This window comes from Schistocerca serialis, chromosome 4, assembly GCF_023864345.2.
Source record: "Schistocerca serialis cubense isolate TAMUIC-IGC-003099 chromosome 4, iqSchSeri2.2, whole genome shotgun sequence".
NCBI lineage: Eukaryota > Metazoa > Arthropoda > Insecta > Orthoptera > Acrididae > Schistocerca > Schistocerca serialis.
This window is the reverse complement of record NC_064641.1, coordinates 701531035-701764586: the sequence shown is the minus strand read 5'-3', so window position 1 is coordinate 701764586 and position 233552 is coordinate 701531035. Positions and strand designations below refer to the sequence as shown.

The following is a 233552-nucleotide window of genomic DNA, read 5'->3' as shown; positions in this document are numbered from 1 at the left end:
AGCGCTAATGTAAAGAGCCAAATGTTACAAATTGTTTCCAGCACTGATTTGGAAAAAGCTGTGTAATGTCAACGTAAGTAGTATTGGCCTATATGTTAAATTGAAACACTGGCTCCTCTGACTGGACTGACAATATTTTCTCCAAGAAATGAGCTACCACGAACCTAGCAGTAAATAACTATCAAACTTTCATTCTGAGACCATTCTCATCCGTCATAGTATAATTCAGCGTAATACCGTTGCAACGTTTAAGAGCTCCGGTAATCGTTTTTAGTTCCTTAAATATACTATAATTCAATGTTATGCCGTTGCAACGTTTAAGAACTGTGATAATCATTCTTAGTTCCCTACCTTGATGAGAAAATCAATTAAATTTATATATCTAAAGTAAATTCTTTTTTCAGGTTAAATTATTATAAATCTTGCAATAACCCATGTTAATTTTTAGTATAATTATTAAACATCAGAATATGGTTACTGATAAACGGTTTGAATTCATACTGTGATAGACGCCACAGGAACATCTTAGCTGTCCCATTATCATTGCTGGCATCATATTTTGAGCCTTAAACCTGCACAACTTATTGATCCGTCCATCTTTTCCACGAGCGTTCTTATCTTCGGCAGTCTACTGGTTCATTCGGATACGCCGCTTTGGCCAACCCAGATTTCGGCGTATTTTACAAATGCTGACGCCAGTTACTACGTTATCGCATCTTTGATGCTCTCAATGAATAGAGATCCTCGCGATTTCTGAATTGCTTTCACGGTCACACAATGAGTAACAAGCTATATATTGTAAGAACTACATTTAAAATCTTTCCACGTTTCCTTCTTGAGTTAATGCAAGGGTACAATTTTCCCTTCCATACACCAGTGATGATTTGTAATTACTTTGCGTACAGCAAAAAATGCGTCTCTTGCTAATTTGTACTCCATAAAGCACCTACAATTGTTAAATTCGGTATAGGGCTCAAGTGGTTTTGCTGTCCGATACGCAAAAGTCTAAATATATAACTATGAAATTAGGTCACTGATTTTATGTACACTATGTGATCAAAACTATCCGGACACCCCCAAAAACATACGTTTTCCATATTAGGTGCATTGTGCTGCCTCCATATCAGCAACCTCAGTAGTCATTAGACATCGTGATAGAGCAGAATGGGGCGTTCCGCGGAACTCACGGATTCGAACGTGGTCAGGCGATTGGGTGACACTTGTGTCATACGTCTGTTTGCGAGATTTCCACACTCTTAAACACCCCTGGATCCACTGTTTCCGATATGATAGAGGAGTGGAAACGTGAAAGGACACGTACACACAAAAGCATACAGGCCGACCTTGTCTGTTGACTGACAGAGAGCGCCAACAGTGGAAGAGGATCGTAATGTGTAATAGGCAGACATCTATCCAGATCATCACATAGTAATTCTAAACTGCATCAGGATCCACGGCAAGTACTATGAAAGTTAGGCGGGAGGTGAGAAAACTTGGATTTCATGGTCGAGCGGCTTCTCATAAGCCACACATCACGCCGTTAAATGCCAAACGTCAGTAGGGGGACTAAGTATGTGCCAGGCCACGCTGCATTGTTGCCAAATTAATTCAAGATGGCGGCGATGACGTCATCCACGATGGCGGCATGTAGACTTGGCAACATCGCATGACGTCATCGAAGATGGCGGATTTTGGCAGGAAAATAGGCCAATTGTGCTTCATCCACTAACCTAACCTCAAGAAAAAAAGGCGAGAATTTTGAATTTTGGCGCGAAAATAACCGAACTGTGCGACGTCCACTAACCTAAGCCTCCAGAAGGAAAAATGGCGGGAAATTTTAATTCCAACAGGGTAATACATGCCCAGACCGTCCTTGTCTTATTATTATTATTAATTATCATTTATTAACATTCATTATCATTCATTGTAATTTATTATCATTCATTATCATTTATCATCATTTATTATTATTTATTATCATTTATTATTATTGACCTGCCTCCACTAGAAAATTCCCTCCAAATTCATATTCCAACAAACCTTACTTTTGTTTATTATTATTCATTATTATTTATTAACATTCATTATCATTCATTTTCATTTACTATCATTCATTATCATTTACTATCATTCATTATCATTTATTATTATAGGCCTACCTCCACTAGAAAATTGCGCCAAATTCAAATTCTAACCCGATATTCTCTCGAAAACTGTACTTCTATTTATTATCATCATTTATTATTTATTCAAGATGTCTGATTTTCTCGGTGAGAAAGCCATTTTCCTTGCATCCATGACAAAAATCTATCACAAGTTCAAATTCCAACACCATAATTGATCACATGTACGAGCTTTCTCCATCACTTATCTTTTTTCACTGGTAGCCTATCATAGTCGTGTCAAATAATAAACTGCACTTATAGTAACATAATTCACATCCATTGATTTTGCAGGGGGGAAGGGACTGAAGACTTTATTTCAAGCAGTACGGTCATCACTTGTTCTCCAACACAGTCAGCACACACATCTTTGATATCGCAGTGCAGTCACCATGACATCCTCACTTCAACTGAATTAGTTCAAATCCTCGCCACCCCCCGGCCAGCGCGAGGAGACACTGCCTACACCTGTCACGTGAGGCGGCCAGCCACTAGTGCGAGGGGCGAGCCCAGCGATCACTCCCACGTCGTAAACATGTTTTCGCTGGACACACTGGAACTTGCCGAGTTTGACGTCACAGCGGCCCCTTGTCCCCTCACCACGTGTATTCATCGCCTCCGCACGTTTCCCGCCAAAATTGTCTGCCTCGGAACTGAATCACACAACAGTCGACTGTTCACTGCCAAAGTTGTTTTCCTCGGCACGTTCAAACCTCTCGATGCCAACCGCTCACCGTCCACCACGTGTCCCTGTGCGAGCGAGAACGCAGTGCTACACTTTTGGCGGCAAAAGTTTGCTCAACAGTGTAATCTGCTATGATTATATAACAGCATGTTTGGACCGCACTAGAACGCCCGCTAATTGACTCACTATCGCGCGCACATATTAACTGTTCAATCACTGCTCCGCCGCCTGCTTACATCACACACCCTCCATACACGCGACGGACATAGCCTTCTGTAAATAATCACACACCCTCCATACACGCGACGGACATAGCCTTCTGTAAATACCTGGAAAATGACTCATTATTTCAGACATTACGGTCATGCGGGTGTGTCCCAACTGACTTCTCCATGCTCACACAGCGAAACTCCAGAGCACAGCTGACGTACACGCGGCCGGCTGAGCCCGCTCCATTGGCAGCTCCCTGGCCGGCTGACGTCAAACGACCAGCGGTCCCCGTACACTCCCACAGCCAGCGCGCCAGGTAGGCGGCGAGTGGTGCCAGCGCCAAGTTTGAAATCTGCCAGTAAACAAAGCTCACTTGCACTTCTGCCACCAACCTAAGGAAAATTGTTTCAAACTAAGCCACCGACACTCAATCTCTTCCTACACGTTTCTGGTAAACGGACTGACCCTGCACTAGGTCCATTATTTAGGAATGCAGTATATGTATCACGCCAACATGTCCCACATCATACAGACCTGCAAAACACTCCTACATAACTCATTTATAATGCTGTAGACACACGGTTTGCTAATTGTAAACAGTTAAAAATAACTCATAGCACAGCCTACAGACATGCGAACGCTCGTAAATAATGCAAAACATTTACCTCCAAATAGCCAAACAACTACTAATTTTCGGAAAGAATTTCAGTGCATAGGCTGATGGAAGGAAGAACGAGTGTACTTTATTTATTTGCGACATGTCTTTTTGAAACTTTTACTTCTCATAGGTTTCGATATGTAAGGCTGACATAAGGCAGTTTCTGAACTACAGTAGTGCACTACACTTGGCAACACAACCTCACCCATCAAGATATTCATTCCAATCCAGACCTGTAACTCCTCTACAGATAAATTTGTCCAGTTATTTGTCTGCTCACTCACATTCTGACCAGATTGCCGTTATTGCGCAATAACAGTGCAGACTGCGCTGTTCTGCTCGGGGAAGTAAGGAAGGGCTGAACTCTATTTATTTGGAGCCCTTTTATTTAGCCGTGGAGTATATTTGTCACAAAACACCCGCACTGATTCGACTGTGGTCATCTGACACAGGCCAAAAACACGTAAACAACTCCTAATTTTACCACACAATAGCAAACAGCTCTTAAATAATGCAGTACACAATATCAGCACACGAGCTCGTACTCTTAAACTCTCCAAATAAAGCACCGCACAGTGCACAGACATGCTCGCAAAATAGTGCAACAGACGCGCCCAAACACCGCCAGCTCCCAAACCGACCAAAAGTCTCTGCTCGGCCTCCCCCAGACATGACCCCAACACAGTCGCATTCGCACCTATCACCGGAGAAATTGATATCGCCTATGCGCCTTAGATTACGCTCCAAGGCAGGCCGCGCACGCGTGCTGTCGGCGGGGAAGGGGATTCCAGAGTCTCCGGCCAAGTTCAGCTTCCGAGCGCTCGTGACAGCCGACACATTTCAAAGCTTCATTGTTCTTCTCATGTATACCGCAGGCGTCTCAGGTCTGGACCTGCCTTCACGTCTATTGGCAGAATAGCTTATAGCTCGTTGACACACTCGATTAACGCGGCCGGGAAAACATTTACTACTCGCATGCAACCGAGATGGTGACGGAAAACCAATCACTCTGATCTGCGCTGCAGGTGCGTGTAATCATTGAGAACACTCTATTTATTTTTTTCGAACAACTTATTTAACCATACAGCATATATATCTCACTATCACTAAACACCAATCCCAAATACAGAAAACAGAGTAAGCGCTCTCCGAATGTGGAGGTGACTGGATACGCCTTGGTTACATTTAGAGACAATTTTAGGACACAGAACAATAACTTATTTCGCGGTCGCATGAATGGATCTGACATAAAATAGAAAGAAATGCGAAAACTGATTAGCGCATAGATATAAACTAACCTAATATACACTGAAATGCGGTGAAAATGAGAATATACTTGCTTATCTTCTGGTTCGCAGGGGAGAATTTGTACATGGAGTCAAGTATGCGGCAACAAGAGGAATGCAGGGAAACAATGACTTCGATGCGAAAAGAATAAGGAAGGCAGTCAATTTTTTATCATTGAGTTCGTATTATAGTGTATGTCTACTGAGGTAGCAGTGATACACGCGAGTTGAATACTGTATTTGATGCTTTTCAGGAGGACAGAGAATCATTCACGTCTAAACTTACTCACATCTGTGTTTAATCATAACAGAACGTGTACGGGATGATCGATTGAGACAGAGCTGCAACTAGATACGATTCAAACGTTGACTCATTTATTCTAGAGAAGGACAAGTTGCTGAAGGTAGATTTTTTTTCCAGTATTCTATTTGGATGTTTTAGTCACGTGATATAGCCAGCGTTCTAGTTGTATGCGGCTACGTGTTTGGTATGTGGTTTAAAGCGCTGTCTATTTGTGATCGTTAACGGTGAACCCGTCGGTCATCAGAGGACTTCCATCTCATGTGTGATGAAGGTTGACACATTCCTCTAAATGCACTTTGATTTACGCGTTCCCCACCCTGTCGCATGCTTGGTGTAAAATCGAGACTTCAGCGTCATAACTAAGTTAGCTGTGGGTATTTGTGATGGGCTGTAATCATTGTGTACACACTTACCCGACAGACGGGTGTTTACAGAGTCGGTGACGGGATGACTTTTAATTTTCACATGTTGGACGCTGCTGTTATACGTATCTGTTTGCTTGTAGGATGTACCGGCTGCAAATAACTATCATTTTTTATATAGACCTTATGGAGTAATAGTATTATTTCTGACTTGTGATCTGGTGTGATCATTGGGCACTAGACGTGTCTGCAGCGCTATATTGGGCTCGTATCATAGAAAGGAAAAGTTTTACGATTGGGGTAGAGACAGCTCAGCGTAAGGTGACCGGGGAGAAGGATGTATGTCTGACAGGACGGAAAAGTAAGCGATCTAAGTTTATTGGCCGTTTTTAAGTGCTGAACGTTCTAGTCTTTGGAGTGTGTGTGTGTGTTTATGTTCTCTCTCTCTCTCTCTCTCCCCTTCCTACCGGAACCTTCAATGCACCGATCATGGACTCTAGAACAATACTTTACACATGAAAGATTGGATGATTTGCTTACAAATCTATCGAACTATGTGTATAAATATTGCTCCGTTCTTGTTCTTCTTAACTGTATGCTACTAAATTAAGACATTTTGAGATCTGTTACTATAGATCGATATGGTGTGCTAAGCTCCAAGACTTGGTTACATTTCGAGAAATGTGGTGCACTTGGATGGATTAGGACAAGGAAAGCTCTATTCAGTCAAGAGAGGTGGAGTGTAGCTGTATTCGTCTGCTCGGTTGAGGAATAATTGGGTAGCGATGTTGCGGGGTAGGTAGGTCAATGCCGAGGTGAGGATGGTCTTTTAATGTAAGAGGTCTAGATAGCTCTGTGACCGCCATACACAGAGAGATTGATCGAGTACTATGCGCGAAGTTTTAGAAATACGTATAGCATTGTCTGGTATAATTTGATCGTCTTTATGTGTTCGAGAATTAAGTGTGAATGGACGTGCTGAGCAGTCATCTATGAATGGTCGCAATGATACTTGCAAAGTAGAGGACGTATGGTTTAGCTATGATACTGAAATTAAGAAAACAAGCTGTCAAATGATTGGCCAGTGTTGGACTTACTGTAAAATTTTTCGCGATAACAGCTGTGATGGATAATATTACAGTAGATCAGTGGTGTCTTATCCATCGCATCTGTGCACTGGGTGCGACATAATGATTGACTGACAATGCTTGCTTGAGTTGGGGGAGAAATTTTGGTTGATGGACTGCAACTTTCAGGGTTGCTAGCACCGAAAATGGTGATCCTGTACTTGTGTGCAAAAATGACCAATCACTAGAAATTGAATGCAGAGTTATAAACTATTCAGTCACTGCAACATATGAGTTTAAATGTAGAAGTGGTCAATCACTTTCGAGGGAAGTGGCTACAACGCCAGCAGGCTCTTCTATTTTCCTTGTGTTGTGGGTATCCTTTATTTAAAATCATTCAATGTTATGCTATCGACTGTAAGAATATGATTTATAAGGTGCATAGTATAGTTTCCTGTGAGAGACCGTGCATCAGTCCGTGTTAATGTCTGTTTAGAATCAGACAATGTCTTCGAAGTCGCGGCAGAAAGACGAAATGCTCAGCAGTGTGCAAAAGCGTGTTAGAAAACACTGTCTGAACAAGGGCCAGAGGCAGCTTCTCATTCGCTTAGAGTATGGGTGATCAAACTTTAAAGGGGTCTCTGCAGCGTGTGTGTGTATATTTAGTATGATCTTGTTCATATAGGCATTTGTAGTTTGATGTGTTGGATTTGGTGAGTTGTTAGGAATTCTTGGATGGTCACACTCTGAGTTATTCAGGGGGAGTATTGTGAATTCCGTTTGTCTGCAATGGAGGTGGATTGCATTGGTGCCTTCGTGACTTTTTCACTGTTTGATGGTAGAGGATAAAGATGATAGGGTGTTGAGGATCTGTTGTACTTGTACCTAGTTTGAGGTGTACAACATTGCTCGCATTTCTGGCGAATGGTCAAAACAAGGTCCTGTTGTAGTAACTGAGATCGTTCTGTTTGTAGACAGGTTGCAGAAGGTAATAGATATGTCTTTCTCCGACTTAAATTGCAGAGATCAGATGGGTGAAGATAAATGCATACTCATCTATGCTTAGAAAGGGAGAATGCTTTTTTATTATTAAGGGAGTTTTGGCAGGAGTGAATACGGCTTTATATATGCGAGTGGAAATTATCAGCGAAGGGTGAATGATGTCGGGTTCGCTGGCTGGGGGAGACACTGTTTACATGTCCTGTTGGAGATGCAAGGTGGAAATAAGAGATCTGCGATATTCAGGAATCCATTTGTGCACTGTATGTCGTTAGACAATAGCTGGAGAGCAGGTATAGGGAGAGCCCACTTCAGCATTCTGGTCCTGGGGCTGAGTGGACGGCTGTTTAGATGGACAGCTATGTGGCTTTCACATGCCGCCGCCGGCGCTCGGACACTCGCTTTGTAAGGCGCTATGGGATTAGTTTGAGCATTTAGTACTTGTTTCGGTGGTTATTGGATTAAGAACTGTAATATTGAAGGTCATGTTCTCAGCGAGACCGCTGTGTAATTGAGTGAGTGTGTTTACGTATTTGAAGATATGTTTCACGAATGGTGATGCTAAGTTGATGGTGCAGTTTAGCTACCACTGTAAAAACAATAGCTGTCTGCTGCTGAAAGAAGGAAAGAAAGAAAGAAAGGGATGACCTTGCGCCCAGACCTGATGGATGAGTTATTAGATAAGAGCAAGTGATAGTTGAATGATGCTATGTGTTTGGATATAGGAGTCTCTAAACGGCGGGGCGAGATTTTTTTTTATGTGGAAATTTATGCAATCTATAGGCAGTGATATTCGACCACTAGTGACAACAGTTAAGAGCGGAAAAATAGGTACAAATCCAGCGCTGGTAGAATGTTGCGGAAATGGTAATAATACTTAATTGAAGGTGGAGGTGGTAAATATGGACCAGGCTTTGAATATTGGTGTGAGTGTCGTATGTGCTTGATGCTCTGTATAAAAGTTTGAGTCTTTAATTGCGTTTGGTATTTCTGGGTGTGTGTAAAATTAATTTTACTGTTGAAAGTGCAAGAAAGATGAGTTGATTGGTGTTTAGATAGAGGCTATGTTTGTAATTCGAAAAGAGGGGATGAGAATGGTAAATTGATTGATGGGCATGGTTTGTGGGGTGATATATGAGTGTCAAGATAGGGTTGAGGACATTTGCGTATGTTGATGGTGGGACGGGTGTCAGGTTAGGTGTGGTGGGAGGTGTAAATTATATCTTATTTTTTAAAAAAAATGTTGTAAAGTAAGTATAATATTGAGAAGGTTTTTAGATGGCTGGTACGTGACGAGGCGTGAGCAGGGATGTGTAGTTATGCTTAGTTAAAGGGCCATGTAATGTCGTGTGAGGAGCAATTGGCAGTGTGCTACAGTGTCATAGGAGGTAAAGACATGTGCTGCTATGATGTGTCTAGCGTATGGAGGCTGCGCTTTGGAATTATGCTATGTTGATATAAAGTTGACTTTCACCCGCGTTCAGTGGGCGCGGCTCGGGAGTAGCAGTTTGCTATAGTGTGTACTGAAATTATAATTGGGTGCGTGTCTGTGGGCTATGCAACATGGCCCAGGGCTCATCTGGGATTGGTGTTTTGTGATAGCACGATAGATATACTCTATGGTTAAATAAGTTGTTCGAAAAAAATAAATAGAGTGTTCTCAAAGATTACACGCACCTGCAGTGCAGATCAGAGTGATTGGTTGTCCATCACCATCTCTGTTGCATGTGAGTAGTAAATGTTTTCCCAGCTGCGTTAATCGAGTGTGTCAACGAGCTATGAGCTATTCTGCCAATAGACGTGAAAGCAGGTCCAGACCTGAGACGCCGGCGATATACATGAGAAGAACAATGAAGCTTTGAAATGTGTCGGCTGTCACGAGCGCTCGCAAGATGAACTTGGCCGGAGACTCTGGAATCCCTTTCCCCGCCGACTGCACGCGTGCGCGGCCTGCCTTGGAGTGTAATTTAAGGTGCATAGGCGATATGAATTTCTCCGGTGATAAGTGCGAATACGACTGTGTTGAGGTCATGTTTGGGGGAGGCCGAGCAGAGACTTTTGGTCGGTTTGGGAGCTGGTGGTGTTTGGACGTATCTGTTGCACTATTTTGCGAGCATGTCTGTGCACTGTGCGGTGCTTTATTTGGAGAGTTTAAGAGTACGAGCTCGTCTGCTGATATTGTGTACTGCATTATTTAAGAGCTGTTTGCTATTGTGTGGTAAAATAAAAGGGTTCCAAATAAATAGAGTTCAGCCCTTCCTTACTTCCCCGAGCAGAACAGCGTAGTCTGCGCTATTATTGCGCAATAACGGCAATCTGGTCAGAATGTGAGTGAGCAGGCAAATAACGGGACAAATTTATCTGTAGAGGAGTTACAGGTCTGGATTGGAATGAATATCTTGATGGGTGTGGTTTGTTGCCAAGTGTAGTGCACTACTGTAGTTCAGAAACTGCCTTATGTCAGCCTTACATATCGAAACCTATGAGAAGTAAAAGTTTCAAAAAGACATGTCGCAAATAAATAAAGTACACTCGTTCTTCCTTCCATCAGCCTATGCACTGAAATTCTTTCCGAAAATTAGTAGTTGTTTGGCTATTTGGAGGTAAATGTTTTGCATTATTTACAAGCGTTCGCATGTCTGTAGGCTGTGCTATGAGTTATTTTTAACTGTTTACAATTAGCAAACCGTGTGTCTACAGCATTATAAATGAGTTATGTAGGAGTGTTTTGCAGGTCTGTATGATGTGGGACATGTTGGCGTGATACATATACTGCATTCCTAAATAATGGACCTAGTTCAGGGTCAGTCCGTTTACCTGAAACGTGTAGGAAGAGGTTGAGTGTCGGTGGCTTAGTTTGAAACAATTTCCTTAGGTTGGTGGCAGAAGTGCAAGTGAGCTTTGTTTACTGGCAGATTTCAAACTTGGCGCTGGTTCCTAGGAGGAGGAGGTGGCGGTCTGATCCTCGAAAAGTAGTTGAAATTAGGGAGTTGAACACGTTTGCATACGTATATGAAATTGTAAAATGAATTATTTAATATAGCTGGGTGGTGAGAGTGAATTAGCGAGCGTTCTCGCGATGAGCAAACGCGCTGTTTTACAGTCATGGTGGATTCCACTATCAGTCAAACCCTGGCACCAACATATCCTTTGTCCGGCACGCGGTCGACAGGTTCCATCCTGTGCAGTGTTAAGTGCTCATGGCCGTGGAAAGATGTTTACGTAGTCGGACTCTGAGGCTAGCGCGGGTGACCGTTTGTGGTGGGACCCTTAGGCGCCGCTAATCGCCTACCTGGCGCACTGGCCGTGGGGGTGTGCAGGCACCGCTGGTCGCTTGACATCAGCCGGCCAGGGAGCTGCCAATGGAGCGGGCTCAGCCGGCCACGTGTACATCAGCTGTGCTCTGGAGTTTCGCTGTGTGAGCATGGAGAAGTCAGTTGGGACACACCTGCATGACCGTAATGTCTGAAATAAAGAGTCATTTTCCAGGTATTTACAGAAGGCTATGTCCGTCGTGTGTATGGAGGGTGTGTGATGTAAGTGGGAGGCGACGCAGTGATTGAACAGTTATTACGCGCGCGCGAGAGTGAGTCAATTAGCAGGCGTTCTAGTGCGGTCCAAACGTGCTGTTATATAGTCATGGCAGATTACACTGTCGAGCAAACTTTTGCTACCAAAAGTGTAGCACTGCGTTCTCGCTCGCACAGGGACACGTGGTGGACGGTGAGCGGTTGGCATCGACAGGTTTGAACGTGCCGAGGAAAACAACTTTGGCAGTGAACAGTCGACTGTTGTGTGATTCAGTTCCGAGGCAGACAATTTTGGCGGGAAACGTGCGGAGGCGATGAATACACGTGGTGAGGGGACAAGGGGCCGCTGTGACGTCAAACTCGGCAAGTTCCAGTGTGTCCAGCGAAAACATGTTTACGACGTGGGAGTGATCGCTGGGCTCGCCCCTCGCACTAGTGGCTGGCCGCCTCACGTGACAGGTGTAGGCAGTGTCTCCTCGCGCTGGCCGGGGGGTGGCGAGGATTTGAACTAATTCAGTTGAAGTGAGGATGTCATGGTGACTGCACTGCGATATCAAAGATGTGTGTGCTGACTGTGTTGGAGAACAAGTGATGACCGTACTGCTTGAAATAAAGTCTTCAGTCCCTTCCCCCCTGCAAAATCAATGGATGTGAATTATGTTACTATAAGTGCAGTTTATTATTTGACACGACTATGATAGGCTACCAGTGAAAAAAGATAAGTGATGGAGAAAGCTCGTACATGTGATCAATTATGGTGTTGGAATTTGAACTTGTGATAGATTTTTGTCATGGATGCAAGGAAAATGGCTTTCTCACCGAGAAAATCAGACATCTTGAATAAATAATAAATGATGATAATAAATAGAAGTACAGTTTTCGAGAGAATATCGGGTTAGAATTTGAATTTGGCGCAATTTTCTAGTGGAGGTAGGCCTATAATAATAAATGATAATGAATGATAGTAAATGAAAATGAATGATAATGAATGTTAATAAATAATAATGAATAATAATAAACAAAAGTAAGGTTTGTTGGAATTTGAATTTGGAGGGAATTTTCTAGTGGAGGCAGGTCAATAATAATAAATAACAATAAATTATAATAAATAATAATAAATGATAATGAATGATAATAAATGACAATGAATGATAATGAATGTTAATAAATTATAATCGATAGTAATAATAAATCAAGGACGGTCTGGGCATGTATTATCCTGTTGGAATTCAAACTTCCCGGCATTTTTCCTTCTGGAGGCTTAGGTTAGTGGACGTAGCGCAATTGGGCTATTTTCCCTTCAAAATCCGCCATCTTGGATGACATCATGAGATGTTGTTAAGTCTACATGCCGCCATCGTGGATGACGTCATCGCCGCCATCTTGAATAAATTTGGCAACAATGCAGCATGGCCTGGCACATACTTAGTCCCCCTACTAAAGTCGCCTCTCTTGGTGTAAGGGGCGTAAATATTGGACGATGGAACAATTGAAAAACGTTGTGTGGAGTGGCGAATCACAGTACACGATGTGGCGATCCTATGGCAGGGTGTGGGTATGGCGAATGCCTGGTGAATGTCGTCTGCCAGCGTGGGTAGCGCCAATAGTAAAATTTGAAGGCGGTGGTGTTTTTCATCGAGGGGGCTTGCAACCCTTGTTGTTTTGCGTGCACTATCACCGCACAGGTCTACACTGATGTTTTAAGAACCTTCTTGCTTCCCTCAGTCGAAGAGCAATTCGTGGATGGCGATTGCATTTTTCAACACTATCGAGCACCTGTTCGTAATGCACGGCCTGTGGCAGAGTGGTTACATGACAATAACATCCCTGTAATGGACTGGCCTGCACAGAGTCCTGACCTGACTCCTATAGAACACCTTTGGGATGTTTTGGAACGCCACCTTCTGCCAGGCCGCCTCAGTGCAGTACTCCATGAAGAATAAGCTGCCATTCCCCAAGAAACCTTCCAGCACTTGACTGAACGTATGCCTTCGAGAGTGGAAGCTGCATCAAGGCTAAGGGCGGGTCAACACCATAATGAACTGCAGCATTACCGATGGAGGGCGCCGCAAACTTGTAAGTCATAGTGTAACTATGTAGAGAAATCCAAAGATACCAACTAAGAGAAATAAAAGTAGGCTGAGCGAATCCGCTCCACCTTACACATACAAATAACATAAAACCAAACCTCGTCGACGAGGCTAACACCTACAAAATCATAACACTAAAGGCAGGACTGCAAATTAGACGGACAATGGAAAGACTCACCTACACACATCAAAAAAAAGTTTTGGATCACATTGGTTCCGACAGTTCTGGAACCTGTACAGTGAATTGGAATAGAGATCAACATCAACATCATTTCCGCCCTTTTTATTGCTCATGAAAACCACACATTGCAAGTTGTACCACCATACAGCGAGACCTTCAGAGGTGGTGGTCCAGATTGCTGTACACACCCGTACCTCTAATACCCAATAGCTCGTCCTTTTGCATTCATGCATGCCTGTATTCGTCGTGGCATACTATCCACAAGTTCATCAAGGCACTGTTGGTCCAGATTGTCCCACTCCTCAACGGCGATTCGGCGTAGATCCCTCAGAGTAGTTGGTGGGTGATGTGGTCCATAAACAGCCCATTTCAGTCTATCCCAGGCATGTTCGATAGGCTTCATGTCTGAAGAACATTCTGGCCACTCTAGTCGAGCGATTTCGTTATCCTGATGGAAATCATTCACAAGATGTGCACGATGGGGGTGTGAATTGTCGTCCGTGAAGACGAATGCCTCGCCAATATGCTGCCGTTTCACGTATTGTGCAGCCGTTACGGTGCCTTCCATAACCACCAGCGGCGTACATCGGCCCCGCATAACGCCACCACAAAACAGCAGGGAACTTCCATCTTGCTGCACTCGCTGGACAGTGTGTCTAAGGCGTTTAGCCTGACTGGGTTGCCTCCAAACACGTCTCCGACGATTGTCTGGTTGAAGGCATATGCGACACTCATCCGTGAAGAGAATGTGATGCCAATCCTGAGCGGTCCATTCGGCATGTTGTTGGACCCATCTGTACCGCGCTGCATGGTGTTGTGGTTGCAAAGATGGCTTGGACGACGGGAATAAAGTTGCACATCATGCAGCCTATTGTGCACAGTTTGAGTCGTAACACGACGTGCTGTGACTGCACGAAAAGCATTATTCAACATGGTGGCGTTGCTGTCAGGGTTCCTCCGAGCCGTGATCCGTAGGTAGCGGTCACCCACTGCAGTAGTAGAACTTGGGTGGCCTGAGCGAGGCATGTCATCGACTGTTCGTGTCTCTCTGTATCTCCTCCATGTCCGAAGAACATCGCTTTGGTTCATTCCGAGACGCCTGGACACTTCCCTCCGCCACACACCGTCAGGTGGCTTGCGGAGTATGAATGTAGATGTAGATGTAGATGTAGAGAGCCCTTCCTGGTACAAAGTAGCAATGCGGACGTGATCGAACCCCGGTATTGACCGTCTAGACGTGGTTGAACTACCTACATGGTTGAGCCATGTGCCTCCTTCCTGGAGGAATGACTGGAACTGATCGGCTGTTGGACTCCTCCGTCTAATAGACGCTGCTCATGCATGGTTGTTTACATCTTTGGGCGGGTTTAGAGACATCTCTGAACAGTCAGAGTGACTGTGTCTGTGATACAATAGCCACAGTCTACGTCTATCACCAGAAGTTCTGGAAACTGGGGTGATGCAAAACTTTTCTTGATGTGCGTAGTAGAGAATGATTTGATCTTCCAGTTTTCTTTTGTTTGCGATAATTTTCTCTTGTCGGGATTTATAACAGACATTGTTTATAAAGACGTTCCGACTACACCTGAAGATATGCGAGAGAGAATTGTCAGAGCATGTGCTTCGATAAGTGCCAATGTTGTATGGAATACCACTCAGTCCATGATAAGATTGCAGCACTGCATTGATACCAATAGTCATCACTTCGAACACCTTCTGTAAATGGGCGTTCATGCCACCTTTTAGACCTTCGTTGATCTTCAAAGACCTTGCTGTTACATATCATTGGATTCTCTCGATAACCGCTATTAGAAAATAAGTACCCAACTATAGCATCCCATCTAAAAAAAAAACAAAGTTGATCTTCATATCTCTGACGCGACCTCACCTAGCAACAAGAAACCAACGTTATATTATGGCCCCCGTTGCCCCATGCAACATTTGTCCCACGAACTTTTCAGCTACTATCATACTTTCGGATTTATTGTAGGTGGCAATAGCTAGCGACTCACCCTGTATATGCAGGCTCAGCCACGTAGGCACATGCCGACGTTATGGGAATGAAGCACATCGGTGCACAGAGGCTCAATGGGCTACGGTCCGTCGTAGAAATTAGTCACTTTTCTAGTTCCTCTGTCCTTGTGTTTGTGATAAATGTCCTTGCTTTTTGGCGTACTGCGAGTATATTGCATGTATTGATAGATACAGGTTGCACAAATTCCAGAAAGACGAGTAATGACGATGCAGGAATTGGTCAAAGCTTTGACGAAGCATATGATCAAAATGACGGAGAAAATTGAATGCCGCATCAGAAAGGCGGGTAAACTGCTGTTCAGAAAGATTTAATTGTCTCTCTAGCTTCCTCGTTTAGTTACATCACTTCTTCCAGTATCTAATTATGTCGACGGTCACCTTTACCATATTCCATGTAGCATCAGTGGCTGCCACTCACGTATTAAATCTCAGTCCTTCTTAATACTTATGACTTTCGATGCTTCGGTCAAAAATTCACAAACCTTCACCCGCGTGTGCGTAAACACATCCTCGATTCATAATACTTCCCATAATTTCAAACGAACCAATATTTCCTCAGCGATGTTAAGTTTTTCCGCCTATGGGCCGCACCCTGAGCTTCAGCTTCGGCTAGTCGTAAGCTACAGACCTGCCTCTGTATCATCTCCCAAGCACGCAGTCTAATACTAGACTCCTCGATCAGTGGTGTGGAAATGGCCCCTTCTGCAGCCTTCTAGAAAGCCAACGATACAGTACTGACCAGAAACACATGGGTTGTTATCTATTATTAGGAAGGGTACTGGTAATTATGCAAAGCAACCTCAATGTTAGACACGTGGCGTAACGTTAGACAGCATTAAATCATATAAGATAACCATTTTAAGTATGTCGTTCATGATTCTGAATGTGCTTGTGAACAGGTACACCTTAATAGCGAGATTTCCAAATTCATTCTGTAATTTTTAACTTAAGAAAAGCGTAATTTGTAATTCATTTCGATTTCATGTGTGGGCTAAATACAGACCGGTCAAACACTACAACACATTACACCTAGATAACTTAAAGCCCAGTACCTGCCTAAGAGGGTCTTGAGGACTTCACACAACATTCAGTGTGGATAGCGTGTTCCTCTGTATCACCTGTTTCCGCTACAGGGCTTTTCTTGGCCGCAGGCGAGCACCTTTGCCAGGTGTCCGGTTATGCGAAATCGTACGTGAAACCAAAGTGTTCCAGTTTTGCACCTGATCAGATCTAATGCTCTTTCTTTAGTTTACGTTAATAATTCACGCAGAAGCTTGCCTACATTAATGAAAACCGGGTGCTCCTTTAGGTGTGGGGCCCTTTCAGTCAGTGACGTCAAAATTGCGTTGATCGCTGAAGGAGATTTTCCGGTCTCGAGGTTTCAAAAAAACCTATTTTTTGCATATTTTGACCCCTTATAGTCTTAAGAATATGTGATCACAAGGATTTTGTCGACAAATTATTCTTTATACCTGAAAAATCAAGTTTCAATGGAAGCGCAAAAATGCTCACTCTAGACGATCTCGGCACTTGGGCCATTTGCGACTCCAGTCGGTTTCTCTTTCTCTATAAATCTACTTTAACATTCTGAATTGAGATGGTTCTGAACACTATGGGACTTAACATCTAAGGTCATCAGTCCCCTAGAACTTAGAACTACTTAAACCTAACTAACCTAAGGACATCACACACATCCATACCCGAGGCAGGATTCGAAACTGCGACCGTAGCGGTTTAACATTCTAGGTCGAAGAAAATATCGATGTAGCTGTTGTACCTTTCCTACCAGATGTCTCAAGAGTATATATACACTGAAAAGCCAAAGAAACTGGCACACCTGCCTAATATCGTGTAGGGCTCCCGCGAGCACGCAGAAGTGCAGCAAACACGACGTGGTATGGACTCGATTAATGTCTGATGTAGTTCTGGAGGGAACTGCCACCGTGAATCCTAAAGGGATGTCCACAAATCCGTAAGAGGCCGAGAGGGTGGAGATCTCTTCTGAACAGCACGTTGCTACGCTTCCCAGATATGCTGATTATTTTAATGTCTGGTGGGTTTGGCGGCCAGCGGAAGTATGTAAACTCATAAGAGTGTTCCTGGAGTCACTCTGTAGCAGTTTTGGACGTGTAGGGTGTCGCATCGTCCTTCTGGAATTGCCCAGGTCCGTCGGAATGCACAGTGGACATGAATGGATGCAGGTGATCAGACAGAATATTTACATATGTGTCACTTGTCAGAGTCGTATCTAGACGTATCAAGGGTCGCATATCACTCAAACTGCGCATATCCCACAACATTATAGGCCCTCCACCAGCTTGAATAGCGCCCCGGCTGAGATGCAGGGTGCATGGATTCTTGAGGTTGTCTCCGTACCCATATATGTCCATCCGCTCGATACAATTTGAAACGAGACTCGTCCAACCAGGCAACATGTTTCCAGTCATCAACAATCCAGTGTCGGTGTTAACGGGCTCAGGCGAGGCGTAAAGCTTTGTGTCGTGCAGTCATCAAGGGCACACAAGTGAGCCTTCGGCTCCGAAAGCCCATATCAATGACGTTTCGTTGAATGGTTTGCACGCTGACACTTGTTGATGACCCAGCACTGGAATCTGCAGGAATTTGCGTAAGGGATGCACTTCTGTCACGCTGAATGATTCTCTTCAGTCGTCGTTGGTCCCGTTCTTGCAGGATCTTTTTCCGGCCGCAGCGATGTCGGAGATTTGATGCTTTACCGGATCCCTGATATTCGTGGTACACTCGTGAAATGGTCGAATGGGAAAATGACCAGATCTTCGCTACCTCGGAGATGTGCCCATCACTCGTGCGCCGACTATAACACCACGTTCAAACTCACTTAAATCTTGATAACCTGCCATTGTAACAAATGCGGCAGACACTTATATATATAAGTGTGTATGCGTGTTCGACAAAAGTGACTTGAAGAAAGTGGTAACGGCGACAATCTGTCACAGGAGCTCAATGAATGACAATTCCCAGCACGATTATTGCTCTAAAAGTTGACGTAAATGGAAGCAAGCTGAGATGAACAGCACACTGTATGCATTTGATTAAAAGCAACCACTAGGACGGACTTCACTGAAGCTATTGCTGACGTTTACAATCATATGACTGACGAGGTACTTTGAAGCCTATATGCAGAACCCCAATGAAGCACTGGATGCATTAATTTTAACTTACACTCCAAAATGCATGTTTCTGTTGGTAAAAATCGTCGAAACTGCCAACAGTCGGACCGTTCGCCACGAAAAGGTGCGAGAAACGCCTCAAGCGTTCGGACCGGCACTCGTTCCAGAGCAGCGTCGAGGCTAGAATTGCGGCTACAGAGTCTCGCGCTTAATAAGAGATCTTCGAAGAAGAGAAAAGTTTACTGTGTGATCCAGGAATAGCAGATTAATGGTAATCTGAAACATTTTAATGTTATATGCACAAGATTTTAAATTTATATGCACAAAAATCCAACTCAAAGCTTTAAATGTGTATTTCTCGAGACAACAGTTTTCGCATGATTAAAAAAAAACTACTCCGTGAACTTGGATGCCGTTTTGGATTTAATACAATAGACGCATGTAATTCTGGCGTGAACCTCAAAAACAATACATTTTTCACAATGTTTGTTATTTATCTACATTTAAAGGCAACAAAATATATCGATTTCCAGTACCTACGTTTTCAGGTGGCCGCCATTTTGAAATGAACTTCAGGAAATTTGATTTTCGAGGTTCACGTTATAGAGAATTTAATTCTGATGACTCAAACACGTCTAATTTTGACTGTTGATCGATACTTCGCCCTCAGTAGTGCGAATCGCTTAGTTGCGCAATCCGCGCATAAAATGAGGTTCCGAGACTGCGAACCCCCCACCCCCCAAAAAAAAGTCTGTATTATAAGCACACACTGTCTAATGCATTATTGACAATGGAGGAATTCTCAGGGTACAAGTACTACAACTTAAAGTTGCTAGAATCAGTCTGTTACCTAAGTATCCTTGTATTGCCATTAAACAATAACCTCATAGTTATAGGTGCTCTGGTGGATTGTTTAACACATTTAGCATTCTATTTGCACCTGAACTATACTTTCCCAAAATCGTGCAAAATCTCCAAGAGATTGTTAGTAAAAGGAGAGATGCTGCAGAGGACTTCTGTAGCATGACGTAACAGGAAAATAGGAATTAGGATCCAGTAAAAGAGATCGAATGAAGAAGAAACGTCAGGCAGTGAAAGTGAAATGCGCAGTGACATACTGATGGAGCTCAAACGTGTATCATTATGTCCTCACATCCTAGTCAACGCTTGCACCTTCCATGCTACCTTATGAAGAAAAAAGGAGCAAAAGGAGAATTGTTGCTCCCGCATCTAGTGCAGTTTAAACGCGCAGACCTCCACAACCACTAGGTTAGTGTTATAGTTATAACACTAGTAACTGTAGGATATCTGCAATCAAAAATACAATTGCAACCTTATCGTGTTGCATAATTTCCTTAGTCATTTTACAAGAAGTCATTTCCAGTAGCTGCAATATAATATTTATTTGCTTGTATCTAGATATTTCTGCACAACAAGATTGCCTGTTTCGGCTTACAATGCCATTTTCAAGTGCACGTCTAGGGGAGTTGACGTTCATATGGCATCCAGGGACCAACTGTGAGCTCCCTGTTGTGAAATATTGTTATTATAATCACTTAGCTGCAATAATACGAAATTTTTCGTGATAATGATTGTTTGACAGCTATTTGTCAGTTGGGATCCTTAGAAAAAACGTACAGCATCTAAGAGTCCCAACTGTCAAATAGCTGTCAAACAATTATTGTCACAAAAAATTTCCTGTTGTTACAGTTATATGATTGTAATATTACATATTATTATTATTTAGTTTTTATTTTATGACCTTCATTGGACCACTCTATTCAGTCATACAAAGATTTATACAGGTTGTTGTTATTCAGTAACAGAACACAGTTCAATAATAATTCAATAAGACATTTCAAATAGTGCAATGGTTACTCGAGGATTGTTATAATTAATTATTATATGCTCTTTTGTCTGCCCTATACGTCTTCATTCTTTCAGATATTTTTTGTCTTTCTTCGTCTGAGATCACTGTTCCTGTAACCGTTTTGTTGATCTTCGTTCGTAGCCTGGTTTGTGTGTCTTGCGTATTTGATTTTCTTCGTTTTGTTTTTTAAGTCGTCTACTGTAATTTGGAGTTCTCTTATATCTTCCTTAATTTCTGTGATCCATTTAATGTTGCTGTTACTATTCCAAAATTTATCTATTATTTCTGTTGTGGACTGGCAAGACAGCCAATCCACAGTGACGGGTAGCCGAAAGGCACGCGTTTAAGCTCACGAAGGCTGGCGTGAGGTCTGGAACAGGTAAGGGATATGAGACTAGCAAAAATAGTACGTATCTGTTGGAATACTTAACTTTAATCCATAATAGGTTAACATCGGTCTGACGGTACATGCATCACAAGATAAACAGCAATTGATAATGGCACCTTGCTAGGTCGTAGCAAATGACGTAGCTGAAGGCTATGCTAACTATCGTCTCGGCAAATGAGAGCGTAATTTGTCAGTGAACCATCGCTAGCAAAGTCGGCTGTACAACTGGGACGAGTGCTAGGAAGTCTCTCTAGACCTGCCGTGTGGCGGCGCTCGGTCTGCAATTACTGACAGTGGCGACACGCGGGTCCGACGTATACTAACGGACCGCGGCCGATTTAAAGGCTACCACCTAGCAAGTGTGGTGTCTGGCGGTGACACCACAATTTCCTTACTAATTCTGTTTTCTGGTACTCTCAAACATCAGTTGACCAAAGAATGAGATATGCTTCTTCCTGATCGTGCTCATTACTGGTTCTATTTTATTGTGCACTGTTTCATTTGAAGCTATTCTCCGATGTCCATTTCCTTGACTCCAATGCCCATTTACTTGATATGGTTTATTTAGCCATGTCCTGATTATTCTTCTTTCTATCTTCAGTATTTTGTCAATTCCTGCTGTATTAATTGTTTTGAAGATGGTTTGAGCTCTGTAAGTTATATCTGGTTGTGTAACTGTCGTACAATGTTTTAATTTCGTATCTATGGATAGGCGTTTTTCTTTGTATGTGCTTTTGGTAATGTAATTTCCTTCATTCACTTTTTAATTCTAGTAAGTTACGATTTCACCTAAATATTTAAATTTATCAACAATTTCTATTTCTTGTTCTCCTACTGTAATTTTGCTTGCAAGTGGTGGGTCAGTTAGCATAATCTCTGTTTTTTTTTCTTTCAAATGATATTCTGAGGCCAATTTTCTGTGCTATTTCTTGTAGTGATCTAACTTGTTGCCTGGTTTCTTGAACATTGTTGGCTAGGAGAGCAAGATCATCAGCAAATCACAAGCAGTTCAAATATATATTTTTTCAGCACTTTCAATTCTTATGTTCTTTGGGTTATCCTTGTACCACTCCCTCATTATGTATTCCAGGGCATAGTTGGACAGTAATGGTCATAAACAGTCACCTTGACTTAAGCCTGTTTTTATAAGCAATAGTTCAGAAACTTCTCCTCTAAACTTAACCTTCCAATTTGTGTCGTTTAGAGTAAGTTCTATTATTTAATTAGTTTTGGATGGAGTCGCAGATTTCTTAAAATTTTTAGTACTGAAGGTCTATGGAAGCAGTCATAGGCCTTCTTACAATCTACAAACGTTATTGTAAGGGGTTTGTTCCGTTTGATGCAGTATGCCATAATCAGTTTTAAACTAATGATCTGCTCTGCACAGCTTCTCCACCGTCTGAAACCTCTCTGGTATTCCCCTAACCCCTTTTCTAGTTGTTCCTTGATTCTTCCATATAGGATCTTGGATAAAATCGTGTATGTGCAGTCGAGGAGAGAGATTGGTCTCTAGTAGTCTGGACTGCTCTTGTCCCTCTTCTTGTGAAGTGGGTGTGTGATCGCCATCGTCCAATGCTCAGGGAATTGTGGTGTTATCCAAATTTTTGTTAGAGCCGTGTGTAAGGAGCTCTTGACTGTCTATTTGAATGTTCACACATTTCAACATCTTCTACACATGCCTTACAATTTTTTTTGTTCTTTGAGGACTCTTTATGCTTCTTCGACTGTTTGGGGGTCTAATTTGTTAGTTTCGCTTTTAATTGGGGTATTTACGTAGATCTGTAAGAGTTCTTTGGGATCTTCACAATTCAAAAGTTTATCAAAAACTTTTGTTATCATTTCAGCATTTATTTGTTACTGTGTGCTATTCCTCTATCTTCATCTTTCAGTATCAGTGTCGGGGGCTCATACGGTTGTGATTAATAATATTTCACAAAAGAAAGCTCACAGCTGGGTCTTGGATGCCATATGAACGTCTGCTCCACCTAGACGTGCACTTGAAAATGGGATTGTAAGACAAAATAGGCAAAATTGTTGTGCAGAAATATCTAGATATAATCAGATAAATATTGCATTGCAGCTACTGGAAATGATTTCTTGTAAAATGTCGAATCTCGACGTAATTCGTGTTGCAGGCCCGACGGCGCATTTTACCCGTAGGTGGTGTTGCGCCGCGATATCGATGTTGACTTTGAACCAGCGGGTCGACGGGGGGACAGGAATGGCATCAGATAGTGTTTTCGGACGAATCCAGCTTCTGTTTGTTTGAAAATGATGGCCGCATTTTGGTTCGCCGCCGACAGGAGGAGCGGCATCACAGTGATTGCATTCGCATAAGACATACAGAACCTTCTTATGGCCTAACGGTATGTGGTTTTATTGCGTACAACCAGAGATCGCAGTTGGTGCATGTCCAGGATACTGCGACCACTGTGACCCAGGTGAATGACGTCCAGCCACCCATAGCCATACCCTTCCTGCTTAAGGATACAGGGTACTTTTCCAGCTCAATATTATGCAAAAATCAACACCTATTTCTTTCAGGCGCAGTTTATAATGTATATGTCTTACAGATTTTTGTTGATATAAGGTAATTCAGCACACGTTCTCAGCAAATTAGAAGTATTTTGAATGTTTTTGAACGTGCTTAGGGTTATTAAAAAATTACAAAGTAATTGATGCAATTTTTTTTCCAAAATGCTTCCTCAAATTCAGGTACCATTTAATCCAATGTTATACATTTGAAGGAGAGGAACTTTTTACCAGATATGCCTGATATGATGGCTGAGGTACTAGACCTATTTAACTCCACCTATTATGTATATTACGAGGATAAAAAAATATCATATCTTACATTTTAATTTTTATAACTTTTTCCTAATAAAAATTTTATATTTTCTATAATTTTGTTGATTCTGCAACAATGCTTAAGTCTACTACATAAGTATGGTCTATTGCAAGTTACAGAAAAAATTAAAGCAATGCTCTATAAACTTTAGGAAATATTTGTACCTGCATTCTGAAAAATACAACTTGCAGAAATTTGTGAATGAAGATATGCGTCCAATTAAACTGTGTCTCAGAATATTCCTGATCTTCAAGCTTCCTCTTGGCACTCCTTTTAGCACCTCTTGCTTCTTTGGTAACTTGAAGAGCATATCTTTCAGCTTCATGCACCCGTTGTCTGTCACATGCAACCAATTCATCTTCCATATTAGAGCCACATTTTATGCCTAAATATCTCAGGACCTACAACCTTCCAGTCACTCCATCATTGAAACGTATCACTGCATCTGGTACACTAACTTTTATTGTATTTATCCCCACAAAAACATTCTTGGGTAATCTTTCCCACACGCAATGTTTGAAGCTTTCATTTGTATTCTGAGTGCCCCTGTGAAGACATTTACTAAGCAAATCAGGGTCACTCAGGTCTCTAAATATTGGTTTTATTTCGTTCATAACAGGCTCAGGAAGAGAATGCTTATGATGGTATATTTGAACACTTCCTTTTGCTTTTTGGTAACCACACCAAGAATCTGCTCCTTTAGGGCAAGTTCCATGAACAGGGTGGTTATCTGTGGACTTCATTGCTTTAACATTATTCAGACGTGAATTTCGTCTAATGGCCAAACTCGGAAGAAGGTTTATTTCAGTTTCTGTCAATATGCCTCGGCCAGACACAGATTTTCCATCAGATAGCAACATTCCTTTCGTTTACCTCCTTAGCTTTCTCAATCCATCACGCATCCTCTTTTGCACATGTCCACAACACCCCAGTTTTGTTGCCAAGGTATCACCATAAACATTGAACTCATTAATTTTATTGAAAGCTTTAGAGTCCCCATCGCCTAGGTATATCTAACGTTAAAAACGGGCACCGACCTCTGAAATATTTTTAGAGATCCATCACACTCCATACCTCCACCGTAACCATCATACTTCTTAGAACACTGATGTTTCAATATGTCCTTCAGTGTTACCATGGCAGATGTGGCAGTACTTAGATAAGCACTCAACATCAACAACTTTTCCATTCTCCAGAGAAGTAGCACTTACAACACCATTCAAGGAACAATGTCCTCAATGTTGCCATGTTCCATCACATGCAACAGCAATGTCCCCAGTTCCACTAATATTTACAGTTTCTTCTACTGCACGTTTCATAGATGCTTTAGACACAACCGTCAAGGCACCTAAAAGCATTTTTATGTACTTGCTGAACCTACTAGGAGGAGGAGGAGCAGAAAGGTCCATCAAACCACAAAACCTTTGAGCAGCCCTTCTTCTTTTTCCTATTGCACCCATTGCATTCGCTAACTTAAAATTCACATTGTATTAATTATGCACAATGTTCGAAGTCATTTTCGAGGTAGATTTATTGGAGGTTCTAAACAGAACAACTAATTTCGACGCTAAACCCTTCCTGCTACTTTGTTGTTCAGTTATTTCCAGACAGCCTACACCATCACATTGTTTACATTACGCCACTTCCTTTGTCAAAGAAGATAATATGCTCACGTCAACAACAACAAATCCACTACAAACAGCGTCATTGTTAACACAAAAATTTGAATCACCAGGAGGCGTACCATGTGGGAGTTTCTTCCCTGAAGAACTGATACATGGGTTACTTTCAACAGTGTGGGTTGCTTTGTTTGTGAACTGGTTACCACGTAATTTCCTTTTACTGAATTTCTTGAAGTGTGGTATAGTTCGTATGTATTGCACACAAATATATGCAGCACTAAGGCAACAAACATTCAGTAACACGTGAACAAACTGCTTCAGCTAAACAAAAGTAAATACTAGCAAAGATAATCATTTACAGACACTAGAAACCTGCGCTGTTACCAACATATACAATTTATCATACGTATAATCGCTGGAAACAAAAACTTCATAGTTCTTTTCGAAATAATACTGGTTTCTGTAACAGAAATAAAGGGGGCTGGCAGAACACATGACCATAACTTTAAAATTTGACATGTATAGGTCATTTTTCGTTTGAAATCCTATAATGCATATATCAATGTAATCAGGAAAAACTATTTTCCACCATTTATAAGTACCCTGTATCCTTAACACCCCAGAAGTCATTTTTGAGCAAGACAATGCACGACCACATGTTGTTGTATGAACATGTGCCTTCTTGGTGTCACATGGTGTCAGCCTCTTGCCCTGGCCTGCCACATCACCAACCTTGTCGCCAATCAAAAATGTGTGGGATATTGTGAAACAATGGGAGCAGTGCTGTGACTCAACGCCAACCACTATAGATGAACTTTGGTTCCAGGTGAAAGCAGCGTGGATGGCTGTACCACAGGACGCCGTGCACGCCTTATAAGAGTCGATGCCATCATGCATGAAACAAGTTATCAAGGCTCATGATGAACCCTGTGCCTACTAGGCAATGAGACACGTGGAGAAACAAGGTGACTGAAATGCTAATCATTCTGCAGAACATACTAATGTATATCTCCCGTGAATATGAAAGTGCTATTTCTAGGCATTCAAGGTTTTCTGTTTTTTCTGAACAATGTATACTCTTAGGACACAACTCCCACTGGCTACAATGTGGACCGAGCAAATATCCCCCACTACTTTCTATTTTTCCTTTTCTCTTAGTATATTTTAGTTGAATTTCCTCAGTTCTCCATACAGCTTATACTATTTGGATTAAGCAGTAACAGGCTGTATAAGCCACTAGAAGATCTCTTACTATTCAAACTATAATTTATTTTCTAAATATATATTGTTTGCACAAATTGTGTGATTGTGTGTCATCACTCATCATTCAATTTGATGTTATTACTGAAATTAAGATTGTTCATTTTGTTTTAGTAATGTACTGTCCATCATAGAACTGAGATGATGTACCATAAAGTTTTACTTCAGATAAAACGAACAAAACGCCCAAGTGATGCATTACGCATCAAATACAAATCCTGAAGTAAATAAATCAATAGAGATCAGCAACATACTCTCTACTTATTGGTCTAGAGACATAAAATCATATTGTCCTCTCCCACCGCCCCAGTGTCAAATCTCATATTAGATCACACTGGTGGTGATCCAACAGACAGGTTGTATCTACCATTTGGTATCGAATGTGTGGTGCAATTATTATTAGTGTCCTTTTAAAAATAAATATTTTATTTTTAAAGAAATCTAGAAAAAATTGCACAACATTTTGTATAAACAAAAGACTTCTTGTAATGTCTGATATTCATTGTCCTTTCACAGTATCGGAATGATGTCTTCAAAAGTGTGAAAGTAAGTTCACTCTGTTTGTACTCGAGATCCAGCAGGCAGTGGAGCTTGCTAATTCCCTGTTTACTGATTCCCAAAAAGCGTTCATTACAGTTCCACTCTGTCGCCTAATAAATAAAATACTTGTCCATATCAGAAGAGGTAAGCGATCGATTGTATTATGGACTCTCTATCATACAAAACGCAGTACGTCTTTCTCAAAGGGGAGACGTCTTATGAAAGACGTGGTAGGTAACTTCAGACAATACATTTGTATACACTCATGAGTAAACTGTAAGAAGACATCGTGATAACTACACCTGGTATATAAAATGGTAGCTATCCTCAAAATAAATAAATGTCATGAACGCTTAATGCAAGTAAATTTGCGAAAAGATTCCATGTTCTTAAACTACCCCATCAGCGAAATCAGTCTACACAGGAGAATACTCCTCCAGTACGATTTAAGTGAAAAATTAATGGCACATAGCTAATAACTAGAATAATCCTAAGCGTGAGTCAAGCACAAAGGAAGTCACCTACAAAATTTTTGTCTAACAGATTCTTGAGTGTTTTGAATTAATATACACAATTACAAAGTAGTATTATGAAAAGAAAACTGAAAAGATTCAGAGATGACTTGTGCAAATTGTCATGGACTTGAAAGTGAAACCAAGTGTAAAAAACAAATGCACAAGAATCTGGCCGGCCAGAGTGGCCGTGCGGTTCTAGGCGCTACAGTCTCGAGACGAGCAACCGCTACGGTCGCAGGTTCGAATCCTCGGGCGTGGATGTGTGTGATGTCCTTAGGTTAGTTAGGTTTAACTAGTTCTAAGTTCTAGGCGACTGATGACCTCAGAAGTTAAGTCGCATAGTGCTCTGAGCCTTTTGAACCATTTTGAACAAGAATCTGCTGTGGGAAATATTACAAAAAAACGCGTCATGCATCACAGTCTCTTTTAATATTAAAGTTATCAAAATGAAGGCTCCAAAACGAATATGGATTCACACAACGACCAGGAAAATAAAATTGCTGAAAATTAGGCTTATATGGAGGAATAATGTCACCTACGAATAGAATAAGAGAAGGTGGGAGGGCACTTGATTATAGTGGCACCCCACACACACACCGCCACACGCTGAACGATTGCTTGTGGGATACAGATGTAAATGTAGCATAATTTCTGTCCCAGTCAGTCTTAATAGTTGATAATAATATGGTTGATGGTTAATGGTCCACAGTTATTCTTCGTTCCCTGAGAACGTCCCGAAGTCCACGGTATCCTTGCATGCCGACCTTGGCACCAGCAACCTCGCAGGCGTATCGCAGGCTGTGTTGCAGCGGGCGGCCGCCAGATAGCGCTGACAGCAGCGCGGCGCAGAAGGTGTCTCCAGCGCCCAGCGTGTCCAACACGCGCTCTGGAGGGCAGGCGGGAACCAAGAAGAAGCCCTCAGGACCTTTTGCAGCCGCGCCATCTTCTCCCCAAGGCACCACCAGGGTCGCCCTGTAAAACAGCAGCGTACAGTCTTAACGTGGTAACGCCTCCAATGTACTGGCGTTATTGACTTACTATTTGCACACTCCTTTGATACACTGGGTGCAGTCATTGATGCGGGCTTGCTGAAATGATACAAATCATAGGTTGTCAACTCGGACTGACGGCTTCCCCATCCTGCCAATTTAACCACGCTATGTTGGCAATACTAGGTTTTGTAAGTCATCTACTTTTGCATACAAAAGCAGAAGTGATACGTGGAGTTAAAACACAGCTCACCACCATGAAGACAACACTGAACGATGAAAACAATGCCTGTGTACACTGCACTGTATGCTGCACAAAGGTTGGTAGTGACCCAAAATAAATAAATATCACTCTAGTCATACGCGATTTTCTTACATTTTCTGATTCGGCTACTCCCATCAGTCACCACCCTGAGTGTCTTCTTTCAGTGCATGCACATAACCTGTAGTACACAACAGCTGAATCCATTTCTCCTTATATCTTTCCATGACCAAACATTAGGGCATGAATAACGTCACAGGCAGTCTAAACGACATCATAACTCAAACACCATACACGTGAACAAAAACTAACAATTTATTTGTTAGAGGAGTACTGTTTTAGTAAAGCCACCTCAGCCACAACATATATTTCTTCTTATCTTTACAACCAGTGTTGGTGTCACATATCATCTCGCAGGTGTATCTGCCATGAACACAGCCACATCCCAGAATCATAAGTAGGAAGTAGCCACCATCAGCAGTCGTGGACATCGCCCTGCCTGCTCAGCAGCAAGTCAGTGGCCAAGGACAATGACCAACCTTCAGGAGGATTCTGCAGCTTGACCCACTACTGTATGGCAACAGGTAGACATTGGTCACTGGCTCCCATCACTGTCCCCTGTTCGGGACATTTCCACGTGACACTGAAACACATAACACACCTGCCACTGCCCTCTCTGGAACGTGAACCATGGACCACTGACTTACAGCCTGGGCTTCTGGCAGGAAGACCTCTATCGATGCCACATAGCTCGAGACATGCAGTGAGAGCCACTCAGCTTATCTCCTGGCACTCTTCAGCCTGTGGGGTCATGTCAAATGCCTAGAATACTCCCACTGGGTGAGCCTGCCTATCCCTGGCTAATGGCCAATGTGCCACTGCACCGTCATCCTCACATAGCAGCATCCTTCCATCGCAATGCAGAGGTTACAAGTTGTACACTACTGTCCATGAGGAATGGCTGCATTGGTGTGTCGATGCCAGCACCCTTCGATTCGAGAGTCATCGCCTACCACCTACCGTCTGCCTGCTGCAGATGAGCTGCTCTACACTTTTCTAGCATTGTTAATAAAGGGTTTTAGCAACAAGTTGGCTGCTTACATCGTCTGTACCTCTACCCACCTCCAGCAGCGAGCCACTCGCCCAACCCACCCATTGATCCAGTTACATATTGGTGTCAAAATAACTGTTGGTGGTTGAAATGGTTGACCACTGCAGGGCAGAAATGAAAAGGATGCAGCAGCAGTAGCAGTCAGCGCAAAAATACAAATAACTCCAACTTTAAGGTTTTGGGCCTGACTGGTTGTTTTTTCCTTTCCTTTCTTTGCCATTTGGGTATGTTGTGTGCTTTTGGTGGTAGCAGTAAACAAAAATGTCTGTCAGTATAAAAGCAACAACTCAAGATGCGATTCAATATTTGCTGTATTTTACAACTAAGGTTCAAGCTGGTAATGTGGCTTTCCATAGGTTTAAATGATGAAAGAAGGGAGCAATTAATTCCTAGTGTGTCTCCACCCATCCTTGATGTTAATGCTGCCTCACTGGTAGCTCCATTCTCGGGAAAATATGGGGAAGATTTTTTTATATACTTTGAATATGGCCATGAAGGTAGGAAAAGGAACAGCAAGCAGTTGTTAAGTGTTGTTCCATTAATATTAGTAGAGCATGCTATCACATATGTGTTGTGCAACGAGAAATTGTGGGATGCTCAGTCCTTTGTGAACGTATAGGAAGGGTTACTGGATTGTTACAAGAGAAAGAACACATTTTGGTATTATGGAGACCAATTCAATGGTGTAGTTAACAAACAAGAAGTAGTGGTAGAAGGTTCTGTGACCGTATCAAGAAAATCAATATTCATATGTATGAACTGATGGATGATGTGCCAATTAGGCCAGTTTGCAGGAAGCAGAATAACTGACACTTGATGCGTTTTTGTTGTGTCTACAAGCTGAAATGTCGCGAAAGGTGTGGATGAAATTCCTGAAAACTTTGGACGAGGCAGTAGCAACTGTGGTGGCTTTGGTTGACATTGAGTTAGTGACTAGGGCGGGAGAGAAGCGAGTAGTTTTTAATGCAGAGATAATAATGCTATAGATGTAGATCTCTGTGCCACATTCAGTAGTTCTGTAGGAACCCACAGTGTGAAAGATCCAAGCAGGTGGGACACTCCAATTGAAAGTATTCATCAGCACTTGCAAGGTGGACTCTGCGTGACACTCGCATCGCTACATTAAACAGGACTGGGGGCGGTGTGACCACTGAACAACGCTACCAGTAACTATGGCCACAGTACACCCTTCGCGAAACCAGTGGTATAAATTTGCCTAAACTGCTATGTAAAACAATGTTCACTTGCTGAGTTCAGCATTGTTCGATTTCTAAGTGGGAAGGAGCGACGTTAGAGTTTGTGTGAAAGTTATCTCTAGCATGGGCATAAGCTACAACTTAATTCGAAGGCTAGAATTCCTGATTAAACATCACAGAAAAATCGATCTTTAACAGCACATAGCAAATCTGTATGGGATATTATTCCATCTTGGTTTTACTACAGAAAGAATCAAACTGTCGCAGGGAATACCCATAAGCCGTCTAAGCTGTGTACATAGTGTCTTACAGATGGGATATGATACAGGAAACAGGAAAACTACCCAGGATGAATGTATGAGTTGATTTGCAAATTAATACTTCATGTGTGGTAGAGCCCTTGCCAGGGAATGAGGAAATGGAAAAAGTGCATTGTTTCATATGATGTAGTTTATCTCTTGTGAAGAAAATTTATCGAAGCCACATGTTGATCGTCAGTGTAGACAATTTTGGTTCAGAAGAGCTGAGACATCACGAAATGCTATCTTAGAAGTGTTAGAGTAAGATATGTTGAATAGGGATTTCAGACTGGAATACTCGAAAGCAGGAGAGTCTGTCAGTTTAATCATATTAATGGGAAAAGTATTGTATCTGAAAGGACATGATACAGTAGACATTGAGAGATTACTAGAGGAATATGTGGAATTGTTTAACCTGCCTGGAGCATTGCCAGCTAAGAAAATAGCGCAGTACAGAATTCCAACTGGTAATGAACTACCTGTACACAAAAATCCATATCAAATCCCAACTATCTAAAACAAGTGATGGTGGAGTTTTTTTTATCGACAGCTCCTGGACACAGGAAAGCACCAGACCTTGAACTGCACCTGTAGTCATTATTCTAAAAGCATCCTCCGATGGTAAGAAAGCTTATGGATTCTGTTGAACCTTTAGATTTTTACACAGACAGACGGTTACAGATGTGTACCCAGTGCTCAACATTATAGGGTTCTAGAACAATCTGGGGGAATGCCGTTGTTTTGCCAGCATGGAATTATGAAGTGGGGATCACCAATTAGAGGTAGCATAACAGGATCGATCTGAAACAGCGGTTTCGATTCTATTTGATAACTACCAGTATCGTCAGATGCCATTTGGTTTGAAAAACGCACTGGCAACTTTCTAATGGTTATTAGTCAGGGTGCTACAGGGTCTAAAACCAAAATGATATATGGTCTACTTATAAAATATCATTTTATTCTCCAAGGACATCTTGAAGCAAGTGGTGCATCTATGAGAGATCTTCGATTGGTCACCTGCACCATGACTGACCCTTAATTAGAAAAGCTGTTGTATGGTATTACAGAAGGCCTACTATTTAGGCGACATTATCAGCTAGAATGGCGTGTGATCTGACCTATGACTTATATAATCTGTGAAGGATTTCCCACCACATATACACAAAGAAACTACAGTAATTTCAGAGGATTGTTAATTTTTATAGAAAATTTATTCCAACATTTGTAGAGATTGCAAGATCCATACACATTTATTGAGGAAGGGAGTAAAATTTCACTGCACTCTGGACTGTGAAGAGAATCTGAATGATTAAAAGATTTATTGACCACTGGTTCCCTCCTCACTTTCATGAGTACCAAAAACGGTTTATATTATCATATGATTCGAGCAAACATGCTCTAGGCTGTGTTTTGAATCAAGAAGGAGATGGAAAAGATCACACAATAGCTTATGCTTCTAGACAGCTCAGAAAGATGGAGAAGAACTATTCGAGTACCAAAAAGGAAATGCTTTTACTAATTTTTGGCATCACCTATTTTCGTTGTTATCTATATGGCTGACATTTTATAGTCATAAATGGCTTCTGGGACAAAAAGATCCAACTAGTCATTTGACCCACTGGGCTTTATGGCTAAGCGAATTTGATTTCAAGGTTGTACATCATGCAGTGAAATTTCATGGTAACGCTGATGGACCTAGTCATAGGGTATGTGTTGTTGAATGTATTGGGATAAACACAGAAGTATCGTGCATAGCCCAGTTTGCTGGCCCAGATTGTGACAGTTCATGAGGTGAGCGCAATTCAGCTCTGAGTGGCAGAGTGCTCTACAATCAAAGCAGATGTCGCTGCTGCATGTTTGGGACAGGAAGTTCACAGAATGAAGTATTGAGGCAGGCTGACGATTCCATTTTGGCAGGATATATAGTGTACAATGGGCCACTCAGTGGTGTGCTGCAGACAGTTATTGCTGGCAGAAGAGAAAGCAAGATGTAGACTACTACATAATGAACTGCATTCCTTGCACTCAAAAAGCCGAGCTGGGTCTTCAGTGAATCCCATGACAGAGTTGCCTGAAGCAGGTAGACCATTCCAAATAATCGGTATGGACATTCTTAATCCCTTTGCGCAAACACCAACAACGAATCGATATTTGTTAATAATAATTGATCATTTCTCACTTTTGTGGTCATGATAGCCATACCAAATCAACTTACAGAAACACACTCGACGGTTAACCAATGGATATTTAAACCCAGGACGCCAGAGACAGTACCAACTGACCAAGGCACTAACTTTAGGTCCAACTTACTGAAGCAATTGTGTTGATTAATCAATTTAAACATATTAAAATTAGTCCACTACACCTGCAAACAAATGGCAGGACTAAAAGGGTACACAGAATGATAGGGAAAATGCCAAGTTATTATGTAAATAGTAATCATAATGACTGGGACATTCAGCTACTAAATGTAGTAGTAGCGTATAACATGAAATCCATGAAAATCAGGACTTATCACCATATGAATTTATTTTTGGCCAAAAAATGACCTCCCCTTTCGAATTATGGAAATCTACCCAAGGAGTTTTACTACAAGGTTAAAAAGTATCTGGTACCAGGTTAAAAGGATGAATGCAAAGGCTCTGTAACGACTGGAAGGCACCCACAATAGACAGACAAAATTGTCTAAGTATCATGTCGGATAGTGGGTTATGTTATCTCACACTTACATGCCGAAAAGAAAAACTAAGGAGTTCTTGTGTGTTAACAAGGATTTTATCAAGTGGTCGACACATCACCTTTGTTTAATGTCAAACAACTTACTACCCAAAGAACAGTGGTGCATGCAGGAATAATTCGTCCACTTCAGGGTGAACTGGAACCATTGCTTCATTTGCTTTAAGCTCTTTATGAAGTGGGAAGGGAAGTGGTTGGAGAAAACATTAAGGAGAAAAGTAAAAATTACGCAAGTGAAACAGGATGTATTTACAGTTATTCCACAGCATCAAATGTGTGAAATCTTATCGAACTTAACTGCTAAGGTCATCAGTCCCTAAACTTACACACTACTTAACCTAAATTATCCTAAGGACAAACACACACACACCCATGCCCGAGGGAGGACTCGAACCTCCACCGGGACCAGCCACACAGTCCATGACTGCAGCGCCTTAGCCCGCTCGGCTAATCCTGCGTGGCTCCACAGCATCCATTTGCCTTGAGGTCAAGAGGTGGCCTTGCAAGCTAATTTTTTATGTTTTCTTATTAGTTATATTAGTTATGTTTGTAAGTATATATTATGGTTAGGCCTGTGTTTGTCATGTTTTTATGAAAGAAGCTGGCGAGGGAATGTAAAGGAATAATTTTGTTTAGGTAGTACATTATAGGACTGCTTGATGAAATTTTTATTTGCAGTGTTAATGGATCCTTAGCATGTCTACTTTAGCTTATAAGGAAAACATCGACGTTACATGGTGCAGTACTTTTATTGTTTTGTCAAGTATGTGTGTGTGTGTGTGTGTGTGTGTGTGTGTGTGTGTGTGTGCGTAAATATGATAGTTTTGGGATTTGATTTTAAGGTTGAAGGTTCCCTATAACGGACGTTTGCTAGGTCAGTTTCGTCATTTAAGATGATGGGTGATTTGAGGAAGTTACTGCACTGCCAAACTGGGCAAGTCACCATCTCCCTCCTGAGTCATGTGTGTATCCTTTGTTTTGCTACGAGAATCCCATGACCAAATGCGTCCGAGAAGTCATTACTTGTGGTACTGGAAATGGAAATGAGCGTTTGGCGTCATTGGCCGGGAGGCCCCCCACAGGGCAGATCCGGCCGCCTCGGTGCAGGTCTTACTACATTCGACGCCACATTGGGTGACCTGTGCACCGGATGGGGATGAAATGATGATGAAGACAACACAACACCCAGTCCCTGAGTGGGGAGAATCCCCAACCCAGCTGGGAATCGAACCCGGGCCCGTAGGACGGCAATCCGTCACGCTGACCACTCAGGTATCGGCGCGGACACTTGTGGTACTGAATTCCTCCGAATGATAGGCTCACACTGGCTATTGTTAGCACCAAAACCGATAGTTGTCATTGCACCTGCTATGAACATGGTTATTTCGATGGCACACGGTGAAGAGAATTGAAGGGGCAAGGGTTGTTGATAAACAGTACACAATGCTACATCTCTGGACTTATTTTCCAGTTACCCGCAATCATCACTGGAATCAGTGGGCCAGACTAATCTAAGGAGGGAGGAAGTGTAATGACCTAGAACACAGCCAGAATCCAGAGTCGTAACAAGCACGCAACCACCGCCACTAACTTCTGATATCAATCTGCCTGTTCAGCAGCTCTTCAGAGAGAGACGTTTCCTCACTGAACTTTTGCAATTTCATAGCCTGGGATACTGACCAACCTTCAGGAAGCTTCTGTGACATGACCCACTTCCGTATGGCAAGAGACAGACATTGGTCACTGGCTCTTGTCACTGGTCCCCGTTTGAAACATTTCCACAATACACAGAAACACATCTTCTGCACATTCAGCTAGAGACAGTGGTATTAAAATCTCCAACTGATCATCATTGATACAGCTTGGCCATATTACGACGCTCCAACTGTGCCAGTCAGTGCCATACATCCAATGTAGCCACCCTCGCAATTTTCAGGACGCGAACCAAGGGCTCCTGGCAACTTTCCCCCCCACCGCTGTCCCATGGTCCAAGACACACAGTAAGAACTAGCGAACTCAGCACTGTCGCTCTCCAATTTGTGAGTCCATGTTTCATGCCGCCCGCGGTGGCCGAGCGGTTCTAGGCGCTTCAGTCCGGAACCGCGCGACTGCTACGGTCGCAGGTTCGAATCCTGCCTCGGGCATGGATGTGTGTGATGTCCTTAGATTAGTTAGGTTTAAGTAGTTCTAAGTTCTAGAGGACTGATGACCACAGATGTAAAGTCCCCTAGTGCTCTGAACCATTTGAACCATTTGTTTCATGCTCAGGGGAGTCCCACTGGGCGATCTTGCCTATCCCTTGTGTGACTGCCCTGCCGTTATCACTTAGCAGTAGCCATCCATCACAATGCAGAGTTAGCAAGCCGTTTGCTGCTTTCCCCGAGCAATGCGTATTTCGGGGAGTCTATGCCAGCATGCTGTGAACTGAGGGTCACTGTCAGCTACCTGCTGTCTGCTTCCTGCAAACACAGTGCTCCACGTTTATTTACGAGTGTTAATAAAGGGTTTTAGCAACAAGTTGACTACCTACATCGTCTACACCTCCATCCACCTCCAGCAGGAAGTCACTCGCCAACACTTTCCTATAGACCCAATTACACAGGGCTCAGGTATCATACACCAATTAAATAAATGGAAGTCGTCATCGACATTGAAACGGATGTGCTGCCCAAATATAATATAATACCATCTTGCAGCAAATAGTGTGGTGTACCGACATTTATTCATTCACTGGTTTAGCGCCCCACTGCTTCGGCCGTGCAGATTATATGGTCTGCACAGATTCTATTATTTTCCTCTAACCGAATTTTTATGTTGTTCACAAATTGTATCATCTCCTAAAATTTGGACGCTAATTAAAGCCATACAACCATTTTCACAAAAATTTTCATCCCGTATTTCACCCCTTTAGGAGCTGAATTTCGAAAATCAATGAAATACGTATTCTTTTCCTAACCAAGAAGTCAAATACAAACTTTCTTAGATCTGGCTTAAAAAATTCTTTCATGATGAAATATCTTCATAAAAATTTGCGTCCCTTATATCACCCACTTGCGGGTTAAATTTCTAAAACCACTAAAGCAAGTTTTCTTTATAGTAACTGAATCTTCCGTTGGTTGTTGGTAGAACAACATTACAATAAGTGAAAAGCGCTTTTCATTTATTATAAGTATTTTTTATTTCTAACCGAAAAGCCACGTTTTTATTTTCCTAGGTGTATTTTCAAAAATGCTGTAGTAGCTCTTTAATAATGATTTGCTTTTTTTAAAAAAATCACGTACTATTTCACCTCCATAGGGACCAAATTTCCAAAAATGCTGAAACACGTATTTCTTTATTTCTGATCGAGTAACCAAATGCCAATTTCCGTAGCTCTAGCTTGAATACTGCATTAATAGCGTCATATTCTCAAAAAAACCTTCTATGCCTTATTTCATCTCTTAGGGGTAGAAATGGAAAAATCCCTTCTTAAACGACTCCTACAGTATAAGATCACCATCCTCTGCAAATTTGAAGTTTCTGTCCTTAGTGAGTCAGTCATTCGGGACATTGCCTTTTATGTATAGAGAAGTTCAAGGTCCAACAGTCACACAGTTGACTGGTGCACCAACTGAGAAGATGTAAAATTCGTTCACAGCGTGTAAAATATTTCGTCGCGAAAACTGACACTAATGAAAATATATTAAAATATTCAAAAATTTTCCAGTACACATGGGGCAGCAAACGAGCCATTTGGGAATGATTGCAAAAGTATGGTCATAAGCCACCACTGATTTCAGCATGAAATATTGTCCTAATTAGTAGAAACACATTTGAAATGTAAACTTTTCTGTTAAGTCCCCATCCGCTTTGGCTCAGATTTCACCTAAGGCCTACCTTTACAAGAAAAACAATTACTTTCCCACATTACATACTACAAATTGCAGTACACTTGTTGTTGCTAAGGAGGTATTCCACCCATCGTCGTCACATTTTCAGCCAGTTCTGCACTCTGTCTGCAGTGAGCTACGAATTCTCTCAAACACCCCTGGAGCATCTCGTAAATCTTGACAAGACTATACAATTTGCTGCCCCAGTTCTTCAACCATATCAATGGGAATGCTCTGCGCTTCACTTTTGAGATGATTCCAAGCAGGAAAATCCAACGGATTGAAGTCAGGTATCTTGGGGGCCAAGGTACAAGTTGTTTGTGCTATCCATCTTGGACTAAATTGGCGCATTATATGTCGTTCCCCAGCGTTGTGCATCGGTGAAATTAGAACCTATTTAGATGGTGACTTAATTGAAAAATTTTACATTTCCACTGAGTAGGACAATATATCATACTGAATCAGTGGTGGTTCGTAACTACATATTCGGAATTATCTCGGAAACTGAATATTTCTGGGTCCATGATTAGTGGAATTCTGTTATTCTATACTTCCACATATGTCTGTTGTCCCTATTAATTATGGTACACCCAGTAATCACAATAACAAAAAAATTTCAATAAAAGCTTTTAAGATATCAAGAATTACCTTAAATGAAAATGACTTTTTTTCCTCTCTCAATATTTAGCACTCGTATAATAAGGTTTAGAAATTTATTTATGTTGCAAAGAAATGACTGTGTAGTTCGTATTTTAAAAGAAAAAAAGAGCTACTTCCATGATCACTAGATTATGATTTATTTTTCACGGTCTTATCATGAGCCAAAGGAAAGAAAACTGATGTCAGGGTGGGGGCCAAGAAGGGGGCCGGTAGCGACAAATTAAGTAGGGGCCAGGCAGATGCAAACAGGACGGACGGAAAAGAGTATATAAACTGTTTATTATCTCAAAAGTAATCGTCATAACGCTTAATACATTTATCTCGCTGTAAGACAAGACGGTCAGTGCCTTTATGGAAAAATGTTCGCGGTTGCCTAGGACACCATGGTTGTAACCAGGTCTCCACCTCTCCGTACAAAACAAATCCATGGCCACAAATGCCTTTCTTCGAGGCTCCTGAAATATGGAAAACGTATGGGCAGGGCTTGGTACTGTATGGAGGATGTGCAGGTTCTTCCCAGAGAAACTTCTGCAATGTAGTCGGAACAGCCTTGGTGAGATGTAGGTCCACCCACGCTGCGGAAGTTTCGCTGGGAAGCCCTTAGGCTAAATTTACACTGCCCGCGATGCGATGCGATGCGATGCGATGCGATGCCGAGCCGAGCGGAGCGATGACGCGCTGAAATCACGTGACAATGGGCAGGCTTGGTTTAACAGTGGCAACAGAGCGGCGCCCGTTTAGACTGCTGGCTGGGCCGAGCGATGTGATGCGGTGCGATGCGATGACTCCGCTGTAGTCGCAACCGAGTTTGCGTTTCGCGCGAGTGTTTGGAGCGGTTGCTTGTTTGTGCTTGCGTCTGGAGTAATTGCTTGCTTGCGATGGACGTCGAAAGACTAATTAACAATGTACGTGAACGCCCCGTGTTGTGGGACCAGAAAAATAAATATTACCACAGTAGTGATTTTCTTCGTCAAGCATGGAATGAAATAGCTGAAGATTGTGGAACAGAGAGTAAGTACAAAAAAGTAAAATAAATAGCTACAAGATTCCAAGAAACACGTAACACAAACAACTTCGTTTATTTTCTAATTTTAATTGTGTATAGATACTATTACAGTATTTTGATAATGAAATGACGTTCACAATAGTTACAGTATTTGATAATTTCGACATGAAATATATTTGCATTAATGACTGTTGACACAGTTTTTGAAGGCCTCTCTGACACTCCTCGCTCTTCTTCAAATGGTTCAAATGGCTCTGAGCACTATGGGACTTTACTGCTGTGGTCATCAGTCCCCTAGAACTTAGAACTACTTAAACCTAACTAACCTAAGGACATCACCCACATCCATGCCCGAGGCAGGATTCGAACCTGCGACCGTAGCGGTCGCGCGGTTCCAGACTGCAGCGCCTAGAACCGTTCGGCCACCAAGGCCGGCTCCTCGCTCTTCTTGAAGCACTACTGTTTGCTCTGTCATTTTGGAAGCATGCTGCTAAAACACTGTGTTCTGTTATGTCCTGGTCAATAGACAATTGAAGGGAAATGTCAGGCTCATCTTTATCGATTATTATATTGTGCAAGACGTAGATGCACTGAATAATAATGTCTGCATGTTCTACAGAAGTTTCAGTTTCCTTTCGGAGAAGACGCCATTTGCTGGCCATAATTCCGAAAGTGCGTTCCACCACCGTTCTAGCCCTCGATTGCCTCCTGTTAAATAACCTCTCTTCCTCAATCAGTGACAGTCCAGGGAAAGGGCGCATTAAGTTTTCCAGTAGTGGAAAGGCTTCATCTCCAACCAACACTAATGAGGCTTTTACTGAAGTACCTGGTAGTTCTTTCGGTGGAGGCCAGTTTTCAGTTTCGTTCAAAATATTATTGTACGAGTTACTTGCTCTAAATGTGCCACCATCTGATTGCTTGCCATAGCCTCCAATGTCAACTGCTATTAATCTGCAGTTAGCATCGGCTACAGCTAGTAAAGCAAGCGAAAAATATTTTTTTTGTAATTGTAATACATTGTCCCAGAATGAGGGGGACATTTAACCCGAACATGCTTACCGTCAATGGCCCCCACACAATTCGGAAAATTCCAGTTGGCATACATGTGTTTTGCAGCGGTTTGAAGCAGTGGTATAGTAGGAGAAGGCAGGTGTACAGGGCTCAGAATTTCACATACTGCGGCGCACGTTTCATGCACACATTGTGCGACTGTAGTTAGACCCATCCGAAACGACTGTGACAGTGCATGGAAAGACATCCCAACCGACAAATATATGAAAAAGAATGAAATTAGCGTAATTGAAGGATGTGTAGGATCTCCGTAGGATTTGCAGTTAATGTGCTAAGGACAAATAATGTATTAAGTATACAGTGTACTTAATTATTTACGCATATTTTCACGTCTATATTTTCAGGCGAGGTACTGAAGAATAAATGGAAGAACCTACGTGACGCTTTCCGCTCTGAACTCAAAAAAACTCGTGCTGAACGTTCAGGAGAGGAAGGTGGCATGCCGCCTTTCCAATCCAATTGGCCGTGGTCCGAGCTAATGACCTTCCTGACTGGCATAATGACGCCACGGAAGACGAAGACTAATGTTCATCACAGTAAAAGAACAGCATCGCAACACGACGACGCACACGACGACGTACCATTTTCACCAGCTCTTACAGAGAGAGAGAGAGAGAGTGTGTGTTTCACCTGATGAAACCAACCAAGCCAGCTCTTCAAGACTGTAAGTTCAGAGGGTAGCGTTTCGATGGCTCCTCCCTCACCCACCCTACACACAAACCAAAATAAGAGATCCAAGAAATCGACAAACTCTGAGTTGCTAAATATAGAGAAGCAAAAGTTGAGGCTAACTGAGCAACAAATGTCGAAATCAGAAACGCAAGATGACAACTATCATTTTGTAGTGAGTTTGCTGCCAGCAATGCGAGAACTATCACCAACAGCTCAGTTGAGAGCCAGGATAAAAATTCAGCAGGTTCTTTTGGAAGAATTGGAACAATCAACCACTTCCACTGCACATTCGTTGATGTCACCCTATGCACTTGGAAATCCAGTTGAAATCGTAATTGCTGAATATCCGCAAAATGAAATAGTCGTTTCTGAAATTCAACCTGATGACACTGTTATTTCAAGCCACCAAGATTCTGAAAACTTTGATACTTAAGTGAGTGAACTGTGATGTATTTTACTTCTCATTGTCAAATACGTTCAAAATTTATTAAAAGAAAGTTTGAATCCATCACAATTCGTAAATTTTTCATAATAAAATGATTGCTGTAAACTTAATATTGTTTACTTACTTGATGGTGATCATAACTTTCATTTCAGGGGTAATAGCCATTCTGAAATTTGTGTTTTGCTTCTGTAATCTATTTGAAACAGACGACACTATGTAATCAAATGTCTCTGTACTCATTCCGAAATAATTCCAAAATTTATCCTCATCTTTTCTCAAGTCACTGTACAAATGATGAAATTCTCCTAAAGCCCTCCTCTCCTTGTTGATTTCATGCACCCATTCACGACTGCGTTGAATTCTCAGAGCACTGTTTTCTAATAAAAAAGAATTAACTGGGTCGAGGAAAAACGACATCGTGCCGAGACTGCTCAATTGCTGGCCAGATCGCGTGCGCACGCGCGCGCTGTATCGTGTGCAATGTGAACGCTCCATCGCATTGCATCGCTTTGGCCATTATGCCTCGCATCGCGTCGCGTCGCGTCGCATCACAGGCAGTGTAAACGTACACTTACACATCCTCCATACAGTACCAAGCCCTGCCCATACGTTTTCCATATCTCAGGAGCCTTGAAGGAAGGCATTTGTGGCCATCGATTTGTTTTGGACGAAGAGGTGGACACCTGGATACAATCATGCTGCCATAGGCAACCGCAAACATTTTTCCATAAAGGCACTGACTGTCTTGCCTCATAGTGGGATAAATGTGTTATGGCGATTACTTTCGAAATAATAAATAGTTTTCTTATTTTTTCCCATCTGTTTCGTTTTCATTTGACTGCACTTCTTATATTGCTTGTGAGGAAAAATGTTATCAAATCGGCTTCGATAAAGAGGCAACATTGATCACCATGTATATGCTGTGTGGAAAGATATTCCAAGAATTGTGTTCCTATGCAATGTGTGTGTTGCTTGGTGTGTCACAGTGCAAGAGTGTATGGAATAGCTAAACCATACTCGAACCAGTCAATTTAATTTTCTACCTCTTTCAGTACACTGATTGCCATACAACTTTATGCAATACTTTCAAATAGTAATAGTAGTTTACATTTCAAGACTCAAGCTGATAACTTTGAAAGTTACTAAAATATATAAATTTACTTGAAATTCGAAATCGTCAATCTTATGTAAAAGATCTCTACCTGATGACACTATTGTGACACAGTACACATGTCGTAGTTAAAAAATCTAGCTGAACTGCATTTCAAATAGTCATAACACGGCTTTTAGCAACAAAAGGGACACTTTTGCTAGGGCAAATACTTCGGATTATTTTTCATTTCGAGTTATTGACGATTAACAGACACTAAAATACAATTATTTTTTCAGAACATGTAGAGGAGTAAAAAGAGTGTACATAAAGAATAAATTTTAAAATTGTAGGTATTTAAGTATGTATAGCATTGTACATAATGTTGTGCAATGGTACAATGGATTATAACCACTGTATGAAAGTCATTTCGTGGAGCAACCAACGAAGTAATACCTTTATTTCAGTCCTTCAGACATGTAAAGATATTGTTATTTGAAATTTTTCTGGGTTTCTGTGATCATATAATTTGGAAAAATTCGAAAAAGGTTCATGGTTTGCCATGCAGGATGAGTACCTGTTGATAGGAGCGCTGCGACAATGCTCACTGGCCATAGTTGGACAGTCAGGAAAGAACACTGTCCCATATTCTGAATGCGGGATATTGACAACAAGACCAGTTACCGAGGAGTCGGCATCCATTTTCTTTAAGGAAAGATGTGTCTCCTTGCTGCTCTAAAACTGTTTTAACGTTGGTGTTCAATAATGTATTTTGGTGACGACCAATGTGACAGACGAAATCATAAAGTGAATGTGATCATTACCAGCCGATTTAGATGATAGGTTCTGTGTAGAGACATTAGGTCATGGAGAAGTAAAGAACTGTCTAATATTTTGGTGATCAACTCTGATAATTGGATACGGTGTGAACATTTGTGAACGGACTGCATTTTGTAGAGGTAATCGGAAGGTCAATGGCTCGTCCGAATGCCGACTGATAGTGAGAGAAAGTAGTTTGAATGTACCGAATAGTTATAAAAAAATAAATAAAATAGAAGAGTAACGTCTGTACCAAGAACTACACATTCTAAATAAATACGTGTTGTTTGGTATAGAGTTGGCGGCAGTTTTTCGTGACTTTTTCGCACGAAAATATTATAGTTATTTGTCAGAGAGCTTACCTAAGTTAGATAGTGAACTTGGGACTCATGTGTAGGAAAATCATACAGCAGATTAACAGGTAATAGAGAGCTCTTTAAGAAGACGTCCATTACATTCAGTTTTATAATGCTGTGCTTGAATGCATTAAACTGTTCATCGATGTAGACTGGGCGACGGATTTGTGGAACTTAACTCAAGTGAGTGTGCAATAAGTAAATAGGAAACTGTGCCACTGTATTAGGTACGCCAATCCATTCAGACAGAAACAGTTGCCTATTAATGTGTGTTCGTTTGTGCCTGAAACATCCCGTATAATAGCGACCAAGCACGGCAGCAGTGTTTTTTTTTTTTTTTTTTTACTAAGACTGGTCACAATGCATGCCTGTCCTAGTGTTGGTCCCACGTCAGTAGCTGAGGAAAAAGAATACCACCCCAATTTTAATATCAAATTATAATAAAATATATTAATTGATAAATTAATTACCCCCTTCCTAGCAGACCAGATGACGTCGTAGGTTGTCCCCAGCTGGCACGTGGGTCCCCACTCCGTCCTCCACATTCTTTATTGGCGGTAATTTTGAATTTTGGGGCGTATTTCGAATTTTGGCGGGAAATTTAACAAATAGTGGCAATTTCAAAATGGCGCGAATTTATTTGTTCTAAGGCTTTGCTGACGTCCGATCCCATCCCCAGCTCAGAAATTGTCAGGAAATACAAACTGGCGGTGCCCTTTCTGGGCGTCAGACCCCAGTCCTGGGTGGAAAGCCCAAGTGTACCCCTCTACACAGGGTAATTAATGGTCAGTCACTGTCCAGACGAGGAAAGGAAGTTTAGGATAGTGTACTTTGTTTACTTTGACTGGAAAACTGAAGTAATTATCAGTCCTAATTACGTAATTAATCATAAATATCGATTTTAATTACACAGCTATATGCATATGCCCACAAGGAACACCTAAAATCGCAATGCACCTCAACAATTGACGATGTCTTATAATTGGTGCTAGTCTGCTAGGAAAAAAATTCGCGATACCATTCGAAACTAGTAGCAGACATACTCAAAATAACCTCTACATAGATGATTCCTTTACCTAGAAGTAGAAATAAATCTCTTTGCCCCACTTGTGGAGTGGAGGGATAAAAGCTGTAGTGGCCGGGAAGTGTGATCAAATGGTTCAAATGGCTCTGAGCACTATGGGACTCAACTGCTGAGGTCATTAGTCCCCTAGAACTTAGAACTAGTTAAACCTAACTAACCTAAGGACATCACAAACATCCATGCCCGAGGCAGGATTCGAACCTGCGACCGTAGCGGTCTTGCGGTTCCAGACTGCAGCGCCTTTAACCGCACGGCCACTTCGGCCGGCAAGTGTGATCAATTGACACGATGTTGGTGCTGAAGTGAGAGGAGTTTAATAAGAGTATTACCTGTAAGCATACAGCTGAGGACTGTGTCTATAGCCTCCTTTATGAGGAATAAAAGGATGTGATAATGGAGAAGCATAGGGGATTACTTTTCAGTAAATAATGGTGATGCAGCGGGATGGGCTGACGATGAATTTCACAACTCACAGAGACAATTTCCAGTGCTGGAGCTGTTTGTGTTTCTGAAATGGCTGGTCAATTCACAGTGCAGGAGACAACTTCGCACCCCAACCACCACCCCTTTTCTCTAACCGTGTGTGTGTCTCACTGTTTGACATCGGAGTTCGCTACAGACGCCTGCTGCTGCGTTGCTCGACAATCGTCCTGCAGCCCTGGTGCTCAAAATTCAAATAAACAGTGCCTCTTTATTTCTCGACAACTTCGCGCCATTCCACTGCCTCTGAGAGATCACCCTTGTATAGCTGCTGTGTAACTTTTACACTGATACATAGAAAGAAGGGATAGGGCAGCAAACCATCACTAAAGTGTTAGGAGGGCCAATACATGCTACGACAACTGATGAAAAATACTTCAGTATTCTAATTACACATCGAAATTGTCGTGTAAAATCCAGCACTCATAAATAACAGATCATAATGCAATACATGTATTGGGAATTGAGAAACATCATTGTAATAACACGACTTCCACAAAACCGACTACAAAAGATCAGACCAGGAGAAAGGGGTGGCAGTTGCAAGCGTGTTCTCCTCGATGTGCGGTCACGAACTAACCATCTTAGACCCAATCTTACTTCCCATCCTACCACCCCTCATCCCTCCATCTCCTCATCCTGTCGCTGATGGTCGAAAAAGAGATCCATCTGGTGGCAGCGATATACTGTCTCCCGTGTGCGGAAATCAGTCACAGATACACAAAAGACTCAAGAACAGGACGCTTCCTGCAAGCTGTTAAACTTACTTCTCTGAAAGACTGGACCTCCTGGAACAACAACGAAAGGCCGGAGAACTCTCCAGAATGCTTCTTCCAACATCCACTGCCACCCGCCTCCACCATCCACCACCTACCACCGACTGCCATAGCTGAGACCACAGTCTCATCTGTCTACATCCGTAGCCAGAGGGATCGTGTCTGGTGGAGCAATGGCTGATGGCAGTCAGCAGGCCACAGAAAAAAGCGAGATAAATGACAGCTCCCTGAACAATGATGCACGTGTGTTGGTTGTCTGAAAGTACAGCCGCAGCAACACTTCCACTGCCACGACTGATTGCTTCCGCAGGCGAGAAACATTTCAGTATAACAATTGTATTTAAAATCAATAAGGAAGCATCTATTAAAAAAACGCATATATGATGACAATAAAAAACAGTCTTGTTTTCACGAAAATAAAAACTGTCAAATATGTGTGAAATCTTATGGGACTTAACTGCTAAGGTCATCAGTCCCTAAGCTTACACACTACTTAACCTAAATTATCCTAAGGACAAATACACACATCCATGCCCGAGGGAGGACTCGAACCTCCGCCGGGACCAGCCGCACAGTCCATGACTGCAGCGCCCTAGACCGCTCGGCTAATCCCGCGCGGCTCACGAAAAAGGCACAGTTCACTTTCTATTAGTTTTATGAGCAGAAGCGGTATAGTTTGAGAGCATTCCTCATACTAAAATTATAAATTGTCAAGCACAAGGGCGTTACATTCTTTTCAGATGACTGAATTATCAACACAGAATGACATCTCTGCAGTCTTCTTTTACGTTAGACTGCAGGATACAATTCATAACGTTCTCTCTCTCTCTCTCTGTCTCTCTCTCCCGCCTCCTGTTATTCTGTGACATTCGATGACACACAAAAAATCTACAGCTCTGCCGCTGATACAGATGACCCAACTGTAGATATCGGAGCTCTATAGCAATACATCTGACAGATGTATTAACTTGGCTCACTTCTCCTATACATTTTCACCCTGTGTAAAATGGAAAAAACTTCCGCTATTCTGCTGCGAAAACTACCGATCACCGCAGAATGTTCTCGTTATTTCGAAACTTTCATTGGAGTAAAGAAACAGTGAGAATTTAAACTGCAAAGAAAAAAAAGCACACAGTCGAACGAAACATCTATGGTAACTGATTTCTTTAAGGTTGATGGACAAAATTACATGGCTTGAGAGCATCCCTGGCGTTCATATCGGTGTCTCTAAATAACTGTCGTGCACATGGGTATTACAAACATTTGTCAGGCCCCATTTTACCATTGCACAAATCGTGAAAGCGTGCCTTATAATAGAAGCTCCCAATGTCACCTAACGAAGAAGAAAACCACACCCAACAGACCATCATTCGCAATAGCAGCATATTCTTCTGTTGTAGTTTCCTAAGCAATTTGGCCGTCACAGAACAGCCTGTTTCACGCAATCTACTCACACGTCGGGAAAAACACTATCATTTGCAGGTTCCACAACGAACTATAATTAAAGTGGTTGGTACTTTATAATTAGAGGTTATGGAGTAAACATGTGGTAAACATGTTTTTAAACACACAATCGTTACGATAAATAATAAAAACAATCATGATTCCACGAGAATAGACACGGCCGATTTGTATTAGTATTAAGAGCAAAATCGGTGTAGTTTGAGAGAATTCTGCGTTTTCAGATTATAGATTGTCATGCTCGATGGCATTACATTCATTTCAGACGCATGAAATACCAATACAGATCAGTATCTATACAGCCATTTATTACGTTCAGGAGCACTCCTCTTCGTCATTTTGTAACATCCAGAATAGGTGAAAAAAACTGTGAACTATCTGCATTCAAACTTTAACCTGCCATACCTCTCCTAGTAATAAAATCTCCTAACGTCACCGTGTAACGTTTTACCACGTCTCTGTTGCGATATATGGAAAAACAAATATCGTCAGCATGCTGACATCAACTATCATTGCTCCATAACACGCTTTCATGGACCGAAGTTTGTGCGTAAAGCTATATCACGTCTACAGGAAAGAAGAGTATACTCAGCAGGCTATCACTCGCAATATAAGATTCTTGTGTTACAGCAACAGGTAACAGATATCCAAGTGTTCCGTCTCGAAGAGGCCAAGAGCACTACATCCTCATAATAGATATGTGCATGATCACTGTTCCGGTGATGGCGATTCCCACACGGGGCTGTTCACAACATGCATCGGATAGTAGAAATACAAATGGGTACTGTTATCTTATTGCTAAAAATAAAAAAATGTGATGGTCATTACAGCATATGGAAATAGGATGAGCCTGCAGCATTGAGGAACGTCTCCAAACAGCTGCTTGGAGGTGATGACCTCTACATTGAATTCCAAACACCACAGCGACAAGGAGCAGATGCCCAGTGTTCTGCCAAGGCTCTCTCTATCTCAGACACGTGGTGTCAGTCCGTCACTATGTGGTAATCAACAGCATAAAGACACCGCCGATATGGGATGATGTACTGTAATAAGCACAGCAGTTGATAGCACGATCAGTTTTAGCAATTTTACCAGTTTTCCCATAATTTCAACGTCAGCCAATGACACAGCAGAATGATCCCAATTTCTGTATCATCGCTAAACCACCATCCACTACTTTGCGAGTACCATATACTACACTGTCAATGCAGGTAGATGATGCAATTAGGTTATCTACGTAAATCTGGCACATTGATCATAGTGCGGAATTTACGACTACGATTGGCCATTTTTCCCTATGTGGATGGGAGTTACAGAGAATTCTTGCATTTATAGGATAAAGTCTGAGAATGGAAGATCTCGCTGCATTGTCCTTGACCAACCCTCCCTGCAACACTGCCGCCGATTTAATTTTTATCTGACCAGGGTAGGAGGGTACTTCATCCGCTACATTCCATGTCTCATGAAGGGCCGGCCGCTGTGACCGAGCGGTTCTAGGTGCCTCAGTCTGGAACCGCGCTGCTGCTATGGTCGCAGGTTCGAGTCCTGCCTCGAGCATGGATGTGTGTAATGTTCTTAGGTTAGTTAGGTTTAAGTAGTTCTAAGTCTAGGGGACGGATGGCCTCAGATGTTAAGTCTCATAGTGCTTACAGCTATTTGAACCATTTTGTCTCATGAAGGAACAGAGTGAGCTGAGTCTCTAACCGCTGTTCCGCACCAATCTGACTCACGGCATCCATCCAAGTGCACAAGATCTCTCCAGATGCATGTATGGCGAGCAGGTTAGCACACTTTATGGGTGTATATTAGACATGACAGTATTGTGGTGATATAACAGATGATTAAGAAGAAACATGTAGTTTATGCATAATGGAGCTCCAGATGGATGGAGTTTGAAACATTGTACGTGAATCAACTGTGCGAACAGTTCTGGAGTATTATTACAGTCTCTGGAGTCAGTACCAAGATGGTACTGGCAAGAGAGAAATGATTGTAGATACATACAAATGATCGTAGATACATACACCCCTAAAGCTACATGGTTCTGCACCTAAAAATGCTACATTGTTAAAGCCATATGGTTTCCAAAGTATTAGTCGTGCGAAATGCAATGCTCTTAATACTCTAATGTAGGACGTATAAGTCCAACGTCTGACATACAACCACCCTGCGAGTTTTCTACCTTAATTACTAGGGCGACAAACTTTAAGATGTTAAATCTACTTCCTTCTATTCTATTCTAATGTCTTAGGAAGTGCCCGAGCTGTTCCTCACTATGAAGGCATCGTCGATGTATATCCGCCGCGTGACCTGCTTATAAACCAACTCAAAGGAGTCAGGAGACTACATATCTATCTCTTAGGAAATTTACGGATTTTATACGTCGTTTTAAGTCGGAAACTTACATACTCTCAATCACATTTCCCGTGTCAGACGTGCTTATTAGTAGTATTAGCGGTTTTGTCAGATTCGGCCATGCCTCACTAGGAAATAGATCGAGTAAAAACGACATGAATAATTTCATTAGCGGAATGTAGCGTTATCATCCACGCCTTGCTACATGAAAATGCACACGAAAAAACAGCGACTTCTTACAAGGGAGTAAACACCATGATCAGTAGCCTAAGGAGATGTAACAGTTTTATTGATGTTTACAGTATCATCACCACGGACCTGGCAGCTTCCCTCTTGCACACAGAAGTCATGGTCTGATGTTCAGGAGTTTTGCTCATGTGGGACAATATAGCAACTTCGTTCTGACGCCTTGTCGCTAGAGCACACTCTCCTCACATTATTAAGGCAGATATATGTGGTATCAGTCCACTCTCCTACAGAACACGCAAGGAAATGACTTAAGCCTGTTAAACGCATTCATTCTTCTCCTTAAAGCTTGTGGAATAACATTGCCAGTGAGACCCAAACGTAATAAGGCAATATCTATATTGGCCTGCATGTGTGAGAATACTGTCCTGGATTGGGATACATATATTTCGCCTGCTTTAATACAGAGCTTCTGGGTAATACTTATATCCCCTTTGTTGAAGTATGTGTTACGAAAACCCACTTAGTATACAGGGGAGGGGGATGACAAACTGAATGCAGACAGAGCATAATTTTTAAGCTTTTCTCGATCTTAAGTATCCAGGTCCCCCAACCCACCTCAGTTTCCCGCATTTGACAGTACTTTTTTCTAATTTTATTTATTCTCGGTCAATTTACGTAATTTTTCTAGGTTTTCGCAATTTTACTCATTTCGTCGTATTTACCTTCATTTTACATATTTTCCATCAATCTGTACCAATTATCCCAGTTTTTGCTAGATTTTATGCCACATTTCATATTTTTTGGATAATTTTCCATATGTATATGGTCATATGCTGACATAACTATGCGTCAGGAGTGCTCTCGAATTCAATAAATGACAGAAACTTTACACACAGATCGGTAGAGGCGAGTTATGGAGCAAATATGTCAGATGTCAGCATGCAGGTGATATTTGTTTTCGATGATCCGTGGAATCTTATACGGTCTCTACTAGGTGACATTAGGAGGTTCTATTACGAGGCATGCTCTCACGATTTGTTTTTTATGTTTCGTAAATATACCATTGCTATGGTGAAACGGGACCTGACACAGTATACAAAACACCATCCCCTTGAATCATAGCTTGCTGCTGCCAAACGTAAAATGACTTTGTTTTTTTCTGATATGTGAAGAGATAGCGTGAAAGACTGTATTCTGCAATGTTATTTCACGTGTCTGAAATGTCTGTAATACCCACGTGCATAACAGTTTGTTTACAGACAATGATTTCAACGTCAGGAATACTCTGAAACCATGTAATTTTGTCCAACAACCTGAAATAAATCAGTTAACATAGATGTTCCGTTAGACTGCATGCTTTTTTTCTTCGGAGTTTAAATTCTCACTTTTTCTTTACTCCAATGAAACTTTCGAAAAAACGAGAACATTCGGATCGGCAGTTTTCGCAGCAAAATAGCGGAAATTTTTTCGATTTTACATACGGTGGACATGTATAGGAGAAGTAAGCTAAGTTAATTCATCTGTCAGATGCACTGCTACAGAGCTCCGACCTCTGCGGTTTGGTCATCTGTAATCGACGGTAGAGATGTAGATTTTTTTTCCATGCCGCTGAATGCCACAGAACAACTGGAGGTGGAAGAGAGACTGCAGTTGAACATAAAAGAATGACTATATTGATGATTCAATAGTGTGAAAAGAATGTAACACCCTTATGCATAACAATTTATAATTTTAATATGAGGAATGCTCTAAACTATACCGATTTTGGTCATAAAACTAAAAGAAAATGGACTGCACTTATTTTCGTGGAAACAAGACTGTATTTATTGTCATCACGATTGTGTTTTTTTAATAGACGCTCCCTTATATGAGGTGCGTTGTGTCTAGGAATCCTGCCTACTCGGTTCGCTAGACAAACAATCAAACAACTCGTATCAATGAGTTTCGTTACAATCAATCAAGTACAATACTTGTTGTTGTTGTTGTTGTGGTCTTCAATCCTGAGACTGGTTTGATACAGCTCTCCATGCTACTCTATCCTGTGCAAGCTGCTTCATCTCCCAGTACGTACTGGAGCCTACATCCTTCTGAATCTGCTTAGTGTATTCATCTCTTGGTCTCCCTCTACGATTTTTACCCTCCACTCTGCCCTCCAATACTAAACTGGTGATCCCTTGATGCCTCAGAACATGTCCTACCAACCGATCCCTTCTTCTAGTCAAGTTGTGCCGCAGACTCCTCCCCAATCCTATTCAGTACCTCCTCATTAGTTATGTGATCTACCCATCTAATCTTCAGCATTATTCTGTAGCACCACATTTCGAAAGCTTCTATTCTCTTCATGTCCAGACTATTTATCGTCCATGTTTCACTTCCATACATGGCTACACTCCTTACAAATACTTCCAGAAACGACTTCCTAACACTTAAATCTATACTCGATGTTAACAAATTTCTCTTCTTCAGAAACGCTTTCCTTGCCATTGCCAGTCTGCATTTCATATCCTGTCTACTTCGACCATCATCAGTTATTTTGCTCCCCAAATAGCAAAACTCCTTTACTACTTTAAGTGTCTCATTTCCTAATCTAATTCCCTCAGCATCACCCGTCTTAATTTGGCTACATTCCATTATCCTCGTTTTGCTTTTGTTGATGTTCATCTTATATCCTCCTTTCAAGACACTGTCCATTCCGTTCAACTGCTCTTCCAAGTCCTTTGCTGTCTCTGACCTCAAAGTTTTTATTTCTTCTCCATGGATTTTAATACCTACTCCAAATTTTTCTTTTGTTTCCTTTACTGCTTGCTCAATATACAGATTGAATAACATCGGGGAGAGGCTACAACCCTGTCTCACTCCCTTCGCAACCACTGCTTCCCTTTCATGTCCCTCGACTCTTACAACTGCCATCTGGTTTCTGTATAAATTGTAAATAGCCTTTCGCTCCCTGTATTTTACCCCTGCCACCTTCAGAATTTGAAAGAGAGTATTCCAGTCAACATTGTCAAAAGCTTTCTCTAAGTCTACAAATGCTAGAAACTAGGTTTGCCTTTTCTTAATCTAGCTTCTAAAATAAGTAGTAGGGTCAGTATTGCCTCACGTGTTCCCATATTTCTCTGGAATCCAAACTGATCTTCCCCGAAGTCGGCTTCTACCAGTTTTTCCATTCGTCTGTAAAGATTTCGCGTTAGTATTTTGCAGCCGTGACTTATTAAACTGATAGTCCGGTAATTTCCACATCTAACACCGCCTGCTTGCTTTGGGATTGGAATTATTATATTCTTCTTAACTTTGGCAATTACACACATGTGTCGCAAGCACAGGGCGACATACGAAATAATCAGTCTTTGCAGTAACTGCTGATCTCTGACAAAAGTCTGTCCTGAACTGCTGTCGAAGTCGCTATCATTGTTGCTGCTATCGAAGTGGGGCACTACCAATCGGGCGCAGAGTTTATGTCCCCTTCATATAGAAGCCGCAGCTGTCGTGTTGCCGTCTTGGAAAGGAGGTAAGTCAGCGTGCGATTGGCTGACCTCTTCTCACAGCCTTCCCTTCTCTGCTGTTCCCGACTGGCGTGCCGGCGCTTGGCTTTACGCGGCAACAATAAATAGAACTGAATGAGATTTTCACTCTGCAGCGGAGTGTGCGCTGGTATGAAACTTCCTGGCAGATTAAAACTGTGTGCCGGGCCAAGACTCGAACTCGGGACCTTTGCCTATCGCAGGCAAGTGCTCTACCAACTGAGCTACCCAAGCACGACTCACGCCCCGTCCTCACAGCTTTACTTCTGCCAGTACCTCGTCTCCTACCTTCCAAACTTTACAGAAACTCTCCTGCGAACCTTGCAGAACTAGCACTCCTGAAAGAAAGGATATTGCAGAGTCATGGCTTAGCCACAGCCTTGGGGATGTTTCCAGAATGAGATTTTCACTCTGCAACGGAGTGTGCGCTGATATGAAACTTCCTGGCAGATTAAAACTGTGTGCCGGGCCGAGACTCGAACTCGGGACCTTTGCCTTTCGCGGGCAAGTGCTCTACCAACTTCCCCGCGAAAGGCAAAGGTCCCGAGTTCGAGTCTCGGCCCGGCACACAGTTTTAATCTGCCAGGAAGTTTCATAAATACAACTGTTACACTGAAATGTTTCTCGCCTGCAGAAGCAATTAGTCGTGCAGGGAAAGTGCTGCTGCAGCTGCACTTTCAGACAACCAACACACGATGTGGCCTGCTGACCGCCCTCAGCCATTGCTCCACCAGAGACGATCCCTCTGGTTCCCGATGGCCGAAGACTGTGGTCTCAGCTAAAACAGTTGGCGGCAGGTGGTGGATGGTAGGGGTGCAGGGCAGTGGACTTTAGAAAAAGCGCTCTGTAGAGTTCTCCGGAACTTCGTTGTTGTTCCAGGAGGTTCAGTCTTTCCGAGAAATAAGTTCAACAGCTTGCAGGAAGCGCCCTGTTCTTAAGTCTTTTGTCCATCTGTGACCGATTTCCGCACGCAGGAGACAATATACTCTGCCACCAGATGGGTCTCTTTGTGGGCCATCAGCGACATGATAGACCAGGGCTGTATCTATACCTATGGTGAGGAGGTGGAGGGATGTGGGGTGGTAGGATGGGAAGTAAGACTGGCTGTAAGCTGGTTAGTTCGTGACCACACATCGAGGAGAACACGCTTGCAGCTGCCAATCCTCTCTCCTGGAGTGATCTTTTGGAGTCGGGTTTTGTAGAAGTCGTGTTATTGCAATGATTTTTCTCAATTCCCAGTACATGTGTTGCATTATGATCTGTTGCGTATGAGTGCTGGTTTTTACATGACAATTTCGATGTGTGATTAGATCACTGAAGTATTTTTCATCAGTTGTAGTACCACATACTGGCCTTCCAAAAACTTCAGTGATGATTTGCTGCCCTATCTGTTCTTTTATGTATCAGTGTACAAGTTACACAGCAGCTATACCAAGTGATCTCTCAGGGGCAGCGGAATAGGGTGAAGTTGCCGAGAAATAAAGAGGCACTGCAGCACTGGAAATAGTCTCTATGAGTTGTGAAATTCATCATCACCCGCTGCATTACCATTATTTACTGAAAAGTATTCCCCTATGCTTGTACATTATCATATCCTTCCAATCCTCATATAGGAGGCTATAAATACAGTCCTCAGCTGTATGCTTCCAGCTAATACACTTATTAAACTCCTCTCGGTCCAACACCAACATCGTATCAGTTGAGCACATTTCCTGCCAAAAATATAGATAGTACCTTCCACTCCAGCCTTTTTCCTGCCAGTCCACAAGTCGAGCAGAGAGATGTATTTCGACTTGTAAGTAAAGGGATCATCCTATGCATAGTTTATGTTGAGTATGTCTGTTGCTAATTTCGAGTGGTATTGTGAATTGTAAGATATCGTCAATTTTTGAGCTGCATTGCGATTTTAGGCTCTCCATGTGTAGCACTGTGCATATAGTTGTGTAATTAGGACCAATCTTTATGATTATGCAATTAGGACTGATCTTTACTTCTATTTCCCACCCAAAACAAATAAAGTACACTGACTTAACTTTCCTCTCCAGCATCTGGATAGAGACTATTTTCCTGTGTAGGGGGATGCTCTTGGGCTTTCTACAGAGAAGGACTGGTGTTCGAGTCCCGGAAAGGGCACTGCCATTTTGAATTTGCTGCATAACTCAGGTGGGTGGGTGGGGTGGGACGTCAGCAAAGCCTTGGGACAAAGAAATTCGTCTCATTTTGAAATTCCCACCGTTGTTGAATTTCCTACCAAGAATTGAAATTCCCGCCAATAGGACAGGGCAGGGAGGGGTGGCTGCAGGGACCCATATGCCAGCTGGGAAAATCCATGACGTCATCTGGGATGAGGGAGGTGGGTAATTAATTGAAATTGATCTATTAATTAATTTGATTTCATAACTAGGATGGTACTCCCTTTACACCATTACTCGCATCAGCCGATTATTTTAATAACATATATATTATACCAGATATTTCAAATTATTTGAAGTTTTGAGAAGGCTTATGAAGCAGCTTCAAAAGGGGGCATTACCTATTTCATAAATATTCGCAATTGTGTATTTCCCATTTGAAGGACCATTTAGCAAGTGTGATATTTACTACAGAGACATTAGGTGAGGTGGTAGCACAGTGTGTTGCCAGCCGCGAACTATCAACTAATGAAGGTGAGTAACGGCACTTTATGCAGACTAAGTCATTCTTACCATACTTACCTTCACTGTACTTCCAGTTTCCACTAGCCAACTGTGTTTATCCTAGTTGTTTCTAGTGTATTATATCCCTCCATTTCTTGATACTCTGCTATACCTTCAATTAGGCACCAATGGTAGTTATCGATTGTTTCCCTTCTGTCCACACTCTTTTACTGAGTTTCTACTTCTAGACAACTCCCCAGTTATCACTGACTTTTGTGTACTGAATATAATATTCTTGTTCATTCCAAAACTGTAGAGCGCAGTTTCGTGAGGTTGTAACTAACGTACTCGTACCTTTGACGTCACGGTTTTTAAAGTTGGAGAGCTAGCTCTGATGCAGAGGTAGAGGCAGAAGAGGGCTCTTGGTCATGGCCCCGTCACACAATTATCCATACACTCACCCAAGCAATTTAGGGAAACCGCAAGAAATCTAATTAGGCTGCTCGGGTGGAGATTTGAACTTGCTTCTCCTACTGAATACCTCAGTTGATATTTTGTGTTTTTGTGAATTTCAGAACATATTACGCTTTACTTTTATTCAAGAATAATGTTGACGTGTTTCGGAGTCACTGAAAGACGATCATGTGATACAGAAAAAATACCATCAATTCAGATTATGAGGATCGGTGGACAAGGCTTACCCATGTTTCAGGAGTCCAAAGAGACCATCAACCGTTTGAGACATCGTGTTAAATCCCTGTAACCTAGCAAAATCTTTGCTTATGATTACAAGATCTCCAAGTGGAATTAACTCCAGTAAATTGTCTCGTTTCTTCTCCACTTCAATAGATATTGTTATTCCATAGCCTTCGGCATGTTCGTTGTTCCATTCAACAATTCTTTTTATCATTTTCTTTACTTCATCTATATTTCGCCCCTGAAAATAGACAGATTCAGATCAACAGCTGTTCCAGTTGGTAATGAAATCTGTCAAATAACGATCAAAGGGTTTTAAGTATGCATCAACATATGTACAAAGAAATTCGAGGTGTTCGCATGAAGCCTCCCTGATTTCCACTCACAATTTAAAAAAAACTTTGAGGCATAGATACTTGAGGTGTACAGCATTTCCTACTGTAGGATTATGTGAAAGTGACTGTGTATGCCTCGCCTGTTTGTGACCTTGGCGATCTCCGCAGAAGAATTGTGGATGCAAAACCTCCATCACCCCAAACATACTTCTGTGCACATGTGTTCTAGACATTTCACCGGTTAATGTTAATTTACATGATGCTGCAAGTCGCAAGTATCTATATCTCGTAGTTTTTTTTAATTGCACTTGGAAATCAGGAGGGTTTCATGAGGACACTTTGTATAAGGAATCGTACCTCGAAATGAATCCAAGAGTACTGTGAGAGGTCGATTTTCAGGAATGCTTCATAAGATGCCTCTGGCCAGTCCTTGCGGTAGTGTAGGATGGTTCGTGTACCATTTTCTGCATTGATGATACAAGTCGATATTGGTAACTCTTGGCCTTCAATTAATTCACACAGGTCGCAACTGAGGCCATAAGATCCAAGGTCGTCTTTAACAAAACTGCATAAAATTCAGTTAAAAAAAAGGAAAGCTTGTTCTTACTTAAAGTACAGAAATTTTTAACAAAGTGACATGAGAATGCTTAACAAAAATGCATAGTGTACTGATTCAATCAAAAGCAATTTTATAACTAACAAACAAACAGAAATATTTTATCAGCACATTACGTTCCTTTCATAATTAGATGCGTTTTAGGAGTCTCGTCTTCAGCTGTTGCAACCACGATCATGATGTACAGACTCTAGCATGGGTTTGACACTGTCTAATAGAAACGGAATGCAATCAATGTGAGCGACATTGTTTTAAAGACAGCGTAAACAGATGATACAAAAATTTATTAGGAATTAAAATGAAGACGCTTTAGTATCGTGTGGGATCATCTTCCACCTTGACAGCGACGCTTCGTGGTATGAAAGCGGCGAAATGCCGCTACCGACAATGCATGGATATCAGTCGGAGATCGGTCTCACGCGACAACAGCTCGCTAGATTAAACTCTTTTACAAGAGCTACTTTCTTGTCTCGATGAGTTTCTCGTGGTAATGGATTCTGTTACAGAGCACATAGGGCATTATTCCTGTACTGAGACGCACCTGTCACGCGTAATCGTTCTTGTTTACGCGTCAGTGTGAAAACTGCGCGTTCTGTGAATGCTGTCTGCTGTGTAGTTGGGCATTTGACACGAAATATACAACATTAAAAGAGTTAAGGAACTGGCAACTATAATGAAGTTTCTTAATGACCAAGGCAACATTCATAGTTTATGTTCCTGATTACGGTAGGATAGCAAATTTTCTATACTGCTGAGAACTGAAAGAATAGGAAAACAACACCAGTTTACTCAAAAAAATATATACATACAAACTTATCGAACAATAGGCAGTATACAGCGCCTTTTTAGGGTTCCGCATCTCGATCGGTAAAAACGGAATCACCATAGGATCATTCTGATTTCCGTCTGTCTGTCTGTCCGACTGTTAAGAACCGTTTTTCTCAGGAACAGATGGAAGTATCAAGTTAAAATTTATGTCACGTGCTAAGGTCTACGGTCCATTGGCGGTGTATAAAATTGAAGCGTCTAATTCAATGCTATCAAAAAAGTATATATTGTGATACTCGCAAACTCACTCATTAAACAAACTGCTTGTTGGCTTCTGTCTCGGGTTCTTCGACCGACGTTCGTCTGATGGTTTTTCTGACGTTTCGCCTGCACGACTGACCGGCATTGTCAAAGTTTCACCCTCCATTGCTGGTGGTGGACTGGAGCCGAGTTCGCTGGGATTGTATGGCATAAAGCCCGTACCTCACATTTCCTTTCCTGGTTTGTCACTTCGCCAAGTGTTTGGCTCTACTATATTTCTAATATCACTTGTGGCGTACCCATTGCTCCTCAGAAGACTTTCCAAGCGTTGTATTTCGTGTCTGGGGAGCTGCGGCTCACATATTCGTCTTGTCCGCGTAACGGGAGTATTAATCATGCCACTTTTCTGGCTCGGGTGGTAATTTGATATTTTGTGCAGGTATCGACCATGTGTGTTCGTTTTAGATACACGCTGGAAGAAGTAAAGTCTGCTATTGCTGCAATGAAAAATGCAAAGCAGTAGGTACAGATACAATACCGGGAGAAATACTAAAATGCTGAACCACAATGGAATAAGAGAAATATTGAGGTTATGTAATAAAATATATGACAGTGGTGAATGGCCTGAGGACTTTTTGACAACAGTAATGATTCCATTGCCGAAAAAACAAGGAACCAAGAAATGCAGCGAGCACAGGACAATCAGCCTCATTTCACATGCAGCCAAAGTGATGTTAAGAATAATTAATAAAAGACTTGAAAAAGTAATAGAGGAGAATCTCGGCGAGGAGCAGTTTGGCTTTAGAAGGAATACGGGCACCAGAGATGCAATAGGGCTCCTACGAATCTTAGGAGAAAGGTTTATTGAAAAAGGAAGAGACCTATATATGTGCTTCATCGATTTAGAAAAGGCATTTGACAATGTGGTTTGGGACAAGCTGGCGACTATTATGAGGGAAAAGAGAGTGGACTGGAAAACCAGAAGACTTATAAACTCATTGTACCTTAATCAAAAAGTTTCAGTTAAAGTGAGAGGAGAAAGTACAAACTGGATCAGACTACGGAAAGGAGTAAGACAAGGATGCTGTTTATCACCTACTCTTTTCAACCTGTACTTGGAAAATATGATTGACCAATGCTCATTAGATGACAAAGGAGTAGAAATTGGAGGAAGAAGAGTAGGGTGCTTGAGATTTGCTGATGACATGGTCCTTCTAGCCACAGGGGAAAAAGAATTACAGGATTTGGTGGACACCATTGCAACTAACGGAAAAAAATATGGAATGAAAATTAACACAAATAAAACAAAAGTATTGGCAATAGGAGAAAATAAGGAACTAAAAATTGTGCTGAATGGAGAAAAACTAGAACAGGTGCAAAATTTTAAGTATCTTGGAAGCAGGATAGACACCGACTGGAAGTGCACCACAGAAATTAAAACAAGGATAGCAATGGCAAAAGAGACGTTTTATAAGAAAAGGAGAATCTTCTGCAGCGGTATGGACAGAGAACTCAGAAAGAGACTCATAAAATGTCTTGTATGGAGTGTTCTTCTATATGGCGCTGAAACATGGACTATGAGGAAAAAAGACAGAGAAAGGCTGGAGGCTTTTGAGATCTGGACATGGCGGAAGATGGAAGGAATAAGTTGGATGGACAGAGTAAAAAATGAAGAGGTACTGAGAAGAGTGGGAGAGAAAAGGCAGTTACTAGATGTAATAAAGAGAAGAAAAAGAAATTGGATTGGGCATATATTAAGAAAAAATGACGGACTGATAAAAACAGTTTTAGAAGGTTATGTAGAAGGGAAAAGGAAGCGAGGAAGGAAGAGATTCCAGATACTGGATGACATGATGGACGGTACAACATACAGCAGCCTTAAGAAGGAAGCAATGGATCGCAGAAAATGGAGAGGCAAAGGACCTGCTAATATAGCAGATAACTGATGATGATGTGTGCCAGGTTTTCACGATCCCTCGTGATCAGCATACCCGAGCAAATCGACAAAGAAGATCAAAGACTTTCTCAGATTGCCAAAGGAGAAAAGGGACCGACTTGCAATGTCAGGAATATACCGCATACCATGCACATACGGAAAAGTTTATGTTGGAATGACTGGACGCTCGATCAATACCAGGATCACAGAACATAAACGAAATTGCAGATTGGGGCAGGTGGAGAAATGGGCTGTGGCAGAACTGTGTGAGACCGACCACGTAGTGAAATTCGCCGATACGGAAATTCTGGCTGTAGAGAAAAAGTATCACACCCACTTGTTCAGAGAAGCTGTAGAAATACACAAACACGCGAATAGCTTGAAAAAGAAAGAGGAAAGCCTCAGCGTAAACGGATCCTGGCTTCCTGTGCTGCAGTGAATGACCGTCGCAGTTAACAAGAGAAACGCACCGGAAATGACCGCGGAGAAGCCCTCAGACGTTGGTGCGTGAAGTACGTACGATAGTCTGCGGCCGCGAAGTCGGCTCCAGCCCACCACCAGCAATGGAGGGGTGAAACTCTGACAATGCCAGCCACTCGTGCTGGCGAAACGTCAGAAAAATCATCAGACGAACGTCGGCCGAAGAACCCGAGACAGAAGCCAACAGGCAGTTTGTCAACAAGTGGCCACAGAAGTCTTAACAATTAAAACCTATAGGGTACTTCCCCTTGAGCTACGACCACGAAATTTGGAAGAAGCAAGGTTTCACAGTAGAAGCAAAGGGAAAAAAATCAGAAAATGATAATTTGTAATTATATCACACGAAAAAAAATATTTCTTTTGCCATTTGTTATCCGATTTCAAACATAAAATTGGAACATTCTCGGAAGTCTTGGAATTCCTGGGACCAGTATCTTCCCAGCATCAATGTTGGTGAAAGGCAAAAATCGCCGAGATTCTCGTTTTTGGGGATAGGTGACTGCCAATATACCTAATTAAGTTTGTAGGGAGCCCTATACATAACGCCCATTACAAGAACCGATACAGGTCCACTTGAAACACAATTCACAATTCTCATACTTTGAAAGAAAAGTCTCTAAGTCAGTTACGTCATACAATTTCACTCTAATGATTACTTCGTCTAAACATGGAGTTTTCTTACTGCTCTTTCTACAGAATATTGTGCCAGCTGGGGTGACAAGCATAGTGTCACTGTGTTCTGATACTGTGCAAGTGCATTCACTGTAGACTGCAGTTTCAACCATCACAGCGCAGGTATGCTTACAGTGCAAGCCCTTCTCGGGGACTGTTCAGCTGAAGAGCTACTGTGTAATACATTAATGTATGTATACTTCTGTACAGAAGTAAATGTGATCCATAATTTACTTTCCTATTATTTTACTGACTCCTTTTTCTTTATGTTTTAAACAGCTAATTTGATGATGACTTGATAACAAATGGAAACGAATAATAATAATAATACAATTTGCTTGACCTGAAAGTGTAATATATTATTCAAACTTTTCTCGCATTTATCGCTTTCACAGTTCAAATTATCCCTAACTGTTGACATGCATTCACATTGTTTAAGGTTTAACACACTTCTCCTTACATTCTGGGAGAAGTCACATTACTATTTTCTAGTTTACTAACTCATTATTTAGTTTTTAGTCCCGCTCTCGTGACATTAATGGTCTTTAACATTTTACAGTCTGTGCTTAGCAGATACACTTCTTCGACTCACACACGTGTCGTTAGAAATGCATTACATTCTTTAAACTGCAGTTTCTCTACTCACATCTCTGGATCCTTAGGCATTATTCTTCATGTTAATTCATCTCTTTATTCAATAATTCACAAAACTTGCGCCTATCTGCTTGATACATGACCGTTCATGAGAGCCGACCACCCTTTTACTGCCCAAGGACTTTTGCACAATGTCGAATGCGTTCGACAAGCTCTATTTAAAAACAATGCGCCATGCATGTAAGACATTTGCAGCAAACTGTGGAGTGTGAATCTCTACTGAGTGAGCATTCAGATGCACAGTACAGAATTTTTGTTTCCAACATACACTGTCTCCAAGGTCACATAACTTTGGTATAGCATAATGGTTCTCCCTCTGTGCTCTGCAGAGTCTGAATGTCATAACAAAAATACAGATACATCCCGTTTAAAAGTGCTGTGGATGTCATACACGTGTGTCATAGGCATTTTAAAAATTGATATTTTAAATTATGCTGTGGCGGTATAGCCAAATATCTTCCTAATATGCTAAGTTGAAAGTGTTCCAAGAAACACTGATACGCAGCTACAATATACAGGAAATTAGCAGTTTATCATGGACTGAAATATTTTAAAGATGAAATTCTTCAGTTTTTCCTTTCTGCTGCCATTAAACATTATTCAACCTCAGGGGAAGTAATATATTAACCACATATATTCACTTTCAACATCATAAGTACAAGCACTACAGCATCCTGTTGTAACTACTTTAAATAACAACAATGGTTTGGAATCTGTATAAGCCAGAGGTAATGACTTCATAAATGTTTGCTCCAGGTATGAATCATTCGAAATGTGTAGGCCTACACATTGAACAGATTGACTCGTAGTACACTCCTACTCTACCGAATTTATCTAGCAGTCATAAATATATTGCCAAAAAGTCACGTAAATTAACTCTAAACGCTAACTGTTATTACGCTGTGTCTCAGTCTTTTTCAAAGTGTCTTTTAGTAGTATTAAAATTATAATTACACCTTGTGGTACTTAGCTACGAGAAGATTTTTTTTCTTCTTTCATATATTTTGATTAGCATTCGTATCAACAACAACTATTCACCATTGCTGTTAGTAGTAAATAAATACGTAGTAATAGGCCAGGTAAGTGAATATTAAATTTCTGGTGTTAGTGCAAAATGTAAACAAGCAGCACGATACTTCATTCACGTGACAGTTTAGATTTTACGTTGGCAGTATTCTATTTCCACTCCACACGTATCCTGTTTTGCAGTAATCAGTAGACCTAGGCAGTGATAACTGACTAACGATCATGACGTCATAAGAAAGGTAGCTTACTCAGCACCGGCCCACTCCATTGTTTCAGTAACTCCCGTAAATTCATGGGAGGGGGGTGATGAGCTCTGATGCCATGATCAAACATATCTCAGATGTGTTCGAGCGGTTTCACATCTGGATAACTAGCGGGTAATAACATCAATTGGAACTCACCACTGTGTTCCTCGAACCGCTCCCTCATACTATTGACCTTGTGACACAGTGCAATATCTTGTTGAAAAATGCCACTGCCATCGAGAAACATGATCGTCATGAAGAGTTGTGCGTGGTCTGCAACCAGCGTACGATGCTCCTTGGCCATCATGGTGCCTTGCACGAGTTCCACTGGTCTCACAGGTGCCCACGTGAATGTTCCACAGAGCATAGTCGAGCCGCTGCCAGCTTGTCTCCATTCTGCAGTACAGGTGTCAAGCAGCTATTCCCCTGGAAGACTACGGATTCGCGCCCTCCCATCAGCACGATGAAGAAGGTATTGGAATTCATCAGAGCATGCAATGCTCTGCCACTGCGCTAACGTCCAGTGCCGATGGTCACGTGTCCATTTCAGTCGTAGTTGCCGATGTCGCTGTATTAACACGTGCATCGGTCGATTATCATTGACACATGCATCGGTCGTCAGCTGCGAAGGCCCATCGCTAGGAATGTTCAATGCACTGTGTGCTCAGACACACTTGTACTCTGCCCAGCATTGAAGTCTGATGTTAGTTCCGCCACACTTTGCCGCCTATCCTGTTTAACTAGTATGCCCAGCCTATGTCCGAAATCTGTAATAAGGGGTGGTTTCGCCACGTACGGAAGACTCTCACCCAGCACTCCTCTAACACCCGACAAGTTGTGCAGCTTCCGAAGTGCTCGTGCCGAGTCTCCGGACCATCACAATTTGCCCTCTATCAAACACAGAGAGACTCCAGTCCTTCGCCATGCTACAAACGGACAACACGGTTACTGATGCCACAAGCACAGGGGGCGTGTCTGACTAGCAGTCATTCCCCGTCAGGTGATCCTGCTATCGCCTGGACGTGTTTATATCGATAGTAGGTCGGTGGTCATAATTTCTGGCTACATCTACATGATTACTCTGCAATTCACATTCAAGTGCTTGGCAGAGGGTTCATCGAACCACAATCATACTATCTCACTACCATTCCACTCCCGACGGGAGGACGACGGTTCAATCCCGCGTCCGGCCATCCTGATTTAGGTTTTCCGTGATTTCCCTAACTCGCTCCAGGCAAATGCCGGGATGGTTCCTTTCAAAGGGCACGGCCGACTTCCTTCCCCATCCTTCCCTAATCTGATGAGACCGATGACCTCGCTGTCTGGTCTCCTTCCCCCAACAAACCAACCAACCAACCACTCCCGAACAGCGCGCGGGAAAAACGAACACCTAAACCTTTCTGTTCGAGCTCTGATTTCTCTTATTTTATTTTGATGATCATTCCTACCTGTGTAGGTTGGGCTCAACAAAATATTTTCGCATTCGGAAGAGAAAATTGGTGACTGAAATTTCGTAAATAGATCTCGCCGCGACGAAAAACGTTTTTGCTTTAATGACTTCCATCCCAACTCGCGTATCATATCTGCCACACTCTCTCCCCTATTACGTGATAACACAAAACGAGCTGCCATTTTTTGCACCCTTTCGATGTCCTCCGTCAATCCCACCTGGTAAGGATCCCACACCGCGCAGCAATATTCTAACAGAGGACGAACGAGTGTAGTGTAAGCTGTCTCTTTAGTGGACTTGTTGCATCTTCTAAGTGTACTGCCAATGAAACGCAACCTTTGGCTCGCCTTCCCCACAATATTATCTATGTGGTCTTTCCAACTGAAGTTGTTCGTAATTTTAACACCCAGGTACTTAGCTGAATTGACAGCCTTGAGAATTGTACCATTTATCGAGCAGTCGAATTCCAACGGATTTCTTTTGGAACTCATGTGGATCACCTCATACTTTTCGTTATTTAGCGTCAACTGCCACCTGCCACACCATACAGCAATCTTTTCTAAATCGCTTTGCAACTAATACTGGTCTTCGGATGACCTTACTAGACGGTAAATTACAGCATCATCTGCGAACAACCTAAGAGAACTGCTCAGATTGTCACCCAGGTCATTTAAATAGATTAGGAACAGCAGAGGTCCCAGGACGCTTCCCTGGGGAACACCTGATATCACTTCAGTTTTACTCGATGATTTGCCATCTATTACTACGAACTGCGACCTTCCTGACAGGAAATCACGAATCCAGTCGCACAACTGAGACGATACCCAATAGGCCCGCAGCTTGATTAGAAGTCGCTTGTGAGGAACGGTGTCAAAAGGTTTCCGGAAATCTAGAAATACGGAATCAACTTGAGATCCCCTGTCGATAGCGGCCATTACTTCGTGCGAATAAAGAGCTCCCTGCGTTGTAGAAGAACGATGTTTCCGGAAACCATGCTGATTACGTATCAATAGATCGTTCCCTTCGAGGTGATTCATAATGTTTGAATACAGTATATGCTCCAAAACCCTACTGCAAACCGACGTCAATGATATAGGTCTGCAGTTCGATGGATTACTCCTACTACCCTTCTTAAACACTGGTGCGACCTGCGCAATTTTCCAATCTGTAGGTACAGATTGGAAAATGTTGTATATGATTGCTAAGTATGGAGCTATTGTATCAGCGTAATCTGAAAGGAACCTAATCGGTATACAATCTGGACCTGAAGACTTGCCCGTATGAAGCGATTTGAGTTGCTTCGAAACCCCTAAGGTATCTACTTCTAAGAAACTCATGCTAGCACAGCTGTTCGTGTTTCAAATTCTGGAATATTCCATTCGTCTTCCCTGGTGAAGGAATTTCGGAAAACTGCGTTCAATAACTCCGCTTTAGCGGCACAGTCGTCGGTAACAGTACCATCGGCACTGCGCAGCGAAGGTATTGACTGCGTCTTGCCGCTTGTGTACTTTACATACGAGCAGAATTTCTTCGGATTCTCTACCAGATTTCGAGACAATGTTTCGTTGTGGAACCTATTAAAGGCATCTCGCATTGAAGACCATGCCAAATTTCGCGCATCTGTAAATTTTAGCCAGTCTTCGGGATTTCGCGTTCTTCTGAACTTCGCATGCTTTTTCCGTTGCCTCTGCAACAGCGTTCGGACCTGTTTTGTGTACCATGGGGTATCAGTTCCATCTCTTACCAATTTATGAGGTATGAATCTCTCAATTGCTGTTGCTACTATATCTTTGAATTTGAGCCACATCTCGTCTACATTTGCATAGTCAGTTCGGAAGGAATGGAGATTGTCTCTTAGGAAGGCTTCTAGTGACACTTTACCCGCTTTTTTAAACAAAATTATTTTGCGTTTGTTTCTGGTGGATTTGGAAGAAACGGTATTGAGCCTAGCTACAACGACCTTGTGATCACTAATCTCTGTATCAGTCATGATGCTCTCTATTAGATCTGGATTGTTTGTGGCTAAGGGGTCAAGTGTGTTTTCGCAACCATTTACAATTCGCGTGGGTTCGTGGACTAACTGCTCGAAATAATTTTCGGAGAAAGCATTTAGGACAATCTCGGAAGATGTTTTCTGCCTACCACCGGTTTTGAACAAGTATTTTTGCCAACATATCGAGGGAAGGTTGAAGTCCCCACCACCTATAACCGTATGAGTGGGGTATTTATTTGTTACGAGACTCAAATTTTCTCTGAACTGTTCAGCAACTATATCATCGGAGTCTGGGGGTCGGTAGAAAGAGCCAATTATTAACCTGGCTCGGCTGTTAAGTATAACCTCCACCCATACCAATTCGCAAATTGGCTGATCAGTGTATGCGTCGGTGCCTTCCAAAGTCAAGGATCTCAGCTTGTCTCTGGCAAAGAGTTATTAATGAACAGACACCAAACAAACCAATCATCGATCTGAACCCAGGAAATCAACAACATGCCTGATAGCGCCAGATATTGCGCTTTTAAAATGTACAACGTGTATTCTCAAAACACTGAATTAGATTCAGTCTTCTTTAGTCAATACAATGAGTAAAGTGTGCATCTGTGCCATGTGGAATTTGTAAGGAATGCTTGGACTGTGCAGTGCTGTGTTCGTTTTGTTATGAGTGAGTATAGAAATGAACGAACGGTGAGCGTAAAACCCATGTCATAATATTCGCTACTCCTTTCAAATAACTACAAGTTAGCTTTATTACGTATTGCCATTATCTAACAGGTGACAATGGCCTTGCCGCAGTAGCTACACCAGTTCCCGTGATATCACCGAAGTTCAGCGCTGTCGGGCGTGGTCGGCACTTGGATGGGTGACCATCCAGGTCGCCATGCACTGTTGCCATTTTTCGGGGTGCATTCAGCCTCGTGATGCCAATTGAGGAGCTACTCGACCGAACAGTAGCGGCTTCGGTCAAGAATACCATCATAACGACCGGGAGAGTGGTGTGCTGAACACATGCCCCTCCTATCCGCATCCTCCACTGAGGATGACACGGCGGTCGGATGGTACCGCTAGGTCACTCGTGGTCTGAAGACGGAGTGCATTATCTAACAGATGGGTAGCCACCAACAATGCCAAATGCCTTCATTCCATGACACACTGCATACAGACTTGCAAATTACAGAGGACATTAGTGCAAAGTCCATTAAATAGTAACTTTATATCATCACTTGTCTTTCCTTTGCTTAGAAAACAACGACAACGAACAACTCTGCAATTCACTAGGATTAGAACTAGCTACAGTATGTCGAGAGCCAAAGTACTAACATCCATCAACGAAACCGACTGTGCACGCAGGTTTGGTCACAGTTAAATGCTTATAATAAATTTACAAAAGTGTGTAAAAGACGAGTAAGATATCATGTTTGTCATTACCAGCCTACCAATATACTATGAAAAACTAAAGTGAACTGACCTGGTGTACCTCGAATTCCTGCTGAGCGTTCCGAGCAAGTCACATTTCACCTTCAGCTCAGCCAGGACTGCACAGTTATTTGCAGCATTTCCACCAGTCCTCTGTTGTCGATCCAGAATCCTGTTGGCCAAATAACAACAATATGTTTCAGTGAAGAGTGATAATGTATACATTGCTTTCCATGCAACTGCAAGTTTCTTAGTCCTGCGGCGTACCTTTACACAGACACTACACTGATAATTCTGTATACGTGTGATGCTGTCTGGTACCCACAAACTTAGAGCCATATTGTAAGAAAGTAGCGGTCCCGAAAGGCTGCATTGAAAAATACAGTATGTTTCTACACTCCCCTTAAAAACTCTTAGTATGAAGAGGGAATGGTCAGATAGATGACGATGTGAAAAGAAACTCAGACATGGCGATGGCCGGTTTCTCTGTTGAAGGAATAAAAGTGTAAAATACTACGTTCTAAGCTCCTACGCCTATCGTATGAAGAAACTACAAATAATTTCCTGAGCTTAATAACCACTAAACTTTTGTCAATGTCTTATTAACGTCGAATCGCTGTTCAGTCCTAATGTTTAATTGTTATTTTAATCAGGCATTTTGAACAAGTAGAGGCGAATATTAAAATAGTGGTAGCAGTTGGTAGTAGTAGCAGAAATAATCTTCTTCACCTATGGATCACTTCTTCAAGAGTACTGCATACGTCCTTATTACAGTTCGAGAATAAAAGCACAATTCTTGCATACAGGTGTAAGGTGTCAAATAAATAACACACCTTACACTGAATTCCTGAAACAATTCCGGTTAATTCGATATGTCACAGACATAATTAATTAAAAATGTACAGTCAGGGCTGTATAGTGTCAAACATAGCTGGAAGAGCAAGAGCCTTCCAGACCTAAGGAACGATGTTCCACCATTCAAACAAGATGGTATAAACAGAACAAACCAGCACAGAATGAGATAGGTAAAAGTTTAGGACTACAACATGTAAGCCTTATTAAAAGGTATGATGCATAATGACTTATAGGCATCATTAAATAATACCAAAGAAGCCGACAAGTATGTTTCAGACAGGACGTGATCAGGAGTCTGAAGAAAAGAAGAGACAGAGGAGGAAAAAGAAGAAGTACCTTAAATTCTTTTATGTAGCAAATAACACAAGTAGAGTGTGCAAAGCAGATGATCTAATAGCATGACATACTAACATGCCACACCACAACACCATACACAATGAACATAAGGAGTCTCATTAGCTTAAGATGTTAGCAACAAATTGGAACCTGATAGAGAAACTAGAACTGCAACACAGAGAAAGAACGCCGAACCATGTAAGGGATTTCTTAAGAGGCATAAATTAGGCATTAGGCATAATGTAGATTATAAAAAACGATTTTTGTACTCAGAACTCCTGCAAGAAACAACCGTCAACTGCCAACAACGATACAGTGAACAATAACTGAAAATGTACATGGGACATGAATGGACGGGATCAACGATTTTCTACGATGCAAGGGTGTCAGCAAGGGCACAAGAAGGAAGGCGATTTGTAACCAAGGCAACCCTTGTACCTAACTGTGGTAGCAACCTTGCCATGATAAAGAAAGTACAAGGAGGGTGGATGAGCAACAGAAGATTGACGTTGGGTCCAGGCCTTGCGAAAATTCACTATCGATTGATACTCAAGTCAGGACTGCAGGGAACGACAGGCCACGAAACAAACGAAACAGCAACCAGCACATGGAGTAAAATAAAATGCCTCACCAAAACCCCAGCTTGGCTGAGGCACAATTTAGCAGAAAAGTACGTGTAGAATCGCAGTGTCGCCACCAGACTGCGATATTATATGGAACCACAGACCTGAACGAAAATCAGTCTATCGGTGTTGAACTACACATCCATATCAACGATTGTAACACTAACAAATGTAAAACTTCAAAGCAACTAGTAGTCAATAATTTCCCACATCCTGCCCAGAGAAGGGACAAGATTCAAGTTGAAGAAAGGAAGATGCGTGGAAGAACAGAAGATGAAGAGTCCAAAGACTGATGCTGCAGGGAGAAGATGGGTAAAAATATTTCAAGACACACATTTCCAGATACCCATCCTGTTATAAACTAGTTGTCTGCGAAGTGCTACAAAACTATAAGCATCTTCAGCAATGACTTGAGAAGGAAAATACACATTTTTAAAGCCAATACTCCACGAGAGTCTGCACTAAAAGATCCACATTATTATGAGGACCACGGAAAGATACTGTTGCAAAATTCGACAAAGAACGACGCTGCCTACCCAAAGGTTTGCCGACTAACATCTTGCGCAAGTCCTTCGGCTTCATACAAAGACATTTGTCGGCGACCTCACACAAGAACATTTGTAGACATCGTGAGAAAACAGTGGTCGAAATCAGGCAAAGACCAGTGTCAGACAGTGAAAAAGCTGCAAAAAGCATAACAATTAATATAGGACTTCGATGTACTGATGCAATTTACATCTTTCTATACAATATGTGTAAGTTTCTGAATACGAATTGTGTAACAGTCTTTCCATAATCTTTGTTTCATGAGTAATGCAAGAGAGGCCTTTTTGTAATGAAATGTTTTATGTACTTATAATATTCATTAGAATAATATGTTAAAAAGAAAAGCTGTTCATGTATATTGTGTCTTAAAGATAACATTTTTGTAAAGTTAATTTACTGTCTATGAGCGTAATATTTTAAAATTTCACTCATGCATAATTATCAACGCAACATTTCTTGAAAACCACACTGTCTCTTAGAATAATATATTTCTTTAGAATTATATGTATGTATGAACGTTGTTTGCGACTATAATATTTTCGAATTTTGCATAAATCATTAATATAAACTTTTAAGATTTTGAGCTGATTAGGATTTGCTAAGGCATTATGTTGATGTTTACATTAGTTCTTAGAATCATAATTTTTGTACTATGTAGGAAGTCATTTACATTTTTGACGTGATTTAAATAGTAAGTGGTTAAGAAAATAGTATTAAAAGATCGATGTGAGAGGCTCTTCATCTTTGATATAAAATCTAAAATACACACAATACATTTAAATAAATAGAAAAGAAATTCATATCAATATTAATAAAAAAACTTATAGACTTCACTTAAGGCAGAGAATTAAATCATTAACAAAGTTAACCATGTTAAAAATTAAAGTATACAAACCAATAGAATTAAACAGAATAAGAACCAGACCAAGTGGCTGACCAATATTCAATGCTTGAGAAAAAGTATAATTTTTGACCGACTTAGACAACACCTTAACCATTGTCTAACTTCAGTACAAAAATTGTCGTGGGGAGGGGTAGTGATATGTAAAGTGTCAAATAAATAACTCACCTTCATTGAATTACTGAAAAAATTCCGATTAACTCGATATTCCACACGACATAGTTAAATGAAAATGTTCGAATTTTATTGATAGGCAAAAGTGAATAAACAATTCGACATTTCTTGAATATAAACCACTAACACTCACACTAGTAATTACACGCCACGTATGTCTCAGATCTAAGCTGTGAAATTCAGTTCTGAGGGAAGGAGAATTTTTACGACGGAATGCCTGTCCCATGTTCAGCTGAAACTTTCACAGCGGGACACCTAGTGGACACAATGAGGTGCAAGAGCCACTGCGTAGGCTGCCGGCAAAAGCAGCCCTTGTCTCTGCTTTTAACAACGACCCTTCATAAAGTCTTTCTACAGGAACGTGGCGGGAGATGCCAGATAAAACGTCCGGAGAAACCCATCTCAAAACAATGGTGACTCACCTTAGCCACCTGTGTTAAAACTTGCACAAAAGAAAAAGCTCTTTATCTCAGTATTATGTAGCACAAGTTAAACTCTGCCCTACGAAAGAAACGGTGCCTGTGATAGGCTACAAAAACTCTAGTGGGTGGAGTTATAACAAGTACGAACGCTCTGATTGGCCAGAAAGAAAGCGTGTGGCTACCAGCTTTGATATGGGCAAATTGCAGACAGAGTAATTCGCTTCTTCTCTTGCAGAAAATCGTCGAGTGTTTGCGACAAGTCTACTCGCGCCGCACTGAGACGACTGCGAGAGTCATTATGTGAACACTTGTTCACAGGCTCGTCTTAACTCGTAAGGGGTTAAAGTGGAAAGTCTCCTAGTGTGGAGAATCGCACCGAACACTGACACTTAATACTTGCGAGCGATTTGAGGGCAACGACGTACACACTATTCCAGCCAAATAGCATGTACCATGCCAATTAACTTAGCTAGGAAATAACTAGGAGTCTTGGCTTCACCAAAAACGGAGGGAATGTAACCGACTGGCGTTTAACAGTCGAGAGAGACTTAGAATAGATTCTCAGGTTCACAGCTCGCATTGACAGCAGCCACTGCCACCGCTGATGGAAGGTGAGTACGTGCACTTGTGCTACACCAGCAAGTGATATGCAATTGACACTCAGAATTGTGGTCATCCCCGTCGCTCCTATTTTTTCGTACATACCACCATGACCGCTAGTTAAACATACTCACGATTGTCTGGCTTAATTGAAGCAAAAACGCGAGATGTCCGATCTAATGAAAAGGTTTGTTCAGCTACTGTAGAATGTTTTATACCCTTAAGTTTTGGAATTGTTTTAACTGTGTACTTCTTTTTGATTGCTCTTTACCGATCCCCATTCAATTTTGGGTGTTTTCATAGTGCATTTTAGCGTAATTGATATCTCTGGCCCAATTGTATTTAATTTGTTTGTATTTTTATCGACCCCCAGACATGGTCATCAACCATTTTACCATTAAGGAACCTTATAATAGTTAGGAATTTCGCTTCACAGTTGTGAACACCCAATATCAATATTTTACCATCCTGTATGTAATCTTGCTAAAATTGCTTTGTCATGAAGTCATACTTAGAGTAAAAATAAACCTTAATATCGAAAATGTAAGATTTTCATTGTTGTTAATATATAGTTATGCCTGAACCCATACACTAATTTCTGTTAGTGATAACGTTTCCTATGCAGGGAGTGTAGTGGGACCGACATTGAGATCATTGTCTGATTATGTCACTGCCCATACTGCTGCACTATTCTGAACTCTGTATGCGTGAGATGGTATCCTCCTACCTTGCAGGCTGTAGGTTCCTAAAACACTCACAGAGCGTTCTTGTGCAACTGTGGTAGGAAGATATAGCAGGACCAGTCTCACACATGTTAAACAGGCATTTAAATGGTTATAGGCCTAGTTGGACAAGTATTGGAAAGCTGTTAATTAATGAAAAGTTCAAAGCAACGTCCTAGAACTCCATTCACTCAAAAAAAAAAAAAAAAAAGCAAAGACTCTCACACAATATGAGTAACTGAGAGTTGGTTGAAATTCGAACTCGAACGTAAATGACAACACGTGAAACACACATCAGAAAAATAGATCAGACTCCTTTGGGGCTAGAATGTTTATAACAACAAGTAAAAACATTAAATCTAGTTAGGCCCAAAATGACTCCCACTCTGGACTCATGAACAAGAGTAATGATGTTTATATTGACCAATAAATCTAAACATTTTGACCAGAGTCGCTCATGGATAGCCTACATTTGTTATCACAGATATAAGCTGACCACGTGGTGGTAGTGTGGGTTGGTTGGCCCGGTGCTGAATGGGGAAACAGTAGCAGTATGGACAAGTCTTATGAAGCAATTCTGAATGAAAGAGCTACTTGGAACATCAAGTCAGACAACCATCTCACCAAACAACTACTGTAGACTTCCTTGCAACAAACAGAGCCAATCCTTTCGAGTGACTCATCAAACAGACATGGATGCCCATGGAGCTATTACACCAACAATGATCATCAGAGTCAAAAATTTCGTCAAAAAAGATACGAGCATTTGCGATTGGTCAAAGTGATGGAAAGTTAGTAATATCCTACTTACACGAACTAGAGATCGTTTAGTTCAAAAGCAACATCATAAACTTAACAACATATCTTGTCATGGTAATACAATTTGAAGAATGTAGCAAAAATGCAGGCTATTACGTTGTCGCTACGAATTAGAACGTAGGGTAATAGACACTGAAAACTGAATGGTAACTAACGTCTGGAAGGCAGTGAAGGTTGTCTTCATTCCAAAGCCTGGGAGAATTGATCATAACAAGGCCATGGATATGAAACCAATCAGTCTGTCCTCCTGTCTTCTTAAAACATTAGAAAAACTGGTCAATGTTATATTAGGGAAAGGACGTTAACCAGGGCCCCTCTTCACATAAACTAACATGCATACCACCCAGGCAAATCGTGTGAAACTGCACTCCACCAGCTTATTAGGAAGATGGAGAAAGCACTACACTTTCAGGAAATAGCCCTCTGCATCTTCTCGGACATCGAAGGGGCTTTTAGCAACATGACCATCGGATCCATGGTCAGGGCAGTAAAGGTTCTGACACTCCACTCATTTTCACATTCGTCAGACATCAACAAAAACACCCTGTCAGTGCATTAGCATCACTAGAATAAATTACTGGGGTTAGGAGAGGACCCTTATTCTACGACAGAGCATATCAGTGCTTAGCTGCACAAAATTTTTGTTTAATTTGTGTATTGTTGTCAAAGAAGCACATTGGTTTACATAGATGTGACATGACAATTTCAGGACAATTGTCAAGATAACGTATTATGTCCTGATTAGCAGAAATAACACTGAACACAACGATATCAAATTTAAATAGAAGGTTCTCTACAAGATTTTTTCTGCATCTAGACAGTGAAGCACTATCTGAGTTGGACAATATTACATCAAATCATCCGATTCCGGTTCTAAGTTCGGTAGTTTTAGGACGACAATCAAGTCTACGAAGATATACAAAGGATTACTCAGGGCAGCTCATGTTCACAGTGGATGCAAGCTGATGATACAATAATTTTACACTTCTGCCAGCGGCATTTACCTTTAGCTGCAGCGTGTTGTCGGCTGCATGGCTGTACTCGCACTCTGAAAATCCTATAAAAAGCCAATCAAAATCTTTACTGATTTTATCAGCTGAAACTGTCCTATGTTTCTTTTTAGGCGAGAAAATATGCACTCATCCCTAGTCTGGAAAATATGGCGATATACACATGCATAGATGGAGCAGCGTGTATACTTCAACGCCCTCTCGGTTCTCACAAGAACAATTAACTAGGTGCCTGTCTCGTTTCTCTGCCATCAGAGCTCAACGACTCTTCAGCTAATTTCTATCTGAATGTCAGCCAAAATGAACAAAGTGTTTCCACAAAATTTATCTTTTGGCGTCGTACAGAGCATGATGTGCCCTGTTCTACACTTGACGCTGGTTCAGAGGCGAGTCCCTGTAGTTTTCGGTATTCTGCCTTTCGTAGCAAAAACTGTCCCCCCCCCCCCCCCACCTATGTACTGTCGTGCTTCGCATCATGGCCTTTTGAGACCAATGGGAGTGTTCCTTTAATCTCGTGCAAACTATCCCCGCCAATCAGAAAGGGCATAACTTTAAACTGCGCCGCACTCTCGCCACTTCAACTCCTTCTGAGTTTATTTCAATCAATTGGACATTTTGTTCCCGCTCCTGACGTCTAGAAGTTATATGCGTACATCATGAGAGCACCACGGACCTTTCACATGATCAGTAAATGCGAGTCTCTTTTAACTGCATCTCTGGCCTGTTTGTATCCATCTGAAGATTCCCCAGCGCAATTCTCTAAAGAATTTTTCCATGGCAGGCAGCACTCGGGCGTTACCTGCTCCCTTCGATGTGTCACCTGGTGGGTTCGTTGGCTCCGTCGCTGTTGATCACCGACTGCTGTCACAAGCCTTTCGTTGTATGCGGGCTGTGGCTGCGCAACTCTATTCAAGCTGCCACCTTATGAGGTGCATGGCTCAGGGACCACCATTTGCAGATGGATTAGAGGCATGCTTAGTGGTAGAAAGGTAGAAGCCACCATGATGAAAGAAAAAATGGTAATCAGCACCACCACAGACTCTCCACAAGGAGGGATCCTGTTCCCGCTACTGTGGAACCTTATGGCGAATGAACTCGTTGTATGAATTAAACTCTAGACAGTACTTTTGTTAGGGATACACAGACGATCTTGTCATAGTAATACTTGGCAAAATTTTCAAGTACAGTCAGAGCTATGGCACAAGGAGCATTGAACATTGTGTATAATTGGTGCAGGAAACAAGGTCTGCCAGTCCTAAGAAGACTGTTGTAGTACCATTTATGAGGATGCAGACCCAACACACATATTGGAAATTCAAGCTTCTCGATGAAACTCTAACAGTGAAGGGGATAGGGAAATGTCTATGTGTAACCCTGGATGAGAAACTATCGTGGACCCCTCACATAAGGAGCACCTGTTCCAAGACAAAAGACACTCTAATGAGTACTAGGAGAGTTTGTGGTAAAAACTGGGGCTTAAGAGTATGTACAGGATATACATCACAGTAGTACGATCTATGATCACTTATGGGGCTACAGTGTGGTGGGAAAAGGTACAACAGCAGGCAGGTAGCTGCTAAAGAGCTTGCTAAGGTGCAGAGATTGGCCTGCTTAGCCATTACAGGCGGAATTAGCATCACGCCCACTGCTGGGATCGGAACCATGCTGAACATGCCCCTATTACACCTGTGGGTAAAGATGGAGGCAGCAGCTGGAGCACACAGGTTAAAGACTGGGAAAAACTGGTACTCATTGGGGTATCCAGGATTTCACGCTAAAATATTGAGTGAGACAGACATAGGTATGGTTGGTGAAATGCCAGCTGACTATATAATATTTCCCAGCTGCTACAACAAGCCTTTTAATGTAGTAATTGGAAGTAGAGAGCTCAGGGAGAACAAATTTCGAGACCGTACTGGGGACATAATCTGGTTCTCTGACGGTTTGCAAAGAGACCAAGGTGTTGGGGCCAGGGTATATGGAGTGCAGCCAAGGCTGGAGAGTGCAATCTCTCTAGGGAAGATGGCCACTGCGTTTCAAGCAGAAATATCTGCTATCAGGGTGCGCTTGGAGAAGAATTTGCGGAGGTGTTACAGAGGTCATAGCATTTTCATTTATGTAAACAACCAAACAGCCCTGAAAGCACTGGCAGCCTCCGCAACAAGATCAAAGATCGTGGCAGAATGCTACAAAGTCCTTGTGGAGCTAGGGGACAGCAATAAGGTAAGCCTATTGTGGGTCCCTTGTCACTCAGGGATTAGTGATAATGAGCAAACCCATAGGTTGGCCAGATAGGGCGATGACACCATTTATTGGACCGGAACCTGTCCTAACAATCACCAAGGCGATGATCAAAATGAAACTACGAGACTGGACAAGGAGACAGAATGTAAAATATTGTGCTAAGGTCCAAAAGCAAAAACATTGAAAGCTATTGATGCCAAAGCCATGTTCTAAGAGAAGTCTCACAATCCTGGGCTTGAATAGGAGAGAAATGAAACTCATGGTTGAGCTATTGACAGCCCATGGGAATTTCAAAAAACACCTACATGCAATGGGGATAATAGAAGAAGACCTCAAATGTAGGATGTGTGGTGTGGGCGAGGAAACCGCATCACATTTGTCTTCGAATGCGAGGCATTGGAGATTAAAAGACACAGAATATTCGGGTCAACCAGACCTGAAGAAATTGTGTCTACCAAAGGATAAAGGTAAAGGATCTCCTTGCACTGATCAAGGGCATTGGTTGGCTTCACTAAAGACACAGGTAACAATACCTCACAAGTTTCGGTGCGGACAGCAGCGGGCTTGACCAATATTGTTTGTGCTTCCCTGATAAAATCAAATCAAATCACATCAATAATGGTAACGCACTGTTTACATCTGAAGGGCTTGGTGTGAAGTCTACATTCTTTCGAGTATGTGACCGCAGCATGATATAAACGATCTACTGACGTTTGTGTTGCTATTGCAGGCAGCCTTAATGAACGTAGAGGCCTACGCTCAATTCATCGTACAACAGTTTCCTCAGTCAGACCTGACAAAAGATCTGAAAAAATTTCAAAGTTATGATGTTTTGTAGAGCCAGTGACTACATATAAAGCCACCTTCCATTCTCTCATAGGCTAGTTGGTGTTGGAACCGAACCCAACGGACAAAAAGTGAAAATACTGAAACTGATTTGAAACAAGCTGCACCATTGTACAACACGCCTTAGACCAGTATCTGCCGAGCGACGTTGTCAGGAATGGAAAAGACCACCCATGGTACAATGGCCGTGCAAGAAAGTTGCTACGAAAGCAGTTAGTTTTGTAACTGATTTAACTGACATCAAAGTCTGGATCACTAGCAAAAGCTGAACGAGATCAAAATGAGCGTACGAAGAGAATTGCGAACTGCATTCAATTAATTCGAAAGTAAAGTTTAGAAGAGCGATTGCCAAAAAATCATAAGAGGTTTTAGTCTTACATAACGTCCGTAAGTCGACCGAAATCACTTTTTTAGTCACTCAGTGAGCATGCTAGCACCGAAACGGTGATGACACAGAGGAGGCCGAAATACGGAATTCAGTGGCCTGAAATTGTTTCACCAGGGAAAATCGTCATACGGTTATTAATCTGAGACGTCACACGAACGCCGACATGTCAGATATTGAGATAAGTGATCGCTGAATAGAAAATCAACTAAAATCGCCCAATAGTGTAAAGCCATCTGGACTAGACGAAATAACTGTGAGATTCTACAGAGACTATATGAAACAACTTGCATCTCTTCTAACACTCTCTGTTCCAAAGTACCCACACACCTATTACTGGATGTCAATACAGGGCGCATCCACCATTCGCCTTTATGAGGGCTCGAACTTTGCTGGGGACACTTTCAGTGAGATGTCTGAATGTCTGTGGAGGGATGAAAGGCTGCCCATTCCTCCTCAAGACACCAGAAAATGTAGAGATGTTTGACGCTAGTGTCTGGAACGAAGTCGACGGTCTTAACTCGTCACGGAAGTATTCCACTCGTTTTAAGTCGGGACTCTGGACGGGCCAGTCCATTTCAGGAATGTTACTGTCCACAAACCATTGCCTCACAGATGCAGCTTTTGCCGTGCGTTTCCAAGCTGATACAAACAGTCATCTTCTCCGACTGTTCCTCTCCTGCACAAAGTGCACAATGCTGTGTTTTGTTAATCACAATAAGACGACTACGGTCTAAGCACGAAAAACACTCCCATACGCTAACATTACTTCCTCCGTACTTCACTGTTGGCACTACACTTGATGGCAGGTAACGTTCTCCAGAAATTCTCGTAACTCAAACCCTTCCATCGGATTGCTACACAATATAGCGCGATTCATAACTCTAAATAACTCGTTTCGCTCTTTACACAGCCTCAAGCTTCGCTTAGCATTGACTACAGAAATGGGTAGCTCATAAGCAGCTGATCGACGTTGTACCCCATTCTTTTTAACACTCTATGCACGGTCAATGCGCTAGCTGGTGTGCCGGTAGCACTTTGGAACACACGAGTGTTTCCTTCCACTGATTTCACACGATTTTTTACAACCTCCCTCAAAATGCTTGACGGCCTCTGTCCGTCAGTATATGATGTCAGCCTTGTTGTGGTTTAGCTGGTTCACTCTTACGCGTTTCCATTTCAAAACGGCATCGCCAACGTTCGACCTGAGCAGCTTTAGAAGGATCGAAATGTCCCTGATGTACCTGTTTCTCAGGCGACGTCCAGTGACTAGTCCCCGTTCGAAGCCGCTGAGCTCGCCTGATCGATCTATGCTGCTGTTACCGAATCTCTACTAACAACACATTACTCGCCGCCGCCTTTTATACTGGCGGATCAATTCCGCATTACGTAGGGTGTCCGAATTCTTTTGATCAGATAGTGTATATCGTAGGTCGCTGCAACAACAAAGCGTACCAAGCAACCGGAAAACAGCGTATGTCATTCCCATTTCAAAGAAGGGGCGTCGAAATAATGCACATGATTGCAGGCCTATTATCACTGACGTCAGTCCGTTGTAGAACATGTTCTGCGCACACGCATTATGACTTTTTTGGAGATCAAAAATCTTCTCTAAAAAAACCAACATGGATTCCGTAAATAGCGATCTTCCGAAATACAACTCGCTCTGTTTCTCTATGAAACCCAGGGCGCCGTAAACAGATATCCAAGATGATATCGCGTTCCTTGATTTCCGGAAGGCATTTGACACACTTCCGCACTGGCGTTTGGTGGACAGAATACAAACTTCCCGAGTACCGAACCAGACTTGTCACTGGATTAACGCCTTTCTAAGTGATAGAACTCAATATTTTATTTAGTTATTGTTTATTTATGTATTTAACCTGATCTGATTAAGGCCATCGGACCCTCTCTTACATCAGACCAGAGTTTCCTTACGTCGTTATTGCCAAAGAAATAACTATTTTAATAAGAAACAGTAATAACATGATTTGAGTGTCTTCAGTGACAATACGAATAAATAATACTGACAATGAACTAATAAAGTTAATACTAGCAGTACTTGTACTGCTGCTGGAGCTGCTCCTGCTGCCACTAATAGTGATAACAGTAATACTAGTAATAATAAAAAAATGCCAACAATAACGACAGTCACAGATATAAAAAGAATTTATAAACGTAAAAAATAGATGCTTTCTGGTGTAGTGAGGTCTGGGGATAGGAAATTTAAGGAGACTGCACCAGTCAAGAATACTGGAAATTGGGGGAAGATCTCGGTGGAAGGAGGATGCAAAAGGGTAATGAGCGCGTACAGGGACAATAGTAATCATTACTGTTGCTTTTGTAGATATGTCATTAACTGTCTTCTGAAGCTGGAGATGTTATTCGGTTCTCTAATATAGATTGTCGGATTCCTGCTACTGAGAACATCGAGAAAATGGCTGTTCGTTGGGGTTGGACAGAAAGAATTTTGCTCTGTTGGTAACAGGTCTTTCTGTCACGTAGTTCAGACAAGAGCGTTAAGGTCGAGAAGAGATATGGGAGACAGTGTACGCTGATAAGACAGTGGAGAAGACAGAGGGTATGGAAATCTCTGCGCTTGTCTGCATGCAGCCAAGATAACTGTGCATGTGATGGTGAAATATGTTCATAGAGTCGAACATCACAGATATAATGAAGACAGGCTTTAATAACCAATTGCCAGGCGCCATGAGCTGCCTGAGAAAGTCCTTGCAGGATGACATCGCTGTAATCAATAATTAGTGGTATAAGTGTTTATATAAGTTCCCAGGTGAAGCGTGAAGAGCTTTTTTATACTTTTTCAGGGCATGGAGAGATGCTGATACCTTCTTGCACATTGCCGTTACGTTCCCAGTCCAATTTAGATTTTAATATGTTATCACTCCTAGACTCTTTGCTGAAAGAGAGAATTGATATTTGTTCCATTTAGGGGTTCCCGATATATCGGGCTAACAAGCTTAGAATGACCAACCAGAACCACTTGGGTTTTGGATGGGTTGAGCTTCAATCCTATATTCTACGTCCACTTTGATAAAGAATACTGGTCAATACTGAGATTCTCGATAGCTGTCATCGCTTTTATTGGTTTTCCTCTTAGATGCAACTGAAGTCGTCAGCGTACATGTGGTATTTGTAGTAGCACAAAACTAACAACACATTATTTCCATACAATGCAAAGAGTATAGGACCTAATATCGATCTCTGGGTACTTGATATTACCTGCTTCCATTGTAATTTTAAGGTAGCGTACATGAGGCAATCCTGGCGAGATGTGAGATATGAGCGAAATCATTGCACTGCCCTTGGCAAGAAATTTAGGCTGCTAAGTTTGGCAAGTAAAATGTCGAAGACGACAGTATCAAAGACTTTGCTGAAGCCTAAGAAGTACATTATAATCGCTTCTTGCGTATCCATGGCAAGCTTCAGATCACGTGTTACCTTTAAGGCAGAAGTTGTGCTGCGATATTTACGGAAACCTGAAAGGTCTTTGCATAGTAGGTTCTTTGTGATTAGGTAGTTTGTTAGCTGGTCGTGGACTACATATTTTCGGTGATCAGAGGATGCAGTGGCAGGATTCTTTTTGGGTAGTCGCTTAAGTAGTGGCCTGTATCCACGCATCAGGGAAAACATTTGTGGTTTAGAAGTGGTTGAAGATATCTGTTATAATGGGCGGTAATGAATCAATAACACGCTTCATCATTTGGACAGTGATGCCATCTTGTCTAGTAGATGCTGATCTGATACGCGTGACGGCTTTTTTTGGCGGCATTGCAAGTAACATGCTTTAGATAAAAATTTTTCGTGGCTACAGTCGTTTACTCCTATGAAGCAATCAATGAGTCTCGTTTGTGGTTCAGTTGTGATTGTAGGAGATGTGAAGTACCAGTTCGGTTCTTCAGCTGGGACAACTGGATCATTTGTAGCTTTTACTTTGCCTATATCAAGACCACTAATTTTTCCAAAGGACAGCTGGTCTATTTCTATTGTCAGTTAATGTATGAGCTTGCCTGAGTTTTGCATTTCTCACAGCTTGGCTGACACTGTTCGACTTCTGCTAGTAAGCAACTTGATTATCAGGCGTGGGGCGCAGTTTGCATGCCTGATATGCAGCATCTCCGAGATTCATGAGCGTTTTAGATGTCCAGTAGTTAAGGTGCAGGTTACCTTCTTACTTTTCTGGTCTTAAGGGGAGCATATTTGTCATATGATTGAGTCAGTTTGTTGGTGAATCCATAAAATTTTTCGTTACTGTCCGAGAAAGGAACAGAAGACGTCCCCCAAACTATTTCTTGCGCCTCAATTGAACTACTAATAATCATTGCGTTTGACGTCCCTGTATATAGTCACTTGGAGTTTTTTTCTGGGCGTCAGGCTCGGAAAGTTACGCGTTTAGCTTTTTCTTTGTTTTCTTTGTAGCATATTTCTCACATTTCGTGTATGTTTCCCTATTTAAGAGGTTTAATCTCGCATTGTGTGACTGTACGGTAGTTTGTAGGACACTAATTATTCATTTGTTTGTTTTCTAGCGCTAAGGACAATTCGTTTCAGCCTAGTAAATGTCAGTCAGGCTCCAACTGCCGTCTGGTACCACGTGGGGAGCAGCAGGTTAATGATTTGGCTTTTTCTGCGTTTTTTAGTAGCAAATTTCTTAAATTTTGTGGGTGTTTTTTCTATTTAAGACGCGTAATCTCGCGTTTTTGTAACAGAAAAGGGTAGAATCAGGCATTCTGTAGCGCACTTGCCATTTCTTGTGAACAGTAGCTACACAGCTCATTAAGGTGTCAGCTTCCATTACTGACACATCAGGAGTGTAGCAAACTTACAAATCTAGGTTTCTGTCCGTGCTTATATAGTTTACTTCTTCAGTCGCCCCTTCTAGGAGGGGTAGGATGTGTAAGTGCACCCTGTACATGAGGCCAGCAGACTTTAGAACTCCCGCCAACACTATTTTCCTAAGAGGCTCCATAACGCTCCTAGCAAGGGAGCTCCCGATAACTACCAAACCCCTGCCCCCATGTGCCATGTGCCATGTGTGAGCTGGTTGCAGTTCACAAACAACTGAATGTGCTTTTGGCTAATCAGCTGTCTTCAGGCTGCTGCGTCGTCGGGTTGTAGTGGGAGTGAAGAATCTGGCCTGTCGCATGGGACACCACAGGTGCCTCTTGTTTCGCCCACGGGCTCTGCTGCCAAGGCACCTTGCGTGGTTGATCCGCCGTCACTGCAGGATGAATGGCAGGTGGTGACGTTTTCCCACCGCTCAAGCCGGAGGGCCAACGTAGTGGTTGGGTGTCTGGCCTCACCTGTTCGCTCTGTAAGTGAACAGGTGGGTGCTCCTTCGGCAGGGTTCGACAGGCACATGGGGGTACGGATTTGGTAGTTATCGGGAGCTCCAACGTTACGAGCATTATGGAGCCTCTTAGGAATATAGTGTTGGCGGAACCCAGAGTTGATCGGTGTCCTTTGGTTTGGAGCCAAGTGGAGGAACTCAACCAAAGGATTCGTCGACTCTGTGACGGTCTTGACTAGATTTCTGAATCTGGGTTATCAAGTGGGGAATCGTAGTGACGCTCCTTGATAGGTCAAGGGTGCACAACCCAAAGGAAGCAACTCCTTGGGTAGCAGAGTACATGTGGAGGCACATCGGATTTTCTTAGGCCAGGCAGTAGTTTGAGGTACTCTGATGAACACTCGCCAGACAACATGCAGATAGCTAAATCAAACCACATTCAGAGTAAAGACACTTTGACTGTCAAAACTGTATAAGTAAATTGTCGAAGTATTCGTAACAGAGTTCCTGAATTTACTGCCATCCAGGAAACTTCTCGCACTTAAATTATTCTGGGGATGGAGAACTCTTGAAGCGTGAAGTAGAAAGCTCTGAGGTATTTAGCGATTCATGGGACATATATCAAAATGACAGATTAGACGCTGTGACAATGTTAGAGTAATTCAGACAGTCTACGGTCAGCAGTGCGGAAATGCCCAGATCATGCACTACTATTGCTCATATTTTTTGTAAACATTAAGTGGAGCCCCTCCACTCCCACACTTCAATGGTGACCTTTTCAAACAGATCTGCCTATGCTCATATTTTTTGTAAACATTAAGTGGAGCCCCTCCACCCCCACACTTGAATGGTGACCTTTTCAAACAGTGCGAAAATGTCCAGATCATGCAGTACTAGCTGGACACCTCCAACTAGTACAGCATGATCTGGGCATTTCCGCACTGCTGACCATAGACTGTTTTCAAATGTATTTAACCTGCCGAGTATAGACTGGGACATCTCTGGATTCACTGGACGGGGTATAGACAGTCCAGTGAAGTACTTCTGAACACGTTTTCATAAAACTGTATTGAGCAGCTAGTTCGACAGTACACAGGCAACGGGAATATTTTAGAACTTGTAGCTCAAATCTGAGCAGAATGACGTGGCCAGTAGATACGCTATCAACAGGGCATGTGTGGAGAGAGCAGTAATGGTGGGGTTATAGGTGGGCCTTGTAGGGGAAATACCGAGCGCTGGAGGGGAAGTCTGTCCTAAACTGACGCCTATGCTCAATTTTTTGTAAACATTAAGTGGAGCCCCTCCACTACCACACTTGAATGGTGACCTTTTCAAACAGATCTGCCACCTTCGCTTTGTTTAGAATCTAACAAGAATTCCACTGAAAATGCAACACAAGCAGCGATTTATTTTCATCTGGCTTGTTAACTATCTTTAACTTTCAGAGAGACGTCAGGAATGGTGAATTCTGAGTAAAACCAGTATTTCTCTTGTTGACATGTTAAAATTTACTTCTTCTGCCAAAACGTAACAGAGTTTACATAATATCACCTCAGTAACGTGTTGTGCAGATGCAGTTGCCAGAGAATTCTGAAACAACTGCTTATTAAGTTTATTAAGTGAGGAAATGATGACAAGTAAGGTCAGCATCTAATAAAAACGCCCTTCCTCGATATAAAAATAAATGTTTAATGTCTTCACTTACGTTGTTTCAAAACCCATAGTGTTCCTCGTTTCACCAGCTATTGATGGTCATTAAATATTATGTTTTTTCATCAAAAAAGTCTGTTGTTAGTGGATAACAAGGCAGATAATGAAGTTTTGCATAATAACGACACGGCAAAATACCCTCAAAAAGACTGTAGTTAGAAGAATAACACGGCAGATAATGAAGTTTTCCATAACATCCACATAGCAATACACTCTCCTCTTTGTGTTCTATCATTTGCCAAAATCTCATTTCGATATCGCAAATTGTTCATCAAATTTGAGGAATGTTGTGGATATTTATCTCTGGCTTTATCGCTGGCGTGCACGATCCCATATTAGTGTGCTACATCAGATCAATTTTGTTAATATTGGCGAAAAATAGTGACCCTTACCCAATTCTTAAGAAAAATTCAATATGTTAGCTAAATTTCATATGCAACAACATATTAAGTAATATTCACCGAACGCAAAATCATAGCGACTTATATTTTTGGTAGTAAACTCCACGATTTCGCGCAGTGTCTTACTTAGTGCAAATATTACAATAACTATGACCATTACGGAAATGATGGGCACATCACCATGAAGATGACATATAAAGCTATAAGTAAGGCAAAAATGATTTATTTTACCGAATAGTTTCCATAAAATCGTTTGAGAAAGATTACAGGGTGTGCGCCACGATACTGTCATCGCCGGCTGGACGAAAGGGGCAAGCACTGTCGCCCCCCCCCCCCCCCCCTCTTCCGAACAAATGTACGAACTCGCGCAGCGCTTTGGACGAAAACTGGTCAGTGCGCATCGCCCATGGTATCCTGTGCCGACTCTGTAAACAGGCCTGGACGGCGTTACTGAAGTTAATAAATCAATCAAGAAGGGTAGCAGAGTATTTCTGATAGAAAGACAGATGAGCAATTGTCAGCATCCCACTTAGACAACGAATTGACACCATTAGTTCCAGTATGATGGACAAAGAGGAATTTTGGGCAAGATTTAAACGGAGCCGGCCGATGCGGCCGAGCGGTTCTAGGCGCTTCAGTCTGGAACCGCGCGACGCTACGGTCGCAGGTTCGAATCCTGCCTCGGGCATGGATGTGTGTACTGTCCTTAGGTTGAAGTAGTTCTAAGTTCTAGGGGACTGATGACCTCGGATGTTGAGTCCCATAGTGCTCAGAGCCATTTGAACCATTTAAACGGATCGTAAATCATGCTCTAAAGTAAGTGTTGAGAAACTGGCTTAAAGACGGAGTAAACCCATCATGATTTAAGAAGAAAATTCAGAAAATCCTGAGGCAGCAGAGCACTCTCGGTTCAAAAGAGAGCGCGCCTATGACGACAGGCTAAAGTTAATAGACATTGGTGTGTCTGTGTAAAGCTCGATGCGTAAAGCATTCAACTACCGCCGTCATACCGTAGCAAATGATCTTGCCGAGAACCCGAGAAAATTCTGGTCCTACGTAAAATGGCTAAGCGGGTCTAAGGCTTCTATGTAGTCACTCACTGACCAGTCTGATTTGGTAATAGAAGATAGCAAAAGAAAACCCGAAGCTTTAAATTTCGCGTTTAAGAAGTTGTTCACACAGGAGAATCGTACAAACATACTGTTGTTTGACAATCGCACAGTCTCAATGGAGGGCATAGTAATGACCATCCCCGGCGTAGAGAAGCAATTGAAAGGGTTGAAAACAAATAAGTCGCCAGCTCCCCCGAATCCCAGTTCGGTTTTACGAAGAGTAATCTACGACATTGACCGCTTACTCAGTTTGCATATGTAGCGAATCTCACGCCCATTACAAAGTCCCAAGAGACTGGAAAAAACTGCAGATGACTCCTGTATACAAGAAGGGTAAAGAACGGACTCACAAAATTACAGACCAATATTCTTAATACCAATTTGCTGCAGAATCCTTGAACATATTCTCAGTTCGAATATAATAAATTTCCTTGAGACGGAAAAGTTCCTGTCCACGAAGAGCGCAGTTTTAGAAAGCATCGTTCGTCTGAAACTCAGCTTGCCCTATCTCACATGATATCCTGCGAACCATGGATGAGAGGCAACAGACACCTCCATCTACATGAAAGCTCTGCAAATCACACTTAAGTGCCTGTCAGAGGGTTCATCGAACCACCTTCACAATAATTCTCTGTGATTCCACTTTCGAACGCGGAAAAAACGAACACCTACTTCTTTCCATGCGAGCTCTGATTTCCCTTATTTTATTATGATGATCGTTTCTCACTATATATGTCGGCGTCAACAAAATATTTTCGCATTCGGAGGAGAAAGTAGGTGATTGAAATTTCGTGAGAAGATCCCGCTGCAACGAGAAACGCCGTTGTTTTAATGATGTGCACCACAAATCCTGTATCATGTCCATGACACTCTCTCCTCTATTTCTCGATAGTACAAAACGTGCTGCTCTCTTTGAACTTTCTCGGTGTACTCCGTTAATCCTACTGGAAAAGATTCCACACCGCGCAGCAGTACTCCAAAAGAGGATGACAAGCGTAGCTTAGGCAGTCTCTTTAGTACATCTGCTGCATCTTCTAAATGTTCTGCCAATAAAATGCAGTCTCTGGTTCGCCTTCCCCACAACATTTCCAATTTAAGTGGTTCGTAAATGTCATTCCTAGGTGTGTACTTGAATTCACGGTCTTTAAATGTGGTTGATTTATCGTGTAACAGAAATTGAACGGATTGCTTTTAGCACTCATGTAGATGAACCCACACGTCTCATTATTTAGGGCCAATTGCCAATTTTCTCAGCGTAGATATATCTTTTCTAAACAGATTTGCAATTTGTTTTGGTCCTTGATGACTTTACTAGACGATAATCGACATAATCATATGCAAACAACCCAAGATGGCTACTCAGTTTGTCTCCTAAATCGTTCATGTAGATTGGAGCAGCAGAGGGTCTACAAAGCTACCTTGGGGAACGCCATATATCACTTCTGTTTTACTCGTTGACTTTCCGTTAATTTCTAAGAACTGTGATCTCTTTGACAGGAAATCACGGATCAAATCGCATAACTCAGGCGATATTCCATAAGCATGGAATTTGATTATAAGCCGTTTGTGAGGTACAGTGTCGAAAGTCGTCTGGAAATCTAGAAATACGGAATCAATCTGAAATTCCTTGTCGATAGCTCTCAACATTTAATGTGAGTAAAGAGCTAGTTGTTCCAAAATCCGGTTGCATATCGACGTTAATGATATGGTCCTACAATTTAGTGAATTACTCCTGTTGCCTTTCTTGAATATTAGTGTGACCTGTGCAATTATCCTGTCTTTGGGTACGAATCTTTGTCGAGCGAGCGGTGGTATATGATTGTTAAGTACGGAGTTATTGTTAAATATGGCGCTATTGTGAAAGGAACCTAATTGCTATACCGTCTGGACCAGAAGACTTGCTTTTATTACGGGATTTTAGTTGTTTCACTACTCCGAGGGTATTTACTTCTAAGTTTCTCATGTTGGTAGCTGTTCTTCATTCTTGGGTAAAGAAATTTCAGAAAGTTATGTTTAGTAACTAAGCTTCAGCAGCGCTGTCATCGATAGTATTTCCACTGCTGTCACACAGAGAAAGCATTGATTGTGTCTTGCAGCTAGAATACTTTACATACGACCACAATCTCTTTGGATTTTCTGCCAGTTTCCGAGACAAGGCATCTTTTTGGAAACTGTTATAAGAATCTCGCGCTGAATGTCGAGCGCTTTGAAGTCCGCGCTGAATGTCGAGCTTCTGTAAAAAATCGCCAATATTGGTGATTTGGCGTTCATTTAAATTTGGCATGCTTTTTCCGTTCTTTCTGCAACAGTGTTCTGAGCTGTTTTATGTACCAAGGAAGATCAGTTTCGTCGCATGTTAATTTATTTGGTATAAATCTCTCAACTGCTGTCGATACTACATCTTTGAATTCAAGCCACATCTAGTCTACAATTACATGGCCTAAAGGTTTCTGACGACACGAGACAGTGTGGTACTGGGGTGTAAGACTCACACGTCTCTCGCAGTTGACTTACGTATTGTGTGCAGCCGATCTTCTTCCCGGGTCAGAGGGCTGCGTCGATCTTCACAAACTCTTTTTCTCCGAAGAATGTAGCTGGTTAAAGGAATTTCAAAATAGACTTCTTTTCTACTCTTGAAATGATTCTGTACTCTCAGCATACTTTTTGTTCAACTCTGTTATATTCTCATCTCCACAATAAAACAATTTCACAAGTTCCACATAACCGTTCAACTCTAGCAAGTCAACTCCGTCTTGGGGGTCTAGTTTAGCAGGGGATACAACCCGTCGGCTTTGAGCAATGACGTCAGAATTGGCCAGAGAGCATGCATTACAAAGATGAAAGAGTTGAGAAGAATATTCAGAAACAAAGGAATGCGAGAGAGAAAAACTGTACTTCACATATATGAGGTCAGTAGTATTTTCACGTTAACGATATCGGGTGTTTGTATCTTAGTATTTCTCCGAAAAATACAGTGGAAAGAAATGAATGAAATATATTACTAGCAAAGAATACATCACGTTACATGTTTGTCAGTTGTATCTCGAAACTCTTTCGAACTATATTGCTTAAGTGCAGTACGGGATACAAGTTTAGCGTACGTCGATTTCTTTGTTTTAAGTAGCATTGCTGTCCTGTTGTTCACTTGAACTATGTATCGCCTGTTTCACTAAACCGTAAATGAAACACCAGACACAAATTAAAAGCTCATTCGAAGTTTGTTGCCTAAGTGCAGTACGGAATACGAGTGTGTAGTAAGTCGATTTCTTCGTTTTCAGTAGCTGTCGTGTTCTTTATTTGAACGATGTATCCTCCGCTTCCGTAAACCCTAAATGAAACACGGGATACAAATTGTAGATGTGTTTTTTTATTTCCTCTCCGCTATTGCTAACAGTCTTTTCTTACGTACTTATTAGTACTACTGATGACATAAGGACCTACGTCTGTAATATTTGTATACCAGACTTCCGATGACCTCTGTATATGTACACTGGTAACAAAATGATGGAAATAGACGTACGTTACATTTGCAACCTGTACCTCAATTGAATTACACGGAGACAAGAAGACCACAGATATACAATTTGTAGCGCGTACGTCACTATGGGGTACAGTTTTCTTGTTGCCTTGGACGCTAAGTCCGCAGAATGCTTTGTCTCCACGAATACTCATCTAGGTGGCTTTGAAGAGTCGAAATCTGACGTTTCCCTTTCCCTACAAAAGATTTTACGGCTGACCAGTACCCCTCTATACTGTTAGTGCAGGCGCCTGTCGATAGAGATCTAAATTCAATGTTCTGGTTTACTACTAGATGTTGATAACCCCTATCCCCTAAATCCCTATATGAAGAAAACCCGTCTGAAATAACAACAGGACCCCCTGCAACCTGATCTTCAATTAACCTAACCAAAACTTCCTTACTTCTATTTGGTACTACTCTGAACACAACATCCTCACAATGCTGACCTGAAACTACTGCCCCCCACACCCATAATCCCACCGGAGGTTCCCCCTGTTATACTTCCTTTTCCCAAAATGCGATTCGTCAATTTCGACCATAACCCCCCCCACCAACGGCCCCCGACATTTCATACATTCACCACAAACTTCCCTACAAAACGAGTACCTGTCTACTACCGTACGCTTACTCACACGACATTCATGCACACAGAGCCATACAGGATATCTTAAACACCAACAATATGTGATTTTCATTATGTCTCTCAGGGCGAGCTTAGATTTCTCGAACCACGTTCCCCTGCTAATAGATCGCCATAACCGGTCTCTGCTGCACCTCCATACAAATAAGTCGTGAGTACGGCGACTTGATACACTGGTGAGGCGCATATGTTCGCCGCACTCACGACATCGGACGTATTCAGCAATAAGACCACAAATTTGCAAGAAGCAAATTGTGGTCAACATGTCTTCGCCCATGGCTTCTCTTAAATCGTCAAGCCTCATTGCGATAGACAAATCCATTCCTATAAACGAAAATAAGACACTAAAAATTGTTCTATAATAAACAACTAATACTCCAAATTACCTCAATATCATTACGAATAATATTAAATACCGTTTGAATAAGAAACAACCAATTAATTTAATTAATTCAGGCGATGAATAATTTAAGGAATATCAAGCGATCGCTTTTAGATACACATTCAATTATTTTAATGATAGCGCTCATTGGAACACAGGACTGTTTTATTATCTATGCCTCGAAGTGAAGACATTACTCTCTATGACTAAGGCATGACGTCATTGGTCAAAGCCGACGGGTTGTATCCCCTGCTTCACTAGATACCGTCTTAGACCATCGGATACTAAGAGATACAATTACAATATGTTTGGTTTAATAACCATTGTAAAACCAGTTCTTGCTTCTAGCAAGTCCAACACCACAAAACCAAACGAAAGTGTCTTTAGTTTAATACATAATTCATTTGTTCACAACAAATACAGTCGTTACACCATCAAGGAATAAAGCGTGCTTGCTCCCTGTACTGTTTATACAGCTTCTATGGCGCGAGCGGCAAACAATTGTCCGCGCCGATCGACCGCCACTATTGCAGTATTCTCCCGGTGATTCTCCCGATACACGTCCATCCTGCACACACAGAAACCGGCGGCGAGGTAGACACATCTCCACTCTCTCACCCTCGTTCTTAAAATATCGTGTGTTCGAGACGGTGGAAAGCCGAGTGTCTGTAGAACTTACACTGCAATTCCCGAGGCACTACAATTGTTAATTTGGAGGGAGTGGAGACTGTCTCTCAGGAAGGTGTCAAGCGAATTTTTTTACCTGCTTTTTTGGGTAGATATATTTTTGTTTATTTTTGGAGGATTTTGCAGGTCTGGTATTCAGTCTCGTTACGACAACCCTGTGTTCACTAATCCCTGTATCCGTTTCGACGTCCGTTATAAGTTCACGATTATTTGTTGCTAAGACGTCAAGTGTGTTTTCACAAGCATTTACTATTCGAGTGGGCTCATGGACCAATTGTTCGAAATAATTTTCAGAGAATGCGTTAGCACAATTTCGGATGATGTTTTATGGATACCCTCGGATTTAAACATGTATGTTCGCCAAGTTATGGAGGGTAAATTAAAGTCACCATGAACCATAATTGTATGAGTCGCGGACGTATTTTGAAATTAGACTCAAGATTTCTTCGAACCTTTCAGCAACTGTAACATCTGACTTGGGAAATCGGTAAAAAATCCAATTATTATTTTGTTCCGGTTGCCAAGAATGACCTCAACATATACTACCACACAGGAACTATCTACTTCAATTTCGTACAGGATAAATTACTTCCAACAGCAACAAACACGCCACCGCCAACTGTATTTAGCCTATCCTTTCTCAACACCGTTAGGTCCTTCGCAAAAATTTCTGCTGAAATTGTCTTCTCCTTTAGCAAGTTTTCAGTTCCTATAACGATTTGAGCATCAGTGCTTTCAGTTAGCTCTTGGAGCTCTGGTACTTTCCCAACGCAGCTACGAAAATTTACAGCTGTTTTTCCGATGGTTCCTAGATCCAAATTCTTCCTGTGTTCGATCTGCACTCTCTGAGACTGAAGCCCTTTTTGTGTTTCCCCCACACACTCTAACCTAAAATACTGCCCAGCCACGCCACACAGTCCCCACTACCCGTGTAGCCGCCTCCTGAGTGTAATGGACTCCTGACGTATTTAGTGGAACCCGAAACCCCACCACCCCACGGCGCAAGTCGAGGAATCAGCAGCCTACACGGTCGCAGAACCGTCTGAGCCTCTGATTCAGCCCCTCCGCTCGGCTCTGTACCAGAGGTCCGCAATTGGCCTGTCGACTATGCTGCAAGTAGTGAGCTCTGCTTTCATATCGCGAGCAAGACTGGCAGCCTTTACCACAGATTTAATATTCCTGGATTTACAAAATTATTTGACACTGAGCCCCACTGTGGAGTGTTACCGAAGGTACGAAGATACAGTATAGGTTCCCACATATGTGAGTGGCTCGAAAACTTCTTAGGTAACAGTACCCAGCAGGTAGTCCTCGTCATCGACTGTTCATCAAAGGGTACTGTCAGAAGTGCCCCAGTTAAGTGTGAAAGACCGCTGTTATTTACTATATATATAAATGATCAGGTGAGCAGGAATCTGTGGCTGTTTGATGATGATGCCGTGATATACGTGAAGAAGTCGTTGAGTGACTGTAGGAGGATACAAATTACTTACACAAAATTTCTAGTTGGTGTGGTGAATGGCAGCTATCTCTAAATGTACAAAAATACAAGTTAATGCAGATTAGTACGAAAAAGAAACCCGTAATGTTCAAATACAGCATTAGTAGTGCCTTGCTTGACAGTCACGTCTATTAAATATCTAGGTGTAGCTTAAAAAGCGTTTGAAATGGAACGAGCATGTAAGGATCGTGGTAGGGAAGACCAATGGTCGACTTCGGTTTACTGGGAGAATTTTAGGAAGGAGACCACATAGAGGACACTAGTACTCCTTGTGTATTTGCCGGCCGGAGTGGCCGTGCGGTTCTAGGCGCTACAGTCTGGAACCGCGAGACCGTTACGGTCGCAGGTTCGAATCCTGCCTCTGGCATGGATGTGTGTGATGTCTTTAGGTTAGTTAGGTTTAAGTAGTTCTAAGTTCTAGGGGACTGATGACCTTAGAAGTTAAGTCCCATAGTGCTCAGAGCCATTTGAACCATTTGAACCTTGTGTATTTGGGATCCGCAGTATATTGGATTAAAGGCAGACATTGAAGCAAGTCAGAGGTGAGCTGCTAGATTTTTTAGCGGTAGGTTCGCACAATACGCAAGTATTATGGAGATGCTTCAGGACGTCAAATAGCAATCACTGGGGGTAAGGTGACGTTCTTTTCAAGAAACAGTACTGGGAACATTTAGATAGCTGGCATTTGAAGCTGACTGAAGAAGGGTTTTACTACCGCCAAAATATTTCAGAAAAGGACCACGAAGATAAGAGAAATTAGGGCACGTACGGAGGCATACAGTCACAGATTTTGGGACGACGCTGCTTGTAATACAGTAATAACAAAACTTGGAATATTTCACTATCCGCCTTGTTTTATATACGTTTCTGCACGTTTGAATTTTAGTAACAGCTATGGTGCAATATCGTCGGTGCTTTGGATGTAAAGAGAAGTATTTGAATGGAGGACCAGTTACTTTTCACAGATTTGCACAAAAAATTTATAATTGTAAATGTCATATGATTTGAGGCACTTTATATGTTGAAAACTACTGAGACACGTAATTATACAGTCTTGTACTGTAGAGATGATGTCAGCAGTTTTACGGCCATGTGTTTACAAATGTGTTTGAGTAAACTGCCAATCAGTGTATGCATATTGGTGCTATGTTCACAAGCAGATAAAATTTGTACATGACATCCTCCCATTGACGGAGTACTCAATTTATTACATGTATCCAAATATTTCTGCATGTGAGTTTCCTATGTAGTGACAGAGTAACGTAATTAATTAGCACAAATTCGACAATAAGAATCAGTTCAACAGAAAACCTTTTAAAATTTTTTTTGTCTGTCACTTCTTTTATTACTCCAAAATTCGAGCGCTGATCTTGTATTTTTTTTTTTTTTTTTTTTTGTAGTGTATAATTTTACTTTTCTGATGAGATTGCGAAAAAATGTTACAGATATGTTACTTGACTACACAAAACAAAAGGGTAAATCAAGAAAAATTGAAAACAGTAATGGGCAAGCAGCTGGTGCAAATCGCTTACAGCATTTACTGTAACAATTTCATAGTTCCAAATACATCGTTTTTTCGTGACACTTTGGCGCCGTCTACAGTGTCATAGTAACAATTAATTACATCACAGATTCGACATTATGAATAAGTGCAACAGAAACCGTAAAAAAAAAAAAAAAAAAAAATATTGTTGGCTTTCACTTCGTATCCCGTTACCAAAAAAAAAAAACTTAAATACAGTAGAATATGAGCTATGTTACTGCGACGAAAAAACCACAATACTATTGCTCTTCCCATCTTTAAGCCAACTACATTTCCTGATATCAAATTGCTAACATGTCTGTAAAACGCGTATACAAAGTTACCGGTACTTGTGAAGGTGATCCGTCTGTAGCGGCGAAGTAGTAACACTCAAAATACGATAAGTGCTATACGTGCTAAAAAATGCGCCGTCCCAAAATCACGCGACGAGCTGCAGGAGATTTTGCAGACATAATTCTCGTTCTGTACATCCAAATACTTACTCCATAGATATGAACACAGACGAAACATTTTCGCACTGCTAGCGCCGAAGCGGAGAGAGCGTGAACTTCCTTTGATAGTTCGCTGTAATACCGTCAACCAGTGGAACACGATAGTACGTATTGGAAACAGAATGCTGTTCACTTGCGCTCTCCTGCTGTTTACACCAGAGAGTTCTCGTTCGCTTGTGTTCGCTCCGGTGTAAACAAGGGTTAATAGGGACAACAACCGACGCGGCCGACAAGGAAGCAGACTACAATGTGAGTGAAGGATAGTTCTTGTCAACAACCAAGTCACGGATGTGCGCTCCCATGTAGCGAAAGAGACATGCAACATCCTCACATCGATTTGCGCGTAGAATCTTCATCAACTTTAGCTGCAGTTCAGTGTCACGTACTTTTCGAGGTTCGTTCCTTTCTTGACCTGAGTGTTTTTATCTCGACACACGCGCCGTCGTCTGTGGTTGGATTATTGGTTGGTTTATTTGAGGGAGGGACCAAACAGCGAGTCATCGGTCCCTTCGGTTTATGGAAGGATGGGGAAGGAAATCGCCCGTGCTCTTTCAAAGGTACCATCCCGGCATTTGCCTGAAACGATTTAGGAAAGTCACGGAAAACCTGAAATAGGATGGCCGGACGCGTGTTTGAACCGTCGTCCTCCCGAAAGCGAGTCCAGTGTGCCACTGCGCCGCCGCCGCCATCAGTGGTCTAGGCGTTAGGATGTTTGTTTCTACTGTAGAAAACGGAGACACATCAGCACTGTTTGTACCTTTCAAATGTCAAAGACGCCCTGTGACACAGCTAATCTTCACTCAGATAAAACACATAAACTGTTAATTGATCATCAGTAATTTTTCAAGTGGACATGGAAGCTTCAGTCTCCTTTATTAAGTGGAATACCTATGCAGTGCTTGGGTCACCCAGATTACAACTGTTTGCTAAGAAAGTTGCAACATGTAATGGCCACAATTTACAAATCAAAGAAACTTTCCAGGCTGACGATTTTATATGTGTGTTGTCAGAGGTTTTTCTTTCTTGGTTAACAGTTCACTAATGCACCGACAACATCTTTGACATAGAGGCTTGTAACGCATTCGATTTCTCAATTAACAGAAAAGTTCATTTAGTTTCCACTGAAATTCCATTTCAAGATGTCGATGAACTGTGCACAAAGTTTCCCAGTTTTTATTCTCTGGGATGGGTTGTGCAAAGGTCATACTGGCTCGGATCCAAGTCACGGAAACCACTGTTAGCCATTTTTTCTAAGCCCGCCCAGTGCCCCACGTTCTGCGCGACTGAGTCAAGGTGGAACTGGACCTTAACCAAGTCATCCACCAATTTAGTCCAGCTCCTGTGCGTTTCCATTAACAATCATTAGGAAGGCCAATGGCTCGCTTAGACTTTGTGGGGCCTTCAAAACAATGAATGTGCAAGTTACTGTAAATACTTTTCCTGTTCCTCGACCAGAAGATTCATTCTCTAGATCAGTGGTCGTCAAACTGTAGCTCGCGTGCCACTTGCGGCGTGAATCAAGTATTCTGCGGCCCGCGGCTCTCAGACCTATTTTACTATAATATTCATCTAGCAACTAAAAGCCAAATCAAAAAGCGCCAAGTAACGTTAAGAGCTTCTTAAGAATGTAGTTTTCTAACTCAGTAACAAACGAAACTATGGTGTAGTCGGCATGCGTAGTGCTGACGCCTGCTATCGACACCACAAAGATGCTCCTTGCTATCGAAGCATCGCTGGACACACCAGTGAGACGGAAGCAGCAAGACACACTCACAGAAGTTCTCCGCGCAACTGTCGGAGGCCTGTCTTGGAATAGACTGACGCACGGACACAAGGTCAGTTTATGCCAGACTACGTTCCAGTCAACGCTACGTCCACAGCAAGCAACAGAGTTAGGGACAACTGTTTAGACTATTCAAGTTAATCCTCAAGTCCTTGCATATCTTGGTGAGCTTTGTCCTTGAATAGGGCTACGAGAAAGAGTTTCTACTGAACAGTGCTTGCTTCGAGTTGTTATACCAGCAAGTGTATTTCAGCATAAGTGTTACTCTGGTTCTATCAATGTATATAAACGTACCTACGCTCTAAAGCACAGTCACAGCAAAGAAGAAGTTGCATAACAGAAGATAAGTGTTCATTTTGACTGTAAATATATTTCAGTTCTTACATTTTATGTACGCAATAATCGTGTCATTTATCACCTGTTTAGAACCCAGTTCATTTGTGACCATCCCTCATGATGAAAACCACTTACAGAGACAGTAATATTTTAAGATATGCGTAGTTTTAATTGACATTGGTAAATTTGGCCATGAGCTAACTCGTAAGTGAAGTTGGCCGCTTACCTCATGTATTAAAAGATGTGAGAGAGGGGATGTTTTATCGTTTGTCTTCCAGTACTGACAACTCCCAGGCAAGCATGACTCGTACCAGTCAGCTACTACGGTATAAATTTTGATATGAAAAGGAAATAGATTCTAGAATACACATTGCAGAGATGGTCATCTGTAAATGCAGTATATATTTATAACAAGAAATCTGAAATTAAATTAAGGGTTTTGTAATACAACATAATGAGTAGGAGAAAAATAATATTCAGAACGTTTAGTAAACATCTGTGGTCATGTCTCATACTGCATGATGCATTTAAATATAAGTAGAGTCACTGTTATTAATTAATTAATCTTCTGCTCACACAGACAACACAATAACTCGTCTTCAGGCAGTTACAGTATCACAACTACTTAAACCTAATTAACGTAAGGACATTACACACATCCATGCCCGAGGCAGGATCCGAACCTGCGACCGTAGTGGTTGCTCGGTTCCAGACTGTAGAACCTAGAACCGCTCGGCCACTCCGGCCGGCCCCATAGTATTTGACTCAAAGATTATGAATTCAGCTCTTCAAAACTATGCCTAGATAAAATAGGAGGCTCTAGTTATTTTGCAAGTTTTATTATATCTGTAGGGAGTTCAGTTTCATCTGGTGACAAAACACAAACCACTGCTGGCTTTGTTCAGTCCCTGACCATCGCTACCACATACAAAAGTGTATCACTCACAGTGGTATGACCTGTTCCTGTCAGCATGCAATAATATTGTATACAAGCCTACCAGTTATCATGCCAATGGAGAAACATTACCAGGATCCCAGATGATCCAGACATGGAGTTCAATCAATAGGAGGTCGTTTGTTTCAATACAGATGCCGAGGCATACCACATTCTGGAAGATTTTGCAATTATCCCATCAATTATCACAGCAGTTGGAGGAAGACCCTGCCCTTTGGCAGTTCCCAAAATGGGTGAGACTGGGCTGGCCTGATCGCCAACCAGCACAGTCCAGCCCAATACTGAGAACCTTGATGTAAGGTCTAACTGCTCTTGGTGGCATGCCACTTGTTGGTTCATCACATGAGTCTTACCAGGTAGTCAATGCAAATTCAGTATGTGGCAAAGTGCTTTCTTTACTTCATGCAGGACACTGGAACATCACTCACACGGAGATCTTGGTTCACCATCACGTCTATTGGCCAGTTGTGGGCAAAGAAATCGAGGATCTGGCACACACATGCCTGGAATGTGCATCTCAACAGGCTGTTCCTCCTAATGTTTTTCCCTATGGCCTAAACCATTTGATCCTGTGGACTGTGTGCATGTCGACTATGCAGGACGTTTTTGGCTAAATGTGACTCACAGTGATAGTCGCTTTTTCTGAGGCGAAAGTGTACAACAACAGCAGAAACCACAATCAAAGCATTCACACAAGTTTTCACCATTGAAGATTTTCCCAGGGTAGTGGTCACAAGCAATGGACCCTTCCATGGCGACAAGTGCAAGAGGCATCAAAAATAAACCCACACAACAGACATTACAGCAATGATACTTCAGGCCGTGCAAAGCATGAACTCAAACTGACCAGCTTACTGGTAGAGCAACAGAGGACAACACCAGTGGCCACACCTGAAACAGCTCCAAGGCATGTGCACAGGCTGATCAGTGCTTGCGGGCTGAACTATTTCCTACTTCCACAGAAACGAAATTTGAGCCAATCAAACAAAACTGTTACTCCCCTCAAAGATGACTATTTAGACCCATGCTGAGATGGCACCTAGCAGTTCCAGTGCAGCTAGCCGCATCAGGAAGGCCCCACCTGGATGATGCAATACCAAGATCAACTCCTCTGCGCATCACTGTCACCATGAAATGGGACTTTGCCAAATGGGATGTTGCCGAGTGGAGAGGACTTTGGCATTCTATTTTGCTATGTCTCCTGCACTTGGAAAGTGTTGGATTTAATGTCAGTATTACAAAATTCATTCATACAGAATTTTAAAAGATTCTACCTGTGACTTACTTTTTGGAATTCAGTTCATTTGACCAATCAGTCAGTCAAGAAAGTTTTATTTTCTTGTTCTTCAGTAGTTAGTATTTGTTTTTAAATTTCCGAAGTTGTTTCTTGTGTTGCAAATAAATCTGTTCAATTGGAATACTTGGTGAATGTTTTTTGTGATATATGTGAAGGAAGCAACATGTCAGCTCCAAGTTCGCATCATTCACATTTATGAATTTTTTTTTTTACCAGTACAGAATCTGTCATCTCTGTACTGCTCTTTTCCATCTTCAATCCAATGGAGAGGTGGATCAAATGGTTTGCAGCTTCAAAGAAAACCTTAAGGTAGAGGTTCAGTCAATTCACTCACAGAAAATACATTAACTCTTGAATCTTACATGGCTATGCCAGCTGCTGGGAGGACTCCTGCAGAGATCCCACATGGTAGACAATCTCAGACCTCCTTGCACTTCCTCCACCCACAGTAGAACAAGCTAACATCTGCACACTAGCAGTTCAGAACAGACAGTGTGGTGTGGGTGCAAACATTTGTTTGGCAAGCAGACAGGTTGGATACCTGCAAAGACTCTGGCACACGACCTTTGATGTGGAGCACCATCGGAACCAGCTGCAGTCTAGGCTGCCCCAACCAGGGCTTCCACGTCATACCACCTTCAATCCTGGGCTCAGATTTCAACATTGCCTCTTCTTCAGATACAACAGCTGCAGCAACAGCAGCAGCAAGAGGCATATAGGTGCCAGTTTCCTGCAGCTGCCATGAACTGGCTCCTCACACTCTTTCCATGACAAGAAGTAACAGCCTCTGCTGAAGCCACGGACCCAATCCACTCTCATGTTGACAATGGCACTGACACAACAATATGCTCAGCAGCACCACCACCTAGCTAGGTGCCAGGCTTAGCAGCAGTACTGCAGCACCCAGCCTCACTGAGCAGTGATGTTGAAATAAGAAAGTGCATCCCTGGATATCTGAGGTGGCCCCTCTTCTTCCACACAAGAGCTGGCATAAGTTCGACCTATGAATCCTATATGTTGTCTCTTGGAGGGTGGAGGGTGGAGTAGGGATGCTGTATCCAGTGATTCAGAGATCAATATGTGAAATTGCGTTTCATGGTCCCACTACCAGCAGCACACAGATTACTGCATTACACCATGAGCGACACTGCAAGCCAGAAACATACAACTGGGAACCTTGTGGAATCATGTGGTGCCAATCAGCTTCTTTAGGCTTAGAACACAGATGCCAACACACCTAGTGGAGGCCCTCTTATGTTGTCCTGCCTCAGTGATAAGACGCTGTATAGCTGTTACTCCTACAATGACCATAGTGGTGAACGTAAACTTTTGGAGGTTTATTCTGCCAACCGTATTCTCTGCTACAGCTCATAATCGATTCCACCTGCACTTGGGTTCGAGTATTGTATTCTATGTAACCAGTGTATTGTGCTTCATAAACGAGCTGTGTACCACAACTTAACACTGGTCATGTGAAACCCAAATAAAATTCTCCTAACATGACACTATGAAAGCTGTAAATTGAGGCATACTTCTGGATTCAGTTTTTAAAGGACTTCAGAAAAACTTTTAATCAGTATAATATCAATGCTTATTAGTGAAAGTACGAAGTATCAAACGATATTTGTGACTGGATTGAGGATTTATTGATAGAAATGATGAGGCATATTATTTATGATACAGAGTCATTGAGAAATGTAAAAGTAACTTCACACATATCCCTGGGAAGTGTGTTGGGACACTCGCTGTTAATTTTGTATATTAATAACTTTGCAGATAATATTTACAATAACTTGAGATATTTTTGCATATGATACCGTTATCATAATGAAGTACTCTCTCAAAAAAGCTGCACGAATATCAGGCCAGATCATTAGAAAATTTCAAAGTGATCTGCTTTAAATTAAAACATTGCTCACTTTACAAAATGCAAAAACATAGTATTCTGTGACTACAACATAACAATGTCACAAACTGAATAAGTAACTGAAATGCATATCTTGGTGTAGCAATTTATGGGGACATGAAATGGAATAATCACATAAGTTCAATCACAGGTAAAACAACTCATTGACAGGCTAAGGGGAAAATGAAATCAGTTTACAATGCAGACTGCTTACAAATCATTCGAGTGTCCCATCCTAGAATATTGCTCCATGTGTTAGACCTATACCAAATCAGGGTAATAAAGAATATTCAAGATATACAAAGAACAGTAGCACCATTGATCACATGTTTGTTAGCCTCACAGTGTGTCACAGAAACGCTGTATCACCTGAATTGTCAGATAATTGAAGATAAAAGTAACAATTACAATGTTTCAAGAACAAGTATTAAGTGAAAACCATATGAGGTCCATCTACATATCGCACTCATACAGGAATTCCTTAATAGGTTGACCCAAGACCATTGTGATATGCATAATTAAGCTCTATCGCGAACATCCTGTCCTATTTTTCACAAGCTGATTTCCCCTTGCATGCTAAGACTGTGTTCCCAATTATTTGACTTTTTAAATCAGTGCATTGAATTAAACAAATGAAGATGAAATTTCTTAGTGTGAACACCCCAACCCTTCATGCACTCATTGTGGGTGAATTAAAAGAGACTGTCTAGGCAGCTTTATTTTCCGATTCGTCATTTACTCGCTTCATTATGTTCTTCACCTTGTTTACATCTACATATACACACGTACTTCGCAAGTCACTGTATAGTGTGTGGCAGAGGGTATTCTATACCACTACTAGTTATTTCCTTGCCTGTTCCAATTGCAGATAGGGAGAGGGTAAAACAACTGTCTACACACCGCCATGTGAGCCCCAATTTTTCGTATTTTATCTTCCTGGTCCCTATGAAAATGTATGTTGCCAGCAGTAGAATCTTCTGCTGTCAGCTTCAAATGCTGATTCTATAAATTTTCTCAATAGTGTTCCTCAAAAACAACATCTCTGAATCGTATTCCCATTATTCAGAAGTTTCGGTGTAGTCTATATTCATATAGTCATGACTTGGCATAATGCCTTCATTGTAATTAAGGCTCTAGTGCATTTCAACGCAGTTAGATGTTTCCAAAATTTCTACTCTGTAGTGCTTTTGTACTTGTCTGAACATAATTGCCTCTATTAACAATACAATTATGTGCAATCTTTTAACTGATTCAGGAGCGCCAGATATTCCATGTAAGTCCTTTTGGATGTCAAATATTAATTCAAACATGCCCCCATTATCTCTTCATAACAATAAACATGTAGCTATGTTTTTATTACTATTGTATTACTGCTACAATTGTTCAGAAATTGTTTTTCAGGAAGACTGCCAATCTAAACTCTCTTTATTGGTTGGGTTTTGGTACTACCTGTCAGCCCACCCTCCCAACTCGGGGCTACAAGCATTGGAGAAAATATATCCAAGTTTTCGAGAAGTGTGAGTTCTGTTAACATGAAGAGGAGTGCTGTAAAGACAGTCGAAAAATCGGATTTTATAGTCTCTTTTAGTTTCAAAAAGATGTGGCAAGTTTTCCAAAAGGATCTTATCCAAGCCATGTAGCTCCCAACACTTGGAGAAACTAAATGTCAACTCGAACAGAGACCTGCTTGTCTAAGTCAGCTTTATGCAATTGGAGCCTGGAAGATATCCCAGAGATTGGTTGGTATCGACTATTTTGCCCAAAAGCCACTGCCACACAGCTGACCTTAAGGAGGAGGAAGAGAGAGAGAGAAATTAGACCAACAGTAGTCTCGTGACTTTGGCTTTTAAGCCCAAGATCGCTGGTCTGTGAATCATAATGTTTCACTATCGGAAGGAATAATGGTGCCTGAATCAAGCCTGAGTTTGTTATGGTAGAGTACAGACGACACTGACAAGCTCCCAGTTCCAGGTTTTCAATGTGCACGCAGAACCACTTCTGGCCAAACTGCTAAGGTGGACACATGCAAAATTACTGCTTTGATCACGGAAACGTGTTGCATTCCATCTGTAAAAAAAAAAAAAAAAAAAAAAAAAAAAAACTCATTTCGGTCGCAAACATAGTTTTAAAAAACAAGCGTATTTTCTTTATTGTATATAGATCAGTATTAATCAAAAGCTTTCCAGTAGTCAAGAACAGCCACGGTAGTTCTTACCTGTGGCTCTTAGGGTAAGTGAAGCTCGTGAGTTCGATTTGTAACAATTGTTGTTTGTTGAATCAACAGTGTCTTCCACTGATACGGGGCATTTGCTTTCAAATCGCATATCGTTGTCTAGAATTTTGCTACAGATAGTAGTAACTAGTGACCACAGTAGTTAGTCGGTTGCAAATGTAATAATTAAAAGTTTTCGCTCATTCAAGCAGCTGACGCGGCCTAATGGGAGTACATTGTTATACGATATTTTTATATTTTTGTCACAAAAATGGTAGATTTCCCACGTAAATCGCTACAAGCTCGCAAATTGTAAGATAAGAATTTAGAAACCTTGTGGCTGTATTGTTTTGGGGACGAGGCTCTCCGTTAGGATGTAGTTCTTATGTGTCTTTGAAAACATTAGCATTTGTCTCTGAATACAATGAAGTCGAAGGCCTGTTTCAGAATTCCTATTTTTACACCGGTTTTAAATTTCTATTGGATAGATTTCAAAGAACGCAAAAAAATTCTGTGAGTTTTCACTAGTATATGGAAAAAATGAAATTACGTGCAAGAGGCGGTGAGGGGAGGGGGCTCGTGATCTAGCTGTAAATCATACTGGTTCTTGCAATTAAACTTAAGATATTTTGCTGTTAAGCAAGGAGTTTTGTAACAATAGGCTGCGAACAGAGAATTCCAAAGAATAAGAAGTACTGTATATCAAACTTTAGATATATGTAATTTTCATGTTACATACCTCTGGTCGGAATCTTCGATTGGATAACTTTTGCAGTACAACAGTTCGTCTACACAAATCATCCCGACGCAAAGTATTTTCGGCTGTGTTGCAGTCATCGTGTTTAGTTCTTTCTCGAAGATCCTATGTGTATCACAAATTGTTGTTTAGGTTGTACAGACACCAATCCAGAAACGTTGCAAAGCTCATTGACAAATATTTTCGCAGGACATGCCATCGTGTGATAGTTGCAGTGTGCAAACTCATTGGCGGGCGAAGCAGAGAATTTGTGTGAAATGTGGCTTTTATTCGATTTATGATTATTAAATTTATGGAGCAGAATGTGAAATGTGATTTACCAGAAAGATAGACGTTGTCTTATTATCACTTTCCTTTTTCGAGAGAAGGTCTACCTAATCGACCAAGCAACCTGTTAAACAGATTAATTGAGGAATACAAGCATACCACCCAACCAGCCCTCGTTAGCAAATCAGCGGTGTGTGTACAGTACAGAGGTGTGATGTATTCTCATGCAAACTATGTTAATAATTTAGAATTTCTCAGAGTACCAGTAAAGAGGAGATAGATAATATTTCGTTGCATAATCGAAGTTATAAAAGTGAACTGTTGTAGTCTTGTTGATACTACCGTATATATTGCATCAGAATCCTTTTTTCATTTCGTACTTTTCACACATTGCAGAGAATGGGGTGAATGATATTTGGTGTTTAGAAACCAAAAACAGGCAGTCTGAATACACAGAAATAGCGCATCCTTTCACTACCTTCAGTTTCATGTTTCTGTGTTGTCAAGTTATTTTTCTTCAGTTCTGTATGTTATCAGCAAAAGTGTTTATTTTATTATTTACTGACATACAACCTGGGAAAGCATTACTTATCTCCGACATCTGTGAATGAGTTTGCGCATTTGCATTCGGAAAAAATGCTTCAAACTCGTGCCTGCCAAACCATGCAGAGATTTTCCATGGTTCTTAGAAATTTGCTGTAGCAAACTGAAAGGTGTGATCAGTTTCTTATTACCTCATTGGTGTGTTAACCCCTATTCCTCCTTTGTTGTAACTAAGTATTCTGCTCTTGGACCATTCCATTACTTTGACAGTAACAAAATTAATTTAACCTAAAGGCAAATGGGACAGAAATTAAAATGAATTTCAGTGGAAACTTATTCCTAGCTCCTGAAGGGCAGTTTGAGTAGATAGGAAAAATTACATGTCTCCCATCGAGCAGAAAACACGTGCTGAGAAATTGCAAGCAATTAAGACTGGTTTAAACAGATTCAAACACACATCAAAGCAGAACATATGATAAAATAGGCTTCTAACTGTAACAATAATATAAACAGGGAACTTTAAAGGGTAGAACAGCAGTAGAGCTTGTAAAAGAAAAGTAAGCTTTATTGTAATAATAAAATAACCACAAGAATGAAAGCACTAAAAGGTAATTGCCCACGGGCCAACATGTGATAGGTGCCATAGAGTCATTCCACTGTTGCGGGTGTGACATTTTGTCACATTTTTCATGCGTAAAGTTATTTATTTGTACTTCAGGTGTCGGAGTAAGGCTAACTTTAATTTAGTGAATAGCATAGCATGTTGTTAAGTTCCTGTAAAATATTTTAGCTCTTAATTTTAAACTCAACCTGCTAAAAAAAAAAAAAAAAAAAAAAAAAAAAAAAAAAAAAAAAAAAAAATCGTGAAGAAGTGTTGCGGGTGTGACAGAACTTTACCCTTCATTTGCACATAGCTGTGTTCTTTAGTTATTTCATTTTCTACTTCTGAATCAGGATGGTTGACAATTTTTCACACAGTGAAGAAAGGAGTAATAACATACAAGATATAACAACTTTTATTCACAGACACTTCCAAAAGACGACATATTCTTTTCCTTCATGTTTTGGGTGTGACACATAGATACATCATCAATATTATTGAGTGAAAGTTGAAACAAAACACCAAGAAAATACTTTTATTATTATGTTAAAATGATAAAAAGTTAAACAAGAGAGAACTAGGCCTATTTCAATGCTACTGAAAAACAAATTGTCTCCTGTTACTCAACAGCTTGGGTGGATTTACTTTCTGGGAGATTACTGAAATATTTTCCCAAGATATGTCTTCTTCTGTGGGCCAAATCCAGCATTTCCCACTGGGTTGCATATACTTCAGCAAGATCTGCTCAGCTTGTTTATCAACTTGAAGAACTTCTGCAAAGTATTTCTTTTTCAAACAGGACTTTCCAGTGACAGTCAACACTGACAGTACAAAGTCTCCTATGGTAAGTTTCAAGGATTCGTCACTATCAACACAACACATCGAATTGTGTGCATTTTCATGGTTATGAAGTGATATCACTGTTGTAATCTGTTGGGCATATGTAGCAGAAACCCTTATAACTCCCTCTTTAACTGCTATAATGCAGTGGAGTATGTGCAATCCTGGAATAGGCTGTACGCCTTTCCAACGATTATCCAACATATCCATTGCTGAATTAATTTCTTCAGATGCTAAGTTGAGTGCTGTAATTCCTTTCAGTTTCTTCTTGACACACTTATAACAACCCCTCCAGTCACCAGTAATGCCGAAGTCAGCTTGTAAATATGTAACATTTAATAATGTGAAGTGATTCTTGATTTGCGCTGTGCATCCACCGGAGAAAATCTTGACTCTTTGAAGATAAGGAAATTGTCTCTTTAGGTCCTGAAAAAGCAGCTTAAGCATTGTCCAACCTGAATATTTATTGTGGGACAAGTCATCGCTAACAATGGCATAGCTGCGTATGGTACCATCTTTAATCCAGGCCACAGCTGTAAATATAGTTGTCTGCTGTTGGTGCCAGTGAGCACTCTGGATCTCATCCTGACAAACAGAAGTATAATTTTCAGCATAGTCAACCTGCAAAACCAAATTGTGATTACTGAAATTTACTTTTGCATCCTCAAAGTACTTTGATTGCTTCTTCTTAACATAACAGTGCAGTTTGAATCCAAGAAGCTGTATTTCTATTTCTTTAATGACATTCAAAACTATCCTAACTGTTTCTATATGCTGAGGGCGACCTTCAACATCTTTCCATTGAGTCCATTCAAGCTCATTGTTCAGTACTTCTTCATCAACAAGGGTCTTTGCATTTAAAGTGTTACACTTTTCGCAGGCACTGGACATACACTTATAATTTTCTGTCACAAACAAGAATGCTAACTAAATCTTGTGCTCTACTTGGAAATGTATTGGTTTCTATTGCAACGCTTTCAACCAAATACTGTATGTTTGCGTGGTATCGACAAATACTCACATTATGTGGCATAAATGTTCTGGTTCTCCAGTTTCAGGGTTCTTGACACTAACCACATCTTTTCGTCCTGGTCCTTTTCGGCTTATGTCATCACGAAGGTAGAAGTTCTTAATTTTATTTTCTGTATCTGCACTGATAAACTTGCTCCATTTCTTGTACATATCTTTTTTAAGTTTATTTGGAACTTCAGGCAGCTCATCGTTAAACAGCTTTGCCACTGCATCCTTTCGTTTCCTTGGGCTGCATTGTAAGCTTTTCTTCACTTTGTTTACCACCTTCCCAAGTGATCTTTTGGAACTATATGATTTAGAGGGTGACAAAATGCAAGATGAAGTAGGAGTTTGAGCAGAAATTTTATTCTTTTCTCAATGCCTCCTTGTCTTTCTTCTTTAAGTTTCTCTTGATCATCCTGCAAGGCAGCTTTATTTTTCTCTCTCTGTAACTTATCTCTTTTGTGTTCCTTTTCTAACATTGCCTGATACTGAATTGGAGATTGCTTCAGTTTTTCCCTAAACTTGCGGCACCTTTCAGTGGATGACATGCTTGTCTTATAATACATTTCAAGAATAATACTTTCAGCTGTTTGGTAATAACAACAATCACAACAATAACTGTGTCTGTTGTTACAGTAAAATTTCCTTGTTACAAAGTTCTGGTATCACAGTAACAGCTCTAACACTTTGACATGTCACACCTGAAACGCGTTTCTTGACATGATAGAGTGTTCCTACAAAAAAAAAAAAGAAATTATAATTCAAAGTTGTAGCCCATGTAACTAACCTCACTTTTACAAACTTTCAACTTTACATATCATGAAACTAAACTGATAAACGAGTAAATGTCTATTTCTGTGTTGCGGGTGTGACAGAAATTATGTATTTTTTTTTTTTTTTTTAAAGATTCAGAACTTATTTACCTGTATTATAAATGTAAAACCACTGTTACAGCTTCACAATTATCCAGAGAGTATATGCACAACACACGGACATTGAACTTCAAAGACACTAGTCTGTAGGGCTGCCAACATTTCACATTAAATTTTACAATTTTTTTCCCTGACAACAAAAGTAAGTTTGTGACTGTTTTACACCTTTCAGGCCAGGATACAATGAAAACTGGGATTAGTTTCTGCTTCCTTGACCTATTAGCTACAGAAAGATATGCCACACTATAAGATCTTTTAAACTTCATTTTTTATTATGAAGGGTCCTTTCACATGGAATGACCCCATGGACACACACAATTAAAATATAAGAAAAAAATTGTACTATCTTTCTAGCTTCCTCCCCCCCCCCCCCCCCTTACTGTTAATACAGACACTCAAGATGCACACTCACTCCCACCCTCCCTCCCAGCCCCCTGCAGCCACCATAACATATACAACAATCATGAGGGGGGAAAAGGATACCACACAGAAGTTACAAGGAAAGTGCAGCTCTGAAAGTGTTTGAACTCTTGAAATTATCATACATAAAAAGTAAATATATTTACGATAACTTTAAATGAACAATACATAGAAGCTGCGTTGTGAGAAATAAATGTTTTACAGGTAATCTTAAAACAGGGGCAACAACAGCTAAATATATGATTTCTTAAGACTTCATGCAGTGAGCAGTTGTTTTGAAAAACAGATGTTGAAAATTATTAAAATAAAGCTGAATGATATCTCCAATGGTCCATTGTAGTTGTATGTCCCTATTCAGTCACTCGTTGACCACGATGGCACCGAAACAGAGGACGACCGAAGAAAGGCAGAAATACTGAATTCAGTGTTCCGAAACTGTTTCACTGCGGAAAATCGTAACACGGTCCCTGACTTCAGCCGTCGCACGGACGCCAAAATGGAAAATATTGAAATAAACGATATCGGAATTGAAAAACAACTGCTATCACTTAGTAGCGGAAAAGCATCCGGACCAGACGAGATACCCTTAAGATTCTACAGTGATTATGCTAAAGAACTTGCCCCCTTTCTATCAGCAATTTATCGTAGATCGCTGGAAGAACGTAAAGTACCTAGCGACTGGAAGAAAGCGCAGGTCGTTCCCATTTTCAAGAAGGGTCATAAATCAGATGCGAATAATTATAGGCCTATTTCGCTTACGTCAATCTGTTGTAGAATAATGGAACATGTTTTGTGTTCTCGTATTATGACGTTCTTAGATAATACAAATCTCCTTCATCATAACCAACATGGATTCCGCAAACAGAGATCATGTGAAACTCAGCTCGCCCTATTTGCCCAAGAAATTCACAGTGCTGTAGACACTGCCGAGCAGATTGATGCCGTATTCCTGGACTTCAGGAAGGCATTTGATACGGTTCCGCACTTACGTTTAGTGAAAAAAATACGAGCTTACGGAATATCGGACCAGGTTTGTGATTGGATTCAGGATTTCCTAGAAGAAAGAACACAACATGTCATTCTTAATGGTTCAAAATCTGCAGATGTAGAGGTAATTTCGGGAGTACCGCAGGGAAGCGTGATAGGACCTTTATTGTTTACAATATACATAAATGACTTAGTTGACAACATCGGTAGCTCCGTGAGGCTATTTGCAGATGACACGGTTGTCTACAAGAAAGTAGCAACATCAGAAGACTCGTACGTACTCCAGGAGGACCTGCAGAGGATTAATGCATGGTGTGACAGCTGGCAGCTTTCCCTAAACGTAGATAAATGTAATATAATGCGCATACATAGGGGCAGAAATCCATTCCAGTACGATTATGCCATAGGTGGTAAATCATTGGAAGCGGTAACGACCGTAAAATACTTAGGAGTTACTATCCGGAGCGATCTGAAGTGGAATGATCACATAAAGCAAATAGTGGGAAAAGCAGGCGCCAGGTTGAGATTCATAGGAAGAATTCTAAGAAAATGTGACTCATCGACGAAAGAAGTAGCTTACAAAACGCTTGTTCGTCCGATTCTTGAGTATTGCTCATCAGTATGGGACCCTTACCAGGTTGGATTAATAGAAGAGATAGACATGATCCAGCGAAAAGCAGCGCGATTCGTCATGGGGACATTTAGTCAGCGCGAGAGCGTTACGGAGATGCTGAACAAGCTCCAGTGGCGGACACTTCAAGAAAGGCGTTACGCAATACGGAGAGGTTTATTATCGAAATTACGAGAGAGCACATTCCGGGAAGAGATGGGCAACATATTACTACCGCCCACATATATCTCGCGTAATGATCACAACGAAAAGATCCGAGAAATTAGAGCAAATACGGAGACTTACAAGCAGTCGTTCTTCCCACGCACAATTCGTGAATGGAACAGGGAAGGGGGGATCAGATAGTGGTACAATAAGTACCCTCCGCCACACACCGTAAGGTGGCTCGCGGAGTATAGATGTAGATGTAGATGTAGATGTTTTCAGGTCACTTCTAAATCCACACACTTGGTTTCACAGCTATTTATGAGTTGCATCTTCTTCTGGTCCAAAAACCTGCACAAAGTAATTTTTAAAAGTTTGTGTAGGTGTCGGACACATCCTAAAATACTGAATGACTAACCAAACATGGAAGATAATATTATGTATCAAGCTAGGAAAGTGGTGTGGATCACATACCACAAGAACAAGCTTAAATATGCTCAATAAATGCAACTTGAAAGTTCATACCAAAAGAAAAGTACTTACAAATGCTGTGTCATAGGTTACAAAATGCCGCAGTGTAAGAATTGGCGTAACAAGGTAATGATTTCAGCACTCCTCAGTTGATAAAAAAACCATTGTCACATGATTTAAAAAAAATCATTGTCCATGATGAAAGTCGTGTAAAACAAAAGAATAGAATTAGGAACCAGAAGTGAACCTTAATTAAAAAAACAGTAACTCAAATGAAAAATAGATGGGGCCATCCCCATGTGACGTGGATCAGTTGCCAAAAAACTAGACTGACCTGAGTTAAGTTGCAAAATACACACATTCAGACTAAAATACACTCTTGTCGGTGTATGTCAAGTAGCAAAAAGCCCCTCACCTAAGTTATTCAGGGAAGTACTGGGCCCAGTAGTAATTGAAGAATGAAATAATGTTTGTGATGAAAACTAGTAATTTTAAATCTCTCAAAACTACTGAAAATTATTTTAACTGTTATTTGGGGCCATCACTGATGGAAAGGAAGAAGCATATGCCGGTGATCAAAGTTAGCAAAAGGCGACATGCCCATGTGTGTTGTCTAAGCATGTGCTGTGGCTGCCATCCGGGTACTGGGACAGTGACAGAAATTAAACAACATGTAAAATAAGAAAGTGTGACCCTAATACTCTATTGAGGACTTAGGTCCCACATAAGCTATTAGTCTCAGTTATTTAGTATTATTCAGGTTCAGTTTTATGCAATACAGAGAGCCGAATCTAATAGTTTAGCATCGTGCTTTCTGTGTTGCCTGTGTTAGTTCAGTTTCTGTCACCGTCTCAGTACCCAGGTGGCAGCTATAGCACACACATAGACAAACACGTGGGACACTCATAGTTTATGTTGTCATCCACCGTGTTGGTGACCAATACACGTGAGACTGTTGGCTTTTGGTTAGTTTCGCGGCATACGCTTCTTCCTTTTGGTCACTGATTGCCCACCCCCCATGCCCCCCCCCCCCCAAATAACAATTAAAATAATTTTCAGTAGGTTTCGATGTATTAAAATTACTAGTTTTCATCACTAATGTTATTTAATTCTCCAGTCACTACAGGGCCCAATACTTATCTGAACAACATCTATGAGTGGAATTTTGTTCTTTGACACACACCGACAAGAATGTATTTTAGTTGCAATGTGTACAGTTTGCGACTTAACTAAGATCAGCCTCATTGAGATGGTCTCCATCTGTTTTTCATTTGAGTTGCTGTTCCACTGATCTTTAATTAAGGATCATTTCTGATTCCTAATTCCATTATTTTGTTTCAGCATGACTTACGTCATGGACAATGGTCTTTTTCATCATGATAGTTTTTTTTTTATCAATTGAAGGGTGCTGAAATAATTATGTACTCACTCTAATTGTTACACTGCAGCCTTCTGTAACCTATTACATAGCATTTGTAAGTACCTTCTTTTGGTATGAACTTACAAGTTGCATTTATTGAGTATGTATAAGCCTGTTCTTGTGGGGCATATGTGAGCCACACTAGTTTCCTAACTTGATACATAACATTTTCTTCCATGTTTATCTAGTCATTCAGTATTTTAGGATGTCTCAGTACAGATATTTGCACCAGAAAATGCAACTCATATAGTTGCAAAACCAGTTGTGTGGGTTTATAAGTGACCTGAAAAAAATGCAGCTGCAGCGGACCATGGGGCATTTCATTTTTATTTTAATAATTTTCAATACCTGTATTTAAAAAAAAAAAACTGTTCACTGTATAAAGTGTCAAGCAATCGTGTGTAGTATATATTTTACTCTTGTAAAGTCGTACAATGCAAGGTGAAGCTCTAAGTTTGGAAACTAAAAGTGGTCAAGGGCATACTCATTTATCGGAATGGTAATGTATTGACAGTGTGACTGCGGATACTTTGAAATCACAGGTAGTTATCTTCTGGCTTAAACAAATAATTTTGTTTTCCCTTTTCTTCAGTTTATTCACATATTGGCAGTCATCATTGTTGTTGATATCACTGATATTATTTGTTCTTTATTATCACTTTTCTTTTTAAAATATAATTTTAATTTTTCATTACATTGCTTACAATATGGACAATGTCTGCACCACCACAAAAGATGAAGTGAAGGAAATAGTTTACAAAGTTATTCTTCACATCATTAATAGTGGCTTTACTTTGCTGATTACCACTGTGGATAATGCAGAAGTGCGATCACTGTGTTCAGATAATGTAACTGGATGTGAAAGATAGGTATAAGTATTTGAATTCTGCTTCAGAATAGAGTTTTAGCTTTGGTACTGTGGTGTCACCACCAGACGCCACACTTGCTAGGTGGTAGCCTTTAAATCAGCCTCGGTCCTTTAGTATACGTCGGACCTGCGTGTTGCCACTATCAGTGATTGCAGATCGAGCGCCGCCACATGGCAGGTCTAGTCTAGAGAGACTCCCTAGCAATCGCCCCAGTTTGTACAGCCGACTTTGCTAGCGATGGTTCACTGCCTGCATAAGCTCTCATTTGCAGAGACAATAGTTTAGCATAGCCTTCAGCTACGTCATTTGCTACAACCCAGCAAGGCGCCATATTCAGTTACTATTCTGAACAGATAATATTGTGAATCATGTACCGTCAAGAGCGACGTTCATCATTAATGGATTAAAGTTAAGTATCAAACTAGCTACGTCCACTTTCTGAATTTTAATTCCTTGTCATGTTCCAGGCCTCACGTCAGTATAGTCCTTCCCTCCTCACGCCAGCCTGCGTGAGCTAAACGTGTGCATTTCGGCCTCCAATAGTAACACGGTGTTGGCTCTTCTGCCAACACAACAGTTACATATAATCATTTTAACACCTGTTTTGCAATGAGTAAAAGACTGTTTCCATACCTGGTAAGAATTCAGAATAATATGAGGAAAAGTAAGTCAGCAGGAGCTGATAAGAGACATACAAGAACTAGAAGTTACTTGAGCTGTGTTCAAAACTAGGAAACACAAGACGTAACAGATTCCCAGAAAAATATTATGAAATCATCAAAAAGGTATAAGTGAACAAATGTGAGGATCTTTGTGCTTTCTTCTTAACATTGCAGACTTATAAATTTCATGCTACAATAATACATCAAAGAATATAAACGTGAGACAAAGATAAGTTTGGCTTCGGGGAAGCTAATAGTCCTGCGGAAGTGGTTCTAAACTTGAATTTAGTATTGGAAGGAAAACTAACACCAGCAGACCTTCATGTCATTTGAGGTTCTACCTTAGGCTTCAAATAATGTAATGTAGAGTAAGGATACTGAAAATATTGACAAGAAGAATGGTGAGGTGCAGAGAAGACATAAAAAAACAAGTACATGCAAGAAAGATGTAAAAAATACAAGTTTGTGCTAAAAATTATGTTTGTCACAAAGAAAGGTTGAATTTTAATGTCTCTGATTTTGAGGTCACTGGAGTTGGATCATAAGCTCATTTTTACAGTACAGAGTTAGCCCATGGCCTGCTAGATCATCTACTCATCTAAATTGAATTAGAGGAAACATAAATAAGGATGGGCATATATGAAGCAAATTTGTAGCTTTATTACTCATGATGTTTAACTTTGTGTAAAAAAGATATTGAAAGGAGTTAATAAAAGTTCCAGCATAGGAAGAAAGTGGAAAGAGAACAGACACTTACGCTAAGAATCATTTGAAAGTACTTAATAATTAGGAACACAGCCAACTGGAATGGGCAACCAACAGGGCACAGAATTTAGATTAAGTCCAAATTAAAGAAACTCTTATCTGCTACTTAGGAGATTATACAAGATGGCTAAAACATTGGTGTCCATTGAAGCAAATTGACATAGACAAAAAAAATTCTTCAACTAAAGAGTTTTGCTACTATGAGATACTGATACAGGATTGAGAAACAAAGTTCCCAAGATTATGCATGTGGTGCAAAGCACTTACACAAGTGAAACTTTGATGAAATGTTTCAGATATGGTGCTACAGTAACAGAAAATTTGAGTGTGTGTAAGTTACAGCAAGAAGAGATACTAAAAATACTTAGAGAAGAAATAAATCTATGAAGAACCACCACCTCTCATTTGAGAGGATCAGTGCTCAAGATCCCAACTGCCCACCTAGATCTAAGTTTTCCTCGAGGAAAATAAGTAGAAAACTTTTTGAAACATTGCTTCAAGACGACACTGCCCTCAGTAGATAACCCAAGACAATATTATAAATAAAATTCTCTGAAGAAGCCAGAATAGTTATAAAGATTATCCATAGTTCACCTGACTCTGTTGATACCAATGCTAGAGAGGCTTCATTGGGCAGGATTGGATCACTTTTGTGCCCCATCTTTGGCCAATCCTAGCTTGTACTTGGTCCCTAATGATGATGTTGTTGTTATTGTCTTCAGTCCTGTGCAAGCCTATTCATCTCCAAGTAGCTACTGCAACCTACATCCATCTGAATCTGCTTACTGTATTCATCTCTTGGTCTCCCTCTATGATCACCCCCCCCCCCCCCCAATTACTTCCCTCCGGTACTAAATTGGTGATCCCTTGATGACTCAGAGTGTTTCCCACAAATGATCCCTTCTTCTTGTTAGGTTGTCCCACAAATTTCTCTTCTCCCCAATTCTATTCACTACCTTGCCATTAGTTATGTGATCTATCCATCTAATCTTCAGAATTCTTCTGTAGCACCACATCTCAAAAGCTTCTATTCTCTTCTTGTCTAAACTGTTTATCACCCATGTTTCATATCCATACATAGCTACATTCCATACAAATACTTTCAGAAAGGACTTCCTGATACTTAAATCTGTACTCGATGTTAACAAATTTCTCTTCTTCAGAGACACTTTCCTTGCCATTGCAAGTCTATATTTTACATTCTCCCTACTTTGATCATCATCAGTTATTTAGCTTCTCAAATAGCAAAACTCATCTACTACTTTAAGTGTCTCATTTCCTAATCTAATACCCTCAGCATCACCTGATTTAATTCAACTACATTCCGTTATCCTCATTTTGTTTTTGTTGTTGTATATCCCGTATCCTCCTTTCAAGACACTGGCCATTCCATTCAACTCCTCTTCCAGGTCCTTTGCTGGCCATTCCATTCAACTTCTCTTCCAGGTCCATTGCTGACTGTGACAGAATTACAATGTCATTGGCAAACCTCAGAGTTTTTATTTCTTCTCCATGGATTTTAATTCCTACTCCAAATTTTTCTTTTATTTTCTTTAGTGCTTGCTCAATATACAGATTGGATAATATCAGGGATAGGCTACAACCCTGTCTCATTCCCTTCTCAACCACTGCTTCCCTTTCATGCCCCTTGACTCTTATAACTACCATCTGGTTTCTGTACAAATTGTAAATAGCCTTTCGCTCCCTTTATTTTATCCCTACCACCTTTAGAATTTGAAAGAGAGTCTTTCAGTCAACATTGTCAAAATCTTTCTCTAAGTCCACAAATGCTATATACATAGATGTAGACCTGTCTTTCCGTAACCCATCTTCTTTGAGAAGTCATAGGGGCAGTATTACCTTGTGTGTTCCTGCATTTCTTCAGAATCCAAACTGATCTTCCCCTAGGTCGGCTTCTACCAGTTTTTCCATTTGTCGGTAAAGAATTTATCTTGCACCGTGACTTTTGCACAGTGATTTTCACATCTGTCAGCATCTGCTCTCTTTGGAATTGGAATTACTGTATTCTTCTTGAAGTCTGTGGTTATTTCACCTGTTTCATACATCTTGCTCACCAGATGGAAAAGTTTTGTCATGGCTGGCTCTCCCAAGGCTATCAGTAGCTCTAAAGGAATGTTGTCTACTCCCGGGGCCTTGTTTTGACTTAAGTCCTTCAGTGCTTCATCAAATTCTTCATGCAGTATCATATCTCCCTTCTCATGTTCATCTACATTCTCATCCATTTCCATAATATTACCCTCATGGACATCTCCCTTGTATATACCCTCTATATATTCCTTCCATGCTCTGTCACTATGCTAACATCCAGTGCTGATGGTCACGTGCCCATTTCAGTCATAGTTGCCAATGTTGTTTTTAACTCCGGCACATGCAAGGGTTGTCAGCTAAGGAGGCCATCATTAGGAGTGTTCAGACACACTTCTAAACTGTTCAGCATTACTGTCTGATGTTAGTTCTGTACTGTTTTACCAGACTGCCCAGCCTATGACGTCCGACATCTGTAAGCAGCGGTGGCTGACCAATCCCATGACATGTGGACATGGTTTCACCCTGGTTTCGTCGCATGTTGAAGACACTCACAACAGTATTACTCAAACACTCAACAAATCGTGCCGAGCCTTCGGGCCATCACAATCTGCCCTCAGTCAAACTAAAATGGTTCACTCTGCTTCCCCTTTCTACACACAGACAGCATGCTCATTGATACTATATGCACTGTGTGTATGTCTGACTAGCAGTCATTCCTCCCCACGTGATGCTGCCATCACCCGGAGTGTTTTGTGTCGACAGTAGGTCAGTGATCATAATGGTCTGGCTGATCTGTATACAAACACTAAATGAAATTTGCAGTTTCCTTTCTCAATCAGTCCAATCTTCCCTTTGTCTAAGTTGCTGAAAACAGCAGCTATCCCCATTCCCCACATGATGTGTCAGTCGAATATCTAGACAGTATTTATATACTATCTTCTATGACACACATTCATTGTGGCCTAGGCATGTTGACTCTCACATCAAAGGAGTGATTCATGGAATCAATACAGGACAAAATATCTGTAGAACACATATGTTGCAAATAACTGTTACTTAATTTGGCTGTACAATTTAGTGTTCATAATGTACAGTACCATACCACAGAAGACGCTTCAAGTGTCTGAGCACCAATGAATGTGGCATGGTAAGGCCTCTACATGAACAACTGAAGTCACTAGTTCATTTTGGCTCCTGCAGAGGCATAATAGTTACTGATATCATAACTGGAGTAGTGTAATCCATTGGATTAAGATCAGATGAATGGGCAGGCCAATGAATTGGATCTAACACCATCTTGGGGAGGTGGTGTCCTAAAACCAAAATCCATCTGAAGTGTGCTCAGGTCTCATCATGCATGAACCACGTGGTATGGTCAAATACTAGGCATTACATTTTCAGTATCACAGACACAACATTCAAGAAGGGAAGTAAGCTATCCCATTAAGTCATGGGATTGGCTGGTCAGGCAATTGTGGATAATGGCAAACTGCACGTTGAATCCAAGCAACAGCCATACCAAAGTGTTACTGCCTGCCCAATGTTAGTCTTACATTTGTGATGTTCATGATGCCATTTTATCCATATGTGTCTTCATCACTAAACAAGACATATCAGAAACATCACTGTGTTTGTGGCCATGTAAAGGAACCCCTAACAGAATTTTTAGCTGTGGCAGGAAATCAGCATTGCTTAATCTCTTTACCCTGTGAGTTGGTATGGGTACAGGTCATAGTCGTGTAAAACAAACCACCAACCATGTAATTTATGTGCATGTGTGTACTTATGTTTTTGATATGCTCTTCAGTCCAAAGCATGGTTTGATGCAGTTCTCCATGCTAGTCCAGCATTTGCAAGTGTCTTCATCTCTGCATAACTACAGCTTACTGAATTCAAGCCTTTGTCTCCATCTACAATTTTTAACCCCCAATATGTTCCTTGACACCTCAGAATGTGTCCTACCAGCTGATTCCTTCTTTTATTATTAAATTATGCTCTGTGCAGTATTCTACCAGGCAACTTCCTCTTTCACTCCTTTTCTACAGTCTGTGTTCTACTATTTTTCATTTCCTTACTTTTCCTACTACCAAGTTCCAATCACCTATCACAATTAAACTTTCATCTCCCTTAACTATCTGAGTAATTTCCTTTATACCATCATTCATTCTTTTAATGTCTTCATTATCAGGGGAGCTAGTTGGCATAAACTTGAACAACTGTGCTGGGCATTGACTTCATGTCTATCTTGGCTATGATAATGCATTCACTATGCTGTTCATAGTAGCTACCAGCGTTACCCCTATTTGATTTTGTATTTATAACCCTGTACTCACCTGACAAGAAGTCCTGTCCCTCCTGTCATCGAACTTCACTAATTATCACTAGTCGAACTTCACTAGCCAGCCGCAGTGGCCGAGCGGTTCTAGGCACTTCAGTCCGGAACCGCATGACTACTACGGTCACATGTTCAAATCCTGCCTTGGGCATGGATGTGTGTGATGTCCTTAGGTTAGTTAGGTTTAAGTAGTTCTAAGTTCTAGGTGACTGATGACCTCAGATGTTAAGTCCCATAGTGCTCAGAGCCATTTGAACCATTTGAATTATCACTACATCTAACTTCACCCTATCCACTTGATCATAAACTGCAGCAAATTCCAAGTGTGATTTTTGCTATCTGTTTAAAAATGTTCTTGATACAATCATGGCGATTTATGTGCAATGCCATTTTCATGACTACGTGAACGACATGTTGCCTTCTTTTTTGTAAGAAGAATTCACCATGTTGCAGCATTCATTACCTGCAGCACTTGGGAACGGTGTCATGTATGACATATGCTGTTAATGTCAATTACCACAAAAGCCATCAGTGTTATATACCAAGTCTCATTGGTATACTGTAGTTGAATTGATGCAGCCATCTCGGCAACAAATATACCACCATAGTACATTGTGGTAGAAACACAGGGTACCTTATTGTGTGCAATGCCCATATCACACTGCCAGTGTATTGTTTGTCACAGCACCATTTTGCCATATTTCATTCATATGAATCACTGCTGTTGGGCATTACAAATATTTAGTAACACATTATATACTGCACAAGACTACTATTGTAAAATTAGAAAAACCTGGACACACATAGAATCGTACAGACTGTTTTAGAACAAAGTATATGTGGAACAGTATGGAGGATACCAAACGATAGTGATACACTGTATCCTCCTCTCGTTTGTGATGAGAACAATGAAGATGAAGATTTTAGTGGCCTGCTGATTGTCTCTTCATAAAGTTCACTTTGAGGAAGTATATAATTCAGCATCTGAAAAATAATTTCGCACCAATGCTGCAAAAGCTCCATTACTGCCATGTCCACAGCCATTTAGGCTACCATACATACATCTGCAGCCAGTGGGTTCCCATACTCCTGTCATCTGTCAGAACCAGCCAGCAGCCCCCACAGGAGGCAACAGCCTTGCTACCAGCAGAGTGCACTTCAGCAACTGTGGTGTACCATCAAATCATGTGCTTTATGCAGGTATCCATCTGCCTGCCTACTTGGCAATGACTGGTAGGTGAGCATTCACTTATACTCTGGGCCTAACACTGACTCCACTCAGCAGCCCATCCATTGGAACACAAACAACTGCTCTGTGTACACTCTGGGCTTTACTCTAGGTGTGCCCATGTGGCTTATAAATCAGAGCAAGTGCTCTTCCTCTGAGCTTTATGCCTACTACACCCATATGGCTAATCCAACAAAGCATGTGCTACCCCACAGTAGCATCTGATAGTAGTTTTAACTTTGACCTGGCTATCAGCCAAGGCCATGTGTATTCAGTGAACTTACCTGCTAAATGTTATTTCTTCTCATAACTCACTAATGAATTATTGCTGCTTGCTAAGTCTTCTCTCTCCCTGAACCTCACTTGAGAACTGGGCAGTTCTTGCAAAGTATTATTTGTACTTGTAACTGAACCAAGAATTGACAAATGTCATTGTAGCCTAATTATGCTATCTTCAGAAATCTTGTGTGTTTTCTGTGTTGTACTACTCCTAATAAAGAGTACCTGTTCTTGTCCAGTTAGGAGCCCAGTTATTCCATGTGTTCCATGCTGTCGGACACACCAAATACTTCCTTGGTGTCACTTTCCAATGTTACTCTACTATTTCTTGTATCACAAGTAACAGGACCATCTTATTAGCTACTGAACTTAAAGTCTTCATTTTTCTCTTATATTCATCAATAGGTATTTACTCTTATTGACTAAAAATTTGATGCTAAAACAGATATCATCAAGCAGATACAGATTATCCTACAGTATCTTCCATGATGGATTCTTGGCTAAAAAGGTCTCAGCTACCTTGCTGCATCAAACGTGGATAAAATCTCAAGCTTTTGATGACTGCCTACATCATTGTCATCAGGGGCTAAGTCTGACTTTTGTGAAATTGGCAAGAATTCCAGTTAATATTTGCATGGGAAGCAATACTGGAGTATTACTCACCTGTGCATACAATGTAAATGCCACTGGAATGTGGTCAGAGGAAAGGATGAGAATAACATCTGCTCAGATAAATCCAGAGATGTATTTGATTATACAAATCTAGAAAATTTCAGGCACCCATCTGGTGGGGTTGATGATGATGATGATGATGATGCTGTAGTATACAGAGAAGTTGCAACATTAGAAAATTGCAGCGAAATGCAGGAAGATCTGCAGTGGATAGGCACTTGGTGCAGCGAGTGGCAACTGACCCTTAACATAGACAAATGTAATGTATTGCGAATACATAGAAAGAAGGATCCTTTATTGTATTATTATATGGTAGCGGAACAAACACTGGTAGCAGTTACTTCTGTAAAATATCTGAGAGTATGCGTACGGAACAATTTGAAGTGGAATGATCATATAAAATTAATTGTTGGTAAGGCGGGTGCCAGGTTGAGATTCATTGGGAGAGTCCTTAGAAAATGTAGTCCATCAACAAAGGAGGTGGCTTACAAAACACTCGTTCGACCTATACTTGAGTATTGCTCATCAGTGGTTGGGTTGACAGAGGAGATAGAGAAGATCCAAAGAAGAGCAGCATGTCTCGTCACAGGGTTATTTGGTAAGTGTGATAGCGTTATGGAGATGTTTAGCAAACTCAAGTGGCAGACTCTGCAAGAGAGGTGCTCTGCATCGCGGTGTAGCTTGCTGTCCAGGATTCGAGAGGGTGCATTTCTGGATGAGGTATCGAATATATTGCTTCATCCTACTTATACCTCCCGAGGAGATCATGAATGTAAAATTAGAGAGATTCGAGCACACAGGGAGCGTTCTTCCCGCAAACCATACACGACTGGAACAGGAAAGGGAGGTAATGACAGTGGCACGTTAAAGTGCCCTCCGCCACACACCATTGGGTAGCTTGCGGAATATAAATGTAGATGTAGATGATGATTATAATTATAATAATAATAATACTTTATTCAGCACTGAATGATTCATTTATATGTTCAAAAACAGGTTACAATTCTTGACACACAACACAATAATACATTTTTCTGAATATGTCATTGATTAACAAAATTGTCAGATTACAAATAAAATGGTTTACTCAACACTATTTATGTATTTTTTCAAAGTACTTCTTATTCTGTTTGTTAGTGTACAAGGGGCTACTTTTTACAAGTGTATGTCATTGAATGTTTTATTTTGTTGTCAAACCAAGAATGTGGAGCCACTCCCTGTGGTGTCTATTCTATTTGTCTTTTATTGTTCAAAAGATTGTGATACTTTGGATTTTCATCTTACTTATGGAACTAATGCTCCACTGCTTTGCAGATGACCGAAGTCTACTGTTGTTTTAGAAGCATTTATTTCCCTGTTTTCTTTCAAGCTGCCTAAGATTAAAAAATGATTGTCAGTTTTTCATTCTCATGCCGCTGATCAGATTACAACCCCGAGGGGAATGTGGAAGCAAGCGACATCCAGCTGATGGAATGCAAAGCGGAAACACATCGCAATAACAAAGCACGCCATTATGGGGTGTCTTCCCGTTCACCGCCATTTAGTTTGGTGGCGCTCTGCATTTCCGAGCCTCCTCCGAAGAATAGTACCATACCATACTACCTTCCCTCTAGTCCATGATGTAATAAGATTGAAGCACCTGCTGCAATAAGCACTAGATTGTTGATGATTAGCACCCATGACGTGACATCATCTCCCAAGCGCAGTTATGCGTTATCTTCTTGGAAATATAGTTAGCAAGAGACTTCCACCCTAATGAATAATAGTTTTTATTGTACAATGTTGTTGTAGTTCATAGCCCCCCCCCCCTTTTCTTTTTTAGCTCACCCTATTACTTTATGGATTTTGGAAATTTTGTAATAATTAACTCCCACGAGACAAAATTGCCCCTATGCAGACAGAGCACAGTTCCTCCCTCGCCCATGCATTTTGCTGGATTACTACCCTTGCTCTGAGTCGCTTGTCTGTTCATTCCAACCTCAACCATTACTTTGTACCTCCCTCCTCCACGGCCGTGTACCTTACACGGCGCGGTTACTGCCCGCAGAGTGCCCAGCTGATCAGGTTATTCTTTCAGTCTTCGCTTTCATAAATTGATTGCCTGCCTACCTCTTTCATCTATACTTCATTGACACTTCACGATGAGGCTTGCCTTCGTCTGCACCCTTGTCGGCAGCCAGTGCTCCTCTCGCCATTCCCCTTACCTTGCACATGCCTCTCCACTCTTTCCCCTCCCACAAGACATGCGTTACGCCGCAGATAATAACCCCCTCCATCACCCAACTAGAGAGAAGCTCCATTTAAGTTTGTCGACGTCACGTGCCTATCTCTCCTTCCCTGCCGGACAAGCCTTGTGCTCTTCTCCCGTCAGTCAGAAGTTTGTTTACACACAGTGCATGTGCCTCTGTCACACAGAACCACATTCTAGCTCTGAATCTTTTTGTGGTTTGTGAACTGATTATAAACTCGATGGATTCTTTCCCCTTTTTATCTGAAGTTTTATGAATAGGATGAGGATAATGTTAAATGATGTATTCAAGTTAAGCTAGTGACAGCACATCAGATGCTCTGGCTACTCTATGTCACAAATTTTACAGTTGAAACTAGTGAGTAATTTTGACCTAGGTGTAATAGTTCACTGTCTTCTTCGCTTTCTGTGTGTCATATTTATTCCAGTATGCCATGTTTTGAAGGACGATTGCTCTATGAAGTGATTTAAGGTACTTTAATGTGAGAAGGTAGCATTTTGGTAGTAGATAGTGATGGGTTTTGATGTGTAGCCTTTGTTATCCCCTGAATTCATCCATAAGTCCAGTACTTTACAAGAAAACTTTTGTACCTTGTATTTTAACATGAGTTAATGTGGTTAAAGATTTTCATGTGATTTATGGAACATCATCTCTTCAGCATGCTAACTGCATCCTCCATGCTGCTGAAATGTGTTAATATTTTGTAGCCTGTGAAACTTTGCACAACTATTACCTGTAACTAATATGTGGTGGATATATCACTATTTTACGTTTGTTATCACTCTTTTTTAATATACTTCACCCAGTTTTTACCCAAGTCAGATGCTAACAATTGCATTAAGTTGATTTATTATGTTGTTTACCCAAATACTTTGATTATTCTAGAACTGAGTATTCTCTCATGTTGTTGATGCATTTTATTTTTGGTACTATCTAGCAATGAGATTAATATTTGCCAAATAATACAAACAACACCTGTAAATCGTTAAAAGATCGGTGCTGATTCAGTTTGGCCACCATCTACTCCCTATGACAATGAGTTTGTACTGCAACAGTAGATAATAACAGATTTTTTTTTCCTGAACCTAATGGAAACCAAAATAGTTTATTTCTCTTTTGTGAAGCTTTTTGGTATGATTTTAACATTGTATGTTTTAAGATCTGATTATATGGACAGTGATGATTTCAACCATTCTAGGAGATATTGTACTGTAATTTGAATAGTTAAGTTTTTACTATTTTCTTAACTCATGAAATTTGATAAACATGACTATATGTTAGTCCCCTCCTGCTTACACTAAATGAAATACTGTAACAGATCCGTCCCATAATATTAAGGCCCCTACTAGGGTAACCCGTCTTTCTGGGGAGTGACTGACGCCGTTTTGTTAACAATGTTGTCACCACTTCTCTGGAAGGGGGAAGGAATGTATAGGGTGGCAGCCAGTCAAGGAATATTTTAGGGGAATTGATTAAAAAATTTATTTCAAAGGCCCAGTGAAATCTTTACAAGTTTTCTCCCAGAGTATCTTACACTGTACCTACATGACACAAGTTGCCTGTCTTTCAAAACTGAGGCAGTTCTGTCCAGTTAAAGCTGCTGACAAGAGACACCCTGAGACCTCTGCTGAAACTGCTAGTGAATTCACGCCATTGGTTTTAGCCAATAGCTTGCATGGGATACAGGTCACATGTGTGGACGCTGAAGTGTTCTGCAGTGCAGAACACAGTTGCCTCTCTGTCTTGTAATCCAGACCTTGAGCAGAACAAAAGTCTTTTTGGAAGGCAGAGTAACTGGTAACTTCCGACCCTAGGTGTGACGCTAGTACACTGTACATTGAAATATATCCTCTTTCTTGTACCTAATTTCCTGTTTTGTCATTTAACGGCAGCCCTGGATGCCCACTCCCAAATCCTGACTGCTCGACCTCCTGCATACTGTCATCACAATGCAGATGTAACAACCTTCTCCCCCTTCCCTGACCATATACATTACCATTGGTGACTGAAGTGGGATCATATACATTAACATTGGTAACAATAAACAAAATGTATTTCAGGTGATTTTTCCCTACAGTGTTAATAACCTTGTAACATTAATTGAGTTTCCCCATGATATTGTACCATCTTCTTCTTACATTCTATACATGTATAGAGTCTCCCACCACGATTTCTGTCTGTATGTTCAGCCTAATCTCAGGAGCTAATGTAGGGATTTTGATACGGTTTTCACTAATAGATAGAATGATTCATGAGGAAAGTTTCTGCATGTAAATTGTAAATATTTCTTGCAAATTGGCTCGAGCTGCTGTGAAAATGATACTATTGCCACATAGTGGTGATTGGCAGAACCCCAGTGGAATCATCCATACAAGCAAAAGGCCACCCATATCAGAGCCAGCATGCAGTGCCAATGATGCATGGCAGAGGGTGCTTCATACTGATGTTGCAAGGGAGAGGGTGCTGCGTACCTCTTTTCAACGACAGAGTGTGCACTCTACCAATGTTGCATCCTGGAGAATGCTTCATTCTGCATGGCAGAGGGAGCCACGTACCAACGTTGTGTGGCAGAGAGTGCATCTTAACGATTTTGTGTAGAACCTGATGCTTTGTACCAATATTTAATTGTTGTTTGACAGAGGGTGGTCCATATCAGCATTGGGTGTCAAAGATGCTTCGTATGACACTGCATGGCAGAGGATACTATGTACCATGATGTGTGGAGAAGGGTGGCTTCAGATTGATTGTGCATGATAGAAGGTGCTTTGTGCTGTATGAAAGTGATGATATTGAGTTACCTGATGTTGTTCCCTGTATTTTAATCATAACTCTATGCAATGGCCCATAAGCAAAGTTATTGCTTTGCCAGGCAAGTTGTCCAGCCGTACATACTTAGTGTTGCAGTGCATACTGGAGTAGGTTGCTAGTGTCACATAAGTGACTCATAGTAACTGTGATACACTTCTCTTCGTATGTCTATAGGAATTTCATCTGATTAAATGTAAAAGCAAAAGATAAGCTACTCAGTTTATTTGCTAGACAGCCTGTATGTGCCTTTGTTTAAATTTTTGGGCCAAAGACTTCGCAAGGCTTGCTTCCGTCATCTCCTGAACACACTTAAGCCTTTGTATATTTTATTTATTTTACGTCCTCCAACATTGACATTTTAAAATTTATCTTACAACAAACAGAGAAGAAGCTGGTATCAAACCTTACAGGATTATATATTATGAAGACGTAGAAATAAATGGTTGCGTTTGCTGCGATAATTTCTCTTTACTTACTTGTCAACGTGAGTTCATTGACTTTACTAGTTTTTCGAGGTATTACACGGCCGCGGTTGCGGCAGCACAAACTGCTGACTACAAATTGTTACGAACAAAATTGGAATAACTGAAGGACCCACTATACATAACGTACGTGTAAAACAAGGCCAGAGGATGATTTTTTTCATATTTTCCTTTCAGAAACGATTTCTGCCGACCTCAATCATTGCCACAGAATCGTGGACACGTATTTGGCATAGCACTATAAATACTGACTACTGAGCTCAGCTCGAGGCACCAGTGAAAAAGCAAAGGTTTAAAAAATTCAATTATTTGACATAGGTTGCTGAATAAGAACCAGAAAATAAAGAAAAACAAAGAAAGGAAAAAATAATTTTTACTGAATAAGAATAAACGAAAACTCTGGTGAGCATAAGAAATGTCCTGAGGCATAAAAAACTTATTACTCTGCCATTGTAGAGAGCGTAAAGATGAGAAACGATAAGAGGTACTTCAAATATAAGAGGTACTTCAAATATGAAATATGGAGTAAATGACGCAGAAAATATTTTATATGCATAGGTAAATGAATAGATTTTATTAATTAAATATGACTAAATTTTTGGCAGAGGTGATGAATGGACTGTTATGCATTAATAAAGGATGTAACATCAGTTAACGTATTCCCTTATGGTTTTTTCCATATGTTTTCAATACTATTATTATTATTATTATTATTATTATTATTATTACTATTATTTGAGGGTATGCATCACCCGCCTTGCGCGTTCTATCAACGCAGAACAAACTGAATTTACTTCTATAATCTGAGTATTAGATATGTATAGGTAAGCTTGTTTGACTAATTTCCTACTCGTTTCCGTCCGCCATAAACTATAGTAAAAAAATTTTAAATTACTGGTACCGGTAGTTTCAAACAAAAATTATCTTGTGTACAAAACATTACAATAATGGGAAAGCTGCCTAACATGTTGTGGAGAAATTTAAATGCTCTGTACCATTAGTTTAAAAAATTGTATGTTCTATACAAAACATTACAATAATTGAAAAGGAGCAAACAGATAGTGGAGAAGTGTAAATATTCTGCGCACCTATAATGTAACGTTCTTGGACCTAGATGAAAAATACGATGATTGAAGTGCAGTTAACATCATCAAGGATAAAAAGAAATAAGCGTTTCGTCATCGTTTTTCTTACGACGCAACGTGCATTATAATTCTGAAAGAACTACCAAGTTTTTGGGACATGTTTAACAACATCGTAATGTATTCACCTCTACTAACGTTTATAAATGTTGCCCCCCCGCCCCCCTTCTTTCCTGTATTTAGACACTTAGCGCCAAAATTGCAGAAGCGTATTCCCGTAAATAATACACTGTATCGAAAGTTGCGCAATGGCAGCATAAGTATCTCTGAATTTCACAATCGATATCATAGAACACTGCTCAATGTTGTCAGCTGTTGCCGTTTCGAATATCGCTGTGGCGCTGTCAAATGAGTATCAAGTTAGTTGTGGAAATTTCGGCGTGACAGATTTAAATTTTCGCTTCCGTTACTGCAAATGCGAGCCTTTTCGTCACAGAAAAGGAAGAACCATGGAACAGGTAAGGAGTAATTGCACATTTTATTCTTACGTGCAGCGCAGCCGCGCAACAAGGTGTTGGGAACAATGAAGGCCGTAACAGTAGCAAAATGAAATTTATATAGGCAGCCGATAGATACCTGAAATTTTTCATATTGTATAAAAGATAACGAGCAAATGAGCGAAACGGTCTCAGGGTGCCGTTATCTTGGGTTGTTCTTACGTAGTTTAATTTTATATAGAAGCGGCGTAAAGAGTGAGTGAAAGTGTTGAAGATATTGTTTTTCTGCTGCTGACTTCATTGTGTAATGAGCCTAGAAGAGGAATTTAATAGCTTGTAGTAAAATGTGTTGATCGTTGCATGGAAGGAAGAAGAATGCAACAACGATACTTCTTGTTAAATGCCCGTACATTAAGCGCATTGAACAGTGTTTCCCGATTATTGTGCTTTTGTAATATTTGTTGTTTTAGAAACGGAAAGGCCTGTCACATCCAGTACTATTTACGTACCGTCTCGAGGAAACAAAACAAATAATTATACTTGTGTAGAGTGCATTCTATGCAACTCTCACTTTTTCAGTTTCTCTCACATACTCTTCGTTATTAAGCGAGGGCAAAAAACATAGAGTAATTTTTCTAAATTTTGTGCATGAAAGAAAGCATGTTTAGTGGTTTATAAAATATGGCCGTAGAAATTGTTTTGAATCTTTTATTTTTTCAATAATCATCTAAAACTGACTAAAACCTTTTCTTTTTTCCTTTAGCTAACTGATATTGGGCTTCAGCATTCCAATACTACAAGTCTATTGAAGCTCATGCTACTTATTTCTCAGTCAGTGCTACCTTCAACAGACTTTGGTGTAGTTTTAGTTATGCTCATGTTTATGAATCCTAATTGTAATCTCTCACTACGAGTCAGTCAGTAAAATACATGACAACATGACCATTGACATAATTGCATTTTATGTTAATCTTATTACTTTTGATTTTGTATTTGTATTGCCATTCTAGATATTTGATTATGGTGCATCTCAATTTTCATGGGCTTTAGTTGCTACAGTAAGTGATCTGGAAGTATCCAGTTCCACCTGTCCGTTTTGACCCGTGATGTAATAGTGCAGTGGTGTGTGATAGTTGTAGGTGTTTTTTCCTTGCTATTGAGCGCCTCGTTTGAGGTATGCAGGTCAAGGGAAATGTCCAACTCTGTTCTTTGGAATTGCAGGTGTTTTTTTTTTTTTGTGTCATGGGCCTGGTCTGAGCTGTACAGGTTGCATGAAGTGCACCATTTGTTTTGTGGCTGTAGCATTATGTAGTAAGTTGAGTTTAGCTTGTCCCTGACCTAAATCCCATACTTCCCACAGGTGTCCCATTAGTTTCATTGTATTGTTGGAGTGAGACATTCTTCTGTCATTTTTATTTTTGTTAGAGTTTGTTGACATGTATATGTAGTGACGATATCGTCACCATTTTGTATGGTACTGGTGACATCATGGATCAAAGCAGACAGGTGGAATCAGGTGTTTCCCTAATGCCTTTTTTTTTTTTTCAATACTCTGTCAGTATTAAGAAAAGTTCCTGCTCTTTTGTATGGGCTAAGGAGTTTTTGTTTGACCTTCAGATATGGTATTATCACTCGCCAGGAAGAGTTAACCTTCACATGTGACACATCAATTCTAATAGTGTTTGTTTACAGTTTCTTCACATTTCCTCATAGCCACTGTGGTTTTGCTGCTTTGCAGTTTCTGATAATTTTGTTTGTGAGTTTTCCATTTATCAAGTACATTCTTTTATTTCCATAGTACATTCTTTTGCTTCCCTTTTTCGTTGATAAGATTAGAGCATTTTTTTCGGATATGAAAGTCATTTTGTTCCATATTCCTTTTCTACAGTGACATGAATGACTACCCCAATTGCTTAGTTTAGTGTATTGCTTGCAATCTCAAAGAATTTGATTAATTGTGACATTTTTTTAAAGTTATGAGTGTGCAGCTTTCTGGTGCTGTAGCAAATCGTGTACAATCCTGAAGACAATAAAGTGATTGAGGCTTTGTGGGGTACCTTTTATTATTCATCTATGTATTTTGATGCAGGAGTATAAATTCCAACTGACTTTGTTGTTTATCTTTGACAGAACATAGTTAGCTTTAATGCTCTGAATAAAGCTACATAAGTGCTTTGTTTTAAGTAAAAACAGCCTCTCATTCATTTAAGAGAATGAACAGTGGTTTTTTTTTCCTTCTTCAAATATACAGACAATATATAAATTAATATAGAAGTAATTTCCATAATTATCAGACTATCACTAGTCTTAATTTGGTTTCAGTGTAGTACATAAAATAAGTCTGCATTGACTGTTTAAGCCTTTTGATGGTGTCTTAGCTTATTGTAGATCCCTAAAAGCTCTCCTACATGATGAAATTTATGAAAAGTACGAGTGAGGGAATGAAGATATAAATTAATTCGTTCATTTATTTAAGTCATCGGCCAATCTGAAGAACTTAAACAAAAATGCTGAGTGCTACTGGCAAATGTCTGCAATCATTGCACTGAATATTTACTCTGACTAGTCCTTTATGGATTATATAAAGTTGACTTAGTTTGTTTATTTGTTTGTCCTTTGAGAACTCAGCACAACAGTCTAGGACATGTTAATACGTTAAAAGTATAATTTATACATTGTAAATTTTATACATAACTTAAATTGAATTAAATGAGAATGAAACAGGAAGTTGGTAATAAATGAAGTTCATGCACCATTTTCCTGGAACACAGATTATTAAACTATTTATTCCATGATAATTACAAGAGAACCTAAAGACAGAGGAAAAATAAATTTTAAAAAACAACCATGAGGTGTCTACACAGAAAGTATGGTTTTTCTCAGCACCCCCACAAGTTTCCAGATTGCTAATTTGAGAATTCTGAAAGTCCCACTTCTTGGCTGCACGACTGATGGTTAAACTTTGGCAGTACCATAGCAAAAAAAAAAAAAAAAAAAAAAAAAAATGCAGATTGCTTGTTCGTACTGTTTGATTTGATACTGCACTTCCTAACAGCAATTAGTTCTTGAATGGAATTGTGGTTCTCAGCTCAATGGTTTTTTGTTCAAATGTGATGCGCTCCATTTTAACTGACTGCAACAGCACCTCTTATTATCATAGAACACACACATTGGTGTTGTACTGTGTTATTCATACACAGTTCTTGGAGCAATCCCTGAAAGTATATCACTTGACGAGCTATTGTTGGCAGGGTCATGTATCCATCTGCTGTAGTTGATAGACCTACTGTTTTGAATTCCATGAGTTTGCTACCCTTATTAACTTAAAAATGTAGTGAATTATTGATTACTGTTGATCAAGATCTATTGCAGGTGCCTTCAGTTGTTCCTGTTTTTCAGGAATATAGTTCTGTATTAACTATGCCTTTCATGTGTCTCATTATTAGTGTGATTATATACCACTCGAAGGCTTGGTGGTGAGGAATGCTTCCTCACATATAAGTTTTTTTTTTTTCGTAGCCTGAAACAAGGTTCGAGTGGATGTGCAACCAAATTGCAATCTTCCATCCAAAATTTGTTAGCTGCATATTTACTTTCATTGGTGCTAGTCATGCCTTATTTTCTATTTCTCTTTACTCTTGTGCCAAGACACCAAGTCAGCCGAGATCTCTCATCTTAAACCGATTCATTACTACCTTCTTCCATTTATTTATCTATTAAAGATGATGATCAATCCACCAGTATAAATGGTGAGAAGCATATATTTTGTCTCTAAATTCTGTAATAAATGCATTGATACCAAATGCATGAAGCTTGCCTCAGACCATAAATCGCCTTCTTTTCTTTTGCAAACTTTTGTCTCTCTTTTTTTCTTCTTCACATGTGTTCAAAGTGATGAAGGTAAACTACTTCGTCGACATCACCATGTCAGAACATGAAAAAAATGTCCACATGTTCACTGTCACAATCATAATCAGTTGGTAAAGGTAACATGGTACAAAATGAATAATTACGGATGATGGCTAATAAATTTTGATCAGAGTACACTCCTAGTGTCTGGGAACAACCTTGTGCAACAAAGCAAGGCCACTTCCTTATGTTGAACTGTCTACCTTATTACAGAAACTCCCACCCCCATTTCTCCTCTTCAGGGACTTCAATGCACATCATCCCCTGTGGGGGAGTGCCACTTCAACAGGTAAGGGTCTCCTAATTACCATCTTATTACAGATTTTCATTTGTCTCCTCAATGACAGTTCCCCTGATCTCATGATCTGCTCCCCTGCTCTTGCAGCTTGCGTACATTGGTCACTCCATGATGATCTTTGTGACAGAAACCACTTTCCAGTGATTCCATCATTCCCATGCCACCACCAGGCAGACAGGTCCCCACATTGGGCATTCCGCAAGGCCAAGTAGCATTTGTAGACTTAGAGATAGCTTTTGGCAATGTTGACTGGAATACTCTTTCAAATTCTGAAGGGGTAAAATAAGGGAGCGAAAGGCTATTTAAAATTTGTATGGAAGCCAGATGGCAGTTAGGAGTTAAGGGGCATGAAAGGGAAGCTGTGGTTGGGAAGCAGGTGAGACAGAGTTGTAGCCTATCCCTGATATTATTCAATCTATATATTGAGCAAGCAGTGGAGGGAACAAAGAAAGAAATTGGAGTCAGAATTAAAATCAATGGAGAAGAAATGAAAACTTTGGGGTTTGCCAATGACATTGTAATTCTGTCAGAGACAGCAAAGGACCTAGAAGAGCAGTTGAATGGAATGGACAGTGTCTTGAAAGGAGGGTGTAAGGTGAACATCAACAAAAACAAAACGAGCATAGTGAAATGTAGTCAAATTAAATCAGGTGATGCTTAGGGAACTAGATTAGGAAATGAGACACTCGAAGTAATAAATGAGTTTTGCTATTTGGGAAGCTAAATGATTGATAATGGTCAAGTAGAGAGGATATAAAATGTAGACTGACAATGGCAAGGAAAGCGTTTTTGAAGAAGAGAAATTTGTTAACATCGAGTATAGATTTAAGTGTCAGTAAGTCTTTTCTGAAAGTATTCGTATGGAGTGTAGCCATGTATGGAAGTGTAACAAGGACGATAAATAGTTCAGACAAGAAGAGAACAGAAGCTTTCGAAATGTGGTGCTACAGAAGAAAGCTGAAGATTAGATGGGTAGATCACGTAACTAATGAAGAGGTACAAAACAGAATTGGGGAGAAGAGAAATTTTGTGGCACAACTTGACTGTTGTTGTGGTCTTCAGTCCAGAGACTGGTTTGCTGCAGCTCTCCATGCTACTCTATCCTATGCAAGCTTCTTCGTCTCCTAGTACCTACTGCAACCTACATCCTTCTGAATCTGCTTATTGTATTCATCTCTTGGTCTCCCTGAGGTGCTGAGGCATGTTAACGCAAATAAAGACATTATTGTTCTTACTCCAGATAATGATAGTGCCACCGTCGTATTGAAGAGTGATGACTATCATGGATAGGTCAATGATATTTTGGTTTCCTCCAATTACAAAAAACTTCAGAAGGATCCGACTATGAAGATTTTAGAAATAACCAACCAACTGATGAGAGTCTTCATTCTCCTCCGACAATAAGAAAAGCTGCTTTCTAAAACAGTAGAGTACCCTTCTAGACTCTATGGATTACCCAAAGTGCATAAACCTGAAGTTAGGTAGACATCTTGCCTTATTCCTGCAACCTTATGTTGGTAGGACTGAGTCATATTAAAAATTCAGCTCATTTCGTTGAAAAGTTAAAGGAATGAGTGTGGACCCAGATGATATCCTCGTTAGTTTTGATATTGTGTCGCTATTTACCATGATTCTGGTAAACGAAGCTATCTCTTGCGTAGCGGATATTTTTCCTACAATATTGTGGCATTATTCAGACACTGCCTCACCGTAACCTACTTTCAATAGAATAGTGACTTTTACGAACAGATTGACGGGGTGGCTATGGGTAGTTCTCTTAGTCCTGCTCTGGCTAACTTATTTATCGAGACTTTTGAACAATGGGCATTGCAGACTGCCAGTAAGAGACCAGCCAGATGGTATTGCTACGTCAATGACACTTTCGTAGTATGGACACATGGAGCAGAGGAGTTGGGTACCTTTCTGATACATCTAAACAGCATTAATCCAAAAATGTAATTTACTGTGGAGACAGAGAGAAATGGGCAATTAAATTTTCTGGATGTGTCTGTGATTAAATGACGGGATGGGAAGTTGGGCCATAAGATATATAGAAAGGCCATACATTCAGATCGTTATCTGCATAAAGATTCAAACCACCACCATACACAAAAAAGCGGTGTAATAAAAACCTTGGTAGACAGGGCGTACAAAATTTGTGTACCTTTTATTTAAAAGATGAGATTGAACATCTATGGTCAATTTTCATAAAGAATGGCAATTCTAGCAAGGAGATTGACTGGGCACTTCGCTCTAGGCAGAGAATCAGGAGCAACAATGAACAACAGCCACCCTATGGTAAGGTTTTTCATCTGTCCATTAATAAGGACACAGATCACATTTCCCTCCAGGAAAATAAGAGTATTTAAGATCGGCAAAAGATGCATGACATTCTTTGGCTACACTAGGGGTATATAAAATTCCTTGTAGATGCGGACGTGTTTATATCGGTACCACAAAGAGGAGTGTTCAACCCGTCTTGTTGAACATAAGAGGAATTGCTGCCTGGGTCACAGGGATAAATCGGCTGTAGCAGAACATGTTTACCAGGAAGGTAATCATGAAATAAAATTCAACGAGACGAGCATTATATTTTAAACCTCGCATTATTATGCGCGCATGTATAGAGACGCTATTGAAATTGATAAACACCATAATAATTTTAACAGGAGAGAATAAGGTGTTAAACTGCATTAAATTTGGATGTCGGCATTTTATCAGAAGCATGATGATCGATTACTTTCAATCGAGAATGTTGGTATTACCACAAACAGTCTCATAGCTGACGCCACGTGATGCACAGTGGCACCCTCCTCACTGGCTTAAAAGTCAGCGCTTTGTTGAGTTCTGCTTGCAGTTCGCCGCTTTACCTCAGAGGATGTCTCCCGTAGTGGAGACAAAACTACAGGGGGGAGTTATATACACTGACCACAGCCCTTCAGCCCGGAAGTTTTAACTAGAGATATTAAGTTACTGCTCTGAAGTAAATTGTTCTGTGCCGATTTGTACCAGCAGTCTCAACAGATGGAGTACATGCTTTGACAGTACTTGTCAGTAATTATACCTCATTTTCATCAAATTCACTTTGCGATAAAACATTGTATTTTCACAAAAAGTAACTTTAGAACCTGCACCAGTTTGTAGCATTACTACTACCCTTTCAAGTACATAGAACACTGAAGACAGTGCAAAACCTTACTACTAGTTGTGGTGGTGGTGGTGGTGGTGGTGGTGGTGGTGGTGGTGGTGGTGGTGGCGGTGGCAGTATAGCGTAAGTGAAAAATTGTATTGCAACTAAATATTACACACTTATGTGTATAAATAGCTTGATCACATTTTTACCCTCCACACTGCCCTCCAGTACTAAATTAGTGATCCTTTGATGCCTCAGAACATGTGCTACCAACCGATCCCTTCTTCTAGTCAAGTTGTGCCTCAAATTTCTCTTCTCCCCAATTCTATTCAATACCACCTCATTAGTTATCTAATCTACTGACCTAATCTTCAACCCCCCCCTCTCCCCCCCCCCTACCGGTTCGGGGGTTAGAACAGGCCTGCGGTATTCCTGCCTGTCGTAAGAGGCGACTAAAAAGTGTGTCAAACGTTTCGGCCCATATGTTATGGTCCCCTCTCGGGTTTGACCTCCATATTTCCAAATTCTTCCGAAGAGCGAGCCAGTTGGGGAAGGGCGCCTTATATGGTGCATTGTGTCTATAGTGCATTGAGACCATGAGCCAGCTTTCTCGTCGTTGCATTGCAGTCCCGCTCATTCTCCATCTCTTGGGCAAGAATGCATTCCTGGGTGCAATTTCTACCACGCACTGTGCTGTGTTGCTTTCTCCGGAGATGACGCCCATGGACTTCCTTGCACCTAATATCCAGCACGGTAGCCAGTTCATTGTGGTGGGGCTGCCATGTACCCTGTTGGTTGTAGCCCCCTGACAACACTTGCGCCGTTAACTCCCCACGTAGGCCAAGGAGTAGATGCCTATCTTCCTGGGGCATCGGGACTCCCGGTAATCGCCATCCTTCCAGATGGCCCTTGCTGTGGCTGGGTAGTGCCGGTGGGGAGGGCCCTTGGTCGGAGTGGGTGGCATCAGGGCAGATGACCCGCAATGAAGCGTGGTGCATCATCTCTTGCTCTGTGGCCAGCTGCCAGCAGCATCTAAGCGTTCCAGGGCTCACTTTAATGCGAACACGTATGACCCCGAATCGTTTCCTTCCCTGGCCACACCATGGGAGGAGCGCAAGTCTAAGGATGGCAGTGTAGCTTATTTACCCCACTATCTAGTATGTACGAGAGCTGATGGGGAATCCTTTGCTTCCATGAAGCCTCAGTTCTTTGTAGAGCATTTAGAGGACAAGTTTGGCAAGGTGGAGGGCTTGTCCAAAACGCACCCTGGTTCAGTTCTGATAAAAACGGCTTCCTCTGCCCAGTCACGAAGGTTACTCGCTTGTGACAAGTTGGGGGATGTTTCAATTACCATCACGCTCCATAAGAGTTTAAATATGGTCCAGGGTATTATATTCCATAGGGACCTTGTTTTGCAGTCTGATGAGCTGTGCGCCAGTTTAGAGCGGCGAGACATATATTTTGTCCGGTGTGTTCATCGGGGTCCGAGGGATAATCAGGTTGCCACCGGTGCCTTCATCTTGGCCTTCGAGGGTGATACATTACCTGAGAAGGTCATAGTGATGATGCACCAATGTGACATCAAGCCCTATATCCCTCCCCCGATGCGGTGCTTTAAGTGCTGGAAGTTCGACCATATGTCTTCCCACTGTACTTCCAGCCTCACATGTTGAGATTGCAGACACCCATCACATCCCAATAGCCCATATGCCCCACCTCCCAGCTGTGTCGACTGGGAAGAGCATCATTCACCTTGCTCACCAGACTGCAGGATCCTCCAGAAAGAGTGGAAAAGCATGGAATATAAGACCCTGGACCAACTGACTTACTCTGAGGCTAAGCAGAAATTTGAACGCCTCCATCCTGTTCACATGACTTCACTTACGCCACAACTACCACTGTTCTAGTCCCATCAGCTCCGCCTCCAACAATCGCCTCTCTGAGCCGGAATTCTACACCTGCCCCCTTGATTGGGGGCACTAGCCTCCCTGTTGCTCCCGCACCACCCACCTCAGGAGCAGCTCCCACCCTCCCCCTCCCCCCCCTCTCCCCACGACCACCACCACCACCACCACCACCATTGGGGACACCAGTCCCCATTTCTAAGCCGGATAAGTATGTCTTCTTAGGCTTCTCTCGCTAAGAAGGGATCCCTTAAGTCACTCCCTTCCCAGGTTCCTACCCCAGCAGCGTGACAGACACCTGTCAGTGGCTCAAGACACCACAGGTCACTGGTCGTAGGGCTTCGCGGTCCTCTTCAGTCCCGGAGTCTGAATCAAAGAAGCCCTCCTAGCTAGGGCACCCAAAGGAACGGTGCGAGAAATTGCAATTGAAGACCTGTAGACCAAGGAAATTGTGGTGGCACCCATTCCATCATTACCTACAATCTCTGTGTCTGAGGATGAGGTGGAGATTCTGGCATCTGCTGAGGACCTAGATCTCGATGGTCCCTCAGACACAATGGATGCCACTCCCATAGGTACTCAGTCGGTGGCAGCAGGTGACCCAGCGGCGTAATTTGCTCCTCGGTCCCTTCACGCCTTTCTCGGCCATGGGGCCATGGACAATGTCATCCTGCAGTGGAACTGCAGCGGTTTTTTCCACCATCTTGCTGAGCTCCGACAACTTCTCAGCTTTCACCCTTTCCTCTGCATTGCTTTTCAGGAAACTTGGTTTCCAGCGATGCGAACCCCTGCCTTCCGTGGCTATCAGGGTTATTATAAGAACCGGGCAGCTTATGAGAGGGTATCTGGCGGCGTCTGCATCTACATCCTCCACTCTCTTTACAGCGAGTGTGTCCCTCTACAAACACCTTTAGAGGCTGTCGCTGTTCGGGTGTGGATGCCTCGGGCTGTTACTGTGTGCAGTCTCTATCTTCCACTAGGTGGTGGTGTCCCGCAGCATGTCCAGGCTGCGCTGATAGCCCCATTGCCACCATTGCTGGGTGATTTCAATGCCCATAACCCTCTGTGGGGTGGATCAGTGTCAACAGGCCGAGGCAGCGTCATTGAGCAAGTGTTGGCACAGCTCGATCTTTCTCTTTTAAATAATTGTGCCTTCACACAGTTCAGTGTGGTGCATGGCACGTACTTGGCCATCGACCTTTCAGTCTGCAGTCCTAGCCTATTTACCATCTGTCCAATGCAGTGTGCATGATGACTTGTGCGATAGTGACCACTTTCTGATCTTTCTGTCACTGCCACAGCGTCACTCTTCTGGGCGCCCCTGTAGATGGGCTATGAATAAGGCTGACTGGGACTTGTTCACCTCCATTGCCACTATTGAGCCTCTTTCCAATGATGCCATTGATACAGTGGTTCACTCGGTCACCACTAGCATCATTACTGCCACAGAATCTGCCATTCACTGTTCATCTGGGTCCCCTCGGCAGTGGACTGTGCCTTGGTGGATGCCCGAGGTCGCTGAGGTGATTAAAGATCGGAGGTGGGCCCTTGAATGTCACAAGCGGCATCGCCTTTAAACGGCTCCGTGCGTGAGCCCGCCGCCTCATTCGCTGACACAAGCAGGAGTGCTGGGAAAGGTATGTCTTCACCATTGGTCGCGAAGATTAGGCAACTCTATGGCTATTGGACCCCCGTACCTGTGCTTCCGCTGAATTGAGCCGTCTGTACTGACTCCGACACAATTGAAAACCACTTAGCAGAGCATTTTGCTCAGAGTTCCGCTTCTGCGAATTACCTGGTGGCCTTCCGCGCCCTAAAAGAGTGGTTGGAATGTCAGAGCCTTTCATTTCACATGCGCCAACCTGAATTATACAATGCTCCGTTCAGTGAGTGGGAACTCCAAACTGCCCTAGCTGCTTGCCCTGATACGGCTCCCAGGCCAGATCACATCCACTGTCAGATGCTCAAACATCTCTCGGTGGACTGCCAGCGATGCCTCTTAGACCTTTTCAATCTTATCTGCGTTGAGGGTGAGTTCCCGACAGAATGGCAGGAAATCACCGTAATCCCCATGTTGAAACCTTACAAAAAAACCCTCTAGAAGTGGACAGCTACTGCCCAATTAGCCTCACCGACATTCTTTGCAAGTTGCTCGAATGCATAGTGAGCCGGAGGTTGAGTTGGCTACTCGAGTCTTGGGGCCTTCTGGCTCTGTCTCAGGGTGGGTTCCGTAAGGGCCGCTCTGCCTCTGCTAATCTGTTGTGCGTGGAGCCTGCCATTCGTATGGCCTTTGCCCGCTATCAGCATCTGGTCGCCGGCTTTTTTGACATGTGGAAGGCATATGATACGACATGGCGACATCACATCCTCTCTATGGTTCATGGTTGGGGTCTTTGGGGTCTGCTCCCGATTTTCATACAACATTTTCTGTTGCTTCATTCCTTGCGCGTGCAAGTTGCGGCCTCCCATAGTTCCTCCCGAGTTCAGGAGAATGGGGTACCGCAAGGATCTGTCTTAAGTGTCTGCCTCTTTTTAATTGCAATTAATGGGCTCGCTGCAGAGGTGGGAACGTCTGTCTCAGCTTCCTTGTATCCTGACAACTTCTGCCTATACTATAGCTCCACTGGCATTGCAGCTGCTGAACGGCAGCTGCAGGGCGCTATCCGCAAGGCTGTAGCGCATGGCTTCCAGATTTCAGTTGCCAAGACCTGCGTTATGCATTTCTGCCGGCATCTTGCTGTTCTCGCTGAGCCACGACTTTATCTTGACGGCGAACCTCTTGCTGTGGTGGAGACGCATCAGTTTTTGGGATTGGTTTTCGATACCCGGTTGACTTGCTGTGGTGGAGACGCATCAGTTTTTGGGATTGGTTTTCAATACCCGGTTGACTTGGCTGCCCCATATTCGGCAACTTAAACAAACGTCCTCCGACATCTTAATGCTCTTTGTTGCTTTAGTCACACCAGCTGGGGTGCTGATTGGTCTACCCTTCTATGACTGTATCAGGCATTAATTCAGTCCTGTCTAGATTATGGGAGCCTGGCTTATGGTTCAGCATCAGCTTTCCCGTTCCGGTTGCTTGACCCCATCCTTCACAGCGGGATTCGACTCGCCACTGGAGCTTTCCGTACAAGCCCTGTCAACAGCATAGTTCAGGAGTCTGGTGTCCCTCCATTGCGGATCGGCGCCACCAACTACTTGCCGCTTATGCTGCACATGTTTGTAGCTTGCCCGGGCATCCCAACTACGTCTGCTGTTCCCCAACTCAGTCGTCCATCTTCCGGAATGGCGGCACCGGTCAGGGTGTACGATTGCGCTCCGTGTCAGGCCTCTTTTCTGGTCCCCTCTATGTTTACCCGCATGGTGGGTACCCCGCCCATGCCTTCGGATCAAAATGGCACAGGGCCCGAAGGATTCAGTCCCTCCTGCGGTCCTCCGCCGCCACTTTCTTTCAGTACTTGGCACACTTTGAGGATCTGACGTGGTATATACCGACGGTTTGATGGTTGCTGGTTGCATCAGTTATGCTCTTACTCTGGGAGTCCATTATGAACAACGCTAGTTGCCGGCTGGCTGCAGTGTTTTCTCTGCAGAACTTGTCGCCATCTCTCGCGCCCAAGAGCGTATCCGCTCCTGCTCAGGTGAGTCATTCGTCATCTGTAGTGACTCCCTGAGCGGTTTACGAGCTGTCGACCAGTGTTTTCCTCGCTCTCGTCTGGTGATGGCTATCCAGTCGTCCATCCATACCCTTGCCCGTTGAGGCCGCTCTGTGATCTTTGTGTGGACCTTGGGTCATGTTGGCATCCCAGGAAATGAACGGGTTGACATGCTGGCCAAGCAGGCTGTCGGTGCACCAGCCTTGGAAATTGGCCTTTCGGAGAGTGACCTCAGGTCAGTTTGGCGGCAGAAGGTACTCGGCACCTGGGGTGAAGAATCGCACACCCTGCCTTCACCCAACAAACTTCGGCCGGTCAGGGAGACAACTGGTGTGTGGCCGCTCCTCCTTGCGGGTCTCTTGCAAGGACTCTGTAGTCCACTGCCGGCTGCGCTTTGGCCACACCTGGATAACACACAGCTATTTATTGCACCGCGAGGACACACCTTTATGTTGCTGCGGGTCAGCTTTGACGGTGGTCCACATCTTGTTGGACTACCCATTTGTAACTCCGCTCAGGCAGACGTTTGCGCTGCCTGACATGCTTCCTGCACTTTTATTAGATGACGTTACAATGGCAGATTTAGTTTTGAGTTTTATTTGAGCAGGGGGTTTTTATCGCTTGATCTAAGTGTTTGTCCTTTTTTTGTGTTGAGGCTGGCCTTTGGCCTACGATTTTAAACTGGGTTTTTTAGTGCGTTTCTTGGTGGTTGCCTTTTCCTTTTTTGTTTCTATGGTCGGCCAACCACTGTCACACTCTGTGATTTTAATTCCTTTTGTCTGGTCTCTGTCTGAGTCTTTCTTGTCCTGTGTCGTCTCTTGTCATCTCCATTGTTTGTTTTTATTCTTTGTTGGTGTTTCAAGTTCGTGGAAAAAGGGACTGATGGCCCTAATAGTCTGGTCCAATCAATCCCACAAACCAACCAACCAAATCTTCAGCGCTTTCTGTAGCACCACATTTCAAAAGCTTCTATTCTCTTCTTGTCTAAACTATTTATTGTCCATGTTTCACTACCATACATGGCTTCACTCCATATAAATACCTTCAGAAACACTTTCCTTGCCATTGCCAGTCTACACTTTTTATATAGCATCAGTTATTTTGCTCCCCAGATAGCAAAACTCCTTTACTTTAAGTGTCTTATTTCCTAATCTAATTACCTCAGCATAACCTAATTTAATTCGACTACCTTCCATTATCCTCGTTTTGCTTTTGTTGATGTTCATCTTATATCCTCCTTTCAAGACACTGTCCATTCCGTTCAACTGCTCTTCCAGGTCCTTTGCTGTCTCAGAGAATTACAATGTCATTGGCAAACCTCAAAGGTTTTATTTTTTCTCCAAGTATTTTGATTCCTACTCCAAATTTTCCTTTTCTGCTTGCTCAATATACAGATTGAATGGTGTTGGAGATAGGCTACAACCCTGTCTCTCCCCTTCCCCACCACTGCTTCCCTTTCATGTCCCTCGACTTTTTATAACTGCCATCTGGTTTCTGTACAAATTTTAAATAGTCTTTTGCTCCCTGTATTTTACCCTTGCCACCTTCAGAATTTGAACGAGAGTATACCCGTCAACATTGTCAAAAGCTTTATCTAAGTCTACAAATGCTAGAAACGTAGGTTTGCCTTTCCTTAATCTATCTTCTAAGATAAGTCGTGGGGTCAGTATTGCCTCACGTGTTCCAACATTTCTACAGAATCCAAACTGATCTTCCCCGAGGTTGGCTTCTACCAGTTTTTCCAGTCGTCTGTAAAGAATTCGTGTTAGTATATTGCAGCCATGACTTATTAAACTGATAGTTTGGTAATTTTCACATCTGTCAACACCTGCAGTCTTTGGGATTGGAATTATTATATTCTTCTTGAAGTCTGAGGGTATTTCGTCTGTCTCATACATCTTGCTCACCAGTTGGTAGAGTTTTGTCAGGGCTGGCTCTCCCAAGGCTATAAATAATTCTAAAGGAATGTTGTCTAATCCCAGGGCCTTGTTTCAACTTAGGTCTTTCAGTGCTCTGCCAAACACTTCAAGCAGTATCATATCCCCATTTCATCTTCATTTACATCCTCTTCCATTTCCATAATATTGTCCTCAAGTACATCACCCTTGTATTGACCATCTAGATACTCCTTCCACCGTTTTGCTTTCCCTTCTTTGCTTAGAACTGGGTTTTCATCTGATCTCTTGATATTCATACAAGTGGTTCTCTTTTCTCCAAAGGTCTCTTTAATTTGGAATTTTTTCATCCGGGACAAATCCAGGAAAAACCCGGGAATTTTTTAGAATTCCGGGATTTTTCATTGTTTTAGACTTCAGTTAAAGTTTTGTAGGTTTGACGTGCAAGATCTGATACGCTGACAAAGAACTTTAGTCCACTACTGCTGAATAATACTACAGCAATGGAACATAAATCAAAGAATAACACCAAAATAAAAGTTTAGTTGCATAGAAAATGGGTAATTTACTCAATGCACAAACCAGTTTGGCGACACCGAAAAGTGTCAAAGGCTTTAGGTCGAAGATTATGCAGTACGTCCGTAACAACTAACGTGCATTCGATGTGCGTGGCGTCACAATTGTTTACATTTCTAACAGATCACCAGAAAATATTACGAATAGTGGCTTGAGATGCGTTACTTTCAAAGTAAATTTCCACACAAGATGATTTATGTTACGTGTGAGAATGTGCTGTGAACTTCTAAAATCACAGAGCATTATAACTCATTCAAAACGTAACACTTTGAGGATTAGCCATTTGAAAAATGTCGGGCCCAGAAGATAAGTCATTTATGCCACTCTTTAAAATTTTACCGGCACATTTGTATTTGATATGACTTAACGTGTAACACACGCTAAAAAAAGACCGAGCTTCAAGTTAGTTTTCATATTTAATGTTGTACGTTCATAGATAAAAAATTATGCAATCGATGGCAAAAAGTCTAATTGACCTTCAAAAAAATGTGCATAACGTGTTACTGAGCAATGTCACAAGTCTCTTCATGCCAGAACACTTCGACTTTTGGCACGGTTTTAATTGCCAAATTAGAGCCTGTTAGTAGGCCTACGGACTTCCTATCATTGTAAGACTAATAACAGTGGATGCAATTCTCGTTCGTACATACATACCTGCTTACGAGTTAACCGGTGTAGAAACGCACTTTGCTGAGTTCAGCGAGCTCGGTCTACCTTCGTAACATACGCGCCGCGGCCTGTCTTTCTCGTAGGCCTCGTGCTCTGGATAACTGCCGTCATTCGCTAGCGTCCTAGCGAGATCACGTGACATGAGCTATGACTGGCTGACAAAAGTGCATCGCTCAACGCAATCTCTATTTTAGAGTTTCGGAAGGTACCATGCTGTAATTTGTGGATTTGTGTATATACTTTCGCAATACGAAAATAAACTCTGTGCGTATTGTCTTGCGTCAGACAACTTTCCAAACGCATTGTTCTTCCTGGATTTCGTTTCCTAAAGTGCTGGTACGTCCTCTGCCGGTATAATAACTTTACGATTCAGAGGACTGATAGGTTTTACAGCTCCGAGGGAAAGTATACTGTTACTTAAGACGGATGTATTTTCACCTGCTTTATACGTAATTTCATCCGGGAGAAATTGTGTTTTTAACTGGGAAATCCGGGAATTTTTTTTTCTTGTCCACGTAGGCACCCTGTATATGGCTCTAAATCCTTACATTTGTCCTCTAGCCATACCTGCTTAGCCATTTTGCAGTTCCTGTCAACCTCATTTTTGTGACATTTGTATTCCGTTTTGCCTGCTTCATTTAGTGCATTTTTATATTTCTCCTTTCATCAAATAAATTCAATATATCTTACATTACCCAAGGATATCTACTAGCCCTCATCTTTTTACCTACTTGACCCTCTGCTACCTTCACTATTTCATCCCTCAAAGCTACCCATTCTTCTTCTACTGTATTTCTTTCCCACATTCCTGTCAATTGTTCCCTTATGCTCTCCCTGAAACTCAGCACAACCTCTGGTTCTTTCAGTTTATCCAGGCCCCATCTCCTTAAATTCACACCTTTTTGCAGTTTCTTCAGTTTTAATGTACAATTCATAACAAATAGATTGTGGTCAGAGTCCACATCTGCCCCTGGAAATGTCTTACAATTTAAAACCTGGTTCCCAAATCTCTGTCTTACCATTATATAATCTATCTGAAACCTTCCAGTATCTCCAGGCCTCTTACATGTATACAACCTTCTTTCCTGATTCTTGAACCAAGTGTTAGCTATGATTAAGTTATGCCCTGTGCAAAATTCTACCAGGCAGCTTCCTCTTTCATTCATTACCCCAATTCCATATTCCTCTACTACTTTTCCTTCTCTTCCTTTTCCTACTATCAAATTCCAGTCATCCGTGACTATTAAATTTTTGTTTCCCTTCACTATCTGAATAATTTCTTTTATCTCATCATAGATTTCTTCAATCTCTTCGTCATCTGTGGAGCTAGTTGGCATATAAGCTTGTACTACTGTGGTAGGCATGGGTTTCGTGCCTATCTTGGCCGCAATAATGCGTTCACTATGCTGTTTGTAGTAGCTTACCCGCACTCCTATTTTTTATTCATTATTAAACCTACTCCTGCATTACCATTATTTGATTTTGTATTTATAATCCTGCATTCACCTGACCAGAAGTCTTATTCCTCCTGCCATCGAACTTCACTAATTCCCACTATATCTAACTTTAACCTCTCCATTTCCCTTTTTATATGATCTAACCTAACAGATTAAGGGATCTGACATTCCACTTTCGGATCCGTAGAACGCCAGTTTTCTTTCACCTGATAATGACGTCCTCCTGAGTAGTCCCTGCCTGGAGATCTGAATGGGGGACTATTTTACCTCCGGAGTATTTTATGCAAGAGGAAGCCATCAACATTTAACCATACAATAAAGCTGCATGCCCTCGGGAAAAATTACGGCTGTAGTTTCCCCTTCCTTTCAGCCGATTGCAGTACCAGCGCAGCCAGGCTGTTTTGGTTAGTGTTACAAGGCCAGATCAATCAGTCATCCACACTGCTGCCCCTGCAACTACTGATAAGGCTGCTGTCCCTCCTCAGGAATGCCTGGCCTCTCAACAGATACCCCTTCATTGTGGTTGCACCTACGGTACGGCTATCTGTATTGCTGAGGCACGCCAGCCTCTCCACCAATGGCAAGGTCCAACTTGACTAGAAGACGGAATCGGTTGGTAGAACATGTTCTGAGGCATCAAGGGATCACCAATTTAGTATTGGAGGGCAGTGTGGAGGGTAAAAATCATAGAGGGAGACCAAGAGATGAATACACTAAGCAGATTCAGATGGATGTAGGTTGCAAAAGTTATTAGGAGATGAAGCAGCGTGCACAGGATAGAGTAGCATGAAGAGCTGCATCAAACCAGTCTCTGGACTGAAGACAACAGCCACCACCCCATGTGATCACACTTTTGACAACAAATGTGGTACTGGGTCAAATGCAGTTTGGAAATCAAAAAATACTGCAGGTACCTGACTGCCTTGTCCCAAAGCTTTCAGTATCTCATGTGAGAAAAGTGGAGTTGGGTTTCACATGATCAATGTTTTTGGAATCTATTCTGGTTGTCACTGAGAAGGCCATTCTGTTAAAGATACTACATTATGTTTGACCTCAGAATATGGTCCAAGATTTACAACAAATCGATGTCAAGGATATTGAATGGTAGTTTTGTAGCTCACGTCTGCTACCCTTCTTGTAGACGGGTGTGACCTGTTATTTTTTTTCCAAGAACTGGGCACAGTGTTTTGTTTGAGGGATCTACAATAGATTGTAGTTAGGGGAGGGGTGAACTCGGCCACAAATTAAGCATAGATTGCGATAGGGATTTCATCAGGTCCTAGTTTTAATGATTTCAGCTGTTTCTCAACATCACTGACCCTAATAATGATTTCACTCATCTTTTCAATGGTATGAGGATTAAATTGGGGCAATTATCCTGTGTGTTCCTTTGTAAAGGACTAGGCAGTGTGATTTCAGTTGCCTGAGACTGCAGTCATGTGTATGAGTTGTGTTTTTGTGTGTGTGTGTGTGTGTGTGTGTGTGTGTGTGTGTGTGTGTGTGTGTGTGTGTGTTTATTGTTGACGAAGGCCTAAATGGCGGCCCCCGTGCGGGTCCAGGTATTAGAATAGGCCCGAGGTATTCCTGCCTGTCGGCCTTTGTGATTGTCCCCTGTAGTATTTCACCTCCATTTTTCAAAATTTTCCTGAAGAGCGAGCCAATTGGGGAAGGGTGCCTTACATAGTGCACAGTGTCCATCATGTGCTGAGCCCCCTCCCCCTCACATCCTTCGTCGACGTGGATCTGCACTTCCGCTCATTCTCCAGCTGTTGGGTGAGGTCACCCTCCTGGGTGCGTTTTCCTCTATCCTCTGTGCAGTATCACTTTCTGACAATAATGGACTTCTTAGCTATTTTGCACCTGATATCCAGCATGGTAGCCAGTCTGTTGTGTTGGGGCCGCCATGTACCATGTTGGTTGTAGCTCCCTGACCACACAGGCCTGATGCCTGTGCCGTTAACTCCCCGTGTATGGCAAGGAGTAGATGCCTGTCACCCTGGGGCATCGGGACTCCCAGCAATGGCCGTCTACCAGGCGGCCTTTGCTACAGCTGTGTGACACCCGTCGTGAGGGCCCCGGTTGGAGTGGGTGGCATCAGGGTGGATGGCATGCCATGAAGCGTAGTACGCAATCTCTTGCTGGTGGTCAAATACCAGCAGTCTCTAAGCGATCGAGGTCTAACTTCAATGATAATAAAATACGACCCAAATCATTCCCCCCTCCCCTCTCCATCCCCTCCCCCTCCCTGGCCACACCATGGGAGGAATGCCAGGCTGCGAAGTTTATTCACCCTGGTACCTTGTATGTATGAGAGTTGATGGGGAATCTTTTTTGTCAATTAAACCTCAATTTTTTGTGGAGTGTTTGGAGGACAAGTTTTGGGAGGTGAAGGGCTTGTCCAAAATGTGGTCAGGGTCAGTCTTGACCAAAACAGCATCCTCTGCCCAGTCATGGGCACTACTCACCTGTGACAAGCTGGGGGATGTTTCTGTTTCCATTGCGCCCCGTAAGACCTTAAATATGGTCCAGGGTGTCATATTTCACAGGCACCTCCTTTTGCAATCTGACGATGAGCTACGCGCCAATTTAGAGTGGCGAAGTGTCCATTTCATCCGGCGCGTCCATCAGGGTCTGAGGTATAATCAGGTTGCCATCGGTGCCTTCATCTTGGCCTTCAAGGGTGACACATTACCCAAGAAGGTCAAGGTGATGGTCTACCGCTGTGACGTAAAGCCATACATACCTCCCCCGATGCGGTGCTTCAAGTGCTGGAAGTTTGGCCACATGTCTTTCCACTGTACTTCCAGTGTCACCTTTTGGGATTGTGGACGTGCCTCACATCACAATACTCCCTGTGCCCCACCTCCCATCTGTGTCAACTGCGGAGAGCACCATTTGCCTTGCTTGCCAGACTGCAGGATTCCCTAGAAAGAAAGAAAAATACTGGAATACAAGACCCTGGGCCGACTGACCTACACTGAGGCTAAGAGAAAATATGAGGGGCAACATCCTGTGCATATGATGACAACCTACACCTCCGCTACAACAATGGTTCTACCATCTTCTGTTCCGCTGCGTACAGTTGGCTCTCAGAGCAGTCAGACTCCACCTGTCCACATGATGGTGGGGGCACTTCCCTCCCTGTTGCTCCTGCACAACCTACTTCAGGAGCAACATCCCCCCAACCATCGGGGACATCATTCTCCACTTCTCAGCTGGAGAAGCACAAGTCTTCTTCAGCTCCTCTTGCTAGGAAGGGATTCCTTGGGTCACTCTCTTCCCATGTTCCTACCTGTGACAAAACTGACACCCACCAGTGGCTGAAGCAACCACAGGTAGCTGGTCGTAGGGCTTCATGGTCCTCCATCCCTGAGACTGAAATAGTGAAGCCCTCCCAGGCAGACAAACCTAAGGAGCAGCGAGAGAAACCTAAAAAGAAACAGACCGCTAAGAACCAAGGCACTGTGGTGGCACCCACACCACCACTACCTACAAGCTCTGTGTCTGAGGATGAGATGGAGATTCTGACGTTCACTAAGGACCTGGATCTCGCTGGGCCCTCAGACACAATGGATGTCAATTGCACAGGTACTCATCTTGTGGCGGCAGGTGACACTGAGGCATAGACTGCCTCATTGAGTGTTTCTTGCCTTCCCAGTCTCACGATCACGTAATGCTCCAGTGGAATTGTGGCAGTTTTTTCCACCGCCTGGCTGAGCTATGGCAACTGTTAAGCTTTACACCTGCTTTCTGCATTGCCCTCCAGGAAACCTAGTTTCCATCAATGCAAACCCCTGCCCTCTGCAGCTATAAGGGATATTACAGGAACCATAGTGACTATAATAGTGTGTCAGGTGGAGTTCGCGTCTATGTCCTGAACTCGGAATGTAGTGAACTTGTGCTCCCTTCCAACCCTCTCTTGAAATTGTGGCTGTCAGGATAAGGATGACACAGGAAATAACTGTCTGCAATGTCTTCCTACAGATGGTGCAGTACCCCTGAATGAATGTATTGGCTGCACTGATTGATCAACTCCCTAAACCTTTCCTACTTTTTGGAGATTTTAACATACATAACCCTTTGTGGGGTGGTGCCATGCTTATTGGCCGAGGTAGGGATGTCAAAAATTTACTGTCACAACTCGACCTCTGCCTCTTAAATACAGTTGCTCCCACACATTTCAGTGTGACACATGAAACATATTCAGCCATTGATCTCTCAGTTTGCTGTCCTGGTATTCTCTCATCTATCCACTGGAGAGCACATAACTACCTGTGTGGTAGTGACCACTTCCCCATCTTCCTGTCACTCCTCCGGTGTCATGCTCATGGACACCTACCTAGATGGGCTTTAAACAAGGCAGGCTGGGAAGCCTTCACCTCTGCTGTCACCGCTGAATCTCTCCCGCATGGTGCAGTCGATGTTGTCATTGAGCAGCTCACTACAATGATTGTTTCTGCAGTGGAAAAGGTTATTCCTCATTCTTTAGGGTGCCCCCCGGCAAAAGACAGTCCCTTGGAGGTCGCCAGAAGTCGCTGAGGCAATTAAAGAGCGTCGGTGAGCTCTACAGTAGCATAAGCGGCACCCTTCCCTAGAGCACGTAACAGCCTTTAAGCGGTTCTGTGCCCGTGTTCACCAGCTTGTAAAACGACGGTAACAGGAGTGTTGGGAGAGGTACGTGTTGACCATTGGGGTGCCATATTTCACCTTCCCGAGTTTGGACGAAGATAAGACGTCTTTTTGGGTACCTGATCCCAACAGGTGTCCCTGGCATTAACATCAATGGCATGTTTGCGCCGTGACAGGTTCCGTATCCCTGGATATGTTGCAGTTGTGGTTGTTGCAAGAACTGACTGCTACTGACTACTCGACTTCAATCTTTCAACAGGACAGGGCTCCACCTTACTGGAACGTAATAGTCCAAGCCTTTCTCGACAAAGAACTACCACATTGCTGGTTCGGGTACACTGCTCTATATTGAGGACACTATTTATGTACCACCCCAAATGCCAATGTCACTGCAGGAATGGGAGGAACGCACCACTGCCTCTGTGACAGATATTGGCAGAAACATGACGTGAACTTATTGGGCAGTACTGGATTGCCATTTGGATGTGTGATGGGTAACCATGGATCCACACACAGAACAGTTGTAGAATGTGCCAGGAACTCCCATCTTTGTATGTAGCATACTAGTAAAAACACAGTGCTTTCAAATCCAATAAATCATTTGGGCTAACCCTGTATAGTTTTAGTTGTAATATGTGCATAAATGCATTTGTTGAGTTTTGCAGTAAGAGATGGATGGTTATTTAAGTGCAGCAGCAATATTGCCCATGGTCAGTTTGTTGTAAAAGCTCATCGAGATAAGGCCTATGTGGCAGATCAGTCACTACAAAAAAATGTCAGAAATTTTGTTGTGTGGCTGATATATGGACTTAAAAAAATTTTGGCATGAAGTCATTGACCTAGAAAAATGTTTCGCAGTATATTTAGTGAACTTCAACGCTGAACTTCAGCAGGGTGTTCAGGACTCAGTAAATAATATTTGAATGAGTTTACGGGTAAATCTTTCATTGCACTAACAGCATTTAAGAAAGTGTGAAATAAACATTTTTATATGCTGCACAGTACATACTGTGGTGAGAACAATTTATTTTGCCAATTGTACCCTGCCTGAAATTAAGTCACTTACCAGGAAGTTAGCAAAACAGATCATATTGAATTGTGACACAAATTTGCACTGCTTTCACTCTAATCGCCCCCTCCTCCTTCCCCCTTGTAAATTGATATTCACTGGTTGGTACATCCTTGCAGAAAACATAGTTGCCCTCTTATTCTCATGCATTACAAAGCAACTCACTCTGTTAAGAGTGAAAACATAGTTATCCCAATTTTGAAACTGATAAAGACTTACGTGAGGTGGACATCTATCATTCCACTTGCGTTAGGAGTGTTTTATGCAAGTGATTTGAGAGAATGCTGAACTGACAACTAATTAGTACTTAAGCGACTTCTATCTAAATCTTGGGTTATTCAAGTAGGTACTTCTCACTGTCTTTTCACACGTGCAGGAAGACAGTCCCACTAGGAACTGTTCTGACTGTAACCCTTTTTCTAATAGCAGTTAAATGGGCTTCGATGTAAAAAGACCCATCTACTCTATGATCACTGTTTTATTTGGTGAACAGATTTGAGTTCAGAAACTGTCTACACACATGTATCATGCAAAGATGGCCACCAGGCCAGTCATTCACACACACTATCAGTGGTGAACAACACTCCCTACCACAAGAAAGTAGAATATTTACTGCAGAATTAGTAGCCATTACATGATCTCTTCAATACATCTACACTTGCTCACATGGACCGTTTCTAATTTGCAATGTTTCTTTGAGCAGTTTACAAGCTATAACTGACAGGTATTCCGGACACTCTCTGATATTGTCCATGCAAAACCTTTCTGAGCTGCTCTTGACCCTACCCACATTCGAATAATAAGAAAAACTTGCAGATCATTTAACCGAAGAGCTCCTAAATAAGATTCTGTGAAATTAAACTACTTATGGGCTTCATTATTCGAACAGCTCTCAGAGTGTCATGGAGTGAACGGTATGCCTTGACTGCCATCAGCAAACTACATATAATAAAAGATTCAAAAACAGCATAGTTGTCTTTGTGTTAATGTCCTGCTGAGAGTCTATAATTCTTTGCCAAGTTTGCATTAGTCACACTGGAATGATCCATGAATACATTCGTAGACAAATTGCAGTTGTGGTGCACATTTTCATAGAATACCCCACTTTTACCACATTAAAGTGAACCCTGAAGTTAACCAACTTAGTACACTCAGTTTTAGCCAGTGACTGCCAAGCACCAAGCTTGTATAAGTTTGTCTGAATGTCACCCATTATAACTAGGCTGCCTTTTGGCCGGAGTAGCTAGTCACGTCCCATTGCAGTTCGTCACTGACGATCCCTGCCTGTTGGCCTGACCTTTTAACTTGTAATTCATTTATGTTGTTTCTACATTCCTTGTCATTTTAGTCCATGAGTGTTATGTTGCTTCCTTCTATCATTTCATTTTATTGGATTGACTATTATACTAGACTTATACAATGATGGGAAGGGGATTGCAGGCCAGACACAAAAGGTGTGCCTCTAGCCACATAACTAGCTGTGAGGAGTAGCCAGCAGCTGTTTTCAGCTAGCATCTCTCCCCTACACACACACACACACACACACACACACACACACACACACTGGAACTTTTTTTTTAATGCTTGGCCTTATCCTTCCCTTTTTCTACTTTTTTTCCATCCCAGATAACACATGAAGGACTAATTTTGGCCTCTCATTCATACCTTTTAAGGAATTTTGTTTGCTTGATACCAATATATGAAGGGCAGCATGAGTGATCATAGCTTTGTTCAACCCATGGGGGAGTATCACAGAGATGCTGAAGACGCTAAACTGTCAGACATGAAGAGAGACATAAACTATCACATGGAAGCCTCTTAACAAAGTTTCAAGAACCAGCTTTAAATGATGACTCTAGGAATGTACAACAACCCCCTCCATATCACTCACATAGGGTTCTTGAGTACAAGATTAGAATAATTACAGAAAGCATGGAGACATTCAAACAAACATTGTTCTCACACTTCATACGTGACTGGAACGGGAAGAAATCCTAAGTGTTACAATGGGATATACCATCTGCCATGCCCTTCTTGGCTTCATAGTAGTTTGTAGAGTATAGATTTAGATGTATATGCAGGATGAAGGGACAAATGCTACACTTGGTTTACTTCTTAAACATGGAAATCCAGTTGTTAGGTATAATATACACGTCCCTTGTGCAGTTGATTCCTTGGAAAAACTGGATTTAAAACACTAACTATGAAAGACGGACTTGCACACCAGTGATAAAGGTAATTTGCAATTTATGCTTGACGTATACTTTCTGTGTGGTAACCTGTGTTCTGTGGAATGTGTTCCTTAATTATTTCGCTCATGAGTACTAGAAGATGTAAGAAAGATCAACACTTATAGAAGTTCAGAAATATGCAGCAACTGCTATCTTTGCTTGAGCTATGTGAAGCCTCACCTGGTGTTTCGTTAATTGTGAACTTCTCTTGATCTAGGTGATGTTTATTGATTTCTTCTATGTTTACAATTTTTTCCTTAAAATATTAATTTCTAATACAGATTAGCCACTGTTTTTTATTGTTACAGCCAAATCAAACAAGAACGGGTCGAGATATCGCCATTTCATGGCCAGAAATAATCCGGTGGGCTAAGAAACAGAGTTCAACTGCATGTAAGTAAATATTAAAGTAAATTTTTGCAGAATGCGAAGCAATGAAATTCCCAGTAGCAATAAACTTCTTATAGCATCAGCTACTTAGAAGTCATACTCTCCAAATACATTGTCATTAATTTACAAGTTCACTTATACACAGAAAATGTTGTAGCCATGAAAATAAAACTAAATGAGAATAAAAAAGAATTAAGGTACAGCCTAGGCAGTAAATGACATCTTTATGTATTTTTCTAATGAAAACAATTTATTTAAGAATACATTTTATCTTGATATGATGGCATAGAAATTTTTGATTGCAGTTGTTTTTGTGAGTAAAATGATTTGTCTTGCAATTGCTAATATGATATTTTAAATTGCAATACAGATATTTTTAAAATTATAGTGTGTAAATCTTCATACATTCGACAGTCACCAACATTTTGTTGAAGTAGTCACCAGAATGAGATTTACTTGAAAAGTAAGTTGTGACTTACATTAGTTGTAGATTTCTTGTCCATCATGTCTTTCCTCAAAATGATTAAATTAGGATGGTCTACATTTGGACATGATTTACTGTATTTGGAATAAAACTCTTACACTTAATAAAACATAGCATATTAATACAATGCTCAGGACAACCACATACTAGTCTTCCCCATGCCCTCCTTCTTAGTAAAATCTACAGTTGCATAGCCTCTGTCACCTCTGCAATCATCACCAGTCTTTTCTACAGAAAAATTGTGCTTTAGTTGTGTAGACACTTATGCACTGAAATGTTCCATTATTGTGTTGGTGTGGGGATTTTCTGTCATTTATCAGTTACTGTAAATCTTTATGGAGGTATTGACTCACCACCAGAATGTGACCCTATTGGTATATACACTCTGAATATTCCTTTGAAATAGTTTTTGTTGATTTTTAAAAAAATTCTTGCTCTTCTGGGGTTCCTTCATTATCTGTAATACTTCCGTAATACTGTTTTAAATACAGATACGTTAGGAGTAAAATAGAGTACTCACCGAATAGCCGGAACAGTGGTTGACAGGAACACACACACACACACACACACACACACACACACACACACACACACACACACACACACCAAAAAGAAAACCTTACTAGCTATTGGAGTAATACTTTCTTGATCTAAAGTAGAAATACACAAAGAAAATACATACATTCTATTGGTCACATGTGCCCCTATCCCCCCCCCTCCACCCCCCCCCCCCCCCCACACACACACACACACACACACACACACACACAAAAGCCCCGACATGTCCCCGATTGGAGATGCAGTGCCACCGGGTGGCTAGCAGCTCAAGAGGAAGGCAGCCAGTCTGCTGGTTAGGGATGCAGGAGGGAGGGGTGGCAAGTACATGGGCTAAGCATAATGATGCACTGTTGTTGTAAGTGATGGAAGTGGCACACACTGAAGGTGATGAGGGTACATGAATTGGAAGAGCATGATAGGACAGAGGGAGGGGAAATGGCTAAGTGGGGTTATTATGATAGTTGGTTACTGGTGATTGAGGCCAGAACAATTATGGGAGCGAAGGATGTGTTCCAAGAATAATTCTTATCTGTGTAGTTTAGAGAAGCCAGTGGTGGAGGGAAGGGTCCAGATGGCTCGGGTTGTGAAGCAGGCATTGAAATTGAGCATGTTATGGTCAGCTGCATATTGAGCTACAGGGTGGTCAGCTTTGTTGTTGGCAGCAGTTTGACAGTAGCCATCCTGATGGACAGCTTTCCGGTAGTCATACTTACGTAATAATCTGTGCAGTGTTTCCAGAAGAGTTGGTATGTGACATGGCTGTTGTCACAAGTGGTCCAGACTCTTATGGGGTTGGATAAGCTGTGATAGGACTGGACTAGGTGATGTTGGGTGGGTGGAATGGGTAAGTCTTGCACCTTGGTCTTCTACAGGAAAAGGGATGACCTAGGACATTGTGTGGGGTTAGTGGGTGATGAAACACCACTGTAAGGAGGGTGAGAAGAATCTTGGATAGGATCTCTCACTTCAGGACATGATGAGAAATAATCAAAGTGCTGGTGGAGAATATGGTTCAGTTGTTCCCGTCTGGAGTGATATTGGGTGATGAGGGAGGTGCCCCATTACAGCTGATACTTAGGGGTGGGGTGAAGATTGGGGGTGTGTTGGGCTATGACACAAAAAATCTGTATGTGTAGTAGATTTGAGGGGTAGTCCCTGCCTGTGAAGGTCCTCATGTGACCTTCAGTGTACTGGGCGAGGAGTTCTTGCCACTGTAGGTACACCAGCCGCAGGTGGTCAGGCTGTGTGGGAGGGAGTTTTTGATGTGGAAGGACTGGCAGCTGTCAAAATGTAGTTACTGTTGATGGTTAGTGGTCTTAATGTGGACAGAGATGTGGATGGAGCCATCACAGGTGGAGGTCAAATTGAAGGTGCTGGCACTTTCAGTGGAAGAGAGTGAGATAAACTGGATGAGAGAGAAGGTTTTAACATTGAGGTTGTGAAGGAATGAGGATAGGGTGTCTTCGACCTGAGTCCATATCATGAAGTTATTGTCAGTGAACCTAAACTAGACTGAAGATATCTGCCATAGTGACCCCATCCCAGAAGTACAAACATCTCCTACAATCCCTACTGAAATCCACAGGCCCTTCCCTCAACCGCTATCCTAAGTCCATCTCCCTCCTCCCCCCTGCGGGTCCGGGGATTAGAATAGGCCCGCGGTATTCCTGCCTGTCGTAAGAGGCGACTAAAAGGAGTCCATCCCCCTCACGGGGGTAGTTCGCGCCTGCGTCCGGAGACGGACGGTTCCACGCCCTATCATCGTGGTCCCTTTGGTTTTTTCACTTCTCGTTTCTTCCTTCCTTTTGTTGGTTCCTTTCTTTGCTCTTCTCCACCTCACTGTCTTCCTTACTCTTTCCCTTGCCTTCTCCTTGCCTTCTCATTGCCTTTTTCTCCTTGCCTTCTCATTGCCTTTTTCTCCTTGCCTTCTCATTGCCTTCTTCTCCTTGCCTTCTTATTGCCTTCTTCCCCTTGCTTTCTCATTGCCTTCTTCTCCTTGCCTTCTCTGGTCTCCGCCTCGGCGTTTGAGACAGTCTGTCCTCTTTCTCCCTCTCTCTCTTCTTTTTCCTCTTCTTCCTTCCTCCCTGTGCGTGTCTGAAGGCCGACCCACGCGTTCGCACGCGTAGCCGGTGACGGGGTAACGCGTAAGTCCCCGCCCTGGGTAGACATGTAAGGCACGCGCGTACCCCCTGGTAAAGGCCAGGCCCGGGGAGGGGTGATTGCCTGAGCTGATACCTTCTGACCATGCCGATTGGTCCCTCCGTCTGTTTCTCGGGAGGTGTGACCTGAGGTGTAAACATTCACCTAAGGCGGGAGTGCCCTCTGAGAGGGTCCCCACAAGGAAGGAGCGCGCCATCGGAGACGCTGGCAATCATGGGGGATTCCTCCGCAATGGATTCTACTCCATCTCTTTCGACTTCGACCCAAAAACGGAAACGTGACCAGCCAACAGTGACAAAAGTACTACCGCCTGCCCCACAGTTCCTCGTAGTTTCTCGAACTGAGGACGGAAAGGATTTTTCCTCTGTCAACCCTTTCGTTATTCAGAAGGGCGTAGATGCCATAGCCGGATCTGTCAAATCCTGTACCCGGTTGCGTAACGGCACCTTATTACTGGAAACTGAGAATGCCTTTCAGGCACAAAAACTGCTTCGGGCCACCCTCCTGTACACGTTCCCTGTCCGGGTGGAGGCCCACCGAACTTTGAATTCGTCTCGTGGTGTGGTCTATACTGACTCCCTCGACGGATTGACTGACGAGGAGCTTCAATCATTCCTCGCTGAGCAGGGCGTGACGGCTGTCCATAGGGTCATGAAAAAGGTCAACAATGACCTTGTACCGACCCGGACAATTTTCTTGACCTTCGATAGTGTTAAGCTGCCATCGCGCATCAAGGCGGGCTACGAGGTTATTTCTGTTCGCCCCTATATCCCGACACCTACGCGCTGCTACCAGTGTCAGCGTTTCAATCACACTCGACAGTCTTGTTCCAATGCGGCTAAATGTGTCACCTGTGGCAGGGATGCCCATGAGGGTGACTGTCCACCTCCGTCTCCTCGTTGTGTGAACTGTCAGGGTGACCATGCAGCATCCTCCCGCGACTGTCCTGTCTATAAGGAAGAACGCTGTATCCAGGAAATTCGGGTCAAAGAGAAAGTGTCCACCTCGGCTGCTCGCAAGCTATTGGCTAGTAGGAAGCCCACGCTGCTCCCAGCGGGGAAATACAGTACTGTCCTCGCCTCTCCTCGGACTACCCGGGAGGTAGCAACCCAGACATGCGATCTGACCTTCAGCACCACGGTCGTCCGTTCGGCCAGTGCTAAGATCGCGCGGTCGACGTCTCCTCTTCCTCCCATCACCCCGCAGACACGAGCACCTTCTTCAGCTTCTGCTAAAACGAAGACACCGAAGTCAGATGCACGGGCCTTCAAGAAGGAACCATCCCGTGCAGACTTCCTCCGTACCTCGACCTCACAGCCTTCGACCGGTACTTCCACTACACGTCCTTCCAAAAAGGGGCATAGGAAGCACAGTTCTCCTTCCCCGCCACGGCGCATTTCTTCTCTTGCGCCACCCAGCGGCTGCCGCCCCAGGCCGTCATCCGTTTCGCCTGGCCGCACCGCTGGTCGCCGTACATCTGGCCGTTCACTGGCGGAGGAAGCTCCCCCTCCCGGCCATCCTCCCGAGATGGCCGATGACCCTATAGACCCAATGGACGATGACTGTCCGCCTACTGATAGCGGCGGCAGTGCTCGCTCGAAGCCAGGCCCTAAGCGGCCTTCGAGGTGACCACTTCTCTCATCTTTCTTTTCTTACGATGGCACTTATTCACTGGAATATTCGCAGCATTCGCTCCAACCGAGAGGACTTGAAGTTGCTGCTCCGCTTGCACCGTCCGCTTGTCGTAGCCCTCCAGGAAACGAAGCTACGCCCATGCGATCAAATTGCCTTGGCACACTACACCTCTGTGCGTTTTGACCTACCCCCTGTGGTAGGTATCCCAGCTCATGGAGGGGTTATGTTGCTGGTCCGGGATGATATTTACTACGATCCCATCACGTTGCACACCGGCCTGCAGGCAGTTGCCATCCGCATTACTCTCCCCACTTTTACGTTTTCCTTTTGTACCGTTTACACTCCATCGTCATCTGCCGTTACCAGGGCAGACGTGATGCAACTTATTGCTCAGCTACCTGCACCATTTTTGTTAACTGGAGACTTCAATGCCCACCATCCCCTTTGGGGCTCTCCAGCATCCTGCCCGAGGGGCTCCTTGTTAGCAGACCTTTTCAACCAGCTCGATCTTGTCTGCCTCAATACTGGCGCCCCTACTTTTCTTTCGGACACATCTCATACCTATTCCCATTTAGACCTCTCTATATGTACTCCCCAACTTGCACGCCGGTTTGAGTGGTATGCACTTTCTGATACATATTCGAGCGACCATTTCCCGTGTGTTATCCATCTCCTGCAGCATACTCCCTCTCCGTGCTCCTCTCGTTGGACCATCTCCAAGGCAGACTGGGAGCTCTTCTCTTCCAGGGCTACCTTTCAGGATCAAACCTTCACAAGCTGCGATCGTCAGGTCGCACACCTCACGGAAGTCATTCTCGCTGCTGCTGAATATTCCATCCCTCACCCTACTTCTTCTCCACGTCGCGTACCGGTCCCCTGGTGGACCGCAGCATGTAGAGATGCTTTACGTGCTCGTCGACGTGCTTTACGCACCTTTAAGCGCCACCCTACAGTGGCGAATTGTATTAATTATAAACGATTACGTGCTCAGTGTCGTCGTATTATTAAAGAAAGCAAGAAAGCCAGCTGGGCTGCTTTCACAAGCACCTTCAACAGTTCTACCCCTTCTTCTGTTGTCTGGGGTAGCCTGCGCCGGCTATCTGGCACTAAGGTCCACTCCCCAGTTTCTGGCTTGAAGGTCGCGAATGAAGTCCTTGTGGCCCCTGAGGCTGTCTCCAATGCCTTCGGCCGCTTTTTCGCCGAGGTTTCGAGCTCCGCTCATTACCACCCTGCCTTCCTCCCCCGCAAACAGGCAGAGGAGGCTAGGCCACCTGACTTCCGCTCCTCGAATTGTGAAAGTTATAATGCCCCATTCACCATGCGGGAACTCGAAACCGCACTTGGCCGATCACGGTCCTCCGCTCCAGGGCCTGATTCTATTCATATTCAGATGCTGAAGAACCTTTCTCCTGCGGGTAAAGGTTTTCTTCTTCGTACATACAATCGCATCTGGATTGAGGGACATGTTCCCGCATGCTGGCGCGAGTCTATTGTTGTCCCGATTCCTAAGCCGGGGAAGGACAAGCACTTGCCTTCCAGTTATCGACCTATCTCGCTTACCAGCTGTGTCTGTAAAGTGATGGAGCGAATGGTTAACTCTCGATTGGTTTGGCTGCTCGAGTCTCGACGCCTACTTACCAATGTACAATGTGGATTTCGAAGGCGCCGCTCTGCTGTTGACCATCTGGTTACCTTGTCGACCTTCATTATGAATAACTTCTTGCGGAAGCGCCCGACCGCGGCTGTGTTCTTTGATTTGGAGAAGGCTTACGACACCTGTTGGAGGGCGGGCATTCTCCGCACCATGCATACATGGGGCCTTCGCGGTCGCCTCCCTCTTTTTATTCATTCCTTTTTAATGGATCGACAGTTTCGGGTACGTGTGGGTTCTGTCCTGTCCGACACCTTTCGCCAGGAGAATGGGGTGCCGCAGGGCTCAGTTTTGAGCGTCGCTCTCTTCGCCATCGCGATCAATCCAATAATGGATTGCCTCCCAGCTGATGTATCAGGCTCCCTTTTCGTGGACGATTTTACCATCTATTGCAGCGCGCAGTGTGCACGTGTCCTGGAGCGCTGTCTTCAGCGTTCTCTTGACCGTCTTTACTCCTGGAGTGTCGCCAATGGCTTCCGTTTTTCTGCCGAGAAGACGGTCTGTATTAACTTCTGGCGCTACAAAGAGTTTCTCCCACCGTCCTTACGACTCGGTCCCGTTGCTCTCCCACTCGTGGAGACAATCAAATTTTTAGGCCTTACCTTTGACAGGAAACTTAGCTGGTCTCCACATGTGTCATATTTGGCCGCCCGTTGTACCCGTTCTTTAAATGTCCTCCGTGTTCTCAGTGGTATGTCGTGGGGAGCGGATCGAACCGTCCTACTTCGTCTATATCGGTCGATCGTCCGCTCCAAGCTGGATTATGGGAGCTTCGTATACTCCTCTGCACGGCCATCCATCTTACGCCGCCTCAACTCCATACAACATCGGGGTTTACGACTTGCGATCGGAGCATTTTATACCAGTCCCGTAGAGAGTCTTCATGCTGACGCTGGCGAATTGCCGCTCACCTACCGGCGCGATATACTGCTTTGTCGGTATGCCTGTCGGCTACTGTCAATGCCCGACCATCCGTCTTATCGTTCCTTTTTTGACGACTCTCTTGACCTTCAATACGGGTTGTATGTCTCTGCCTTGCTGCCCCCTGGAGTTCGCTTTCGTCGCCTCCTTCAACACCTTCATTTTTCACTCCCTGCAACCTTTCGAGTGGGCGAGAGCCGCACGCCACCTTGGCTCCAGGCTCAGGTCCGCGTTCACCTCGACCTCAGCTCGCTCCCAAAAGAGGTCACCTCCGGTTCGGTCTACCACTCCCGTTTTTTGGAACTTCGTTCGAAGTTCAACAACATGACTTTCATTTATACAGATGGCTCTAAGACCAATGACGGGGTCGGGTGTTCCTTTATTGTCGGGGCACAAAGTTTCCAATACCGGCTCCATGGCCATTGTTCGGTCTTCACAGCTGAGCTCTTTGCCCTCTACCAGGCTGTTCTTTACATCTGCCGCCACCGACATTCTGCTTATGTCATCTGCTCAGATTCCCTGAGCGCCATCCAGAGCCTCAGTGATCCGTACCCGGTTCACCCTTTCGTACACCGGATCCAACGCTCTCTTCAGCAGCTGGTGGACGTCGGTACGCCGGTTAGCTTTATGTGGGTTCCTGGCCATGTCGGTATCCCTGGGAACGAAGCTGCAGATGCCGCGGCCAAGGCTGCGGTCCTCCAGCCTCGGACGGCTTCTTGTTGTGTCCCTTCGTCCGACTTTAGCAGGGTCATTTGTCGGCGCGTTGTGTCGCTGTGGCATGCCGATTGGGCTGCACTTACCGACAACAAGCTTCGGGCCTTAAAACCTGTTCCCGTGGCTTGGACGTCCTCCTCACGCCCTTCTCGGCGGGAGGAGGTCGTTTTAGCAAGGTTAAGAATTGGACACTGCCGGTTCAGCCATCGCCATCTGCTGACGGCTGCGCCGGCGCCGTTCTGCCCATGTGGGCACTTGCTGACGGTTAGACACATTTTAATGTCCTGTCCTGATCTTAACACACTGCGCCTCGATCTTAACCTGCCTAATACTTTCGATGCCATTTTAGCGGATGACCCACGAGCAGCTGCTCGTGTTCTTTGTTTTATCAATTTGACACACCTCGCTAAGGACATTTGATGATGTTTTTTAATCCTATGCCTGTCAGTCTGTCTTTTATTGTGTTTTCCCTTTTAGTTGTTGTTGTCAACTTGTGCCTCGCGGTGCGTTCTTAGAGTAGTCAGGGCGCTAATGACCATTGAAGTTGTGCGCCCGAAAACCACAAAAAAAAAAAAAAAAAAAAAAAAAAAAAAACATCTCCCTCCTTACTCCAGTGGCTCCCCAAAATCCATAAACCCGGCAATCCTGGATGCCCCATTGTAGCTTTCTATTGTGCTCCTACCAAAAGAATTTTCACTCTTGTTGATCAACATCTCCAACCAATTGCCCAAAACCTAGCCTTCCCACATCAAAAATACTAAACACTTCCTTCACCAACTGTCCCTCATCCCCACCCCTCCTGGCTCCCTATTTGTCACTCTTGATGCCATCTCCCTACACAATGCCATTCCACATGTGTATGGCCTTGTCACTATCGAAACTATCTTTCCCAATGTCCTTCAGATTCCAAACTCGCTACCTCATTCCTTATATGCCTTACCAACAATATCCTGACACCCAACTACTTTTCCTTTGAAGGGAAGTTATACAAACAAATGCACAGCCCAGCTGTTGGCACATGCATGGCACCCTCTTATGCCAACTCATTTATGGACCGTCTAGAGAAAACCTTCCTGGACTCCCAAAGCTCCCAGCCCCTAGTCTGTCTCAGATTCATTGATGATATCTTCATGATCTGGACTCAAGACCAAGACACCCTTATCCAGGTTCTTCACAACCTTCTCTCCCATCTGCTTTGCCTGGTCCTCCTCCATCCTACGTGCCAACTTTCTGGACATTGACCTCCATGTCTTTGATGGTTTCATCCTCACTTCTCTCCCATTAAATACAATAACCAACAACAGTACTTCCATTTCAACAGCTGCCTTCCCCTATTTCAACAGCTGCCTTCCCTTCAATAACAAAAAATTCGTCCCATAATCCCATACAGCCTGGCCACCTGTGGACGACATATCTACAATGACGAGAACTCACTTGCCCAGTATACTGCACCAACACATAGGGTATAACCAAACCATTCCCCTGTCAGAGCTTTCTATATCATCATGCCCTAAAATGAGGGACACCCTACCCAAGGCCCTTCCCACCCCTCCTAAAGTGGTGTTTTATCAACCACCCAACTCACACATCATCCTAGTCCATCACTATGCCATTCCCACTCCTAACTGCATTCCACAGGGATCATATGCCTGGGGAAGATGTAGATGCAAGACCTTCACGATCCCCCCACCCAGCACTTCCTACTCCAGTCCTGTTACAGTGCTATCCAACCCAATCAGAAAACAGCTGTGTCATATACCATCTCTGCTGCAGACACTGCACAGCTCAATGTGACTACCAACCAGCTATCCACCAGGATGAATGGCCACCAAAAAACAGTTGCTAGGAACAAATTTGACCACTCAGTGGCAGAACATGCAGCTGAGCACATCGAAGAGGAAAAATGTATCATTACTACAATGTGACCTAAGCAAAGCGCCTGATTGCATTCCTGTTGACGAACTAATAAGAAATCTGGAGTGTTATGGGGAGTGTGGGAGCACATTAACTGTGATGCATTCTTATTTAAGCAACAGACAACAGTTTGTCTCAGTCAGAAACATAAATTCCTCCTTAATGGAAATCAGCAAAGGTGTTCCACAAGGATCTACTCGTGGACGCTTCTTCTTCATTGCAGCACTCAACAGTTTACCTAATAACATAGAGCATTATGTCATGTTATGTAGATGATACAACACTACTTACCACACACCAGAAAATCTCACAACTGAATAGGATAACAAAAGAAACTCTTGATACAGCCTTGGACTGGTTTGCAGCTACTAAACTCCTTTGTAATCGCAATAAAACCCAACAACGCATAATGGGAATGTCTAATGAAATAGAAAATAAGTCAGTGAAACTTTCGTGCATTTACATTGACTCCAGACTCCACTGGAAGGATCATACCAATCACAAATGTGAAAAAATATCTAGGATGTCATACCTGATTTTGAAGCTAAAGGATTTAGCTTGGATTATCTTAGGGTGACATATTTTGGAGTATTCCAGTCACATGTATCGTATGGTCTGATTGTATGGGGACACTCCCCTCACATCAAGAATATTACAAAAATACAAAAAAGTTCTGTGTATGATGTATAAAACAGGACACACAGAGCACTGACATCCTCTTTTTTCCAGACTAAGAATACTCACAATTATAACTTTATACTTTTGTGCCTGTGCTCTATGTTTAAATAATATTTCAGAATTTGCTGTTAGGAGAAAAATTCATGAATACATCAGAGCTAAGGCTAATTTAGATATACCAAGGCATAGGTTAGCAAGAACTGGAAATTCTCACAAAATGAATCCACTCAAAATTTTCAACAAATTGCCAGTCTGTGTTTGGTCAATGGATTTAAAAAAATCTTGAAATTAAATAGTACAGCCAGCTATCAGATCACCCATTCTACTGTATTACAGAATTCTTTGAGATACCTCGAGAGGATATTAGCATGTAACAAATTTTCCTATAGCCTACTGTATCATTATGTGGTATATTCATGCTTTGTATAATTATGCTTCTATATTTTGTATAATTATGAACTGTATACTCTATAACTTATGGACACTAGCTCTTAGAAATCTTCCTGTAGTGTATATTATTATTGTGGTGTGTAATATGTATAGTACAGTTAATTGACATCAGTTTACTTTATTACCATATACCCATATCAGTTATTAAATCCTGTATTATACAACAATGCTGAAGCCTATTTCAGTGTAAAATGATAAATGGTGAATAAAAATTCTTGATTCTTGAGCATAACACGCTCACTTTCAACGTTTGCTTCACAACTGAGGCTGTCTGAATCCTTTCCTCTGCCATCACCTTCTCTGAACTATGCAGATGGGAGCTGTCCCTGCAACACATCCTCTACTCTCATAATCTTCCTGGCCTTGGCCTCCGGTAACCCACTGTCCCCACAAACCCTCCACCCAACAGTTTCCCCTCCCTCTTTCCTGTCATTCCTTCGCAGTTTACAACCCGGTGTCACCTTCAGTGTACACTGCTCTCCACTGGCTCTCACAACCATGTGTCACATGCCTAGATTATGCATCTGCCACTCCTCCCTCCAGCATTCGTAGCTGGCAAACCGGCTGCATCCCTCTGAGTCGCTAGCCACTCATCCCCAACTCTTCTCTATGCCTCTTGCCTGCCTTTTTCCCCTCTATCCACTCTACCCGACACAACTCCCACCCCACCCTAGTCCACCTGCTACAATTTGGCACTGGCATTGTGTGTCTATTTTTTCAAGAAATTCAGAAATGTCTGCTTGTGTCTGTGTATGTGCGGATGGATATGTGTGTGTGTGCGCGAGTGTATACCTGTCCTTTTTTCCCCCTAAGGTAAGTCTTCCCGCTCCCGGGATTGGAATGACTCCTTACCCTCTCCCTTAAAACCCACATCCTTTCGTCTTTCCCTCTTTCCTGACGAAGCAACCGTTTGTTGCGAAAGCTCGAATTTTGTGTGTAAGTTTGTGTTTGTTTGTGTGTCTATCGACCTGCCAGCGCTTTTGTGCGCACACACACCTCATATGCTCATGATTGCCATTTCTGGCAGCTTGGTCTGGAATGCAACTGTCACGTACAGTGGAAGCAGTTTTCTGGAGGGTATGGGAAGGGGAAGGGATAACAGAGTGTGGCTGGGAGGGGGGGGGGGGGCTGTATGGTGGAGCTTGCAAAGACTGGACAGCTATCAGGCACAGTGTAGGAGATTATATGGGGTGAAAGGGGGGGGGGGGTGAGGGGAATGGGTAATGAAAAAGAAGAGGGGTGGAGAAGGGGAAAAATGGGTTGGTGTGTTGGTAGAGGGCAGCACACAGAGAGGATGGGAGACAAGAATAGGGAAGAGGTGATAGGACGGAGGGGATGAAACCCATTGGGTGGAGAGTGTGGGGACAGTAGGTTATCATGGGTTGAGGCTGGGATAACTATGGAAGCAGAGAATGTGTTATAAGAGTAACTCCCAACTACACAGTTCAGAAGATTTGGTGAAGGAAGGATTCAGATGACCAGGGTAGTGAGGCAGCCATTGAAATCAAGCCTGTTATGTTCAGCAGCATGTTGTGTCACAGGGTGGTCTGCTTTGCTCTTGCTGCCCACAGTTTGGCAGTGGCCATTTATCCTGGCGGACAGCTAGTTGTTAGTCACACCAATATACGAGGGTTGGAACTTTAGTAGTGGCAACTTTAATAGTGGCAGTTTGAGCGGCGCGGTCTATTGCTCGATGAATTTGTAACAGTTCTGAAGTGAATGCCATGAAGTATTTCCTTCAGTTTAGAAATAGAGTTGAACTCACAAGGGCTTAAGTCGGGGGAGTGCAGTAGGTGGTATAACACTTAGCAGCCCCATCAGTCAAATAAATCAGTAACAGCTTGCACTGTACGTGCTTGAGCATTGTCCTGCAAAATTATGGTCAGGTCCTGCAGAAAGTGTCATCACTTCTGTCCCTAAGGTGGTCGTAGGTTGTGTTCCAAAAATGAACAGCATAGAGACAGAAGTGATGGCACTTTCTGCAGGACCTGACCATAATTTTGCAGGACAATGCTCAAGCACGTACAGTGCAAGCTGTTACTGATTTATTTGACTGATGGGGCTGCTAAGTGCTACACCATCTACTGCACTTCCCTGACTTAAGCCCTCATGTGTTCAACTAGATTTCTAAACTGAAGGAAACACTTCACGGCATTCACTTCAGAATTGCTACAAATTCGTTGGGCAATAGTACATGCCGCTCAAACTGTCAACACATTTTGAAACATTTATCTATTTTGTACAAGCTGTAAAAAAATAGTTGCCACTATTAAAGTTCCAACCCTCATAAAATGCTGTGCAATGATTGCAGCAAAGCTGGTATATGACATGGGTGCTTTCACAGGTGATCCAGTCTCTGAGGGGGTAAGATAAGCCTGTGACAGGACTGGAATAGGAAGTTCTGATCGGGTGAATTGGGTAAGTCTTGCACCTGGGTCTTTCCACAGGGATATGATCTGTGTGGCAGGGGTTTGAGACTGGGAGTGGCATAGGGATGGACTGTAGGAAGAGTCGTAGATAGGATGTCCCTCATTTCAGGGCATGATGTTAGGTAATCAAAGCACTGGTGAAGATCTGTGGTTCAGTTGTTCCAGTCCAGGATGGTATTGGGCATCAGAGGGGGCACTCTTCTGTAGCTGTTTCTTGGGGGTGTTGGGGGAATTGGGGGTGTGAGGGAAAAATGGCAAGGGAGACCTGTTTGTGTACTAGTTCTGGGGGTTAGTGCCTGTCTTTGAAGGCCTTGGTAGGACCCTCAGCATTCTGAGCAAGGGAGTTCTTGTCACAGCAGGTATGCTACCCCAGGTGGCCAGGCTGCATGGAAGGGATTTTTTGGTGTGGAAGGGATGACAGCTGTCAAATGGAGGTATTGTTGGTGGTTGGTGGGTTTAATGTGGACAGAGATGTGGATAGAGCCATCAGAGAGGAGCAGGTCAATGTCCATGAAGATGGCATGCCAGTTTGATATGGACCAGGTGAAGCGGATGAGAGAGAATGTGTTCAGGTTGTGAAGGAATGACAATTGGATTTCTTGGACCTGAGTCCAGATCATCAAGATATTATCAATGGATATGAACCAGACCAGGGGTTTGACATTTTGGGAGGCTGAAAGATCTCCTCTGGGTGGCCTATAGACAGGAGACAGGTTGGCATGGGGGGAGGGGGGGGGGGTGCTATGCAAGTGCCCATAGCTGTGCTGCTGATTTGTTTGCGTACACACATCTACATCACTTCCCTTCAAAGGAGAAGTAGTTGAGAGTTAGTTATAGAGCATTCCAGAAACGATCTCCATAATAATCTGCTGACATCCTCCTGTTGCCTCAGGGCTCCACTATTCAACACCTGCCCTTCTCACAGTGCTTCTCGTCATCAACCCCCCATAACACCCGGATCCTACCTTGCTGACCTTCCCAACTTGCCACATCCCCCCCAAAACTCTGTACCAACACTCCACCAATCTAGAGCTGAAAGGTTCCTGTAATACAGTTGTTAACCTTTCCACCGAAACCCTCAGCCCCACAGAAGTTTCAGTGCTATCCAACAGCCTCACCTTTAGTGCTGCACCCAAATTTAACCATGTTGGACCTGTCAAAGACCTACTCTTCTTCTGATCCCCACAGTGGAAACAATTCTCTGCCTCCAGTCCCTCCAACTTAAGCCAACCTGATCCCAATGTTGAACCCCCCACCCCTCTCGCAGGTCATTCTACCATCCAACCATGACCCTCCACCCCCTCCAATCTAACCTCCTCTTGGTCACCTTCCAGGAAATCATTACCTCCAAATTGGCTTCACCCTCCTTCTTCAGTACACCAACCTTTCAGCAGAAGAAAGACAGCTCTACACAACCTCAAAACAAATCCTGATGTAATCATTCTTCCTGCAGACAAAGGTTTCACCACTGTTATTGTGAATTGCAATAACTACCTGGTGGAGGGCCTCCGCCAATTATCTGATTCCTCCGTCTATTATCTCTGCCAGAATGATCCCATCCCAGAAGTCCAACATAACCTTCAATCCCTGCTTAAAACATTAGGCTCTTCCCAGAACCTCTACCCTTAATTCATTTCCCTCCTCACCCCTATGACAACCTGCACACCCACTTTCTACATGCTGCCCAAAAACCAGAAACCCACAATCCTAGATGCCCCATTGTGGCAGGTGATTTTGCCTGCATTGAAAGTATTTCAGCCTTCACTGACCAACACCTCCAACCAATTGCCCGTAATCTACCGGTAGCCTCCCAGATCAAAGATACTAAACTGTACTACATAGTACTAATTAACAATGAGGTTTTAAACTATAAAATTAGTTTTTGTATCTAGGGCAGTTGTAGGTAATGATTGATTGAGCAAAAAGAGCTCTGATTTTGAAAACTATTATTTTCTGATGTATGTGGAAATGAATGTTTGTCATCTACACCTACATACCCTGTACTAGGGTCATTTTCTTTCGTGTTCCATTGGCAAATAGAGCAAGGGAAAACTGAGTCTACATGCCTCCATATGAACCCTAATTTCTCTTATCTTCATGGTCCTTGTATTAAATTACATTGGTTGCAGTACAGTTGTTCTGCTGTCAGCTCAAATCTACATCTACCTCTACATCCATACTCCGCAAGCCACCTGACTGTGTGTGGCGGAGGGTACCTTGAGTACCTCTATCGGTTCTCCCTTCTATTCCAGTCTCGTATTGTTCGTGGAAAGAAGGATTGTCGGTATGCTTCTGTGTGGGCTCTAATCTCTCTGATTTTATCCTCATGGTCTCTTCGCGAGATATACGTAGGAGGGAGCAATATACTGCTTGACTCTTCGGTGAAGGTGTTTTTGTTGTTGTTGTGGTCTTCAGTACAAACTTCTCTTCTCCCCAATCCTATTCAATACTTCCTCATTAGTTATGTGATCTATCCATCTAATCTTCAGCATGTTCTCGAAACTTTAACAAAATGCCGGTTTTCTAAATTTTATCAGTATTGTTCCTTCAAAATAACGTCACCTTCCCACCAGGGATTCTCATTTGAGTTCCCGAAGGATTTCCATAATACTTGTGCATTGTTTGAACCTACTGATAACAAATCTAGCAGCCCACCTCTGAATTGCTTCAATGTCTTCCTTTAATCCAACCTCGTCCGGCTCCCAAACACTCGAATAGTACTTAAGAATAGGTCGCACTGGTGTCCTATATGTTGATGAGCCACACTTTTCTAAAATTCTCCCAATAAGCCTACATATTTAAATGACATGACAGTGTCAAGCAGCACACTACATATGCTGTCTATCACACTTCCCTGAGGTACTCCTGATGATACCCATGTCTCTAATGAACACACGCCATCGAGGACTGTGTACTGGGTTCTGCTACTTAAATCTCCAAGGTACTCATATATCTGGGTACCTATTCATTATGCTTATATGTTTCTTAACAGTTTGCAGTGGGACACAATATCAAATATTTTTCGGAAATCTAGAAATATGGAGTATGCCTGTTGCCCTTCATCCACAATTCGTCATATCATGTGAGAAAAGGGCAAGCTGAGTTTCACACACGTGAAGCTTTCTAAAACTGTGCTGATCTGTGGACAAAAGCTTTTCTGTCTCAAGGAAAGTTGTTATATTCAGACCGAGAAAAGTTCAAAAATTTTGCAGCAAACTGATGTTAAAGGTATTAGCCTGCAATTTTGCAGGTTCATTCTTTTATCCTTCTTATATAGAGGAATAACCTGCTCTTTTTTCCACTTGCTTGGGACTTTGCAATAGGCAAGAGATTCTAGATAAATGCAAGCTAAATAAGGGCCAACACCACAGAGTATTCTTTGTGAAACTGAATTGGGAATCCTTTCAGACCTGTCGACTTATTTATTTTCAACTCTTTCAGTTGTTTCTCTATGTCAGGGATGCCTATTACTATGTCCACTGTATGGGAGTCTCAGTTATGGTCAAATGATAGTATATTTGTGCAATTCTCCTGCAAGAATGATTTCTTAAATGTGAAATTTAAAACTTTGGCTTTCTTTTTGTTGTCTTCTGCTGGCACACCAGACTGATGTACAAATGACTGCACAGAAGTCTTAAGACCCGCTTAGCAATTTTACATAGGACCAGTATTTTCTTGGGTTCTCGGACAGATCTTTTGCCAAGGTATGAAGGTGATAGTTGTTATACGCTTTTTGCATAGACCTGTTTACAGACACGTCGATCTCTACTGACCTTTTTTCTGTTGTCATTTGCATGTTCTTTGAACCGAGAGTGCAACAGCTCATGCTAACTCAGCATTTTCCAGATTTTGTTGTTAAACTGTGGTGGGTCTTTTCCATTCCTAATCCAGTTACTAGGCGCATACTCATACCCCTTGTGAGCACAGTTTTCACTCCATTTAAACTTTGCTCATAATTCCTCTCTGACCCTCATACTGAACTGAAATGATGTCATTTCGCTGTGTAAGTGAGACACAAACAATTGCTTATCTGCTCTTTCTAGCATAAATACTCTCCTAGCCTTCTTCACTGATGTATCAACTTCAGTAACCATAGTTGCTACGATGACTACGTGGCAGTGAGACATTGACTTTCAATTTGAAAATTGTTCAGAGGTGAAGGTTTATCTATCAACAGAGATATCACATATTGGGGGCTTACAAAGGGGGAAAGGGAAACCAGTTGGGATATAAGTTTTGTGACTGTAATGAATATATGAAACTGTGGTAGATGATGACTGTAACCAGGCAAATGAGTGGCATGTAAACCAACGATGTTCTTTGTCGGATTAAAAGATATAGGTAGAGATTGAGGAGATGACGTAATGAAAAGTGTATAGACGACATTAGAAAATATGGTGCAGCATGAATGTATATCACTCAACACTGTAATGCATGCAAAATTCTGGAAAAGGCATCTCTCTCACAAATGGCTGATGGTGACAGTGACAGCATACCTTCATGGGGTTTGAGAGACTCCATCTTTCATCAGGCAGCAGCTCCTGATGGTGCCTAATGCATACAGCTCATTTGTCACCTTTCAGTGACTGAAACAGTTACTCACCTGCAAATGGAGGGAAGTTATATTAATTGTCCACAAGCACTAGTTTCTTTCACACACTCCAGCAAACACAGTCCCTCAGTGCAGTTGGGTATGCATTGCAGTTATGACGTAGCTATTTGTGTTCATGTTTGTTTGTTTTGTTTGTGTGTGTGTGTTGGGGGGGGGGGGGGGGGCATGGGGCTCAATTATCACTGTGTAGAACTGGAAGTCTAATTTGTCATTGTGTGTCCATGAATTTGATGACAATTTTGAGTTATCTTCCAATAATAAAATTATTCTCTCTTTCAGGTCTGCGCATGGCACAAAAAATAGAAAGAATTGCTACTCATTACCATATTGCTGAGGCATTAGATGATCTCGTGGCATGTGCAGCACAAAATCCGCTTATAGCACTTTTCATTATTGCTGTAATAGCATCATGTGGACTACCAGTTTTGATATTCTTGTTGTTTGTAATTATCTCGTTCCTTATTACATTCACGGGATTTGTTTTCATTGAAGGTAAGAATAAAAATGTGTGTGTGTGTGTGTGTGTGTGTGTGTGTGTGTGTGTGTGTGTCATAGTTATACTGCCTGATCAAAAGTATCTGGACACTCCTATGTTATGTGAAATTGACCACTTGATGTCACCGGAAGCAGATGCATCTATATAAAAGGAGACAGAGTGTATTGTATTGTCATTAGGGAAGCACTAACAGCAGAATTTGTTGGTCAGGACAGCTCAGTGACTTTGAACATGTTTTAGCTATTGGGTGTCACCTGAGTAAAATATCCACTGAGTACATTTCAATCATTCTGAAGCTGCCCAAGTCAATTGTTGGTGATGTGACTGTAAAATGGAAAGGAACAATCATGACTAAACCAAGTCCAGGCAAACCTCACATACTGACAGACAGCCACTGTTAAGCATAGTGTGGAATGGATATAAAAAATCACATTAAATCGGCAAGAGGAGTCACTCGTGAGTTTTAAAGTGCTACCAGCTGTCCAGATAGCATAGTGACACTGCATAGGGGTTTAAGAAGAATGGGGTACACTGGTTGAGCAGCTCCTAACAAGCCACATACTTCTCTAGTCAGTGCTAAGTGACACTTAAGGTGGTGTAACTAGCAATGCCACTGAACAGTGGATAACTGGAAATGAGTGATTTGGGGTGATGAATCGTGCTTTACCCTGTGGCAGTCCAATGGGAGGGTGTGGGCTTGGTGAATAACTGGAGAATACTATTTGGTATCATGTGTTGTGCCAACAGTGAAGTACAGTTGAGGTTGTGTTGCACTTAAAAAAATGCTAAATATAGAAGGATATGAACACATTTGACAGCACTGTGTACTGGTTACATTAGAGCAACAGTTTGTAGATGTGATGATTTTATCAACAGGACAATGCACCCTGTCATAAAATAGCATCTGTAAGGCCGTGGTTTATGGACAATAACATTTCTGAAATAGAACGACCTGCCAGAGTCCCAACTTGAACTCAACGGAACATCTTCGGGAGGAGTTAGAAGGACGTTGTCGCTCCAGATCCAAATACCCAACATTCAGCTCTTAAGGCATGGGCTGCCATTCCTTCAGACATCTCATTGAAAGTGCCCCCAGCAGCATTCAAACTATCACAAAGGTGAAGAGTGGACACATCCCATATTAATGCCCACTCTTGCAGGGTTGTTACTAGGAATCTTTAGACTTTGTTTTGCCTGGCAAAAATAGTTTCAGTTGTGGTAGTCAGTTGTAAATTTTAGTGGTATGTAGTACCCATAAGTCAGTAGACACCAGCAGTTTGAGGTTACATTGTTTTTTGTTATGTGAGGAACAATGAATAGAAACTTCCTGGCAGATTAAAACTGTGTGCCGTACTGAGACTCAAACTCGAGACCTTTGCCTTTCACGGGCAAGTGCTGTATCACCGAACTACCCAAGCACGACTCATGCCCCGTCCTCACAGCTTTACTTCTGCCAGTACCTCGTCTCCTACCTTCCAAACTTTACAGAAGCTCTCCTGCGAATCTTGCAGAACTAGCACTCCTGAAACAAAGACAGTTTTAATCTGCCAGGAAGTTTCATATCGACACACACTCCACTGCAGAGTGAAAATCTCATTCTGGAAACATCCCCCAGGCTGTGGCTAAGCCATGTCTCCGCAATATCCTTTCTTTCAGGAGTGCTAGTTCTGCAAGGTTCGCAGGAGAGCTTCTGTAAAGTTTGGAAGGTAGGAGACGAGGTACTGGCAGAAGTAAAGCTGTGAGGACGGGGCGTGAGTCGTGCTTGGGTAGCTCGGTTGGTAGAGCACTTGCCCACGAAAGGCAAAGGTCCCGAGTTTGAGTCTCGGTCTGGCACACAGTTTTAATCTGCCAGGAAGTTTCATATCGGTGCACACTCCGTTGCAGAGTGAACATCTCATTCTGGAAACAACCCCCAGGCTGTGGCTAAGCTATGTCTCCGTAATATCCTTTCTTTCAGGAGTGCTAGTTCTGCAAGGTTCGCAGGAGAGCTTCTGTAAAGTTTGGAAGGTAGGAGACGAGGTACTGGCAGAAGTAAAGCTGTGAGGACCGGGCGTGAGTCGTGCTTGGGTAGCTCAGTTGGTGGAGCACTTGCCCGCGAAAGGCAAAGGTCCTGAGTTCGAGTCTCGGTCCGGCACACAGTTTTAATCTGCCAGGAAGTTTCATATTGGCGCACACTCTGCCGCAGAGTGAAAATCTCATTCTGGAATGAATAGAAAGTTAATTACAGAACAGTCTGTATTTGTTTTGCAAACATGACCAAAATTACAATGTTTATTATTTGTTTGTGGAACATTTTCTGAATATCCAACCTCCATCTCAACAAGGTATTTCAGATCAAATTTAAGATTTGAAGGAATGGGTTGGTAACAGAGCTTCCTTGTTCAAGTAGACAAAAGTCTGTTACTGTAGAAGAGAATCTAAATGTTGTTACACAGTGTTTTGTACAATCACTGACCAAATATCAGAAAAGCATCCAAGGATTATGGAATAACAAGAAAAAGCCTAATAAAGGTTCAGAAAAAGCTGAAATTGAGACCAAGAAGCTGATCCCAAGTTTTACTAAAGCATTCTTTGGAGTGACAAAGTGATTGTTAATGTGAATGGCATAGTGAACAGACATAACTAGTGACTACTGGAATTCTATGAATTACCATGTGCCTATGGAGTCAGTTAAAGTTTAATGATTTGAGTGTATAGCCATGGATTTTCATCAGTGTGTCCGTTCTCTAAATTACCTGAATATTCTTTAAAAAGAGTTGCTAGAACTGGGAGATAGTTCACTTTTTGAACTTTTGCAACCAGTTAAGGAAAAGTTCATATGGCAACAAGATGGTGCATTCCCACATTATCGGTATTGTGAGAGACTTTCCAAATGAAAATGTTGATGAATGGATTGGCAGACAAGAGCTATTGAATGACATCCATGATACCCACGTATCACACCCATGGATTTTTCGGTCTGGAGTATACTAAAATATGAGGATTATTCAATCAAGACTCATTATGTTGGGCATTTGAAGCAACAAATCCTACCAGAATTTGAAAACCTACAGTCTCAGGAGCTATGCAAAAAAAAAGGGGGGGGGGGGGGGAAATCAGTGTTGGAAACATGTAATATGTACTTAGAACAGCATGGGAACCACGTATTTTGTAGGGTCATTGAACTCTACATATGTATTTCTGTGTTGATAATAAATTGGTTATTTTCATTTGTTTAGTATTATTGCACCAAACATATTTTTAACAACTGACTTATGCCCACTTTATATGTGTCTGAATAGCTGTGATTAGATGATGTACGTACTCTGTTGCATGTGTTCATGAGGCTTTGATTTTTCTGTTAATCAAACCTAACTTTTACATTACTGAATTCATGTTCTGTGGTGTAAACATTTATGTAGGGCCAGTGATTTAGTATTTAAACTCAATTCTTATCTATTTAATTTGTTTGTCTATGCGATTTTTGTTCAGTTGTCTTTAAACCAGTTGTTTACCAATAACCTGAATAGGTTCAGTTACTGTTTCTACACATTTCTTTGGTTCATAGTACTCCTTTCTTTCGTTCGCAGATATTTATGGATAGTTTCGATAGTCAGTACTCTAAACATTTATAAATTGTAAATATATTAAGTTACTCACACAATGTAGGCTTCTATGGCCAGTATTGTCTTCACTTAAAACTTCTTGGCTGATAGGCCGTGGTCGATGTATAAAACTCTCCCCTGACATTGTGTCTCCGACTGCGGGAGATGTCCTCAGAGGCAAAGTGGTGAACTGCAAGGAGAACTTCAGGAAGTACTGATTATAGGCAGTGCAGAGGGCACCACAGTCCATCAAGCAGCATCAGCTATGGGACTGTCTCTGGTAATACAAACATTCTCAGTTGAAAGTAATCGATCGTCACGCTGATTTCCAAATTTTATGCAGTTTAACACCTTCCTCTTTTCTGTTAAAATTATTATGGTGTTTATCAATCTCGACAGCATATCTACACATACACGCATAATAATGCGAGGTTTTAGACATAACGCTCGTCTCGCTGAATTTTATTTCATGATTAACTTCCTGGTAAATCTGTTCTGCTACAGCTGACATCCATGTGACGCAGGCGGTAATTCCTCCTATGTTCAACAAGACGGGATTAATACTTCTCTTTGTGGAACTGATATAAACCTGTCCATAACTAAAAGGAATTTTATATACCCCCGGTGTAGTCAAATGATGATGTGCATCTTTTGCCGATCTTAATATTCTTTTATTTTCCTGGTGGGTCTGAAAATAATCTTCACATCTATCTCCTTGCTAGAATAGCCATTCTTCATGAAAATCAACCATAGATGTTCAGTCTTGTCTTTTACATACTCGGTTTCTGCAATTTCTCATATTTTAAATAAACAGGTTCACAAATTTTGTACAACCTGTCTACCAAGGTTTTTATTACACCTCTTTTTCGTCTAGGCTGGTGGCTTGTATCTTTATGCAAATAACGATCAGTATGTGTAGCCTTTGTATTCACCTTATGGCCCAACATTCCATCCCCTCGTTTAATCACACACACATCCTGAAAATTCAGTTGTGTCCATAGTAAATTGGATTTTCGGATTAATGCTGTTTAGATGTATCAGAAAGGTATCCAACTCCATTGCTCCATGTGTCCATACTACGAAAGTGTCATCGACTTAGTAATACCATTTGGCTGGTCTCTTACTGGCAGTCTGTTCATAAGTCACTATTGTATTGAAAGTAGATTGTGGTTAGGCAGTGTCAGAATAATGCCACAATGTCCGTTGGAAAAATATCCGCTATGCATGAGGTAGCTTCATTTACCAGAATCATGATGAACAGCTACCCAGTATCAAAACTAACGAGGATATGATCCGGGCCCATGCTCATTTCCTTTAACTTGCCAGTGAAATGAGCTGAATTTTTAATATGACATGAAGTTGCAGCAATGAGGCAAGATGTCTACCTAACTCATGGGTGGGACCACCTACAATGCTGACAATTGGCGTCAAAGGAACTTAAGGTTTATGTACTTTTCATCTCCACTTGGTTATTAGTAATGCTATGCAGTGTGGTGATTGGAGTAAGATTGGTGGTCTAATGATCAAAACTATGGAAGTTAGAGCAGAAATAACAGTAAACAGACAGAAGTAGTAGTTCGATAACTTACAGAAGAACATTTCGGGAGGACAATTCTAGTACTGTTATTAACCTGTCTGATAAAGATGTGTCAAAAGTTGAAATTTCTGTACTAGCTAAAGGAGGAAATTTTGCTATGATGCACAAAAATGTACCCACTGAGGATACTGTGGCAAATATTGAGGCAAGTATCTGTCAGCTTCCACAGCAGTCCACTGATATAATTAGGATGGAAACGGGTAGGATTTTACATACATCTAAATCACTGAACAGTAATTTGTCGCAGGCACAAAGGAAGGTGCTGAGGCATGTTAACGCAAATAAAAACATTATTGTCCTTACTGCAGATAATGGTAGTGCCACCGTCATATTGAAGAGTGATGACTATCATGGAAAGGTCAATGATATTTTGGTTTCCTCCAATTACAAAAATCTTCAGAAGGATCCGACTATGAAGATTTTAGAAATAACCAATCAACTGATGAAAGAGTCTTCATTCTCCTCTGACGATAAGAAGCTGCTTTCTAAAACAGTAGAGTACCCTTCTAGACTCTATGGATTACCCAAAGTGCATAAACCTGAAGTTAAGTAGACATCTTGCCTTATTCCTGCAACCTTATGTTGGTAGGTTTGAGTCATATTAAAAATTCAGCTCATTTCGTTAACAAGTTAAAGGAAATGAGTGTGGGCCCAGATGATATCCTCGTTAGTTTTGATATTGTGTCGCTGTTTACCATGATTCTGGTAAACAAAGCTATCTCGTGCGTAGCGGATATTTTTCCTACAATATTGTGGCATTATTCAGACACTGCCTCACCATAACCTACTTTCAATAGAATAGTGAATTTTACGAACAGATTGACGGGGTGGCTATGGGTAGTTCTCTTAGTCCTGCTGTGGCTAACTTATTTATCGAGACTTTTGAATAATGAGCATTGCAGACTGCCAGTAAGAAACCAGCCAGATGGTATTGCTGCGTCGATGTCACTTTCGTAGTATGGACACATGGAGCAGAGGAGTTGGGTACCTTTCTGATACATCTAAACAGCATTAATCCAAAAATGTAATTTACTGTGGAGACAGATAGTAATGGGCAATTAAATTTTCTGGATGTGTCTGTGATTAAATGACGGGATGGAACGATGGGCCATAAGGTATATAGAAAGGCCATACATTCTGATTGTTATCTGCATAAAGATTCAAACCACCACCATACACAAAAAAGTGGTGTAATAAAAACCTTGGTAGACGGCGTACAAAATTTGTGAACCTTTTATTTAAAAGATGAGAAATTTGTGCATCTGTTTATTTAAAAGATGAGATTGAACATCTATGGTCAATTTTCATAAAGAATGGCAATTCTAGCAAGGAGATTGACTGGGCACTTCGCTCTAGGCAGAGAATCAGGAGCAACAATGAACAATAGCCACCCTATGGTAAGGTAAAATAGTCCCCCATTCGGATCTCCGGGCGGGGACTACTCAAGAGGATGTCGTTATCAGGAAAAAGAAAACAGGCGTTCTACGGATCGGAGCGTGGAATGTCAGATCCCTTAATCGGGTAGGTAGGTTAGAAAATTTAAAAAGGGAAATGGATAGGTTGAAGTTAGATATAGTGGGAATTAGTGAAGTTCGGTGGCAGGAGGAACAAGACTTCTGGTCAGGTGACTACAGGGTTATAAACACAAAATCAAATAGGGGTAATGCAGGAGTAGGTTTAATAATGAATAGGAAAATAGGAATGCGGGTAAGCTACTACAAACAACATAGTGAACGCATTATTGTGGCCAAGATAGATACGAAGCCCACGCCTACTACAGTAGTACAAGTTTATATGCCAACTAGCTCTGCAGATGATGAAGAAATTGAAGAAATGTATGATGAAATAAAAGAAATTATTCAGATTGTGAAGGGAGACGAAAATTTAATAGTCATGGGTGACTGGAATGCGAGTGTAGGAAATGGGAGAGAAGGAAACATAGTAGGTGAATATGGATTGGGGGACAGAAATGAAAGAGGAAGCCGCCTGGTCGAATTTTGCACAGAGCACAACATAATCATAACTAACACTTGGTTTAAGAATCATGAAAGAAGGTTGTATACATGGAAGAACCCTGGAGATACTAAAAGGTATCAGATAGATTATATAATGGTAAGACAGAGATTTAGGAACCAGGTTTTAAATTGTAAGACATTTCCAGGGGCAGATGTGGACTCTGACCACAATCTATTGGTTATGACCTGTAGATTAAAACTGAAGAAACTGCAAAAAGGTGGGAATTAAAGGAGATGGGACCTGGATAAACTAAAAGAACCAGAGGTTGTACAGAGATTCAGGGAGAGCATAAGGGAGCAATTGACAGGGATGGGGGAAATAAATACAGTAGAAGAAGAATGGGTAGCTTTGAGGGATGAAGTAGTGAAGGCAGCAGAGGATCAAGTAGGTAAAAAGACGAGGGCTAGTAGAAATCCTTGGGTAACAGAAGAAATATTGAATTTACTTGATGAAAGGAGAAAATATAAAAAGTAAGTGAAACAGGCAAAAAGGAATACAAACGTCTCAAAAATGAGATCGACAGGAAGTGTAAAATGGCTAAGCAGGGATGGCTAGAGGACAAATGTAAGGATGTAGAGGCCTATCTCACTAGGGGTAAGATAGATACCGCCTATAGGAAAATTAAAGAGACCTTTGGAGATAAGAGAACGACTTGTATGAATATCAAGAGCTCAGATGGAAACCCAGTTCTAAGCAAAGAAGGGAAAGCAGAAAGGTGGAAGGAGTATATAGAGGGTCTATACAAGGGCGATGTACTTGAGGACAATATTATGGAAATGGAAGAGGATGTAGATGAAGATGAAATGGGAGATATGATACTGCGCGAAGAGTTTGACAGAGCACTGAAAGACCTGAGTCGAAACAAGGCCCCCGGAGTAGACAATATTCCATTGGAACTACTGACGGCCGTGGGAGAGCCAGTCCTGACAAAACTCTACCATCTGGTGAGCAAGATGTATGAAACAGGCGAAATACCCTCAGACTTCAAGAGGAATATAATAATTCCAATCCCAAAGAAAGCAGGTGTTGACAGATGTGAAAATTACCGAACTATCAGCTTAATAAGTCACAGCTGCAAAATACTAACACGAATTCTTTACAGACGAATGGAAAAACTAGTAGAAGCCAACCTCGGGGAAGATCAGTTTGGATTCCGTAGAAACACTGGAACACGTGAGGCAATACTGACCTTACGACTTATCTTAGAAGAAAGATTAAGGAAAGGCAAACCTACGTTTCTAGCATTTGTAGACTTAGAGAAAGCTTTTGACAATGTTGACTGGAATACTCTCTTTAAAATTCTAAAGGTGGCAGGGGTAAAATACAGGGAGCGAAAGGCTATTTACAATTTGTACAGAAACCAGATGGCAGTTATAAGAGTCGAGGGACATGAAAGGGAAGCAGTGGTTGGGAAAGGAGTAAGACAGGGTTGTAGCCTCTCCCCGATGTTGTTCAATCTGTATATTGAGCAAGCAGTAAAGGAAACAAAAGAAAAATTCGGAGTAGGTATTAAAATTCATGGAGAAGAAATAAAAACTTTGAGGTTCGCCGATGACATTGTAATTCTGTCAGAGACAGCAAAGGACTTGGAAGAGCAGTTGAATGGAATGGACAGTGTCTTGAAAGGAGGATATAAGATGAACATCAACAAAAGCAAAACAAGGATAATGGAATGTAGTCTAATTAAGTCGGGTGATGCTGAGGGAATTATATTAGGAAATGAGGCACTTAAAGTAGTAAAGGAGTTTTGCTATTTGGGGAGCAAAATAACTGATGATGGTCGAAGTAGAGAGGATATAAAATATAGGCTGGCAATGGCAAGGAAAGCGTTTCTGAAGAAGAGAAATTTGTTAACATCCAGTATTGATTTAAGTGTCAGGAAGTCATTTCTGAAAGTATTCGTATGGAGTGTAGCCATGTATGGAAGTGAAACATGGACGATAAATAGTTTGGACAAGAAGAGAATAGAAGCTTTCGAAATGTGGTGCTACAGAAGAATGCTGAAGATTAGATGGGTAGATCACATAACTAATGAGGAAGTATTGAATAGGATTGGGGAGAAGAGAAGTTTGTGGCACAACTTGACCAGAAGAAGGGATCGGTTGGTAGGACATGTTCTGAGGCATCAAGGGATCACCAATTTAGTATTGGAGGGCAGCGTGGAGGGTAAAAATCGTAGAGGGAGACCAAGAGATGAATACACTAAGCAGATTCAGAAGGATGTAGGTTGCAGTAGGTACTGGGAGATGAAAAAGCTTGCACAGGATAGAGTAGCATGGAGAGCTGCATCAAACCAGTCTCAGGACTGAAGACCACAACAACAACAACATGGTAAGGTTTTTCTTCTGACCATTTTTAAGGACACAGATCACATTTCCCTCCAGGAAAATAAGAGTGTTTAAGATCGACAAAAGATGCATGACATTCTTTGGCTACACTGGGGGTATATAAAATTCCTTGTAGATGCGGACGTGTTTATATCGGTACCACAAAGAGGAGTGTTCAACCCGTGTTGTTGAACATAAGAGGAATTGCTGCCTGGGTCACAGGGATAAATCGGCTGTAGCAGAACATGTTTACCAGGAAGGTAATCATGAAATAAAATTCAGCGAGACGAGCATTATATCTTAAACCTCGCATTATTATGCACGCATGTATAGAGACGCTATTGAAATTGATAAACACCGTAATAATTTTAACAGGAGAGAATAAGGTGTTAAACTGCATTAAATTTGGATGTCGGCATTTTATCAGAAGCATGATAATCGATTACTTTCAATCGAGAATGTTGGTATTACCACAAACAGCCTCATAGCTGACGCCACGTGATGCACAGTGGCACCCTCCTCACTGGCTTAAAAGTCAGCGCTTCGGTGATTTCTGCTTGCAGTTCGCCACTTTACCTCAGAGGATGTCTCCCGTATTGGAGACAAAACTACACGGGGGAGTTATATACACTGACCACAGCCCATCAGCCCGGAAGTTTTAACTAGAGATATTAAGTTACTGCTCTGAAGTAAATTGTTCTGTGCCGATTTGTACCAGCAGTTTCAACATATGCAGTACATGCTTTGACAGTACTTGTTGTCAGGAATTATACCTCATTTTCATCAAATTCACTTTGCGATAAAACATTGTATTTTCACAAAAAGTAACTTTAGAACCTGCACCAGTTTGTAGCATTACTACTACCCTTTTAAGTACATAGGACACTGAAGATAGTGCGAAACCTTACTACTACTAGTGGTGGTGGTGGTGGTGGAGGAGGAGGTGGTATAGCATAAGTGAAAAATTATATTACAACTAAATATTACACACTTATGTGTATAAATAGCTTGATTACATTTTTACCCTCCACGCTGCCCACCAATACTAAATTGGTGATCCCTTGATGCCTCAGAACATGTCCTACCAACTGATCCCTTCTTCTAGTCAAGTTGTGCCACAAACTCCTCATCTCCCCAATTCTATTCAATACCTCCTCATTAGTTACGTGATGTACCTATCTAATCATCAGCATTCTTCTGTAGCACCACATTTCAAAAGCTTCTATTCTCTTCTTGTCCAAACTATTTATCGTCCATGTTTCACTTCCATACATGGCTACACTCCATACAAATACTTTCAGAAATGGCTTCCTGACATTTAAATCTATACTCGATGTTAACAAAGTTTTCTTCTTCAGAAACACTTTCCTTCCCATTGCCAGCCTACATTTTATGTCCTCTCTACTTCGACCATCATCAGTTATTTTGCCCCCCAAATAGCAAAATTCTTTTACAACTTTAAGTGTCTCATTTCCTAATCTAATTCCCTCAGCATCACCCGACTTAATTAGACTACATTCCATTATCCTCGTTTAGCTTTTGTTGATGTTCATCTTATACCCTCCTTTCAAGACACTGTCCATTCTGTTCAACTGCTCTTCCAAGTCCTTTGCTGTCTCTGACAGAATTACAATGTCATTGGCGAACCTCAAAGTTTTTATTTCTTCTCCATGGATTTTAATTCCTACTCCGAACTTTTCTTTTGTTTCCTTTACTGCTTGCTCAATTTACAGATTGAATAACATAGGGGAGAAACTACAACCCTGTCTCACTCCCTTCCCAACCACTGCTCCCCTTTCATGCCCCTTGACTCCTATACGGAATCCAAATTGATCTTTCCTGAGGTTGGCATCTAACAGTTTTTCCATTCGTCTGTAAAGAATTCGCGTTAGTAATTTGCAGCTGTGACTTATTAAACTGATAGTTCGGTAATTTTCACAACTTTCAACACCTGCTTTCTTTGGGATTGGAATTATTATATTCTTCTTGAAGTCTGAGGGTATTTCGCCTGTCTCATACATCTTGCTCACCAGATGGTAGAGTTTTGTCAGGACTGGCTCTCCCAAGGCTGTCAGTAGTTCTAATGGAATGTTGTCTAGTCCCGGGGCTGTGTTTCGACTCAGGTCTGTCAAACTCTTCACGCAGTATCATATCTCCCATTTCGTCTTCTTCTACATCCTCTTCCATTTCCATAATATTGTCCTCAAGTACATCGCCCGTGTATAGACCCTCTATATACTCCTTCCACCTTTATGCTTTCCCTTCTTTGCTTAGAACTGGGTTTCCATCTGAGCTCTTGATATTCATGCAAGTGGTTCTCTTTTCTCCAAAGGCCTCTTTAATTTTCCTGTAGGCAGTATCTATCTTACCCCTAGTGAGATAAGCCTCTACATCCCTACATTTGTCCTCTAGCCATCCCTGCTTAGCAATTTCGCACTTCATTTTTGAGACTTTTGTATTCCTCTTTGCCTGCTTCATTTACTGCATATTTACATTTTCTCCTTTCATCAGTTAAATTCAATATTTCTTCTGTTACCCAAGTATTTCTACTAGCCCTCGTCTTTTTACCTACTTGACCCTCTGCTGCCTTCACCATTTCATCCCTCAAAGCTACCCATTCTTCTTCTACTGTATTTCTTTCCCACATTCCTGTCAATTGTTCCCTTATGCTCTCCCTGAAACTCTGTACAACCTCTGGTTCTTTCAGTTTATCCAGGCCCCATTTCCTTAAATTCCCGCCTTTTTGCAGTTTCTTCAGTTTTAATCTACAGTTTTTAACCAATAGATTGTGGTCAGAGTCCACATCTGCCCCTGAAATGTCTTACAATTTAAAACCTGGTTCCCAAATCTCTGTCTTACCATTATAAAATCTGTCTGAAACCTTCCAGTATCTCCAGGCCTCTTTCATGTATACAACCTTCTTTCCTGATTCTTGAACCAAGTGTTAGCCATGATTAGCCCTGTGCAAAATTCTACCAGGCAGCTTCCTCTTTCATTCATTACCCTAATTCCATATTCCCCTACTACTTTTCCTTCTCTTCCTTTTCCTACTCTCGAATTCCAGTCATCCGTGACTATTAAGTTTTTGTTTCCCTTCACTATCTGAATAATTTCTTTTATCTCATCATACATTTCATCAGTCTCTTCATCATCTGCAGAGCTAGTTGGCATATAAACTTGTACTACTGTAGCAGGTGTGGACTTCGTGTCTATCTTGGCCACAATAATGCTGTTTGTAGTAGCTTACCCGCAGTCCTATTTTTTTTATTCATTATTAAACCTACTCCTGCATTACCCCTATTTGATTTTGTATTTATAACCCTGTATTCTCCTAACCAAAAGTCTTGCTCCTCCTGCCACTGAACTTCACTATTTCCCACTATATCTAACTTTAACCTATCCATTTCCATTTTTAAATTTTCTAACCTACCTGTCTGATTAAGGGATCTGACATTCCACACTCCGATCCGTAGGACGCCAGTTTTCTTTCACCTGATAATGACGTCCCCCTGAGTAGTCCCCGCCCGGAGGTCTGAATGGTGGTACTATTTTACCTCCGGAATATTTTACCCAAGACGATGCCATTATCATTTAATCATACAGTAAAGCTGCATGTCCTCGGGAAAAATTACGGCTGTAGTTTCTCCTTGTATTCAGCTGTTCGCAGTACCTGCACAGCAAGGCCATTTTGGTTAGTGTTATAAGGCCAGATCAGTCAATCATCCAGACTGTTGCCCCTGCAACTACTGAAAAGGCTGCTTCCCCTCTTCAGGAACCACACGTTTGTCTGGTCTCTCAACTGACACTCCTCCGTTGTGGTTGCACCTACGGTACGGCTATCTGTATCGTTGAGGCACGCAAGGCTCCCCACCAACGGCAAGGTCCATGGTTCATGGGGGGGATAATAATAATATGTCTGAAAAAAGTAAGGCTTGTTTTTGTAGAATTTTATTGTTTTGTACATAACTAAGTACAGTTTATGGCAAGAGCAAAATAATGTTTAAGCTTCCCCTATTTGCTGTTTTGCATTTTTGTGTAAGTGGGAGTTTTATGTCCATTTTTATTTTTTTGGACAAATGTACAAGATTCCTAATCATTTATTAGTTAACAAATTAACTTCTGGACTGAAAATTAGGCCTTGTTATTTTGCATCCACACAACAACCTTTTTATTAAATGTTCGATTGTAGTCATGCTTATTTGATTTTGTCTCTTTCTCAGACAATGGACCTGGTGTAAAATTACCTAGTTTCTTTGCAATCAGTAATTTTATTTCCTGTCAATGCTTAATATAGGTTCAACAGAGTTCATGTTCACACTCCACGGGAAAGCCTATTCCTGCACAGCTGACAACTGCCAACTCCAAACACAAACTGCCGTTTGCGGAAATATTAAATTCAAGTAGTGCTATCCACCAATAAGGTCACTTGAGAAAACAAATGAGGTGCTGAGAGCCCTAAGAGCCTAAAGCACACCATCTTTGAACCCCCATATTTAAATAAATATCAAAGAAACCAGTGGGAAAGCTATTTGTGAATGTTCAGATATACGTACAATGTGGGCCTACAGTACAGGTAAAGCTGACCCCACAGTAAGATCAGTGGGATGTCAAAGCATGAATAAATGCTACAGTCTCATAATCATCAATGATGTGCTTTATGGTTCTCAGCGCATCAAATGGATTACTCTGACAAAATCCAAAACTTAATATACTATATCTCATTGAGAATCCTAAAAAATGTTTTTCTGTCAGTATAACTATGACACTGACGTCTGATCTAATTGTACTATATAATGAGTGAATTCATATATCTGTGGAGTGTGCTGCCATCTAGCGGGATTTATGCGAAGCAAATATCGACAAAAGTCTGCTGCTGTGAGCTGCCACCTGGTGGCATTGACATAAACTTGTAGTTGAGTGGTAAGGGCTAGCAGTGGTCACTGTGAACTGAGCATGTTATTTATCACATTTTTATGTGCTTCGCCCATAAGGCAATTACATCACCCCAGTTGTGCATGCACAGAGTCTCCTTGAAATGTGCACAAGTGAAGATGTGCTTGCGACTCTGATGCCTAGTTTCAGTGTCTATGTAGAGGAGCAATATGTAGCACAGCGCGGTAGATTTAGTGCCGTGTATTTCAGATTACCGCATCTACATTACAGTTAACAACATTCAAAGAAAAACAATAAACCCATAAGGTGTCAAAAGTTAAGGTGTTCACATGCTCTTGTGCTCTTACACAGTAGCAGCCACCACTGCTGGAGGAATATCGTTGCAACGCATTTTCTACTTTTTCATTAGTTGCTCAGTCTACCCCCCTGCTCTTGTGTAGCACCACATTCAAATAGTTTCTATTCTTTTTTGCCCATGTGACATTCATCTCTGCCCCTCTGTCAGTATTTTAATGCAGACTCTGATCAGACGGGAATTTCTTGAGGTTCCAGAGCAGATGGAAATTATTGGGAGTGAGGTCTAGACTGTAGGGTGGATGATCAAACACCTCTCAGCTGAACATTTGCAGGAACTCTGTTGTCTGTAAAGCCATGTGTGTCTGGCCATTATCATGCAGCAGGAGTAAGCATCTTGTGCCACTTGTTCTTTATCCCTAACCAAACAACCAGTCCCACATAATGTTCTAATGTTCTTGCGTTGTTGCTTGGCTCGTGGAATCCCCCCCCAACACCCGTACCATCAAATTACTCATCTCTGGCTGCCAACCCTCCTTCCACAATGACCTACACCTTTTCAGATTCTGCCGGTCCTTAGCCCTCACCAACATAGTTCTGCGAAGCCATATCAACCAACCCTAAACCTCCTTGTAGTACTTTCTCTCCATCCACAAAATTTTCCTGCTATGCAATCCTAAATTCCCAGAACCCATAGCACACACTGAAACTTGTGCCCTCCAGGAATTAGGGCAACATGTGCAATGCCACCTCGAAAAGCTCTCCTCCTTGCTCACTTTCTACTCCTGCCTTCTGAGTACCACTGTCCACCACCTCTACAACCATCTCCAAACCTCCCCCACGTCCCCTCATAGCTGACGAACCTTGTCTCGCAGACCTACTACATTTACCCCACCCTCCAAAACTCCCTCCCACCACCACACAGAATCCAGAACCTAAACAGACCGAAAACACAGTCATGAACCTTTCCTCCAGAAGCCTTAGCCCCACAGAAATATCAGTTCTTTCCAAAGGCCTCACCTTTTGCCCCACTCCCAAATTAAGTCATGCAGGACTTGTTAATGACCTTCTTTCCTTCTCCTGGTCCCTACAGTGGAAACACTTTTTCACCATCAACTCTACCAATCAGACTCAACCAAAGACCAATGTTGAACCCTGACTAACTCAGTTCACTCCTCCATCCAACCGTGATCCCCCCTCCCCCTTGCGCCCAAATCACCCCCTGTTAACCTTCCAGAATTTATTAACCTCAAACCTTGCCTCATTATTGTTTCCCAAATCCCACAACATGAAAACTAACCTTACATCTGCAGAAAGAACTGCAGTCCAGCATCTAAAAACTGATCCTGAGCTTATAATCTTACCTGCAGACAAAGACTCCACCAATGTTGTTTCTGAACCACTAGGATTACTTGGCAGAAGGACTCCTCTGGCTGTCAGATTCAGCTACCTACAAATCTTGTCACAGTGACCCCATTCCAGAATTCCAGCAGGATCTCCAGTCGCTTCTCAAATCCTTAGGCCCATCCCAGTACCTCTCCCTGGGTCCATATCTCTGCTCACCCCTACCACTCCCCGCACTCCTTCCTTCTACATGCTTCCTAAGTCCATAAAGCCAACCTCCCAGGACACTCCATTGAGGCCAGTTACTGTGCCTCCCACTGAGAGAATATCTGCTCTCATAGGCAAACACCTTTAACCTATTACCCAGAACCTACCCTCCTGTATGTCACTGTTGATGCCACCTCCTTTTACACTAATGTCCCCAATTCCCATTGCCTTACTGCTATTGAACAGTACCTTTCCCATGCCCGATGGATTCCAAACCAACAACCTCCTTCCTAGTCACGGTGACCAACTATATCCTCATCCACAATTACTTCTCCTTTGAACGCATTACCTACAAACAAATCCAGGTACAGTTATGGGCACCTGCATGGCACCATCCTATGCCAACCTATTCAGGGCCCATGTAGAGGAATCCTTCCTAAACATCCAGAATCCTAAACCCCTCACCTGGTTCAGATTCATTGTTGAAATCTTTGTGATCTGTATCGAGGGTGAAGACGGCCTATCCACATTCCTCCAGAACCTCAACAACTTCTCCCCCATTTGCTTCACCTGGTCCTACTCAACACAGCGAGCCACCTTCCTAGATGTTGACCTCCACCTCAAAGATGGCTCCATCAGTACCTCCATCCATATCAAACTTATTGACCACCAGCAATACCTCCACTTTGACAGCTGCCACCCCTTGCATACCAAGAAGTCCCTTCCACACAGCCTAGCTACCTGTGGTCGTCACATTTGCAGTGATGAGCGGTCCCTCTCAATATATACCGAAGGTCTCACTGAAGCCTTCACAGACTGTAATTATCCTCCCAACCTTATACAAAAACAAATCTCCCATGCTTTAATCTCCCACCACCATCCAGCCACAGAGGAGTGTTCCCCTCGTAACTCAGTACCTCCCATGACTGGAACAATTGAATTACATTATCTGCCTTGGTTTCGACTACCTCTCATCATGCACTGAAATGAGAAATGTCCTGCCCACTATGTTTCCCACCTCTCCCACAATGGTGTTCCGCTGTCCACCGAACCTAGACAATATAATTGTCCATCCCTACATAAACCCTGCTCCGAACCCCTTACCTCATGACTCATACCCCTGTAACAGACAGGTGCAAGACCTGTCCCATACATCCTCCCACCACCACCACCTACTCCAGTCCAGTCAAAAACATCACCAATCCCATCAAAGGCAGGGTTACCTGTGAAGCCAGTCATGTGATCAACAAACTAAGCTGCAACCACTGTGCTCCACTCTGTGTGGGCATGACAACCAACAAGCTGTCTGTTCGCATGAATGGCCACCAACAAACTGTGGCCAAGAAACAAGTGGACCACCCTGTTGCTGAGCACACTGTCAAACGTGACATCCTTCATTTCAATGACTGCTTCACAGCCTGTGCCATATGGATCCTTCCCACCAACACCAGTTTTTCTGAATTACCCAGGTGGGAACTTTCTGTGCAATATATCCTACATTCCCGTAACCCTTCTGGCCTCAATCTTCGTTGTCATTGTCCTCACCCATCCAGCTCCTTCCCTGTTCCCATTCCAACACTACACAGCCATCATTCCACCATCGCATCAAGTCTTATTATTTCTCTCCTTTTCCACTAACCTACGACACTTCCCTGGGGCGCTCCAGATGATACCCTCACCTCCGATGAACACACACCATCGAGGACAACGTACTGCATTCTATTACTTAAGAAGTCTTCGAGCCACTCACATACTTGGGAACCAATCCCATATCCTCGTACCTTAGTTAGGAGTCTGCAGTGGGGCACAGAGTCAAACGCTTTCTGGAAGTCAAGGAATATGGCATCCGTCTGATACCCTTCATCCATGGTTCGCAAGATATCGTGAAAAAATGGTGAGTTGCGTTTCGCAGGAGTGATGCTTTCTAAAGCCGTGCTGATGCATGGACAGCAACTTCTCTGTCTCAAGGAAATTCATTATATTCGAACTGAGAAGATGTTCGAGAATCCTGCAACAAACCGATGTTAAGGATATTGGTCTGTAATTTTGAGGATTCATCCTTCTACCCTTCTTATATACAGGCGTCACCTGCACTTTTTTCGAGTCGCTCGGGACTTTACGTTGGGCAAGAGATTTGCGATAAATGCAAGCTAAGTAAGGAGCCAATTCAGTAGAGTACTCTCTGTAAAAGTGAATTGGAATACCATCAGGACCTGGCGATTTATTTATTTTCAACCCATTCAGCTGCTTCACAACCCCAGGGATGTCTATCATTATGTCCTCCATACGGGAATCTGTACGAGACTCCATACGGGAATCTGTACGAGACTCAAACGGTGGTATGTTTGTACGATCCTTCTATGGGAAAGATTTCTCAAATGCTAAATTTAAAATTTCAACTTCTGTCTTCCATTGCCAGGCCAGACTGATCAGTGAGTGACTGGACGGAAGCCATCGACCCGCTTACTGATTTTACGTAAGACCAGAATTTCCTTGGGTTTTCAGCAACATCTTTTGCTAAGGTATGACGGTGGTAGTGGTTGTATGCTTCACGCATTGCTCTTTTTACAGCAGCACGAATCTCTAGTAACTTTTGCCTGTCCTCATTCTCCCGATCTTTCTTGTACCGCAAGTGCAAATGTCTTTGCTTCCTGAGCATTCTCCGAATTACGCTGTTAAACCATGGTGGGTCTTTTCCGTCTGTAACCCACTTTTTCGGCACATACTTCTCCAATGTGTGATTTACAATGTGTTTAAAATTTGCCCATAATTCTTCCACGTCCCGTACTGGAAGTAAATGAAGTTGATTCATTTATTAAGTGGGATGCCAACAACTGCTTATCTGCTCTTTCTAGTAAGAATACTCTCCTAGCCTTCTTGACCGACTTTTTAACTTTTGTAATCATAGTTGTAATGGCAACATCGATAAGGTCTGGTCTGTTCGTGGCTACCAGATCTAAAATATTTCGATCATGCGTTGGCTGTCGATTTAGCTGCTCAATACAGTTTTCGGATAATGTGTTCAAAAGTAATTCACACGACGGCTTGTCTGTACCACCTGTAATGAATCCATAGACATCCCAGTCTATACTAGGTAGGTTGAAGTCGCCTCCGACTAATATAGCACGATCCGGGTACTTCTGTGATACAGAGTGTAGACTCCCTTTGAATGATTCTAGAACTGTCACTGTGTACTGCTCAAAAATCCCTCTTACTATACACTGAAATCTGTTAGAGAGCATTTTACCTTTTCTTATGGCCTAATCAGGTGAAATATTCTAGGAACCTGAATGGGGCACCTGCCTGCTTTTACTGACAAAGTTAGAGCCAGATTGGTGAGCCCCGTCTCACACCTTACCCTTGTTAGCTTTAAACACATTTTCAAACAAAAATAATGACCTGGTGCTGCGATCAGTGCAGCACCTATAGTGCTAGAAGGGATGACATCACACCACAGCATGCGCAGTTGAAAACACAAGCTATGTCTCTTCCCCTAATTGATCGTTGTGCAGCTGACCATTCAGCACTAGACACTAGTTTCTAGTTATTACGGGGAGAGCACTACAAAACATGTTTTTGTCCGTTTTATTTGTATACCTACAGGCATTTGAAGAGAAACAGCATATGTCTAATACAATTTCTGACTCAAATTTGAAGAGAAATGGCGTAATTTAAATGTAATATTTACAACAGTTTATGATCACCAGCCGCCACTACTGATATCGCCAAATTTTTTTCTTCACTTAATAAAATGATGTCTTTTCTAACTTCATACATGATCCCTTTATATAAATGCATGCTTCATCACATTTCACAGAGGTTCTACTGTAATGTCATTCTAGATAATAAGTGTCTAGAGCTAAATGTGTTACTTCAGATCGCCTACACCAATGTTCTGTTGGGCAAACAAGTAAGCTATCAGTAGTCAGCATTTCCACTTCTAACTGTTGCACTTTACTTCTTATCCGCTGTAGGTTTTGGTAGAGAATTGAGAAACACAGAGCACTGCTTACTGTGGATACTTCTCATTTTTCTTGCATTTGGATGATGTATAGTTTTCTTGTTGATCACTTTGCTATCTACTGTTGTTTCTGTTGACTCTTCACTTTTTTTTTTTTTTTTTTTGCTAGCGCTGATGATAGTTCTACCATTTCTACCTCATTTAGAATTATTGTTGTTGATCCTGTTGGGGTTGATGGTTGATAATGGAGTTAGGACTATTGTTTTGGTTCTGAAATTATGTTACTATTTTGCTGTTGTATTTCCTTTGTCAGGTTCCTCAGATATTTTTCCCCCAACATGTTGATGAGTATTCACTTGTAGTTAAAAAAGTGCATTCCACTCTTTTGCTTACACTCTTTATCTCCATTTTGTTGTGCCAGCAACTACAGAAGAGATTTGCATGCATTTTTGCACAGTCTCTCTCGGTGAAATCCACATTTCACCACCAACTGAATGAATACGTGATTAGACCCGCATAATTAAAATCTGTTGACTCATCTTTAAACGAAAAGACCTTCTTGATATGGAGATGCTCTTATAAGATCTTGGGAATTAATGCTGGTGCAACATGGTATGTGCACTTTGTGTTTAGAGGAAGGGAGATTAGGTTACGGTAGATGCATTAGGTGACCTATTCAATCATTCTCTGAACACAGTATGCATTTTCTTAAGTAGCAGTTGTTGCTGTGTGCTATTAATTTTTTTCACTTTTGAGAGCATTTCTTTTGTGTGTGAATTTGTGGCAGCAGGAAGAAATAAATCCCACCAATAACAATGTGCAATTGATCAAAGTACTGATTCACACTTAAACCCATTTTGAAATTGCAGAACAACATAATGTGGAAATTATGGTGTTAGAACATATATGGCTGGTAGCTATGCAATCCCGTGCAGGTCATTGGATGGGAGGGCATTATGTTGGATGATGCTATAGAAAGAAGGAAACATCAGTACTTAGTGCTTAATATCATATCTATCTCTCTCTCTCTCTCTCTCTCTCTCTCTCTCTCTCTCTCGAAGTCTCAAACTGAATTGTAGTAGTATCTAGAATTTTCTGGCTCCTTTCCTAACAGGTGAACAGAAAAATTTGTCTTGCTGTTTTGTGATCATTCATAGGGAAAGTAGAGTACAAATATAATTTTTTTTTTTTCCAGCACTTTTCCCATTTATATTTGTTCCTCTGTTTCGTAAATAACAACTTCTGTTTTACAGGAACAATTCTTGCAATAGGATCAGCACTACTCTGCGCATTCATATTCAGTGCACTGACTACACTGGCAGTTACAGCTTCAGTAATTGCTTTAATGTATTTGGGATTAAATGAAGCATATGATTATCTTCAGACAAATCTCTCCAACATTCAGCATTCTGAAGCCAACATTCAGGATGCTCGAGTGACATCAAATGAGGAGAGGAACTGAATATAAAAATTAATTTTGTATTTGGCACCAATTTAACTTGTTAACCATGCAAGAATAGCCAGAGCAAAATGCAGAACAGAAAGGGAGAGATATTGCCTATGAAGTTTTTTACAATGTATGTTTAAACATTTCTTCTGCTAGTGTCTGACATTTTTACTTTGTATTTAGGATAAGTGAGGATTCTGTAATTCTTGCAAGAAAATGGTTCCTTTAGAACTTAAATAATTCCTCAGGTGTCCAACAAGCCATCGGTTTCTTCTTTTATAACTGAAACAGCATTGAAGAGACTCTGTTTTGTGCGAACTGAAGATCAGAATATTATGTGAATATTCAGATGTTGTTGGTATTGCCATGTTTTCCAAGCAAATAATTTTTTATTGTGGAATTTAATTCCCAATCCGTAACTTAAAGGCACAATGACATCTTAGTGATTTGATTTACTTGTGAGTTGTGTATACCAGTACCATAAGAGTATACCATTATCACTGAAACATAACAACACTATTAACTGGATAAAGTAAGAAATAAAATGTAAATATTATATATTGTGACAGTTGAAACTTTGTGACGTACCGTGATTCGAACTTTAATTTTGTTGTTTTATGAGTAATAAGTTCATCCACTAGACTAACTATTCATGAAAAGTTGGAGCATACCTCCACATCTGACACCAATTTGTAAATGATGTTTCCATCATGGCTTCTGTTCATTCATTCATTCGTTCATTCATTTCAGTTAGTTTAATTCAATTCGTATGTAAAGGTAAATGAGTGTTATGACTTGTGACATCAGTCTTGAGAGAATTTTCATTTTCTTCTGTATATATACGAGTGTGAAGGAACACATAGGTACTAAAAGCAATGAGTGTGTAAATATGTGGAAATTTTTTTGGCCACATACTAAGATGACAGCACGATTTAAGGCATAAGACTGAACAGTAGAATAACTGGAAGAATAAATTCATTTATATTTGGAAAAAAGAACATTGCTTTGTTCCATCCCTTATCCTGTGGTTAAAGGTTTCAAATAATCAGCCAAATTATATTACAAGTGCAGCTGTATTCCAGTTACCATAGAAAAGATAATAAAATTAAATACGTATGTATTGCAGTCTTAACAACTCAGTGGTAGAATTTGAATCTAATTATAAATGATTTTTCTGTAAAGTATTTGTAGAAGATAACCAGGACATGCCCTGAGGCATCAATAGTCATCAGTTTGCGAATTTAGGAGAAAGATACTGTAGAGGGAGACCAAGGGATGAATGCAGCGAGCAGGTTCAAATGAGTGTAGGATACTGTAGAGGGAGACCAAGGGATGAATGCAGCGAGCAGGTTCAAATGAGTGTAGGATGCAGCAGCTATGCAACTGGGCTGAGCCACTAAACAGTCCCATGAATACACCACTACACCAATGAAAGGATCCATTGGAGAGAGTATACAGTATCAATGAACAAACAGTGACTGGTTACGTCCTCACTATTCATACCATCTTTAGTCTTTGAGGGAGTGGACCATGTTATTTATTTCCTGCTATAGCCGATCAATCCTGACATTTTGTTATACAAAATTTACTTGTAAAATGAAGTACATACTGTCCTGATGCTCAGAAAATGAAGCTCAAATGGCCAAAGAAAATGAAAAAGAGACCATTGGAACTGCCTGGTGGTAAACATAGTCACACAAGCTTTTTATCATCATTCATCGTTATGCAAAACTACACTTACAGAGAATTAACAACTGATTGTGGAGGCATGCCCACCTACTTCTGCCCTCTAACTTGCTACACAGTGTCTGAATAAATTAACAATAATGTGGACAGTGGGAGTAAATCGCAGAACCTTAGGTTAGTGGAGGCAGAGTTAAGATCAAATGGGGTATATTACAATTAAGTGATGTATAGTGAGACATTGAGGACCAAACAGAAATGAAGTTGACCCTCTGTTTTACTACAGACAAACAGAACAGGGAGGAATTTTGTTAATTGTAGAAAAAAATTTACGTGTTACACAAAACCTATCTGTAATGTTTATTGGCCACTGCATAGTTGTACCATTGTATTAATTCTGGTAAGTAATCAAACTCTTTTTACTGTATTCTTGGAAGGAGAGACAGCATTGGTCGTATATTTTTGTTTATTATCGCAAAATCGATTTTCGGTCACTTAGTGACCATCTTCAGTGCTAGAAGTCAAAAAATTTTTCACATTACGATCAGAGAGTATAAAACAGAAAATCACAATTACATCTGCATATGAACATAACACTTGTTAGGAACATACCTGTAATATATAACTTAAATTAGTAAGCACTGGTGTCAATAAGCTTACGGCGATCACATAGACTGAGGTCGCTGTTTACATGCACTTGTTCAGCAGACCTCGGTGTGACGGGGCTTGACACGCCCTCTATGTGACATGTGTCACATGAAGACATAGTATTACTGGTTTTGCGAGATATTAACACTAAATAACTCTTGTGCATTTGTGAATCGTGCAGTAATTCAAATTTAAAATGTGCGTACAACACATAGCAGACGACGGGGGAAGGAAATATCTAAAATACATTGGCGTATTGTTTTTTAAAAAAATACAAACTTATAAAACATAAAACAGATCGATGATAAGTTGTCAGAGTGCAGGACATATAAAAGAGCAAAAGATAATGAAAAAGAATAATAAATGAATAACATGAAATGAGGTGTAACACAGTTTAAAAAAAAAAAAAAACATAATACCCACCATCTGGCGTGGGAAGTTAGAAGTACAACGTTCGTGATTTACGTAAAATGTTACGTTAAGACTAAGGAGTCAAATACAGGGTGATTCAAAAAGAATACCACAACTTTAGGAATTTAAAACTCTGCAACGACAAAAGGCAGAGCTAAGCACTATCTGTCGGCGAATTAAGGGAGCTATAAAGTTTCATTTAGTTGTACATTTGTTCGCCATTTCAGCCAATAAAGTTTTTGGTCCCTTTTTCTTCGAAGGTGCTACTGTAACTGGACTACAGTATCTGGAGATGTCAGAGAATTGGCTGTTCCCTCAGCTTGAACAAGAAGCACAACAATTCATATTTCAGCAGGATGGAGTGCCACCACATTGGCACTTATCTGTCCGTAACTACCTGAACGTCAACTACCCGAGGCGATGGATCGGCCGCCAGGCAGCCCGTGACAGAGCACGTCATTACTGGCCTCCAAGAAGCCCTGATCTTACCCCCTGCGATTTTTTCTTATGGGGGTATGTTAAGGATATGGTGTTTCGGCCACCTCTCCCAGCCACCATTGATGATTTGAAACGAGAAATAACAGCAGCTGTCCAAACTGTTACGCCTGATATGCTACAGAGAGTGTGGAACGAGTTGGAGTATCTGGTTGATATTGCTCGTGTGTCTGGAGGGGGCCATTTTGAACATCTCTGAACTTGTTTTTGAGTGAAAAAAAACCTTTTTAAATTCTTTGTAATTATGTATAACAGAAGGTTATATTATGTTTCTTTCATTAAATACACATTTTTAAAGTTGTGGTATTCTTTTTGAATCACACTGTGTATAAAAAATAATAACAGTACGAAACTGCCATTACTTAATAATTAAAATGCCATGAAACACAATGTTCATTACAAAAATGTTTGTAGGTGTGGATAAACAATTTTGTTATCATATTTAACTGACATGCTGATGTACGTCTCGTTTGTCCCTTTGGGCAAGCTAGCAGTGTTATAACAGCTTGCCCAAAGGGACAAACGAGACGTACATCAGCATGTCGGTTAAATATGATAACAAAATTGTTTATCCACACCTACAAACATTTTTGTAATGAACATTGTGTTTCATGACATTTTAATTATTAAGTAATGGCAGTTTCGTACTGTTATTATTTTTTATATATTTGACTCCTTAGTCTTAACGTAACATTTTACGTAAATCACGAACGTTGTACTTCTAACTTCCCACGCCAGATGGTGGGTATTATGTTTTTTTTTTTTTTTTTTAAACTGTGTTACACCTCATTTCATGTTATTCATTTATTATTCTTTTTCATTATCTTTTGCTCTTTTATATGTCCTGCACTCTGACAACTTATCATCGATCTGTTTTATGTTTTATAAGTTTGTATTTTTTAAAAAAACAATACGCCAATGTATTTTAGATATTTCCTTCCCCCGTCGTCTGCTATGTGTTGTACGTACATTTTAAATTTGAATTACTGCACGATTCACAAATGCACAAGAGTTATTTAGTGTTAATATCTCGCAAAACCAGTAATACTATGTCTTCACGTGACACTTGTCACATAGAGGGCGTGTCAAGCCCCGTCACACCGAGGTCTGCTGAACAAGTGCATGTAAACAGCGACCTCAGTCTATGTGATCTCCGTAAGCTTATTGACACCAGTGCTTACTAATTTAAGTTATATATTACAGGTATGTTCCTAACAAGTGTTATGTTCATATGCAGATGTAATTGTGATTTTCTGTTTTATACTCTCTGATCGTAATGTGAAAAAATTTTTAACTTCTAGCACTGAAGATGGTCACTAAGTGACCGAAAATCGATTTTGCGATAATAAACAAAAATATATGACCAATGCTGTCTCTCCTTCCAAGTATACCCATTATCTGGTCGTAGTGCACAGGACACTATGAAGTCGCCAATCAATAATCTTTTTACTGTGTTTGCAAAAAGCTATGGTACAACTTAATATCTTTGTAACTCTATTAGTAAAGTATTATGAATGCCAAACTATTTATTGAAGGCAGTATCTCTAACCATTTATTAAGTAATTTATTAAGTAGAACAGGGAGTATGGAATGTTCCTAATCAAGGTGTAAGAATACACTGAGTGAACAAGCACAAACATACCACAAATACTGGTGGAAATGTCTATAGAGCAGTCCGTGAGTTATAACTGGAAAACAAAGTGGGATTATCACAGTGTAGTACTGGAGGACAGGAATATTCATGAAAGTGAATAGTGCACAAGTGCAATTAAGCATGCAGTGTGGGCAGCTGTACTTTGTCAATTCAGCTCATAGCATATAATTTCAGTTCTGTGGTAGTGATTTGTGGATTCTTTTGATTTTTGTAGCAGTGCCGTGCTGTGCAGCAGCTTCCATGGAGGTCTGATCAAATTATCTCTCTCAAAGTCTGCATGGGGTGCATCATCCCTCCTTCCTCTTAAGGGCTGCATATTTGGTAACAAACACCCAGGCTTGTGCCTGCATACACAGGGGTGGAGAATTAGTTGTGGATTCCTGGTTGGACATGTGTTGATCCCTCTGGAACTGGTACGGTCTGTGATTCTTGACATTGCCCTTTAATGTTACTGGAGAAGATAGATGAGCAGCATTTGTGATGGTGAGTGACGGCGGTGTTGGGACAGTGTCCCTGGGTGGGATGCAATTCTAAAATCATATTGAGATGGAGGTGGCATCAACAGCATGCTATGGTGTTATATAAACTGCAGTGGAAGCCAACTCCCATTACCTACAGGGGACAGACCGGGTGAAACAACTGTTGGACCAGAACTTGTAGTCACATCCAGCTGAGGTGACACCTCAAGTAATCATTGTCTGTTGCAATATTGCAGGGTTTGGCACTCGCCAAAGTGTCTATAGAAGATACGTGGACCAGTGCACCAAAGATGTACTGTGCATAGACCTGCTGTCCCGAAGGTAATGCAGTTGGACTTACCAGCTTCCTCTAATACCTTGTCTCCAGTTGGTTTATTTATTTAGCATAGCTCTACACATGAAATCTCCAGTTTGCGACACCTTATAAGCATGAATTCTGTGAATGAATGTTGAACTGTAGATAACTTTGGAGTTTAAAAGGTATAAACCACTCTCCTGGCCTCTGTATGTGGATAGGATAGAGCTATGACTGTGAGCTCTTGTCTGACACTTTTGTTGGAAGTGCACTTTTGTGGGTGCATGAATTATTTCTGTAGTGACTAACTCCATTTACAACGTAGAAGGAAGTTTGAGAGAGAATCTACTACAATAAGCCAGATGGTATTCAAAAAGGAAATGACTAACTCTACATGTAAATTCTCCCAAGATTTGGTGGGGTGCATGTCATGAGGCAAAAGATGGGCAATACTTTGGAGAATCTGGACATGCTTTCACTGTGCTGTTGTTGTGGTCTTCAGTCCTGAGACTGGTTTGATGCAGCCCTCCATGCTACTCTATCCTGTGCAAGCTGCTTCATCTCCCAGTACGTACTGCAGCCTACATCCTTCTGAATCTGCTTAGTATATTCATCTCTTGGGTCCCTCTATGATTTTTAACCTCCACGCTGCCCTCTAGTACTAAATTGGTGATCCCTTGATGCCTCAGAACGTGTCCTAACAACCGATCCCTTCTTCTAGTCAAGTTGTGCCACAAACTCCTCTTCTCCCCAATTCTATTCAATACTCCTCATTAGTTATGTGATCTACCCATCTAATCTTCAGCATTTTTCTGTAGCACCACATTACGAAAGCTTCTATTCTCTTCTTGTCCAAACTATTTATCGTCCATGTTTCACTTCCATACAGGGCTACACTCCATACAAATACTTTCAGAAACGGCTGACACTTAAATCTATACTCGATGTTAACAAATTTCTCCTTTTCAGAAACGCTTTCCTTGCTATTGCCAGTCTACATTTTATATCCTCTCTAATTCGACCATCAGTTATTTTGCTCCCCAAATAGCAAAACTCCTTTACTACTTTAAGTGTCTCATTTCTTAATCTAATTCCCTCAGCATCACCCGACTTAATTCGACTACATTCCATTATCCTCATTTTGCTTTTGTTAATGTTCATCTTATATCCCCCTATCAAGACACTGTCTATTCCGTTCAACTGCTCTTCCAAGTCCTTTGCTGTCTCTGACAGAATTACAATGTCATCGGCGAACCTTATAGTTTTTATTTCTTCTCCATGGATTTTAATACCTACTCTGAACTTTTCTTTTGTTTCCTTTACTGCTTGCTCAATATACAGATTGAATAACATTGGGGAGAGGCTACAACCATGTCTCACTCCCTTCCCAACCACTGCTTCCCTTTCATTTCCCTCGACTCTTATAACTGCCATCTGGTTTCTGTACAAATTGTAAATATCCTTTTGCTCCCTGTATTTTACCCCTGCCACGTTTGAAATTTGAAAGAGGGTATTCCAGTCAAAATTGTCAAAAGCTTTCTCTGAGTCTACAAATTCTAGAAACGTAGGTTTGCCTTTCCTTAATCTAGCTTCTAAGATAAGGCGTAAGGTCAGTATTTCCTCATGTGTTCCAATATTTCTACAGAATCCAAACTGATCTTCCCCGAGGTCGGCTTCTACCAGTTTTTCCAATCGTCTGTAAAGAATTCGTGTTAGTATTTTGCAGCTGTGACTAATAAACTGATAGTTCGGTAATTTTCACATCTGTCAACACCTGCTTTCTTTGGTATTAGAATTATTGTATTCTTCTTGAAGTCTGAGGGTATTTCACCTGTCTCATACATCTTGCTCCCAGATGGTAGAGTTTTGTCAGGACTGGCTCTCCCAAGGCTGTCAATAGTTCTAATGGAATGTTGTCTACTCCCGGGGCCTTGTTTCGACTTAGGTCTGTCAGTGCTCTGTCAAACTCTTCACACAGTATCATATCTCCCATTTCATCTTCATCTACATCCTCTCCCATTTCCATAATATTGCCCTCAAGTACATCGCCCTTGTATAGACCCTCTATATACTCCAGCTTTCTGCTTTCCCTTATTTGCTTAGAACTGGGTTTCCATCTGAGCTCTGGATATTCATACAAGTGGTTTTCTTTTCTCCAAAGGTCTCTTTAATTTTCCTGTAGGCAGTATCTATCTTACCCCTAGTGAGATAAGCCTCTACATCCTTACATTTGACCTCTAGCCATCCCTGCTTAGCCATTTTGCACTTCCTGTCAATCTCATTTTTGAGACGTTTGTATTCCTTTTTACCTGCTTCATTTACTGCATTTTTATATTTTATCCTTTCATCAATTAAATTCAATATTTCTTCTGTTACCCAAGTATTTCCACTAGCCCTCGTCATTTTACCTATTTGATCCTCTGCTGCCTTCACTACTTCATCCCTCAAAGCTACCCATTCTTCTTCTACTGCTTTCACTACATTCTCAATTTTGCAACTGGCTTTTGGCCGTATGCTTGGCCGTATGCTTGGGAAATGTTAATACCTATTTCCCCAATTGTGGTGGAATTGCTACATGATAGTAACAATTTCTTTGCTCATAGGGAAATTCACAGTGAGAATTAGTTTTTAATTACTGAATTGGAATAGTACAGTATGTGGTCCAGTGATATGCGTTTTAAATATTTTATGACCTGTCTTATAACAGGATTAGCAGCAACTTGTACTATCTGCATGGCTGTTGCGGAGAAGTCTCGAATGGTGTTAATGACTTTGGTGTCCATTCAAAAGTATATCAGATTGTGGATCTGGTGTCCATCAGGAATCGTGACCATGCATCAGCATTCATGTGTTAAGATGCTGACGTGTAAGGAATTTCATAATAGCATTTACTAAGAAAAATATCTCAGCATTGTAGTCTTCCTTGTGGGTTGATGAGCTTTAAAGTAAGAAAGAACTGGTAAGGTTTGTTATTTGTCAATAAATTACAGTTTGTGCTGTACTTGAGAATGCAAAATTTATCCACTGTGCCGTGTTATTGTTACCATTTCATTTTCTAATTTGTGCACAGTTTTTCTGCACCAGTCAGAATGTATTTGAGGCTGTCAGTAATAGATGTGCGGTTCCATTATGCCCATTACATGATAAGACAGCCCCTATGTGATGTTGTGATGTGATGTGATGTGATGTCAGTAGCCAAAACTGTTTCACCTATTTAGTACTTGTCAAGACATAATTAAGATTTTAGACTTTTTTAAATATCTAGAACTGTTCACAAGCAGGGATTCATTTGAAGATAGCTCAATTTATTTCTTATCCTTTAATAAGTGCAGTGTTTTCACTATTGTTGGATGCACCCATCAACAATTGAATTACTGACAGAAAAGTTCAAAAACATATTATGTTAAATGCTTGACAATGGTGATGAAAACTCTTTAGTTTAGTTATTATATTTAGTGTTTGAGAGTTCTTAATCCATGGAAATAGCTAAATGTACAATACTTCAAATCTTTTTCTGAATCCTAATCATTTTCGGAAGTATAGGAAAGGTGCCTAATATGAGACACACTTTTGTAAACCCATTTGAAAGACCTAAAAGTAAGTGCAGTTGTATTTTTTATGATGGTAATAAGATCTCACATTATTTAATTTTATCAAACAATTATCATATTTGCAATAATAAACAATCTTTCAGAGTAGTTATTAAATCTTCACAAACAAGGCATTTCATAGAAATGAGATCAAGGTTTCCTAATATGAGACAGTAATAATATTTTGCGTTAATTATTTTATTTCTGTTGCATGGGATGAGACCTGTTTTTCTGAAGGCATTCACAGATGCTTCCATTGTTGCTGCTCAGTTGTAAGCTGCCCCAAATAACTTGGCTATTAATAATGGGGTGATAACACGACCTGGGTTACTTGCCAACCACATTTCTATCTCTTGGGCATAGTAGGTTTTCAAAGGCCCCATAAATCCGACAAAAGTGGCTGCATTTTATGCGTTGAATGAGGTGGCCAACATACAATCTGAACATTATTTTCACGTGCTTTATCTAACACTTTGAGATTCTTTGTGTGGGAATAATGCCCATCAAGAATCAAAATGACAGGGTCATTTTAAGATGGCTTTACATGACTCACAAAATGATCAAACTACTGAGTAAAAATGTGAGTTTGTATCCAGCCACTTGGATGACAAGCTGATATTGATTCTGCAGGTGCACCGTCCATCAAGTTCCAGAAAACATTCCAGTTTCTGATCATAAGACTAGTCAAAGTAATCCCTATTTATGATAATTTAATCGAATTAAAATAAAAGCAGTTGCCAAAATTTTTCTACAATAAATGATGAAATATTGTTATCTCATGACAGTATTGTGTAAATTACATATTAAAAATCGAGAGAGAACGAGTTCCCCCAATATGAGATAGGTATCGTAATATGAGACACTGTCGCGTATTTGGAGCCCCATACTATCGCATATTAAGAATTTCGCCATCTTACACAAAGAATCACGCACTTGCTATCAACGTTCGTTGGAAAATGAACCTAATTGTCAATAATTATAGGTAATACCATTACAAATAACAACAATAAAAGAGTGCAGTAATATCCAGTCACCTTCAAGCTGAATCTCAACACCGATGTCGCAAAAACTCCAAACACAAGAAATTTTGTATCAACCTCTATGTACTGTGTCTGGCTCAACTATGGCATCCTACTCGCTGTGTCTATTGCTTTTTTAAACTTTTTTTTAATGAGCTAAAACTTTTATCCATGTGACTGGCATAAAACAACTCATGTGTCTAGGTCTTATGTATATCATGCATTGACCCTTCACAATAACTAGAGTGGTAACAAAACTTGTAGAATAAGTTTACCTATTACGAGGGTCACTTCAAAAGAAATGCACACTATTTTTTTTTTTAAATCCATCTTTTATTCTACATGTATGAAAGTTTTACAGTGTGTAGATACATCCTTTAGGAACAATATTTTCATTTCTCCACATAATTTCCATCCCTCTCAACTGCCTTACGCCATCTTGGAACCAGTGCCTATATACCCGCACAGTAAAATTCTGGACCAACCTGTTGGAGCCACTGTTTGGCAGCGTGCACAAGGGAGTCATCATCTTCAAACCTTGTTCCACGAAGAGATTCTTTCAGTTTCCCAAATAGATGAGAGTCACATGGAACCAGGTCAGGACTGTAAGGCAGGTGTTTCAGTGTTGTCCATCCGAGTGTTGTGATCACTTCCATGGTTTTGTGACTGACATGTGGCCGTGCATTGTCGTGCAACAGCAAAACATCCTGCTTTTGCCGATGTGGTTGAACGCGACTCAGTTGAGCTTGAAGTTTCTTCAGTGTCATCACATATGCATCAGAATTTATGGTGGTTCCACTTGGCATGATGTCCACAAGCAAGAGTCCTTCGGAATCGAAAAACACGTAGCCATAACTTTTCCAGCAGAAGGTGCAGTTTTGAATTTTTTTTTTCTTGGGTGAATTTGCATGATGTCATTCGATTGATTGCCTCTTTGTCTCTGGCGAAAAATGATGGAGCCATGTTTCATTACCTGCCACAGTTCTTCCAAGTAATTCATCTCCACCATTCTCGTACTGTTCCAAAAGTTCGCTGCATACCATTTTTCTTGTTTCTTTGTGAGCCACTGTCAACATCCTGGGAACCCACCTGGCACAAACCTTTTTTAATTCCAACACTTTCAGTATTCTGCAAACACTTCCTTCCCCTATCCCAACGTAGCATGACAATTCATTCACTATGATGCGTCTGTCAGCAGTCACCAATTCGTTAACTCTCTGCACATTGTTTGGAGTGTGTGGTACGAGGCCTGCCACTGCGAGGACAATCCTCAATATTGCGGTGCCCGCATTCATCACGTAACCTGCTTGCCCACCAACTAACTGTACTGCGATCGACAGCAGCATCTGCATACACCTTTTTCAACCTCTTTTGGATGTTTCCCACTGTCTCGTTTTCACAGCACAGGAATTCTATGACAGCACGTTGCTTCTGACGAACGTCAAGTGTAGCAGCCATCTTGAAGACATGCTGTGACGGAGCCACTCACGGGAACAGGTTGAACTAAGTTTGAAAACAAGCGGGAAAGATGTATCTACACACTATAAAACTTTCACATATGCAGAATGAAAACTTTATTTAAAAAAAAAAAAAAGTGTGCATTTCTTTTGGAGTGACCCTCGTATTAGACACATAAATGAATCTTTGCAAATTCGTGGTAGAACTGGGGTGAAATTGATCGTCTTTTCTTCAGTGATTCTTTTAGGAACAAACGTTCATGAATGGGTCTAGAGCATAACATAATGAATGCAGGAACAATGTGACATAGTAGATGCAGCAACAATTGTCTTTAACAGTCTAGTGATGGAGTGAGTAATTGCTGAAACTATCTGACTACTGTAGATTAAAACTGGAGAAACTGCAAAAAGGTGGGAATTTAAGGAGATGGGACCTGGATACACTGACTAAACCAGAGGTTGTACAGAGTTTCAGGGAGAGCATAAGGGAACAATTGACAGGAATGGGGGAAAGAAATACAGTAGAAGAAGAATGGGTAGCTCTGAGGGATGAAGTAGTGAAGGCAGCAGAGGATCAAGTAGGTAAAATGACGAGGGCTAGTAGAAATCCTTGGGTAGCAGAAGAAATATTGAATTTAATTGATAAAAGGAGAAAATATAAAACCGCAGTAAATGAAGCAGGCTAAAAGGAATACAAACATCTCAAAAATGAGATTGACAGGAAGTGCAAAATGGCTAAGCAGGGATGGCTAGAGGACAAATGTAACGATGTAGAGGCTCATCTCACTAGGGATAAGATAGATACTGCCTACAGGAAAATTAAAGAGACCTATGGAGAAAAGAGAGCCACTTGTATGAATATCAAGAGCTCAGATGGAAACCCAGTTCTAAGCAAAGAAGGGAAAGTAGAAAGTTGGAAGGAGTATATAGAGGGTCTATGCAAAGGCAATGTACTTGAGGGCAATATTATGGAAATGGAAGAGGATGTAGATGAAGATGAAATGGGAGATACGATAGTGCATGAAGAGTTTGACAGAGCACTGAAAGACCTGTGTCGAAACAAGGCCCCTGGAGTAGACAACATTCCATTGGAACTACTGACAGCCTTGGGAGAGCCAGTCCTGACAAAACTCTACCATCTGGTGAGCAAGATGTATGAGACAGGCGAAATACCCTCAGACTTCAAGAAGAATATAATAATTCCAATCCCAAAGTAAGCAGGTGTTGACAGATGTGAAAATTACTGAACGATGAGTTTATTAGTCACAGCTGCAAAATACTAACACGAATTCTTTACAGACGAATGGAAAAACTGGTAGAAGCCGATCTCGGCGAAGATCAGTTTGGATTCAGCAGAAATGTTGGAACACGTGAGGCAATACTGACCTTACGACTTATCTTAGAAAATAGACTAAGGAAAGGAAAACCTACATTTCTAGCATTTGTAGACTTAGAGAAAGCTTTTGACAATGTTGACTGGAATACTCTCTTTCAAATTCTAAAGGTGGCAGGGGTAAAATACAGGGAGCGAAAGGATATTTACAATTTGTACAGAAACCAGATGGCAGTTATGAGTCGAGGGGCATGAAAGGGAAGCAGCGTTTGGGAAGGGAGTGCGACAGGGTTGTAGCCTGTCCCCGATGTTATTCAATCTGTGTATTGAGCAAGCAGTAAAGGAAACAAAAGAAAAGTTCGGAGTAGGTATTAATGTCCATGGAGAAGAAATAAAAACTATAAGGTTCGCCGATGACATTGTAATTCTGTCAGAGACAGCAGAGGACTTGGAAGAGCAGTTGAACGGAATGAACAGTGTCTTGAAAGGAGGGTATAAGATGAACATCAACAAAAGCTAAACGAGGATAATGGAATGTAGTCGAATTAAGTCGGGTGATGCTGAGTCAATTAGATTAGGAAATGAGACACTTAAAGTAGTAAAGGAGTTTCGCTATTTGGGGAGCAAAATAACTGATGATGGTCGAAGTAGAGAGGATATAAAATGTTGGCTGGCAATGGCAAGGAAAGCGTTTCTGAAGAAGAGAAGTTTGTTAACATCGAATATAGATTTAAGTGTCAGGAAGTCGTTTCTGAAAGTATTTGTATGGAGTGTAGCCCTGTATGGAAGTGAAACATGGACGATAAATAGTTTGGACAGGGGGAGAATAGAGGCTTTCGAAATGTGGTGCTACAGAAAAATGCTGAAGATTAGATGGGTAGATCACATAACTAATGAGGTATTGAATAGAATAGGGGAGAAGAGGAGTTTGTGGCACAACTTGACAAGAAGAAGGGACCGGTTGGTAGGACATGTTCTGAGGCATCAAGGGATCACAAATTTAGTATTGGAGGGCAGCGTGGAGGGTAAAAATCGTAGAGGGAGACCAAGAGATGAATATACTAAGCAAATCAGAAGGATGTAGGTTGCAGTAAGTACTGGGAGATGAAGCAGCTTGCACAGGATAGAGTAGCATGGAGGGCTGCATCAAACCAGTCTCAGGACTGAAGACAACAACAACATCTGTACTTTAATTTATGAATTCAACACATTGGTTGCAGTTTTGTTTATTACATCATGTAGTTACAATTGTGAGAACTTCACTGTGAATATGCCACATAAATCAGGTGATTTGGAGAAAATAAGTCTGGATGTCTTAGAACTATCTCTCACAGATATTTTAAATTGAAAAATAATCATTACCAAGGCTAGAAAAGTGTATAAAATTCCCAAAGGAACTCTGATAAACAGGATTCGTCATCATCACGGTAGAACCCAAGGTGTTAGCCAGTTTTTAGTGCTGAAGCGGAAGAGTGTTCATCTCTTCAGAATTTCATAAAGGAAATTTGTGATCTTTTTTCCTTAAACTTTTTGTGTGTTACTCTGAAATTAGCATTAAAATTTAATTATTATGGCAGATTTATTTTTCAGTTCTTGATAAAGCAATGCTAAAGCCATACACAATCCACAGTTATCAAATAATAGATAATCAATCAACTTCACCCCAAGGCTTTATTGTTATTGTTGTTATTATTACTATTATTATTGTTATTTAATTTCATGATCTGTTAGAGCAAAAGGTAATAAGACCAAAAATTTTATTACTACAGCTCAATACCAGTTGTTTGAAAGAAAACAAATATATTAATTTTATTGGTTTCAGAAATATTTAAGTTTAAATTCCCAAATCGGCCAACTTCACCCCATTTCATGCTACAAATAAGTTCTGTTCTATAGAAAGCCCTCCTGTCAGCTTGATGAATTGATTAGTTTGGAATTTGATATGTCTGCAATGTCAGTTCTAGATTGGCTATTAGAGTGACAGTTGAGTGAAATATCAGAGCATTTTATCACTGTACAGAGGTCATGCAGGCACAATAGTTTTCACGTGTTGTCATGTTAAATGCTTACCATGAGTAATTGCCACACTGAGAGTCAGCTGTTGTGGGCAGCAATATACTGATGACAGGGATAGCAATTGACTGTTATGGATTGTAACAGTGGGCACACAAGTCACAGTATTACCACTTACCAGTTCAACCTAGACAGTAGTCACTGATTAGCAGCCATACCATCTTCTTGTACTCATCTCAGAAGAATGCCTGCAAGAGGCAAAGGAGTGGAAAACCAGTCCCACTGCTTGCTCCTTTCTGCCTGTGTTTGCCCATGGTCCCTGCTTTTGCCCATGCAAAAAATATTGCCTTGCCAATAGAGTTCATTATCATTTCCTTGTTCATCATTTATGGCCTCACAATTTCTTTTTTAAGTTCGGCAGCTGTGAGAAAGAAGAAAGTTCTAGTGAACCCTGCAGACATCTCATGGATGTTATAAGCAAGAAATGAATGAGAAAACCCTAACGCTGGCAATATTTCAACAAAATAACTATTATTAGATAGTAAATAAAAATTGGTTAGAATTTTGGTTAATTTTTTATTAATTTCTGGTAGAATAACAAGTTAGAAGCACTGCGATATTTAAAACTTGTCAACAGAATGTATTAGAGTCTGTGTGCTAAAAGTAACTTTTTCACTTTCGATCAACAAAAACCAAGTAATCTGTAGTCGTATAAGTACATTCCGCCAGTGCGGATGGTATTTGCTTCATGATACATTATCCGTGTTAAAATGGACTGTTTATCAATTGCGGAAAAGGTCGATATCGTGTTGATGTAAGGCTGTTGTGATCAAAATGCCCAACGGGCGTGTGCTATGTATGCTGCTCGGTATCCTGGACGACATCATCCACGTGTCCGGACTGTTCGCCAGATAGTTACGTTATTTAAGGAAACAGGAAGTGTTCAGCCACATGTGAAACATCAACCATGACCTGCAACAAATGATGATGCCCAAGTAGGTGTTTTAGCTGCTGTCGCGGCTAATCCGCACATCAGTAGCAGACAAATTGCGCGAGAATAGGGAATCTCAAAAATGTCGGTGTTGAGAAAGCTACATCAACATCGATTGCACCCATACCATATATCTATGCACCAGGAATTGCATGGCGACGACTTTGAACGTCGTGTACAGTTCTGCCACTGGGCACAAGAGAAATTACGGGACGATGACAGATTTTTTGCACGCATTCTATTTAGTGACAAAGCGTCATTTACCAACAGCGGTAACATAAACCGGCATAATATGCACTATTAGGCAATGAACACAATGGGTGCAACAAGTGGAACATCAGCGACCTGGGCGGCTTAATGTATGGTGCGGCATTATGGGAGGAAGGATAATTGGCCCCCATTTTATCGATGGCAATCTAAATGGTGCAATATATGGCAATCTAAATGGTGCAATGTATGCTGATTTCCTTCATAATGGTCTACCAATGTTACTACAAGATGTTTCACTGCATGACAGAATGGCGATGTACTTCCAACATGATGGTTGTCCGGCACATAGCTCGTGTGCGGTTGAAGTGGTATTGAATAGCATATTTCATGACAGGTGGATTGGTCGTGGAAGCACCATACCATGGCCCGCTCGTTAACTGGTTCTGACATCACCGGATATCTTTCTGTGGAGAAAGTTGAAGGATATTTGCTATCATGATCCACCAACAACACCTGACAACATGCGTCAGTGCATTGTCAATGTATGTGTGAACATTACGTAAGGCGAACTACTCGCTGTTGAGAGGAATGTCATTACACGAATTGCCAAATGCATTGAGGTTGACTGACATCATTTTGAGCATTTATTGCATTAATGTGGTATTTACAGGTAATCATGATGTAACAGCATGCGTTCTCAGAAATGATAAGTTCATAAAGGTACATGTATCACATTGGAACAACCGAAATAAAATGTTCAAACGTACCTACGTTCTGTATTTTAATTTAAAAAAACCTACCTGTTACCAACTGTTTGTTTAAAATTGTGAGCCATATGTTTGTGACTATTACAGCGCCATCTATCACAAAGCGAAAAAAGTGGTCCAACTGAAACATTCATATTTCTTTATGTACTACACAAATATGTAATAAAAAATGGGGGTTCCTATTTAAAAAAAAAAAAAAAAAAAAAAAAAAAAAAAAAAAAAAAAAAAAAAAACACAGTTGATATCAGTTTGTCCTATGCCAGTGCCATCTAGCGGGCCAACCATAGCACCATCTGGTTTCCTTCTTCAAGATAGACAAGTTTCGTTCTTTGTAGTTTTTTTGTTTGACGCTTATTTCGTGAGATATTTGGCTCGGTCATGATCAGTGGACCACCCTGCATATATTCATTGAATATTATTTCTAGGCGAGTTGAGTAACACAACATATACATCGTAATTTGCTCCATCCTCTCTAATTTATAATAAAACATAATAAATTATCATGTGTTCACTTCACAACTAAGCAGATCATTTGTGTACAGTGCTTCCCCATTGAATCTCAAAGTATAATCTCCATGAATTGGTGACAATAACATCTGATATCTCTGAAAATGATACCCCAGAATTGACACTGCCTGAACGGATTCAGCGTCAATGATGATATTGATATGATTTCCTGACATCTCAACAACTTGGATTTTCACCAGTGGCTGCCACACCTTCATAGGTAGTCACCTAGATTGGTTTTCCTGATTTTGGCAGCTGGAACCTCTGAATGGAACATTGGAGACCAACCTCAATGTGGGTACATTTACGGGCTTCATCCTACAGGGAGGGAGGAGTCACCTGTTGCTGTGGCATGCATGGAACTGTCGTATGGTTTGATATCTTGTGGTGTAATATTTTTCAAATATTCTGTAAACATTCTTCTGTCTTCGAAGTAGTGTACAACATGTCCAGTGTGTCCACAATGGAAACTTGTAAACCTGTTTTCCTTTGTTCTCCAAAAGTCAATTTTTCTCCATGGCAATCAAATTGGTGAGGGAGCCAGTTGTATCTGCAATGGAGAACTTTAGATGTTGTCTGACAGTTACAGCATATATCTAAAGTTTCAGACTTGATTTCTCAGTTTTGGTCTGCCTTGTAGAAATTGTTGCCAATGATTGACAAACCTCTTCTTATATTAGCTTTTATACTGCCTCATGGCTGAGTTAAACATTCAGTGCTGCTGCTTCCTCCCATCTGAGTTCAACATTAACGGACATTATAAATCCTCATACGAGGCGTGATTGTAAAATTTTAAGAATGGGCTTGTCATTGTACAATGGTGGTACTTACATGCTACTGTGATGCATCTCCTTCAAAACAGTCTCCTTCTGACTGAACACACCAACTCCAATGCTGTTTCCACTTTTGGAAACATTCCTGGAAATTTTTTTCCTGAAGTGTGTTAAGGACACACTCCGTATTTCCCTTTCAGTGAAAATTTCGGTTTAGGAAACAGGTAGAAGTCCAGTGGGGCCAAATCAGGGGAATATGGCAGTTGTGGAAGCACAGGAATTTTGTATTTGCTCAAAAATTCAACGATGGAGAAGGCAAAATGATATGGAGCATTGTCATGGTGTAGCACCCAACTCCTGTCTTTCCGCAATGCAGGCCTTTTTGTCCACACCTTTTCACGCAAACGCTGTGCTACATTCTGTAGCTATGACAACCAACAAGCTGTCTGTCTGCATGAATGGCCACCCAAAACCTGTGGTCAAGAAACAAGTGGACCGCCCTGTTGCTGTCCAAACAGGATATCCTTCATTTCAATGAATGCTTCACAGCCTGTGCCATATGGATCCTTCCCACCAACACCAGCTTTTCTGAATTGTGCAAGTGGGAACTTTTCCTGCAATACATCCTACATTGCTGTAACCCTCCTGGCCTCAACCTTCGTTAGGCACTGTCCTCACCCATCCAGCCCCTTCCCTGTTCCCTTGCCAGCACTACACAGCCATCATTCCACCGCCACACCCAGTCTTATTATTTCTCCCCTACTCCTCCCCCCCTTCCCTACCTCTCCCCTGTCCTCTGTCTAACCTGAAGCACTTTACTGTCTGCCACCCCCATCATACTATCCCTCCCCCTTCTTGCACCAGCCTCCTCCTTACCCCACCTAGTCACCAATCCAAACATGCACTGATGCTGCTGCTCGCAGTGTGGTAACAGTTGCCTCGAGTGTGCTTGTGTGCATATGTGTGTCTATTGTTGACAAAGGCCAATGACCGAAAGCTTTAATTGTGAGAGACTTTTTGTTGTGCCTATCTGCAACTCAGCATCTCTGCTATATGGTGAGCTCACTACTTAGTTCATTCTTTAATACATAGTCTATTGCTCAGTTCACTCATGTGTTCAGCTTGTGAGTGTTCATGTTAATTCATTTTAATGTCTAATACTTTCAAAAACTGTTGATACATTATGTTTCCCCTGTTGATGAGCTTCGAAAGCCTTGTTCATAATCTGAGTCATCCCCTACTTTTTCTTTTAATTCTTCCTTTGAAGATGCCCCAAGATTGCAAGGGGTTGCAAATCAGAAATTTAAAACAATGTAATTTGAGTACTGGTTCCTACATTCTCAGTGATCCCAACTTCTAACATCATATTTTAAAGTTTTTGTACAATATATTTTAATATAAAGGCAAAAAATTACCAATTCTAAGTTTGGATTCTAAATGGTTTTCAAAGCATTACACAAAATATTAGTACTGTTTACAGCAGCGTGCAACTTAGACCTTTTCTGTCATTGTAGGGGGTGGTTATTGACGATGTTGCATTTTATGCTGAGTAGGTTCATCACAAATGAAGGAGCATAAACATAGTGCAGTAATTAAAGAAATGATGTACACTTGGCTGTGGTTTCAACTTCACCATGTTATAAAATATCATTAAAGTAAATTGACCTTGACAAAATTTTGCATACAGATGTATTGCAAACTGACTCAGACTCTAAAAAACAGACTGTACTGGACTCAACAAGAGTAAACTGGGTGGCTGCCACCTGACTATAAATAAAGTTTAACAATTCAGATATTACATGCCATTGTTATAACATGTGCATGATAAAACTTATTATTAAAATTATGCTTTAACGTAGGTCCAGGTACAGAAATATGCTCTTCCAAAATAGCAATATGTTTTACGCGAACAAATGTCTCTTTATGTATGAAATTTTAACAAAAGTGATACATAAACAATTATTAGTTTCAGGAGGCATTAATTTACTTTTTAATGACAAAATAAATGTTGGTGCTAACATTTACACTGAACCTTAGTCTAGTGACTGGCACTATGTGGCAGTTGTCTCAAAAATTAATGATTTTGTAATATTATTCCAGGAGTTGATGTCAAACCAATTTCCTCAAATTGTCTCAAAATATTTAAAATAAATATAATTTGAAAACTGGAAACAAGCCCACTTAAGCATAAAGACAAATAAGAACTCATACTCATGTAAAATCAAGTACAGAAAAGTTAGAAGTAATTTACGAAATATGTGTTTTACATGTGACTTGTGTACTGGATTGTGCATCGGTCTTGACATCGATTACTCCATTATATTGTTTCTTGGTATGTTACATTACAATCCCAATAAGGGACATCAAAGATAACTCCAAATTTCTACCCTGATTAGCTGTTGTATTGTATTCAGGGTGTATACGACCTGGGAGATCCGGGAAAAACCCGGGAATTTTGTCATTCGGGAGAATACCGGGAATTTTTTAGAATTCCGAGATTTTTTTATTGTTTTAGTTTTCTGATAAATTTTTGTAATTTTGACTGGTAAGAACCGATACTCTAACAAAGGATATTACTATATCCCGCTACTGCAAAATAATACTTCAACAATAAAACAAACGACAGAAAAAACGAAAATAAATTGCAAAGGAAATGCGCCATATACAGCAACGATACACAGTGCTCATGCAAGCGTCTGCCATCAGCAAAATGTGTCAAAGGTTTTTAGGAAGACTATGCAATGCTTCATAACAACAAATTTCCTCAGGTGAGTGAGAAACCACAACTGTTTACATCAGATTCGTTTTAGCAGTCACGCGCGGGCTCATGCGCATACGCAGTTGAGTCGCGTTTGAGTAGCAGATTCTCCCACTTGGGCCTACAGGAATGTGGCTGTTGGCTGTGCAAGCAGTCGCAGCAAGCAACTAGATGCTACCGGGAAAAGGGGTGCCAAATTCATATTCTTGAGGAAAAAAAAACTTGTTTCACAAAGCGCCTAGCATCCAGCGCACGTTGGTCTATCGATTATTCATATAATTTTGAAACACATCCCTGTTGGTTTTTGATCACATTTTAAGTTGATTTCGGAATGAATTATAAGTTGATTTTTGAATGCATGCACAGAGTACGTGATGTCTCTGTCAGGAGAATACTCGTCGCGTCTAGAAATAAACTTTCCGCAGACAGAAGGGGACGTGGCTATACGAGCTGAGCGGAGTAAAGCCGAATGGATGAATGCCAATCGCTGTCTGATTATGTGGTTGATTGGGTTTGCGAATGATCAGCGCTGTTATAATTACTAGCGAAATCTATGTATTCATACTACCAGAATGAAAATAAGCGGCTAACAGGAAAGACTACGTATTATCTTCTCGGCGCACCCAAGAAAATGAAATTTTGACAGAAAATGTTTGGCCAGATCGCTACACTAGTAAGGACCAGTTATACAGTCCCCGGCTAGCAGTTGCTTAAGTTCTATTCTGGAAGTAACGCAGAAAACGTGTTGTATGAACACGTAATAATGTGTGACCGGAGATTGGGGATTGATCCGGTGAGCAAATATCGTAGATCCTGGGCTGATGTGCAGAGCAGTCTGAGTTATAGGGGGTAGTCTCCACATGACCCGTGTTTACATTTAGTGATTTTGCTGTTTCCCCTTCGTTTATTCTCATGTCAAATTAAAACAAAACGGATATCTGTGGCCAGGAGCTATCAAGTGAATTAAAATACATTCACATAATTAAGGAAGGCTAAAATATGCTATTAGTTTCAGATTTTATTTTATTTCCACCTTTCTGACAGTCAACCATTAATCGCCTTGCAGAACAATGAAGTTATTTTTGTCTGTTTGCTAAAGAAATTTAACTTTTATTAACCTTTTCCGCAGAGGCAGTCAATGTATTTGAAACGAAATTTTTAACTCCACAGTACTGGCTAGTTTCAACTGTTCGCTGCATTTCAAGTGTTCATTTTCTAGCACGTATGGCATTATGCCATAATAAAGAAGCTAACGTGATAATACATTACTGGTGCTCCAAGAAAATTAACATCCCGAAAACCACACTGAAAAGCTTAATATCAGGTCGAGGTCTACTTCATTGTGAATCTGGACACACGAATGTGCACTTTAAGTATGCAGTTTAAATTTGCACATTTTAGTATGGTTCACGAAATTCCGATGCTCAAGGAGTATCCTCTGATGTCTTGTTTCTTTTATGACATAATGTATGATCTTTCAATGTTTTACACGTACGTACATATGCACTTCATACGTCAGGTAGCTGCGCAAGCGCCGTGTCGCTTGTTATCTGCGTTCTTTGGCAACTGCTGAAACGAACCTATTTCTAACAGGTCGCGGGAAACTATTGCGATTGGTGGTTTGAAAATCATTACTTTCAATGTAAATATTCTTTTACGTAAGTTGAACTATGTGCGAGAATGTACCATGAATTTCTTAAATAACAGAGCATTTGACTCTCATTTAAAAATCAACTCTCTGATGACGAACCATTTAGAAGAATTTCGAACCCTGAAGATCAGACATTTATATAATTATTAAAAATTTTACTGGCACATTTGTGTGATAAATCTTAAAGTGTAACACGCGGAAAAAATATCAACATTATATGCGAAAGCTTAGCTTCTCTTACAGCTTATTAACCTTCAAGACCAATATTATATGTGAACACTTCTCTTTTCTTGTAGCAACACTATATATATATTAATTTAAACTATTAACTTTCCCTGTTTGTGTGTTCGTGCTACTTAACAGTGATGTTGTTGGCTGACTACATCACATGTCCTATGCTCTGAATATCCGCTGTCATCGGCTGGCGAGATCATGTGACATGAGCTATGACTGGTTTACAAAAGTGCATCGCAATCTTGATTTCAATGATACGGAAAGTAACATCTGGTGTTTGGTGGAATTCTGATGTATACTTTCATAATACGAAAATACGCAGCGTACATGTTACTATACATCAAAGATATCTACATCTACATCCATACTCCGCAAGCCACCTGACGGTGTGTGGCGGAGGGTACCCTGAGTACCTCTATTGGTTCTCCCTTCTATTCCAGTCTCGTATTGTTCGTGGAAAGAAGGATTGTCGGTACGCTTCTGTGTGGGCTCTAATCTCTCTGATTTTATCCTCATGGTCTCTTCGCTGTACACGGACAAGGAAAAAAAATTCCTGGGTTTCCTGGTTAAAAATACACTTTCTCCTGGGTGAAAACACATTTTTTCCGTGTTAAGCGACAGTAAATTTTCCCTCGGAACTGCAAAACATATTTCTGTACATCAAAGATATTTCCAAAATGTGTTTTTTCTCCTGAGTTTCGTTTTCTAAAGTGCCAGGAAATTCTACACCCATGTATAAAACCATAACCATTCAAAGGACTGATACGTTTTGCAGTTCTGAGGGAAAATTTACTGTCACTTAACACGGAAAAAATGTGTTTTCACTCAAGAGACAGTGTATTTTTAACCAGGAAACCCGGGATTTTTTTTTTTTTCTTGTCCGTGTATACAGCCTGTGTATTATATTGTATTGAACTGGGGACCTAGAAATGATGGAGAAGCTTAGTCCCCGCCATAGCCCCACCAACAGGCTACAGCAGTCCACTCACCCCACTGCCGCAACACACTGAACCCAGGGTTATTGTGCGGTTCGTCCCCTAGTGGACTCCCCCTCAGGAACATCTCACGCCAGACAAGTGTAACCACAATGTTTGCGTGGTAGAGTAATTATGGTGTACACGTACATGGAGAAAGTGTTTGCACAGCAATCGCCGACATGGTGTGACTGAGGCGGAATATGGGAACGAGCCCGCATTCACTGAGGCAGATGGAAAATTGCCTTAAAAACCATCGACAAACTGGCCAGCACACCGTACCTCAACACTAATACGCTGGGCAGATTTGTGCCAGGGAACTGCACGCCTTCCCACCTGGAAAGGTGTGTTAGACCACATGGCTAACTGGGTGGGCTGATTAGCTGTTACTTTGGAAAGATGGGCACAATATATTAACCAGAAAAGTTACACTGACCAGTTTAGTGTAACTCTGAATTTTAATACCATTTCATCAAGAGGCTAATATCCCACAAAATAATGTTTACTTACTTCTTTCGCTTTAGTAAACAATTACTTGTCAGCCTTGACTATCTCAAAAAATTAAAACCCTGACAATTATAAACGTAAGTAACAGCTTACACTTATTGCCTTGAATGAGCTGTGTGCTACCCATGGATATTTCTTTTCCCATCTTTGTCCATAAATACATGTCTATTAGATAATATTACTTCAGTGTTAATCACAGTCATACAACAAACACCTAGAGTTGAATTTTGACTTTTGACATCTATTGTCTATGGGTAATTGCAATTGACTTGGAGCCGGAGTAATTATTGGTTGCTAGTTTAAAAAATACATTATTCATCATTATCACTATTTTTTTAAACTTCACAATGTTATTGAATAATATATATTATTTAATTCACTTTGACATTTGATTATAGTTTAAATAAAGGAAATTCAAACCTACTTAAAGGCATTGTCTAATGACAAATAAGTGATGCTTGGGCCTAACATTGATGTAAGTTTGATAAATGAGATACACAGATAAATAAACAAAAAACATTAAGTATATGAGTTTTAGTGTCCTATATAAGGCGCACCCAGTATGATTTTTCTAACCCTCAAATAAGGAAATGCAAGTTTAAAGCACTGTCTACAAGAAGTTTTAGAGTGGGCACCACACTCTGTCCTTATTACAAACTTCTGTGTGACAAACCATTTTATCCTCAGTGACGAGATGTCACAGTATGTGAAGCCATAAGAATTGATGAATGAAAACTAGATAAGAAAGAAATTTTTTTAAAATTTTCATCTCCAAAATCTGGTATTATCCACAGCGCAAAAGCTGAAATGCTTAGACATTTAGGATGATGTGTAACATGTGACTTCCAGTTTAGCTTTTTATCAATAGAAACGCTTAACATTTAGGATATTTTGTGTCATTTATTAAGTTATCATCATGTATTATTTCTAATTATGTGGTCAGATTGCAACACTTCCACTCTGCACGAACCATTCCCGGCATCTGGTTGAAACAGCCTTACCATACACGTGGGGCTGTGGTTGGGATATACTGCACAAAGTACAGCTCACAGTTTTTCTGTAGATCTCATCTCCCGTCTTCTAAAGATGTCCCTCTTACCGCAGCAGATAACCCCCTGGCCATAGCTTTGTTTGTGATTTGGTGTTGCAACTGTCATGGCTGCATGAATATATGGAACTACCTTTCAGTAAAGAACACATAGATTTTGCTCCGGGGATTGCCTTTTTATTGCGTGCTGTACTTCTTGACTCAACACACTTCTACACATGAGGTATTATGCAACATGTCAGCCATGTAAATTAGTACTGGACACTTCTAAATAATAATGAGGTCAAATACAGTTTATAATCAGGCACTCAATACCAATATTTAAGGTTATTTTTAATATATAATCTCAAAGAGTAACACAGTTTCACAATATGATTATGTAGTGACTCAACGTTCGTGACAACATTTAGCTCCAGATGCCACACAATTCTTCTTAATGTAATGAATCACTTTCTCAGCAATGACTGTTAATAATACATTTTCTGAGCAGTGAACAGATTTCTGTCAGGCTATCAGCTTTGAATTTAATTTAATTTGATCCTGCAGGATTATATGGTGTACAGTGAATATACGTGCAATATAGGACATGTCAAAAGCACAAAAACCTTCATTATCACATAGTTCTTAACTATTCTAACACCATTGATTATAATTAACAATATTTACAAATTTAATATGAGCAGTACTCATCAACACTGTAAAATTCCTTTTCTGCCAAATAGTCTTTTAGGTTCTTTGTTTTTAGGCAGACTTATTAGTTATTTGATACCTGAGTACTGGAGTTCTTTTTCAAGCACTGTCAGTTGGTGGCACATGCTTCATATGTCATTCTTTCTCCGTGTGTTGTGAGTGTGTACACTAGCATTTATAGTCCACTCTGCACTATCTTTTGTGACATAATATAATTTTATATATGTACAAGGAGGAAAAAATTAAGATGCCTACTCCTTTGAAATAGTTTCTGCATGTTTCAGAAGTCTCTCTTCTTAATATGATTCTGACTGTTTTTTTTTTAATGTGAAAACCCTTCTTATTCCTTGAACTTTGAGTTTCCTCACATTACCACTCCATACTGCAGGTGTGGTTCGAAGGTCCATGGTATACTGTGCACAGAAGCTGTTTCCACATTGTGCTACCTGCCTCATTATAAATATGACAGAGCTGAGTTTCTTATTCTTACAGACAGAATTAACATGTTGTTTCCATTTCAGCTTTTTACCCACAGTGCTACCTAAGAATCTAGTGGATTTTACTTCTTCTAGTCTTGTTTCATTTGCCTCTAAACCCATATGCACAGCCTTCCCTTTATTTCTGAAAACTTCATACATAGTATTTTTAGATTTATAACAAGTCCATTTTCCAGCAGCCATTGAGCTATGGTGTTTGCAGATATGTTGTTTGTTTTGGTTCATATATTATATCCTTGTTTCTGCAGAACCAGATGATCAGCTGTTGATAATGATCAGATATTTCTGTTTGGACTACATGCAGCTCATAGTTAAGACCTACTAATATTAGTAATGATGTTGTCAATAACTGTCTGACTTTGAGAAGTTACCCTTGTTGGTGCAGATATTGTTGCCTTCATATTGTATTATATTAACAATTCTTCAAAATCTTGTCTTGGTTTTGATTCTGTTCCCATGTCAATATTGAGATCTCCACGTATTATGAAGTTTTTCTGTATATTCATTCTTAGTAAGTTAGCCATTTATTTCAGAAAGATGCTAATCTTGCCACTTGGTGATCTGTACACATGAAAAAACTTAAGTCACCAGTCACTACACCAGTAATTTCAAAGTGCTTTACTCTAGCTATATGTAATCTCACATCTTTACTGTCTTCAGTCTTTAGGGGCTTTCCTGTTTTAATACATATGGCAACTCCACCACCTTTAATTAGACCTACAGAAGTAACTGGATAAGATATAGTCATTTATTCTCAATTTAGCTATCTGGGTTTCAATTAGACCATGTGAATTGTGCTTTACTTGTCTCATAATGTGTATAATCTAAATTGTGGATGTTTTGGTTTTTTGGAGCACTCTTGCTATTGTCATCTACAATTTTCCTTATAAACATTATTATTTCAAGGGTATATAGGCATGTTAATGGAAAGCTTCATATTCTTCCATTACCATGCCATATATCCTAGAAACAATAATGTTTATACGGAAAATTGTAGATGAAAATAGAAAGATTGCTCCAAAAAAACAAAATATCTGTTTATACAACACAAGGAATAATCAAGATTTACATATGTAGTTTTCACATACAACACTAAAACAAAAAGGACCCTTGCAAGCAGGAAAAAAACTGTATAACAAACTACCTAAAAAAATTAAGGCAATAACTGGCATGCGTACATTCAAAACTGCAGTGAGTGACTACTTGCTACAGAATTGCTACTATAGTGTTGATGAATTTTTATCTACAATGTAAATAAGTGAAAAATTTAAATTGTTTATATAATTAAGGCCAAAATAACAAATGTGTACATGTAGATTTATCTATGTATTATATGTGGTCTATTACATATATACGTGTATCTGATAATCAAGTCCGAAAGTAAGAAATGTGTATGTGTAAAATTTATTTGTGTGTTTGTGAAATGTTATTCCCATATGTTAGACTTATATTGCTATATACTGGAAACCATACAACAGTTTTCTGTTAAACTTTATTGCAATTATTTGACTTGTCCTATATCATTATGTACCCCTGTACAATGTATGATTCACAGGACCAATAAATATACAATACAATACATCTGATTTAGGTACGGGAGACACATCAAAATTGTGGAAAAATTTCGTCTTAAACAAAAACAGCTGATGTTAACAATCAGCATCATAATAACAATACTATTTTGTTATATATACATACAATAAAATCTGACACTTAATTACCCCTTGCTCAAATTATCACTTCATCCTCTATGAATTCTTCTATTGAAAAATAGCATTCATCCCACAGAATCTGCTGCGGTCTCATTTTTAAAATTTCTGGCTTCGCAGTAAATATGTTTTTGCCTATTAACTTGGTATATATTGCATTCCCATATACTGTGGAGTCCATGTATATAATTTCAACTGGTGTGTGGGTAGCATGAAATTATTTTTATTTCTTGTGTTACATGTGTGTTTCAAATGATTCTCCTCAAATAACTTTTGTCTGTGGTGTAAGACAATTATAATTTCATAAATGTATATGGAAGGAACAGTTAGGGTTTGTAGTTTCCGAAATAATGGGTGACAAGACTCTGTTTGCTGTGCAGTACCCATGTGCCAGACAATTTTCTTTTGCAGTACCAGTATTGCAGATACACTGCTTGAACTTCCACGGAAGATTTCCCATATCTAATGACATATTTAAAATAAGCATGATAAGCAATTGTTTGTGTACCCAAGTCAGTGGAATTTCCGAGTATTTGCATTGCAACTGTAAAACTGCTTAGTTTATTTGATAGGAAGTCAATATGAGTATTCCAGCTAAAGTTCTTATCCACATTTAGTCCCAGGAATTTGACCGTGTCAATTCCTTTCAGAAGTTGATTGTTATGTTGTATTTTAAGTTCCACACATTTTGAATGTTTGGTTTTGAAATGTACCATATTGGTTTTTGCAATGTCCACTTTCAACCCATTTATCAGGAACCGAACCAGTTTTCTAAGGTATCCAGCGTGCTTATGATGGAGCTTGGAATTTTTTCTGCATCATCATCTTCAATTAAAACAGAAGTATCATCTGTAAACAGAACTGATGGGGAACTTATATTTATGGGTAAGTCATTTACGTAGAATAAGAACAGGATTGGCCCCAAAATGGAGCCTTGAGGTACACCTTGTGATACTGTAATCCATTTAGCATAATAATTCACTGCATCTGAGGTGGTAGTTACCCTTCGTTTTCTGTTGTGTAAGTAAAGAAATACAAATATGATATTAGCCAATTTATAGCATCGTCCTTAATCCCATATTTGTATGATTTGTAGATAAGCAAGTCATTTGTAGATAAGCAAGTCATGATTCACGGAGTCAAATGCTTTTGTGAGATCACAGAAGATACCTGCAACTTTACTCCTCTGATTTGCCTATTTTTGTCAGTAAAGTTATTCACTGCATCCAGAGTGTTTTTTCCTGACTGAAATCCAAACTGGTTGCTTATCATAACATCATTTTTTACAATAAAGTTTTTGATCTGGTTTGCAGCTACTTTCTCTAATGCTTTTGACAGGACTGGAAGAAAAGAAATATGTCAATAGTTACCCATGTCTTCCCTCAACCCTTTCTTGAACAGAGGTCTGACTTCGGCATTCTTCAAAAGATTGGTTGAATATTTTAGTTAGGGGAGGTGCTGTTGTGCCACACACAGTTTTAATCGCTTTAGTGAGTATCCCTCCCCACCCAGCAGAGTTTTTATTTTTGAATGATAATATAACATTTTCCAAATCCTTTATTGTGACTTTTTTAAAATCTGTAAAGTACTCAGCTTCTTGGTGGATTCCAACAGGATTTACTTTACTCTGATACATCAACATCTGAGTTTGCCACATTTATGAAGAATTCATTTAAACATTCTTGATATTTGAACTGGGCTTACAGCAAAGCTATCATCTACTTTAATCCTAGATATTTCATTACTACTATTTCTAACACCTAACTCTCATTTGACAACAGACCACACTGCATTTGTTTTACTTTTATGTTGCACAGTGAACTTATTGTGTGCTATTTGTTTGGCTGCCTTCACAACTTTTTAAAATATAGTTTTATAATGATGAACATACTCAGTAAAATGTTTGTTTTTATTATATTTCAGTCCATTGTGGAGTTTCCTCTTCCTGGCAATAGAAGTTTTTATACCTTGAGTTATCCATTTAAGTTTATTAGTCATTTTGTTGCATTTGCTTCCGAGTGGAAAAGTTTCATTAAATATTTCAACAAAGCTACTTAAAAAAATCATAAAAGTTATTATTACTCAAAATACAGCTGTTGTAGGGCCATTCAACAGCTCTTAATTTATTTCTAAATGTAACTTTTTTTTTCCCCCCATTGAAGTTCCTTTCCGTATGGCTTTTGTTACATGAAATTTGTTTGTTAATTTTTGGTAGTTCAATTAATAATGCAGAGTGGTCAGAGATACCTAAATCTATGTAAAATTTATAAACATTTTCAAATACACAATTTTTTAGAATATTATCAATACAGGCAGCTGGTTGTGCATCTACTCTAGTGGTTTGCATGAAGTTTATTTTGAAGCCATAGTTTTTTATTAAGTCAGTGAATTTGGGCACGTCATTGCTTTCAACTATGACATTAATGTTGAAGTCAGCAGCAATTACTATCTTTTTCCTTTTTTCTTCACTGAGTTTTTCAAGCTATGTTGACTGATACATAATATGTCTGGTTGTATTTCATTAAGGACTATGTCTGCTTCTAGTTTCTCTTTACCAATGTATTGAATATTCTGATGCAGTACTTTTATATAACTTTTCTTTTGTTACCTTTTATGTTGTGGCCTGCATTCTGAGAGCATATTCTGTAGTCCCTCCTTTTTTGTGTGGTGCTTATATTTTGCTTTTTCAACTGCAGCAATTGGTTTTTCACCCCCATCAGGCCATATTAGTTTCCCTTCAGCTGTGGATGCCACCAGACTCTGACTGCTGCTAAAAGAGAGCTGCTGTCTTGATTGTTTTAGCCAATAGCAGGCCATGAAGTCCATGCTACCTTATATGGTCATGATGTGCTCATCCAATAGCAAATGCAGATGCTGTTTCCAGGTGGGTTATGACACCAAAATTTATTATCAAGAGCCATCGCTGTCCTTTACCTAAACAGTGAGTCTTGTCACATATTGCACCATATTATTATCTACTCAATATCAGTTTTACCATGTCTTAACCCATTTGCAGAGATCCAATTATTAATTTTCAAGGAAACGTTATTTACACTTTTTAGTATTGAAGTTTCTCCATAAGGCTTAATTATAATCCTCTCATCAACAGTAAAGAGAACTATTTCAGCTTCTTGGACATATGATGGCAGATCATTTAGATACAAGATCAAAATTGGAGCTGTTGGTGACACTGTGCATTTTTTCAGCCAAGGTTAAAAACCAGTACCAGCAAGATGTGTGGTACTATAGTATGCTCGTCGCCATAGTGTTATCCTCATCGTCACTGTAGAATTTTGTATCGCAAGGGAGAGGATGTTGTTATGGGTGGCCGACATCCTCTTTCTACAACACAAATGCACGCATGGATTAATATGGTTCTTTATTTACATGAACATTTACTTAACTGGAATAGAGTCTATGTGTTGTGGCACGAGCTCATCAGTAATAGTCCTCATGCAGACAATGTTGGTAATCTTGCTAATACAAACTTTAGTCTCACTATAGCCACTAATCTGGTTGCTACGTACTGTTGTCAGGGCACACGTCCAGGCCTGAGGGGTTGCCCTGGGGCAATGATGGCGATGACAACAGCGATGATGGGTCATCATCCATCAGGTTGGTGAGTGGGGGTGGTGGGGGTGAGGACGCATCATCCACCTGCTTCTCCTGGGGTGCCCTGGTGGCACCAGCAAGCGGCTTTGAAGGCCGCATGAGGCCTTGAATCTGAGGGAAGAAAAGCAGGAGAATCACACGGCATATTACACTCATGAATTTGGTTTGATGGTGGCACTGCAAACCATCGGGACCTGCAATAAAGTGCTTAAAATAGCCAATGTGTTCCTGGATCACGCCTCTTTCCCAGTGCCCACAGTTGCCATAAACCCTGAAAAGAACAAGATCGCTCAGTGCAGACCAATACTTGTGGACCATCGGTTGCACCAGAAGATGCAGTGGGTGTAGCAGGTGTAGAAGTGTCTGTCTGATGGCTCCAGCCATGCAGATGATCCACGGATGATGGTCCATCTAGTGGGTGGGAGCGATAGGAGGTGAGAAAGCATTACAATGCCTGTTCTCGTGTGTGGGTGGTGCAAAGCTAGGCCATCTGTTGTTTAAAAGTGCTTATGAAGTGTTCTACTTCTCCAGTGAACTAGGGGTGAAACAGAGCACTTGTTAGATGATGAATGTCATTTCATTCACAAAACTGTTCAGAATCACATGAAGCAAACTGTGGTCCTTTGTCCAACACAAGTACTTCTGGCAAACCTTCTATGCAAAATATGGAGGACAATGCTTTAATGGTGCTATGTGATGTGGTAGAAGTCATAGGCACCGCAAATGGGCACTTGCTAAAAGAGTCTACCACCACATGAATACCTGTTTCAAAGCTCTCATCGGAGTTGACTGCAGCACTCTGGAACTAGATCTTGTCGATGGTTGTCTGTTCAGTAACACTGGTTGATCCTTGTGTACTGGTTGTGTTGTCGTGCCCTCTACTCTACGGTGAACACTGGAGGTAACTCATATTGAACATTTTTGATATAGTAGGTCAAAAGTTTCCTTGAACGAGAAGCCATCATTGTCAATATGCAGCTCAGGACTGCAGTAGAGCTTCGTACAGAGGGCCTAGACAATGTCTCTATGCTTTTGTCCTTCCTGATGAAGGGTCATAATCCTTGACTTCATATGTGACATTTGACAGCTGGTGAAGTATATGATACTGCCCGAAGTAGCACTTCAGTAACTTTTCTGATCATCCTACTTACTACATAAGTGCCAAAACCCATCCCCAGTCTCCAAGGACCGGTCAGTACTTGGCGTTATAGTATTCTTGATCTTTCTCCTGGGCGTCCAGAATCCACATGTGAGCCACCTATCTTGCTTCTTCAGTTCCGTGTTGAGGTGTTTCATGTGGCCCTCCTAAGTATGATCTGGTTGGGACAGGAACAGTGTAAACAATGTTGATTCAGCCTCTTGACCATGAAGCAGAAAGAACGGTGTGAAGCCAGTAGTGTTTTGCTTCACTGTGTTGTATGTGAATGTCATGATGAGCAGTATTGTATTCTACCATGTTGGTTTGACATCAAAATACATGAAGAGCCTGTCTGTCAATGTCTTATTAAAGCATTCTCTCAGACCATTCAGTTTTCATACTGGAGATGAAATTACCTCTTGATACTAGTCTCAATTGGAAAACTTTTCCACAATCAGAGATCATCACAGAGGGTGCTTCATGCTTCAAACTGTGTGTTCCACTAGGAACTTTGCAATTTCCAATGGTTTGGAAGTTGACACAGCTTTGATGATGATATAGCAGGTAAGACAGTCAGTCCAGATTGTTACCCATCAATTCCCATTTGTTGACTTTAGGAACTTTCGCAAGAGGTCGATTCCAGTTCGATGGAATGGCACTGCTGCAGGTGAAATTGGCACCAGATGCCCAGGAGGTAACTGTGCTATGTGCTTCCATCAATGGTATACCTTACAGCGGCTCACACAGCTGGCCATAGATGAGTTGCTATGATGGGCAATCATTTCTGCACCATTAGATCATAGTTCCTCGTGTACAGTGTTCTGTTTATTAATTGGAATCTTCCTATGGTTGGTTACTTCTTCATCAAGGTTTCTGTGGTTCTCAACAGTGCTTGATGTTTCCTCTGCTCAGTGGCAATGTCATTTAGTGCAGCAAAGACTGAGATTTCATCCATGCTGCTGTGTTCTCCCAAGGAATTCTTTGAAAGGTTGTCAGCATTCCTTATGTTTGCAGGTGCTTTTGTTCAACACTGTGATGCCATTCTCCTGAAGCCTCAGTGACCATATCGGCAGTCAGTGTGACAGATCCTACAGGCCAGTCAGCCAGCAAAGAGTTGTTAGCCTCATCAACTTCAGTTTGCCAATTGCCAGTCTACATGTCCATGTTTTAGAAATACTCTGCTTCTTTCAAACAATCTAGGATGTCATCAATGCATGGCAGCAGGTACACATCTTTTCCCATGATTTTTTCAGTCACTGGTAATTGACACAGAAACCCTACATACCATCCTAATTCTTCTAAAGGACCACAGGAGAGCATCAAGAACTCTCCAAGTTTCAATGATACCACCTTCCTACATCATCTATACTTCCTCTGCAGTGATCTGTCATTCAACTAGTGATGCCCAGTATTGAGATGATGATTTACTATGGGGCACATGGCCTGTCATTTCTCTGTTCCAGACTTTGAAAGCATCCAAAAATTGGCACACAATAGCCAACACTCGCTGATGTTATTCCTCTGTCAGACCAGAGTCTATGGCAGTATGATATCAGATTCCTCCCTTGCATTGTCTGTAGTGGTAGTGGAGCTTGGTACTTGGTCAGTACCAGTAAGCTGTCCATCCTTGACTGGTTAAGCTACCCTTATGCAAATATCTTTAGGGACAATTAAGTTCTGTGGCTGCTTGTGACTGTTCTCCTTGACCACCTACAATGCTTATGATTATCATGGCATGCAGATTTCTTTTGTGAGCCTGGGAAGCTTTTTGAAACTGAAAAAAGTTTCACAGTTTAACAGAGTATCTCAAATAATGACTGGAACTCGTGTTGTTAGTTAAGATGGGATGACAATGTCTCCAGTGACAAATAACTGCCTAGACCAATCTTTATAAGTGTGGTTGTTGGAATAGCTTCATCAGTTTCAAGCCCTGATCTTCCACACAAGATGACTGCTTGCAATGCCTGCAAGAAGTCACATACGAGAGTAACATTATGATTACATTCTGCTAAAATGACAAATTCAAAGGTCTGCATTCTGTCATTCATAGTAATTCTTGCAACATATATTCCTGTTGGCTGAATGTATTTCCTATTTGGCTCTTTCAGCACAATCACTTTAATATCAGAAACATAGTCTTTTTTAGCTGATGACAATAAGCATTCAACATTACAGAAAAGGAAGCTTCTGAGTCAGCTAATGCCCAGACAGGTTGGCCATAAATGATGTCGTCAGTGAGATTTCCTGACATCTTGGTGACTGTCATCCATGGAAGATTTTCATCTGTGGTGGCATCACCTCCACAGATTTTTGCCTTTATTAGTTTTCCTGAATTCAGTGGCTAAGCAAGTGGCTGGTATAACCCTGTACGGTAATGGGAAACAGCTACAGTGTATTGGGAAGTGACTATGTCCATGGCACAGCAAAGAGCTTCACCACACAGGTTGATTACACTCATCTTTTATTTATTTTTTTATTTATTTATTTATTTATTTCGTATTCCATTAATCCGTATTGTGATAAATCACAAGGATGTGGAATGAGTCATGATTACATACAACAGATATAATACACATATATAAAATGACAAAAATGTACCATAAGATTATGAATAAGTTTGTAGGTTAAAATCAAATCAAAGGTGTAGCTCAAGTAATATAAAACAATACCTAAAAAGGAAATATAGTACATTTTCCAAATTAAACACATAATACACATATATAAAATGACAAAAATGTACCATAAGATTATGAATAAGTTTGTAGGTTAAAATCAAATCAAAGGTATAGCTCAAGTAATATAAAACAATACCTAAAAAGGAAATATAGTACATTTTCCAAATTAAACAGTTAATGTGATCTATAGCAAACAAATTTTTATCAGTATAAAAAATCATTGCTTTATCTGTAGATACTCATCAAGAGAATAGAAGGAATTTACCATTAGGTATTCTCTCAATTTACATTTAAAAGTAGGTAAGACATTAATGTGATCTTTAATACCTGATGGAAGGGAGTTGAAAATTTTTGTGGCTGAATAATGAACACCTTTCTGAACAAGACTTAAATGTTTCAGATCCCTGTGTAGATCATTTTTAGACCTAGTATTATGATCATGACATTCACTATTAGTTTTAAAAAGAGATAGGTTGTTAGAAACAAAAATCATCAAAGAAAATATGAATTGAGAGGTAAGTGTTAATATTTGTAACTTATGAAACAGACTTCTGCAAGAATATCTTGGATGAACACCACTCATGATTCTAACCACTCTCTTCTGTGCAGTAAATATTTTTTTGGCTAAAGGCTTGTTGCCCCAAAATATTATGCCATACGACATGATAGAATGAAAATAACCAAAGTAGGCAGCTTTAGTAGCGTCCTCATCACCAATGGGGGTGATTACACGCAGAGCATAAGTTGCCACACTGAGCCTTCTATGTAGGTCTAAGATATGCTCAGACCAGTTCAGCTTGCCATCAATTAGAATGCCCAAGAACTTAGATGATTCACAGTGTAGTATATTTTGGTTACCACAGTTTAAGTGGCATACTTCA

At 41.3% G+C, this 233552-nt stretch overlaps 2 protein-coding genes across 3 annotated transcripts; one reads left to right on the top strand and one right to left on the bottom strand.

The window, feature by feature from the left end:
• Positions 1-26857: 26857 nt before the first annotated feature.
• Positions 26858-106639, bottom strand: LOC126473209 (ketohexokinase-like). 2 transcript variants are annotated; one of them, XM_050100117.1, is made up of 5 exons: positions 106401-106639; positions 69447-69566; positions 58232-58439; positions 57545-57780; positions 26858-28732 (listed from the first exon to the last, which is right to left on the bottom strand). In XM_050100117.1, exons 1-5 carry the CDS (start codon positions 106496-106498, stop codon positions 28456-28458), a joined length of 939 nt encoding a protein of 312 aa, XP_049956074.1. In that variant the 5' UTR covers positions 106499-106639; the 3' UTR covers positions 26858-28455. The 2 variants fall into 2 exon arrangements, with proteins under 2 accessions (XP_049956074.1, XP_049956075.1); XM_050100118.1 differs by having other exon boundaries at positions 69456-69566.
• A 23872-nt stretch (positions 106640-130511) lies between these two features.
• LOC126473207 (uncharacterized) lies at positions 130512-197204 on the top strand. The gene is made up of 4 exons (XM_050100111.1): positions 130512-130686; positions 156400-156484; positions 174967-175179; positions 196660-197204. Exons 1-4 carry the CDS (start codon positions 130531-130533, stop codon positions 196866-196868), a joined length of 663 nt encoding a protein of 220 aa, XP_049956068.1. The 5' UTR covers positions 130512-130530; the 3' UTR covers positions 196869-197204.
• Positions 197205-233552: the final 36348 nt, after the last annotated feature.

What these genes read in the sequence shown, in the direction of transcription:
- LOC126473207 (XM_050100111.1), top strand. Translation starts at nt 130,531, where the DNA reads ATGTTGTCAGCTGTTGCCGTTTCGAATATCGCTGTGGCGCTGTCAAAT. An exon ending in AAGGAAGAACCATGGAACAG is followed by an intron (nt 130,687 to 156,399) that starts GTAAGGAGTAAT and finishes TTATTGTTACAG; the next exon opens with CCAAATCAAACAAGAACGGG. An exon ending in GAAACAGAGTTCAACTGCAT is followed by an intron (nt 156,485 to 174,966) that starts GTAAGTAAATAT and finishes TCTCTCTTTCAG; the next exon opens with GTCTGCGCATGGCACAAAAA.
- LOC126473209 (XM_050100117.1), bottom strand. Translation starts at nt 106,498, where the DNA reads ATGACTGCAACACAGCCGAAAATACTTTGCGTCGGGATGATTTGTGTA. An exon ending in ATCGAAGATTCCGACCAGAG is followed by an intron (nt 69,567 to 106,400) that starts GTATGTAACATG and finishes TTTGGCCAACAG; the next exon opens with GATTCTGGATCGACAACAGA. An exon ending in TTTGGACTCCTGAAACATGG is followed by an intron (nt 28,733 to 57,544) that starts GTAAGCCTTGTC and finishes GCTGTTTTACAG; the next exon opens with GGCGACCCTGGTGGTGCCTT.